The 288,358-nt window shown below is 41.3% G+C and overlaps 4 protein-coding genes and 1 long non-coding RNA gene across 10 annotated transcripts in view; 1 reads left to right on the forward strand and 4 right to left on the reverse strand.

Moving 5' to 3' along the window:
• Nucleotides 1-12,249: 12,249 nt before the first annotated feature.
• On the reverse strand, nucleotides 12,250-12,742 carry LOC116801200 (NADH dehydrogenase [ubiquinone] 1 beta subcomplex subunit 2, mitochondrial-like). The gene is made up of 3 exons (XM_032719317.1): nucleotides 12,623-12,742; nucleotides 12,442-12,565; nucleotides 12,250-12,383 (listed from the first exon to the last, which is right to left on the reverse strand). Exons 1-3 carry the CDS (start codon nucleotides 12,709-12,711, stop codon nucleotides 12,288-12,290), a joined length of 309 nt encoding a protein of 102 aa, XP_032575208.1. The 5' UTR covers nucleotides 12,712-12,742; the 3' UTR covers nucleotides 12,250-12,287.
• Nucleotides 12,743-17,566: 4,824 nt separating this feature from the next.
• LOC116801248 (NADH dehydrogenase [ubiquinone] 1 beta subcomplex subunit 2, mitochondrial-like) lies at nucleotides 17,567-18,059 on the reverse strand. The gene is made up of 3 exons (XM_032719508.1): nucleotides 17,940-18,059; nucleotides 17,759-17,882; nucleotides 17,567-17,700 (listed from the first exon to the last, which is right to left on the reverse strand). The coding sequence occupies exons 1-3, from the start codon at nucleotides 18,026-18,028 to the stop codon at nucleotides 17,605-17,607; spliced, it is 309 nt and encodes a 102-aa protein (XP_032575399.1). The 5' UTR covers nucleotides 18,029-18,059; the 3' UTR covers nucleotides 17,567-17,604.
• A 648-nt stretch (nucleotides 18,060-18,707) lies between these two features.
• On the reverse strand, nucleotides 18,708-241,636 carry LOC6620232 (dnaJ homolog subfamily C member 16). Of its 2 annotated transcripts, none has more exons than XM_032719507.1 (11): nucleotides 241,509-241,636; nucleotides 187,141-187,324; nucleotides 153,757-154,154; nucleotides 153,561-153,707; nucleotides 121,661-121,841; nucleotides 120,361-120,575; nucleotides 98,466-98,626; nucleotides 87,483-87,725; nucleotides 87,201-87,426; nucleotides 72,747-73,129; nucleotides 18,708-18,773 (listed from the first exon to the last, which is right to left on the reverse strand). In XM_032719507.1, exons 2-11 carry the CDS (start codon nucleotides 187,308-187,310, stop codon nucleotides 18,723-18,725), a joined length of 2,175 nt encoding a protein of 724 aa, XP_032575398.1. In that variant the 5' UTR covers nucleotides 187,311-187,324; nucleotides 241,509-241,636; the 3' UTR covers nucleotides 18,708-18,722. The 2 variants fall into 2 exon arrangements, with proteins under 2 accessions (XP_032575398.1, XP_032575397.1); XM_032719506.1 differs by lacking the exon at nucleotides 18,708-18,773 and adding an exon at nucleotides 46,056-46,351 and having other exon boundaries at nucleotides 241,509-241,635.
• On the reverse strand, nucleotides 58,882-60,498 carry LOC116801249. Its single transcript, XR_004361881.1, has 2 exons — nucleotides 60,219-60,498; nucleotides 58,882-59,553 (listed from the first exon to the last, which is right to left on the reverse strand). It is a non-coding gene; the product is annotated as an uncharacterized LOC116801249 (long non-coding RNA).
• Nucleotides 241,637-281,695: 40,059 nt separating the features above from the next.
• Nucleotides 281,696-288,358, forward strand: part of LOC6620436 (phenoloxidase-activating factor 2) — a 14,840-nt gene continuing 8,177 nt past the window's right edge. Inside the window, exons 1-2 of one of the 5 annotated variants that reach the window (XM_032717303.1) lie at nucleotides 281,696-281,713; nucleotides 285,804-287,155. In XM_032717303.1, the coding sequence (XP_032573194.1) occupies nucleotides 285,804-287,069 (1,266 nt within the window). In that variant the 5' untranslated portion in view covers nucleotides 281,696-281,713 and the 3' untranslated portion in view covers nucleotides 287,070-287,155. The other 4 variants (XM_032717304.1, XM_002044607.2, XM_032717305.1 and 1 more) reach the window with 4 other exon arrangements.

The following is a 288,358-nucleotide window of genomic DNA, read 5'->3' on the forward strand; positions in this document are numbered from 1 at the left end:
GAAATATTTTGCTCTACCTATCCTTTCTAAAATAGGTAAGCCCCAAGGGGAGTGGCTGTGCCTAATAATATCTTGGGCCAAAAGTTTTGTTAATTGTCTTCGTATCTCCTGTCTTTCTATGGGGCTATACCGGAATGGTTTTGAAAGGTACGGTAAATTCCTCCACCTTTATCTGGTCAGTCTGCAGTTAGGTAAGAATGTCGGTCTTGTCTTGGGGTATGTTGTCACTGACCTCAAAAATGGCATTTATTTTGATAAAATCGTTCTCGGTGTACTTCTCAACTTGTAATGCTGAGTAGAGACACAGTTTTTGTTTGTCTTGTTATTTATTGACCACTTCCATGAAACTAAGGTTGTTCTTAACCTGGTACAATCCTCCTGATATGAAGATGTCTTCTGAAATTTGTGTTGTTCCGCACCAAAAGGCGCCAATAGCGTTGCTAACGGGTAGTTTCAATATGTTATTGAAAATTCCTCTAAAACGTGGAGTTCTGAGGCTGTATTATTTGTTAGTAACGATTTTTGAATATTCACTATTGCCTTCACTCTTTGTAAGATCTCCATACCAATTAATCCATCGAATAATTGGTGGAATCTAAACAGAATTAGTTTGTAAGATGTATTATCTGAGAATTGTTTGACTAAGGGTACTCCGGTTTCTTGGTCGACTTCGTGCACGTTAAGTGCGGGTTTAATTGAAATTGGGTTTTTTAGGTCAATTCGGCCAGAGTTTAGGATTAAATCTGGGTTAATGAATGACATAGTCGCCCCTGTGTCTATTAGGAATTTTAGAGGGTATCCGGATTTTAGGTGGATTATAACATATGGCAAGGGGGACTCGGTCTCTCGTTTATTTAAAATAGAAGAAAATTTTAATCCTCATCTATATTATGCAGTTGAGTGTTAAGAGCAAATTCGTTTGAGGTCTGTTCTATATTGTTGATAGTACCCCTAGTCCTGTTGGAGTTTGAGGTATCATGTCTGTTGTGTTCGTAATTACGGTTAGTTTACATATTTGTTGGCATTATTGTACGTCATTTCTTTTGTATTGGTAGTTGTCTCTTAAATTCGGGGTGTATTGCTGGTACGTTCTCTTTCTATCGTAGTCTCTCTTGTTCTGTGACTATCGTTTTGGTTGCCCTGATATCTTCTCTAATATCTGTCAAATGGTCCGCTTTCTTGCTTTTTTTATTCTCTTGGAAATAAATGTCCCTTTTCTTGATAGCTTAGAAGGCTTCTTGGAGGTTGGTGGGTCTCATGGACCTTACCGCTAGTCCGAGTGGGCCTTTGATACCCCTTATGAACGTATTTAAACAGATGTCCGCGAAAAATTTTTTCTTTCTTTTAATAGATATTGGTTCGTATTTTTAAGTGTCGGTTAGTTTGAAAAAGGTCGTTCTAATTTCGCAGATTTTTTCGAATAAAGTTTGAATAGGAAGTTTAGCATCAGCGAGGTTATGTAGTTCGAATAAGAGAGTTTGTTCGTCTCGCTTGTCGGAACAATGCAAAATTAATGAGTCCTTGATTTCATCCCAGTTAAGGCTTAGCCATGTCGTTGGTTATGTATCATCCGTTTGCCCCGACACTGTTTTCGCACGTCACACCGAACACGTTGTGGAGGCCGAAAAGAACCGCATCGAACTTGTTGTTCGGTGGCAACGAGCTCCCAGTGATGTGTGGGCGTATGGCCTGATGTCGAGTTTGTTGACATTTTTTGATTTTCTGTTTGCTTGTTTTTCTCTTCCTTTTTGTATACCTTCTTTTACATCACTACACGGCTTATCACAATACAAGACTTATTATGACTTTCAACCTGGTTGCAGATGTCCCTTGGGGTTGTATCCTGCGCCAGGATACCAGACTGCGCCAGTTACCAGTATCTCCTGAGGGTGGTGTACTTCCGCATGGTATTTTGCTTTAAACAATCGGCCTTTTCTCTTCTGTGTTCCAAACTGAACTGAATTTACTTTATTTCTCGAATAAGAGCTTAAGCTATGCTGTTGCGGCAGTTCCAGTTATTCATCCGAACTGTCGCAATTGACATCCTGTCCAATGCTGAGTCGGCATTGCAACAAAGTGTATTAATCACTTCGGCGATGAAATCCTTCTAGGAGTCTTGGCGGGTGGTACCGAATTGCGTATACACTGTATGGTCGAAAAGGTAACTTGCGCGTTTCGATGTTTTCGCAGGAGATAACTCAAGCATACTGATCTGCTCGTTTTTCTAGCTGTCCCGCAATTACCTCGAACCCCACTCGGGGACAAGTTAGCGACGTATCGTCGTGCAGCAAGACAGGCGACGCATCGTTGTCGCCCCGCTCCAAGGGCAATGTAACGGTGAAGAGAAACAACCACAATGCAAAGACGCAAAACATAAAATGATGAAATAATTTGAGATAATGTGAAATATTTACACTCTAAGAAACCAGCAATCTTTATACTCCGACATATATATGTATGAAATTCAAATTTTTTCAAACTTTGGCATTCTCATTACCTGACGCTGTAATAGAAGATATCACCGATAAACAAATAGGCTTTTACAGGGTTTTTGTTGATAGGCTAAATGAATATTTCTCACCAAGCAAAATTCCAGTTTTGAGAGACATTTGTTTGGCCCCACAGAAATGGGAAACAGAAATGCGATTTTGAGTTACAAAAGCAGAAATCGAATGGATTTGTCTAAAGGACAAAATAATTGACAGTTGGGCCGAAATAAATCTAAAGAAAAATCTAGAAAAATATTACACCCTTTCACATATGATAGATGGAAAGGATGCAATCTGAAACGATAAAGAAACCAGAAACCGAAGGAGTAAGGAAAATCTTAGCAGGGCATATGAATTCAAATAGATCCTTTAAATGTGGTAGATGTGGTCGGAAGCGCGAGAGAACTCAGGACCAATTTGACTATGCCAATCGTCAACGCAGCAAAGTGCGTTGGGTAGAGGTAAAAAGCGATCTGAAACCTGGAGGAAATTGTTTTAAGATCCACAGTGACGATGACTTATTAACTGTCAGGTTGGTGAGCTCGTAATTTCATTAGTAATCGATCAGTAGTTGTAGTAATCGATAATCAGGATCTCGATTCAATCTAATAACCCCAAAAGACTGGTCATGTCTTCAAGTGGAATAGGCAGAAGTATTTAATGTTCGACCAAATTCAACGAATAGTTTTAGAGGCTATACTTTACAAGAATTGCTGCACGTAATTGCGTTTTTGAAGCTCCCCATTAGGTTTGAATCCTGAGGTATTTGCTTCATTTGTTTTGTAATAAAAAACGAAACATTGGGAAAGGATACGGCACTCAAATTAAATGTCTTACGTTTGGGACTCGAATTAAAGAAAATTAAAAATGTCACGCCGCTTCCAAATTGGAAAGGCCAGCCATCAAACCGATTCAGCAACCAATAAGATGTATACCAGTTGCACTTGAGGACAAAGTAATCGCAAAATTGGAAGATGGAAATTGGACACCTAGGAGAATGAGCCGTTGATCGACAGAGATGCGGAAGAATTTGTTAAAACGTGCAGAGACTGCCTCCTGTTATCCCAGTCAATAAGACCAGCACCGATGGACAGGAATCCATTTCCTACGGGACCGTGGATATGGGTTGCGTCAGATCTGTTGGGACCCCTGCCAAACAATGAATTCATCCTAGTTTTTATAGACTATTTTTCTCGCTATATGAAGTTTAAGTTTTTGCGGTCGATCTCATCGAGCAGTTTGATTGGAGTCATGAAAGAAATATTTTGTAGATTGGGCTATCCAAAATACTTACGTACCGACAATAGACGGCAATATATTAGCGATGAATTCTCAGAATATTTCAAGACATGCGGCATAGAACAAGTTAAAACCCAACTATACTGGCCCGAGGCTAATGTGGAGGTGGAAAATATGAATAAATCCTTAGTCAAACGGCTGAAAATTGCAGATTCCAGGCGACGTATCTGTCGCACCAGCGCCCGAGTTGGGTATTCTCCAAACCATTCCAGCATCTTTTCAGGAGGCCCTAGAAGACCAGCCGTCGGAAGCACCTGCTCAACACTCTCCTTCGAAGGTGAAACCCCTGAAGCTCCGTCTCATAAATAAAGGAGGGATGTGGGAACCTGTACCAAACAGCGACGCTACTGGAACAAGCAGCGACGTCACAGACGCGGGAGAGGGAGAGACGCGGTGATGAGTGGGCAGCGAGAGAGGGAGATTCAGTCAATTGTGAACCACAGGATTGATAAGTCGTATTACCGAAGAACGAATAAAACGGATCAATAACAGAAGCTCAGCGTGTATCAATTGTGTATTTTCGGGTCTTTAAAATCGCGAAACAAGCCTGTAAGCCTGTTTCGCGATTTTAAAGACGGTTTGTAGGTTGAATTCGTTTAGTGGTTTACGTGAAAGGGAGGTTAGGTCGGAAGTGTCATTGTTTCCGGGGGGGACAATGGAATTAGTGCTAACTTCGGCCGTCACACGGCTAACAGCGTCTGCTACCAGATCCTTTCTTGTATATGAGATTGAGTATATCTAACGTATTATTTGAATGTAACCGAAATTGTGTGGTTGATCCGTTATGTTAAGAAGGAGCAGCGAATAATGAAATTCACGGAAATTCACGTTCCGTTATTGAGTGGGCATAATTTGTGTGTGATTCAAATGAGAATGGCGCCTGTTGTTGTTGTTGGTAGAGTTTCGTGGAAACGAAGTAAGGATGATGAAATTATGGAAACAAGTTGAGGAATAGAAGGAAAAGCATCGATAGGGCGACGCTTGAGTGAATCAGTCTGGTTAGAACGATCGAAGGGACAACACGCAGGCGACTTGTTGTGCTGGACAATATGGACGCTGAAGTGAATGATGAGGAGCGCTCGGCTTCTCCGACATCAGAAGTGGGATCGGCCTACTCCCAAGACCTTATCGGAATCGCATTTAAAAGTTTCATGGAGTTGATTAAATCTATGCAGACTTCCAAAATGAGGACGCAACCCATCATTTTAACACAGACACTGCAAGTGCAGATGCAGCTGCATGGCGCAAAACTGTCGATATAATTATGGGAGAAAATGTGTTTAAGGAAGCGCCTTGGTTATGGCACTAAGCAACTCATTACAAGGAGGAGCGTCCCAATGGTTATCCCAGATTTGCTACAGTTTAATTAAGTGGCCAGAATTCAGAGAATTATTTACAAAAGGATATGATAGTGTAGAGACGCCGGGCGCCACTTTGTTAAACATCCATAACGATGGCCCAAGAGTAAATGAGTGTTCGTCTGTATATGCCAGCAGGCAAATAACGATATTGCTTTCGAAGTGGAAAGAAATGAGCAATGAAAAAATTGCTGTATCGGTCGTGCTCGCGGATGTAGCTCAAATAGACCACCGACTGCAGCGTATATTATTCACAACGAATATCCAGATACGAAGCGAATTGGAAAACAACTGCGTGCCTGTGCTTTTGGTAAACGCAATTACCAAAAGTTACCAGAATGCTAAAGCAAGGCAAGTTCCGTTATTGAGTGGGCATCATTTGTGTGTGTATTAAATGAGCATGGCGCCTGTTGTTGTTGTCGGTAGAGTTTCGTGGAAACGAAGTAAGGATGATGAAATAATGGAATGGAGTTGAGGAATAGAAGGAAAGCATCGAGAAGGCGACGCTTGAGTGAATTAGTGTGGTTTGTACGATCGAAGGGACAACACGCAGGCGACTTGCTGGCGACTTGGACAATATGGACGCTGAAGTGAATGATAAGTCGCGCTCGGCTTCTCCCACATATATTATCTCATAGTCGTATTCCAGTAATTGTAGTTTCCAAAGAACTAGTTTTGAATAAGAATCTTAAATTTCTGTCCGTATAAGTAGGGGCGAAAGTGTTTTGTTGCCCAGATAATGGCTAACATTTCTTTTTCTACGGTTGAATAGTTTATTTCCGTATCAGATAGCGTTCTGCTAGCGAAGGACACAGGCCTATCGTGGTAAAGCGTGCCTCGAGATAATACCTCCCCTATGGAGAAGTTACCAGCATCCGTGGTTTATATAAAGGGTTTGCTGAAGTCGGGGTATTGGAGGATCGGGTCGTTGCATAGCAGCGTTTTGCAAGTTTCAAAGGTTCTAATGTATTCCTCATCTATTTTGACTGTTGTTTTGCCTTTTGGTTGTTGTGTCAGAGGATTGGTGATCGCTGCGAAATTCCTTATGAATTTGTTATAATAACCGAGTAGTCCTAGAAATGACTTAATTTTTTTTAGGGTTTTGGCATAGGCAATGCCTTAATGGCAAGTAACTTTTGAGGGTTAGGTTTTATACCAGAATTGGTAACCGCGTGACCCAGATATTCGATATCTTTCCGGAAAAATTTAGATTTCTCCGGTTGGAGTTTTAGGTTAGCTTTGCTTAGTTTGTTAAATACCAGCTTTAGATCATTCACATGTTCCTGGAGTGATGACGAAAAGATGGAAAGATGACGAGATAAATTAGGCAACATTTACCGTAAAGGTCACTCTTTGGAAGGTTGCTGGGGCGTTGGTGAGGCCGAAAGGCATTCTTAAAAATTCGAAATGTCCGTCTAATGCCAAAAAGGCCTTCTTGCTAATGTCTTTGGTATCCATATCCACTTGATGGTACCCACTTGCTAAGTCTAGAGCTGTGAAATAGTGGCTGTGCCTAATAATATCTTGGGCCAAAAGTTTTGTTAATTGTCTTCGTATCTCCTGTCTTTCTATGGGGCTATACCGGAATGGTTTTGAAAGGTACGGTAAATTCCTCCACCTTTATCTGGTCAGTCTGCAGTTAGGTAAGAATGTCGGTCTTGTCTTGGGGTATGTTGTCACTGACCTCAAAAATGGCATTTATTTTGATAAAATCGTTCTCGGTGTACTTCTCAACTTGTAATGCTGAGTAGAGACACAGTTTTTGTTTGTCTTGTTATTTATTGACCACTTCCATGAAACTAAGGTTGTTCTTAACCTGGTACAATCCTCCTGATATGAAGATGTCTTCTGAAATTTGTGTTGTTCCGCACCAAAAGGCGCCGTTAGCGATGCTAACGGGTAGTTTCAATATGTTCTTGAAAAATTCCTCTAGAACGTGGAGTTCTGAGGCTGTATTATTTGTTAGTAACGATTTTTGAATATTCACTATTGCCTTCACTCTTTGTAAGATCTCCATACCAATTAATCCATCGAATAATTGGTGGAATCTAAACAGAATTAGTTTGTAAGATGTATTATCTGAGAATTGTTTGACTAAGGGTACTCCGGTTTCTTGGTCGACTTCGTGCACGTTAAGTGCGGGTTTAATTGAAATTGGGTTTTTTAGGTTAATTCGGCCAGAGTTTAGGATTAAATCTGGGTTAATGAATGACATAGTCGCCCCTGTGTCTATTCGGAATTTTAGAGGGTATCCGGATTTTAGGTGGATTATAACATATGGCATGGGGGACTCGGTCTCTCGTTTAATTAAAATAGAAGAAAATTTTAATCCTCATCTATATTATGCAGTTGAGTGTTAAGAGCAAATTCGTTTGAGGTCTGTTCTATATTGTTGATAGTACCCCTAGTCCTGTTGGAGTTTGAGGTATCATGTCTGTTGTGTTCGTAATTACGGTTAGTTTACATATTTGTTGGCATTATTGTACGTCATTTCTTTTGTATTGGTAGTTGTCTCTTAAATTCGGGGTGTATTGCTGGTACGTTCTCTTTCTATCGTAGTCTCTCTTGTTCTGTGACTATCGTTTTGGTTGCCCTGATATCTTCTCTAATATCTGTCAAATGGTCCGCTTTCTTGCTTTTTTTATTCTCTTGGAAATAAATGTCCCTTTTCTTGATAGCTTAGAAGGCTTCTTGGAGGTTGGTAGGTCTCATGGACCTTACCGCTAGTCCGAGTGGGCCTTTGATACCCCTTATGAACGTATTTAAACAGATGTCCGCGAAAAATTTTTTCTTTCTTTTAATAGATATTGGTTCGTATTTTTAAGTGTCGGTTAGTTTGAAAAAGGTCGTTCTAATTTCGCAGATTTTTTCGAATAAAGTTTGAATAGGAAGTTTAGCATCAGCGAGGTTATGTAGTTCGAATAAGAGAGTTTGTTCGTCTCGCTTGTCGGAACAATGCAAAATTAATGAGTCCTTGATTTCATCCCAGTTAAGGCTTAGCCATGTCGTTGGTTATGTATCATCCGTTTGCCCCGACACTGTTTTCGCACGTCACACCGAACACGTTGTGGAGGCCGAAAAGAACCGCATCGAACTTGTTGTTCGGTGGCAACGAGCTCCCAGTGATGTGTGGGCGTATGGCCTGATGTCGAGTTTGTTGACATTTTTTGATTTTCTGTTTGCTTGTTTTTCTCTTCCTTTTTGTATACCTTCTTTTACATCACTACACGGCTTATCACAATACAAGACTTATTATGACTTTCAACCTGGTTGCAGATGTCCCTTGGGGTTGTATCCTGCGCCAGGATACCAGACTGCGCCAGTTACCAGTATCTCCTGAGGGTGGTGTACTTCCGCATGGTATTTTGCTTTAAACAATCGGCCTTTTCTCTTCTGTGTTCCAAACTGAACTGAATTTACTTTATTTCTCGAATAAGAGCTTAAGCTATGCTGTTGCGGCAGTTCCAGTTATTCATCCGAACTGTCGCAATTGACATCCTGTCCAATGCTGAGTCGGCATTGCAACAAAGTGTATTAATCACTTCGGCGATGAAATCCTTCTAGGAGTCTTGGCGGGTGGTACCGAATTGCGTATACACTGTATGGTCGAATAGGTAACTTGCGCGTTTCGATGTTTTCGCAGGAGATAACTCAAGCATACTGATCTGCTCGTTTTTCTAGCTGTCCCGCAATTACCTCGAACCCCACTCGGGGACAAGGTAGCGACGTATCGTCGTGCAGCAAGACAGGCGACGCATCGTTGTCGCCCCGCTCCAAGGGCAATGTAACGGTGAAGAGAAACAACCACAATGCAAAGACGCAAAACATAAAATGATGAAATAATTTGAGATAATGTGAAATATTTACACTCTAAGAAACCAGCAATCTTTATACTCCGACATATATATGTATGAAATTCAAATTTTTTCAAACTTTGGCATTCTCATTACCTGACGCTGTAATAGAAGATATCACCGATAAACAAATAGGCTTTTACAGGGTTTTTGTTGATAGGCTAAATGAATATTTCTCACCAAGCAAAATTCCAGTTTTGAGAGACATTTGTTTGGCCCCACAGAAATGGGAAACAGAAATGCGATTTTGAGTTACTAAAGCAGAAATCGAATGGATTTGTCTAAAGGACAAAATAATTGACAGTTGGGCCGAAATAAATTTAAAGAAAAATCTAGAAAAATATTACACCCTTTCACATATGATAGATGCCTGTCAAGTCGATGGGGAAATTAATAAACAGTCGGAAAGGATGCAATCTGAAACGATAAAGAAACCAGAAACCGAAGGAGTAAGGAAAATCTCAGCAGGGCATATGAATTCAAATAGATCCTTTAAGTGTGGTAGATGTGGTCGGAAGTGCGAGAGAACTCAGGACCAATTTGACTATGCCAATCGTCAACGCAGCAAAGTGCGTTGGGTAGAGGTAAAAAGCGATCTGAAACCTGGAGGAAATTGTTTTAAGATCCACAGTGACGATGACTTATTAACTGTCAGGTTGGTGAGCTCGTAATTTCATTAGTAATCGATCAGTAGTAGTAGTAATCGATAATCAGGATCTCGATTCAATCTAATAACCCCAAAAGACTGGTCATGTCTTCAAGCGGAATAGGCAGAAGTATTTAATGTTCGACCAAATTCAACGAATAGTTTTAGAGGCTATACTTTACAAGAATTGCTGCACGTAATTGCGTTTTTGAAGCTCCCCATTAGGTTTGAATCCTGAGGTATTTGCTTCATTTGTTTTGTAATAAAAAACGAAACATTGGGAAAGGATACGGCACTCAAATTAAATGTCTTACGTTTGGGACTCGAATTAAAGAAAATTAAAAATGTCACGCCGCTTCCAAATTGGAAAGGCCAGCCCTAAAATAATCAATAGATGCAACCATCAAACCGATTCAGCAACCAATAAGATGTATACCAGTTGCACTTGAGGACAAAGTAATCGCAAAATTGGAAGATGCTGTGGGTCTTGACATTATTGAGCCATCAATAGGTCAATCACCTTTGATATCACCTATGGTCATAGTATTCTAAAAAAATGGCAACATTAGAATTTGCATAGACATGAGTCTTGCTAATAAGGCAATCTTAGGAGAGAACTATCCACTGTCTGTATTTGAGACATTTATGACGAGATTAAGGGGAGCAAAGCACTTCACACGATTCTTAAATTCTTGGGGCACATTTTATCAGACAAAGGCATTGAAATAGATCCGGAAAAGGTGAAAACGATTCTTTCATTCAGAGACCCCAAAAACAAGGAGGAAACCCGAAGTTTTTTAAGTCTGGATACATACGTTAGTAAATTCATTCCCGACCAGACCAATCGTACAGAACCCCTAACGAGATTGCTAAAAAGGGAAATCAAATTTAAGTGGGACGAGACAGAAACAAAGGCTTTTGAAGACCTAAAGCTAAATTTGGCGAAAGTTCCGAGCTCCGAGGGCGCCAGTCCAGTTGCGTAAGGAGCAGTACTTTTGCAATTCGATACCACCGGCGATCCAAAGATTCTCTCAGATCGAGAAAGAAAGTCTGGCTCTAGTGTGGGCAGTTGAAAAGTTCCATTTTTATTTAGCCGGACTAAAATTCGAATTGGTGACCGACCACAAGCCATTAGAAATCAACTTAAAGCCAACTTCAAAACTCCCAGCTCGAATTGAGCGATGGCTGTTACGCCTACAAGCTTTTAAAAACAAGGTCATCTACAAAGCGACTGGCAGATAACTGAATATAATGCATTTCAGGTTATTGAGTACACTGTCCCTACATTAATAACAATAAACCAAATATCTGCGGACTGATAACGGGAGACAATATATTAGTACGATTTTCGAACTATACTGTAACTCCAAAGACACTAGAATAACAAAATGCATACATTGGTTTGGCACTCTATGCAGCCACTTTTTTACTTTACATATTTGAGGAGTTTTGGGCAATTTCGTAGCTATATGAATGCGCGCTTATAAATAATATCAAATTGGAATATGGTATTACAAAAAAACCGAAACTGAAAAACAACTGAATCTAATCTGCATTTTAAATAAGAAAAATTGTTCATTTACATACATCATATTAAGTCAAATGACTTAATAAATAAGTATATTTAAATACTTATATATTTTAATAAATAATTAAAGCAAATGGAAATTATTATAACTACTGTAATTTAAAACATAAATTTTCCAAAAAGAAGACAGTACATTGAGAAATAAATATTTCGTAAAAATAATACGTTGTAGAAAATAAAAATTTAAAAATTAAAAAAATATGAAAACTGCTTAATTGCAAAAGTCATATCTTAAGTCACGCAGTGCGGACACAAGCCCTCATCAATCATTGCCTTATTAATTTTTCTAACATCGCAAGCTGAATACTCTAATGACAAATATTCTAATAAAAAGTCATTTTTGAAATTTTTGTCGTGATATTATGATTCGGCTATTACTATATCTAAGCTTTATTTAAATAATAATAACGTTGAGGCAATGCAAAACAAGAATTTTTCGCATGGTGCCAATTGATAAAAAATAATATAGATTTAAAGTCAACGAACTTCTAAGGTGAAGGGCATATTTTGTCAAATTTACAATGCATGAGCATACGTGTGCACACATACAGTTGTCTGCTATCACTGTATGCGTAGAAAAGAGCTGTTCGCTGTAGCGCTGTCCGCTCTTTTGCTCTCGAACAAAAATTCGAGAGAGCCTGGAGCCACCTCTAGAGCCCGCCGAAAAAATCGTGTGCCAAAAAATTGTATGGCGTTACGTATCTTGTTATTCTAGTGTCTTTGCTTATACGGTGTAGCAGTTGGGAACAAAAGAAAATTTAATAAAATACCTAAAATACTACAATTCCGGAAAAAATAAAATTTATTCCAATCGAAAACCTTCGCGGAAAATCTAAACCGATCTAGAACTCTATGCCAGAAAATCAACGTATGTTGTATTGCACTTCAGTTCAATTAATAGTATTGTTTATTTTGTGTAATAGACAATATATGCACTTATTCATACATACATGTTGGTTGCTTAAAAAAAATTGAATGTTAAAAGGAGTATTACGGAACAAATAAAACAGAATAATATAACTACATGGCTACATATCGCATTTTAATCAACATTTATGGAGTAAGCTTGAACATATGTTTAAAATCATCCTTTGAAACACCCAACTCTGTGTTGCTCCATTTCCTTGAGTTAGGATAATCGAATTCCCCCTGTGAATAATGTTTTAATATAATATATATATATATGTATATATATTAATTATTTTACCGTTATGTGGTCAGGTTCATGCCATAAGTGCCAGATTACCCACCACCACATAGCTCCACCAACAGTTACAGCACCAATTTTAGTTGCCTTTGAATGGGGAGGGGGGCCATTACGGTAAGATACCCTAAAATAGTAATGTAAGTTTAAAATGAAATATAATTGAATAGGTTTCCCAACTTACACATGACTTTTCCTTTGAATTATGTTACGACCTAAGATCGTACGAGGAAAACACCCGATTGAAGAACCCAATCTAAAAGCAAAGCTCATCGTCTGCTCGAAATTAGTTTAAAAAAAACCAAATAAAACTACTTTTATTAAACTTGTTATTTATTGACAAATAATTCAATGTTTTCGTGATATAAATGGATAGTGCTGTATTTCTACAAACTAAATACCCTGTCCATAATTGTAGCATGAATGAATAATAACGGGTTCCCAATAGTACATTTGTTTTTGACATTTAAGGGTGTTCCAGAACTTGTGTCAAACTGACTTTCCCACCAATGATTCGGTATATTCACCAAAAAACAAAATAACATTAAGAAAAAGAAAGACATAACATTAAGAAAAACTAATTCACATTAGTTTTCGGATACGCAGAGAAATAATGTGTGTGGAAGAGCGTTAGAAAATATTTGTGAACGCAAAGGAAAAAAAATATATGGTTTAAGAGAATTTGGTAGTACAAATAAAACCAATTTTGAGACAAATAAAGCTGACTTTAAGTCAGGGACAGTACCAGAGTACAAGCCGGAACAAAATATACTCACACGTATATGGGAAAATATATATGTCGAAGTATGCTCGTCTTCCATTAGAGCGTAGCGCGGTTTGATGTTTTCGCAGGCGATAACTCAAGCATACTGATCTGCTCGTTTTTCTAACTGCCCGCAATTACCTCGAACCACACTCAGGGACACACACGACGCATCGTCGTGCAGCTTGACAGGCGACGCATCCTTGTCGTCCCGATCCAACGATAATGTAACGGTGAAGAGAAACAACCACAATGCAAAGACGCAAAACATAAAATGATGAAATAATTCGAGAGATTGCGAAATATTTACATTCTAAAAAACCAGCAATCTTTATAATCCCACATATATAAGTTAACACGCGGCTGATGCCCCCAGCACTTGTCGTCGGCCATTGAGCCCTTCAGGAGCGTATGCAGAAACCGTGTACAACAAAGTTGCACTTCGGCAATACGGAATGCCAGAGTCAGCGGAATCGTCGCTGCAATATGAGACGGCCGCACATCGGGCCGTCGCATTACCGACGGAGGCTACTCGGCATTTACAACGTACTTATGCCGACCGTCCCTTGAGAATAAAACTGTTTCATTCTCACTACAACGAAGCAATAAAATTATTTAACCCAACCCAAACCTTCTGGAAGTTCTTATGGAACATTCCCTCAGGGCTGAACTGAATTTACTTTATTTCTCGAATAAGAGCTTAAGCTATGCTGTTGCGGCAGTTCCAGTTATTCATCCGAACTGTCGCAATTGACATCCTGTCCAATGCTGAGTCGGCATTGCAACAAAGTGTATTAATCACTTCGGCGATGAAATCCTTCTAGGAGTCTTGGCGGGTGGTACCGAATTGCGTATACACTGTATGGTCGAATAGGTAACTTGCGCGTTTCGATGTTTTCGCAGGAGATAACTCAAGCATACTGATCTGCTCGTTTTTCTAGCTGTCCCGCAATTACCTCGAACCCCACTCGGGGACAAGGTAGCGACGTATCGTCGTGCAGCAAGACAGGCGACGCATCGTTGTCGCCCCGCTCCAAGGGCAATGTAACGGTGAAGAGAAACAACCACAATGCAAAGACGCAAAACATAAAATGATGAAATAATTTGAGATAATGTGAAATATTTACACTCTAAGAAACCAGCAATCTTTATACTCCGACATATATATGTATGAAATTCAAATTTTTTCAAACTTTGGCATTCTCATTACCTGACGCTGTAATAGAAGATATCACCGATAAACAAATAGGCTTTTACAGGGTTTTTGTTGATAGGCTAAATGAATATTTCTCACCAAGCAAAATTCCAGTTTTGAGAGACATTTGTTTGGCCCCACAGAAATGGGAAACAGAAATGCGATTTTGAGTTACTAAAGCAGAAATCGAATGGATTTGTCTAAAGGACAAAATAATTGACAGTTGGGCCGAAATAAATTTAAAGAAAAATCTAGAAAAATATTACACCCTTTCACATATGATAGATGCCTGTCAAGTCGATGGGGAAATTAATAAACAGTCGGAAAGGATGCAATCTGAAACGATAAAGAAACCAGAAACCGAAGGAGTAAGGAAAATCTCAGCAGGGCATATGAATTCAAATAGATCCTTTAAGTGTGGTAGATGTGGTCGGAAGTGCGAGAGAACTCAGGACCAATTTGACTATGCCAATCGTCAACGCAGCAAAGTGCGTTGGGTAGAGGTAAAAAGCGATCTGAAACCTGGAGGAAATTGTTTTAAGATCCACAGTGACGATGACTTATTAACTGTCAGGTTGGTGAGCTCGTAATTTCATTAGTAATCGATCAGTAGTAGTAGTAATCGATAATCAGGATCTCGATTCAATCTAATAACCCCAAAAGACTGGTCATGTCTTCAAGCGGAATAGGCAGAAGTATTTAATGTTCGACCAAATTCAACGAATAGTTTTAGAGGCTATACTTTACAAGAATTGCTGCACGTAATTGCGTTTTTGAAGCTCCCCATTAGGTTTGAATCCTGAGGTATTTGCTTCATTTGTTTTGTAATAAAAAACGAAACATTGGGAAAGGATACGGCACTCAAATTAAATGTCTTACGTTTGGGACTCGAATTAAAGAAAATTAAAAATGTCACGCCGCTTCCAAATTGGAAAGGCCAGCCCTAAAATAATCAATAGATGCAACCATCAAACCGATTCAGCAACCAATAAGATGTATACCAGTTGCACTTGAGGACAAAGTAATCGCAAAATTGGAAGATGCTGTGGGTCTTGACATTATTGAGCCATCAATAGGTCAATCACCTTTGATATCACCTATGGTCATAGTATTCTAAAAAAATGGCAACATTAGAATTTGCATAGACATGAGTCTTGCTAATAAGGCAATCTTAGGAGAGAACTATCCACTGTCTGTATTTGAGACATTTATGACGAGATTAAGGGGAGCAAAGCACTTCACACGATTCTTAAATTCTTGGGGCACATTTTATCAGACAAAGGCATTGAAATAGATCCGGAAAAGGTGAAAACGATTCTTTCATTCAGAGACCCCAAAAACAAGGAGGAAACCCGAAGTTTTTTAAGTCTGGATACATACGTTAGTAAATTCATTCCCGACCAGACCAATCGTACAGAACCCCTAACGAGATTGCTAAAAAGGGAAATCAAATTTAAGTGGGACGAGACAGAAACAAAGGCTTTTGAAGACCTAAAGCTAAATTTGGCGAAAGTTCCGAGCTCCGAGGGCGCCAGTCCAGTTGCGTAAGGAGCAGTACTTTTGCAATTCGATACCACCGGCGATCCAAAGATTCTCTCAGATCGAGAAAGAAAGTCTGGCTCTAGTGTGGGCAGTTGAAAAGTTCCATTTTTATTTAGCCGGACTAAAATTCGAATTGGTGACCGACCACAAGCCATTAGAAATCAACTTAAAGCCAACTTCAAAACTCCCAGCTCGAATTGAGCGATGGCTGTTACGCCTACAAGCTTTTAAAAACAAGGTCATCTACAAAGCGACTGGCAGATAACTGAATATAATGCATTTCAGGTTATTGAGTACACTGTCCCTACATTAATAACAATAAACCAAATATCTGCGGACTGATAACGGGAGACAATATATTAGTACGATTTTCGAACTATACTGTAACTCCAAAGACACTAGAATAACAAAATGCATACATTGGTTTGGCACTCTATGCAGCCACTTTTTTACTTTACATATTTGAGGAGTTTTGGGCAATTTCGTAGCTATATGAATGCGCGCTTATAAATAATATCAAATTGGAATATGGTATTACAAAAAAACCGAAACTGAAAAACAACTGAATCTAATCTGCATTTTAAATAAGAAAAATTGTTCATTTACATACATCATATTAAGTCAAATGACTTAATAAATAAGTATATTTAAATACTTATATATTTTAATAAATAATTAAAGCAAATGGAAATTATTATAACTACTGTAATTTAAAACATAAATTTTCCAAAAAGAAGACAGTACATTGAGAAATAAATATTTCGTAAAAATAATACGTTGTAGAAAATAAAAATTTAAAAATTAAAAAAAATATGAAAACTGCTTAATTGCAAAAGTCATATCTTAAGTCACGCAGTGCGGACACAAGCCCTCATCAATCATTGCCTTATTAATTTTTCTAACATCGCAAGCTGAATACTCTAATGACAAATATTCTAATAAAAAGTCATTTTTGAAATTTTTGTCGTGATATTATGATTCGGCTATTACTATATCTAAGCTTTATTTAAATAATAATAACGTTGAGGCAATGCAAAACAAGAATTTTTCGCATGGTGCCAATTGATAAAAAATAATATAGATTTAAAGTCAACGAACTTCTAAGGTGAAGGGCATATTTTGTCAAATTTACAATGCATGAGCATATGTGTGCACACATACAGTTGTCTGCTATCACTGTATGCGTAGAAAAGAGCTGTTTGCTGTAGCGCTCTCCGCTCTTTCTCTCTCGAACAAAAACTCGAGAGAGCCTGGAGCCACCTCTAGAGCCACGGCCAAAAAATCGTGTGCCAAAAAATTGTATGGCGTTACGTATCTTGTTATTCTAGTGTCTTTGCTTATACGGTGTAGCAGTTGGGAACAAAAGAAAATTTAATAAAATACCTAAAATACTACAATTCCGGAAAAAATAAAATTTATTCCAATCGAAAACCTTCGCGGAAAATCTAAACCGATCTAGAACTCTATGCCAGAAAATCAACGTATGTTGTATTGCACTTCAGTTCAATTAATAGTATTGTTTATTTTGTGTAATAGACAATATATGCACTTATTCATACATACATGTTGGTTGCTTAAAAAAAATTGAATGTTAAAAGGAGTATTACGGAACAAATAAAACAGAATAATATAACTACATGGCTACATATCGCATTTTAATCAACATTTATGGAGTAAGCTTGAACATATGTTTAAAATCATCCTTTGAAACACCCAACTCTGTGTTGCTCCATTTCCTTGAGTTAGGATAATCGAATTCCCCCTGTGAATAATGTTTTAATATAATATATATATATATGTATATATATTAATTATTTTACCGTTATGTGGTCAGGTTCATGCCATAAGTGCCAGATTACCCACCACCACATAGCTCCACCAACAGTTACAGCACCAATTTTAGTTGCCTTTGAATGGGGAGGGGGGCCATTACGGTAAGATACCCTAAAATAGTAATGTAAGTTTAAAATGAAATATAATTGAATAGGTTTCCCAACTTACACATGACTTTTCCTTTGAATTATGTTACGACCTAAGATCGTACGAGGAAAACACCCGATTGAAGAACCCAATCTAAAAGCAAAGCTCATCGTCTGCTCGAAATTAGTTTAAAAAAAACCAAATAAAACTACTTTTATTAAACTTGTTATTTATTGACAAATAATTCAATGTTTTCGTGATATAAATGGATAGTGCTGTATTTCTACAAACTAAATACCCTGTCCATAATTGTAGCATGAATGAATAATAACGGGTTCCCAATAGTACATTTGTTTTTGACATTTAAGGGTGTTCCAGAACTTGTGTCAAACTGACTTTTTATATTACGAAATAAAGCCTTTCGATTTGAAGGATATCGATGAAACCGATCCCACCAATGATTCGGTATATTCACCAAAAAACAAAATAACATTAAGAAAAAGAAAGACATAACATTAAGAAAAACTAATTCACATTAGTTTTCGGATACGCAGAGAAATAATGTGTGTGGAAGAGCGTTAGAAAATATTTGTGAACGCAAAGGAAAAAAAATATATGGTTTAAGAGAATTTGGTAGTACAAATAAAACCAATTTTGAGACAAATAAAGCTGACTTTAAGTCAGGGACAGTACCAGAGTACAAGCCGGAACAAAATATACTCACACGTATATGGGAAAATATATATGTCGAAGTATGCTCGTCTTCCATTAGAGCGTAGCGCGGTTTGATGTTTTCGCAGGCGATAACTCAAGCATACTGATCTGCTCGTTTTTCTAACTGCCCGCAATTACCTCGAACCACACTCAGGGACAAGGTCGCGACGCATCGTCGTGCAGCTTGACAGGCGACGCATCCTTGTCGTCCCGATCCAACGATAATGTAACGGTGAAGAGAAACAACCACAATGCAAAGACGCAAAACATAAAATGATGAAATAATTCGAGAGATTGCGAAATATTTACATTCTAAAAAACCAGCAATCTTTATAATCCCACATATATAAGTTAACACGCGGCTGATGCCCCCAGCACTTGTCGTCGGCCATTGAGCCCTTCAGGAGCGTATGCAGAAACCGTGTACAACAAAGTTGCACTTCGGCAATACGGAATGCCAGAGTCAGCGGAATCGTCGCTGCAATATGAGACGGCCGCACATCGGGCCGTCGCATTACCGACGGAGGCTACTCGGCATTTACAACGTACTTATGCCGACCGTCCCTTGAGAATAAAACTGTTTCATTCTCACTACAACGAAGCAATAAAATTATTTAACCCAACCCAAACCTTCTGGAAGTTCTTATGGAACATTCCCTCAGGGCGTCCTTCGGCCTGCCTTAACAGGCGCCCGAACAGTGTGTTTTTTTTTTTTATTATTATATATATGCGGACCTACCGAACCGTAGATGGCATGCACGATTCATAACCCTCACAGTAGAGTTATGCCTACGTACTAAACAAAAACCTCCGCTCGTTCACATGTCCTTGTCAAGCTCACCGGGACTGCCAGTCAAGGTATTACATCGGGGAGCAGGGCGTTTTTTTGGTCCACCTCCTTGACTCTTCACTCTTCAGTCGCCTTTTACTACAAGCCGAGCGCACTGTGGTAGTATTCTCGCCCCGCCACCACACGGGGTACTCCTTATCCAACAATCCTGTTGGCCATCTCGTCCATACGTACGCTTCATCATAGTGACGATTATCTCGTGTGCCGCCTCCCATACGAATTTGTCCGCCATCATAGCAGCAAGCAGGCCTCTCGGGCTGAGAGGTGCCCCAGCGAGTGACTCCAGCTGGGTTTTCTCCGCGACGAACCTGCAGCTGTGCAGAAGTATGTGTTCTGCTGTTACCACTGCATCTGTGCAATAGAGGCACTGGGAATTATCCACTTTGTGAAACCTAAATAGGTACCCACGGAAGCATCCATGGTTCGTGAGGAACTGGGTCAAGTGGTAGTCCACCACTTTGTGCTCACACTCAACCCATCTAGTTAGGTCCGGAATAAGACCGTACGTCCAACGACCTCGTTGCGACCCTTGCCACCTGGTTTGCCAGGCTCCTCGGATCCATTCTTGGATTTCAGTCTGGGAAACCCCTTCTCGCGCTTCTCCCTTTATCTCCAGCTCGATGGGTACAACATCTGAGAGCGCATGCGCTGCGTCACTCGAGATGGTTCTGAAGCCTCTGATGAGTCTCAGAGCCATTGTGCGAGATACTGCACGCGCGCTATCCAAGAATGACATTTTACTGGTTACACAGCTCCATATAAAAGCAGCATAAAGCAGCGTTGCCTTTGTAACAGCACCAAGAAGTCTCCTAGCCGGAAATCTGGGTCCTCCCGCGTTGGGCATGATTCTTGCCAGAGCTGCAGTAGTCATTGCCGCTTTTCTACTGGCATAAATTGCTTGGTCCTTAAAGGAGAGCCTACGGTCTATTAGGACTCCCAGGTACTTCAGGGATCTTGAAGAGACTAAAGCATGCACCCTTAACTACGACCTGCATTATTCAACGGTCTTTCTGCTGCTCAAAAGGACCACTTCAGTCTTATGTGCAGCAATTCCTAGGCCGACTTTCTCTAGCCACTCCGTGATCATCATGATTGCCATATTGCTGTTGTCCTGTAGCTCCGGTATTGTCTTGGCGACCGCTGTAACCGCAACGTCGTCAGCGAAGCAGTGCAGCTCCAAGCCACTGGGCTTGCTGATGCTCATAATCCCATCATACATAATGTTCCACAAGATCGGTCCAATAACCAACCCTTGATAAACACCTGCGGGGACTTGGTGACTTCTTGGACCAGCTTCTGTTACATACGCGGTCCCTGAAATAGTTCCCAGTTATACTCCGTATGTATCCGGGTATTCCCATGCTGCGCATTGCTCCGAGGATGTTGGGCCATCTCGCTGTGTTGAATGAATTCTTAACATCGAGCGTAATGATAGCACAGTACTGCTGCCTAATCATCGGTCACCATCGAGTGCGTTCTTGGCTACATTTGTAACGGCTGTGAGAGCGTCGAGCCTACTTCTCCCCTTCCGGAAGCCACACTGCTGGCTTTGAAGGCCTGTGAGACTCTCGGCGATAAGCTCTATGCGCGCGTATAGTATGTGCTCAAAGAGTTTGCCCACAATGTTCAGCATACATACGGAGCTGTAGCTACCTCCTGCATTTGCAGGCCCCTTACCTTTCGGCAAAAGGACTAGCTTCATTCTTTTCCAACGCTTGTGGAAGACTCCGTCCAGAAGACACTGTTGTAACGTGTCCCTGAAGACCTCTGGTCTTGCCGTGGCAGCTGCTTTAACAATTGCACCCGGTATGTCATCAATGCCTGGAGCTTTGTTTGTCTTAATTCTCTTTGCAGCTTCGACGACTTCGCATGATGTGATACTCAGAAACTCGGATGCAGGTGGCTCTATTGCTGGTTGCCATAACGTGTCCTGTCTAGAGAACAGCTCCGAGACAATGCTAGCCAGGGCAACCGGATACTGTGGAGTTCCTGCACCGGCGCCTTTGATTTTTGTGCGTACTACTTTGTAGGCGAGGCCGCAAGGGTCTTTGTCTACGCTAGTAAGAAGATCCTTGAATGCATTCGCTTTTGCTGCAGCTATGCCGTTCTTGAAATCAGCTCCTTAGCTTTGTAAGCCTCGATGCATTATTCATGGTGCGGATGTCCTCTGGATCGCTGCGCTTGCCTCCTTGCCCTGATGCAATCCATCCGAAGCTCGTGTAAAGGAGCACTCCAACAGGGGGCTTGCATTTCGCATTCCTTTTTCTCGGCATTACTGCATCGCACGTTGCTTTGAGCGTATCCATTAGCACAGTCACCATGGTCTCCGCGTGTCCATTTGTGGTCTCCGTAAGTTCAATTGAACGAGATCAGGTTATGATCGCTCAGCGATATGTCTTCTAGCACCATCTAGTTCGCGTTCGCCACTAAGACTCTGCTGACAATGGTGACATCGATAAAAGACGAACCTCTGTCGTTACTTAACGTCGTTTGAGCCCGTCATTAAGCTGTGCGAGCTCTGGCAAGTTCATGGCTTCGATTAGCGCTCGTCCTCTTTGGTTTGAACAGTACAGTACGCGCACAGTACGCGCATTACACATTGCACATCACACATTGAGACCAAGTCTACATCGCCGTGAAGACGGACGTCTTAAATTAAGGCTGCGCGAAATACTCGAAGTTAATAAAGGGGAAAAGGCACAAAGGTCGGGGATAGACCAAAGGGCATACTCACCAGGATGAATGTCCAGATTAACATCCTGCTATCCGCATTCGAGACCCAACGGCACGTGACACGAGAGACAAAGGGCATAGATTCTGAACTCCCGGCCCATAACAACAGGGCGATAGAGCTGTATGAAGGTACTACTAGCGAGCAACGCTTGAAGATCAGTGCTACCCAGACGGAGGTACAAAAGCCTACCAAAAAGGCTCCTCACAATGCGCAGGTACCCAAGGTGCAAGTGCCCAAAGTCCAGAGTGAAGAAAAGGCGACATCTAGACCTAACGAGTTCTAGCTAGGCAGCTACGCATCTGTCGCCAAGAATGCTAGCACGGGTGCAGAGTAGACCAAGGTGAAGCCTATGCGCCTGCGTAAAAAACCTGAGGCACTGATCGTAAAAGACAGAGGCTTCGTACGCAGAAATGCGTCGGAAGATAAGATCGGACCCGAGCCTTTGCGAACTGGGCAGTTTAAGAGCGATCTGGAAGCGGCGCTCAATGACTTGACCTCTGTGCGCACGGCAGCGCAAAGAATAGCACTATCGTGCAGCGGACTGGACGAGGCTATGACAGCAGAGGAGCTCCACAGCTGCATGGTCCCCAATTCCAGGGCCTGCAGATAAATCCTGAAAATATCAGGGGCCTTCGCAGAATGCGGGATGGGACGCAGATAGCCTCAGTGCTGCTGAACGCGAACGATGTCCTTAAATAGGGCACCTTAATCGTTGGATGGTCAAGGCAAAGACACTAGAATAACAAAATGCGTAACGGCCATACAAATTTTTGTCACGCGTTTTTTTGGCCGTGGCTCTAGAGGTGGCTCCAGGCTCTCTCGAGTTTTTGTTCGAGAGAGAAAGAGCGGAGAGCGCTACAGCAAACAGCTCTTTTCTACGCATACAGTGATAGCAGACAACTGTATGTGTGCACACGTATGCTCATGCATTGTAAATTTGACAAAATATGCCCTTCACCTTAGAAGTTCGTTGACTTTAAATCTATATTATTTTTTATCAATTGGCACCATGCGAAAAATTCTTGTTTTGTCTTGCCTCAACGTTATTATTTTTTAAATAAAGCTTAGAAATAGTAATAGCCGAATCTATGTACATCACAAAATAAATTTCGAAAATGACTTTATATACTTGTCATTAGGATATTCAGCTTGCGTCGTGAGAAAAATTAATAAGGCAATGATTGTTGAGTGCTTATGTCCGCACTTCTTGCCTGACGATATGACTTTTGCAACGAACTGTTTTCATAATTTTTATTTATTTTATTAATTTTTATTTTCTACTACGTATTATTATTTTTTTTAAATTATTATTATGAAATATTATTATTTTTATTATTTATTAATAAAATTATTATTTTTTTATGAAATTAAAAAATAATTATTATTTTTATGAAATATTTATTTCTCAATGTAATGTCTTCTTTTTGTAAAATTTATGTTTCAAATTACAGTAGTTATAATAATTTCCTTTGTATTTGCTTTAATTATTTATTAAAATATATAAGTATTTAAATATACTTATTTATTAAGTCATTTGACTTAATATGATGTATGTAAATGAACAATTTTTCTTATTTAAAATGCAGATTAGATTCAGTTGTTTTTCAGTTTCGGTTTTTTTGTAATATTCCAATTTGATATTATTTAAAAGCGCGCATTCATATAGCTACGAAATTGCCCAAAACTCCCCAAATATGTAAAGTAAAAAAGTGGCTGCATAGAGTGCCAAACCAATGTATGCATTTTGTTATTCTAGTGTCTTTGGAGTTACAGTATAGTTCGAAAATCGTACTAATATATTGTCTCCCGTTATCAGTCCGCAGATATTTGGTTTATTGTTATTAATGTAGGGACAGTGTACTCAATAACCTGAAATGCATTATATTCAGTTATCTGCCAGTCGCTTTGTAGATGACCTTGTTTTTAAAAGCTTGTAGGCGTAACAGCCATCGCTCAATTCGAGCTGGGGGTTTTGAAGTTGGCTTTAAGTTGATTTCTAATGGCTTGTGGTCTGTCACCAATTCGAATTTTAGTCCGGCTAAATAAAAATGGAACTTTTCAACTGCCCACACTAGAGCCAGGCTTTCTTTCTCGATCTGAGAGAATCTTTGGATCGCCGGTGGTATCGAATTGCAAAAGTACTGCTCCTTACGCAACTGGACCGTCGTCCTCGGAGCTCGGAACTTTCGCCAAATTTAGCTTTAGGTCTTCAAAAGCCTTTGTTTCTGTCTCGTCCCACTTAAATTTGATTTCCCTTTTTAGCAATCTCGTTAGGGGTTCTGTACGATTGGTCTGGTCGGGAATGAATTTACTAACGTATGTATCCAGACTTAAAAAACTTCGGGTTTCCTCCTTGTTTTTGGGGTCTCTGAATGAAAGAATCGTTTTCACCTTTTCCGGATCTATTTCAATGCCTTTGTCTGATAAAATGTGCCCCAAGAATTTAAGAATCGTGTGAAGTGCTTTGCTCCCCTTAATCTCGTCATAAATGTCTCAAATACAGACAGTGGATAGTTCTCTCCTAAGATTGCCTTATTAGCAAGACTCATGTCTATGCAAATTCTAATGTTGCCATTTTTTTAGAATACTATGACCATAGGTGATATCAAAGGTGATTGACCTATTGATGGCTCAATAATGTCAAGACCCACAGCATCTTCCAATTTTGCGATTACTTTGTCCTCAAGTGCAACTGGTATACATCTTATTGGTTGCTGAATCGGTTTGATGGCTGGCCTTTCCAATTTGGAAGCGGCGTGACATTTTTAATTTTCTTTAATTCGAGTCCCAAACGTAAGACATTTAATTTGAGTGCCGTATCCTTTCCCAATGTTTCGTTTTTTATTACAAAACAAATGAAGCAAATACCTCAGGATTCAAACCTAATGGGGAGCTTCAAAAACGCAATTACGTGCAGCAATTCTTGTAAAGTATAGCCTCTAAAACTATTCGTTGAATTTGGTCGAACATTAAATACTTCTGCCTATTCCGCTTGAAGACATGACCAGTCTTTTGGGGTTATTAGATTGAATCGAGATCCTGATTATCGATTACTACTACTACTGATCGATTACTAATGAAATTACGAGCTCACCAACCTGACAGTTAATAAGTCATCGTCACTGTGGATCTTAAAACAATTTCCTCCAGGTTTCAGATCGCTTTTTACCTCTACCCAACGCACTTTGCTGCGTTGACGATTGGCATAGTCAAATTGGTCCTGAGTTCTCTCGCACTTCCGACCACATCTACCACACTTAAAGGATCTATTTGAATTCATATGCCCTGCTGAGATTTTCCTTACTCCTTCGGTTTCTGGTTTCTTTATCGTTTCAGATTGCATCCTTTCCGACTGTTTATTAATTTCCCCATCGACTTGACAGGCATCTATCATATGTGAAAGGGTGTAATATTTTTCTAGATTTTTCTTTAGATTTATTTCGGCCCAACTGTCAATTATTTTGTCCTTTAGACAAATCCATTCGATTTCTGCTTTAGTAACTCAAAATCGCATTTCTGTTTCCCATTTCTGTGGGGCCAAACAAATGTCTCTCAAAACTGGAATTTTGCTTGGTGAGAAATATTCATTTAGCCTATCAACAAAAACCCTGTAAAAGCCTATTTGTTTATCGGTGATATCTTCTATTACAGCGTCAGGTAATGAGAATGCCAAAGTTTGAAAAAATTTGAATTTCATACATATATATGTCGGAGTATAAAGATTGCTGGTTTCTTAGAGTGTAAATATTTCACATTATCTCAAATTATTTCATCATTTTATGTTTTGCGTCTTTGCATTGTGGTTGTTTCTCTTCACCGTTACATTGCCCTTGGAGCGGGGCGACAACGATGCGTCGCCTGTCTTGCTGCACGACGATACGTCGCTACCTTGTCGCCGAGTGGGGTTCGAGGTAATTGCGGGACAGCTAGAAAAACGAGCAGATCAGTATGCTTGAGTTATCTCCTGCGAAAACATCGAAACGCGCAAGTTACCTATTCGACCATACAGTGTATACGCAATTCGGTACCACCCGCCAAGACTCCTAGAAGGATTTCATCGCCGAAGTGATTAATACACTTTGTTGCAATGCCGACTCAGCATTGGACAGGATGTCAATTGCGACAGTTCGGATGAATAACTGGAACTGCCGCAACAGCATAGCTTAAGCTCTTATTCGAGAAATAAAGTAAATTCAGTTCAGTTTGGAACACAGAAGAGAAAAGGCCGATTGTTTAAAGCAAAATACCATGCGGAAGTACACCACCCTCAGGAGATACTGGTAACTGGCGCAGTCTGGTATCCTGGCGCAGGATACAACCCCAAGGGACATCTGCAACCAGGTTGAAAGTCATAATAAGTCTTGTATTGTGATAAGCCGTGTAGTGATGTAAAAGAAGGTATACAAAAAGGAAGAGAAAAACAAGCAAACAGAAAATCAAAAAATGTCAACAAACTCGACATCAGGCCATACGCCCACACATCACTGGGAGCTCGTTGCCACCGAACAACAAGTTCGATGCGGTTCTTTTCGGCCTCCACAACGTGTTCGGTGTGACGTGCGAAAACAGTGTCGGGGCAAACGGATGATACATAACCAACGACATGGCTAAGCCTTAACTGGGATGAAATCAAGGACTCATTAATTTTGCATTGTTCCGACAAGCGAGACGAACAAACTCTCTTATTCGAACTACATAACCTCGCTGATGCTAAACTTCCTATTCAAACTTTATTCGAAAAAATCTGCGAAATTAGAACGACCTTTTTCAAACTAACCGACACTTAAAAATACGAACCAATATCTATTAAAAGAAAGAAAAAATTTTTCGCGGACATCTGTTTAAATACGTTCATAAGGGGTATCAAAGGCCCACTCGGACTAGCGGTAAGGTCCATGAGACCTACCAACCTCCAAGAAGCCTTCTAAGCTATCAAAAAAAGGGACATTTATTTCCAAGAGAATAAAAAAAGCAAGAAAGCGGACCATTTGACAGATATTAGAGAAGATATCAGGGCAACCAAAACGATAGTCACAGAACAAGAGAGACTACGATAGAAAGAGAACGTACCAGCAATACACCCCGAATTTAAGAGACAACTACCAATACAAAAGAAATGACGTACAATAATGCCAACAAATATGTAAACTAACCGTAATTACGAACACAACAGACATGATACCTCAAACTCCAACAGGACTAGGGGTACTATCAACAATATAGAACAGACCTCAAACGAATTTGCTCTTAACACTCAACTGCATAATATAGATGAGGATTAAAATTTTCTTCTATTTTAATTAAACGAGAGACCGAGTCCCCCATGCCATATGTTATAATCCACCTAAAATCCGGATACCCTCTAAAATTCCGAATAGACACAGGGGCGACTATGTCATTCATTAACCCAGATTTAATCCTAAACTCTGGCCGAATTAACCTAAAAAACCCAATTTCAATTAAACCCGCACTTAACGTGCACGAAGTCGACCAAGAAACCGGAGTACCCTTAGTCAAACAATTCTCAGATAATACATCTTACAAACTAATTCTGTTTAGATTCCACCAATTATTCGATGGATTAATTGGTATGGAGATCTTACAAAGAGTGAAGGCAATAGTGAATATTCAAAAATCGTTACTAACAAATAATACAGCCTCAGAACTCCACGTTCTAGAGGATTTTTTCAAGAACATATTGAAACTACCCGTTAGCATCGCTAACGGCGCCTTTTGGTGCGGAACAACACAAATTTCAGAAGACATCTTCATATCAGGAGGATTGTACCAGGTTAAGAACAACCTTAGTTTCATGGAAGTGGTCAATAAATAACAAGACAAACAAAAACTGTGTCTCTACTCAGCATTACAAGTTGAGAAGTACACCGAGAACGATTTTATCAAAATAAATGCCATTTTTGAGGTCAGTGACAACATACCCCAAGACAAGACCGACATTCTTACCTAACTGCAGACTGACCAGATAAAGGTGGAGGAATTTACCGTACCTTTCAAAACCATTCCGGTATAGCCCCATAGAAAGACAGGAGATACGAAGACAATTAACAAAACATTTGGCCCAAGATATTATTAGGCACAGCCACTCCCCTTGGGGCTTACCTATTTTAGACAGGATAGGTAGAGCAAAATATTTCACAGCTCTAGACTTAGCAAGTGGGTACCATCAAGTGGATATGGATACCAAAGACATTAGCAAGAAGGCCTTTTTGTCATTATATTTATTTATTATTATTAATTAATATAGGACACCATTACAATTGTAATGGCCTCCCCGTGGTGTTCCCTGGGTACCGAATTTTACATATATTACAAATAATTAATTAACATAACATAATATAAACAAAATAAAAATGAAATATAAATATTGAAACGGTAGCTTATTCGAGCGGCGATTTTAACAAACGAATTTAAAAAACTTTAAAATTATAATAGTCAAGGAATTTTTATTTTATTTCATCATATTGCTACGAAATTGGCCACAACTCCAAATATGTAAATTCGTTGCTTCGATCAGAATTGATTTCGGCCGAAAATCGTCTTCTAGCACAACACGCACACATATATGCGTTCTCATCTCTTGTTTTTACTCACACAAGCAAGCAAATTCTATTTTTAGATTTCTTACGCTCTCAGCGTGAGCGAGCGGAAAGAGAGCAAAATTGGCCTTCACCAAAAAAGTGGCTGCATAGTGCCAAACGAATGTATGGCCGTTACGCATCTTGTTATTCTAGTGTCTTTGGTCTAGGTGTCTCATTACCCAGGACGTCCGACCCACGAGATGCTACAGGTGTCTGGGCTACGGTCATCGATCAGCAACCTGCAAGGACAGTGACAGAGCAGACTGCTGTCTTAGATGCAGTGAGCGTGGGCACAAAGCAAAGGGGTGCGTTGCAGCAGCAAAATGCCTGATCTGCAGCAGCGAGGTGGACAAAGACCACCCGACGGGTAGCTTTGCGTGCCCAAACTACAGAGCGAGCCTAAAAGAAGCCAAGAGCCACCTTAATGCACGCCCATATTAGCGTAGTAAAGCTCCATGCCAATCATTGCGCAGCAGCTTAGAGCCTTCTGGCCCAGACTGCGGTGGAGCGCAATGTAGACATAATGCTCCTAAGCGAACCCTACGTCACTGGTAGTGGACAAACATCCATGGTCCTAGACGAGTCAGGTAAAGCAGCTATTAAGTGTTGCAGCTCTCTCCACGTCCAGGAACTGGCTGCTTCACCTATGCGTGGTATCGCTCATGCGAAGATAAAAAACGTGCACATGTACAACTGCTATGCTCCGTCGAAGGCGCTCGTGGATTATGCGAGAGGGCGAAGCCCGAAGGTCATTGCCGGCGATTTTAATGCCTGGGCAGCGCAATGGGGCAGCAGGACATCCAACACCAGAGGCCAAGCTGTGATAGACGCCATGGAAATGCTGCACCTAATACTGCTGAACGACGGACGGAAGCCGTTAACAACGATAGGGGTACGTCCTCTATTGACGTTACCTCTGTCAGCAGAGGGCTAGTGGACAACAACAACTGGATGGTCCATGACGTCATAACGCTGAGCGACCACGCTCTGATCTCCTTCAGTCTCTCCCCGCAGTGCACGCCCAGGAGACGGCAGAGTAGAACAGCCGGGCAAGCATGGGACACCAGGAAGATCGATGAGGCCATGCTGGCCTATCAGATCAATTCCCTGGAAATCCCAAATGGGGACCCTGAGAGCATGGCGGCAGCTCTCATGAATATGCTGGGAAGAATTTGCGACGCAACCATGCCAAAGAAAAATAAGGTACAGCGCAAACCACCCGTCTACTGGTGGAGTGCCTCCCTAAGCCAACTACGGTCTAAGGGCTAGGAGAACGGCGCAACGAGCCAGAGGCAGTACCCACCACGCGGAGCTCTTTATAGCTTTCAGAAGGAAACGCATAGAGTTCAAGCACGGCATTGCAGCTGCCAAAGCGCGGTCGTATAAGGAGCTGCAGGATGGTGTAGACAGCGATAACTGGGGCCTCGCCTACAAGCTTGTTACCAACAAGCTAAGGAGGAGAGCGGTAACCCCATCCGACCCGGGGGTCCTGGCTAACATTGTAGGGGAGCTATTTCCAAGGCAGACCACACTATGGAGGCCAACAGAGGCAGCCCCTGCCCCAGATTTCACGTGCGTTACAGATCTAAAAGTCGTCGAGGCAGCCAAGCGCATCAAGCCCAATAAAGCCCCTGGACTAGATGGTATTCCTGCAGCTGTTATTAAAGCAGTGGCGCTGGGTAGACCTGACATCTTCAGGGCCACCTCCCAGCAATGTCTTCTGGACGGAATCTTTCCAACAAGGTGGAAAAGCCAGAAACTAGTCCTGTTGCCGAGGCATGGGACCAGCATAAAGGACATAGCTGGAAAACTGTTCGAACGTATTCTGTACACTCGAATAGAGGCGATCAACGGCCTAGGACTCCGCATAATGGCTTCCGGAAAGGAAAGAGCACACTGGACACTCTTTCGGCCGTTAGTTACATCGCCAAGACCGCTCTTTCTGGTGATAGATGTTTAGGGGGCAGGAAGGAATACTGCGCAATAGTAACCCTGGACGTAAGGAACGCTTTTAACACCGCCAGATGGCCCGTAATCCTCGCAGCCATGAACCGCATGGGGATCCCGGAGTACCTCAAGATAGCCGTTGGCAGCTACTTAAGTGACCGGGTCCTATGGTACGACACGGAAGATGGCATAAAAAGATACTGAGTTTCGGCAGGTGTTCCCCAATGATCGGTACTTGGATCAATCCTGTGCAACATTATGTACGATGGGATCTTGGGCATCAACAGGCCCGTACTACTTGAATTTATAGGATATTGGAGTGGACCGTTTTAGAAATGGAAAAGGCATAAAGGTCGTGGACAGACCAATAATCATCCGCTCACATCTCTGGTGCCTAAATAGAGGCTCTGGTGTCCGAGTAGAGACGGATTAACCTCCATCACCCTATCTAAATCCTGGTGCTCCACGTCCGCATGGGGATAATCGTTGCCGCTACTGTTTAATGGATAGTCCAACGGGGGGCAGTGCCCTCCACGGCGTCGACCCTTTTGGGAGAAAATCCCGGATGTCGAGGTCTCCGATGAGGGTTGCGGAAATAACGGTGCAGGGTGTGCCAGCGACGTCGGCAATACCCAATAATGGCAGTGCTACGGAGGTGGCTAGGTTGGCCTCGGCAGCATCCATAACGACAAGCCAGATAATCATTGATCTTATCAGAGTGCCGACGCAAAAAATAGCGTCGAAATCTCCACCTGGTTTGACCTGTCGGCATACCAAAACGTAGGCTTGCGGGGCATTCTGGACATGATGAGTGCCAGAATAAATATTACATTATCCGCATTTGAGACTCAGCGCCACGTCACTAAGGTAACCAAAGGCGCAATCACGGAGCACATTCAGAGTTGCCAACCAAGCCTACCAAAACGGATAACTCTAAGGTAAAGGAACCAAAGCCGGTCAGCTACGCGACTATTGCCAAGGACGCGAGTGCGAGGGAGGGGTGGGCTAAAGTAATGCCGAAGCGCTCGCGTAAGAAGCCGGAGGCAACCATCCTAAGAAGACTGGTGAAGTTTCGTACTCCGACATGCTCCGTACGCTGAAAGCCGATCCCAATCTAAGCGACTTTGGCAAACAGGTCAAAAAGATAAGAAGGACCCAACAGAGCTACTGCTCGAGATAGAGGGCAAAGCCTATGCCAGCGTTCCCGCATACAGAGGAGTGATAGAGGGAGCCCTCAAAGTAGTGGCTGCGGTACGAATGGGTGCACAGCGAAAGGCGCTAACATGCAGTGGAATGGACGAGGCAACAACAGCTGAGGAGCTCCACAGAAGTCTAACCTGCCAATTTCAAGGCATACTGGCTAAACCAGAGGATGCGGGATGTAACGCAGTCAGCGACAACGACGCGATCTCGGTTCCAAAACGTGGCTCGGTATCCGTAGGATGGTTCAAGAACCATGCGACAGGTGGATTCGCATGCCTCACCTACAAAGCCAATACTTTAAAAGGGGCTAAAAGCCGCCATAATGATGCTAAGTCAAATTAAAGTCATACAGATAAGCGTCAACCATTGCGCAGCCGCACAGAACCTTTTGAGTCAGACATCGAGCGCAATGTGTACCTAGCGCTACCTTCCTGGTGTGGGAAACTTAGGGGTGCTCCTTGATGAGATAGGTAATGTAGCTATCAAATGCCACTTGCATTCACTCCGTTTATTCCTTCCTTCCACGTAAGCCGGCTGACACATTTATTATTATTATTATTATTAAGTGGGTTTCTATGTGTCTGATCTATTGTACTACCCCTTCATGACTCAAAGATCCCCCTGAAGTCCAATGCACTGTACAAATGCCAGAATTTTATTAGGATTCAGGGCTGCAATTGTTTCACGTGGCACCACATACATGCCCAGGAGTCTGTTCCTCCTGATGGAAACCGCCATGCAGTCACATCCATCCAACAGAGGCAGCCCCTGCCCCAGATTTCACGTGCGTTACAGATCTAAAAGTCGTCGAGGCAGCCAAGCGCATCAAGCCCAATAAAGCCCCTGGACTAGATGGTATTCCTGCAGCTGTTATTAAAGCAGTGGCGCTGGGTAGACCTGACATCTTCAGGGCCACCTCCCAGCAATGTCTTCTGGACGGAATCTTTCCAACAAGGTGGAAAAGCCAGAAACTAGTCCTGTTGCCGAGGCATGGGACCAGCATAAAGGACATAGCTGGAAAACTGTTCGAACGTATTCTGTACACTCGAATAGAGGCGATCAACGGCCTAGGACTCCGCATAATGGCTTCCGGAAAGGAAAGAGCACACTGGACACTCTTTCGGCCGTTAGTTACATCGCCAAGACCGCTCTTTCTGGTGATAGATGTTTAGGGGGCAGGAAGGAATACTGCGCAATAGTAACCCTGGACGTAAGGAACGCTTTTAACACCGCCAGATGGCCCGTAATCCTCGCAGCCATGAACCGCATGGGGATCCCGGAGTACCTCAAGATAGCCGTTGGCAGCTACTTAAGTGACCGGGTCCTATGGTACGACACGGAAGATGGCATAAAAAGATACTGAGTTTCGGCAGGTGTTCCCCAATGATCGGTACTTGGATCAATCCTGTGCAACATTATGTACGATGGGATCTTGGGCATCAACAGGCCCGTACTACTTGAATTTATAGGATATTGGAGTGGACCGTTTTAGAAATGGAAAAGGCATAAAGGTCGTGGACAGACCAATAATCATCCGCTCACATCTCTGGTGCCTAAATAGAGGCTCTGGTGTCCGAGTAGAGACGGATTAACCTCCATCACCCTATCTAAATCCTGGTGCTCCACGTCCGCATGGGGATAATCGTTGCCGCTACTGTTTAATGGATAGTCCAACGGGGGGCAGTGCCCTCCACGGCGTCGACCCTTTTGGGAGAAGATCCCGGATGTCGAGGTCTCCGATGAGGGTTGCGGAAATAACGGTGCAGGGTGTGCCAGCGACGTCGGCAATACCCAATAATGGCAGTGCTACGGAGGTGGCTAGGTTGGCCTCGGCAGCATCCATAACGACAAGCCAGATAATCATTGATCTTATCAGAGTGCCGACGCAAAAAATAGCGTCGAAATCTCCACCTGGTTTGACCTGTCGGCATACCAAAACGTAGGCTTGCGGGGCATTCTGGACATGATGAGTGCCAGAATAAATATTACATTATCCGCATTTGAGACTCAGCGCCACGTCACTAAGGTAACCAAAGGCGCAATCACGGAGCACATTCAGAGTTGCCAACCAAGCCTACCAAAACGGATAACTCTAAGGTAAAGGAACCAAAGCCGGTCAGCTACGCGACTATTGCCAAGGACGCGAGTGCGAGGGAGGGGTGGGCTAAAGTAATGCAGAAGCGCTCGCGTAAGAAGCCGGAGGCAACCATCCTAAGAAGACTGGTGAAGCTTCGTACTCCGACATGCTCCGTACGCTGAAAGCCGATCCCAATCTAAGCGACTTTGGCAAACAGGTCAAAAAGATAAGAAGGACCCAACAGAGCTACTGCTCGAGATAGAGGGCAAAGCCTATGCCAGCGTTCCCGCATACAGAGGAGTGATAGAGGGAGCCCTCAAAGTAGTGGCTGCGGTACGAATGGGTGCACAGCGAAAGGCGCTAACATGCAGTGGAATGGACGAGGCAACAACAGCTGAGGAGCTCCACAGAAGTCTAACCTGCCAATTTCAAGGCATACTGGCTAAACCAGAGGATGCGGGATGGAACGCAGTCAGCGACAACGACGCGATCTCGGTTCCAAAACGTGGCTCGGTATCCGTAGGATGGTTCAAGAACCATGCGACAGGTGGCTTCGCATGCCTCACCTACAAAGCCAATACTTTAAAAGGGGCTAAAAGCCGCCATAATGATGCTAAGTCAAATTAAAGTCATACAGATAAGCGTCAACCATTGCGCAGCCGCACAGAACCTTTTGAGTCAGACATCGAGCGCAATGTGTACCTAGCGCTACCTTCCTGGTGTGGGAAACTTAGGGGTGCTCCTTGATGAGATAGGTAATGTAGCTATCAAATGCCACTTGCATTCACTCCGTTTATTCCTTCCTTCCACGTAAGCCGGCTGACACATTTATTATTATTATTATTATTAAGTGGGTTTCTATGTGTCTGATCTATTGTACTACCCCTTCATGACTCAAAGATCCCCCTGAAGTCCAATGCACTGTACAAATGCCAGAATTTTATTAGGATTCAGGGCTGCAATTGTTTCACGTGGCACCACATACATGCCCAGGAGTCTGTTCCTCCTGATGGAAACCGCCATGCAGTCACATATAATATGTGCAGAGATCTCCTCCTCCATGCAGCAGAAGCGACAGAGTTCACTGTCTGGAATGCCAATCTTATGCAAATGACTTCGAAGTCGGCAGTGCCCCGTAAGAAGGACAGTTAAAATGCGCACGGTGTTTTTCCCGTGTGTCATTAAGGTCATGAATCTTGTATGGTTATATTCACGGAGGAGAATCTTAGACTGCCTAAGTCCTGGTAGGTGCTCCAAAAGGACAGACGTTTTTCTTCCTCTATTGACTTAATAGCCCAGTACTCTGTGGTGACCAACAATACAGAATGGTTCGGGCCCAATTATAGGGTTCTCTGCCCCTTTCCTGGCTAGGTGGTCCGCTAGCTCATTTCCCGGGATGTTGTTGTGTCCCGGGACCCACCTTATTGTGGGCTTATTGACAGCTCCTAGTTTTTCTAGGGCTGTCCTCACTTCATCGCCTAGCTTAGATGTAATCTTAGCTTTGCTGAGGGCCTTTATGACTATCAGACAGTATAGCAATGTCCTTGCCACGATAGTTCCTTTGCAGATTAAACTCCGCACAGCGTCCAATAGCACAGACTACAGCTTGAAAAAAGCTGGTGTATCTGCCCATTGATTCGTGGTATTTCAACCTGGGGCCTACAACCCCCAGCCCAATTTTTATATGTGAAAGGTGCTCTTGTGCACTTATCAATTGTGTTATCGACATCAGTTTTGAAGCTATGTTTGGAGTCAAGGTTTATCCCAAGATAATTAACTTCTTTGCTGGCCTCTATGCGACATTCTGACAGGGTTATTGCCTTCATTCTCTGTAGCTTGTACCTATTTGTACCATAAAAGGAACAATAAAAGTTTTGCGAGGATTTAGGCTCTGGCCTACTTCCTTGCTCCATTCGCTGGTCATATTGAGGCCCAGTTGAATGATGTCGCAGAGTGTTTCCTCATATTTACCTCTGGCTATAATGACAATATCGTCAGCATAGCCTTGGCAAAGTATACCTCTGCGGGTCAGTCTGTCCAGCAACTCGTCTACCAGCAAGCTCCACAAGAGAGGCGAGAGGACACCCCCTTGTGGTAGATACTGTGGACGACTGTCCTCCTATAGTGGCCATGGCTCGCCTAGATGCCAGTAGTGATTTGATCCATCTGCTGGTTGTTGCATCTAGTCCTCTTCTTGCCAGGGATGCGTTGACAGCCTCATGGGAGGTATTGTCGAATAAGGCCTATATATCTAAGAATGCACATAACGCCACTCCCTTATGAATAAGTGAGTCCTCAATAAGGCTTTTCAGGTGATATAGGGCAGTATCAGTTGATCTGCCCGCCCTGTAGGCATGCTACGTCCGTTGGAGCGGATGCTCTACAAGCAGAGTGCTTCTAATGCTGACATCCACTAGCTTTTCCAACGTTATTAGAAAAAACGATGTCAAGCTGATGGGTCTGAACGAATTCGGATCAGTGATGTCTTTCTTTCCAGCTTTTGGAATGAAGACCACTTTTGCTATACTCCAGGCAGTAGGTATGTATAGAGACTGCTGATCAGTATTTTCCTGATCGGCACTGCGAGCTGATTTAGCGCTCATCTGGACCGGGAGATTTGTAGGGCTGGAATGTACCAATTGCCCATCTTAATCTCTCCGTTGTTATTATTGATTTTACTTGGACCCAATCAGTAGCACACGGTCTACTTTGTGCCGTTACCGGGGTATTCCCATCCGTTTGAAGCGTGCTTTCCGGCAAGCGAGTAGTAGCTCAAGTTTCTCTTTACTTCCTATAGTATTTACTATAGTATTTACTTCCTCCGTTCGTAGTGCCTGATTTGATTCTGGCACTCCTTTTGAAATTGCTCTGAGAAGTCTTGCGCCTTCACGTGTGTTTACTATTGCCTCACAGAAGGTTCTATAATTCCTTCGTTTGGCTTTCCTGATATCATGGTTATACATGGTCAGTTTATTCCGGTAGGAATCCCAGTTCCCTTCTCTTTTTGCTGTGGGCACGCCTCGTCACCTGCAAAGTATACCGATGCCACCACAGTCTTCTTGGCTGCTCCCACATCTTCTACCACGATCGGTACTGGTTATACCAGGGCTAGCCCAAGATGTTGTTTGGTGAACATCCTTGCCAGCGATGGCGCGATGGATGTTCACCTGAGCTATCCCTGTACTCCCGACCATTAAATGATCGGCTCCATCGTCGGCGTTGCTGATTTGGAGATACCCAGATCACCATCCGCCGGTATCGCTTCTTCCTTACTCAGGGTCTAATTCCATGCCCAGCTCCTGAGAGGATATCGGGGTCTGATTCCCCATCTCGATGATGGACGCATCAAGATCCTCATCATCCGCCAGATCCTCGCTGAATTCGAAGAACTTATTGGGCTTCTCCTTCTCCTTGGAGACTGGTGGATTTCGAGGAGTCTCGACATGTCTTGTGCCGGATTTGATCTCCTTGGCCTTCTTTAAACCACTAACTGAGATGTCTCCAAACCTGAAGCTCAGCTTGTGGTCACTAGAAATAATATTGGCGCATGAGCTTTCATCAATGCCAAGGCTAATTGCAGCCACTCAGCAGTGGTTGCGTTGCCCAGTCCAGGTGACCCACCCTGAAGTGGATTCCTCCAAACTTGATTGGAGAATCCCAACCGGAGAGGACTATCTCCTCCAGTAGTGCGTCCTCAAGCTGTGAGAAGTTCTCACTGCTGAGGCCGACTTTGAGGTACCCCTCTGGTACGACCGCAACTTTGATGGCCCCAGTTACGGCCGCATATGATGGCTTGCGTACCTCAGTTGCCTTTGCAGCCCTTGAGGTACTTAGGCCATCAAAGGAAGCAGTCAGTGGCCTGCTCTTCTCCACCTTCTGCCTCTTAGGCGTTTCCGTCGGAGGCGTCAGGGTAGAGTTTGCCCGCTTCAAAACAGAGTTGGGCTTTTGCTCTAGCGGCTACGGTGTCTTGGCCAGAGACAAAGCTTCTGCGGGTGACTTGCCCTGCTCAAGGTAACGAAGATACCACTTCGTTCTGGCCCTGCTGAGCCCCTTACGGTTAGGGTCATCCCGGGCTCCAGGCTGACTAAGTTGCGGTAATGGGTTTTTAGCCCGTCCCGCTTGGCCGGCTTGGACCACATTCGAGTGACTCGGTGTGGCTGCCCGATTCTTCCCTGCCGCAACTGGGCGTGCTTTTTTGGTGTTGCCACCGAAGTAGGCCGCTCTCCGTCAAGAAGACGGTTCTCGTAATGTCTTGCGACATTTCCCGCAGTCAAGGCCTGTGGTATATTAATGTTCTTTGGTATATTGTTCATAGTCCCTATGATTTACGGGGAAATAAACGGTCCACCTGGGCAGAGATCCGCAGTACCCGGGTAAGGCTAACTAGACCGGGCAGACGCCACTTGCCCGGACTCTCCGTTAGCGACTGGGCTAGTTGTTTCACGGCCCCCAGCCTGGAAATTTGTAAACGCCTTCTCGAGCAGATGTTATCTGCAGTACCAAACGCGATGAATGTAATCGATGACATAATCATCTTTGACGGGACTGACCTCGAAAGGAGATATCTTATACGAAAAGGGAATTGAAGTCGATCCCAAAAAAATGGAAGCATACGATCTCTCAGAGATTAAGAACAAAGAGGAAACACAGAGTTTTCTCTGTCTGGTAATCTACGTCGGAAAGTTTATCCCGGACCTTGCAAGTCATACAAATCCTCTAAGAGAGCTGCTAAAAACAGAAAACTAATTCACCTGTGGCTAAGCCGAGGAGAATGCTTTCAACAACATAAAGAATCTATTATCCAAGGTACCCAAGCTTTCATATTTCGACCCATAGTAACGATCACGGGTGATTGCGGATTCCAGGTCTGTTGCCCTCGGTGCCGTTTTCTTGCAATTCAAATCAGATGAACCATTGATAATTACCTTTACCAGAAAAGTCAGAGGTGGAGAAACGCTACTCTCAAACAGAAAAGGAAAGTCTTCACCTGGTTTGGGAGGTGGAGAGGTTTTACTATTACCTGACAGGTCTGTATTTCCAAGATCTTTGACAATCCCTCATATCGCTGAGTTTCCAAGAGGAATGAAGAGATTATAGACGTAATCAGTTGCCTTGAGAACGACTCTTGGAAGCCCGGTACATTGGCAAATTGCAAACACAAAAGCAAATTGACCACAATTATTGTTTACCGATTTTTCCACTCGTCGCCAATGTAACACATTTAATAGATTTCGGTTAGTCACCTTATTACCAATATTCCTTACAATAATTAGTAGTCTTACCGTTATTACAGAGTATTAATCTATCATGAGTAGAGGAGAGTACGGGCGAGTCGCGCTTTCCGGACGCGGACTGCCCCCAAAACATCCTAAGCCATCCTAAGGAAAGACGACGAAAGAGCAACGTTTCGCGGTAAACGGCGATCACCGGAGGAATCCGCTGGAAAATGCTCCAATAAAGCTGTTCTAATCTGAAACTCTGTCTTCTCCTTGGTCGAACGCACAAACTCCCTGAGCTAGCAGCTGCAACTCGTAGCGAGCAGAACCAAGAAAACAGTTCGTTACACAAATTATACCTACATTTTACTAACGGATTTGTTCAAGTTACGGGGCTTGGACTGTCACCCGCTCTCCGCTCCCTCTTACGCTCTCCGCTCCCGCTTTTCTTCGAGTGTTTTCTTTTCAGCAAATTTGGAAAATTCCAGGACCAGCAACCCCCAACAACCCATCATTTTTTGGTCCTTCGAGCCGGATCCCCTGGATTTTCAAGTTTGTCCACCAGCGACCAAATTATAAGATAAGTACGAAATTTCCATTCCTTTTAATTGCCGGTCTGCAGCAAAAGGTTCGAAAATCCAATTTCGTTCAATTTGCTGTAAGATTTATTGTCAAATCTAACGGATTTCTCCGACAAAAGGCAATTAAAGTAAAGTACTTATCCATTCTCACGGGCGCCGCCATATTACCCACCGTTCTCCTTTCACCCTCATTCGTGAAAATTTCTAAGTCCAAATTTCCGAATATATTTAAATATTCATCCAGTCCGAAAAGTGCAAAATTCCAAATGTGAAAAAGTGAAAATAATTTGTGCCAAGTTCAGTGAAAATTTCTAAGTCCAAAGCTCTGCCAAAAGTGGCAAAAATTCTGTTCTCGTTCCACTGTGTCCAACGCCAAATTCTTTTCGCAACACAATTTTTGCTTTAACTCCGCAGTCCACTTAATACAATTTGCTTTGCTATCGAAGAATACAACAACGAAACAAACAACACATACCCTCTGGCCATTCCAAGTAAAATATTAATTAAACATTTACCTGCCAGTTCCATATATTACATCAACATATATTACATCAACATATACTACATCCATATACATTGCATATATTACATCTACATATACTACATCCATATACAGTGCATATATTACATGTACATATATTATATCCACATATATTTCCGACATACATTGCGCATATTATCTGCATTCCTTTTAAACATATACCAAAGCTTAAATTGTTCCCCATAGGCAAATCCAAACCACAAATAAAATTTATTCCAAGGGCCGACGCGGAAAAGGCGTTTTGTTTTCCATCAATTTTTTCCGTAAATTTCCAAATTAATTTCTGAGCAATAAATTAAAAGCGTTTTTTCTCTTTTTTTTTAACAAATAACTTTTTCAATATTGATTAAATTATTTTTAAAATTTTTTTTTGAAAATTTTCAATAAATCATCCATAAATAAATAATACGACCGCCAAATACAAGTCGTTCACCCGACAAATATTTTTTCCTGTATTGCTTGGATATTAATTTGTGTTTGTTTTAGAAGTACGTACAACGCGGAGAAAAGACTCCAATTCCACCATTCCATTTTCTCCGTTTCCAGTTGTAAACAAAAAAATAAAATTTTCTTCGTTCTAATAAACATTTTATTTCACCGTGTTCCACATTTCAAGTGTTCCAACCGAAAATAAGGTGGACCTAATTACCATAAATCACAGGTCATTTATACAATTCGCTGTTCACTCCGTCCGAGTCATCTGTCCAATTACTCACCCATTTTCTCTTTCTCACCCATTACATCCTATACGGTCTTTTTCCGCTGCTTTATACCGTTCACGGCAGCAAGCTTAAATTTATTAAGTGCAGTCTGAGGAATCTGTCTACTTTTTCAAAAGTGTGACCGGGCTCCAAAACCGCTTCCCTTCCATTTCGTATTTCTTCCTTATGCCCATCGGGGACGATAAGAAGAAATTGTCCGCTGACAAACCCAGGTCTATTTTTTCACCACAAGGGCCCAAGAGTCCAAGAATCCCAAGCATTTCGGTGAAAACGCCTGCGCAGATTTCCGACGACTGTGCTACTCCATCCAAGGCCACAGTACAGCGCACAGCTAAAAATATGGCTGCTTCCGATCTAGCGCTAGCCAAATTCATTTCGGTTTCTGACCGCTTAAACAAATTAGAGGCTCAGATCAACACTCCGGAATCCGCAGCTCCAACAGTCACGATGCTTAGCGTCCGTCGCGACCAAGTCCGAACCCTATGGGACAAGGTTGAAAAGGAATTCGACCTCTGCTCAGAATGCTTTGTGTCAGCAGGCGAGGCTGCAGCAAGCAACATGCCTATTCTCAGGGGAAAACCTGATAGAGCGTTTCGAAAATAAACGATTGTTGGTAAACAGTCAATTGAAAATACTGTTTAATGTGCAGTCGATACCACAGGAACTGGGGCGGCCTTGAAGGTGCTGCAAAGTACAGTTCAAGGTTGCTTGACTGCTTTAGAACTGTCAGGCATCAACACTGCGAACTGGGACTGCCTGCTGGTACATCTGTGTTCATCCAAGCTCCCGAAGATAACTCTCTCCTTATGGGAGCAGTCGCTACATAAGAAAGCCGACATACCGACATGGGGAGAGCTGAACACCTTCCTCACAGAACGTCATCGAACCCTAGAGGCCATCGATGATGTGAGACCGTCCGTACCGAGTCAGTCGCATTCCAAAGCGATAAACTCAAGTGGGCCCTCTAGAAAATTAAATTCCTATGAGACGAAAGTGGCTCCAAAATTGAAAAGTTGCGACTTGTGCACCGACATCCTGCCTTCGGTGCTTCTGAGTGGAGCAAAAACCAACATCTGTGGCTCTCTCTTGGGGCAAGAGACCATTTTCGGCTGGGTATTAACTGGGCCAGTGTCAGCCTCAGCCCAAAGCAGAATTTCCTCTTTTTCGACACAGATCTTTTTTTGTCCAGTTCTTAAGAAACTAGCAGCGTCTAAAAAGAGATGAGGCCTTGAAAGCGAGATACGATTCGGTGATCCAGGAATATCTCGACTTAAAGCACATGCGACAAGTTCTTCCTACCCATGAGTGCAACGCTTATTATATGCCACATCACGCCGTCTTAAAACCGGAAAGCGTAACTACTAAACTCCGTGTAGTATTCAATGCCTCCAGCCCTTCATCGAATGGTACCAGTTTAAATGATATCCTTCATGCTGGCCCTGTCTTACAGTCCGACTTGACCATTCAAATTCTGAAGTGGCGCTATTTCCGATACGTGTTCAGCGCCGATATCGAAAAAATGTATCGGCAGATCTGGGTAGATCCGAAACACACTCCATTCCAGCGAAAACTTTTCCGTAACAATAGAGGGGAAATCAGAGATTTCGAATTGAAAACAGTAACCTTTGGAGTCAATTGCGCGCCTTTCCTGGCCATCCGAGTACTGCAGCAGCTAGCAGCTGACGTAGAACTCAGCCATCCAAAAGCTAGCAATGTCATTCGAAATTTCATGTATGTGGATGATGTTCTAGCCGGAGCGGACTCCACGGAAGAAGCAAGAGCATGGTGCAAGAGCTCCGAGACGCTCTGAATTCCGCCGGATTTCCATTGAGGAAATGGACCTCCAACCAAAAGGAAGTTTTAGCGGCCATTCAGAGAAACCATCTTTTAAATACTGATTTTCTCGAGATCGATGCAGAAAGTACTGCCAAGACCGTCGGTATTCGCTGGAAGGCAACCTCCGACGAATTCTTCTTCGTCCCGCCAGAGTTGGCTAACGAAACGTCCTTTACAAAACGCCAAGTCCTGTCCCAAATTGCCAAATTATTCGACCCTGCAGGCTGGTTAGCGCCGTTTATCGTTCGAGCTAAAATTTTCATGCAGGAGATTTGGCTGCAGGAGCTTGGGTGGGACGAAAACATTCCAAATGAGCTTATTTGGTTTTAGAGCAGATACGCATTCCACGCTGGCTATCGTTTCGTCCAGATTTCAAGGTCGAGCATCATGGCTTTTGCGATGCATCGCAAAAGGTTGATGGGGCGGCAATATATGACCGCGTAGAAGTGGGCAGCACCATTATGGTGCAACTCCTAACCGCGAAAACCCGGGTAGCACCAGTCAAAACGGTTTCGCTCCCAAGACTGGAGCTGTGCGGAGCGTTATTGCTTTCCGAAATGGCTGCAGCCATCATTCCGCAGATGCCTACGATTAACTCCGAACTTTACTGTTGGACGGACTCCACGATAGTGCTTGCATGGTTAAGCAAGCCAGCGTGCCAGTGGACCACATTTGTAGCCAATAGGGTGACGAAGATCGCCCAGGCCACAAAAACAGAGAATTGGTCTCATGTTCAATCTGAGCATAATCCAGCAGACCTGGCAAGTAGAGGAGTTTCCCTCCGAGATCTAGCCAATAGCCAGTTATGGTGGCACGGACCGACTTGGTTGCAAAATCCACGCAACCAATGGCCAACTCAGGTCGACAACGCTCCTGGAGAAGCGTGCTCTAAAAGTCCATCTCGCAAAAGCTCCTTCTGAAGAGTTGTTGGCACGTTTCTCCAAGCTAGAGAAAGCTCTAATGAACGGCATCCAGTGATTCTTCCGTATAACTGCCTGCTTTCTCGCCTCCTTGCGAATTTCACTCATCGAATAACTCTCCATGGTGGTAACCAGTTAATGGTGCGCCTCATCCGGTCGAAATACTGGATTCCGAGAATTGAGAACCTGATGAAAGCAGTAGTAAATTCGTGCAAAGTATGTGTGATCCACAAAAAGCGGTTGCAAAGCCAACTGATGTGTGTCCTGCCCAAAGAAAGAGCATCGTTCTCCCGACCATTCACGTATACTGGCATGGATTACGCCGGTCCGTTCGATATAAAGAACTATACGGGAAGAGCATGTCTTATTACAAAGGGGTATGTGTTAGTTTTTGTTTGTTTCTCCACCAAGGCCATCCATTTAGAGCCTACATCTGACTTAACGACCGAAAAGTTTCTTGCCGCTTTCTCTCGTTTTGTATCCAGAAGAGGGTTTCCACGTCAAGTCCAGTCAGACAATGGCAAAACCTTTGTTGGCGCTGCCACCCTGCTTTTCCGCGATTTCCTTCAAGCCGTAAAAGAGTCGGTGACGAATGCCTATATTCATCAAGAGATGCAATGGCAATTTATTCTTCCGGGGGCACCCCATATGGGAGGCCTTTGGGAAGCAGGCGTAAAAAGTTTTAAGACGCTATTTTACAAATGTACTGCCACACGAAAATACGCGTTCGAAGAGCTCTCCACGCTCTTGGCAAAAATAGAAGCGTGCCTTAACTCCAGGCCGCTCTCTCCTATGTCTGAGGATCCGACAGATTTGCTGGCTCTGACGCCAGGTCATTTCCTTGTCCATTCTTAATCGGTGGCAGCATTTGAAAGCTCTCCATCAGCAGTTCCGTGTGCGATGGATAGAAGAGTACCTCAAAGAACTCCACAAGCGCTCTAAATGGCAGGCCCCGTCCAAAAATCTCCGCATCGATGACATGGTCGTCATCAAGGACGACAACTTACCCTCTAATGAGTGGCGACTCGGCAGAATTGAGTCTGTTTTCCCAGGAGCCGACGGCAACGTCCGTGTAGTAAATATCCGTACTGCACGTGGAGTTGTTAAACGTCCAGTGGCAAAAGTGGTGCTTTTGCCGACGGAGTCTTCCGAATCTCCACAATAATAGGCGCTCCTCTCGTCCTTAGATGCAGTTCACTAGCACTAATCATACATTATTTTTCATTTCGTTTTCGATCTCCTTTCGATATTCGACTACGCGCAGAATGGCCCCTCGTCAACAAAACGCACGCAGTGCTCGTGCCGTGGAGAGCAGACGTACCCGAGGTATTCAATCCTACCGATGCCGAGTCTGCCGCGGTATCCATCCTCTTCGGAAGTGCGCGAGGTTCCTAAAGCTCAGCGCTGAAAAGCGTTTGCGAGCAGTCCTCATTAGCAAATACTGCGCCAATTGCCTCACTCACGAGCCTCGCCCTCGTCGCTGCTGCAACGCCACAGCGTGAACATCCTTCCGACAGCGCTGGTCAAGTTGGAAACCGGCACGAAGACCTTCGAGACCGCAGCACTTATCGATCCGTGCACCCCCATGAGCTGCATCGACGCTTCGTTGGCGTCAGCCTTTACGCTTCCGATGACCAATGTTGGCGACGAGAAGGTCTGCACGACGACGATTCGCTCCAGGATCGACGCGAACACTAAGCTGGAGGTCGTGCTCAAGATCGAGCCCAGTGTGCGGATCCGCACACCTGTCCGGGCATTGAGCGACACCGTTGTGTCCAAGTACCGGGACATCATGCTGGCTGATGACCAGTTCCATCGGCCTGCCACCGTCTCCATGGTCTTAGAAGCAGATGTTTATCCAAAGGTTATCCAATCCGGATTCCTGAACTTCGACGAGGGAATGCCGGTCGCTCAGAAAACTGTTTTTGGGTGGATCGTGTCCGGTGCCTGCAGCCTGCCGTAGGATGGCTGTGTTGCAACCCCAGTGATTGCAAGGGGTCGGAATGTTCAAGTTACGGGGTTTGGACTGTCACCCACTCTCCGCTCCCTCTTACGCTCTCCCGCTCTTCACCACAGAGTCTCCATTGAGTCTCCGCTGCGCTTCGGAGAGCCTAACTAATTAGAATAAGCACAAGTGTCAAAACTAACCACTCTGAATTAACATACGCCCGGTCGCGCCCGCGCAATTAAGAAAAGTCTAGTGTTCAAATTTGAATCAGCAAATTTGGAAAATTCCAGGACCAGCAACCCCCAAAAACCCATCAAGATTATTTATTAGAATTAAATGTAATAAAGTTTAAGTAATTTGGTTTTACAAAGAATCGGTCAAATAAATCACTTAGTAATAAAGTCTGGCCAATAATTTATGTAGTATTTTTGTGTTCTTCCATCAAACAATCTTTCAAGCCAATTGTCAAGACCGTTAAGTAAATGATCCTCCAAAAGAATATTTGGTTCTGACTCTGATTCTTCAAAGAAATCTCTTTTCAGAAACCTTCCAATTTCAGGATCCTCATTTGCGTCCAAAAGCTTTTGAGTATTCCTTAATGTCCTCTGCAATTAAACAAATATTAAAAAATGCAGTTACAAAAATTAAAATAGCGACAATCAAACTTTATTCTAAAATACTAAAATACTGCCTCATAAAAAACGCGATCAATATTTAAACAAATTAAAGAAATTTCTAAGTTTAGTATTTAAAAAATTCGTTGAAACACATCTTTTTTAATTTCCTATCCTAACAATATTTTATAAAGCTTTTTCTTTCTTTAACATTCGAAAATATCTAAAAATAATTTGAGGATAATAGATCATTATTAAATTTAAGTAAAAACACGAGAAAAAGCTTTAGTAGAGGGCCTTGACTATCACACACCGATAATCAGCTGAAAAGACTGCAAAGTAGGAGTCGGCGTGGTCTGATAAAGGTTTGACAAGCCGAAAGAAATTGGCAAGAAATAAAATTAGAACATACACACACTTTTGGAAAATGCTTTGATATTTTTTTACTTTCCTATTAGTCTACTAAGTTTCGTTCAATTTGCCAAAATACTGTTTACATAAACTTGACCTTATTGAGCTAGTGCTAGTGAAAGTTGCACCGAAAATTTTCGAAAATTTGCAGGAATATTTTTAGAAGACTTTTAAGTGGACAAAATGTTCTCGGCATATCGATGGAAATCGGAAAAACAAATAATATAATCCAAAAAATATTAAATCTTTTTTCAAAAGTGTGGGCGTGGCAGATGTGTGCGGTTTGTGGAAGTAGAAACAATTGAAAACAATCTTGTGCTGCTTCTATTTCTTTGGAAGCTGCATGCTTAATGTCAACATTCTATCTTTTATAGTTTCTGAGATCGAGGCGCTCATACGGACAGACGGACATGGTCATATCTACTCGGCTATTGATCAAGAAGCCGACCAATTCAATTAAAGTCAATAAATCACTTAATTGATCCCATACTGTAGCCATCTACGCAGTATGAGTTCTAAAAAACAATTTTTTAGCAACGGCACACAGCCGTTATTGTAAAGAAATATTAAGGCCTAACCGAAGCAGTTTTGCCTGCTCTCTCAAGAGTAATGCACTCCCGAAATACAATAAGCTCAAAACACTGACGCTTCTCCTCAATCTAACTAATGTACATTTGGTTTTTAGTCTTAAGATGAAATTTGAACAATAATGAATACAATCCAGCCCTATTTAAATTTTCTTTTATTTGACTAAACTTAGTTTACGGCGTTGGTTTTAGTCATTAAAAACGGTCCATTTAATAGACTAATAGACGGTCGTGATTGTGTTAATTCTATTGAATCGCAATCGAAAAACATAACGTTAGTTGGTCCTTATATTGGCCGCGTCATCGTCAATGCTAATTAAAACATAAGCAATAAATTTACTTCATAAAAATATTGGCAATTCAGAATATTTATCGTAACACCACGACGGTCAATATCGTGTTAAGTTTTAACAAAAACTTCTACGATACCGCGAAACCGTGTAACGCAGTGTGAAAAAATTCTGAATTTAATATCAGGCAGACGCTATATAATTTGGGAGAAGCTGTAAATGCAATTATTTACCTCAATACCCCACGAAAAAGCTATATAGCTCTTTTAAAAATTTAAACTTAAGAAAAACTAAAATTAAAAACATGAGAGAATGCTATATTCGAGTTTCTCGTCTATCAGATACCAGTTACTCAACTAGTGTCAATGCGAATTGCGAAAATTCTTCATTTTTCTGGGATAGATATTGGGGAATAAAATGAAAAAAGCGCAGCGGATTTTTCTCTAAAATCTGAATCTCAACCTTCTAGCTGTTATAAATACTGAGATCTCGGCGTTCATACGTACTCGGTTATTGATCCTGATCAAGAGTATATATACTGCCTGCTGTTATATACTTTTCAACGGATCTAGCATACCCTAAAACTCTACGAATAACGGATATATAATAATAAGAAAATAAGGGGAAAAAATTAAAATGATAAGAATATAATAATTATAATAAGTACAAATAAATTAATTTGTTTGAAAACAATAACAAGAACATCAGCAAAATGACAATGGTTCCACCCCTGTCGGATAGCAACATGATCCAAGTTGCCTACCAGATTCGCAATGTGGAAAAATTCCACGGTTATCCGGGCAAGCGATACACCTCTGAGAGCCAAGTCGGCTATATACTAGCCGTTTATGTTACCGGAGATGAACGCCAACAGCAAATTATGTTTAGGCATATTGAATGCAGAATCAGCGGAGACGTTGGAGCCAAAAACATGACCACCTGGCCCCAGCTTAGACGACAAATGGTACTCAACTACAAACCACAGTTTTTAAACCCCACGTTTTTTTAGGGAGTTTCGGAAGACCCCGTTCCTAGGCAGTGTACGAACAAATAAACCACACAAATACACCTATCCAAAAACAAAATCTTTGATAAGCCACAAAAGGCATTTGATCAAAATTATAACCAGACTAATAATAACATCAGAAAATCTCCAATGTGAACAGCCAAAATATTTTAAGCATATAAATATAAGGCACTAGAATAACAAGATGCGTAACGGCCATACGTTTTTGCACTATGCAGCCACTTTTTTCAGTGACGGCCAAAATTGCCCTCTTTCCGTCCGCTCGCTTACGCTGAGAGCGTAAGAAATCTAAAAATAGAATTTGCTTTGTTGTGTGAGTAAAAAAAATAGACGAGAACTTGTATATGTGTGTGTGCGTACTTTTGCTAGAAGACTATTTTCGTGCCGAAATCAATTCTGATCGCAAATAGGAATTTACATATTTGGAGTTCTGGCCAATTTCGTAGCAATATGATAAAATAAAAAAATAATTAAAAATTCACGCCTTGTCTCTTGGTACTGCCCCTACTTAAAGTCAGCTTTATTTTTCTTAAATTGGGTGCTATTTGTACTACCAAATTCTCGTATTACATGTTTTTTTTCCTTTGCGATTACGAATATTTTCTAACCCTCTTCCAAACACATTATTTCTCTGCGTATCCGAATATCTTCTTACGCTCTTTTCAAATTTGGTGCTCGTTGGTACTTCCAAATTCTCTTAATCCATCTTCTAACGCTCTTTATACACATTGGTGAGTCAACACATGTACTAATTGATGATTAAGACTCTCTTCAATTCAATTATAAACAAAAAAGCACCCCATACTGTATGCCATCTGCGCATTATGCGTTCTATTAAACAATTGTTTGGCAACGGCACTTTGCCCTTCTTGTAAACGAATCCTAAAGCTTAAGCACCCAAGAGCAATGCTCCCCCGAAATACAATAATCTGAGAGCACTGAGGCTGCTCCCCAACTTTTTTTTTTTTTCCCACGGTCCCACGGCCACACCTCCTGCCCAACCGACCGAGGGGCGCTGCCGTGTATCGTACGGCGCGATTCGCGAGAAGAAACGAGGAAATGAACATAAAGTAAAACAACTCTAATAAATATTAGTGTTAGTAGGATCTAATTATGTAATAAAAAAGTTAAAATTGATTACTTTCAGAGCGGCAGAGAGTAAAGGTTACAGATAATAGGATAAAGTCTATTATAGTCAGAACATAAAACTCTGTAAGGGTCATGCAACTCATAATTAGATCTACAATGATTTAAGATAAGGGGTATATAGTTTCTAGTGACTCTACTTGGAACCGAGAAGTTAAGCCGACTAATCAAGTCGGGACTCTCAACATCCCCACGAATAAGCTTACACATAAAGACTTTTCCAAGCATAGTTCTACGGTTAGCTAGGGATGGTAAATTAATTAAAAGTAGTCTACTGGAATAAGAAGCTAATATACGGTTTGCATCCCAATTTAGGCGTCTAAAAGTCTAAAGTCTAAAAGTTAAAAGTTTTTTTTGGCCCGATTCAATGCGGTCCGAGTTGACTACGTATTGTGGACTCCACACAGGTGATCCATACTCAAGAATCGGACGGACTAACGAAATAAATAAGGTTTTAGTCATGTAAGGATCATAAAATTCCTTAGACCACCTTTTTATAAAACCAAGCACACCCCTGGCTTTATTGACTATAGTCGAAATATGGTAAGAAAATTTTAGTTTAGGGTTCAGAAGAACACCAAGATCATCAACCCGTGTTATTCTGCCCAAAGGGCACCCACTTAGAGTGTAAGTCGTGCGTATTGGGTTGACACGACAAAAGGTCATAACTTTACGATTGGAGCCATTTAAGTTTAATACTCCATATTTGAAAGCTGTCTAGATCGGATTATAAGTCTAAGTGGCGCGAAATGTCCTTGTGCTGGAGGCATAATTTAACATCGTCTGCGTACATAAGTACACGCGAATGTTTTATTGCTAAGGGGAGGTCGTTAATGAATAAGGTAAAAATAAGCGGACCAAGGTGGCTCCCTTGTGGGACACCGAATGTGATTCTGAGAATACAAGATAGAGAATTTTTAAAGAGGACTTTTTGCGTCCTGCCATTCAGGTAGCTTGAATTCCAATTTAGAAGATCAACAGGGAAACCTAGATCAAGTTTCCTTACTAGAAGGTCATGATTAACAGAGTCAAATGCTTTACTAAAGTCAGTGTAGATGACATCTGTTTGAAGATTATTTTTGAAACCCTGTATTAGGAAAGAAGTTAGCTCTAAGAGGTTAGTGGTTGTTGATCTGCGTTTCATAAAACCGTGCTGACACGGTGACATGATTGATCTAAAAAATATGCTGCAAATGAGGAGTGATAACATTTTCAAAAAGTTTTGGGATAGCCGACAATTTGGAGATTCCTTTGTAATTGCTTGCATCCAGTTTGCTACCTTTTTTATGAAGAGGAATCACAAAGGACTCCTTAAGTATATGAGGCAACTGTGAAGATTCCAGAGATAAGGTAAATAGTTTCAGTAGAGTCTTGCACAAGGCACAGAATCTGAGCACACAGCCAGGATTCCATCGGGACCTGGCGAATAGACAGGTTTAACACGCTGGAGATCGTTAAGCAGTGAGCTTTTGTTTATAGAGGGGCAGAATATTAGATTCTTAGATACCGCATAAGAGTATGGCTGTTCGGAATGAGGTATAGTTGAATATGTTGTTTGAAAAAACTTGGCGAATAGATCGGATATTGCCTGATCCGATGTTTCCGTAGAGTTTTTAAAAAATAAAGAGGAAGGTTAAGAACTTGTTTTTCGCTGCGTTAACGAAATTACAAAATTGTTTTGGATCCTGTGCAAACTGGAACTTAGAACGATTTAAATAATTCCTGTAGCACTGACCATAAAGCACGGTAAAGTTTAACCGAGCGCTTACATACTATGAAAGGACAGACTGAGAACCGGTATTTTTAAATTTTGTGTAAAGTCTGGACTTTACATTTCTTAGGTGTGTCAACTCTTTCTTAAGCCAAGGAGGTTTAGAGATTGACGGATAGTACATCGGAACACAAGAGTCAAAAAATGATTTAATTGCGTTATAAAACATATTAATCGCATCCGCCATTATGTTGCAGGAGTAAAGATCGGACCAATTAAAGCCAGCTATAAAATTGTTTAGCCTCCGAAAATTTGCCTTGCGAAAACAGGGAATTCGCTTTGTTGACTTCTCTGAATTTACTTTTAATACCGTACCTAAGTCGATTTCCACCTCGAAAGTAGGATGATATGGATCGTCAGGTTGAGTAAGAGGTGCTACCCTGGACAGAAACACACTTTCTGGAATTGTTACAAGACATAGATCCAACAGTCGACCAAGAGAGTTTCGAATATAATTAACTTGTGCCAACGATAAGTCGAGCAAGTCGTCAATAAATTCATGTTGTGCTAAAGGGAGAAGGATATTCGAATTTTCTTCTGGGGACCACGTTGTGCCAGGTATATTAAAATCACCTAGAACTACCAATTGGTCCCTGTTAGACAGTTTATTTAAGATGGATTGGATAGCGGACAGATGATTCTGATATTCTGAGAATTCAGAAGACGGTGGCAAATACGAGCACGTAATGTAAACTGATCTGTCGGAAAATGACAGCTTTACGCATAAGAATTCAGAGTTACGGGACTCGTCAAAAAGTAACTCATTCCGAAGCGAGGGTAGATCTAACCGCAATTAAGACTCCACCTCCACGTCTGGAGGGACGGTCAAACCTATATATAGTGCACATACCTGGGAAGACTTCGGAGTTAAGTATCTCCGGCTTTAACCAAGTCTCTGTGAGCACTATAATATGGGATGCAAATGAAAGACTATCACAATACAATTTGATTAATTTGCTACGCAAGCCTCTAACATTTTGATAGGAGATAGTAAGTTTTGCAGTTAGTTTTTTGAAGAGGAGGAAGATGAAGAGGCGGATGTTGCAGTGGTCTGGCCACGTGAGGGAAGTTTTATTCCCACCGGCACCTTTTTCTTATTTTTGATCTTAGCTTCGAACTCTTTTACCACCATACTATCCGGCCAAAAACCACCCGAACATATGGTCGAAAAGAGCTCGTTTGGGACAGTTATCTTGAAAGATGATATGTCCCTAGCGTAAGAGAAGTTAAATTTTTCCACTTTTATATTATCGGCTTTTGTTTTGTCTTGTATATAAGACAATACATCCGACGATGTTTGATCAGGGGAAAGCCGAGAAACAAAAATTAGTTTCTTTAGTGGAACCACCCCGAGGGGTTTTGGCCCTGCAGATTGTATTTCTGAAGTGCCAACTTGTGCCGGTAGTCCGGACTCAATGTTCCCTTGTGGTGGTAAACTAATCGAGACAGGTGGAATCACTGGTTGAGAAACCAGTGCAGACAATTCAGAATTTTTAGCAATCACAGGGTGGGATCCATCCACAACTGATTGATCGAATTGCTCCGAATCTTTTTTAGCTGCCGATCTTAGCAGCATATGTGGATTTGCTGCGATTGACAGCTGATCAGTTGTGGAGTCCTGTAACGTAATAAACGTAACTCTAAATACCCTTCTTCTGCCTTTTACATAATTTTCAACGAATCTAGTCTACCCTATTATTCTACGCGGAACGGGTATACAAGAAAGAATGCTGTAGTCGAGGGTTCGTCCATTCTCAGATACCAGTTACTCAGGTGGTGGAAAAGCGAACTCGTAATTTCATCATTTTTCAGGGATATCGATGGATGTTGGGGAATAAAATGAGAAAGTTTTTTGGCATATCGATTGAAATCTACAAGGCTAATAAAAGTATGAAAAAAGATCATCATCTTTTTTTTCAAAAGCGTGGGCGTGGCATTTTTGGGCGGCTCGTAGGCGTAAGAGTGGGCGTAACAAGAAGTTTTTTGCCAAATCGATAGAAAGTTACAAAAATCCAAAAATATTAGAGCAATATTTTAAAAGTGTGAGCGTGGCAGTTTTGTGCAGAATGTGGGCGGTAGAGTGCGCACGGCAGCATCAGAAAGCGAAGGGGTCTAGGTCTTTGAAATCTATATCCTTAATCTCAAATTTATAACTCCTGTAGTTCTTGAGATCGTTGTGTTTTTATGGAGAGCCGGACATGGACAGATCGTGACCTGATTAAATTGATATATTCTTTATAGGGTTGGAAACATTTCCTTCTGTTACACACGTTTTAGGGAATTTAGTATACCCTTTTGGGTGTTTAAGAACTAGAAAAACAGACCAGTAGAATATGGTGTAAACTAAGATTAAGCAATAAGCCATCAAATATAGCCTTAGTTTAAAGGACATTGAGTGCTACATTACCAGAAGTGCTACGTTGATTTTATATGCTTTTTGAACTCCCTTTAAATTTAACCAAGTTTGAATTTAAAGATTAATTTTATTTTCTTGTTATACTAGATAAAGTAATTTACAAAACTAGACTAACTTAAATAGTACAGCGCTGGCTGCAGGGCTTATGGCTTTGGTGGCTTACAATTGTATTATATCTTCATCTAGAATTGAATATTTGGCTTAATCGTAAGTTAAGTTTTTTACCAATTTTGTTGTTATTCTTTTGTATGTTATCGGGGTCGCGGTTGCTGAGGTTTAGAGGGTTAGTGTTGTTAACCATGACTTATTTGGTTTGTAGGAGGGACGGATATGAGTTTAGTATATGGCTTTTTGAAATTACTGCAGTGTATAATGTTTTTTTTTTGTTTTATCGTAAGTTCAGCTTTAAGATGTCCTTTAATGACTGTGCTATTTATGTTTGGAGTAAAGATACTCGTAGTAGCCTATTTCTTGCTGATCCGTTTCCATTCATTCCTACATGTCCAGGAATCCACATTATTTTAATTTTAGGGGCATGTTGAGTTATTAGTGATCAAATTCAGTTTAGGTAAATATTTGAATTTTGAATTGAGTCTATTAATCATAGCGACTCGGAACAGACTGGTTCTGTGGTTTAAAATGATATTTGTGTGTTCGAACAGTTTTTGTCATGATTCTGAGATGATTCTTGATTTTGTGGCTTGTAATTATGAAGTTTGGCTATTTTTAGGCTAAGTTTAATTGTATGATCTATTTGGTGGTGGTTTCTTTTAAGATTTTTACGCTGTACAAACTTTTAAATTGGTGTGATTTTGGAAAAGGTTAGGTTTTGAGATAGTTTGTCTGTATTATTTCTATTTGGTTCATAGAGTAAGATATTAATTGGAGTAGAGGCTCCAAGGGCTAGACGGATTGCCGAGTTGTATGGTGTTTTTAATTAGCTTATAATGGTTTCGGGAGCATTGCCGTATAGAATCAGACTATATTTTAAATTTGCTATGACCGTTTCCTTCACGAGATTAATTAGTCTATATGTGTTGCTATTCAATTTAAGACTGTATAGGGATTAGTATTACGGATATGGGTGAGCTTTGGGGAATTCCATTCAATAGGAGTAATGTGTAAAATATATGCGGACGGGCAATTGCTTTCCTATTAATAAAAAGTTTTTTTATGTTGTGGATTATTTTTGGTATTGTTTTTTATTACTGCAGTTATGGGATTGCGGAGTGCACACCTACTCGATCGAAGGCTCTTGAAAAATCAAGAGTAAATTGATATGACAATCCAACATTTATACAAAAGGGAAAGGAATCCTGGGAACAAACTTTGAAATAAACTAAGTCTATCGCATGCAACCAAATGTTGTAATCTTCTTTACTGCTGCCATAATCCAGCATGTTATGGGCCCAGGACGCACGAAAAAATACAAAACGCATAAAAAGAGAAAGGGGGACGAAACAGTTATTTCTTGTGTACAGCGCAGTAACGAGTAAATTAGACAATGAGTTCTGTGGGAACCAGCAGCACGATGCTGAGCGAAGATCGATGGCCAACTCTCTCTATCTCTCGCGCTCGCGCTTTCGCTCTATGACTTTACTCTCTTGTTATACATAATTACTTCTTAGTTTAGTTTAGTTTTGACTTTGGCGATGGAAGCAAGCACACTGAAGTGAATAATAAATAAGTTGATAATCCGAATCGTGTGTTGTTTACTAAAGAACGGGTTGTTACATGTTCCGAAGTTCAAGAAGATGGATGATTCCAACTATGATACATGGAGCGTGCTGATGCGTAGGGTGTCATGTGTCATGACTTTTGGGTCTCAGCGTCCGTCAGGCCAGAGGATGAAGCCGGTCCGCCATTCAAGACGTGGAAAAGTCAAAAGGACAAGGCTATGCCTGGCTGTTTTTGCTCGTAAGTGCATTGCAAATTATATTTATCAATGATTGAATAACTGCAAAAGATATGTGGAGAGATCTAGAAAGCTACATCGACAAACGGGTACCGTACGCAAAATTACATTGTTTAAGCAGCTGTTAAACAAATGTCTAACAGAGGGAGAAAATGTTCAGATGCATGTGATGGAGTTTTCAGCTATAGTGAACACGCTATCTGAAATATTAATCTTACTGCAGGAGGAGCTGATTGTCATAATGTTATTGCAATTCTAGCAGGTTCCTACGAAAAATTTGTTGTTGCATTGCAGGCGCGGTAGCGATAAAAAATAGAGTTCTCAGGCCTTTGCGGCATATTCGGTAAGCAAAAAGGGTAGAAAGAACGAGAATAAAAAAACGACAGAGCGTCGTGATTTCATTTTTTAAATGCGGTGAACAAGGCCACTTAGCAGGATTGCACACAAAAAAAAAAAGAAACAGCGAATATCCAAATAACGGTGCCAAAACTGCAGGCAAAAGCGATGAATATGACAAAAAAAAAATAACCGTTCATTAGTTGGATTATTGTCAGGCCCAATGTTAAGCGACAAATTTTGGTGTATCGTGAGTGGCGCAACATCGCACATGTATGCGTGTATATAACCAATACAACGAGAGCATTGACTTAGCGGGAAAAATATACATGCAATATGGCCGCGGTACAGTGGGTCATTTGGGCATTTGGCCTGTATTTTTTACAAAAATTAATAACTCCTAAACCTCCGGAGATATTTGGATGAATTTTTTTTATGTGTTACACATGCCTCCAGGAACATTTTGGAAACGTGGGCGTGTCCCCAACTCCGCCCCAATTTTTTTTTTTGTATATTATATTTCTAAAATTAATTTTTAGTTTCAGTATTGTATAAAAATTCATAATCGCCTTCCTCTTCACAATCAGCAGAGTCTGAAGAATCGATATCAGGTTCAAATTCGCAGACTAACATTTTAATGACTTCTGGTTGAAGAGATAGTCGCTTATGTTTTCGAACGCGCCTCTTTAAATTTATTGATGATATTATGGGATCCGAAGCATACATTGCTCTGTGAAAGACATCTGCGAAACTACTAATGGTTTTTGCCTTGGCTGGGTTCAACAAAAGAATTTTAAGTATGGCTGCAAGATCCAGCAGTCTGCGCTGCAGCTAGCAGCTAGCATTGCAGCTTGAACCAAAAGACGTTCGTTGTGATTCTGCGTCTTCCGTCCCTCAAACTCTTTAAATAATATAACGTTTTCGGGCGTCCAGCTAATTTGCTTTCAATTTTATTTTTCTCTTTTACCTCAGGACTAGGTGTTCTTCTAAACACTTTGAATAAAATTTCGAAAATTGATTTATTTTTCGATTGCATTTTCTCCAATTTCGCCAAAAATTGGCTAAAGTGTAAATAGCGTTTTCCTTTTGACGAACAACCTTTTGCTTGCGCAACACTTCCAGCAGGGCAGCATTTGCAATCGAGATATAGCTCCCTAAAAAATGAAATTTCTCAAAAAACCGCAAAAAACACACATAGAGACTACCTGGTATGAGTTATGAATTGAACACACTACAACATGGATATAAACACTTACTGAACAAATTTTATCAAATTGTTGTAGCCCTCAAAGTTGAAATTTTTTTTTAAACAACACATGTTGACACCAATTGCTAAATGTACAAATTGTTCGAAATAAGCGCACACAATAAACAATATATTAACAGCAACACATAATAAAAACCTAAAGATTGATTATCCATTTAAAATTACACTCTTCTTCGTCTTCTTTTTAAATTTTTACACTTTGAAAGTTAAGCTAAATTTTGCGCGCAATGCAGTCACGTGGTTAGTCATGTATATTTATTAGCAATTATTTTAAATTGCTTTTCTCTGTGAATTTTTGCCCGGGAGTTGCTGAGTGTTGTGATAAAAATGGCATCATAATATTAAAAGTAAAAAAGGTTGATGGCTTGTTTCTGTACGAAACAAAGATCATGGAAAAGTTATACATCAGCAGGACATGTCCAGATTTATTTAAATGGCATGACCGGTATGGTCATTTAAATGTGAATGGTTTGCGGGAATTAAAGAATATAGAAATGTTACGAGGTTTGACATTTGATTCCACAGAGAAACTTTTGGATTGCATTGGATGCATGAAAAATAAATGTCATGTGCAGCCATTTGGGATATCGCAAACGAGAGCTGGTGAGCTCCTGGAGTTAGTGCATAGTGATGTCTGCGGACCCATGAATAGAGTATTAAACAGAGGCCATAAATACTTTATCACATACTTTACCAAATACTTTATGACCATGATTTGAGCCGTTATGTGCATGTGTATTTTATGAAGCATAGACGGAGAGCGGCAGGATATTTAAATAGCATGTGGCTAATGTTATATTATTATATATGTTATATATTATATATGTTCGATGAGACAGAGCAACTGGTAGTAGATCAAAATCATCAATACACCATGCAAAATCATGATGGATCACAGTAGTCAAGATGATACTGAAGTGGATGAGGCGTGAGTTACGGGTGCCTCCGTTGGATCGGGGGTCCTCCTTTCTCTACTCTTAGTTAGTTGCTGCCCAGGCACTTTAAATAAATCAACTGCTCGGTTTGGTGTCAAGATCAAGAATGATGAAAGCTTTATTCTTAATGTATACGCACGGGCAAGCAGCAGTGCTTTTGATCCCGTTAGTTCTAGATAGCGAGTCTAGACGAGGACGTCGCGATTACGCAGTGTGTATGTGTGTGTGTAGGTTCATGTTAATTTCAACGTCGAGAGCGTCGCCACCACGCAGTATGTGTGAATATGTGTGTGTGTGTGTGTGTTCATGCCGATTTCATCATCGGGTGCAACAGAGTTTCAGGTAGCGGGGGACGAGGCTATGCTGGCATGGTAGCTCGTGATCAATATATATATATACAGCGTTGGCACTTTGCTGATGTCGCCTACCGGGCGGGCTTCATAGGCGGAGGTGGTTGTTGAGGGGGGTTAATGCTGGGCATGGTAACTCCTCCCCCCCTAGTGTGGAGAGATGGCCATAACGAAGGGATAGCCGACTCGACAACGTGAGGTGTGTGGGTGGGTTGCTGGGTAAAAATCGTTTTCTGCCTTTTACAGGTTCGGAGACAGATCACAAGTATTAGTACTATGCTCAATGCAAGGTACGTAGCGGTAAAGTATTGTTGAGTTATGTAGTCCATTTTCCCGGTTGTTGCCAATGCCTCCAGGTGCAGTTTTTCGAGTGATGTTGTTGCTGTTGGTGGATTGTTCTACTTGCTCCCTAATTTGAGGAAGGCTGCCTCCACTTCTAAGTCCAAGTCTTCTTTTACTTTGGGTATTAAACGGAATTCTCTTTGGCATGTAGGTGTTTTTGATTTGTGTAGTCTGTGTGTTGTACTTAAAAATATGGTATATGTGTTATTGTGCTTATATACTTTTGTATACGTGTACCTATATGTTGTGTATATGTTTAGTGTAATAATGTTTTAGCTTAAATAATAAGGTGTAATTAAGTAATTGTAATCTTATATATAGATAATCTTAAAATGTAGTGTGTATTTATAATATGAATCCGTTTGTTTCTTTCTAAGTAAGTGTTGGCTCCAATGTTTGACTGTAATATATTATGTACATTAGTAAGTATAAAAAATGTATATTCAGTTTGTATAAGTAAATGAACACATGGCAGTAACACAATCCGAAGTAGTAAGTTGAGTGTATTTGTAATTTGACAAATGTTTCTCAATTGGGAACATTCGCGAACAAGTATATGGCTTTTAAGGAAAGGTTCAACCTGACACACATAGTGATTTTATTACTGATTTATTGTTTAATTTCTTTCAATGTTGTGGTCCCGGTGCCTTTTCAGCGATTGATGTACACATATTCGGCCACAACATTGAACTAGATTTATTTGTTTTGCTTATTTATGTATGGTCCCGGTGTCTCATCAGCGATTGATGTACACATATTTGGCCATAGCACTGAATGATGTTAACTTTTTATGTATGTGATCCCGGTGCCCTTTCAGCGATTGATGTGCACATATTCGGTCACTTTGAATGTAAAGACTTTTTTTTTATGTGTGATCCCGGTGCCCTTTCAGCGATTGATGTGCACATATTCGGTCACAATAGTTTGTAATTATACTGTATGTCACTGTTGAACTTGTTTGTGTGAAGTTTTTTTCTTTTCTTCTCTTTTTTTGAGAACCATATATTTACACTTGGCTCCTCAAACTTGTGTTTTTTTTTTTCTGCCACTTGTTCACTTACTTACCCGTTTACAGAAGTGGAACGAAGAACGTGAAAGGCGTTGTTAATCCTTTTAGTTCTAGTCCGGCTGCGCCAGTTACGGGTGCCTCCGTTGGATCGGGGGTCCTCCTTTCTCTACTCTTAGTTAGTTGCTGCCCAGGCACTTTAAATAAATCAACTGCTCGGTTTGGTGTCAAGATCAAGAATGATGAAAGCTTTATTCTTAATGTATACGCACGGGCAAGCAGCAGTGCTTTTGATCCCGTTAGTTCTAGATAGCGAGTCTAGACGAGGACGTCGGGATTACGCAGTGTGTATGTGTGTGTGTAGGTTCATGTTAATTTCAACGTCGAGAGCGTCGCCACCACGCAGTATGTGTGAATATGTGTGTGTGTGTGTGTTCATGCCGATTTCATCATCGGGTGCAACAGAGTTTCAGGTAGCGGGGGACGAGGCTATGCTGGCATGGTAGCTCGTGATCAATATATATATATACAGCGTTGGCACTTTGCTGATGTCGCCTACCGGGCGGGCTTCATAGGCGGAGGTGGTTGTTGAGGGGGGTTAATGCTGGGCATGGTAACTCGTGCGACGGCGACCAATAGCAGAGTGAAGCGACGAAACGAGAACCAGGCAGACGAAGATTGTTAGAACGGGACTGCGGGGACGGCCAAAAAAGCGGTATAATCTTCTAAATGCGATGTTCAACGGTGGTCAAGGCATAAGGTAAAGCATAAGGTTGAGATTAAGCATTCAGATTCTAGACACATAGACGAAGCGCAAGTTTGTTGACCCATGCAGCCACGCCAACTCTAAAGCCCACAAAAGTATTTTAATATTTGTCATATTTTTATTATTCATAAAAATGTCTATCCTTTTTGCCACACCCACAAATTACACAAAACTGTGGCATTTCCATAACAGTTCAAACGTCTATATGTGTTGTGAATTAAATTTATGTTATTGTTATGAAATTTAAATATTGAATTTTAAATTTTAATTGACTGTTCGTGTTATATTATTGATCAATAAAGATTGATTGAGTTGCAATTTATATTCTATTATGTGCATTTCGTTCCACTTTTGTGCATCATCGGGACTCTGTCGCTTCATTTAAACTGGAATTCGCTGCGTTAGCTTCACAGCCCTCTGGAGCTTGTTGTTGTTGCACCACTCCACTTTGCTACCCGATACCGGCGCATGCATTGCTGTGGCAATTTTTTGCCTTTTATATATCTCTTTCACTTTGCTGTGGCAGTTTTTGTCTTTGTATATTTGTTTGCTTTAGTGGGCCCGCTCCCCGCAGGCCCTTCGTCTTATTGTTAGTTAGCTGGGCAGCGGCTCTGCTCACCGAGTCTTCATCCAGTGCCTTCAAAGCGGCTACTCAGCCCCGGCGACCCCCTCGCCGTACTGTTTGGGTGCAGTATTCCCATACACAGCCCCCCGAAAAATTTCGAAAAGTACACCAACGACTCAGAGTCCAAAAGCGACGGCACTAGCGACTCAGAGCGACGACTCGACAGAAAACTCTGTACGTAAAAGTATCCCAGCTAACGCATTTATTTCATATAAAATGTCTCTCGAAACAGAACAGATTAAAACTATCATAAGGGCGTTACAACAACAAACCCCAGAAAGTCAATACAACGCTGTTTCTGTTTATAGAGGTACATTGTAAGCACTCTTCTTGACAATTACCAAGAAAGTGGTGCTTAATTCGCAATCGTATTAGTATCCCAGTGCCTCCATGGGCCTTGACATCCGGGTGATTTGTAAAGTTTTTATATTAATTTATTTATTAAGGCATACGGGGAAGTCTTGAAGCCCCTTTGTGTCCTTCTTATCTATTAATTCAGCCCATTTGGGCTCGCCGGCTAACTATAGTTAGCTTTTTCAAAATTTACAGTAATTTCTACAATTACATAACAATCACATATAACAAATAGGATTTATGATAAGCGTCAGCTTCTGCGGACCCTTGTCAAAGGAGATCGGGTAATGAGATCCCTCGGTTGCCTTCTATTGAGCCTCCTTGGTGGGCGAGATCTGTTTAGAGCGCTGGCCAGTCGATTTCTGTGGCGCTCCAGCCTGTCATGTTATCTGCTCGAGTGCTTGTTTATTTCGTCAAATACCGTTGCTAATTTCAGGTCTCTGTGCAAAGTGGTGTTTCGAACAAACCACTCGCAGCCGGTGATGAGTCTTGCTACCTTATTTTGAATAGCCTGGATTCTTTTGATTTGGCTATCGCATGCCAAGCCCCAGATCTGGCACCCATACTTCCAGTTTGGTGCTAAGATCTGTTTGTAAATTGTCAGCTTGTCGCTATCCAGCGACAATTTACTGCGCGAACAAAGTAGCCAGTAGTGCTTCGCCACCTTAGCACGTAGGCGCGTTCTGATGTCGGTCACATGCTTGGAAAATGTGAGTCTTCGATCCAGAAGCACTCCAAGGTACTTTGCTGCGTTCGGCTGTGGTACGAGGGCTTCCTTGATGTAGACGGGCGGTGGCGTTCTCCGCTTTAAAGAAAAGCAGACGTTGTTGGATTTAGTGCTATTGATGCCAATGTTCCAACGTCTTGCCCATTCCGAGAACCGGTATGCAAAGTCCTGGATACCATCGGCTGCGTCGTGCTCGCATCGGGACCTGTAGGTGACGCACACGTCATCGGCAAATGTGGCCAGCATAGATTTCCTGTAAAGGCTTACATCCGGCTGCGGCATGTCGTAGCTATACAGGCAGTAGAGCAGGGGGCCGAGGACACTACCTTGTGGAACACCAGCTGCCACGTTGTGCTCGGTGGAAATTGCTGAATGAAAGCGCACAGCGAACCTCCTTCCTTCCAGGTACGATTTTAGCAACCCACAATATGGAGCAGGCAGCGTCTGCTTGATTTTTAGTTGAAGTCCAATGTGCCACACTCGATCAAACGCTTCTCGAATGTCCAAGAAGAGGCTGTTACAATATTCCTTACTGTCGTAGGCAGTCAGAATTTGCTCGACGACTCGATGGAGCTGCTCGACAGTACAGTGGCCAGCACGAAAACCGAACTGCCGCTCAGGGGTAATCCCCTGGGCTTCCATAATCCTTACAATCCGGACAGCAATCAGTCTCTCAAATACCTTCGAAATTGAAGGGAGGAGACTGATCGGCCGGTAGGAGGCGGGCTCCCTTTCCGGCTTGCCAGGTTTGTGGATCATGGAGATTATCCCGAGCTTCCACTGATAAGGGAAGTATTGCAACCTCACAATAGCGTTGAAAACCAACGTTATGTAGAGGATCGCTTGTCTGGGCAGGGCCTTCAATGTGGCGTTGCAGATGACGTCATGTCCTGGTGCTTTGTTGTTACTCTGGCGCACAATGATTTCGGATACCTCGCAGGGTTCAAACGGCGTGATTGGTATATCCATTTGAAGCGCTTGGTTCAGCTGGTCCTGAGTTTCTTCAACCTGTTGCAGGCTGGCAAGCTTGAATGGTTGAAATCGCTCGGCGAGGTGCGCAGCGAATACCTCCGCTTGTCCTAAGTCGGTCCGACACCATGTCCCGTTGCTATCGACTAGAGGCGCCTTCCTCGTGCAACGCATTTTGATTGCGCGCGTGGCCTTCCACAGAGAATGCGTCGCTTCGCTTTCGACTCCAGTATTGGCAAGCCTTTCGTCGAACAATGCGGCTTTGTGCAGCACCAACGCGCATCGGAGCTTACTCAGCGCTCGATTCCATTCCGTTTTGTCCAACGGGTGACGAGACCTCATCCACCTAGTGCGTAAGCGCCTCTTCTCAGCTATAAGCATCAGGATCTCCCTGGGTATTGGGATTCGATCTGCCGCGGGCTGCCGAGATATTCTGCGAGTTGCCAATCTAGCTGCTGCCTTGATATTGTTGGTGAGCAGTTCGATAGCATCATCAACGTCCTGTCCAGAGTTTAAGGCAGTGTTGAGGGGCAGTGTGGACTCCAGTTGCGATTGGAATACCTCCATGTTAGTACGCTTAGTGATAAGCCGCTCCATCTTAGGGTAGGATATTGCCCCCGCGTCCAGCGTTATTACCAGAGGCAGGTGGTCGGAGCTAAGCTCAACAACCGCACTAATGTTAGCGTGGATGCCCAGCACACCCTTTGTCAGTGCAAAATCGATGTACCCTGGTGAGCCTCTACTGCCGTACGGGTATCTTGTTGGTCCTCCAGTTGCTAGCGAGTCCACCTCCGAATTTAGGACGAGATTCGCTAATGCAATGCCTCTTTGGTTGCTCCTACCCGCACCCCAGAGCCAGTGGGACGCGTTCCAATCGCGTGCAACAATGAACTTCGTCTGGTACTCTTCCAAAATGTCCTTAAACTCGTCCGTAGTCCATGCAAATCTCGGTGGGCAGTAGACCGCTCCAAAGCTTATAGACCCAAGTGCCGTTTCAATAACCGCCGGCGCAAGTTGCACCGTGGCAGTGGCTATTGGTGTTAGCGGAAAGTGGGCAAGGCTAGATTTAATTAAGACAGCTGCTCCGCCTTTGGCGTTGCCACCTCTCGGATCATTGGCAGTGTAGGCTACAAATCCGAATAGCTTAGGCGTCTCTGCCCCCTTGCAGTGTGTCTCGCTGAGCAGTAATACATCGATTTCGTGACGTCCCACGAAGCACCTTACTTCAGGCAACTTCGTGGATACGCCGTCGGCGTTCCACACTAGGATGTGCAGCGGCATCATTGTGGCGCTTGAAGCGCTTGGAGAGCAGTGTGAAGATTGATAATCTGCCCCTGCTGCTGTGACTGTTGTTGCTGTTGCTTCATCATCATCATCATTAATTCCATCTGCTTCTCTTGAATCGAGCGCAGAGAATTAATGTTTTCATTAAGCGTCTGCAGGATAGCTTCAATGCTGCTGCTAGCATCCGTCGAGCGCTGAAGTGTACCCCTAGACGCCCTTGTCTGGCTGCGGCTCCTTTGACGACTGGGACTTCCATCATTGGGCTGTTGCTGTTGCTTCTGTTGTTGGCTCAGTGGTTGCTTGTGGTGAACGGACCCTCTAGCCACATCTGCATAAGATATTCCGCCTCGAGAAGAGGGGATCTCCTTAGCTCCAGCTAAGCCCCGTGAAGGTGGCCGCTCGCTTACTTCTGTACTTCCAGCCACTCCACTTCTGGGTCTGGATCGCTGCAGGAACGCTTGTAGCTTGCTGCAACCTTTATAGTTTGCAGGATGCTGACCGCCACAGTTGTAGCAAGTGCACAGCTCGATGCGTGGCCTAGTACAGTCCTTGGCTGGGTTGTTCGCCAGCACATTTCACACAAATGTGGGCCTTACGGCAGTATTTGGCTGTGTGGCCAAACTGCTGACAACGATGGCACTGGACAATAGCATTACGCTTGCGGAGTGGCTCAATAAGTGCCTTTACCGCCTGGATCTCCTTATTGTTTGCCGCAGCAGCAATATTTAGGAAGAACATGTTGACTGGCGACGCTTTTGAGGTACCTGTTTCGTTTCGCCTAAGCGGTGTGTGTATATCAAGAACCTTGTGCCCGATCTTTTTCAGCTCATCCTTGATTTGGTGATGTTGCGTACTATGGTGCAGGCCTTTCACGCATACCCTGTAAGGCCTGTCCTCTTTAAGCTGGTAGCAGTGGAACTCGTACTCTTCGATCTCGAGTCAGTTCACTATGGTGCGAAATGTATTAGCGTCAGCCGCGTAAAGCCTTAGGACACCGCTTATTGACGCCCTAGCCTCAACCTTTTCTAGGTCTACTATGCTTTCGATGCTCTGCATCATCAGGCATACGTCGTCCACTCCCTCCATTACTATAGGATGTGGTTTGGACTGCGCCTTTTTGACTGAGCTAGTGGTACCAGCGGAGGCTGCATCCCGCTTAGCGGGAGCAATTGCAGCTTGATGACTGGTACTGGGCTGGTCATACAGATCGCCAATTTCATTGGCTACTTGTTTGTCGGCTGTGAGATGCGCAAGTAAACCAAATCGGTTTGAATTGCCGCCATATCTAGGTTCTGTACTCGAAGGGTTTTCCCCATGTGTGCCGATGCTTGATTTCGATTTTTTCCTTTCAGTCTCCGGAGAAGCACGAGATTTTCGCTTTATTTTTTGAAAGCGCTGCGGGGCAGCACATTGGGGGCTCGAGAGAAAAGCAGTATCCAATGGTTCATCAGCCGCAGCGGTTTCATTTAAATAGTTCATATTGAAGTGTGCACGAAATCACCAGGGTTCTAGCCAAAACTTGAACCCTGGGATAGAAAAGCTTTAAGCTCGCAAACAGCTGTTTGTGCGATCGCGTGGCAGCTGGGCAACGCTGCAGCGGAGCCGCAGTTTGAGTAACTTAACTTTGTATTTTTGAATGAAAATGTTTTCGTTTCACTATTATTTCACTGTTAGTGACTTGGGGGGTCACTATTTTCGATATGTATTCTGGTCTTGTCCATAAGTTTATTACCGCGAAAACTAATTTCACTTTAACCACTATGTCAGGTGCGTATTGTTAGACACGAACCTTTTTCTCATCTTGATTTGTAAAGTAAAATTTATATGCTGGTATTTGGAAGTTGTACTTTTCGGTAAGGTGAGTCTCTGAGAGTAACATAATGTTTGTTTAGGCGACTCTTGAGTTCGACTTTAAAGAGTGGCTGCGGCTCTTTGTTCCTGTTGAGAATGTTTATCACCGTTTTGGCGTTGAAGTTCTTCTCCTTTAGTGCCGCGATAATTTCGGATGCTGTCACTGATGACTCTATTCCTTTAATGACAACCTGCAATCATTTGGCACTTTTCAGCTGGTAGGTATAGTAACTCTTCCCAGCTTCGTCCAGGTACTTCGTCACTGATAGGTGGCTAGACTCATCCTCAGTCTGCACTTTAGTTTCTTGTATGTTACCCATAGTAAGAGGGATAACATGGTACTTGTTTTCTCCGATAATTGCAGCTAGTTTGTTAATTTGATATTGTCTCACGTATATATATCTTTATATCTTTATAAATCTACTGCTCTTTATCTTCTACTCTTTATCTTCTACTGCCCCTGCTCCTGCACGTCGCAGTCCTGCACTTGAGTCATTGGAGTCGTTGTCGCGATTTATTTTCGGCTGATTACCAGCCTGCTTGTGTCGTGGGCTTAGTTTTCGCTTTATTTGGATGTAGCGATCCAACCCTGTTTAACAAAGTTATTTGTTTTGTTTTGGTTTTTGTCCGCTTCCGCTTTCAAGAGTCGGTGTGAGTGCTCTTGCTCTCGTTGTTGTTGGTACAGCGGAATTGTACACCGCTGTCGGTTTTGAGCATAGAATTGATGTTGGTGCTGTTGCAGTTGTTGTTGCTAAAGCTACAGTTGCAGTAGATATCGTGATTGCTGTACTGGTAGCTAAAGAACTTGACACCGTTTGGAATGGGGAGAGCTTGAGAGAGACGCTCTCAGTGCTTTCGGGTTCATTTCGTGCAGTCATAAGCATTGGTGATCAAAACCGCGATCGTTTGCATTCTACAGGTGCTAGGTCATTGACCGGGTGGATGAATTAGCACTCGCGGGCGTCAGACACGACGGTGAAGTATGCATTGAAGTATGCAAAGATAGTCGGCGCTCGTCTTGCTCTTTTTGCCGCTGAGCGCGCAATTCGCGTTGGCTCATTTTAGAACGATCGATTTGTTCGTTGTCTATTTGTTTTTTAGTTTTACTTTATTATTCGACACACAGAAAATTTTATAGTATAGCAATTTAACATTGCCAATAGCGTCTATTTCGCTTTCGATTTATTTATTTATTTTATGTTATTAACTATTTACTTCACTAAATCAAGTAATTTTATACGGAGCTCGATGAAAACACGTCAATCTAAAATCTAAATCAAGAGAAAATGCTTTAGTTGAGTACCCGACTATTAGATACCCGTTACTCAGCTAGTGTGAATGCGAAAGCGAAATTTCATAATTTTTCTGGGATATCGATAGATATTGTGGATTAGAGTGGGCTGGTCAAATAGTTTTTTGGCACATCGATAAAAATGTACACGACTAATTATATAATAATATTATGAAAAAATATCCAACAATTTTTAAAATATGTTGGCGTGGCAGTTTTGGGCGGTTAGGCGTGACAAAAAGTTTTTCGGCACTTCGATAAAAATTTAGAAAGTTTATAAGAACATGAAAAAATAATAAAATATTTTGCAAATGTGTGGGTGTGGCAGTTTAGGTCGGTTTTTGGGCGTTAGAGTGAGCGTGGCAACATGGGTCAACAAACTTGCGCTTCGTCTATATCTCTAGAATCTGTATGCTGAATGTCATGACATGGCCAGATCGACTGGATATGGTCGGAAACGCTTCGTTCTGCCAGTTACATACTTTTCAACGAATCTAGTATACCCCTTTACTCTAAGAGTATCGGGTATAATTAAACATATTTTTCACATGCATCTCACCAAGCATAATCTTAATAACCAAAAAAAACGCATTTAATATACAACAAACACCCTCACCAATGATATTGATTTTAATGAAATTTAAGGTAATTATTACCTCAGAAATCATATAGATCATAGACGCAAAAACGCATAATTAAGATTCGAATTAAGAAAAGTCTAAAAGAAGCATTCAAGTCATCCATCCAACCCACTACCCCTCATACAAAATGTGGTACAATATAATACGTTTCTGCGGACTTAACCCAGTGAAACACATTCATGACATCTTAAGCCAAGAAAATAATGATTCATATTAGCCAAGCACGACATTTCTAACGCGCAGCCAGTAAACAAGGAGTACGGGAATAAGAACACGTAGTTAGCCGTTAGAGAAGCGGACGCGAATAATCAGTCAGTGTACACGCTTACTGCAAGCCGCAGTAACTGCAAGTACTGGCTCAGCCGAACAAGGAGGCGATCCACACGGAGAGGAGCCGGCGTGGTAAGAACGGACATTGGTCTTTGGTAGGCAATGATGGTTCTGGGAAGAGCGTTGGCCGAACATAACGGACGATACACCCTGCCCCATAACATCCTAAGCGACTAGGCGGGACAACGAAGGAATGGTACTTAGGATGGTCTGGTGGCAAGGCCGCAAGGTGTATCGTCCGTTTGGTCAAGCTTAAGTTCTTCCAAGAGGCACATTCGCCGACCAAGGACTCCACTGTCCCTTTTGACAACGCCAGGCGCTTGTCGTCTCTGCCAACGGACCCCGTGCAGACTTGAATAATACCTAGTATGTTATGGTGGTGGGGCCACAAGCTGTATCGTCCGTGAGGTTGAACCAAAGATCTTTACAGAAACACCTATGCGAACTAAAGACTGGTTTCCCCACTGGCAGTGATTTTTTTTTTTTTTTTTTTTTTTTTTTAACGCACGGGTCCCACGGCCACACCTCCCGCCCAACCGACCGAGGGGCGCTGCCGTGTATCGTACGGCTCGATTCGCGAGAAAATATAGACGCGATATAAAAAATAGAATAGGAACGAGGAAATGAATATAATGTTAAATAATAAATAAATATTAGTGTTAGTAGGATCTAATTATGTAATAGAAAAGATAATATCCATTGCTTTAATAGCGGCAGAGAGTCAAGATTACAGATAATAGGATAAAGTCTATTATAGTCAGAACATAAAACTCTGTAAGGGTCATGCAACTCATAATTAGATCTACAATGATTTAAGATAAGGGGTATATAGTTTCTAGTGACTCTACTTGGAACCGAGAAGTTAAGCCGACTAATCAAGTCGGGACTCTCAACATCCCCACGAATAAGCTTACAAATAAAGACTGTTCCAAGCATAGTTCTACGGTTAGCTAGGGATGGTAAATTAATTAAAAGTAGTCTACTGGAATAAGGAGGTAATATATGGTTTGCATCCCAATTTAGGCGCCGCAAGGCAAAAAGTAAGAACTTTTTTTGGACCGATTCAATGCGGTCCGAGTGGACTGCGTATTGTGGACTCCAAACAGGTGATCCGTACTCGAGAATCGGACGGACTAACGAAATAAATAAGGTTTTAGTCAAGTAAGGGTCTTCAAATTCCTTAGACCACCTTTTTATAAAACCAAGCACACCCCTGGCCTTATTGACAATAGATGAAATATGGTCAGAAAATTTTAGTTTTGGGTCCAGAAGAACACCAAGATCATCAACTCGTGTTATTCTGTCCAGAGGGCACCCACTTAGAGTGTAAGTCGTGCGTATTGGGTTGGCACGACAAAAGGTCATAACTTTACACTTGGAGCCATTTAAGTCTAATATGTTATCACGGCACCATATTTGAAATCGGTCTAAATCGGATTGTAAGTCCAAATGGCAAGAAGTGTCCTTGTACTGGAGGCATAATTTAACATCGTCTGCGTACATAAGTACACGCGAATGTTTTATTATTAAGGGGAGGTCGTTAATGAATAAGGTAAAAAGAAGCGGACCAAGATGGCTCCCTTGTGGGACACCGGATGTGACTCGGAGAATAGAAGATAACGAATTTTTAAAGAGAACTTGTTGTGTCCTGCCATTCAGATAGCTAGAAATCCAATTTAGAAGATCAACAGGGAAACCTATAAGATCTAGTTTTTTTATTAGAAGGTAATGATTAACAGAGTCAAATGCTTTACTGAAATCAGTGTAGATGACATCTGTTTGAAGATTATTTTTGAAACCCTCTATTACGAAAGAAGTTAGCTCCAAGAGGTTAGTGGTTGTAGATCTGCGTTTCATAAAACCGTGTTGACACGGTGATATGATTGATCTACAAAGGTGCTGCAAATCAGGAGTGATCACATTTTCAAACAGATTAGGGATAGGGATCACAAAGGAGTCCTTCCATATATGAGGGAATTGTGAAGATTCCAAAGATAAGGTAAACAGTTTCAGTAGAGGCTTGCACAAGGCTTCCGCACAGAATCTGAGCACACAGCCAGGGATTCCATCGGGACCTGGCGAATAGACCGGTTTAACAAGCTGAAGATCGTTAAGCAGTGAGCTTTCGTTTATAGTGGGGCAAAATATTAGATTCGACTTAGATACCGCATAAGAGTATGGCTGTTCGGAATGTGGTAAAGTTGAATATGTTGTTTGAAAAAACTTGGCGAATAGATCGGCTATTGCCTGATCCGATGTAACCATAGTGTTTTCAAAAAATAGCGAGGAAGGGTGAGAACCTCAACCTCGAACTGCTTTTCCTGATGCTCACTGACTGATCCTTCACTGTTCTTAAAATACCTGTTTACGTTTTTTATATGGAGATTGAATATGTACATATATACTGTATACTATATATAATATATCACTTACACTCGAATGGTCGAAAAAACTTTATTTAAAATTCAAATTAAAAACAAAAGGATATCAAAGTTAAATTTATAAAATTAATTTGACTTGAAATTAAAAAATATTCTCGAAAATGCCTATAAAAAAAAGAGCACAATCATAAAATTATTCACCTAAATTTTCCCCGTCCATCAGTCTAATTAAAATCATTAATATTGCTCTATTGTAACAATAGAGTACCTCATTACTCATTACAATCAAACACCTTACACCTTACTCTACCTTAATAGTAACAAGAGAGAATGGTATATTCGAGTTCCCTGACTATCAGATAGCCTTTACTGAGCTAGAAGATATGCGAACGAGAATTTTTATCATCTTCTGGGATATCGATAGATATTTGTGAATAAAATAAGACAAAATTTAAACATATTTTAAAACTGTGGGCGTGACCGTTTTGCACGGTTTGTGAGCGTTAGAGTGAGCGTTTTTTGGCATATCGATAGAAATCTACAAATCTTATACAAAAATCAAATTAAAACATTTTTAGAAGTGTGGGCGTGGCAGTATTGGGCTGGGGTAGGAAGTGTTAAATAGTTTGCTTAAATATCGGCGCCTACTGCACTTGAAAAATCAATGTTTCTGTGATGCACTGACAAATCGCAAGCTTCTAAGTCCTTTGAGATGACTACGTACAAATTTAATCCGCTATTAGCCTACAAAGGCATGTTTTTTTTTAAATTGCTTGCTAAAAAATAAAAACCTCATGCCCTATTCATTATACCCTATGTATAAAATAAGTGAAGTTCAATTCTAGAGTCGGCAAAACAAAACAAGCACCCCAGCACCGACACAGCACGGCAATGAGAAATTCCTATTATTCCCTGTATTAAAATACATGGGAGTAAAATAATAATAATACTAAATCATGTAAATCGCCCGATTTTTATAGCAAATAGGCAAAGCTGTATTAAACCATTTAAGAAGCTCCATATTTCCTATAAAAGAGTGTTTCACGTTTTAAACTATAATATTGTTAATACCCGGCACCGACCGTATCATAAAAGCAATCTGGAATTTGGTCTTAAATTATGAACTTAATCTGCTTATGTATATGGAAGTGTTATTGTAAATACTGACCTTAACTAAATATAAAAGCTATCAGCAACTTTTGTTTAAATTATAAATTGAACCTTCCTTGTATATGGAGCTTTTTAACTTAGTATCGTATGTATGTTAGCTGATATTCCAAACTAACGATTTCTTAATGTCTTTTAAACTGGTTAGTTTCCCGGCTTATTATCGCGTAAAAGATGTTATTCAAGCTTTTAAAAACTTACCTTTGTTCCCAAAGCAGACTCTGGGTGCTTTGCATGATACATACAAAAATATTTCCGGTGGCCATTGAGTGCCAGAACAGTACCAACGCAATTTCGGGGATTGACTTGCAAATGTCGATTTTTACTTAAGGATAAACGAAGAATTTCCGAAAACCACGGCAATCCTTTTTCAATTACCATATGCCCGAACAATAATGTTTTGGACTTCCTGTATGGCCAAACTGCCTTGTGAAAGTACGGAATAAGTTTATGCCGACTTTGACAATCATTGATAAGAAGTAAGGTTCTGAATCCGGGCTTAAGTAGGCGAACCATCCCATTATATTTTTCAGCTCTCAGTTCATATAATTTTAGTTCCGGAATAAAATTGATGTGGCGCTGATCTAAAATTGAGAATATGAGTTTTGTGTAAGAGCTCAGAAAAACTTGTAAAATAATCAGCCTTTATGACAGGTGGTTACTCAAAGGAGCACCAGCAGTTCCAAAAAAGGCTGTACTATTGCTGAAATAACCAGCATTACATTAACTACAATACAGATTAGTAAACTGCAACCAATGAGACTTCTCAAAATTTCAGAGCAAATTTATCAACACTACGACAAAGAAGGAACACAGTAACCCAATATTCAAGACAAGTTAATAATTTGAAAAAACAAAAAACAAAACAACATGCTATATTCGAGTTCCCCGACTATTAATACCCGTTACTCAGCTAGTGGAAATGTGATCTCGATATTGGTGAATAAAATAAGAAGAAATAAGAAAAAAGTTAAAATTGTTCAAAAATGTGGGCGTGGCAGTTTTGTGCGGTTTTTGTTTGTAAGGGTAGGCTTTCCAAAAGTTTTTTGGCAGATCGATAGATATTTACAAGACTAATAAAAATATCAAAAAAAAAATCACAACATTTCGCAAAAGTGTGGGCGTGGCAAAAAATTTACAAAACTTAACAATAATCAAGAGAGAATGCTTTAGTCGTGTTCCCCGTCTATCAGATACCCGTTTCTCAGCTGGTGTGAATGCGAAGAGGACACTTCATTATTTTTCTGGCGCATTGATAGATATTAGGGATTTAAATGAGAAAAAAATTAAAAATTGTGCCAACGTGTGGGCGTGACCGGTTTTACGGCTTTTGGGCGTTAAAGTGGGCGTGTAAAAAAGTGTTTTTGCAAATTAATAGAAATGTACAAGACTACTAAAATTATTATTATCTTTCGTGAACCTCCATAGTGAACAGACGTGTTTTCATCGAGCTCCGTATAAAATCACTTGATTTAGTGAAGTAAATAGTTAATAACATAAAATAAATAAATAAATCGAAAGCGAAAGAGACGCTATTGGCAATGTTAAATTGCTATACTATAAAATTTTCTGTGTGTCGAATAATAAAGTAAAACTAAAAAACAAATAGACAACGAACAAATCGATCGTTCTAAAATGAGCCAACGCGAATTGCGCGCTCAGCGGCAAAAAGAGCAAGACGAGCGCCGACTATCTTTGCATACTTCAATGCATACTTCACCGTCGTGTCTGACGCCCGCGAGTGCTAATTCATCCACCCGGTCAATGACCTAGCACCTGCAGAATGCAAACGATCGCGGTTTTGATCACCAATGCTTATGACTGCACAAAGCTCTCCCCATTCCAAACGGTGTCAAGTTCTTTAGCTACCAGTACAGCAATCACGATATCTACTGCAACTGTAGCTTTAGCAACAACAACTGCAACAGCACCAACATCAATTCTATGCTCAAAACCGACAGCGGTGTACAATTCCGCTGTACCAACAACAACGAGAGCAAGAGCACTCACACCGACTCTTGAAAGCGGAATCGGACAAAAACCAAAACAAAACAAATAACTTTGTTAAACAGGGTTGGATCGCTACATCCAAATAAAGCGAAAGCTAAGCCCACGACACAAGTAGGCTGGTAATCAGCCAAAAATAAATCGCGACAACGACTCCAATGACTCAAGATCAAAAAGGTTTGCACTATTGGATGACTACGAAGTGCAGGAGCAGGGGCAGAAGAAGATAAAGCCGCCACCAATATATATACGTGAGAAAACATCAAGTGCGCTGGTTAACAAACTAGCTGCAATTATCGGAGAAAACAAGTACCATGTTATCCCTCTTACTATGGGTAACATACAAGAAACTAAAGTGCAGACTGAGGATGAGTCTAGCCACCTATCAGTGACGAAGTACCTGGACGAAGCTGGGAAGAGTTACTATACCTACCAGCTGAAAAGTGCCAAATGATTGCACTAAAGGAGAAGAACTTCAACGCCAAAACGGTGATAAACATTATCAACAGGAACAAAGAGCCGCAGCCACTCTTTAAAGTCGAACTGGAGCCATCGAGTCAGAAAAACAACAAAAATGAAGTACATCCTATATATAAGCTACAGTATTTACTGCACCGAAGAATAAACGTAGAAGAGCCACACAAGCGCAGGCAACCTGTGCCGTGCACCAACTGTCAAGAATATGGCCACACCAAAGCGTACTGCACCATAAAATCCATCTGCGTCGTTTGCAGCGATGCACACAGTACTGTAAGCTGTCCTAAAGATAAAAACGACAGTTCAATTAAGTTATGCAGAAACTGTGGCGAAAAACACACAGCCAACTGGCGAGGATGCATTTTTTACTAGGAACTCAAGAGTCTCCTAAACAAACGTTATGTTACTCTCAGAGACTCACCTTACTGAAAAGTACAACTTCCAAATACCAGGATATAAATTTTACTTTACAAATCACCCGGATGGAAAGGCCAATGGAGGCACTGGGATACTAATACGATTGCGAATTAAGCACCACATTCTTGGTAATTGGCAAGAAGACTGCTTACAATGTACCTCTATAAACCTCCAATGCCATAACGGTGCTCTCACTCTGGCAGCTATCTATTGCCCACCTCGCTCCACAATCTGAGGAAAAATTCACAACACTTTTTGACTCGTTTGGTGAAAGGCAGCTGGCGATTGGAATACCAAGTACATGTACTGGGGATTTCAGATAGCGAACCCTAAAGGAAAACAGCTGTACAACGCAATCATCAAACCGCATCACAAACTTAACTATGTTTCCCCGGGAGCGCCTACTTCTGGCCAGAAGATCCCATGAAGCTTCCAGATTTGATTGACTTTGCCATCACAAAAAGGATATCCCAATCAATGATTACAGCTGCGGCAATTCCAATTCTCTTTCATCTTTTGTTCCACTTACAACAAATCAAGCGACCGTGTAGGCTTACAAGCAATAGGACCAAATGGGCGAGGTACCAAAAATATGTTTGTTCCCATACCGGCTTTTCTAGCCTTCTGGAAACCGAGCAAGACATTGATCAGTTTGCTGGTGATATAGAATCAATACTTGTCGCAGCAGCAAAAGCGTCAACCCCAGAAGACAACCATGTATGTAGTATAAAGTTTAACAAGACAAGTAGAGATATTAAGCTGCTTGTGCTTGAAAAACGACGACGTCGAAGGGAGTGGCAGGAGCACAGATCAGCTAACGCAAAGAGTAAATTAAAAGCAGCTTCTCGCAGACTTACCAAAGAAAGAAGAAGCGGACGCACAACTAAGGTACATCGAGAATCTCACTCGCACAGGCACAAAGAACTCGTTGTGGAAAGACCACATGAACCTACAGGCACCAACAGAAACGGTTGGAAACTGGTCTCGCAGTGGCACGGACAGAGCAAGAGTCTTCGCTGATCATCTTAAAAAAGTATTTCAACCAAATACAGCCACTAACTCATTTACTGTCCCGCCTTTAACTGCATCTGACTTAGCATCACAAGATCCTGTAGAAATTCGGGCCGCCATGCCAGTAGGTATCACAAGGGGATCAACGCGCCACCAACGGTGGTACGCGCCGTAATTATGACACACTACTGGAAGTGCAACTCCACGCGAGGGCGGCTGGAAACAGGCTCTTAGCTAGGTCATGTCGCTGCTAAGAGTGCTGGCTTATCGTAGTTGGGCTGGAGTTGGTAACTCTAAAAAATTTCCACACCTCCGGGCCGGGCTAAGGTGTCATTCGACCCGTGCCGAGAGTCTGCCAGGCTGGGAAGCCCGTGAAACAACTAGCCCAGTCGCTAACGCAGAGTCCGGGCAAGTGGCGTCCGCCCGGTCTTGTTAGCCTTACCCGGGTACTGCGGATCTCTGCCCGGGTGGACCGTTTATTTCACTGCAACTTGTGGATACTATAAACAATAGACCAAAAAACAATAAAATACCTTAACTCCCCTTGACGGAGAGCGGCCTACTTCGGTGGTAACACCAAAAAATGCTCCTAAACGGAGTGTGCCAACGGCACAAGCACGCCCAGTTTCGGGAGCGAGAATCGAGCCGCAGAAGCTTTGTCTGTGGCCAAGACACCGCAGCCGCTAGAGCAAAGGCCCAACTCTGCTTCGAAGAGGGCAAACTCTACCCTGACGCCTCCGACGGAAACGCCTAAGAGGCAGAAGGTAGAGAAGAGCAGGGCACTGACTGCTCCCTTCGATGGCACAAGTACCTCAAGGGCTGCAAAGGCAACTGAGGTACGCAAGCCATTATATGCGGCCGTAATTGGGGCCATTAAAGTTGCGGTCTTACCAGAGGGGTACCCCAAAGTCGTCCTCAGCAGTGAGAACCTCTCACAGCTCGAGGACGCACTACTGGAGGAGATAGTCCTCTCAAGTTTGGAGGAATCCACTTCATGGTGGGTCGCCTGATAGTGGACTGCCGAGTCGCTGCAATTAGCAGTCCCCAGCCTCAGTAAGTGGAGCGGTGTCTCCCTGGAGGTAAAGATGAGCGACGACTTGCTATACTCACACATCATCACCATCTTCTGCCCCAGGACAGGGGACAAAACAACAAAGTGGATCATGGAATTGAAAAGGATGATTTATAAGGAAACAGCATGCCTTGGACACTGAGAACTGGCGTCTCATATCAAGGAAGAATGAGGGTGGTGGCTAGCTCCTCAGCCTTTGCATTGATGACAACTCATGCGCCAAGATTATCTCTAGTGACCACAAGCTGAGCTTCAGGTTTGGAGACATCTCAGTTTGAACCACAAACAAAAAAGAAGGCCAAAGCGATCAAATCCGGCACGAGACAGGTCGAGACTCCTCGAAATCTACCAGTCTCCGCGGAGAAGGAGAAGCCCAATAAGCTCTCCGAATCCAGGGAGAATCTGGCGTATGATGAGGATCTTGATGCGACCATCATCGAGATGGGGGTCAGACCCCGTTATCCTCTCAGGAGCTAGGCATGGAACTAGACCTGCTGAGTAAGGAAGAATCGATACCGGTGGATGGTGATCTGGGTATCTCCAGATCAGCAACGCCGACGATGGAGCCGATCATCTAATGGTCGGACGTACAGGGATAGCTCAGGTGAACATCCATCGCGCCAATGCGGCCTCGGCTGTGCTGGCAAGGATGTTCACCAAACAACATCTTGGGCTAGCCCTGGTACAGGAACCCTGGTATAACCAGGGAATAAAAGGACTGCACGTGAAGAACGCCAAGGTAATTTGGGATCAACGGGCCTCTAGCCCTAGAGCCTGTATCCTGGCATGTAGAAGTATTAATTATTATATACTTATAGAATTTCTCACGCGGGACTGTGTACCAATCGTGGTAGAAGATGGGGGAGCAGCCAAGATGACTGTGGTGGCATCGGCATAGTTTGCTGGTGACGAGGCGTGCCCACCGCCCGAAATCACTGCACTGGTTGGTTGTGATGCAAATACACATCACGTGATATGGGGCAGCAACGAGGTAAACCAAAGAGGTGAGTCACTCTTAGAATTTATCTTGAATAACAATCTAGAAATCCTAAATGTCGGCAATGTTTCGACATTTGTTACTAGGGTAAAAGGTTCTGGATATTACACTTTCCAGCAGATCAGTGGCTTCGCATATAAGCATCTGGCACGTATGTCCTGAGGAGTCAATGTCAGATCACAGAATTATCCGTTTTAACATAGGGCTAAATCTAGAATGTAGCGAGCGTAGGCTCAATCCCAGGAATACGAACTGGGAAGGGTTCAATGCCTCCTTACTGCGAGATCCAGTTACTAGGGTAGTCGGGAAACTCCGTACCACTTTAGAAGTGGAGTCCGCCGTAGAAGATATTAACTCGTGTCTTACTAACGCGTTTAGAGAAAACTGCTCCCTTGGTCGAGCCAAGAGGGAAAAAGATGCTCCATGGTGGAACGACCAATTGGAGAAGTTACGGAAAGCGACAAGGCGTCTCTTTAACAAAGCAAAAAGAGAAGGGAACTGGGATGCCTACCGGAATAAACTGACCATGTATAACCATGAGATCAGGAAAGCCAAACAAAGGAATTATAGAACCTTCTATGAGGCAATAGTAAACACATGTGAAGGCGCAAGACTTCACAGAGCAATCTCCAAAGGAATGCCAGAATCAAATCAGACACTACTTACGGAGGATAACTCCTATACTATAGGAAGTAAGGAGAAACTTGAGCTACTACTGGCTTTCTGGGAAGCACGCTTCAAACAGATGGGAATACACAGGTAACGGCACAAAGTAGACCGTGTGCTACTGATTGGGCCAAAGCAAAATCAATAGTAACAACGGAGAGATTAAGATGGGCAATTGGTACATTCCAGCCCTACAAATCTCCTGGTCCAGATAGCATTCAGGCAATCCTGCTACAACGAGCGCTAAATCAGCTCGCAGTGCCGATCAGGAAAATACTGATCAGTAGCCTAGCTTTAGGACACATACCTACTGCCTGGAGTATAGCAAAAGTGGTCTTCATTCCAAAAGCTGGAAAGTAAGACATCACTGATCCGAAGTCGTTCAGAACCATCAGCTTGACATCGTTTTTGCTAAAAACGTTGGAAAAGCTAGTGGATGTCAGCATTAAAAGCACTCTGCTTGTAGAGCATCCGCTCCAACGGACGCAGCATGCCTACAGGGCGGGCAGATCCACTGATACTGCCCTATATCACCTGAAAAGCCTTATTGAGGATTCACCTTCTTATAAGGAAGTGGCGCTATGTGCCTTCTTAGACATACAGGGTGCATTCGACAATACCTCTCATGAGGCGGTCAACGCATCCCTGGCAAGAAGAGGACTAGATGCAACAACCAGCAGATGGATCAAATCACTACTGGCATCTAGGCGAGCCATGGCCTCTATAGGAAGACAGTCGTCCACAGTATCTACCACAAGGGGATGCCCCCAAGGGGGTGTCCTTTCGCCTCTCTTGTGGTGCTTGCTGGTAGACGAGTTGCTGGACAGACTGACCCGCTGATGATATTGTCATTATAGCCAGAGGTAAATATGAGGAAACACTCCGCGATATCATTCAACTGGGCCTCAATATGACCAGCGAATGGAGCAGGGAAGTAGGCCAGAGCCTTAATCTTCGCATAACTATTATTGTTCTTTTCACAAATAGGGACAAACTACAGAGAATGAAGGCAATAACCTTGTCAGATTGTCGCATAGAGGCCAGCAAAGAAGTTAAGTATCTTGGGATAACCCTCGAATCCAAACTTCGCTTCAAAACTCATGTCGATCACACAATTGATAAGTGCACCAGAGCACGAATTTACATATTTGGAGTTGTGGCCAATTTCGTAGCAATATGATGAACTAAAATAATAATTAAAAATTCACGCACTGACTATTATAATTTTAAAGTTTTTTAAATTCTTGAATTGTGTATATGTAATTATGTGTAATACCACGGGGAGGCCATAACAATGTTAATGGGGTCCTATATTTATTAGGCCTGCGAGTCGACTTGAAATATTTTAATGTTTAACATTAAAACATTTCCATGTTCCCCAATTAAGTTATTTTTCTAACTATTTTTTTTTTATATTTTGCGTCCATTTTTCAGTCGCTAATTATTTAAATATCGCTCATTTTTTTATTTATGAGATAGAATGCTGAGCATAGATTGCTTTTTTTGTCTATCAGCTATCATCACAATCCACTTGCAATGCTTAAACAGTAAAACTTTTATAAAATAGACAAAAAAAAACTGAGTATAATGCGCATTTTAAATAATAAAAATGGTTCATTTACATACATCATATTAAGTCAAATGACTTAATAAGTATACTAAATAATTATAGCAAATACAAAGGAAATTATTATAACTACTGTAATTTGAAACATAAATTTTCCAAAAAGAAGACATATTGAGAAATAAATATTTCATAAAAATTAATAAAATAAATAAAAAAAATGTAAAACTGTTTAATGCTAAAGTCATATCTGGAGGCACGAAGTGCGGACACAAGCACTCAACAATAACTGCCTTATTAATTTTTCTCACGTCGCAAGGTGAATACACTAATGGCAAGTATTCTAATATAAAGTCATTTTCGAAATTTAGTTTGTGATGTACATAGATTCGGCTATTACTATTTTTAATCTTTATTTAAATAATAATAACGTTAAGGCAATGCAAAATAAATAATTTATTAGCTATTTTTATGATTTTTATGAATGAGGTCATCGATTTAAGCGATTTTTAATAAATGTATTTTATTTAAGTTGGCTACAGCGAAATTCGGCATCGATGCGCATATGCATGGGTTACGAAAGCGAATGTAAAAGAAGACATTGTTGCAGAGCGGACGGAATAACCCTAAGACCCGGCGCCAGTGCAAGAGAGAGAGAGATGCTGCCGCAACTTCTCTGCATAGATAACGAACGAATTTATTGCACATCTGAGGTAGAGCTTAATGTGCTCCAAAGTGTGCATGTGTGCAATTAACAAATGTAGAAATAAATTATAAGCAGCTGAGAGACCCGACATCATCAAAGTCAAATTTCCGATTCATGTTCCAATTACATACACCCACATATCACTACAATTAAAGACAACAATATATTAATCCCAAGAGATACAAGCAGGTATCTACGTATGCTGCGAAAACTTTATCGAATTCGCAGAATTTCTAAGTCGAAATGATCGATACGAAAATAGTTTAGTTCCCAACTAACAAAATTATACAAAAGTAAATTACCGAAAAAATAGCCGAACCTTTACAGTCCCCTTTTACTAGTTCCGAAAAAACACTTCCAGTCTCAGAGAAAAAGAAATAGGGTTAATTGGCATTGTAAGATTAATAAAGAGTATTACCTTAATTTTATATAAATTTCCCCTACCCAGAATTGATGATTTGTGGAACAACTGGGAGCTAAATATTTTTTATGTCTCGACTTAACGTCATTCTCGACAAGCAACAGTTCGTTTTAGACGAATTTTTTCCAAATAATAATGCCTAGGAATTCCCGGGACTAGAACCTTCGCAAGCATTCGCTTACCAGGACAGTTTAATAAGCAGAGGTTTTTATCAAATGCAGGGACTACAACCTACAAACATGTTCACATGAACATGAAGCATGTTCATTTTTAATGCATAAAGCCACATTTTAGGCACATACAACGGCTTCTTGTCACATGACAAGACAATGCGAATCGTCGATAGCTGATTGTAAATGCTGAGGCGGGCAAGAATAAGTTTTTTTTTCGAAAGGAATACGGGGAATTCCTACTCCCCCTTTGTGACATTGTCAGCTATTAATTCAGCCCATTTCGCCGCCAAATAATATAATAATATAACAATATAAGCAGCTGGTGGTGTTTTTCGCTTAAGAGTGCAGCGTTGATCGACTTGCCCCAATTTTCCAGCGCCTGACCCATACCGAGAATCTTGTTGCACAGTCTTGAATGACTTCAGCAGCGTCAAACTCTCTTTGGGACATCGAATTATGTCGGTCCAATGGAGATGCCATCAAAGAGCTACAATCACATCCTTGTCGTAGTGGAAATAGCACCAGTGTCGAACAAGTCGTATATTCCAGTCAAGTATTGTCTGATCGAGGTATTGATTTTACATTGTTGGCGTTCATGGAGTATTGTGAGTTAAGCAACATCCATGCGGATCTTGGACCGGCTGCAATTAATTAAACGACTTGATGCAGGAGCAGTATAAGAGCTGGCTAAAGAAAGAGATCGACAAACACCCCGAGAGGGCATCAAAAGGATACAGGACGAAAACAGATATGCTCTTGATCTTAAAATGAAACAAGAGCGGCTCTATCAACTTAATGATTTATTAGCGATAAAACGAACACAACACGGAGAAGAATCATGCTAAGAATCATGGACGGTGCAAAGTTGATCGCATAGGAGACACAAAAGCCTAATTTAAAACACCTACCGTCATATTCTTGTGCGTGGATATGCGTAGTTTTGTAGGGTTTACAGTAACAAGAACAAGAGAGCTAAAAAGAACTTTGTAAACCCCAATATAGACACCCTTTTTATGACAACCTAAAAAACATCAAGTGCTCCAACTTATGATGCTGTGGATTGCTAATGACTTCTAAATTCGTAGCTTGACGCAGGATTGACTGACCTCTACGATGAGAAGCAACAGCGAAGCAAAAAAAAAAACGTATTTGATATTCGTCACTCCTTTAGTGACGCCTTGACTGCGACATTTGATTTTCTCAAAAGCAGATGAAAAATCCTGAAATGAAACCACACGGTCCGCCAGCTACTCGTCCTTTTGTGTTCGCTCCAGGGATGTGGATCCCGACAACAGGGGTGACGCCAGAAGCTTAAGATAGGATTCAGGATCCCTTCTTCATTTCCCTCCAGGCTGTTCCTTAACGACCATTGGCTGAACAGTTACTCCATGGGGCCTGTACCACAACGGGACTCGCCCTTTATGTATTCGCCCTTAAAAATTCACAACTGTATGCGTTAGCCGTTAACTGTGCTCGCGGCGGTTTACCCTCCCTGTCCAGCTCTCGCTCTGCGATTTGGCCTGTGGGTGTGAACCGCTCGTTGTGTCGATACCGCGTATCGTAGTCCCCATTTTTCCACATGCTCCAGGATACAAATCACCGCCGATCCTTCGACTGCCTTGTGTCCTACACCTTGGGTTTCCAGAAACTTCTCCGATCACACTGGTGCGCCCGATTTTGCGCAACCTTTTCATATTCTAAGTTTGAAGATTTCCTTAACTTTTTCCATGTTTGTGTATCTCTGCCCGTCCCGGTGACTGTTTATCAAATAACAGGCTCAGCATCCTTATCTCTCTCCCCTGCGTGATGCACGATTGGGAGTGAGTATCAACTTCGTGACAATCGTTACTCGTCGTAAATCGTTTACTTCCAGGTGCAACTCCGTCCAGTTCCTTGATCGATCCCTGTGAACTGCTCGATCATTGCTTTTCTCTCCTGTTGGCCCTTTCCATCGGGTTCTCTTGTGGGGTGTATCTAGCCCTGAACTGGTTTTGAATGTCCCGCTCGTAAATTGTCCTACCTGTATACGGAGTGTCTCTGTTGTTACCTGTTGTTTTTTGAAAATCGGTCCACCAGAACCAACAACATCGAATACCCGTGCTTCCTTCAGATAGGTGTTTCTGCGGCTCATGTTTAGATTTCTACGTTTTTGTTCGATCCACGTGCATCTCTGGTTGTCAATTTTTCGTTGTACTTATCATGCGACGTGTTTCTGGGAGTGCGTCCGCCAAGACGCTGGCTCTTGTTTTGCCGAATTTTGAGATCCTTCCAAACGGGCTCTTGATGCTATTCAGCCACTTCAGGGCCATTTGATTTGTTAGCCCTCCCGGTATGGTCACTGTTTCCTGATTGCCAACACTATTTCTGAACACTCCTCCTCCGTTGCAGAATAGTTATTTTTAGATATTACACGCTGGACTTGAGCGGAATAGAATATAATAGCACCGAGCCCGTTTTCGCTGGAGTCCGTCTGCAACACAAACGTCTTTGCGATGCTTGGTGCTCCAGAATCGGAATGCCGACCAACGTCACAGCTGCCGGATAATGGTGCGGACTTTGAACGAGCGTAAAGAGGAAGCTTCGAGAACTAACACGATATTTTTGGACCTCTGACCCGAGGGGGCCGTGCTCAAAAGGGTAATCGCGGCCTATATAAATAGACGGTGCAGGCGCACATTAAAGCATTCAATAAGAAATCCGTCAGTAATAACACTCGGTACCGCGAAAGCCAACTGACAAATCACATCCAGAGCAAAACTGAAAGGAACGTGACAGAATCGGCCATAACACGCGTGTGCTTCCGGATGTTTGCAAAGGTAGTTCCAGTTGGTCCGAACGGACGACGCAGCTTAGGGTACCGCCAACATAATATAGTAGGTCGAGACGCGGGAAATGACACCGCAGAAAAGACGGCGAGGGCCGTGGAACTCCACATCGAGTGATTCTTTAATAAAAAAAAACGTAAATATGAAACACTGTCTTTTTCTTGGTCGGGCAATTACACAAATCATAAATGTGGTGGGACTAACAAAGAAAACTCTCTAATCTAGCCGATGCAACTCGTAGCGAGGAAAACCAAGAAAAACAGCTCCGTACATTTGGCACACAACTAGATTTTCTTAAGCCAGCAAGAGCTGGTCGCAAGAGCACCTCGGGTACACATGAGCAGGAAAAGGAGTTCAAGCCAGGAGATGCAGGGAAAAGAGGGAAACAACGGGATCGCGCCCTCGGCCAGTCAAACGGAACAGAGTCCGATGGCGTGCACAGTCAGCGAATAAGAAGCCAGTAAGTGAGAAAGCCCACAGTTATTGAATATTGAATAAGAGGTCCGATAGTCAGAACGCGCCTACAGTCGGAAGAAAATAGGTCAGTTGGTGAGAACAGTGAAAGATCAGCCAGTGTGCATCAGGAACGGTAGTATGAGGTTGATCACTGCAAGTGAAGGAGCAGTGAAACGCGAATAACAACTCAGCGAAGATACGGGAAAGGACAAGGATCTTGAGTGGTCAGAAGGAGTCATCGTCTGATGTCCTCTGACAGGATCGCTCCTAACAGATCTGCGCTTCTAGGTGCTTGCAAAGGTGGTTTTGGGAAGATGTTAGGTCCAACATAACGGACAATACACCTTGCGGTAACGGCACTATAATATCCTAGGTGTAGGTCCACGGTCAGAAGCGATTGTGCAGTCAGTGGATGGTGTCCTGCGATAGCGGTTCTAATAAACGTACTTTTCCGGTTGTTGAAAAATGTGGTTTGTTAATGACAAGATATTGTAGAGCACTTGGTTGGTGTCCTGTAACGTGAGCGCTCATATCCGGGTGTGTTGTGACATTGGTTCTGACATAGCTTTGGTTTGACATAATGGACGAGGCGCCTTGAAGCCCCACTAGCATACCATCCTAGGTCTTGTGCAAGCCTGCACGGTGAGAAAAGAGGACGCGGAAACGATGCCACACAGCCGACGGCGCAATGTGCAATCACATAGAACATGATTTAAGTGGGGCACACACACAACTCGCAAACGTCGTTAACGTCCTTACAAAATGAAACGACAATATATATGACCTTTTTATTTGTTAGAACGAGATTTTTCAACGATGAGCATATTGCAACTTCTCTGCATATATATCGAAAGATTATCGCACATCTGAGCTCCGAAGAGCTTTATTGTGCCTGCACAATTGGCAACAAGTAAATAGGTTTAGGAACTGCTGGTCGCTGCGAGAACTGACAACAGCATCATTAAGGGGTAGCAGACACAGCTTATTCGCTGCTCCCTTCGACAATCCTCTTGCTGATCTTAGTACAGCATCTCGGGTGACTCCATCTCGTCCAGGTATCAGCTTAACGACTCTCGGTAATGCACAATGCAGGCGTACCAAAAAATGCGCTGGTGTTAAAACATCAAAATCGGTAAGGTTTTCTGAAATGGACACTACCGGAAGAATTAAGATATTTGGCAATGAAGGGTTCTCAGCTCATCGAAGTTCAGAATGTTAAGCTTGGCCGTCTACACTGCAGTCTCCCAAAGCCCACCAAAGTGAGGAAAAGAGAAATAAAACGCCTCACGAATTCCTATGCCTGGCAAAAATCTAAAAACTGCTTCCTACAACTGTAGGAAAATCTTTGATGAGCATCAAATATATTGTCTAGCGTGCAAAAACGGTCCACAGTCGGTGCCAGTGATTTCAATCGCAAAAAATCTACAAAGACGATCCTGTTGCAGATTGTGGATGTCAAAAGTACCGCAAGACAGCAGTCTTCAAGTCAAGAGAGAGCACACAAAAACAACACCAAATAGCACTGCAAACAACGCTCGAAAGAGAGCAAGCAAAACACAAGGATGTAAAAGAAAAAGATTTAGTTCATTTGTTTAATAAAGTGCACAAATCAAAGGAGATTTACTCGCAAAGCGAACGGATTTTTAATAATTTAATTATTAATTTCATTTTTTTATAAACACAATAGAATTATAAAAGAAATGATTAAAAAACTCCGCTCGTTTTAAAAATTATAATTATAAATTCGAACGCAATCTTGTTATTAGTCTGGTGAATTTCTATCGATTTGTCAAAAAAAAACTAGGCAATAGCATTCTCCCTTATTTTCAGTAGAGTATACAATAAGAAAACCTTAATACTTACCTTGGATATCGATAAGTTGGCCATGCGCCTTAAGATTTTCCTCTTCAACTCTAACAAAGTAAATTAATACATATCCGACAGTAAACATAAATGCAATAGTTCCTAAAAGAGAAAAAACCGCCAAAATGTGCTCGTCTTCAATATTATCTGATAGGTAATCGACCACATATAAGAACTGAGAAATCCATTTAGTTAAAATTCCCTGTGAATGCTCGTTAAATAAGTTCTGAAAGATATAATGGATTGTTGATTCGAATAATGTTAGAATATAATACTATGTACCTCTACAATCGCTTCGTAACATAACGCTTCCGAATTTTTTAATAACTTTTTCACTGCATTAGAAATTTGGCCTTTAGTTGAATTTATCAAGTGTTCCGGTGAACTGTTGCCATTCTGTTTCGCAACGTAGACCCAGTCATACTTTATACGTTTTTTATCTCGGCGCCAAATAATGACAATTTGTATAAGACTGTCCTTAAACGATCCTTTGGAAATTGCTTTAATAAAATCCGGTTGACTTTCCTGAAACGCAAAATATATTAATTTATTTACAAAAATTTTAAATGCATTTTCGCAAACCGATGAAAATTTTATATATATAAGAAAAATTATTAAAAAATAAAAATAATGCAGTATATATATATACACATAGGGTTACACACTAGCTGTATATACTTTTCAACGAATCTTGTATACCCTTTTACTCTACGAGTATCTGGTATAAATAGGAACGATGTCTAAACAACTCTGTTCTTACTAGGCAACGCTCTCATGCACCTAGATTCAGGTGCAAACAACTCTCTCTGTTACTAGGCAACGCTCTCATGCACCTAGATTTGTGGAGAGTTTTAAGACTCTTTCAATCGTTATCACAGTAGCGATGGTTATGAAAAAAGACAAAGAAAGAAATACACATAGCATGAGATTATAAAGCGGATCTCATACTCTGTAAACTTCACCTTTCAGCAAAAAAATTGTAACTTACAAGAAACTAATAGGAAGATCTTTTTGGTGATAAAATTTAATTTTAATCTTAAGAAAATAATAGGTTTCTCCGGTATCGACCGTATGTTAAATTAACCGAGTCTTTACCAGCCTATCTCGCTCGCGAGGGAAATAAGTCAGTCACCGATCATAATTTTCTTTGTTGCGCAGCCGCTAGCTGAAGTTGGCCTGGCCCACGTCCTAAGATTCTAATTTGATTCTGTTGACTTGAAAACTTAATGATATTTTGAATGTCATCCAAAAATCTTGATTAATTGTTTCCACAACAAGAAACTGAAAATTGGTTTTAAGTCCGTCATATTCGATGGGTAGCGATACAATGCATGATTATTATGCTTGCTTATCCTCATAATCAGTGTTAGCGTCATCTTCATACATAACTTCTTAAACCAGATCGCTCACATTAGATCGGCGTGTTTCCTTCTTTATCCGTGCGCATATTTTTGCACGACACGATCCCATGGAAGAGCTAAAGCAACCACGACTCAAATGATCGTTTCCAGGCCTGAGTCTTTATACTAGTTTTGCATATATGTGTTAATTTGCTTAAGAATGTGTAGTCATAAACTTTTACGATCCTAATCGTAGGATCATCATAGCATACTTTGTGGGATTTTTGAGAAATATACATCACATCGATCTGCGAATCTAAAGATAATTAGTTTATGTCGTCTAATATAATTCCCAGCTATGCCGGGGGCTGTTGGTGGCCACACTGTAATCCGTTGAGCTTCCCCTAGACGTGAGGGGATCTCTTGTAAGCTGGGGTAGGATAAAGAATTTTTATTTATGTTGAGTGCAACTTTCCTCTTTTAACTACTTGTGGTCTGGTGGAGTAACAGTAAAAAAATAGGATTTAAGGATGTTAATCGGAGTTGACGAGCTTTCGCTCTTTATTCTCAACAATATAAAATGAAACTGAATTAAAAGTATTTCTAAAAGCTCACAAAGACTCGCAGTAGTTGGATTGCATTTCTTCGTACTCCAATGAATCGTAAACAGGTAATGCCGATACAGATCAATGCACAACAAATCGCTGCTTTGATAAATATCATCCGATGTGAATGGTTAGAATCAATCTCTTTCCCGAATTCCTTACTCAACTCCAAGTTACGTACACTAAGCTGGCGAAGAGCAGGCTCAGAATATCTCTGTCGCTACCCCTGGAGCTCGGTAGGTCGCTTTGATACGACTCGCAATGTGCTATCACGCCTGCTTAAATTCCTCAACTTTGCCTCCACACTTTGCCGCCATATTATCGATTATTCGCAGCATAACTCCTTTGCAAGAGACTGGGAACCTTTTCAGAAAATAATTTTATTTTGGGGAATTATACACCAGCGTCTCATATAAATGGCCGTTGTCAATTTGGGTATTTTTATGTGTTTGCAGAATTTAATTTTTAGATTTTGTTAATTGGTTGATTCGAATTTGTACTTAATTATAAATTATACCCGTTACTCGTAGAGTAAAAGGGTATACTAGATTCGTTGAAAAGTATGTAATAGGCAGAAGGAAGCGTTTCTGACTATATAAGTTATATATAATCTTGATCAGGATCAATAGCCTAGTCGATTTAGCCATGTCCGTCTGTACGTCTCTTCGTGTGATCGACGAGATCTCAGGAACTAGAAAAGCTAGGTTGAGATTCAGCATACAGATTCTAGAGACTAAGACGCAGCGCAAATTTGCTGGCCGATGTTTCCACGCCCATTCTAACGCCCACAAGCCGTACAAAACAAAACAGAACGTGCTCTGGTGCTTTGCATAGTTTACTTCCGCATCATAGGCAGTTATCCGACTCATCGTGTCCAAAGCGTTTCAGGTAGCTGCGAAAGCAGACGTTCCCACTGAACAGCTCTGTTAAATGGAACGCCATTTCGCCATGCTTTCGTTCTATCCACGGCCTGAGGTTGGGAATCAGTTGCTGAGTCAAGCGACCATTACGCACGTTGCTTCACATGTGCTTCTGTTCGTGTTGACCTCTTCACGTTGAAGGAGAGACCTCTACCGTGAGTTTGGTTTAGTGACGGTATTCCTGCGAAGGGGCTGCAGATCGTAGTGCCGACAGTCTATGAGTAGAAGTTAGTCCCCGAGCGGAGCTCTCTATTTGAAGCGCTTTTGACCACACCGTGACGGCATATAGCATGGTCGCCCGGGTGACGCTCGTCAGCAGTCGTCTGCTCACTTGTTTTAGAACTCTTGTGTTCAACATTATAGATGATTAGGACCGATTGACTCCTGCTGCTTTCGAGCTAGCGTAGGCAAAGTGTTCTCGGAACAAAAGCCTGGTGTCTATCAGGACTCCCAAGTACTTAATTGCACGAAAGGAGGCCACCGAGGATCTGCCAACTTCGACAGTGGGCGGCCCCACTACCTTCGTGGAGCTCATCAGTACAGCCTCCGTTAAAGGTGTTCCTGATGTCTAGTGTGACCATGAGGCAGTACTCCTTACTTCAATCTGGTGCCTACGATTGATTGGGCAGCTACTTCATCCACTCCGTTGATACATCCACGGTGGATCGCGCTTCCCTGAAGCCTTACTGGGCACGTGAAAGGTCTCCTGCGTCTGATATAGCCCTCTCTAACCGAAAGCACACCAGTTTCTTTAGGAGCACGTTAGTTCTATCGATAAGGCATATCGGCCGGAAAGATGAAAGCTCCTATGGTGGCTTCCCTGGTGTTGGGAGGAGCAACAGCTTTTGTATCTTCCAGCAATTTGGGAAGAAGCCTTCAGTCAGGCACTACGTGAACGCCTTCGCAAAAGAGTCTGGCTGAAGGGAGACAGCTAGCCAAAGCGCCATCCTCTCCTCTCCTTGCTGCTGACCGTGGCGTCAGCCTCGACGTGGTCCACTGTGGCTGGGTCGGCGGGACGTAACCCATCCATCAATGGAAGCAGATGCCCCGCTACACTTCGGCGCTTCGCTGGGTCAAGGAGCGTGGGAGTCCTCGTATATGTCTTCTTGACCACCACCTTGTAGGCACTCCCCCATGGATCGTTGTCAGCAGTGTCGCATAGGTCGAGGAAGCATATCCGTTTGCTATCCTGTATCGCTAGCTTGAGTGCTTTCCTGCTGCTGCTTAATGGTTACTGCCCTTGTAGCCATCGCTGAGTCTCCACCTCGTGTGCCTAAACAACGAGCCGCTAGTGATGGTGAGGCCCACCACAGAGACCAGTCGGGCACGCATGAGTCAGGCTGGGAGGTCTTTACCCGCTTTGCTGGTTGGGCTCTGTAAGGGGGGCGAGTTCACTTCTAATGGCCTCTTGGGTCTGCCATTCTGGGTGCCGTTCTGGTATAGGGTCCTTCGGATCTTGAACCTTTTACCGAACACCAAGCGTTCTTGATCAGGACCAATAACCAAGTCGATCTGGCCATGTCCGTATGAAAAAAACAGAACATAGACCATCAAAAATAAATTTTGTAATAACTCAAGAGAACTTTATGTCATCGAATTGTATGCTATTGACAATGATCAATATATATCCTGTATGACGTCTACTTATAAATCAAAAAAAATTATTAAACAACCCTAACTAGAATATTTAATGACATGGGAAACCCACAGAAAATTAATGCAGACAAAACTCTGGGCTTATGAGCAAACTCTTTGAAAGTTCGGCTGAATAATGAAGGAATACAAATTGATATCACCACGAAAAAAACATGAATAGCAGATGTAGAACGCCTTCACAAAACATGACTCGCAGATGTAGAACGCCTTCACAAAACAATAAATGAAAAAATACGAATTATCAATAGTGAAGATAATAGAGAAAATAGGGATAAATAATAGAAACAATCTTTTTTTCGCACGGGTCCCACGGCCACACCTCCCGCCCAACCGACCGAGGGGCGCTGCCGTGCATCGTACGGCTCGACTCGCGAGAAGATAGACGCGTTATAAAAAAGAGAACAGAGACGAGGAAATGAACACAAAGTAATAAATAATGTAAATAAATAATAACATAACTCTAATAAATATAAGTGTTAGTAGGATCCAATTACGTAATAAAAAAGTTAAAATTGATTGCTTTAAGAGCGGCAGAGAGTTAAGATTACAGATAATAGGACAGAGTCTATTATTGTCAGAACATAATACTCTGTAAGGGTCATGCAACTCATAGTTAGATTTTAATGATTTAAGATAAGGGGTATATAGTTTCTAGTGAATCTACTTGGAACCAAAAAGTTAAGCCGACTAATCAAGTCTGGACTCTCAACATCCCACGAATAAGCTTACAAATAAAGACTGTTCCAAGCATAGTTCTACGGTTAGCTAGGGATGGTAAATTAATTAAAAGTAGTCTACTGGAATAAAGAGGTAATACATGGTTTGCTTCCCAATTTAAGCGCCGCAAGGCAAAAAGTAAAAAGTTTTTTTGGACCGATTCAATGCGGTCCGAGTTGACTGCGTATTGTGGAATCCAAACAGGTGATCCGCCTTACTGACAATAATCGAAATAGAGTCAGAAAATTTTAGTTTAGGGTTCAGAAGAACAACAAGATCATCAAGATTATTCTGTCCACTTAGAGTGTAAGTCGTGCGTATTGGGTTGACACGGCCAAAGGTCATAACTTTACACTTTGAGCCATTTAAGTTTAATATGTTATCACGGCACCATATTTGAAAGCTGTCTAGATCGGATTGTAAGTCCAAGTAGCGCGAAATGTCCTTGTGCATAATTTAACATCGTCTGTGTACGAATGTTTTCTTGCTAAGGGGAGGTCGTTAATAAATAAGGTAAAAAGAAGCGGACCAAGGTGGCTCCCTTGTGGGACACCGGATGTGACTCGGAGAATACAAGACAGAAAATTTTTAAAGAGGACTTTTTGCGTCCTGCCATTCAGATAGCTTGAAATCCAATTTGGAAGATCAATAGGGAAACCTAATAGATAAAGTTTCCTTACTAGAAGGTAATGATTAACAGAGTCAAATGATTTACTAAAGTCAGTGTAGATGACATCTGTTTGAAGATTATTTTTGAAACCCTCTATGCCGAAAGAAGTTAGCTCCAAGAGGTTAGTGGTTGTTAATCTGCGTTTCATAAAACCGTGCTGATACGGTGACATGATTGATCTAAAAAATATGCTGTAAATGAGGAGTGATAACATTTTCAAAAAGTTTTGGGATAGCCGACAATTTGGAGATTCCTTTGTAATTGCTTGCATCCAGTGTGCTACCTTTTATATGAAGAGGAATCACAAAGGACTCCTTAAATATATGAGGCAACTGTGAAGATTCCAGAGATAAGGTAAACAGTTTCAGTAGAGGCTTGCACAAGGCTTCCGCACAGATTTATACACATACAACTATAAAATTAAACATAATACAACCGGACAGATATCAGCTTATATTTTATTTTACGCAGGCACGCCTATCTATAACTGTATCTACAAAGCGCAGATGATAAAAGAATATAAAATTAAAAAACTTAACGAGAACAGACAAAATTATGAAATTGATACAAATATAGACAAGCTCCCATAGAACACTAAAAATCTAAAAATCCCTATAGGAAAACAGGCAGAATTAAACAAATAGATTAATAGGCCAAAATGTAACACATTACGAAGCAAATTAAAAAAAAAATTATTAATAATAGGAAATATATACAGCCGACCGTCACCACCCAGTCATTGGGTGACTTTAATGATGACACAAACTACAGCAGGATAAATCGAAATAAACTCTATCGAAAACAATCAAGGATACATTTTATTTGAATTAGGGACAGTATAACTTCCTACTACTTTTATGCACCACTGACTCACAATCAACATAACACAAATTGAAGAAACATGTAACAATCTTATTAAAGAAAGTCAGGAACTTAAAACAAGAGAGAATGCTATATTCGGGTTTCCCGACTATCAGATACCAGTTACTTAGCTAGTATGAATGCGAACGCGAAATTTCATCATTCTTCTGGGACATCGATAGATATTGGGGAATAAAATAATAAATAATTTTTTAAATTTTTAAAAGTGCTGGCTTGGCCGTTTTTGGTATACAGATTAAAATTGACAAGACCAACAAGAAGAAAAATCAAAAGTGTGGGCGTGGCAGACATTTTTTTGGCAAATCGATAGAAATTTACAAGTCTAATAAAATGCGTGACAAAAAGTTAAATGGCGTATTGATAGAACAAATTTAAAGACTAACAAAAATAAAAACAAAATAAGAAAATAAACAAGAGAGAATGCTATAGTCGAGTTCCCCGACTAGCAGATACTCGTTTCTCAGCTAGTAAGAATGCAAACCCGAAATTTCATCATATTTCTGGGATATCGATAAATATTGGGAAATTAAATGAAAAAAAGTGCTTTACAATGTTCAAATTGGGCGTGATAGAAATTGGCAAGACAAACAATAAAATGCAGAAAAATCTAACATTTTTCAAAAGTGTGGGCGTAGCAGTTTTGAGCGGTGGGTCAACATGCGTCTAGTTTTGTGCTGTTTGTTGGTATTAGTGTCTTGCGCTCGGTTTATGTCTATATCTCTGAAATCTTCATGCTTAATCACAACTTTCTAGATTTTTAGCTTCTAACATCGAGGCGTTCATACAGACAGACAGACCTGACCAGATCGACCGGTCTAGTTATACTTATTAAGAATATATGGGATTAATATGGTAGGATAAGCTTCTTCTTCAATTAATGTTACCATTAGTGTCCCTCAAGGTAGCCATTTGACACCTCTATTACTTGGCTTGTTAAAATATGACCAGATTCAAGCGTTCTAAACATATTCCGGAAGCAGTTCAGTTCAATAGGACAGTGAAATCAATTATTGCGCAGCTCACGGAAAAAGAGTAAACACGGTGGGACTAATTAATGTTAGACAATTATTCAATGAACCGATATGAGTACCAACTACAGCCACTCCCACAAAGGGGCCTACCTTAATGAGAAGCCATGGAGGACTTCTTAACGCGCACGGTTACCGAACTTAGAGGACCGGTCGGGATCACTCCTATGGCTCGGATACGGGTGGAGGGACCGACCAAATGCCGTATTAGTCGCCTTTTACGACAAGCACTGCAAGCTGTGGCAGACTGCAGTCTAGGAGTTTCTCCTGCAAATGCTTTTTTTTTTTTAATTCGTTTATTAAACATAATTAAGATTAACTATTTAACAATGGTGAGGAGTAAGGAGAGCAAATCCAGGACCCCCCGCGGTTTGGCTGTGAAGCATTGCTTCGCAAAGACGATCAGGATTTGCTCACTTGTGGACCCTCCTGGCTCTCTCGGCTCTTCTGAGCTCGGTGATTATCGCTGCGGCGAAGCTGTTGACCGCTTGCCATTCCGCCTCCCCCTGCAGCATGAATGGGACTAGGTTATCCGCATTCAGTCTGCTGCCAAGTACGGTTTCCAGAGAGCTCCGTTCCCTTGCGTATTTATCGCACGAGAAGAGAACGTGCTCAGCTGTTTCGCTCCGTCCACTTCTGCTGCGAAAGCAATCAGCCCGCTGATCAGCTGCGTTAGGTGGAACGTTATTTCGCCATGCTTCCGTTCTAACCACGGCTTGAGGTTGGGAATCAGCTGCTTTGTTTTTCTGCGCTAACAGGTCTAGAGGCGATATTCCTGCGATCACCAATGCTGCCGCGTTGGACACTGTTCTGAAGGCGCAGCAGATACGTAGTGCCGACAGACTGTGGGTAGCATTTAGGCCCTGGGCGTAGCTTTCGGTTCCAAGCGCTTTTTCCCACACCGGAACGGCTTATAGCATGGTCGCTCGGGTGACGCTCGCCAGCAGCCGTCTGCTCGCCTATCTTGGGCCTCGGGTGTTCAACATAATGGTTAATAGCGCCCGATTTACTCCTGCTGCTTTCGAGCTAGCAGCTACGTGTTCGCGGAACGAAAGCCTGGTGTCTATCATGACTCCCAGGTACTTAATTGCCCGAGAGGAGGACACCGTGGTACTGCCTACTTCGAAAGTGGCCGTCTCTACTGCCTTCCTGGAGCTAATCAGCAAAGCCTCCGTCATCTCCGTCGCCAGCTCAAGCCCCATTGAGCTGAGCCAATGTTCAATGGCCCTGATGTTTTGGTTACACTTCTCCTCAGTCTTGCTGAAATGCTTGTCAACAACGAGCAAGGCCACGTCGTCCGCAAAAGCTACGATCTCGCTCCTCCCGACCAGCGGTAGGCGAAGTATCCGTCATACATGGTGTTCCACAGAAGCGGGACGAGAACCAAGCCTTGCGGGACTCCACCGGTGACCTGCCTAAAGACTCATTCCGTCGACTCGCACAGTAGGACCCGATCAGAAAAGTAGCTGCGGATGATACTGACTAGGTAGGCTGGGACGCTGAAGCCAATTAGTGCTTCTAGGATTCGGTCCCAACTCGCGGTGTTGAAGGCGTTTCTGATGTCTAGTGTGACCATGAGGCAGTACTCTTTGCTACCCCCTTCCATCTGGTGACCTCGATTGCTTGGGCCGCTACTTCGACCGCGCTCTCTTAAAGCCAAACTGGGACCGTGAGAGGTCACCCGCGTCGGCGATAGCCCTCTCTAGACGAATGCACACCAGTTTCTCCAGGAGCTTGCCAGTTCCATCGATGAGGCATTTCATTCAGCAGTTTTGCGTCGGTTTCGACGAGGTCCCCTGTGGCTGGGTAGGCGGGGCGTAACCCATCCATCAAAGGAAACAGATGTTCCGCTACACTGCGGAGCATCACTGGGTCCAGTAGCTTGGGAGTCCTTGTGTAAGCCTTCTTGACCACCACCTTGTACGGCCTCTAGCATCCGCTGCCAGTCTATCCAGTGCCCGATTGATTGCGATTAAGTTAAGGAGCTAGGTATACGCTGTACACGCACCATCTGCCTACCCTAGCCCTAACAAATCCAATGTCCAAAAGAATATCGGTAAATTGTTGGGCTTCTCTGATGCACCTCCAGATCGGTGCTTTCTTGGTGCGGTCGAAAGCCCAGTCTGGGCTAGCCGGCGTCCGGTAAGGCAAGCTAAGTAGCGCAAGCTCCACTAGCAAGTCTTGGGCTGCCGTGCAGTGATTCAGGTTTAGCTGAATTAGACGCATCATTGCAGTGCCTTTGGTGCTCCTTTGCCCGCCAATGGGCACTTCCGGGTGCCTCTTTGGTGGTTGGTCGCTTGGCTTCCTCAGCCTTGTGCGCAGCTTTAGTTAGAGCTCCTTCAATCTGGCGAATGAGTTTTTCATTACCAGGTTAATGCCCCTCACCCCGTTATGGTTGACCTTTGTCAGAAGGTCGTCCAGGATTTCTCCCATTTCCTCGATTTCTAGCTGGGGGGTCTTTACCCACTGTGCCAGTTGAGCTCTGGTAGGGGGGGATGTCGCTTCCAATGGACTCTTGGGGGTGCCATAGCTCGGGTTTTGGGGTGAGGTTCTTAGGACCTTTGACACCAAGCTTTCTTCGTCGTTAATGTGTGCACTTGTTGCATTGCTTAGTCCAACGGCCAAGTGCGCCGCCGTTGGGACGGGTTTGGGAGGAATGTTGGGTAGGGCCTCCAGAATTTGTGCCCTAGCCTCGGGATTAGCCGAGGATGGATTTTCACATGTGTGGCTGTCACCTGGAGTAATCATGGCACCATGAGTTCAGCATATATGGCCCGCTTGGCTCCCCAGTCAGCTCGAAGTACACGCGCTAATGCTCCAACGACCATTCGCAGTCGAAGAGATTCGACATGGCTCATCAAGCCTAAGCCTCGCTGACTGTGATGCCAAGATACCTGGGGCTGCGGACATGTGAATACAGTCAAACCAATCGAAAAAAATCACGCAAAACTTAGATTCTTAGAATAGATTTTAAAATATTTTTAAAAGTTAGCGGGCTGTATTAATAGGTCCTGATTCAAGCCTATTTTCACAATGGAGAATTGCTGCTGTTTTAAAATTACGAACTAAATTGTGTAAGATTATATTACTGTGTTTGATCTCAGGATAAAGAATTCTTCAAAAATAGACGAAATAGTTAAACTACAAATTCAAACAAGCACCGTAAATCATGGTTACTGAGCGTTAGATATAAACTCAAGGGATATGAAATTAAATTTTAAAACAAATCAATTGTATTATGAGCAATGTTTGCGTGTATTGTAGTCAACTAAATCATAATTAATATTTATGCTTTTATAGTAGTGCGATCGGCACTAATTTTAAAAATCAATACAAGTAAATAGTTTGAATTTGTAATACTATTATTGGCTCATTTCTGAATTTTTAAAATATTAAAAAAATTAACACAATTTTAAAATGAAGGTACTTTGTAAATTTTAAACTTACCTTGAATATATAGGCGAATCGAACTTTTTCTGAACTGTAGCCAACATTTAAAGCAATATCTCTTAGAGCGACGGTTTCAATGTCTTTTTTTTTATTATTCTCTGTAATAAGAATAACACACAGACGCTTTCTTTGTCGGTTCCATTCGGTTGGGCACACACCTATAAGAAAATGTAAAAACAATTGGCGAGAAAACAATATTACATAATTATAATGACATGAAAAGCTGACTTTTCTAAATTAACAAAAAAAGGTGTTTGGTTATAAAGCCCGCAGCCAGCAGCAGCTCATCATAAATTTGAGTGATTTTATTTTTATTTTTTATTTTGCATTCCCCTTTATGCTATGTTCCTCTCTCTCAATAGAGAGAGAGCACAGCTATTTTAATCTTTATTCTGTAAAACTGGCCTATTTGCCTTCTGCATTGCAAGTTCAGTTACAAATTAAGTGTTGATCGCTGTGATCCGGTGCAAATAAGCTCGCCCCCGGTTTCAGTTTCATCTTTGCCTACCGCCAAATTCGTGTTGTTTTGCACAGCCAAAAAGAATAGACTTTGTGCATAAACACACACACATCATTGCTATTGTGTGTGCAGTTTGGTTGCCGGTGCAAATACAGTGTAATTTAATATTGACCGGTTCCAGTCCAGTGCTTGAATTATTAAAATAAATTAAAATGTCAAACAACGACAGTCATTTTACCAGCTGACAAAATAACATTTTTAAAGCGCAAGGAAAATTTCATATTTGTCGAGGCTATGAAAATTGCTGCAGGATTAACCACCGATTCGGTGGTTAATGATGATGGTCTGCATTTAAAGCTGGATTTAATTAACCAAACAGAGGCTTCGTTCAACTTGGATCACGATTCCCCGGACGAACTGGAACTGAATCAAATGGCAAGCGAATTGCGTGACCAGTTCAAAGACATTTTCTTTGAAATGCGGTATGTTGTAAAAACGGAACTGAGTAAACGCAAAGTGCGAGAGATAGCTTGTTCAATTATGCGTCAAGATCCAGGAACTGAGTGGTCTTCGGGTTCTCTATTTTGAAGACCGAATGTGCCTGAGGCTACCAACCTTTAGTTGAATTTATACAAAAAAATACGAAAAATACCCAATGCTGGCTGACATAGTGAAGCCAGATTTAGATCAGATGAATGTGTGGTAAATATTAATCTCAAACTTCAGCGTTCGTTGCCAATATCGCAGCTTTGGTAGCTCCCACTATCATGGACAACTTGACCAACCTAACTGTAAATTCTGAAGACTGGAAAATACCAACTAATCTTCGCTTGGCCGATCCCCAATTCTTCAGACCCCAAAAAATTGACTTGCTGATAGGCGCTAATATTTTCTTTGTTCTACTGTGTGTTTTTGTTTTTGGATGGAATATCACTGGTGGTGGCTCAAACCCTAACAAGGCTTCATCATTGACCGTTCAATCAAATGCGCCTCAAATGCCTGATGAGGGCATCCGTCTGGAGGAACTGGTGCGCAAATTTTGGGATACAGAAACCATTGCTGAATCAGTCTCTAAGGGCACAAAGGAAGAACTCGACTGCTAGGCCCACTTCATGTCTACATTTTCTAGGCTTCCATCTCGAGAATATTTAGTTCTACTTCCTGCAAAGCGCAGATCGTGTTGGGAGAGTCCTATCGACAAGCCTATCGCCGTTTTTTAAATCTGGAAAACAAACTTGGAACTATTCACGAGTACTTATCTTTAAATCATATGTCTCTGGTACCAATTGACTCTCAGAAACTATGCAAATTTTAATTGCCGCATCACTGCGTTTTAAAGGAAGACAGCACAACAACTAAGCTCCGTGTTGTCTTTGATGGCTCTGCAAAAACTTATTCTGGATACTCTTTAAACGAAATACTAATAGCAGGCCCCACTTTGCAGCCCAAACTGTTTCACACTTTGTTACAGTTTCCCCTGTTGCTTTAACTGGTGACATCTGCAAGATGTACCGATGTGTACGGGTCAAGGAACCGGACAGCTACTTAAAATGCATTTTGTGGCGTGACACACCCCAGGAAAAAGTACAAGTATTTAAGCTTAATACCGTCACCTACGAAACAAAGCCAGCTTCATTTCTGTCTGTCAAAGCCATACAGCAGCTAGCAGAAGAAGAAAGAACGTCGTTTCCAATTGGCGCTAAATTTCTTTTGCCAGTTTTTATTTCGATGACCTTATCACAGAAGGTAACTCAACCGAAGAAGGCTTGGAGATTTAAATTAAGAAAATGGTGCTCAAATGATCTTGGTACTTTGAAGCAGATTCCCGATTCAGAAAAGGATTCCTTTCTCAAATTTGATGATGGCAGCGACATTACCAAAACTCTTGGTATCGCCTGGGATTCAATTTCGGATATTCTGCTCTCCTCCACATCGCCCATGAAAGCAGTTCTAAAATCCAGCAAGCGCTCGGTCCTGTCTGCAATTGCTCGCTCTTACGACCCTCTTGGTCTTATCTGCCCCGCCATAACGAAGGGCAAAATCCTGCTGCAGCGAATCTGGAGAGAAAAACTTGACTGGGACGAAAGATTACCTTCGGCGCTTCATTCTGCTGGGCTAAAGTTGTCTGCTGATATCTGTCTCACGCAGAAGTTGCAGTTTCCTCGTCTTGCACTGGTACCAATAGCGTGGTCGAAATCCATGGATTCAGTGATGCCAGCATTGACGCATATGGAGGGTGCACCTACATAGTCTTCATGTCTCAAAGTCAACGAGTAGCCCACCTTTTCTGCGCTAAATCTTGTGTGGCCCCACTGAGGGTCTTCAGGTTTTCAAATTGGATTATGCGCGGCAGTATTACTGACTCGACTAATGCGGGAGTCCTGCAGCTTGACTTATTTTCATGCCCTGTTTATTGCTGGTCAGACTCTGCTGTGATGCTGTCCTGGATTCGAGATGAGTATTCACGCTTTCAAACTTTTATTTCTAATCGCATCTCTTTAGTCCAGGAGCTGTCAAATGCCATAGAATGGCATTATGTTCCTACAGCGTGCAATCCAGCGGACAAACTTTCCAGAGGGGCACTTCCTAGTGAGCTGATCGACTATCTTCAAGAAGACAAACACGACCCCTGCCGACATCGACATCCCAACCAGTTGTAAATTTGTCAACTCCTGGCAAAAATTGAAGCATGTTTTTGGATATGGTCCTCGGAGGTAATCGCATTGCACCTTACAGCAAATTTTCGTTTAAAAAGATAAGATTGAAGCAGCTTGTGTGTATTTGGTGTAAGGAGTGTTTTTATTTTATACATAAGGCCATCCAACACCAATCGGTCGAGTGCTTGGGCGACTTCGAGGAATACGGCTGCGCAATATTTCTTGTGCTCAGAAGGAGTTCTGATCTCTGTTATTATTCTGTTTACTTGTTCAATTGTTCCATGATTTTGACGAAATCCAAATTGATGCGATGGAGGAACTGTGTTACGAGTTTGCAGGTGTACTTGATGAGTATTGATGATGAGTAATTTTTTAAAGCGGTTAGAGATGCATGAAAGTAGACTTATTGTCCATCGGAGACGTGCAGCGCGTTTGTTGGTGGGTTCGGCTGAACACCTTTTGTAGATGAGCAGCAAATACATATGCCTTATCTACGTCACTACGGACCCATTTCACAGTGTAATCCGGAATAGGAATCTCTGCTTCCATGGGCATACTTAGGCAAAGACTTTTCCGTCTCATTCTTATGAGCTTTCGTTAGGGCGCGTGTTGCCGTCTTCAGCCGTTGCTTTGTGGCTGGTGATCTGTGGGTTTGCCAGTATTTTTTCTAGCACTTAGTTCTCGATTTGCATGTTCGTAGTCCCATATCTGAAGTGTTGCTTCAAAGTCATTTGATGTGTTGCAGCACTAGCAGCTTTTGTTATTATCGACTCAAATGTTTTTACAGAACTTTCAATATCTGAATTTGTGTCTAGCATAGGATTGAGTTCTAAGTGTGTGCTTGCATATTTTTTATACTAACCAGTTTGTGGCTGATGTTGTAAGATGACGCGGCCTTTCTTTAATTTCTGGCTTCCGAAAAATGTTGAAGAGTGGATCTTCAAGTGTTACAGCGTTAAGAAGCACTAAAGGAATTTTTCTTACGATCTCAAAGTCAATAAGATCTGGTAGTTTTCGGAGGTCTGTAGGCCAGTTAATGGGTTTCCCAGGTGATAGAAAGTTCAACCTATTTATCGGATTGATAATTGCAGTATAAAGCTGTTTACCTTTGGGATTTACTAAAGGGATCCCCAGTGAGTATGATTGGCGTCGTAGTCGGCCACAAGAAAAAATTGATTCCCAAGGGTGCAAAAGAATTCCATAAATTGATTCTCAGTAATTGAGGAACGGGGCGGACAGTAGACGGCGGCCAGAGTTATAGTACCACCACTAGAATGGACCACCACAGATGTAGCATGTAGGTAGTTTTTCTCAAAACGATCAAGGAAGTTATGTTTAATGCGACTACTGATCAAGATGCCGGTTCCTCCATGTGCTTTTCAATCGGGGTGATTCGTGGCGTAGAACACGTAGCCATTTATTCGAAAATTGTACTTGCTGGTTAGATGGGTCTCTGAGAGCATCATAATATCATAACTTGAACCTAGCGAGATCAAGTTTGTGGCGGGAGACGCCATACGCATTCCATAAACATAAACGAAGGGAGGACATTTATTTTGAATGTTGAGATGCAAGTACTTATACTAAGGCACGCGTAAGATCCTGCATTGTTGTTCTCATGAACGACATAAATTCCGTCATCGTTGCTTGGAATGATAACATCAGTTTTTCGATGGCACTTGTGGTTTGTTGCAGGTCTGGCACGGCTCGAGGTTGCGGCGCTTTTTAGAACTCTGTTGTGGAAGCAGGACCTTCCTGCTCAAGTTTCTTAGCCGGGCAAGGGCCAGATTCATGCAGATCCTCGCAGGCGACGCAAACGGAAGACAGAGTCTCGGCAGTTGGAGCATTGTATTGGACCATTTACACCTTTGTGGTTCTTCTACAGAAATTTTACGGAGTAATAAGAATTGGAGATTGTAAATTTGGTGCACTTCATTACTTTTTAGTGTTTGGCTAGTTGAGTCTAGATGGACCTAGAAGAGCACTCGTTTGCACTCGCCGAATGCCTAATGACTGATGACTAGACTTTATTAAGATCTGTTTGGACCTGTTTATGGTACTCTTAAAACTGTCTTAAACTTACATTTAGAAGTCTAACCAAAGCTATGGATACGCGGAAGCGTAGCAGCAGAACGCTGACCATGCGCCTCGTGCGTATGAGATCGCTAAGCCAAAAGTGTAGGTGCTCATTCATACAGAAAATTACATTTTTCCATTATCGTGCTATCAAGGATCTGTAGCAAACGTAGACGACGATCCCAGGGATCTGCTGCATGGTAGTAAGGATAAAACTGAAAGCCGCTAAAGAAGAAGGAAGTGTAAGCGAGTGCCAGGGGAAATCCAGGGCTGCTATCTCTAAAACGTAACTTAAGTACACCCGGTGCCTAATATTTAGCCCAAAATGAACTTGAGGCCTTTAAAAGTGGAAAACCAAAATTTTGAGGGAAATACGGAAAACTGGCCTGCATTTGTGAGGGTCGACATTGCTTTTAAGAACATTTTAAAGATCGGAAGTCTTTTTTTTTTGTTATATGTATAAGTGTAAAAAAAAAGAAAAAAATGGAATAAGCGAGAAGAGTAAAGAAATATCGGAAGTGGCGCAGCAGTGTCTCCGCGTTATTTATTTTTTTTTTTTTTTTTGTGTTTGCAAAAGTCTTAAAGTACACAAGAAAATCATCGGTGGATTCCCAAAAGTGGGTAAGTGAAGATATTGACTGATTCATTTAATAAGAAGAATGTATGAAACAAGGAAGTGAAATTAAATACACCTATTCGCGGTCCTGGTCCAGCGGTGCGGAAGGCGCTGTAATATCTTATCGCCTAAGTATTAGTGGAATCAATATTTTTTTCAATGCAATGCAATTTATGGATTGAGAGCGCTTATTTCTTTGTTTCTTTTTGTTCCGTTTAATTTTTGGCTGCCGGCCGTGCACACGCACATATGGTGATCTATGTCCAAAAGCTATGTATATTTTTTTTTTTTATTAATTCTTGAGCCAAGATTGTCACTCAACTCTAAAATGAATTCATCTAAGTTAATTATTGGTTTTATGGGGATTAACTTTAAGTATGCATTAGGCGCGGGTAGCTGGTTATATATTATTCGAGTGGGAATTGAAAACTGAAAATTGCAAGATTATTAGCGATCCGAATTTTGTTAAGTTTCGATTAGCATGTATAATAGCTGTAAAAAATATAAAATATAAATATATTTATAAAAATTTTAATATATTTTTATAATGTTTTGAAAATCTAACTCGCTTGGCTCTGACTAGGATGTATTCCCCGTGAGCCGCTGTTAGCGACCAAACAGGGCCATTCAACTCTTTGTAATTTTTGGTAAAGAATGGCCACGGAAGGGCGGGCATTACACGATCCTCCACCACATCTGAGGATCGAGCGAAAGCATGTTGGGGAAAAGTATCTTTCTGCCCGTTGTCTGGGTCGTGGATGGCGATTTGCCACACTGATGATGAATGAAAGAAATTGGGCTGAGATTCCAGGACAAGACCACCACCCCATATAACCGACAAGGAGCAGCTGGACTTTCGCTCGTGCGTCCTGGAATATCTCATAACACCACCCTAGCCGTATGAATATTTACAGAAATAATTATAATCATTCTTAATTATCTGGCGCCCAACATGGTGGCCAAAATCGTAATTATCAGCTGTGGAAACTCACACTGGAAGGCAAAAACACACAGTTCAAATATTTTTACTTCGCATGGTATTCAGCAGTATGTGTTTACATTCTAGCCAACGTTATCCAAAACATTTAGTACATTTTTTGTGTTATTCTCGCTCGAACCCTATATCAGTTTAATAGGATCGATATATATTTCATTTTGCAAAAATAGGTTGCAATTGCTGATTTTGATTCTAAGCTTGGCAATCACGTTTAGCAACAATTGCACGTTTTTTTTCGTATATGCTTTTATTCAAAGAAATATAAAAAAAATCTCGCTAACCACAGATTTGCAGGGAAGAAACCTATGTCAGAAAGCAAATTATCACATGAATAATTTCAATTTTTTACATTCTTATTTTTTGATTGAGCGAATGAATGCTTGTGTCTCTTTATTATAAGTTTCATATAAACCTCAATATAAGCTTCATACATCAAAGCGAACGGTCGTGTTTTTTTTTATTTTTATTTTTGTATTTGTCAAACCAGCCGAGGTTTTTAATCATTTTCTTTTCGTATCATATATTGTAAATATAATTATTAAAAATCCGTTCGCTTCGCGAGTGATTCTGTGTGATTTGTGCAGTATTTTAAACAAATATGCAAAGTCTTTTGAATTTTTCGTCTTTGTGTTTTGTTTACTCTCCCTTTTGTGCGTTGTTCGTAGTGCTGTTTGGTGTCGTATTTTGCAAGCACATAAACTGCACTTCTTTCGCTCCCCCACACAAAATCTAAAATTTCTGAGTGTGCAGACTGCTATCGTGAGGTTCTTTTAACAGCTCGCTTGAAAGTTTTGATCTTGTGTTATCGTGCACAGTGGTCTGATTTTAGACAAATATGGATATCTATGTTGTCTGCTTTTATAAAAATTGCCAGGTTATAAAATCGGAGCAGTCAAAAATGATTTATTGGCTATGTGATAGAATGCTGGTTTTAATGGCCGAACAATTTATGACCTAGCAATGGATTAAAATCTAAATTACTGATTACTGATGAAATCGTTTATGCGCCAAACAAAAGGTGGCTTGAAAGAACTGATCAACAGTTTTGGTGTAGTTAGAGATAGTTTTCGTCGAGCGGATGATCTTCATTCCGCGCTTAATTCATAGTTTAATGGCCTTAATCTATTAGATGAATCTCCAAAGCGCAAAATAGCCGCTTGTGGTAGGCTGCATAAGCTCCCGCAACCACGGGCAAACGATCAACAGGACTTCACAACTGATCAGCTGTCAATGGCAGCAAGTCCGCATATGTTTTTAAGATCGGCAGCTAAAAAAGATTCGGAGCAATCTGATCAACCCGCTGTGGATTGCGCCCACCCTAAAGATTCCGAATTGTCTGCACTGGTCTCTCAACCAGTGATTCTACCTGTCCCGATTAGTTTACCACCACAAGGGAACATTGAGTGCGGACTACCGACACAAGTTGGCACTTCAGAAATACAATTTGCAGGGCCAAAACCCCTCGCGGGGGTTCCTCTGAAGAAACCAATTTTCGTTTCTTGGCTTTCCCCTGATCAAACATCATCTGATGTATTGTCTTATATACAAGACAAAACAAAAGCCGATAATATAAAAGTGGAAAAATTTAACTTCTCTTACGCTAGGGACATATCATCTTTCAAGATAACTGTCCCAAACGAGCTCTTTTCGACCATATGTTCGGGTGATTTTTGGCCGGATAGTATGGTGGTAAAAGAGTTCGAAGCTAAGATCAAAAATAAGAAAAAGGTGCCCGTGGGAATTAAACTTCCCTCACGTGGCCAGACCACTGCAAAATCCGCCTCTTCATCTTCCTCCTCTTCAAAAAACTAACTGCAAAACTTACTATCTCCTATCAAAATGTTAGAGGCTTGCGTATTGTGATAGTCTTTCATTTGCATCCCATATTATAGTGCTCACAGAGACTTGGTTAAAGCCGGAGATACTTAACTCCGAAGTCTTCCCAGGTATGTACACAATATATAGGTATGACCGTCCCTCCAGAGGTGGGGAGATGGAGTCTTAATTGCGGTTAGATCTACCCTCGCTTCGGAATGAGTTACTTTTTGACGAGTCCCGTAACTCTGGATTCTTATGCGTAAAGCCGACAGAACAGTTTATATTACGTGCTCGTATATTCCACCATCTTCTGAATTAGAGTTTTAGAATCATCTGTCCGCTATCCAATCCATCGTAAATAAACTGTCTGACAGTTACCAATTGGTAGTTCTAGGTGATTTTAATATACCTGGGGACCACCCAGAAGCAGAATCGAATATTCTTCTTCCTTTAGCACAACATGAATTTATTGACGGTTTGCTTGACTTGACTCTCTTGGTCGACTGTTGGATCAATGTCTTGTAACAAAGTGTGTTTCTTTCCAGGGTAGCACTTCTTACTCAACCTGAAGATCCATATAATCCTACTTTCGAGGTGGCAATCGACATAGGCACGTTTAACACCGTAATTTCAGAGAAATCAACAAGCGAATTCACTGTTTTCGCAAGGTAAATATTCGGAGGCTAAACAATTGTATTGCTGGATTTAATTGGTCGGATCTTTACTCCTGCAACATAATGACTTATGCCATTAATATGTTTTATACCACAATTAAATCATTTTTTGACTCTTGTGTTCCGATGTACTATCCGTCAATCTCTAAACCTCCTTGGTTTAATAAAGAGTTGTAAAGTCCAGACTTTATACAAAATTTACAAATACCGGTTCTCAGTCTATTCTTTCTAAATACGTAAGCGCTCGGTTAAACTTTGTAAGTTCCAGTTTGCACAGGATCCGAAACAGTTTTATAATTTCGTTAACACTAAGCGAAAAAAAAGTTCTTACTCTTTTTAAAAACACTACGGTAACATCGGATCAGGCAATAGCCGATCTACACGTCAAGTTTTCTCAAACATCATATTCCACTTTACCTCATTCCGAACATACTCTTATGCGGTATCTAAGTCGAATCTAATATTCTGCCCCACTATAAACGAAAGCTCACTGCTTAACGATCTCCAGCGTGTTAAACCGGTCTATTCGCCAGGTCCCGATGGAATCCTGGCTGTGTGCCCAGATTCTGTGCGGAAGCCTTGTGCAAGCCCCTACTGAAACTGTTTACTATATATCTGGAATCTTTACAGTTCCCTCATGTATGGAAGGAGTCCTTTGTGATTCCTCTTCATTAAAAGGGTAGCAAACTGGATGCAAGCAATTACAAAGGAATCTCCTTTTTTGAAAATGTTATCACTCCTCATTTAGAGCATATTTTTTAGATCAATCATGTCACCGTATCAGCACGGTTTTATGAAACGCAGATTAACAACCACTAACCTCTTGGAGCTAACTTCTTTCGGCATAGAGGGTTTCAAAAATAATCTTCAAACAGATGTCATCTACACTGATTTTAGTAAAGCATTTGACTCTGTTAATCATTACCTTCTAATAAAAAAACTTGATCTTATAGGTTTCCCTGTTGATCTTCCAAATTGGATTTTAAGCTATCTGAATGGCAGGACACAACAAGTTCTCTTTAAAAATTCGTTATCTTCTATTCTCCGAGTCACATCCGGTGTCCCACAAGGGAGCCACCTTGGTCCGCTTATTTTTACCTGATTCATTAACGACCTCCCCTTAGCAATAAAACATTCGCGTGTACTTATGTACGCAGACGATGTTAAATTATGCCTCCAGCACAAGGACATTTCGCGCTACTTGGACTTACAATCCGATCTAGACAGCTTTCAAATACGGTGCCGTGATAACATATTAAACTTAAATGGCTCAAAGTGAAAAGTTATGACCTTTTGTCGTGTCAACCCAATACGCACGACTTACACTCTAAGTGGACAGAATAATCTTGATGATCTTGGTGTTCTTCTGAACCCTAAACTAAAATTTTCTGACCATATTTCGATTATTGTCTCTTATCTTCTCGCGAATCGAGCCGTACGATACCCGGCAGCGCCCCTCGGTCGGTTGGGCGGGAGGTGTGGCCGTGGAACCCGTGCGAAAAAAATAAGAAAAATAAAAAATAAAAAAATTATCGTTATATCTATTTTGAAAGTATTCATTTTATTTAATAATCGCTTTGGACTCCATCGCTCAACTGATCTCCTTGTAAAAAAAAATGTGCTAGAGTTAGCCATTAAATTTTATAATTTATATATATGTATATATATATATATATATATGTATATATATATATATATGTATATATATATATATATGTATATATATATATATAAATTATATATATATATAATTTCATTAATTTTTTGGGATTACTTAGCGTTTACATTTAGAAATTTTAGTACCTTGAGGAAGAGGAAGAACAGCGAGAAAAGGTCACAAAGTGCCGTCCCGTGACTTTCAAAACGAAATGTAGGCATGAGTTCCACAAATCATGTATCACAACTCACTCTAGATCACACCGACAGTGTCCAGTCTGTGGGGTCGCATGTTTCCAGCTCCAGTGAGACAGCAAGCCAAATGCAAATTCACCAGCACCGGGAGGAAAACAGTCCAAAAGTCGTATCGAACAAGATGTAGAAAATCCGTTCAATCAGGCGGTACATGGAATGAATAACGAATAACCAAACCGAACACCCGAACGTGAATTAGACAGAGCGAGGAAAGCCAAGCAGCCGAAACTCCGTTGGGTTCTCGGTGAATTCAAGACTAACTCCTCTAAGTCTAGGCTCTGATTTGATTAATAGACCGGATAAAGTCATATACTAAACAGTTGTTAAATTCGTTTTAATGGCAGCACTGAAGGCATAAGTGTGGACAATTATATTTATCGCGTGGAAGCGTTGACTCATCAAACCTTAGAAGGGAATTTTGTCGTTTTGTGTGGAAATGCCAGTCTGCTGTTTGACGACAAGTCTAGAGAGTTTTACTGGCCGTTTCACAAAACTTCTTCAGACTTACCCACCGTAGCTTCTTTGTCTGGCTCTGAGGAAGCAGTTCAGAGACACCAGAACATTGGGGAAGCGATACATGATAGAAAGCAGAGACAGAAGGAATGTTTCGATTTTACGTCTCCCGGATGTATAAATTAGAGATGTCGCTGTCGGAAAAATCAACAGTCGAGCCCGAGATCCGTCACAAGCTCTTAAATGTGCAGATACAGTCGGTCGATCAACTAAGGGGAATTTGCAGGGAAGCGTAAAATCTCTTGCTATGGTTGTGGCAAACGAAATACCTACAAGCCATCTTGTGTAAGATGTCAAAAAAAATCGAAGATGAACACACAGTCTCGTCAGCCGGTCGACGAATCCAGAGACACATCCAACTCGAAGCTGTTCCCAACCCAACATCTGTAAGTTTAGTCAATCCCAATAATAAAAACTACTATATGGCTTTGAAAACAATCAGCACAATTCGACATAAGGCGAAGGACAAGCGTCCATACGCTGAAGTGCGTGTCTTAGATCGGATAGTAATGGGACTATTAGATACAAGAGCGGCTGCAAGTGTCATAGGGGGAATCTAGCGCAGTAAATAATAAAGAGTTGAATTCAGTTCAAGCGAGGGTTGTCTTCGGAAAGCACTGCGGATGATTTTTATTTAGGTATTAATTTTTGGTCTAAGTTTAATTTGCTGACGCCGGACATGCAAATTTCCAAAATAACTACTTTAACTCACTATCATTCTACACAGCAAAAAGACTAGTCACAAAAAGTAATACAAGAATTTCCTTCATTTTCCGTTTTTGGCCTGGGAAAGACTTTTATTCTATACCACATAATTGATATTGGAGATGCTAAGCCGGTAAAGCAGTGGTATTTCCCAGTGCCCCCAGCTGTGAAAAAGCTTCTATATGCTTAGATTGATCGTATGCTTACGCTTGAGGTAATTGAAGAATCCGATAGCTCTTGGTCTTCACGAGTATTCTTAGTGCAAAAACCGCGGAAAATTCGGCTCTGTTTGGATAGCAGAAAGGTGAATGCTGTCACCAGAAAAGATGCGTATCCTCTCCCGCAGTTAGATGGGATTCTAGGTCTCCTCCTAAAAGCTATGTTTATTTCTAGCCTCGATCTGAAAGATGCATATTGGCAGATACCCCTCGACCCAGACTCGAGGGATAAGACGCCGTTTACCATACCTGGAAAGCCGCTTTAATATAAAGTGATGCCTTTCGGTCTGACAAATGCTTCGCAAACGCTTGATGAACAAGGTCATACCAGCGTAACTGCAAAACGAAGTGTTCGTTTATCTAGACGACCTACTGGTTGTTTCCGATAGCTTCGTAGCACATCTGAAAGTTCTGAGAGTAGTTGCAGGTCATGTTAAGCAGGTCTGACGCTTAACGTAGAAAAATGTAAATTTTGTATGCGTTCGGTGAAATATTTAGGGCACATTGTCGGGGAGGGTTTATTGCACAGATCCGAAAAAATATCTCCGATGACCGATTTTCCGTTACCAAATACGTTGAAAAGTCTTCGGAGATTCTTAGGAATGGTTGACTGGTATCGCAAGTTTATTAATAACTGACTAACTTATTAAAGCAAAGAGAGAAGTTTGTTACGACTACTGAAGGAAAGCTAGCATTTGAGACGCTGAAGGAGGTGTTATGTTCAGCGCCTGTTCTTCGTAGTCCGGATTTCGGAAAGCCATTTTTTGTGCAGTGTGACGCTAGCAAAACTGGAATCGGAGGAGTTTTGGTTCAAAAAACAACTGAAGGAGATGAATACCCTATAGCATTCGTATCTAAGAAACTCAACAAAGCTCAAAGGAATTACTAAGTCACGGAGCAGGAATGTCTAGCAGTGATCGTCTGCATCAATCGGCTTAGGGCTTAAGTGGAAGGCCACTAATTCACGGTTATAACGGATCACGCTTCCTTAAAGTGGTTAATGATGCAGACCGACTTACACTCTCGTTTAGTAAGATGGACTCTAAAGCTACAAGGACTTAACTTCAATATTAAGCACCGCAGCGGCAAGCGGAATGTTGTGCCAGACGTTTTATCTCGGGTAAATGTGGAGATTGTAGCAGCGCTGATAGTCGATTTTGATTCGTCAGAGTTCAGGTCCGACCTGTACAAGAAAATTGTAGAGCGGGTGAAGGCAAACAATAGCATGTTGCCAGACAATAAATTAGTTGACGGCCTTGTATATAGGAGAATGGATAATGTCACCGGTGATTCTTTGCATGATCAGTTTGTCTGGAAATTGTGGATCCCCGAGGGCTTAATCCAGAACATCCAATGGCTTCACACGGGGGAATACACAAGACTTTAGAACAAGTTCGAAGATATTATTATTGGCCAGGTTTGGTAAAACACGTTAAATCCTATGTTCTAGCTTGCGACACATGTAAAATGACCGCCTGTTGGTGTGCAACCGAAGTCAGAAAGGTTCTTCCAAAGAATATATATAGACTTTTTGGGTCCTTATCCGATTTCGAAATTTATTGTTCCAAGTTCGTTTTTCACAAGGCCGATATAGTCATAAAGTATTTTAAACAGAAGTTGTTCCATACGTTCGGTGGGCCAGAAACGGATGTGTCGGATAACGGTTATCAATTCAACTCCGAATCGTTCCAGAAATTCCTTTGGGATTACAAAGTGTGTCGCAACATTAAGGCGGTATAGCCACCGCAGTCAAATGCTTCTGGGAGGGTAAATTGGTCGGTATTGGCGGCTATCCGGTCTTACGTCAGGCCAGATCAGAAAAACTGGGACGAATAGCTGAGTAGTATTTGCTGTGCGTTGAGATCCGAGTGCATTCCAGTTTGGGAACTACTCCATATTATATGGTGTTCGGACAGCACTTTGTGTTCTCCGGATCTACATATAAATTGTTAAGAGCTTAGGATTGATTCAAGATCGGTCCATGGAGGATTCCTTGGAGTTAGTGCGGAATAAGGTGTCTAAATATGTGTTTAGACTTGATAAGTGGGCAAACTATAAATATGTTCTATTTATGGGCTCCAGTAAACATGTCACAGGACAGCATAAGTGGCAACTACAGATAAGTACGATTGCAGCGGCCTATTGCCGAAGTGTCAAGAGATATGACTACGCGGGAGGTGATTAGCGCGGTCATAGGCCTCAGACATAGATTTAAGAATAAAACTCAGCTGCATTTACCAACGCAGACTGCGGCGTCTTACAAGCGCTGCATTATATAATTAAATGATAAGAACCTATGTAAGAATGAATAAAAGGCGAAGCCCTCGCATCAGGCAGTCAGTTAGATTCAAACACCCGAATTGAACTCATAAAGCGTACGCACAAGTTTATAGTGTGAACAAAGGCCATGGAAGTAATGAAAAAGCTAAATGATAAGAATGAGCGAGCTGCTTTACAACCTCCGATCCAGAGTAATATCTTATGATGGGGGCCAGGAAGTGTTTCGTAAGAATTACAGCCAGAGTAATTTCCAGGCCGGGTATAACTCCAAATTGGGTCCGGAAAAAGGTTGGGAAGTCTTACTACGATTTAGGGGATATACAGGTCGATTCGTTGAAGATACCACGCCAAAAACATGGGGTAGTCTGGCACACATTCTGATCTTGTAGAGTGTGCTGTTTTTAGCGTTTGTGGCAGCTAGTGTTGGCAGCGTCAAATAGGGACTCGGACTGAAAGAGGCACCAGAGTTAATTGTCAGTTCCAGGAGAATGGCGGTGCCTATTAGAGAGAGAGATGGGTTCGGCCGGAATCCGAATGCCAACACAGTTTTCATCCATTGCTGACGGTACGACGAAGCGAAGTTCAAGTTATCGAGTCGTTTGGAGTGCAGCATTGGATCGCCAGCTGATGATATAAGAACGGCGGCTATTTTGTTTGCCACAGGGCAGGGGTCCTTGAGGCCTGTAAAAGTGGAAAACCCAAATTTTGAGGAAAATACGGAAACTGGCATGTATTTGTGAATGTCGACATTGGTTTTATGACCATTTTAAAGTTCGGAAGAAATAGCGATCGAACCGCCAGTCTCCCAAGTTTAGATATTCCTGTTTCCCGCTGGCGTTCTAAGTTTCCAAACGGTTCGGGTAGGGAACACGGCAATCGAACTGATTAGTTCCCGGAGTCTGTCCCAAAGCGATATTTTGCGGCATTGTAAAAATCGTTGCTCGATATAGCTACCCTTTACATATTTATATTTATGTTAATAATTAATTATATGTAATATATGTAATAATCGGTACCCAGAGAACACCACGGGGAGGCCTTGCAATTGTAATTGGGTCCTATATTTATATGACCTTCGAGTTTATTTTTCACTACTTATCGCAATTACTATTTGCGCTTACCGTACTTCCCGTACTTTACTACTGCAAAAAATTGTCAAAATACTTAGGAAATTATTATATATACTGTAATTTAAAACATACATTTTCCAAAGTAATGACTTCTCTTTGGAAACATTGTTCTCAATATTTCATAGAAATAATACGTTGAAGAAAATAAAAATCTATAAAATAAATATAAATATCAAAACTGTTTCTTGCAAAAGACATATCTTAAGGCACGAAGTGCGGATACAAGCACTCAACAATCATTGCCTTATTAATTTTTCACACGTCGCATGCTGAATACTCTAATGACAAATATTATAATATAAAGTCATTTTTGAAATTTATTTTGTGATATTATGTATTATATAAAATTGTCGGCTGTCACTGTCTGCATAGAAAAGAGCTGTTCGCATTAGAGCTCTCCGCTCTTTCGATATTGAACAAAAATTCAATAGAGCCTGGAGCCACTTCTAGAGACACGCCGAAAAAATTGTGTGCAAAAAAATCATATGACGTTACGCATCTTTGTTCCGACAGTGTCTTCTGGACGGAGTCGTCCTCAAGCGTTGAAAAAGGGCAAAGCTAGTCCTTCTGCAGAAAGGCAAAAAACCTACAAATGCAGCAGGCAGTTACAATTTTTTCTGGACATTGTAGTCAAAGTTTTTTAGCGCATATTGTACGTGCGTATAAAGCTAATCGCCAAAAGTCGCACAGGCCTTCAAAGCTAGCAGTGTGGCTTCGGGATGGGAAAAAGCGGGCTCTCCGCTCTCACATCGGCAGTAAGGAGTATTGTGTCATCATCATTTAACCCAGCGATAACAATGCGCAACATGGGCATCCGTGGATACGTAGGGAGTGTGATTGGAAACTACTTCAGGGACCGCGTGTTATGGTATGTAACAGAATGCAGTCTAAAAAGTCACGAAGTCTGCAAATTCTACGAAGTGATTCAGCCATTTACCTCGGAGGTCATATAGACAGAAGAAAACGCATTTGCAGCAGAAAGCCAGCAGGTTTCACTGGCTTATCAACTCACGATCTCCACTAAGTTTGGACTACAAGGTGCTGTTATACAACACAGTTTTACAACCAATATGGTCATATGGATGCCAACTATGGCGCAATAAATGCAACAGTAACATTGAAATAATACTACGAGCACACACCAATAACTAGTGCGAACGAACATCCACCAGGACCTACGGATTCCAGTTGTAAAAACTGAAACTGTCGAGCAAAAGGCAAATTACCTAAAGCGACTTGCAACGCATCCCAATCCATTGGCCAAATCACTTATAGAGGTGAATAATCACACAAGCCTCCAACGTAACGATATACCTGCCCAGATGCCAAGACCTAGGGCCATTTAGTATAACTTTATAATTAGGTGAGTGGATTAAGATTTGTAAACTTATTGTTAGTCTCTATACACCAAAAGAGGATTCAATAAATAAATAAATAACCCCAGCAAAAAAAAAAAAATGACTCCTATAAATATGAAAAAAAATCAAAACACTTCATAAGTGGGCGTTAGAGTGGGTGTGGCGAAAAGTTTTGACAGTTAATCGGTGGGGTGGTAACTCAGGGGTATGGTCCAGGGTCGTCATAAATATTTGTTTGGGTCTGGAAGAGAAAGCCGACCCGGTCCCAGAGTAGAATTCGGGGTCGAGTATCAGACTTATTTATTTAGTCTGCGCAGCGTGTGTGGATTGGGATTGGGTTAACCGTGGCCTGGGAAGTCGGTGAGGTCCGCCGCGCGAGTGTAATTCCTGCCTAAATAGGGAACCCGTTAGGGTCAACGACGATAGAGAGTTTACTTGAGAGACCGTTGAAGGTCCGCTTCGGGAGTGATTACGTGCGAATCCGTTTAATGTCGCCCACACCGGAAAGGGAGATTGTTTGGTAGGCCGTTAAAGGTCGTCCACAAGAGAGAGATTACGTTTCAAATCTCTTTAAGGTCACCCATACGGAATAGAGACTACGTGTGAAACCACTCTAAGGTTGACCACACGGAAGAGAGACTAAGTGTGAAACGCTTTTAAGGTCGCCCACACGGAATGGAGATTACGTGTAAGACCATTTTAAATTCGACCACACGGGAGATATACGCATTGGAAAACCGTTGAAGATCCACCACAAGCGAGAGAGAGAGAGAGATCCGGGGGTCAGAGCCGATTTATTATCAGAAATTAATCTACTGATCGGGTGACTCTGCTGCTGACTACTTGATGTGTGCTACCTCATCCGATCGCGGTCGGCTGCGGACTAATACCCTGCAATCGCTCGCTTTATATAGGTCCCGGCGGGGCTTAATGTGCACGTCGTCAGCGTGGCAATTGCCTGCTTTAGAGTGGCCAACCTGTTGGGTCCAGTGTGAAAAGTTCAAAAATTTAAATTTGAATTGCTTCTTTTAATTACTTAATCTTTCTTCTTTCTTGATTATATCTTTGTTCCAATCTCTTATTTGTGTATACGATTAATTGTACTCCATTATAAAATACGACAAAATATAAAAATTTTTATTAAAAGTGTGCATGGCAGTTTGTGGGCGTTAGAGTTTGCGGAGCAAAAAGTGTTTTGGCAACTCGATAGAAATAAAAAGGCTAGTAAAAATATAAAAAATTTTAAACATTTTTCAAAAGTGGCATTTTGGGCGGTTTTAAGGCGTGGCAAAAAAAATGTTTTGGAAATCCACAAAAAATTAAAAGACAAACAAATATGTGAAAATATATAAACACGTTATTCAAAAGTGTGGGCGTGGCAGTTTTGTGCGGTTTGTGGGTGTTAGAGTGGGCGTGGCAACATGGGTCAAAAATGGGTCTTTGTCTCTAGAATCTGTATGCTAAATCTCAACCTTATAGCTTTTATAGTTCCTGAGAAATCAACGTTCATACGGACAGACGGACATGGGTAGATCGACTCGGCTATTGATCTAAATGTTTCCTTCTGTCTGTTACATACTTTGAAACGAATCTAGTATACTCTTTTACTCTGCGACTAGAGGGTATAAAAATAAGAAAAACTTATTTAATTAAACTTCCCTCACGTGGCCACCGCACTGCACCATCGGACTCTTCATTTTTTAATTATTTTTGAACTTAGCTTTCCATGTGTTTTACAAGAAAAGAAAGAATTCGAATGAAACTGCGTATAAATTATTTCTTCCTAATGTAGTGGCGAAAGTAGACGATTGAATATAAAAAGAAAAATCTAACCGAATTTACTTGCGACCCACTCTCACACTCTTTTTTTATTTTTCTCTTCAATAATTCCTTATGATAATAAGAATAATAATAGTAATTCATGGAACAAGATTATAGAGAAGAAAACTGCACTGGAAATTAAGGGAGAATTTAACCGATTTACCCCTTTAATTATATTTTTCTTGAATAACGTTATAAACGTTATAAACTTTTTTCTGAATTCGCAACCAAAAACAAAGAAAAAAACAAAAAAACCGTTTGCCTTAGATTCCTACTTACTTTAGTTCGTATTTATTTATGAACTTATTTACATTATTATGTACTTATTTTTAACTATAAATATTTTTATTAATTATTAATCAACCATGAATACAGAAGATATGAGTTCCTAAAAACTTAAATACTGACTCGGCTGATGTTTGTCCGGACGTAGGGTACCAAAGGGGCCACTTTAAAATAAAAGGTAAAATAATATTCAATGCATTAGCCAAGAAGTTATAAAACCTAATAGTTGAACAGTAATTGAGGTACACGCAGACAAATGCATAACATCCATATAGTAGAACAACAGTTTCCAATATGGTATGATGGGAAATTCAATAGCAAATTATATTGCTCGATTGATTTTTAATTAAACGAAACCATTTAATTTTCCAACTTATGTTAAATTAAATTTAACTCAGGTGAAAAATCAACATCACTTCAATTTAAAACAAGACAAGAATGCTATTTTCAAGTTCCCCGACTATCAGATACCCGTTACTCAGCTAGTGTGAATGCGAACTCGAAATTTGATAATTTTTCAGGGATATCAAAAGATATTAAGGAATTAAATGAGAATAAATTTAAAAAGTGATTAAGAGTAGCTAGGCGTCTTTCGGGCGTTAGAGTAAGCGATTCAAAAATTGTTTTGGTAAATCGATATAAATTTACAAGACTAATAATATTATTGAAAAAATACACAAAAGTTTTTAAAATGTAGGCATGTCTGTTTTGGCCGGTTTTAGGTCTTTAGAGTGGGAGTGACAAATAGTTTTTTTGCAAATCGATAGATATTTACATGACTAATAAAAGTGTGAAAAATCATCAAACACATTTTTTAAAATTGTGGGCGTGACAGTTTTGTGTGGTGTCGTTAGGGCGTGTAACATGGGTCAAAAAACTTTTGCTTCGTCTTTGTCTCTAGAATCTGTATGCTGAATCTCAACCTTCTAGCTTTTATAGTTCTTGAGATATTTATTTATACGGACGGGCAGATCGACTCGGCTATTGATCCCGATCAAGAATATATACATATACTTTATATAGTCGGAAACGCTTCCTTCTGCCTGTTACATACTTGTCAAGGATACTTTATTAGTATCGGGTATACAAATCTTTATTTTCAAGAACACCGACCATTTTATTTTAGGTCTCAAGCTAAACTCAACTTATTGATCGACTATATTTATTAAGGATAGATTGATTGGCGTTTAATTGATAATTAGGCAATGGAGTTTAGTCTATTGGTGGGTGATTTTTTTTTTTTGGGGTTTTCAGTTACATCCTGTTGACAGTATTCCACTCAGCCTTGCTTTGCGTTTATTTCATTGTATGACAGTTGTAAGTGCGTAGTAAGTAGGAGTGTAGGCATATGCTTAAGTCTAAGCTAAGTGTAAGCGACTTATGGATGTGTCACTATATATACATATGTCGTATACAGAAATACCCCTGACGAAAAAATTAAATTTTGAAAATTAGCATCTATATATACCTATTAAAATTATAAATATATTTTTTGCCTTTATACCTTCATATTTACATGTGTTATTATTTTATTTTTTGTAAAACAAAGAAGCATTTGCCCACCTGTGCTCGTTATGACTACATGAATTGAAATTGATTGAATTGTCTGCTACCGATATAGTTATTTGTGTATTTACAGAAAGCCCCGACGATCTTGAGTAAAACGCTTGATAAGAACAAGCATCTATCAAAATTATCGCTGTTAATTTTGAAAAGTCACTATAGGCCCATAAAACTCTATCCCCAGGCTATCGATAAGTGCCCCTTGCCTGGGGTCAATTCAGGAGTACGTTGTCCGAGCTCCATCTGAGAAGAGCTCCTAGGGACTGGAAAGTCGAAAATGTCTGGAGGTTCTCAGCAGGATTATAATCGAGACTTAAGAGTAAACACTAAACACTCATTAACTGGGAGAAGAGAAGCAGTTAATTATTTCCAGATCGTCAAAACATTTGGTGATCATGGTTGGGTGCGTTTCGACTGAACTCAAGTTACATTTAACGGCTACCCTGGAGTGTCAGAAGCTGTAGGATGTATTTTAGCGACGTTGAATAAGAGAATACCTTTCAAGTCCTTCAATGCGTTCAATGTGTCTTGCCTCATTTAAGCCAATTAAAAAGAGAGATCAAAAACGGAGATCTGGAAGAGAGGCATGGAACTGTATATAGCACTCGCCACATCACTGTGCACTGGGAGATGCCGAACGGATCCCTCTGGATGAAACGAACGGATTCCCTCTGGAACACAAATCCAGCGCAGTGATGTTTTTTACTTTGCCAATTGTGTTACACAAGATTTTAGGTAAAGATTTTTATTAAATTAGAGCAAGAATACAAATTTATATTGAACTTGCTAAAAATGTTTAATATTACTTACTTTCCATAATGTTCTGTGATGATATTCGAGGTAATGCCAAGAATTGATTAGTAGCCACAATATTCAGCATAATTTGAGTCGGTATTTCTTGCATACAAATACTTGCTGTAAAGGTCGTCGTATCCTCGTTAAATAAAATAAGTGTATCTAGGCTTGTATTGACCTTAAACCGAGTTATTATATTACTTGACTCCCTACTAATCGTATTCACAAATCTGGAAAAATAAAATAAAATTGTTGTTTATTTCGTTTTTATATATAGGAACTTGAAGATTGTTTCGAAAAGACATAAGTAAAGCGAAACATTAGGTTTTTTTAAAAACTTAATAGTGTGATGAAATACAAAAACAGATCAACAAAGTCGGTTTGCTTTGATATTAAAAGTATCAACATGTCCAATTCTTTGTTGTTTTTCTGCACTTTGCCAATAATAAGCTGGCTCCCAAACAGTGCCGGTACGCGTACGATACTGCTAAAGCCTTTAGCTTCGCGGCTAGCTTTTACATTTGCTACAACATAAAACAACAGAAAAACCAAAAAAAAAAATTTTCGATTGTTCAATTCAACAGATTTGCCTGTCGGTAGACTTCAAGGACTGAAGTTAGGGGCACAGACCAACTCACAACTCTGTACGCATCACGGGATCCCTAAAAGTCATTGAAGCAAAAAAGATGAAATCCGGATCGTCGGTGGTAAGAGCAACATCTTTTAAATATAGTATAGGATATAATAATATAATTATTCTTAATAATTATTTTAATGGCAATAAACATACATACGTTTGTAATTTTAACTATTATATCATAACATTATTATTATTATTGATTATTCTAAATACATTGTTTTGCAGATGTCTGCCTTTCCTCTCAAGGGTATAAATAATAAAATTAAATCAACACGTCTACTAATTTATACACTTGTAGTTAAATGAATCTGGGACTTTCTAAAGGTGCGTGTTTCGAAATAATTGCACTTTCGACTGGGTCAACACAAAAAGAAAAAAAAAAGAGAATGAGAATGAATGTCGAGAAGAGAATGCTATAGTCGAGTTCCCCAACTATCAGATACCCGTTACTCAGCTTCTAGAAATGTTAACTCGAAATTTCATAATTTCATTAATGATGAATGAAAAAAAATTTAAAAATGTCTAAAAGCGTGGGCGTGACTGTTCTGTGACCTTCATTTACCCATTATCTAAGTAGATTTTTTAAGAAACTAAAGCGTTAATAAACCAATATTTTCATTAGGTTATGATAATATGAAATTATAATTTGTTTAAACATTTATTTATGTATCTTACCCAAATGCCACTCGGTCGTAAAATTCAAAGGCAGTTAGAAGGTATCGTAACCTAGTTAAACTTCGAGGCTCAAAAATCAAAGCTCTTGCTCTGTTGTCCATCCATCCTCCCAGAAATTCATTGAAATTGTCATGTTCGATGCGTTTGAAAACATTAAATGGTATTTTTTTGCGTATAAATTCTGTAATAAAAATTTTAATTTCATTGAAAAAATTTAAAAACGTAATATAATAAAGTGCGGTACGTAAAATCAATAAATCTTGGATAAAGATTTAAAAATAAATATCAGATATAATATTATATATAATATTTTTTATATTCTAAAATATAATTATAGTATTGATGTTTCCATTGCATAATATTTATACCTGGTACTCGTACAGTAAGGTATACTATATTCATTGAAAAGTTTGTCGGTAAATATTAATTTCCACGCCCACTCTAACACTTATAATCCAAAACTTTCACTCCCAAAATATTCCCCAGATAACCGAACCATCAATAAATAAAATAAAAAAATAAAATAAAATTTAAAAGTGATACACACATTTTTTATCACAAAACCGGGCACTTTCCTCTTTTTTCTTTTACATTTTTTTGGTTTAAGAAGGCATAGTTGTAACTTAAACGTGGGTCTACTCTAATGATGAGAGGACTGTTCGGTCGCCAGCTAATGCGGCTGGCAAGGTACTCTTTTAGAAGAGATAATTCTCAGGAGGCGACGTTCTCGATATCCTAAAGAAGCCATTCCGCGAGGGAAGCCCAAGGGGCAAGCAAAAGGACAAGAGGATGACTGATGAAGGAATACCTGGCTTTAAGATCAAGATACAAAAAATTTTAAGATGGGCGGCAAAACATTCTAAGCCCTCTGACAATACGGCCAATGTGATCAACACCGTGAAAGTAATCGAAGACGAGATCCTAGGCAATATTAATTACATTGCAGTGTTGGTAGAATTAAAATTAGTGAAGACCTACAAGCGGTCAGTGACAGTCACCATACCTTGAAAAGGATTCTGTCCAGTATCCCTCAGTCTCAATAATATACACCGTGGAGGGAGAAGCAATTAAAGCTCGCAAAGCAAGCAAACAAAATATTTACAAATAGTGAATTAATTCAAATGCCAACAAAACAAAAATAACAACAATACTTTCTCTTATAACGTCTGTCTCCATATCTTCGCTATTTAAAAGGCCTATGATATTCAATATGCCATCAATTCCTTGTTATCCAGCTATCAGCCAATTATTTGTTTTCCCTGCTAGCTCCCCTTTACAAATAAATCTCTTAAGTTTGGAGGTCAGCTGATAGAGTGATTTTATCTGTTTTGAGAACCGTGGGACAAACTGAGTGAAATACGATGTCAAACCTATGAACTGTTTTTGCTGCGTTACAGAGGTTCCTGACGATAAAACAGATAAAGCCTCAATATTATAAGGATTCGGTTTTGAGGTAAAATCCAAGAAGAAAAGCGCGCTTCCTTACATTAAAAGTAAAACCTGCCTCTGACAAAAAATTTAACCCCGTGTTTAACCTCTCATATGCTTTATCTTTTGTGTTCGCAACTGTCTATATAGACTACTGGATAGAAACAGGCAAAGTTCCTCAAAGCTCGCATTATGGCTCGTTGACAAATAGAGGAAGCGTTCTTTAGGCCAAGTAGCATTGCCAGAAATTCATACTGACCCTCTGGATTCACAAATGCGGTCCTTTCGATAAAAGTAGGGTTATTAGGGTAAAATGCGCTGGCCATATCTAAAGTAAAAAAATATTTTCCACATCGCAAGCGAACTATCTGATCTGAAAAGAATGGTAGTGGGTACTTATCAGAAATTGTATGTGCATTCACGAAAATCGATACACACTCTGTCGCTGCCATCCATTTTGACTAATAACATAAGGCTTGCAAATGCCATTTGGTCTACTTTTTCTCTGAATAATTTGTATAGATATGGCAGAGCACCCATATGCTGAAACCTCATAAGAACACCACGACACTCACTGACGAGATAGAACGGCAGGGAATGCCAACAGCTCAACATTACGATCATGTTGGAGAGGCACTGCGCTGGAAACCATTTGCTCGCTGAAAACATCGGATGGCAACAGTGCTATAGCATTCCATTTGTTACAAAACAGATTAGCTAATCGTCGTTTAGTATTCTAGTCACACATTACTGAGATTCTGTTCCGTTTCAATGCCGTGAACTGTCGTATAAATTGAGCGCTCATATTCGTGCGTTAAATTGAACGGGCTCAACGAGAACCTACAAGTTCAGATACCTGGGAAAGAAGGGCGACACGCATCTGCACCAGTGGCGAAATTCCATAAGAAACTGCAAAAGATTACGACTGTGTCTGAAAAGAGACTTAAACCGAAGCTTAAACCAAAAGTTAAACCAAGGTTTAAGCCAAATCAACAAAAGGAGGAGACCGCATCTTGGAGTGGGGCCAAGAATAAACATTGACACAGTGGAAAATGATGCAAAGCACTTTGATCCCAAGTCCGTTGACGACGATATTGTAAGCTTGCAATAAATAATGAATTACGCGAGTGTATCGAGTACAGACTCGAACATCAAATGTAACGAGTACAGACTCGAACGTCACTTTATTGTGTCTGGGAAACAAAAGTTAAGATTGGTAGTGGATTACAATAATCTCAATGGGGTAACTGTCAATAAAAAATGCCCATGTGGATGGACGCATGTTGGATGGGCACAAAAGCATGAGAAAAAACAACAGTAAGAGTATGGAAGTAGACATAGTGGAAAATCCCTTATTTGAGAAGACTGAGTGGAAAACGCTAAAGCCAAAAGTACTTCCAGTTCAAATAATGCGTCACCGGGACCTAAACGGCTAAGAAGATCTATGAGGTTAAGGACAATTACAAGGACGCAGGAATAAAAACATCAAATCGATTTGCCACACTGCTTGTTGAGAGCGGCAAAGAGAGAATAGATTAATCCCCAAACCTCCTCGAATTATAATTCCTTTGGTGAAGAACATTGCCCTGATGCTTGATGATGTCCGTCAAGTAGTCGCAGCTGAAAGCTTCTCATACAAGGCCACTGGATGAGGGTGTGTTCGAAGCATGCCAAAAGATAGTTCGACCAAAGAACGGCGTAACGATGCGTAACGGCCATACATTGGTTTGGCACTATGCAGCCACTTTTTTGGTGACGGCCAAAATTGCTCTCTGTCCGCTCGCTTACGATGAAAGCGTAGGAAATCTAAAAATAAAATTTGCTTGCTGAGTGAGTAAAAACAATAGACGAGAACGTGTATACGTGTGCGTAATTGTGCTAGAACCACTTTTCGGGCCGAAATCAATTCTGATCGAAGAAACAAATTTTCATATTTGGAGTTTTGGCCAATTTCGTAGCAATAGGATATGACTATTATAATTTTAAAGTTTTTTAAATTCGTTTGTTAAAATCGCCGCTCAAATTAGCTACCGTTTACATACACATTTATGTTTATGTTGATAAATAATTATGTACGTTACAACGTTACTTACGTTACTATATAACATTGATTTTTTACATAAAACCATAATGAGAAAGCACTACTTTCATTTGTGCACTTAATGCATTGCTCAACAATACATTTTTTTATACACATTTGTGTTTTATTATTTTTAAATATATTTCAAAAACTTTAATATGCATTTTACAAATATTAAAAAAAAGAACAGATGGTGCCTTTAGTTTCCCGAAGAAATTTAAGTAATATAATTTATAAAATAAATAAAAATATGAAAAGTGTTTATTGTAAAAGTTATATCCTGAGGCACGAAGTGCGGACACGAGCACTAAACAATCATTGCCTTATTTACTTTTCACACGTCGCAAGCTAATGACAAATATTCTAATATAAAGTAATTTTTGAAATTTATGTTGGTATATTATGTACATATATTCGGGTATTACTATTTCTAAGCTATATTTAAATAATAATAACGTTAAGGCAATGCAAAAATAATATAGATTTAAAGTCTAAGAACTTCTAAGGTGAAGGCCATATTTTGTCAAATTTACAATGCATGAGCACACGTGTGCACACATACAGTTGTTTGCTATCACTGTATGCGTAGAAAAGAGCTGTTCGCAGTAGAGCTCTCCGCTCTTTCGATATTGAACAAAAATTCAATAGAGCCTGGAGCCACTTCTAGAGCCACGCCGAAAAAATCGTGTGCCAAAAAATCGTATGGCGTTACGCATTTTGTTATTTTAGTGTCTTTGGTTCGACCTACCGCAAAATAGTGGATGACATGAACAAGCACCAAATGGATTTCCGCACGTTCCACCTTAAAAAGAATCGTGTTTTCCGCGTTGTAATTAAGGACACTTTATGTAACTAAGCTCTTTTCAATGCAGCTGCGTTCATAACGGAGGAATTAAAAGTTCTCGGACACACTGTACGAGACTTAAAGAATGCGGTATTTGCCAGAATTGCCAGTATCTAGGGTGTGATCACTGTAGACGAGCCCAAGTAGTTTGATGACTTGATTCAGTGCTACCGATGCCAGGTATTCGGACATACGACGAGGTATTGCAGCTTGCAACATGAACATGCCTCTGCAGAGTGTAAAAAAGCCAAAGACGCTCCTGCTACTTGTGGCAACTGTCGGGAGGCGCACACAGCGTCATACCAAGGCCGTCGAGTTTACATTGAAGCCAAAAAGAGGGCTTTCTCACAGCCAAAAGTGAAGCCAAAAATACCTCCTCGGCAAGTATTCCACCCACAAAATGCATCGTACATGCCAGCTACGCAGACGTAGCCAGGGGTGCGTGTGCCCAGCAGAAGCCACACAACTACAGCCACAAGTTCAATCAACATGAACCTAGTGTTTAGGAGACAGAGATGAGGAAAAGGCTGATGAAGCGCATGGAACAGATGACGAGCACCATGTTCGACCAATTCAAGGAAATGATGATAGCAATGTTCTTCTGCAGAGCACCCAATGTCTAACGGCTTGTCGAGGAACAAGCCCGAAGTGAAGAACCAGTGTGCAGCTGGACTGGTTTCAAAGTGCCAGGACTCACTTGTTGACGGAGTAAGGCAAAATTTGTATTGCAGCAGCATACTTGCCGCAAGGGTATACAATAAGCTATCCCGATCTGTCCTAGCAGTTATACAACTTGGCGCCCAAGCTTATTTTAGGCGGAGAACGCACCTACTGGCCTACTGACCCCACAAGGATTCCTGATCTTTTGAACTTTGCCGTAAACAAAGGTATTGACTCTACCAAGATTTCCACCTCTGCCTGCTACAACCCGTGCTCGAATCAAAGCATGGTCAAGATCCTCTTATATCCTCTTATAAAGTTCGTACATAATGACCACATCTGCAGTGAAGCAGCTTATAAGGGGCAACACAAATATCAGCAGTCACAAAAGCTGGCTGGAAGGACAAGTAGATCCTCAGCCGGCAAGCAAAACACACACCACGATGATCCACTTGGTAGCGAAAATTGCAAAACCAGCAAATCATATTGCATGCAGAGATCACTACCTCTGGTCAATAGATTTAGCTACCATTGTAAAAGAGAGGAGAAGACTGAATGTCTGGCAGATCAGCAGAAGACGGAGAGACCTCAACAAAATGCTAATAGATTAGATTTATTTAATTAGTGAATATAAATATTAACAATAATTCTAAAATAAACTTTAATAATATTCGCAATTTTTTAAATTCTATACCTAGGTTACATAACCGTTCTATTGTAGTATGCACACATATCGATTAACCACTGTATTCATAATACACAATGTAATATGTGTGCCTATAGCACCCCTCCTCCAGCACCGTCGCTCGGCGACAATATATGTATAAATTATAAGTCGTCACAATATTTGGGTATTTATAATTACAAGGCGTAAGCCTCGGAGTATGATTAAAAACTAACTTAAGAATTCAGTCCCGGTTCAACTCCAGGCCTCTGGTCCGCAGCAGAACTGCTGGCAGAAGGCCAGGTCAGCACTTCTGCGTCAGCCCGATCACTCGCTCCGCGAGTGCTCCGTGCGGGCTCGGGGAATTGCACCTGGAGTACGCGATCAGCAGTTTGTTTAGTGCGCGTGCAGACCACCGGATATGGCCCGCAATTCAGCAGTTTCACTCCGTGAGAACTGCTTGTGTTAACTTCTCCGCCTTTTAAGAGGTCGCCGTCCCGGTGACCCACTTGCTCCACATCACTGTTGTCTCCTGGCTTTGTGTGGCCCCTGGTCTTTAGGTGGTGGTAGCTCAACCAAATGGTGGAGCACAATAGGAAGCCAGCAAGTATGGCGAGGGAATTGCTGAGGAGGGACCCCAAGGTGAGTTTCTCTCTAAGAGTCCCGATGTGGTGAAGGTTCCTCAGACTTAGTTCGTGGAGGAGTGGAAGGCTTAACCTATTCTGATGAGCCGTGACGTTTACAACGGCGATGACCGACACAGCAGGTTTTTTATCTGAATTCCCTAGCTGATTAATGTACCAAGTCCCATTGAGGGCTACCTTTTCGGTGTAGGTAGGTACCCGACACTTTCTGCTCTTTCCCTTGGTTGTCGGTTATGGTCACGTTGGCATCATTCACAATGAGAGTGCCGTGATCTACAATGGTCACCGGATCCAGGTGGCCGGGAAGTGTAGAACAGTGTGCAAAGGCCCCGGAGATTATCTGCTGAGCGCAAGTGCCATTCTGCAGTTCTTTGCAGAAAGTGGCGCCGACCGTCGTCTTGCAGTTCCCGATGTTGATGTTCCGGGATCTGCATTCAGCCACCAGATTTCCGTCGTCGAAGTTCAAGATCTTGTTGTTGTGCTGGACCGGGAAGATTGTAATTTTCTTACATTTAATCTTAGGGTTAGGGAATTTAATTAAAAAGTGTAAAATTTCTGTGTTTTGGAATACGCTTATGCTAGATACTTCTAGTAGCTCTATTAGACTAATGTCAATAGGCTGTTTGTCTCTGAATTCGCCAATATCGGTTTCGTCTAAAATTGATGGACTTACAATGTTCAGTTTTGCTAGGGTTAAGCCCATATGAATATTTTCTAAATCTGTAATAACAATTCTATTTTTAGCTAAAATGATCTCCAGTAAGTGTGTTTCTTTATTTGTTTCAGTTTTAGAAATTTGATTCATTGTTGTTGCAAGTTCATTCAATCGTGTTTGGAATTTGATATTTAATTCTGTTTGGCTTTCCTCTGTTCTTATTAACTGCTCTTGATTGAATTTTATTTCTTCCCAATCGTTAAAGTCGGGGGTACCGGCAATGACCTTCAGTGCCGTTCCGATCAAATTTAAACTCCTAGCAGTCCTATGGTGGAATCTTAGAGTGGCTACTAATTTGCGAATGTGTGTCAAGTCCGTCATAATTACTGGTGTCCGGTGGTCGTCTGTAAATGTCCTTGTCATTGTCTCTGTCTGATCGGCGTAGTCCTCGTACGTTGTTATGTTTGTCGAGTGTTGCAAGTATCCGTACGATTCCCAGATGACGATTTCATTGTCCTCTATTGGGATGTAGTCTGCGTTCGTATAGTCGTTAAGTCGTACCGTCGCGTCTGTCTTAACAGCTATTAGTATAAGAATTAGAGTGGGATACCGTAACCTAAAAAGATATAAAAAGATTGGAAACGGGGTAAGGACTCTTGCGAAGATGTTTATCGTAGATTGTCCTTGTGGACCACCCTCCCCTTTATTAAGACCGTGGTTCCAAGGTCTGCCTCTATGGTTTCTTCTGAACATAGTGGGGAAAGCTTGTTCCCTAATCGTTTGTTGGTTTTTAAGAACACCTTTTCGCCAACCTGATAGTCCTTGTAGGTTCTATTTTTATTTACTTGATCAAGGGTCTTTTCCTGTGCTTGTTTAATTTTTCTGCTGATTTTTCCTTCGAATACCGCAGACTTCGAGTGGATAATTTCTATCGGTTTTTCATTAGTTACTGAGTGAATTGAATTGTTGTACTTGTTGGTTGCCAACAGAATCAATTCGGTTGTGTCATTTAGGCCAGTTTCCAGCTTTAAGCATCTGGCTATTTCTGCCAGGGTACTGTGAAACCTTTCTACCTGACCGTTTGAGGTGCTGTGCAGAGGAGGGGCGTTGGAAATGGTGATATTAAAATGATTTAGCAACATTGTCTTAATGGTCTCGGAATTTAAGGATCTTTCGTTATCGCAGTAAATGGTTCTTATTTTTGGAAAGAAATTTATTATGTGTAATAGGGGAGATTTTACGTCCACAATAGCCCTCGATGCGACGGTTTGCACTGTGGCAAATTTCGAAAATTTATCAATGCACGTAAGAAAAAGGGTTCCATCTGTTGTAAAGATGTCGATGTGGAGGATTTCCCCCACATAGGAAGGTATAGGTGTTTCTGCTACCGCTTGTTTGGATGGATGACGATTGTATTTAGCCATTGAGCAGGTCTTGCAGTTCAAAGTGGTTTCTGTTGCTAACCGTAGCATCTTAGGAAAAAAATAGTCCCTCAAGATTTGTTTTACGTTTTCTTGTGCTGCTCGGTGAGCTCTGTTGTGCTCTGTTATAACAATTTCTCTCTGCTCAGTTGCATCCGTTATGTCCTGCACAAAGCTTTTCGCATGCTTGAAGGTGGTGCTTGGGAACAATTCAACTAATCGGTGCTGGATAAATGCCAAGATCGGTAGGGAGCAATGTATTGCGTTAACTACTTCAGCATTTACCACGTCTTGTAATGCATTAAGAAGATTTTCTCGTTTAGAAATCCTTATTATGTGTCTCACCTTGCTTTTAAACAAGATGAATGTGTCTACCGAAAAACTGTTTCCTTCTTCGATTATTATTTGATTTCTGAAACAGTTTACCGGGTTTTCCATTATGTCAATAGTGTAAGTTAGCGACTGTTCGCTGTGTATCGTTGCTACATCCGACTGTTCGTCATTTAGAACGTTTATCTTTTGGCGAGACAGCGCGTCTGCAACAAGATTTTCTTTGCCTGGTTTGTAGACCAATTTGGCGCCGTGATCATCGATAATTCCCTTCCAGCGTTTTAGTTTCGCGTTATGGTTTTTATCCGAGATGGCAAAGGTAAGTGGTTGGTGATCGGTGAAGATCCGCAACCCTTTTACACCGTATAAGTAGTTTCGGAGGTTTTTCAGTGTCCAAACTATGGCGAGGAGCTCTCGCTCGTTGGTTGCATAATTTTTTTCACTATCTCTAAGGGCGCGTGATATCATTGTGATCGGGCGGCCGTCTTGAGATAGTACCGCTCCTAGACCAAAACCTGACGCATCCGTTGTCAAATCAAATGGTCTCTTAAAGTCTGGGTATGAAAGCAGTACGTCTTCCGATGCCAAGATTTCTCTCAACCTGTTGAACGTTTCCTTCTGTTCTTTGATCATATCGATGTCGATTTTCCTTGACTGATATTTGCTTGCTTTTCCATTTTCTCCCTTTAGGATATTCGTTAAAGGCCTTGCGATTGTCGCAAAGTCTTTTATAAAGCACCTATAGTAGCTTGCTAGCCCCAGAAATGATCTGAGTTCGAAAAGCGTTTTAGGTAAAGGGAATTCTTTTATGGCTTTGACCTTTTCAGGTGAGGTTCGTAGACCCCCTTGCGACACTATGAACCCCAAGTATTCAACGCTCTTTTTAAAGAACTTTGATTTCTCTTGGGATACTCTCATGCCTGCCTCCAAGAGTTTTCTTAAAACCCAATCCACGTCCTTAACGTGGTCTTCCTTTGTTTTGGAGAATATTATGACGTCATCGACGTACACGTAGCATATTTTTGAAATTCCATCTCTTAGGACGTCGTCAATGGCCCTTTGGAAAATGCTTGGGGCATTTTTAAGCCCAAATGGTAATCTACAAAATTCGTACTTGCCGTTGTTTATTGAAAATGCCGTCTTTTCTCTGTCTTTTTCTGCCAGCTCTATCTGGTGAAAGCCTGACTTAAGATCAAGTGTCGTAAAAAATTTTGACTCTCCCATATTTGACAGTATTGTCGAAATTGTTGGGATAGGGTATTTATCGTCAACCGTTCTCTGGTTTAGTTTCCTAAAATCGATAACTAGTCGCTTCTTTTTTACCCCATTTTGGTCTGTTCCCTTTTTATCTACAACCCAGGTCGGGTTGTTGTAGGGAGATTCGGATGGCCTTATTACGCCGTCCGCTAGAAGTTGTTTAACCTCCGCATTGACGAATTCGGTCACACCCATGGGATGCGGGTATGATTTTGAGTATACCGGCTCCCCATCTGTTTTAATTGTGGCGATAGTATTTATATTGAATGGTAATGCCTCGTCTGGGTCAGCGAAGGCTTTGTGATTTTTAACTATCATTTTATCGAACGAGTTTTTAATAGCAAGAGGAACGTCTCCATCGTCGATTTTAATGAAGTTAACGTTTTCCGCCCTAGCAAACTGGATCTTTTCAGTTCCGTTACTAGTATTTAAAACATTTCCAGTAAAATCAAGTTTCGCATTTACTTGTTTAAGTAAGTCGAGACCAATAATACCGTCAAAGTCTTTAAGATTGTTCAGAATAAAGAAGGGTGTCTTTACGTTAAACACCGAAACCATACATTTTTTATTGATTTTGGTAAAGCCATGAATTGACTTTACAGTAAAGGGTTTTTCCGCTGCCACGACGCCTTTCAGCCCCGGGAGTGGAGTAATATAATTTTTTGAGGTGCCTGTATCTAGTAATAGTTTTATTTCTCCTCCTGCCACCGTACGTGTAATGTAAGGGAGCAGGGACTTTACCCTAAAAAATTGCAGGAGTCCTCTGCATCCAGCTCGTCCTGTATTTCTATGGCGCTTGCCTGAGCAACGGTTCATAATCTTCTTCGTCGGTGTTTTCTTCCGGCATGAAGTTGATTTTTTGCTGAGACCGTGCCGACCGCCCTCTTTGCCATGTTGTGGTTTGTTTGGACCGGAAGGAAGGGTCAACTTCCATTGGCTCTGGCGCCGGTTGGCTTTGGCCACTACCTGCACTGTTGTGTGGGCCTTGCTTAAAGGAACCGCTTTGATGGTTTGTTCCCTTTAGAGTTCTAACAAAATGAGGGTTCTTTTTAATCGCCCCCGAATTTTTGTTGGGTTCTCCGTATGACTGAGAACTTTTCCAACCTGTTTGTTTCTGGTTGTTTGGCCTATAGGCTCTTTCCTCGTTATGTCGGGCGAACGTGGCCGCGAAAATACTTCTGTCGTTACTTGACTCAGCTTCTTGAGCTAACGCCAATGCTGATGGCAAGTCCCGCGGTTGTGCCGGAAAAACGGCAATTTTTAATGATTTCTTTAAGCCAGATATGAACGCGTGTAAAGCGTCATCCCTGTGTTGCTCATTAAGGACGGCCGCTGCGGCTGCGTCGTGTGTCATTATTGTTTTGTTTGTAAGAAGCGTTAGCTTCCGTTCTATCTCATCATAGTATTTGAGTAGGGGTAACTCTCCCTGCCTTGACAAACTTAATTCTTGTTTTATTACGTGTGCCGGAGTTTTGTCCGCATACGTGAAGTCTAAGCGCGCTATTATGGCGTGAAAATTAAATACCGTGTTAAATGAGGCTAATACAGCAGACGCTGGGCCTCTTACTTTATTTTTTAGGATTCCGACGGCCTGATAATGTCGGCTGCTACCTTCGTAAGGCGCAAATATTTTGTAGGCTGCAGTGGCGGCCTGTCTCCAGGAAACATAATTTTCCTGCTTGCCGTCAAATTCTGGAACAGACTTGACCATATCAAGGGGCTCACTACACTCAATGTTTGGATTCAATTCGATTTCTTGGAATGTCTGGATTTTCGGTTTTTTATTTTTAAGTAAACTTAACTCCCCCATAATCGCGGTCAGTTTTGCTTCGAATAGTTCTTCCTGCCTTTGAAGTGCGCAGGCTATGGCAGCCTCCATATTCGCAATTTGTTCCGCCTGCATTTCTGTTGCCCTACTGTTTGACGAAATTTCAATTCTATTTATTTCTGGCACTTTTCTATGTAAAAGTTCTAGGACTTCTTCGTCTGAGGAAATGTTCCCAGTATCCCTATACATGAGACAGTTCTTTATGTAAAAAATTTTGCGCGTGTTATAGAACTAAATCAAGAGTTTGTAGAATATTAATTATACGTATTTGTTGTATTTCTTAGCAAGAGTTGAATATCAAATTAATTTGTGGTTCGCTAAAATTTCAACTCCACAACTTGCTGGATATCATTTAGTTGGTTGGTGTATTTTTTTTACTATTCTTTATTTAAATTTTCTAACACATGAGACCGTATTTATTAGCGAACTTTTGAACAAAAAGCCTACTCACATGTTAATAAATTAATTTTATTGTCGAGGTGTTTTGCCGACGGCTTTCCTTCGCCACCAGTTGCTGCTGCTGTCGTCGCTGCCGATGACGCTTCTGCCTCTCTATTTGGTTAAGAATTTTCCGCTTGGTGAAAGTTGGGACCTTTTCCTCTCGGGTGGTTTTTTTTTTTGATTCGATCTGTCCAATTTATTGAATTTTTTGTGATTTTAGTTTTTTCACTTTTTATCTTTTCACTTCGGGTGATTGTTTTTTTTTTTTTTTTTTCTCGCGAATTCCGTCTCGCGTGAGTCCGATTTCTTCGTTGGGCGACAATTATAAGTCGTTTGTTTAGTTTGGTTATATTTATTTACCACTCTCCCGTTAGGGCGAGGGTCACAATATTTGGGTATTTATAATTACAAGGCGTAAGCCTCGGAGTATGATTAAAAACTAACTTAAGAATTCAGTCCCGGTTCAACTCCAGGCCTCTGGTCCGCAGCAGAACTGCTGGCAGAAGGCCAGGTCAGCACTTCTGCGTCAGCCCGATCACTCGCTCCGCGAGTGCTCCGTGCGGGCTCGGGGCAATTGCACCTGGAGTACGCGATCAGCAGTTTGTTTAGTGCGCGTGCAGACCACCGGATATGGCCTGCAATTCAGCAGTTTCACTCCGTGAGAACTGCTTGTGTTAACTTATATATGTAGGAAACGCATATAAGCGTCGCTGCGCTGCAGGCTATGCCGGCAGCGCTGCTCCTCGACTTAGGCTAAGAAACCATTGTATGTAGATCGCCAAGAGATTGACGAATTAACTTCGAACGGAGCGGGACCTTCCCTGCTCCGCCAAATTAAATAATATCAACATTATCAATATCATCAACATTAAACAAATCTTTTCTACGTGGGGCGTAACTACGCTGGGATTTAATTACATGGCGACCGTGACAGGACACGTATAAGCTGTAGCAGAAGGAAAAGGAAAAAGGAAGCCGCTTGTGATAAATTCCAACTTACATCAGCAAGCACTGGACGTGAGAAGATCAGCACGCCCGGCATTCGACGCTCCGCAAAAGGAAAAAAAAAACACTTTTGACCATGCAACAATTTCAACAAACAACTGAAGCTGCGGAGAAACAATGATCTGAGTGAGTAGAGTGTGAGTGTGATGGGTAAAAACAGGGGCGGAGTTCGAAACAAAGCTAAAAAGAGAATAGCGCACCTAAAGTGGCTATTATATACGAATACCCCACCGCCAGTATGGTCGAAAGCTCAAAAACTACAAGCCGAGCTAGACCACTATGTCAAATATCTTAATGAAACAAACCCAACCACACCCGCTCACTCAGTAAACGAAATAAAATCTTTATCAAATGATAATAAAATTCAACCTACGCAGCCAAAAAGCCTGCCGGAATTAAAGAAAAGCTGCGGCTGCGAGGGACCACTGTTCACACCACACTGTGAATATACGTGCAGGCGTTGCAAGACCGGCACACAACCCCAATAAGAGGACATTATCATCAACGTGGTGAGCAGCCCGCTCACTACGTCATCGAGGGCGTGTCAGCGTGCCAACACCGGCGACGCCCAGCTGACACAGGATAACGTGGTGTGCAGCCCGCCCACTACGTCAACGCGGGAAGAGTATTCACACTGTGGTGCGCTATCCGCACACTACAACAACGGTGGATCTCCAACAACAAATGACAAGAGGGAACCGACAGCGCTTCAAAGAGCGCAAAATTTTTTTTTAATAGCACTGTGTGCAAAATTTTTTTTCTGATTGCACTGCGATGCATATTTTTTTTAATAATTATAAAAACCAATTGTAACATTGAGCGGAACCTTTTCTGCCCGATGAGAAGTTCGACCTGTAAAGCCAAACGAAAATTTAGGTAGGAAACCTGTAAATTCATACGGATGAATTAATTTTAAATTTCTCACCGCCGCAAGGCGTCTTAACAAAAAATAGATATTTTAAAATTTAAAAAAAAAAAAACAAAATCAATAAATAAAAAATAAGTAAATGTCATTAGACAACTCTATAAGCAAATTTTACCCAGACCCAATATATTCAGAAAATACTGTATTAGGAGAAAAACTCTTTTCAAAAATGGGTCTAGTAGATGTTAAGTCAGTGGACTCCACTGCCAATGTAATCAACAAGGTCGAAGTTGTTCCTTTAAACCTGGATTACATAATAATTTGTTTAATTATTATAACAATAATTATGTTAATAAATACAGGTTATAAAATATACAAAATGCATAGTAAATGCCTTAAGAAAAGATATGTAAGCAGAGCTAATGACTTGGACAGGGTTTGATAGCTGAAAGGAAATAAATAAAGCAAAAAAAAAGAAACAAATTTAACCCAAGTAAGCAAGAATAAAACTGCCATGTCAAAAGCTTCAAAAAGGAAAGAAAAAAAAACCAAGCCTAGCTATGAACATATAAATAAATATGAAAATATAAAATATAATTAAATAAATCTTTTTATTAAATTTATTAAATAAATCTTTTTATTAACACCCCAGTTCCTAACTTGATGGATTGGCTAAATATAATAGCTAAAATCAAGAAACTGCGAGAAGACTTTGATAGATCGTTTAAGTGCCTCAATAAGAGTACACCAATAAGTAACGATACAAAGATAAAACATTTAGAGACACTATTAGGAAAATATAACGAGGTTCGTGTCATAATACTTGACCACAATACGAAATTTTCTTCGTTACAACAGACACAAGTAAAAGATATAATATCTCGATTAAAAGAGAACATATTATATGTGTCACAAAGGCACAAGTTACAAGTACTTGTTCCAAACACACTAAATTTCCCAGCTGAACTATTACTAGACGTAATTGCTGAGGAAAGAAATAAGCCAATAGAAAGTAAAATAGTAAACAAGATGGCACAATCAGTAGTAGATTTCCTAAAAACAGCCTCGTCTCTATTATTTGAGTACGACGGCAAAGCAGAAAACCTACAGAGTTTCAAAGACGCTCTGAACTTGTTAGATTCGATAAAAGGAGAACATGAGACTTTAGCAGTCAATGTCATTAAGACCAAATTAAAAGGTCATGCTAGGAATCTCATTCACGGAAAATACTATACAGGAAATTAAAGATAAACTCTCGCGAACAGTAAAGGGGGAATCTGTTGAGGTACTCTCTGCAAAATTACTAAATCTGCAGCAAAAGAACAAAACAGCCAACCTTTACACGCAAGAGGTGGAGCAGTTAACAAAAGCTCTAGAAGGTGCTTATATTAGTGATGGTTTGAAACCAGAACTTGCAAACAAATATAGCACGACACAAGCCGTCAAAGCAATGACGAGGAACTGCTCGATTGATAAAGTAAAGGTTATCATGCATGCAGGCACGTTCAACAGCATGAACGATGCCATATCTAAATTTATAGACAGTTGCACAGAAGCAACTGGACATTCCAACGCTGTTCTGTTCTACCAGAATCAGACTCAGCGCGGTACATACCGCGGTCGTTATAACACAAGGGGCCGCCCTTATTACAGAGGCGGTCATCGTTATAACAATACCAATAATAATAATAATAGAGGAAACTTTAGAGGCCGTGGCAACTCGAACCGAGGCCAAAACAACAATAATCAGGGATATGTAAGAGTAGCCCAAAATAACTCGGGAAACTCCGAACACCCTTTAGCTGCCCATCAATAAATAGATACAAGGTTCACACAATTAATCTTAGCCAAAACATATTTGTTAATTTTGTCAATGTAGAAACAAATAAAAAACTTGTCTTTTTAATAGACACAGGTGCAGATATTTCTCTTCTAAAAGAAAATTCTGATATCTTTAATGATATCCAAGGCAACAATAAAATTAATATTCAAGGAATAGGACAAGAATTAATTCAATCCAAAGGATTAACTTCAATTGAGATACAGACAGGTAATTACATAATTCCACACGATTTTCATATAGTAGATTCACATTTCTTAATCCCATGTGATGGAATATTAGGAATTGATTTCATAAAGAAATTCAATTGTCAATTAGATTTTAATCAAATAGAAGATTGGCTCAAGATGAGACCAACTAATTTGAATTTCCCAATATACGTTCCAATAACATACAGCTCTGGTAATAACTCAATACTTCTACCAGCAAGATCCCAAGTTGTCCGAAAAATACAACTATCGTCAAATGAAGATAGTGTTTTAATAAAAAACCAGGAAATTCAAAAAGGCATTTATGTTGAAAACACAGTTGCAACAACCAAAAATGCATTTGTCCGATTGCTTTATACTTTATAATAATTCCGCAGTTGTGCGATTCTTCAATACGATTTAATTTTCTTTTTATTATTTACCTAAAAAGATATAACGGAATCTGCCAAAACGAGTCCTTAAAATCCAAGCTACTCGTTTATACGCTTTTGGCAACAGACTAAGGAAACCATCAATCCGCTTGTTTCCATCCGCTTTCGAAATATTATTAAAGACAACGAATTGTAATTTTATTTCCAGAATTTCCAATACAGCTCATCGCCGCCCCTGTATCCAACAGTCCTTAAACTTCTCTGTATAAAATCTTGACCATTGTGAATGGACGCTGGTTCCGCCAGAATTGCGCAGTGCGTTTAAATCTTCCAAAATCTTTTAAACCTTCTTGTGTTTCGCGATTTGTTTATATTTCAAGAATTGTTAAGGGAGGAAGGATTTATGCTAATGTTTCTACTAACACTAACTCTTTGATGCCATCTCACTGCGGAGAAATCCCCACAATTATTGGATGCACCTTCGCCTGACACAATGGCTTTTAAGTGTTGCGGTCGCCGCAACCATACCCACCTTTCGAAAAGCCGTGCAGTCGTGAAATCTGTGACCTTCCTTTCTGCAACTCCAGCATACCAAGGGTATGGCATCTACTGCACCATCATCTACCTCAAAAAACTCGGATTCACTTTCATTATCCTGATAGTCTAGCAATTCTGAAAAAGGTCCTCAAACGGCGTACCCTTCTTATATATTTGGTCCCACTTAACCTCTTCAAGGAAACTTTTCGCGCAACCTTAAAATTGATTCCGTAGGAATATTTAAAATTTCGTCTCTTATTTCAGGCCGCAAATTTCTTCTTAATATTTCTATCAAAAATTTTTCATCCAATTTTTCAGTCCAGAACTGCAGCTAGCGCGATGCCTTGTATCTCTTCTCGCCCACTCGTCTGGTCTTGGCTTGTGCTCTCCATTACAATACAAAATCGCAAGCCTAACTTGCTGCGCAGTGTCATGAGTAATAACTCCTTCTGGTCTATTAATCAGTTAACCGTGGCAAGCAGTATTGCACTTTGGAAAACTTATCTTGCTCGCTAAATGAGTTTGAATGCACTTCCCATGGAAACGGTGTCCGCACTTTGTCTTAAAAAAATCTGATTCGGAAATATGAGTTCTACATAGAGCACACCACTGTAATGATTCAGACCCCTCTTCGATTTCCTGTGTTCTAGTCCCATTATAATAGGACCTTTTAAGCTGTTTTAACCCAATGATGTAATCCGAAACAGCAGTTTCTCCGCTCTGATTACAGCGCTATTCTACGCTACTTCCTCTAAATTCACATCGTTGTAGCCGCAAATAAAACGAAACCAAAAATATAAAAATAACTGTATAAAGCCAAGCGAACAACTTTCTCTCTTGCGTAAATACACGAAAAATATATCTTCTAAACATTTAACTCCATGCTTCACAAAGAGTTATTCCACCAATTGCTATATTATTATTTAGGAGAGACATAGAAAGAAGAAAAATGGAAATTGAAGACGCAACACACACCAATTGCTTTATTATTATTTGAGAGAAACATAGAAAGAAGAAAAAGGGAAATTGAAGACGCAACACTCAGCGTAGCTTTAATACTACGGCAAGCGCGGACAACCATGTGGTCTGACTAGGGAAACACCATGATTGTAAATCAAGGCATTCTGCCTTCATTCATCGCTACCGATTTATTGCTTCTCTATAAAACCCAGGCTTTTGTAATCAGCAACATCTCGCTCTGTACTACTGCAGTCTCTTCAAGTTGGATCTAGATAACATCCTTCAAAGGAATACTATATCATTTTTTAATAAATTGTAGAAGCTTTCAATACTTTATTCGTCGTTAGATACAAACATTTTAAAACATTAGGTACTACATTCCAAGGCAAAGGAATGGTTGATCAGCATGATTGAGAAATGGAGAAAGGTGATGAATGAAAAGGAAGTATAGGAGTTGCATAACTTTTTATTTTTTTGTGTACCTCTACGATACGGGCGCCTCATTATTCATGTTGTTATTTGTTCTTAAGTTTTCTTGGCAATACCTTCGAGGACCCACGTTGGTCGCCATTATTTTTAAGATATTATTTATGATTATTCCTGTAACGAACAACGTTAAGCTGGTAGTATGCCCTGGGTCCTTGTAATTGTACTTAATCTCATAGATCTTCTTAGCCGTTTAGGTCCCGGTGACGCATTAGGGAGGCTTATTTGAACTGGAAGTACTTTTGGTTTTAGCGTTTTCCACTCAGTCTTCTCAAATAAGGGATTTTCCACTATGTCTACCTCCATACTCCTACTGTTGTTTTTTCTCATGCTTTTGTGCCCATCCAACATGCGTCCATCCACATGGGCATTTTTTATTGACAGTTACCCCATTGAGATTATTGTAATCCACTACCAATCTTAACTTTTGTTTCCCAGACACAATAAAGTGACGTTCGAGTCTGTACTCGTTACATTTGATGTTCGAGTCTGTACTCGATACACTCGCGTAATTCATTATTTATTGCAAGCTTACAATATCGTCGTCAACGGACTTGGGATCAAAGTGCTTTGCATCATTTTCCACTGTGTCAATGTTTATTCTTGGCCCCACTCCAAGATGCGGTCTCCTCCTTTTGTTGATTTGGCTTAAACCTTGGTTTAACTTTTGGTTTAAGCTTCGGTTTAAGTCTCTTTCCAGACACAGTCGTAATCTTTTGCAGTTTCTTATGGAATTTCGCCACTGGTGCAGATGCGGTGTCGCCCTTCTTTCCCAGGTATCTGAACTTGTAGCGCTCAATTTATACGACAGTTCACGGCATTGAAACGGAACAGAATCTCAGTAATGTGTGACTAGAATGCTGGAATGCTATAGCACTGTTGCCATCCGATGTTTTCAGCGAGCAAATGGTTTCCAGCGCAGTGCCTCTTCAACATGATCGTAATGTTGAGCTGTTGGTATTCCCTGCCGCTAAACCCGCACGTATTTTAATTCGGCTCTATCTCGTCAGTGACTGTCGTGGTGTTCATCTGGGGTTGCTCCATATGCTCATTCATATTTCTATAAATTAAAATTTGATACGTGCTCACTCGACACTAGAGGTAGTTATGCAAAAGGATTGTAGGAAAGATAGGAAGTTTCTCTTAGTGCACACCCGAAGATGTCAGTGGGGGTAATAATTGTCCACCCTTCCATGACTAACGCGATTCCAAAATTTTTCTGCATTGGCCCGTTTTATACAATTGGTCTACGGAAGTTCTCGGGTCATCAGGGAGTTAAAAATTTGTGTTTCTACTCAAAAATAATTGGATTTTATCCAATAATTGTAAATAATAATAGTAATAGCTTAATAAACTTTAATATTCGCATTTTTTTAAATTCTACACCAAGCTTACATAACCTTTCTAACTCTATTAATGATGGTGCACTTGTGCGATTCTTTAAAACGATTTCATTTTTATTATTATTAATACATAAGATACACATTAGGGAATTCAAAAGTAGGACTTTATATGTAAAACATTTTAATTTAGTATATTCCACTTCATTAGGATTATTTAATGCTTAGGTTTTTATTTCAAATACAAACAGCAAAATGCGCATATGTGTAAATTTAGATCAAACGTTTGGTTAGATATTGAACTGCCAGACAGCTAATAAATTGGTTATTCTCGGCTCACCTGGTAAAATCCACTGATAAAAGCGCTTCCATAGCTCGGTGGTTAAGCTTAAACATATAGCCAAAAATAATCGCATTCGTCACCTTATCGGCTTACTCATTCGTTCGTACGTAAAATAAAGTAGCTGCACATTTTAATGTTTCACTGATTCTTATACTTCGTGCATTGTGTTTACTCTATTCTCATCCATTCAATTCGATTCCATTGCTTCCATACTATTCTATTCTTCTGCTGATTCTATTCCATTTTATTCCTTTATGTATTTACGTTACACACCTATGTTTCTTAGATACATTACTTTCATTTGTGCACTTAATGCATTGCTCAACAATAAATTTTTGTATACACATTTGTTTTTTATTATTTTTAAATTTATTTCAAAAAATTTAATGTGTATATTACAAATATTAAAAAAAGATCACATGGTGACTTTAGTTTCCCGAAGTCCGAGTCTATTAAGTAATAAAATTTATAAAATAAATAAAAATATTAAAAATGTTTTGTAACGAACTGATTTTCTTTATGTCGCCCGCTACTGATTGCAGCGGCTAGCTCAGAGAGTTTGTGCATTCGTCCCACCAAATTTATGATTTGTGTGATTGCCCGACCAAGGAAAAGCAATAGGTTCTTGATATAGTCGTTTATTATGCTATTTCTAATATAAGAAATAATTCTTCTAGAGAATTATGGAGATCTCGCTACTCCTGCGGCGCTCCTGTTGCAACGCCTTGCCTCCGTGGTACCGCTGGCTCCCTGACGTGGACGACGAGTCGGTCCGGTCGGGACTAGGATGTTATGGGGCACGGGTGTATCGTCCCGGGTGAGGCAACGCTCGTCCTGGAACCACCTGTACCGACCACTGACTCCACTGTCCACCTCGAACCCGCTACGTCGCAGTCGCCTCCTCTGGCAGAACCCCCGCCGGTCGGTCTGGGTTTAGGATGTTATGGGGACAGGGTGTATCGTCCCGGGTGAGGCAACGCTCATCCTGGAACCACCTGTACCGACCACCGACTCCACTGACCCTTACGGACACGTCGGGTTCTTTGCCTTAGCTTCCGAAGGTCCTTCCGCCGGCCGGAACGGATCTAGGATGTTATGGTGCAAGGTGTATCGTCCTTGGCGAGGCAACGCCCGTCCTAGGACCACCTGTGCTAGCCACTTACTCCAACGATCCTTACGACACGTCAGATCCTTCTCCTTCGCTCCCGGAATCTCCACTTGCTTGTGGCGATTCGTCCTTCTGAGTCCTTCGGGCCTCTTGCCGCCCGATGCTTGCAGTGCTCCTTTTCTTCGCGTTCACCCTCGTGTTCACACTTCCGATACCTTCAATTGACACTCCGACACTCGGCCACCTTCCGCCCGCGATCTCTCTGTCTCCTTCACTGTTCGCATTCGTGCTCGCGCCTACCCTTTATAGGCCGCAGGGATCCCGTTATTTCCCTTTTTGCGCACGGCCCGCTTGGGTACAAGGTCCACGTATTGTGCCGTTGATTCACGGTGCGTCCTCTTTGCTCACGCACCGTTACCGTTTAACCGGCCTGCCCTTGACTCGCTGGGGTCCAAGGTCCACAGCGGAACCGTTATATCTCTTGTTCTTTCCGCTTTGCCCTTCGTCGCGGCTGTTGCTAGGCCGCTCCCCTACACGAGATTTGTGGGGAGTTTTACGACTCCTCACAGTTTATTGTAAAACTTATATCTTGAGGCTCGAAATGCGGACACAAGCACTCAACAATCATTGCCTTATTTTCTTTTCACACGTCGCAAGCTAATGACAAATAATCTAATATAAAGTAATTTTTGAAATTTATGTTGGTATATTATGTACACAGATTCGGGTATTACTATTTCTAAGCTATATTTCTTAAGCTATATCAAACCACTTGGTGGCAGACTCGGTTGTGGCCATTTCGTCTGAAAGCGATACCGATTCAGTGACTACCATCCATAGCGCGCTTAATGACGCGTCATTTGGTCCCACACGTTGAGTCGCCAATCAATATCTTTAGGAATCAATTAGAGTTCGACCCAACGCAGAAAGAATACACTTGCGAACATCCTCATTATTCAAAATTCGAGTAACGCAGAGATTAGTGGTAGACTTGTCAGCGGTAGAGAAGCATCATAGGGGTCCTAAAGAGGGGCACCTACAGCTTTTGGAAAAGCTGTAGTTTCCCGAGAATGTCAAGTATAAAACGCAACCAACTGTCTTCTTGCGAGTGTTGCAAAATCTACAAATACGAGAGACACCCAAACAACCAAGCACTACAAACGACTGCCGTTCCAAACAATCCGTGCGAGATACTCCACATTGACATATTTACACTGGAAAAGAAAATATACCTGAGTTGTATAGACATTGTAAGTCCTCACATGCTAAGTGCGAGGTTTGGTTTTACTTGTTAATTGCGCTGTTATGTTACTATTACTGCATTGTATGGATTCATCGCTTCTAAATAAATAAATAAAAAGTTATATAGACAAATTCACGAAATTTGCAAAGCTTTTTCCTTTGGAGTCAAAATCTTCGGTTCATTTGCGTGAAAAATTCGTAGAAGTTATACACTACTTCACTGTGCCAAGAATGATAGTGTCTGATAACGAGAGGGGACTCTTGTGTCCTACGGTTTTAAACTTCCTGCGCACGTTGGAAATAGAGCTTTACAATAGAGCCAACACAAAAAAGCGAGGTAAACGGTCAGATCGAAAGATAAAAGGAAGATGTAGGAGGGCTAAGCTAACGAAAACAGATCTTGTCGAACTTACATTCAAATAAAACTAGGCAGGAAACCGTTAGTTATGATCACGGGGACAGGTAGTATGTGGCCAATAAGCAAACCAAGACAAAATAAAAGCCACTATTTAAGGTCAGTGTCAGTGTCAAAACTAAATAAATAAAAAAAAAACACAAAGAAACGCTACACAAATAATAATAAGAAAACCAGCACGACAAAACACCTTTCATTTTCAAACAAAAAACATAAAAAATTACATATTACTATTAAATCAAACAAAAAAAATATGTACACTCTAATAGTTAGTCAGGGTGAAACTATGAGTTAAGAGTAGCAATAGTAATAAACAATAACACATAAAATCTCTATTTTTCGTAAGCCCCATTGGTAACACGACAGTCTGTCAGGAGAAGGAAATGCTCCAGCTAAATGAAGAGGTTGTTGAAAGGCGACCATGCAACATGCTCATACCAAAGAAGCACTCAGCGACTGGTGGAAACGGGGGAACTGGGGAAATGCTTTTTTTTAACCTTCTTCAATGGAACCTTGAAATCCACCTCAAGAAACTGGTCGGCTCGTTAACATCCAATACGACAATGAGTTTGTTTCGATCGGTGGTCGGAACTGTCTTGATGGGGGAGGAGTTAACACGCGGCTGATGCCCCCCAGCACTTGTCGTCGGTCATTGAGCCCTAAGGGGGTCATCATCCAGACCTAGTCCCACGATCGAACCCTTCAGCAGCGTATGCAGAAAACTTGTACAACAAAGTTGCACTTCGGCAATACGGAATGCCGCAGTCAGCGAAATCGTTGCTGCGTTTACAACGAAGTTATGCGACCACAGCTTGTACAGCCGAATATTGTTTGAATAAAACTATTTCATTCTCACTACAACGAAATAATAAAGTTATTTAACCCAACCCAAACCTTCTGGAAGTTCTAATGGAACTTTCTCTCAGGGAGTCTTTCGGATTGCCTTAACTTATATATATATATTTTTTTATTATTATTATTTTATCTGTATTTTTGTTTAGGAAGGAACTAAAAGGAAATTTAAACTTGTTTTTTTTTTTTTTGTGTATGTATGCATTTACATTTGTATGTATGTAAATTTTGTTTTTTTTTTAACGAATCATGAATAAAATATTTTAAGCCTATCCTTGCTTCCTCTATACTTTCTATATTATAGGGTCCCGTATATTTAGCATCTACAGCTGTGTATATAAAATTGCAGTGCGAGGGAAACTAATTATTAGAATTATAATTTATGACTTACTTCATTTCTTAATAATACTTAATCTTCTACTGATATTTCTATATTTCTATTTTATTGGTTCTAAGGAAATTTTTGGTAAATTGTTAGTTCTACCAAATTCTAATTAGTATGGACAATAATTATATGCCATAGAAGGGGTCGCGTTAAAGCAGTATACAAAGTATCGAGGCCAAATGTCCCAATCACTTTTGTCAACCGATAGATAGGATTGTATATTCATTAAGAGTTCTATCGCTTCTTTCAACTACTCCAACAGTCTGGTGATGGTGTGCAGTTGATGTGTTATTTTTATTTTTAAGTATTTGCATATATCAGATGTTAATGAATTCTTATATTCTTTTCCCATGTCCGTAATGAACGTCTTCATTACACCGTACTTCAGGACAAAAGATTTAAATATCGCTTTGGCTACGGTATTTACATTTTTGTTTGGTATTGGTATAGCAGCTAAGTATTTTGTCAGTCTCATATGAGAGTGACTGCATATTCATTACCATTTTCCGCTTTTGGTAGTGAGCCAATTGTATCAACCCTATCAAATGCCTGTTACGGTTATCGTTTATGGTGTTTTGGCATGATGGCATGATATTTCTCCAGTAATAATATCTTTGCACCTTGGCCAAGGTTTTTGCAATGCCTTTTTGTATAAGTTAACACAAGCAGTTCTCACGTAGTGAAACTGCTGAATTGCAGGCCATATCCGGTGGTCTGCACGCGCACTAAACAAACTGCTGATCGCGTACTCCAGGTGTAATTGCCCGGAGCCCGCACGGAGCACTCGCGGAGCGAGTGATCGGCCTGACGCAGAAGTGCTGACCTGGCCTTCTGCCAGCAGTTCTGCTGCGGACCAGAGGCCTGGAGTTGAACCGGGACCGAATTCTTAAGTTAGTTTTTAATCATACTCCGAGGCTTACGCCTTGCAATTATAAATACCCAAATATTGTGACCCTCGCCCTAACGGGAGAGTGGTAAATATATATAACTAAAATAAACCTACGACTTATAATTTATAGGATCATCATGTAGTGTAGACAGTATAGCATATTTTTCTATTTTGGTCACCGGGTAGCGCGAGAATACTCAATACGTTAATTTTTTTATTGCCCATATTTAAAGGTATCTATTGAAATATTTTCCAAGATATTTTCCGACGATGCCATTTTAACTTGGTTAATTTCGTTTATACCGGCCTGCTTTTCAAGCCTTTGGAAAAACTGATCTAAATCGAGAATTACATTAATCTACAAATCACCAATTTTTTAACGTGCAATGGTTATCTTTTCATGTTTGAGGAAATACATATATCGTATTTTTCACATGCAGTCATTTTTAATTACTCTTAATACGTTGGGCTTTGAACCTCTTAATGATTGCTTTGGCAATTATATTTTTTCACATTGTTCTCCTGCGTATAAATTTTGTCTACTTTGAAATCTTGTAGTGACTTTAAGTATTTTTTCGCTTCATATTTTTTATCTCGTCTATACATATCCGTGATAATACGTGGGCAACGTGGTTTCTTTCTCCTTGACTTATTCTACCGTATATTCATATTCTTCCGAGTCCAATCGCATTTGCATGAGTTAAATAAACAAACAAATAAGCTAACCATTGTACTGTGGATACATGTACATACATGCTGTGCATGAGTCAAATGTATTTCATCCAAGAGAAATTTTTAAACTCATAAATGAGCACATTAATCCAAAGAAATCTCTCGGCTGCGACCTCATAACTCTAAAAATGATCATTTAACTGCCTTATTGCGACATTTGCTACTTAACCCAGCTATTCAACGCCATAAATAGAGTTGGTTACTTCCCAGATAGATGGAAAAATCAATCATCAGAATGATTCAAAAACCCGGATAAAATCCAACATCTGCTTCGTCGTATAGATCCATATGCTTACTCTCAAAGCTTTTCAAAAAATACCTTCTGACCCGACTCAACCCGTCCTTAAAGCTCACAACAAATTACCAGCACATCACATTTGGTTTTCGCGAAAATCATGGAACTATACAACAGGTTAATGGAATAAAAATGTAGGAGTGTGTCCCGTTCGCACGACCTTAATCCCACAGTACGCAGGATCCGTACATTGTGCTTAAAACTAAGTTTGTGTATGTACAATATTTAGTGATTAGTTATTGTGGCTTCATGCTTCAAACAGAAATAAGAACTGAATTCGAGAACAGGAAATACTGCACAGCTGTTTTTATGGATGTATTCCAAGCATTCGACAGAGTTTGTCTAGACTTATGCACAAGCTCAAGCTAAAACTATCCAAATACACGCACAAACTAATCAGTCATACCTTTACGGAAGGAAGTTTTTAGAAGGCGAGCAGGTGTCCCCAAAGCAAGCGTTCTTGGGCCAACTCTCTATCTCTTATACACAGCTGAGTTACTAACAAGCAGAAGTCTGACGACATCCACCTTTGCCTATGACATCGTCATTCTTAGCCGTTCCATATGCCCGATCCAAGCATTAGCGCAACTAGAGCTCTTTACCGGGTAACCGTGGTATGTTGAAAACAAAAACATTCAACGAGACTTAAACATCCCTCCAGTCAAAAATACAATAGCCAAAATCAAGAGGAAATACTAGGACAAGCTTACATTGCACCCCAACCACCTAGCGAGATTTCTTACACATCTCAACAGTAGATCCCGGAAGAACAGTTTAAAATAAATTGTTGACAAAATAGACTAGTATAAAGATTTTAAAACTTTTAAATTGTTCTCATATTATAAGAAAATATAAAATAAATAACCGAACAGTATAACTAAAAAAAAAAGATGCATCGAGTGAGGGAGCCCAGTCGAACGGCGAACGAAGCAAGGCGTTGCAGCGGAAACCAGTCACCAATTTCATCCCGAATTAAATCGGAGTCCAACACTTCAAGCTTCAGTAACAAAGGAGGTTCGTCTGGATTAATGGAACTTAAAATTCGACGGAACCAGTTGCAGGAAGACTGTCGAAAATTTTCTATTCCGTGTGGGAAGGTTGCAAGAAGTATATGGAATAAGTCAGCAACAGGCCGTCTTCTGGTCGGCGCAGCTAGCAAATGGTATTGGCTAATAGAGAATCAAGCGAAGGATTTTGATTTTATTCGCTCACTAGAGAAATGCAGCGAGCTTTTTACACGACTGGAAGTGACTTGATGAAGGCCAAAGTGTTGATGGACAGGAAAGAAAGGTATAACGAATCTTTCAGCGACGATGTCTCGGACATGCACATTTTGCAATTGTAAATTAAAGCAAAACATCGCTTATGATGAGTTTGCAGAACTACTAAAGGATAACACGAACTCTCAAATGGGCGGTTTACTGCTAACGTCACCAATAAGATCCCCTGGCCAAGCTAAAAGAGGGCTCAGAGTAGGCAGATTGTTGAAAAATAATGGAAAACCGATGCAAAGTAGTCCCGTCAATGAAATCCAACGCTCAGAAAGGCAATACTACTATTGCCGATGGTGTTCGGTGGATGAATTCCAGTGCAAGCCTGGAGACAGCCGTGAGTCTATCGGAACTTCCTGAAACCCTTTGCACTACATGATTTGCTATGTATACGGGATCGGATTTATCGGGATGGATGTATATATACCGCCAGCCCCCTGAAAATAAAAACCCATGCATGTCCCTATTCTATGAGGTCTGTCGTTTTTGTCGTAGACCTGGGAAATTAAATATAACTAGACATCCGCACTAACAACAATATATATACGCACATCCCAGCAGTAGAGAGAGAGTTTTTCACGAGTAGGGCGAAAAATGCAGTTATTATTAGTGAAATTGATTACGTTGTTCTTTTACAAAGTCTGTCAACCGTAACGCGTATCCACGTCGATCACATCGAGCTACCTTCTGAGTAAGATCACAAGACTCTGATAAATTTTTAAAATTAAAAATTATTGAAAAATGTGGCGTGGCAGTTTTTGCGCGGTTTTCGCAAAAATCTTTTTTTGCAAATCGATGGAGAATTACAAGACTAACAAAAATGTGAAAAATATTAACACTTTTTTCAAAAGGGTGGGCGTGGCAGTTTTGTGGGCGTGACTACATGGGTCAACAAACTTGCGCTGCGTATATGTCTCTAGAATCTGTATGCTGAATTTCAACTTTCTAGCGTCCCTGAGATCTCGACGTTCATACGGACAGACGGACATGCGGACAGACGGACATGGCTAGATCGATTTGGCTATTGATTCTGATCAAGAATATTATTATTATATAGTCGGAAACGCTTCCTTCTGCCCGTTAAATACTTTTAACGAATCCAGTGTACTCTTTTACTCTACATTACTTATTATATTACATCTTATTATGTCTTACGTCTTATTATACATAAGAAAAATCAAGATAGGCTGCAAAGAGTCTAAGGCTTCCGAAAATACGGCCAATGTAATCAAAACCGTGGAAGTGATCGAACACAAGGTCGAGATCCTAGGCGTGCAGCATACCCTTAAAAAAAAAATACCCTTACCCAGTATTAAAATTAGAGAAAAGTTACAATTGGGCAGTGCAGCGGCTTCGTGGCTACCACCATACACTGAAAAGATTCTGCCTAGTATCCCGCAGTCTTGATAATCTACGTCGTGGAAGGCGAAACTCGCTTAGGTAATATAAAAAGTGCAGTGACAATAAAAAACAGCATATTAAACCCCAGCAAAAATAGTGAAGCAAAGCAAATCTTAACAAAACAAAAATAACAACAATAACTTCTCCATACAATGCATGACTCCAGTAATTTGAAAACGTGGGACGTGGGAAAACCTTGACACTTATATATGAGAATAATTCTAGTGTGTACTTTTTTATGTGTATTACGTTTTTGGTATAATCTACAATTTGTCGGTGATCGTATAATTCCAACAACATGTCTAGTAACACCTAGGATCCAACGCGTCGAGATCTCATCGCCCAGGATTAAGGTGGGGTAAGTTTGTTGGAACGCAGTTCCCATGTTTTCTTCATATTTCATCTATACATATATTCTCTTTCCAATCTTGTTTATCTTTTTTAAGATCAATATATTTTTGTAAACCAAAGGGTAGAAGATATTTATATGTTAAGCCTCTTCCAGGCAGTGCATTTCTTTGATAACAATCAAAGGGTTAATGAATAATACTTTTTTAACAAATAAAGATAACTTTTTAGCGGCGATAATCAGCATTGTTTTTGATGCAGACAAGCGCCAGAGAGACGTTTGTAAGCGTAAATAGCCAACATATTTTGTTGACATGTGCACCGTTTCCCGCTAGTTAATTAGATACTCGCAACTAAGCCTAATTTTTGTCAACTTGTTTAGCTTTTGTATACTAGCCGTTAAATCTTATATTACCCATGTCACTAGCCAACAATATATTTTAAATTAAGATATGAAAAACGAAAAACGTAAAGCTGGTCGTCGTACTAGGCTAAAGCCTAGTAAGTTTCTTTGGCCGACGCTGCCGACGTACTAGGCCAAGCAGCCACGTCATTTGTGAGGCTCGAGTCCGGCGAAATATGAAAATTGTTGTGGAATCCGAACGCATAAGTCACGCTACCACGGCTAGTGGATTCCGAACATATCGCTCAAACATTCTGATTTTTCGACGACTGGCAGGACGGGTTTTTGGACATACACTCTATTTGGTGGCATACAGTATGGGGATCAATTAAGTGCTTTATTGTTTATAATTGAATTGGCCGGTTTGGGTGGCGTAAATACGTCACTATATATATCTTCACACAACGCAGAGCATTTAAAATAACTGTTTAAATAAATAAGCCCCAATACCTCTCTTTTTTGCCCACGTGACTAGTAACCTCGCGTTCTGGTTATCTTCCTGCCTTGCCTTAAAAACTTGGCGCAGCGGGTCTTCAGAATGATGATCTGAAGGGCATACTCACCAGGATGAATGGCCAGATTAACATCCTGCTACCCGCATTCGAGACTCAACGGCACGTGACACGAGAGACAAAGGGCATAGATTTTGAACTCAGCCCTTAACAACAGGGCGATAGAGCTGTACGAAGGTAATACTAGCGTGCACCGCTTGAAGGGCAGTGCTACCCAGACGGAAATACAAAAGCCTACCAGAAAGGCTCCTCACAATGCGCAGGTACCCAAGGTGCAAGTGCCCAAAGTCCAGGCGCCCAAGCCAAGGAACCGTACGTCGGGTGGCAACGGTGAAGAAAGGGCGACATCCAGACCTAACGAGTCCAAGCCCAATAAAGCCCCTGGACGAGATTGTATTCCTGGAGCTGTTATTAAAGCAGTGGCGTTGGGTAGACCTGACATTTTCAGGGCCACCTTCCAGCAATGTCTTCTGGACGGAATCTTCCCAACAAGGTGGAAAAGCCAGAAAATAATCATGTTGCCGAAAGTCATGGGACCAGCATATAGGACATAGCTGGAAAACTGTTCGAACGTATTCTGTACCATCCTCAACGGCCTAGGAAGTCGGCAATATGGCTACCGGAAGGGAAAAAGTACCCGACGCTCTCTCTCTTTCCTGGTGATAGATGGCTAAGAGGCAGAAAGGAATACTGCGCAAATCGACGTAAGGAACGCCTTTAAAGCCACTAGATGACCCGTAATCCTCGAAGCCATTAACAATATGGGAATCACGGAGTACCTGAGGATAGGAACGGTTCCCCTTTCGGTACCAAACGGAAGCTGGCCCAAAAAGATACTGAGTTCCTGCAGATGTTCCCCAAGAAGCTGAACTTGGACCAATCCTGCAAAACATCTTGTACGATGGGATCCACGATTCAAGCTCCCATCCCCTGGCTCGAGAAAGCCGGAGTAGCAATAGCGGCGCAAAAGACCGAGGTGGAGATTATGCTGGTCTCATTCAATGGGACACACGTGGGGTCACAATAGCCCCTAAGGTACCTGGGTGTTATAAAAGACCACAGACTATCGTTCAAGCTCCACGCGAGTTATGCCAGCAAGGCAGCAATCACAGCCTCTTCATTGGCTAGACTAATGCCCAACGTCGGTGGACCAAAATATCCTGCCAGGAAACTGCTGGTGGCGGTTGCAATTAGACCCCTCTTGGAGCTCCTATTACCCTCACTAGGTAATAGAGAGGATAGCTTTTGTTCTATGTCTTAATTTCTTGAAAAATAACGTCCGTATCTGAGCAAATATTGGTACGGGAAGTTAGCCTCGCATGATGGCGGATTAGATGATTTATGGATTGTTCCCCGTTGAGTATATTTAGTTCTATACGTTAGCTGTTCACTAACGTCCATAATTTAATTTTTTTTTTCATTTGTCCTGTACAGTTTAATAGGTTTTCCACTATAACGCCCACAAACCCCTCTAAACTAAACACCCCACACTATTGAACATTTTCTTTCATCTTATTATTATTTGTTTCCCAATTTCGTCCTATAGTCCAGAAAATGTTTAAATTTTTTTATTCGCACTTCCACTAGCTGAGTTACGGGTATCTGATAGTCGAAATTCTTGATTATAGCTTTCTAATGTAAACATTTTTGTAGCAACGCATATGTTGTAGAAAACTACAAATGCAATTTTGATTAATTGATTATTTTTTTTAAAACAACAATTATTTACATATATCATATCATATGTCGTATACTGATAATATAATATATTTTACCTTATTTTTGTAACACGAAAGAACCGAATATTTTTTAAAGTGATTATAGCTAAATCGAACTTACCAACAACTTTTTGTGGGGTAAAGCTATGATCGCGATATACGAAATACTGATTGTCTAAAATCAGAACCAGTTGTGGCACTTCTCGGGCGCCACATTTTCGAAAAACGGACTCTTCATGCACTGCATTAACCGTTGCGAAGTTAATACCTTAAAAAGTAATAAACAGTGAGATGACACTTTCAAAATGAATAAATACCTATTGGCTGAAGTAGTTCAACAATTTTTTTGAAGGCATCAACAATTCGAGTGCATTTAAAACACCAATCATTGTAAAACATGACAACGTGCACTTTTTTTGCATTTTTTGATAAAATAATTTTCTCAAAGTAATTTGTTGTTATTGATAACTTCTGATAAAATGCAATATCTTGCTTTATATTGAACCGTTGTCCGAAATCATCATCATTCTGATTTAATGTAAATCGATTATATTCACTATAATCATGTTTCTTCTGAAAGTACTGTGAGTTAATATCCGATACTCCATACCGGTCAAAAATCCGTCGTCGATCCATGTCAGCTAGAATTTCATAAGCTTGTTTAATTTGTATAAACTTTTCGGCACCGTAATCATTTTTAACTTTATCTGGATGCCTGTAATACATTAGAAAAAATAAGACATAATTATAATATAATTGGGTATACATAGATCTCCTATGCTAAAAAGTAACTTTTTCCTATCGGATGTTTAAGTGAAACATCTCTCTCTATCTACCTCTGTCCATTTTCGTCTGGAAATACAGGAACTACAAAATTGTAAAAGTTAAGATTAGGCATGCAGATTCTATACCCAAATACGCATGTTTGTTTCTTGAGGTTTTGAACCCAAAGCTGCCAAAACCACATTTTTGGAAAACGTTAACAAAACATAAATCTATAACATTATCAAAACATAAAAAAGACTTTCACAAAATGCACAAAAAGTGTTAAATTAATTTAAATGTCACATAAATGTATAATCAATAGAAAAAATATTAAAAAAAATAATAAATTTAAGTTAATACATTCAACTTTCAAAATCATTTTAAATTTTACAATTTGAACAATAATAACAGGAGATTCACTGTTTTAAAGTTTGCAATTGTCTGCTGTAAAATGCTCATCTTACAATTTATTTATTAATCCTCTTGTTTGTATTAGCTATAATATTCATATTTAAAAACAATAGAGAATGCTATAGTCGAGTTCCCCGACTATCAGTCACCCGTTCCTCAGCTTGTGTGAATGCGAACGCGAAATTTCATCATTTTTCGGGGATATCGATATACTGATAGATAAAATGAGAAAAAATGTAAAAAAAAAATTTTGGCGTGACCAGTTCGGCGGCTTTAGAGCGTTAGAGTGGGCGTAGCAAAAAGTTTTTAAACAAGTCGGGAAATTTATGCGACTAATAAAATTAAAAAGTAAAGTGGGAGTTTAGTGCGGTTTATGGGAGTTAAAGTGGGAGTGGCAACATGGGTCAACAAACTTGCGCTGCGTCTTCGTCTCAAGAATCTGTATGCTGATTCTCAACCTTCTAGCTTTTCTAGCTTCAGAGATCGAGACGATCATACGGACAGACGGGCATGGCCAGATCGACTCAGCTATTGATCCTGAACAAGAATATAAATACTTTATATATTCGGAAACGCCTCCTTCTGCCTGTTACATACTTTTTAAGAATCTAGTACCCTTTTACTCTACGACTAACGGGTATAAAACTTATATACTTTTTTCTTATTATTATTATATTATATTATATTCTTTATAGGGTCGATTATAACGAATTCTATTATCTAATACATAATTTTTACCGAATCCACTATGCATTACGAAAATGGTTTTTAATAAATACAATTATGTATTTGATATAATTGCTAGGTTGCTAGAAGCTATCAGAAAAATATACAGAAATAAAATAACATTTTACAAATCATATATGTCTTACACAGAATTGACTTATACAGAAATTAGGGAATGAAAAATATATCAATCAATCCCAACAATATTAAGCACACATTCTTTCAACAGATATTACTAAAGAAAATAAATCAAGATGATCGTTAAGCGCCTCCAAGCTAGAAATAAAGGAAGCAGATCGGCAAGATCTATCCATCGATAAAGTATTAAAATTTTTTAAGCTACCAGTAGAAGAAAAGACAATAAAAACATGACACATAACTTAGCCACCAGTAGGGCTAATATAATAGCAGTTAAATAAGTGGACCTTACAAAGGGAACATATGAAAATATTTTTGTCAGGAAAGTCAGAAAATCAAAAATAGTAGGGACGGCCCACAGGATGAGAAAATGCAATACAATCCAATATTGGTAATCCGCAAGCAGTGACACTTCTTAAAATTTCAAAGCAAAGTTATCAACACTACAACAAAGAGGGAAAACAGTAACCCAATTTTCAAGATAAGTTCATAGTTTGAAAAAACAAAACAAGAGAGAATGCTATATTCAGCTAGTGGAAAAGTGATCTCGAAATTTTATAATTTTTCTGCGATATCGATAGATATTGGTGAATAAAATAAAAAAAAATTTAAAAATTATTCAAATGTGTGGGGGGTTTTTGTGTATAAGGGTGGGCTTGGCACTTGGCGAAATTTCATCATTTTTCTGCGACATTGACAGATATTGGGGGCTAAAAAGAGAAAAAATTTAAATATTGTGACAAAGTGTGGGCGTGACCGGTTTGACGGCTTTAGGGCGTTAAAGTGGGCGTGTATTTTGGTAAATCGATAGAAATGTACAAGACTACAAATTTTATGAAAAAATATCGAAACATGATTCAAAAATGTGGGCGTGGGAGTTTTGGACGTTAGCGTGGGCGATACAAATATTTGTTATGCAAATCGGTATAATTTACAAGACTAATAAAATTATGAAATAATATCGAAAAGTATACGGACATAAGGACAGTCTGACAGAAAAAAATGCCAAGATCGAATCGGCTATTTATCCTGATCAAGAATATATACACTTTATATAGCCTTACCTTATATTCTTACACAATATAATAGACTATTATCAATTGAGATTCATTCAGATTAATATAATATTCCACACAACTTGAATATACTAAAACAGTATTTCCCAATACAATGTGCAAATATTACGCAATCACTTTATTAAAACAGACCCACCTGTTGAGGTAAATAGTATTTTTATTAGCTATTTTTATGATTTTTGTGAATGAGGTCATCGATTTAAGCGATTTTTAATAAATGTATTTTATTTATGTTGGCTACAGCGAAATTCGGCATCGATGCGCATATGTTACGAAAGCGAATGTAAAAGAAGACATTGTTGCAGAGCGGACGGAATAACCCTAAGACCCGGCGCCAGTGCAAGAGAGAGAGAGATGCTGCCGCAACTTCTCTGCATAGATAACGAACGAATTTATTGCACATCTGAGGTGGAGCTTAATGTGCTCCAAAGTGTGCATGTGTGCAATTAACAAATGTAGAAATAAATTATAAGCAGCTGAGAGACCCGACATCATCAAAGTCAAATTTCCGATTCATGTTCCAATTACATACACCCACATATCACTACAATTAAAGACAACAATATATTAATCCCAAGAGATACAAGCAGGTATGTACGTATGCTGCGAAAACTTTATCGAATTCGCAGAATTTCTAAGTCGAAATGATCGATACGAAAATAGTTTAGTTCCCAACTAACAAAATTATACAGAAGTAAATTACCGAAAAAATAGCCGAACCATCAGAAATGGAATTTTACAGTCCCCTTTTACTAGTTCAGAAAAAAACACTTCCAGTCTCAGAGAAAAAGAATAGAAAAGAATGAAATTTAGATAAATTTCCCCTACCCAGAATTGATGATATTTGTGGATTAACTGGGATTTTTTATGTCTCGACATAAGGTCATTCCCGACAAGCAACGGTTCATATTGTTCATAGTACCTAAGTCTTTACAAAGAATAATAACTATGTCATTCTTGGGACTAGAGCCTCTGATGCATTCCTCTTTAAGGACGATTTAATAATTATATGTTGTTCCGAATAGCATGTTTATTAAATGCATGAAATACAACGTACAAGCCCTAAGCATGTTAATTTGTAATGCATAAAGTCACATTTTAGGCAGAGACAATGGATTCTTGCCACGTGGCCAGTTATATCTGTATATAAAAAATGCGGACCATACTCTAAAAGTATATAAAATCTTGATCAGGAGTCCATCTGACCAACTCCGTCTATACGGACATTTCAGCTTTACCTGCATGGTAGACAGGTATAAAGCTGCAAGGAGAGCTGGACCATCACCAACAAGCATTTTAAGCTGGTTAGAGAAGCTAATAGTGTCATATAGGACTCAAAGACCGACAGCACTACAAAGAGTACGGAAAGAAGATTCAATGAGAATTTTCGTTACAAGATATAATTATAGATATATAATAGTGAGCAGGACCACTAATGCCAAAATTAGGAAAAAAAATGCACGTGAAAATTAAACTTCCCTCACGTGACCAGACGACTGCACAATCCCACTCTTCCCCTTTCCACCATTGACTCTCTCTGAATTGTATTCTGAGAGCCTTTTCTATGAATTTCATAACATTGCGTTTAAAGATACTTCGAATGAGCTGCATATGCGAGGAGACACCGATGCGGAGGACCGTCGACCAAACTTTTCAAAAACTTCCGATGGAAGGGGGAGTTTTAAAACTCCCCACAAATCAGGGTGCAGGAGAGCTGCATAGCGAAGATGGCTGGAATGCGAGAGGAGTCAATGGCAGACTCAAAGGCAGTGTCAAATGGTGGTAAATAGTGGATCTTGGCCTCCGGCACAGCGGTGAGACTGTGAACTAACAGTACCGCGCTGGGCCTGAGACTCGAGCAAAGGGCACACAGGTATTATTTTTTATACCACAATTAGAGAATTTTTACCTCTTGTATTCCGATGTACTCTCCGCCTGTCTCTTTGTTAAAAGTTGACACACCATTCGGTGTGTCGTAATAACCGTAAGATTATCACCTTTTCTCGTGTCAACCCAATAACAGGGACTTACACTCTAAGAGGGTTGATGATCTTGGTATTTATCTGGACCCTAAACTTGAATTATCAGACCATATTTCGACTATTGTCAATAAGGCCAGGGGTTTCCTTGGTTTTATACACAGGGGATCAAAGCAATTTTATGATCCTTTCCTTTCGCTAGTCCGTACGATTTATAAGTATCACCAGTTACTTGCTGGGAAATTTAGATTTTCATTGTCGTGCGAAAAGTACGATTACACACTGAGGTGAACAAAATTAAAAAATTACAGCTTGGCAGGCCAAAGTTATTCAAAGCGGACAGAAAAGGCTAGTTTTCTAGTTTGTCCCACAAGACATGGTTAGAGAGTGAGAAAATAGAATATCAGCTTAAAACAACAAAAACCTGGTGGAGCGGACATAGAAAAACTACAACAGACTACAAGAGATACGAAAATACAAGATTCAGAACAGACCCGGACGTGGCCTTGTGTTTCTTGATTTCTTTGAACTGTCTTCTTCAAACTTCAGTTATTGACTGAATGGAATTTCACAATTACGCTAACACAATAAATTCTTATTCACACTAAATTTGTATCGCTCTAACAAATTGTTGAACTGAGGCTGCGCAATTTGTTGAGCTTGTGGATCGTGTGTAAGAGAAAGCACAAGTAGGCAATGGGTACATGAGAATGATGGTTATACATATTTCAATTTCATATTCTTCATAAGTGATGACATAACAATAATGAATCAGTAGTAATGGTACTTAACGACTAACAAAATCAATAATAACATATAGCAAAAGGAGACTATATCCTGGTTAATCTAACAGGATTCCTTTTTTTAAGTGTCCAAACTAGTGACAGGGTATTTCTTAAACACTCTAAATAGCCATAGACACAGAATTCCCAAACACTCATGCTATACCGTATTAAGAAAAACAGGCCATATTATTAACTCGTTTACACATTAGCGGTGGAATACCTTATTAAAGTACATCAATACTCTTTTCTAATTGGATTCCACCAACTCATCTGGTATGCTTTTAGCATCTTCGTTCACATTGGACCAATGTATCTCTAGTGTCTCTATCAACGCATTTATTCTCATTGCAATCCACCAATGAATCCCTAGCGTCTCTCTCAACATCTTTTATTTCCCACTGTTCATAAATAAACCCGCCAGTGTTACTGTTTAGTTTGATTTATTGGTTAATTTCAGACACTTAATATTAATTAGTTCGACACCGATGCGTACGTTTCTCGCAGATCAAAAATGTGACTAACTTAAGCTTTGGCTGTACTCACGTCATACGATTAAACTAGCATAAGACGTAAACAAGTTACAGTTAGAAGGGCGTTAGAAGTTTGGAAAAGTACTGGGCAAGCTCGCGGACAATTACAGCGGTGCGATGCTTACATTGATTCCGCTGATAAGCTCCGCTGAAGCTACAGACAAATGATAATGTAAACAAAGATAAAGGGTGACTTGTTCGCGTATACAGGGTGTCTCGTTCCCAAACATACCGGCCCCCCTGAACGGTTGTTCAGCAGAGAGGCAGTACAGCGATTTTGGCAATTGGGCGTTTGTATAATCCGTGAGCAGTCTTCACTGTAACGACTCGGACCTTGTTGTCGATTCCTGCGTGCACTGCGGTGATGCGGCCAAGAATCCATTTAGAGGGCGGTAGATTGGGCTCCTTGAGTACTACCAGTGTGTCGATCTTCAGATTCTCGGTTTCCAGATGCCACTTTGTCCGCTCATGAAGAGATGTCAGGTATTCCATATGCCACCTTTTCTAAAAGCCTTGAACCATGGCTTGCAGCTGATTCCACCTCTCCAGTCGATTGACTTGTATATCCAGACGACAGGGTTCAGGCAATGCAGTATACGGAGATCCAGTCAAAAAATGAGCAGGCGTCAGTGGATCCAAAGAATTATCCCCAGTTGGGCACAGCGGGCGTGAATTCAGGATAGCTTCAATTTGGGTCAGGACAGTAGAGAGCTCCTCAAACGTTAAAGCCTTTGATCCAAGTATCCGTTTCATATGGAGTTTAATTGAGCGAATTCCAGCTTCCCACATCCCTCCGAAATGGGGAGCAGACGGGGGTATAAAGTACCAGAATTCCCTTCATTGGCAAAGAATCCTGCTAGTTCCTCATCTTTGGCTTGTTGAATGGCCAGACGTCTCATGTCATCCAAAGTTGGCTTGCCTCCATGAAATGTAGTTTCATTGTCCGAATACAGGTCAGTAGGCTTCGCTCGGCGGGCAATGAATCGTTGAAAGGCTGCGATGAAAGCCTGTGTAATTAGCTCACTAACAACCTCGATGTGAAGTGCCTTTGTAGTGAGGCACACGAAAATAGAAAACCATGCCTTTCCGATGCGTGGAGTTCTTCCCTTTGATTCCTTGATTGCGATCGGTCCAGCGTAGTCCAGCCCTGTGTGTTGAAAGGAATTCGAGGAATTGGTAGCTCTCCCATGATCTGGTTGCTTGTGCCCTTTCGTTGAAGAAAACAGGATTTGCATTGGAATACTGCCTTTCTGACGAGATTGCGGGCTCCCAGAATCCAGTACTGCTGACGAAGATTGGTGAACGTTGCATCAACTTCAGTGTGCAGATAGGAGACATGAAAATGTCGAACCAGAAGTCCAGCTAGTGGTGTATCTTTAGGTATCAGAATCGGGTGCTTGGCGTTGTAGTTGAGTGTAGATTGCTCGATTCTCCCACCGACTCGCATTACTCCATAATCATCCAGAAACGGAGAAAACCGGATAAGATGCGATTTAGCGTTAAGCTGGCGTCGATTCTCTAGCTGCGCATATTCTCTGACAAAGGATTTTTGTTGCACATGTCGAATAAGTCGGCGCTGTGCGTCCAGCAACTCTTCAGACGTAAGGAATGGTGCCGAATTCCTATGATGGGATCGAAGAGTGTGAATAAAGCGATGACAGTAGCTAGATACCCTTATAAGACGCGTCCAGGTTGAGAATTTGTGGATGAGTAACTCGTGTATACTTTCATCAGGAAAGTTATGTAGAGTCGTGGGCTTTATGGCTCGTTCTTCGGTGTTGACATCGAAACTTGAAGATACGCTGAACTTGCTTGTAGAAGGTGGCCACTCAGAGGTGGGTGGGGCCAGCCAGGACGGACCTTTCCACCACAGTCGATGCTCCAGAAGCTTTGACGGATGAAGTCCTCGGGAAGCACAATCTGCAGAATTGTCTTCCGTGCGAACATGGTTCCAGCAGCTACGGGGAAAGTCGCTCAATATCTCAGAAGTTCGGTTGCAGACGTAGGGGTTCCACCGTCGAGGGGGAGCTGAAAGCCAGTGTAGCACAATTTCTGAATCTGTCCAGCAACTCGTGCTGAAAAGAGGAATTGTTAGTTATGTTTTGACAATAGAAAGCAATCGAGATAGAAGTAACGCAGCGTTTAGCTCCAAACGTGGAATTGATATGGGCTTGATCGGGGCCACCCGTGTTTTGGCGGCAACCAGAGTTACTTGAAAGCTGCATCCAACTGCAACTCGAGCGTAAACTACCGCACCGTAGGTGTGCGAGGATGCGTCGGCGAATCCGTGTAGTTGAACATCTCGAAATGGTGACGCAATATACCGTGGTACTTGGCATTGCGTAAGTGCTGGCAAATCCTCTACTAAGGCTCTCCAGCGCGTACGTAGACCTTCAGGAATGGGGTCGTCCCACTGCAGGACACTTGTCCAGCTTTCTTGGAAGATTAGCTTGAGTAGAACTGTGACCGGCGCTACCAGTCCAAGCGGATCTTAAATTCGTGATAGCTGAGACAAGAGTTCTCTTTTCGTCGGAGAAATGGTCGCATCGCATCCCTTTAGGTTGAGATACAGAACGTCCTTCCCAGGGTTCCATTGGATACCAAGAACTTTGACAGGTGAATCCGCAGCTGATTTGTTGAGGAGCTGGACAGGTTCAAAACATCTATCTTCAGCTGGTAATGATTTCAGAAGACGCCAACTATTTGAACTCCATTTGCGTAGCTTGAATTTTCCCTTATCCAAGAGGGCTATAAGCTCGTCCTTGAGAATCATAAGCTCCTCGAATGTGTTGGCGCCTGTAGGGATATCGTCCACATAGGCATCGTGCAGAAGAGCGTGAGCTGCTGCAGGGTATTCATGGCCATGATCGTCGGCAAGTTGCTTTAGAACTCGAAAAGCCAGAAATGGTGACGGTGCCAATCCGTAGGTTACCGTCAGCAGGCCGGAAGCGTAGACAAACGCCAAGAAGATCGCGTTGAATCGGTGGACCAATATGTAGTCTGTCATTGAGCGATACTCCAGAACTGTCCTTTCCTGATCCATCAAAAACTACACTACATTTGGTAGTCAGACTGTCCAGTTTGATGACAGTGTGGTGCGGCAAATAGAAGCAGTTGTCTGGGGACTCCTCATCCTGAGCCGAGGTCAATTGTTCCATATGTCCACGTTGCAAGTAGTCGTCCAGGAAAGCTTCGTACTGCTGCTTCAATTCTGGATACCGACGAATTTTGCGTTCCAGCGAGAAGCGATTGATGGCCTGTGGCAAGGTCGAATCAATAGGCGGTGCCATCCCCTTGAAGGGATACTCGACGACGTACACCCCGTTCGTCGAGCGCTTGTGTGTGGCAGCAAAATGACGCTCTGTGGGATCGCTGGCGTCCAGGAGAGCCTGGTTAGGCTGAATGCTGTCCATCTCCATGAATGAACGAACCATCGTGTCTAGGTCCACGTGATGAGTAACCGCAGAAGTAGTGTGATCATCGAATGCAGAGTAAGAGCCTGAGAATCCAACCAAATACAGTATTGAGAGCGATAGGAAAGTCGTTACCAAAGTGTTTCCGATCTCCTGTGTATAGAGACCAAAGTTGATCCGATCCAACAATGACATCGATTGCTCCAGGTGTGCAGAACGTTGGGTCTGCCAAAGGAAGCTCGCAGATTTGCCTCCACGTAGAGGATGAGGTGTCAATAACTTGGGCAGGAAGTGATGACGTCAGCGAGTTGAGAATGAACGAGACCAATTCGACAGTTTGGCTCGAATGACGAGAGCGCAGCTTGATATGTGCGCGTCCTCGGGTAACGCCCGCGCTATTGGCGGCGAGACCGAGAATAGAAATCCGTGCGTGCGTTCGACGCACGCCTATTCGCTGAACAAATGATTCCGATGCCAAGGTTATTGTAGATCCAGTGTCCAGGAGCAGCCTGCAGGTTGTAGTGCTTCCCCAGGCGTCGATGACGTCAGCAAGGATGGTTGGCAACGGAGTCTGAGAACCAGCCGCCGGAATATTCTCCAGAGTATGATGCGTAAAGTTGTTTTCCGCGGGAGTCTCGTTTCCCAAGCGATGACCTTCTCGAGCTAGCGGTTGATTGTGGCCAATTGTAAATCCCGCATGTGAGACTGCTGGTCGATCGCGGCTGTCAACACTTGCTGTGTCAATGTTGTTGCCATTTTGAATTGGCTGCGACGAGCCATGAACCAAAGTATGATGCTTGCGGCGGCAGATCCGACAAGTATGCCTCGATGTACAGTTGCCCATCATATGAGCCGGGCTGAGGCAATTGAAACAGAGCTTTCTTGATTTGAGGAAGTCTCGGCGAGATGCAATGTCGAGTGCGATGAATTGAGGACACTTAAACAGTTGGTGATTCTGCTGGCACGATGTGCACTTCGGCTCTTCCCGTCTTGGATGCGTGTCTGCGTGGTGCGTGGTAGCTGCGCGTCGAGCTTGGGTTGATCGAGTTAATTTAAAAGCCTCCCACGTATCGCAGCGTGATGTGAGAAATTTCAAGAATCGGTTGATGGTCACACCTTTTTCCTCGGATTCTGCGCACTGAGCCCAGGCTTGGCGGGTATCGCTATCTAGTTTTGAAAGTAAAATGAAAATTAGCCAGGGATCCCTCTCTTCGCAATTAAGAGCTCGTAGACCACGAATAACTTCGTCTGCACCATCGGCAATTTTCCGCACTGTGCCGATATTTTAATTTATAGCACTCGGAAGGCTCATGAAACTGTTTAAGAACGATCGAATAATTAGCGATTGTTTGTTATATCGCTGTTCCAGCCGATCCCATGCTTCCCGATAGTTGTAATTAGTAACTGGAATATGTTTAACTAATGCAAGCGCGTCTCCGTCAAGGTACGATTTTAAATAATGAAATCGTTGGCAATCCGTCAGGCTCGAATTGTAAGCAATCGATCCAATAAACATGTCCGAAAAATGTTTCCAGTCCTCATAATTTCCAGAAAAAGTCGGAAGTTTAATTCGCTCGAACTGAAAATCGACATGACTTCTCTGGGATGTGTCTGCGGCTTGAACTGTGGCATCAATACTGTTTGAGGTGACATCCCGTCGCAACTCCTCCAAAGTATTGCTGAGAATAGCGTGTGTAGCATAATGTTTGTCCTCATATGCGTCAAAATCCTCGTCAGGGTTCTCCCAATCGGCTTCCGATTTAAATGCATACAGCTCTTCGGAGAGCCGTACGAACCGCAAATAATTTTTTTTTTTGCGCCAGGCGGACAACTATTATTTGCACTGAATGAATGTCATCAACAAATTTTAAGGCATTATTATGCGCACGAGTAATTTGGCTTTTGCAGAAGCCCCGTTGTTGAATCACACTCCGCATGGTGGTCGAAAGAAGGGAACGATTCTATACGATGTAGGAATCTATAGATCATCGTTTGCCAAAAGGCCAATAATCAAAATCAAATACCCGAAAGAAACGCAGTTCCGGTGATCCGGCTCGAAGGACCAATTTTTATGTTCATAAATAAACCCGCCAGTGTTACTGTTTAGTTTGTTTTATTGGTTAATTTCAGACACTTAATATTAATTAGTTCGACACCGATGCGTACGTTTTCTCGCAGATCAAAAATGTGACTAACTTAAGCTTTGGCTGTACTCACGCCATACGATTAAACTAGCATAAGAAGTAAACAAGTTACAGTTAGAAGAGAGTTAGAAGTTTGGAAAAGTACTGGGCAAGCTCGCGGACAATTACAGCGGTGCGATGCTTACATTGATTCCGCTGATAAGCTCCGCTGAAGCTGCAGACAAATGATAATGTAAACAAAGATAAAGGGTGACTTATTCGCGTATACAGGGTGTCTCGTTCCCAAACACCCACATATAGTTCTCTGGGAATTTCTTATTTCGGCATACTTCTTATGAACTCAGGCGAGTACTTAAAAGTTCGTTTATTTGCTATAGATTTCAAAATATATCGATCTCCTTCTAGTATCTGTGTCACCAGAAATTGACCTTCTAACTTTTGATTCAACGTTGTTTGATGTATTTCCCAATTTTTAAGCAAAACATAATCGACTAAATTTAGTTTTTTTATTGTCAAATCGTTCTTTTGCATATAAAAGATTCCTCGTCATATTTTTTTTCGCCATTTTTTTACATAACTAATATCAACTATGGCCGCCACGCCAGTAGGTATCACAAGGGGATGGTACGCGCCGTAATTGTGACACACTACTGGAAGTGCAACTACACTCTCCATGCGAGGGCAGCTGGAAACAGGCTCTTAGTTAGGTCATGTCTCTGCTAAGAGTGCTCAAAAATTTCCACACCTCCGGGCCGGAATAAGGTGTCATTCGACCCGTGCCGAAAGTCTGCAAGGCTGGGGGGCCGTAAAACAACTAGCCCAGTCGCTAACGGATCTAGTTAGCCTTACCCGGGTACTGCGGATCTCTGCCCGGGTGGACCGTTTATTTCTCCGTAACTCATAGGGACTATGAACAATAGACCAAAAAACATTAAAATACCGCAGGCCTTGACTGCGGCAAATGTCGCAAGACAATTCGAGGACCGTCTCCTTGACGGAGAGCGGCCTACTTCGGTGGTAACACCAAAAAAGCACGCCCAGTTGCGGGAGGGAAGAATCGGCCACACCGAGTCACTCGAATGTGGTCCAAGCCGGCCCAGCGGGACGGGCTAAAAACCCATTACCGCAACTTGGTCAGCCTGGGGCCCGGGATGACCCTAACCGTAAGGGGCTCAGCAGGGCCAGAACGAAGTGGTATCTTCGTTACCTTCAGCAGGGCAAGTCACCCGCAGAAGCTTTGTCTCTGGCCAAGACACCGTAGCCGCTAGAGCAAAAGCCCAACTCTGCTTTGAAGCGGGCAAACTCTACCCTGACGCCTCCGACGGAAACGCCTAAGAGGCAGAAGGTGGAGAAGAGCAGGCCACTGACTGCTTCCTTCGATGGCCCAAGTACCTCAAGGGCTGCAAAGGCAACTGAGGTACGCAAGCCATCATATGCGGCCGTAACTGGGGCCATCAAAGTTGCGGTCGTACCAGAGGGGTACCCCAAAGTCGTCCTTAGCAGTGAGAACCTCTCACAGCTCGAGGACGCACTACTGGAGGAGATAGTCCTTTTTGGTTGGGATTCTCCAATCAAGTTTGCCACACTGCTGAGTGGCTGCAATTAGCCTTGGCATTGATGAAAGCTCATGCGCCAAGATTATTTCTAGTGACCACAAGCTGAGTTTCAGGTTTGGAGACATCTCAGTTAGTGGTTTAAAGAAGGCCAAAGAGATCAAATCCGGCACAAGACAGGTCGAGACTCCTCGAAGTCCACCAGTCTCCGCGGAGAAGGAGAAGCCGAATAAGCTCTCCGAATCCAGCGAGGATCTGGCGGATGATGAGGATCTTGATGCGTCCATCATCGAGATGGGGAATCAGACTTCGATATCCTCTCAGGAGCTGGGCATGGAACTAGACCTGCTGAGTAAGGAAGAAGCGATAACGGCGGATGGTGATCTGGGTATCTCCAAATCAGCAACGCCGACGATGGAGCCGATCATTTAATGGTCGGGAGTACAGGGATAGCTCAGGTGAACATCCATCGCGCCAAGGCAGCCTCGGCCGTGCTGGCAAGGATGTTCACCAAACAACATCTTGGGCTAGCCCTGGTATAACCAGTACCGATCGTGGTAGAAGATGTGGGAGCAGCCAAGAAGACTGTGGTGGCATCGGTATACTTTGCAGGTGACGAGGCGTGCCCACCGCCCGAAATCACTGCACTGGCAGAATACTGCAAGAGGACACACTCACCCATCATCATCGGATGTGATGCAAATGCACATCACGTGATGAAATGGAAATCCTAAATGTCGGCAATGTTCCGACATTTGTTACCAGGGTAAGATCCGAAGTTCTGGACATTACACTTACCAGCAGATCAGTGGCTTCGCATATAAGCGACTGGCACGTATCTTCTGAGGATTCAATGTCAGATCACAGAATTATTCGTTTTAACATAGGGCTAAGTCTAGAATGTAGCGAGCGTAGGCGCAATCCCAGGAATACGAACTGGGAAGGGTTCAATGCCTCCTTACTGCGGAATCCAGCTTCTGGGGTAACCGGGAAACTCAGTACCACTCTAGAACTGGAGGCCGCCGTGGAAGATATTAACTCGTGTCTTACTAACGCGTTTAGAGAAAACTGCTCCCTTGGTCGATCCAAGAGGGAAAAAGATGCTCCATGGTGGAACGACCAATTGGAGAAGTTACGGAAAGCGACCAGGCGTCTCTTTAACAAAGCAAAAAGAGAAGGGAAGTGGGGAATAAACTGACTATGTATAAACATGAGATCAGGAAAGCCAAACGAAGGAACTATAGAACCTTCTGTAAGGCAATAGTAAACACATGTGAAGGCGCAAGACTTCACAGAGCAATCTCCAAAGGAGTGCCAGAATCAAATCAGGCACTACGAACGGAGGATAACTCCTATACTATAGGAAGTAAGGAGAAACTTGAGCTACTACTCGCTCAAGTATTAAAAACAGTTGGACAACCCTGGGGAAAGTACACCCTATGAAACCACAAACAATAAAGTGGTATACAGACGGATCCCTCCCTCACTGTGCTATTGGACGCTGTGCGGAGTTTAATCTACAAAGGAACTATCATGGCAAGGACATTGCTATACTGTCTGATAGTCAAGCAGCCATAAAGGCACTCAGCAAAGCTAAGATAACATCTAAGCTAGTAAATGAAGTGAGGACCGCCCTAGACAAACTGGGAGCAGTCAACAAACTCACAATAAGGTGGGTCCCGGGACACAACAATATCCCGGGAAATGAGCTAGCGGACAACCTAGCCAGGAAAGGGGCAGAGAACCCTCTAATTGGGCCCGAACCATTCTAAAGCCATTTTAACTGGCCTTCTTACGGAGCACTGCCGACTTCGCAGTCATTTGCATAAGATTGGCATTGCAGACAGTGAACTCTGTCGCTTCTGTTGCATGGAGGAGGAGAGCTCTGCACATATTATATGTGACTGCACGGCGCTTTCCATCAGGAGGAACAGACTCCTGGACATGTATGTAGTCCCACGGGAAACAATTGCAGCCCTGAACCCCAATAAAATTCTGGCTTTTATACAGTGCATTGGGCTTCAGGGAGATCTTTGAGTCATGAAGGGGTAGTACAATAGATCCTACTGGGTCGCAGTACACATAGAAACCCACTTAATAATAATAATAATAATCAACCATATTATTTTTTTCAACTATAGGTAACATATTAAGAGGCCTTAATTCCTTTCCAATTAAAAATTCTACAATTAACAGCTATTTGTATTTCGCGTAAAGCGTCTCTGACTACTTTCAAAAGCAGTTAGCATACGCGTTAACAAACTTATAACCCGTTTATTAAATCGAACTCTATTTTTTGCATATAACGGAATTCGCTGAAATTCGATCCAGTGAAAGATCTAGCCTGATCTGCAATGATTCAAGCAGGAACACCAAATATTAATATTGCTGACTTTACCGCGTCTATACAGCTTTAGCAATTAATATTAATGGTGTGGCGTAAATAAGCACGCCTACTTGAACAATGATATATTCTTTTTCGTATTTTTTGCCACTCAGTTTACCGGTAATATCGAAATATATAAATTAGTAACTTCCCTGATGGAGGCTCGTTCAGTTTGCAAGTTATACAATTGTCAAAGAATTTACGAACATGTTACGTCATATATTCGAACCAATAAAATTCATACATTTTGTCCAAGATGTACATAAACTTCGTGGACTTTATTCACTACAGTCCACCAAAAGTTCAGTTATAGTCGGATTGAGAGAGAGGAAATGAGCCATTTTAGCTCCCGGTCTACCCAGAATATCGAAATCAAACGACTGCATGTAAGTTAACAGCTGAAAAGTACACTCGATATATCGGATTCGGCAATTAAGTAGTTTTATAAAGAATACCCTAGCAACTCAATAGATTCACACAAACAATGCTGACGCTCCCAAAATGGGTTCAGCACCCCGCGCTATCCAGTGTGTAGAATTGAAATGAAATGATGAGTAGGCGTGCCGACCACGATTTTATGGCGTGATGCATTGGTGCTAGGGTATGCTTAAATATATTTTGTACTTCAGTTCTGTCTAAGATACCAATAAACATTGATCCGGCTTTAGCCGGATGTAATTGATATAATTGCCGACCCACAAGGACGGTGATTAGAGAAGAAGTAAACTCTCCAACAACCAATTGCTTTACTTGGACTTCTGCAGTGGGACATCCAAGTAAAGCTAACCCCGCTGGACTACACTCCAACCTCACACGCCTCCTACATCGACGTGGGACAGAATAACATATTCGGCGCCCAACTTCTTCAGACCAACAACAACAATATTAATCTCACAGGCTAGTTAAGTTACCAAACATGTAAAATATATTGCACATCTTTTGCTTATTTTCTGTTGCGTAAATTAGAAAATTAGTGGCGACAGTCAGCCGTAGACGCATATAAATCTTCAAGCCATCATGGCAGCGCGGCACATTAACAAGAAGTCTCTATTATCATGTCATGCAAGGGAACTTAGCCTGATGCAGTATTACGACGACGTAGAAAACCGGTTAACATTATTACAAATAAGATCGTTATGACACACGAACCGGACAGTGCTATTCTATTCAATACTGAGGTTAGAAAGATGACCTCCATGCGTTCATTGCAAGTCTCAGGAAAGTTTTGGGAGCCATATTCCTACCGGCTCAACCCAAGGATTTGCCCTCAGCTTTACTTTTAGCTAGGGAATCCAAAACAATCATATAACGCACTATATAATATATATATATCATATAACTGCGCCACGTATGCTAGGGCTTTGAGAGATAAGGCGAATAATTTGAAGCCGCTCCAAAGAACCACTTTGAAAAAATAGCATGGCCGAAGATGGCCAGGGGAAAAACCCGCACTTCTATAAAAAACGAAATGGGCTCTAACAGGATAATTCGCCCCCAAGCAAACGCAAGGCTCTACTATGGCACAGATTAGACAGCCGACCGCCTTCGGAAGCGGTCAACCCGCAAATACCAGAAGCTAGAGTTTTCGAGGCCATAAAAGGCCAGGTTCCACACGTATGACAGGTCAAAGGCGTCAGAGAGTGCAAAATACCATGCAACAGGCTGACGATAAAAATTACAGAGAATATGAAATCGCCGCCGCAAAAACAGTTACCGAAATAGATGAGAAGACTGACGATAATGATCAGATCAATTTTTTGGGGAGCGTATCCGTGTGCCGTTCATTGAACGCCAGTTATAGGGGAGACAACTAAAAATTCTAATCGACACAGGGGCGGCGAAAAACTACATCAACCTCATAAAGGAGCTAAAAAATGTGGTGCCGGTTAATTCCCCTTTCACAGTTAGTTTCATTCATGGTTCCAACAGGGCTTACCAGAACTGTTTAATGAACATTTTTGGGAAAACAGCTGCGTTCCTTCTCTTAGACACCATTTCGATGAATTAATTGGATTTGACCTTCTAGCTCAAGTAGGGGCGAGACTGGACGAAGAAGAAGGTACAGTAGATTACTGTTCTGTTTCCGAAAAGCTGCAGCATCATATTTGCCATACTAGAATCTGTAAAAATTGAATTTCAAAACATGATCACGAACAGATCTAAGGCATTTACGGCCTCTAAAGAGGTACTGTCATTTAAAACTTCTGTCGTTGCCACAATTTTAACAAGCGATGATAAGCCGGTATATTCCAAACTGTTACCGTATCCCATGGGTGTATCTGAGTTCGTGAAGCGAGAAATCGCAGACTTTTTGCAAAAAGGCATTACTGGAACTTCAAGGTCGACTTACAACAACCCAACAAAAACGGTCATGATGATCTGGGGAATAAGAATAAGCGTTTGGTTATAGATTTAGGAAACTTAACGAAAAAACCATCGCTGACAAGTACCCAATGCCGAATATTTTTATGATGTTGGTAAATTTAGGTAAAGCCAAATACATTGCAACGCTAGATTTAAAGTCCGACTATCACCAGATATATTTGGCCGAGCATGACCGCGAGAAGACATCTTTCTCGGTAAACAGCGGATAATATGATTTTTGTCGACTACCGTTTGGTCCTAGAGAACAAATTGGCAAATCGTGGTACGTTTACGTAGATGACGTCACTATTTCATCCGAAAAAGAGTAAGACCATGTTATGCACATAGATTGGGTTTTAAAAAGCCTATGTGATGCCAACATGAAGCTGTCCAACGAAAAAACACACTTTTTCAAACAAATTGTTGCGTATAAGAAAAAGTAAAAGTCATAAAGGAGTACCCAGAACCGACAAATCTGTATGATCTTAGGTCAGTTTTAGGCCTGGCCTGTTACTATCGATGTTCGTTAAAGACTTTGCGGCAATCGCGAGGCCTTTGACAAGTTTGCAGAAAGAAGAAAATGGCTCCGTCAGCAAACACGTGTCTAAGAAAACTCCTATTGACTTCGGTGAATTGCAGAGAGATGCATTCGAAAGGCTAAGAAATGTCTTGGCTTCCGAAAATGTAATTCTCAGATACCCTGATTTCAGGAAGCCGTTCGATCTGACAACGGATGCTTCCGCGAACGGTATCGGCACCGTTCTATCTCAAGAAAAGATACCTAGTACAATGATCCCTAGGACCGTCAAAGAAAGCAGTTCAGCCACGAATGAAATAGAGTTTTTGGCCATAGTGTGGGCTTTAGGCAAGTTACAGAACTATCTGTACGGCACTCGCGATATCAGAATTTATACAGACCACCAGCCTTTGGCACTCGCGGTGTCCGATCGCAATCCTAAAGATGGAAAGCGTTCATAGACGACCATAACGCGAAAATTATAGAATAATTATATAATAACAATTACAAGCCGGGGTAGAGAAAATAATGTGACCGATGTTCTCTCCAGGCAGAATATTAACGCCTTAGAGAATGAGCCTCAGTCAGACGCTGCGACTATTCACAGCGAACATTCACTGACATACACGGTCGAAACGACAGATCAATCACTAAACTGCTTCAGAAATCAAATCATTTCAGAAAAAGATAAAACGAAGCTTATAATTGTTTCTTAGCAAAACTCGCCGACAAAAGCAGCATTTTAAAAATGGTCAAAGAAGTCGTGAACCTCGACGTCATATATCCGAAACATTGCGACCTACCCACTCTAGCAAGCTTCCAGCATAACTTAATTGCTTATTTCCCGCCTACACAGTTTGGACGTTACTAATAGAAACGAACCCTTTCTAAAGTTGGTGATCCACTTAGGTAACCATAGGCCACTTTAGAGTTGATGAATAGCGCAGTGAGGGCAACACCCTGATAGCAACGACCCGTGCAGGAGGAGCTCCAGGCTTTCGACATCCCCCACTAACTAAGTCGGTAACCTGACTCAGGGTGACGGAATCTAGCCGCCGTTGACTAGCGACAGTGCACTGCTGCTGTAGAGGTGGAGAACTTGGCTCCTACAGCATCTCATAACCGAGACCAGACAGAAGACGATAGACCACATTTTCGGTCTTCTCACTCATCGGTCTTCCGACCTGACCACGGCACTCCAGAATATGGACCTGAAGTGCATACTCACCAGAATGAATGACAAGAAAAATACCCTGTTTTCCCCATTTCAGACTCAACGGCACGTCACAAGAGAGACTATGGGCTAAGTTTAGCCCTTAACAACAGGGCGATAGAGTTGTACGAAGGGGCCACAGGGCAACACCCTGATAGCAACGACCCGTGCAGGAGGAGCTCCAGGCTTTCGACATCCCCCACTAACTAAGTCGGTAACCTGACTCAGGGTGACGGAATCTAGCCGCCGTTGACTAGCGACAGTGCACTGCTGCTGTAGAGGTGGAGAACTTGGCTCCTACAGCATCTCATAACCGAGACCAGACAGAAGACGATAGACCACATTTTCTGGAACTGGGCAGACACGTCGGCAAAATTCAGAGAACGCAGTATGGTGAGCTGTTGCTCGAAGTAGAGGAAAAAGCCCCGGAGAGCGTTCCCAAGTACAAGAGCGATCTAGAAGCTGCGTTTAATGATTTGGCCTCTGTGCGCACGGGAGCTCAAAAAATAGCTTTATCCTGCAGGGGACTGACCGACGCTACAGCAGAGGAGAACCAGAGCTGCATGGTCGCCCAATTCCAGGGCCAGATTATATAAGGGGCCTTCGCAGGATGCGGGATGGGACGCAGATAGCCTCAGTGCTGATGAACGCAAACGATGCGATAGCGGTCCTAAAACAGGCCACCTTAACAGGGCGTCCGGCTAACTAGATGCTACAAGTGTCTGGGCTACGGACATCTAGTAGCGACCTGCAATGACACTGATAGGGCAGACAGCTGTCTTAGATGAGGTGAGCGTGGGCACAAGGCAAAGGGGGGCGTTGCAGCACCAAAATGCCTGATCTGCAGCAGCGAGGTGGACAGAAACCACCGACGGCTAGCTTGGCGTGCCCGATGCTCCTAAGCGCACCTTACGTCTTTGGAAGGGGACAATACTCCATGATCCTAGACGAGTCAGGTATAGCAGCTATCAAGTGTTTCAGCTCTCTCCACGTTCACCTATGCGGGGAATTAACACACACACATACATATGTACAGCTGCTATGCTCCGCCTAGCGACACCCCCAACCAGTTCGAGGAGTTTCTAGAGGCACTTGTGGGCCATGCGAGAGGGCAAAGACCGATGATCATTGCCGGTGATTTTAATGCCTGGTCAGTGGCATGGTGCAGTAGAGTATCCAACCTCAGAGGCTGAGAAGAGATAGACGCTATGGGAATACTGGACCTAATACTGCTGAACTACGGAAGGAAGCCGACGTTTAACAACGATAGGGGTATGTAATTTATTGACGTTACCCTTATCAGCAAAGGGCTAGAGGCTAACAATAACTGGATGGTCCATGACGTCGTAACGCTGAGTTACCACGCTCTGATTTCCTTCAGTCTCTCTCCGGAGGGCAAGAACAGCCGGACAAGCATAGGACAACAGGAAGATCGATAAGGACATGCTGGCGTACCAAAAAGATTTCCTGTTAATCCCAAATGGGGATGCAGAGAGTATGGCGGCTGACCTCATGAATGTGCTTGGTAGAATTTGCGACGCAAACCACCCGTGTTCTGTTGGAGTGCCACCCTAAACCATCTACGATGGGATTACCTCAGGGCTAGGAGAACGGCGCAACGAGCCAGAGGCAGTACTCACAACGCGGAGCTCATGGAGGCTTTCGGAAGGAAACGCATGGAGTTAAAGCATGGCATAGCGGCTGCCAAAGCGCGGTCGTATAAGAAACTGCAAGATATCGTAGATACCTGGGGCCCCTGCCCACGATTTTCCGTGCGTCACACAGTCACAGCCAGCCAAGCGCATCAAGCCCAATAAAGCCCCTGGACGAGATGGTATTCCTGGAGCTGTTATTAAAGCAGTGGCGTTGGGTAGACCTGACATTTTCAGGGCCACCTTCCAGCAATGTCTTCTGGACGGAATCTTCCCAACAAAGCCAGAAACTAGTACTGTTGCCGAAAGGCATGGGACCAGCATATAGGACATAGTTGGAAAACTGTTTGAACGTATCCTGTACCCTCGAATAGAGGCGATCAACTGCCTAGGAAATCAGCAATATGGCTAACGGAATGGAAAAAGTACCCTAGAAGCTCTCTCGGCCGCGATTAACATCGCCAGTTCGCTTTGCAGGTGATAGATGGCTAAGAGTCAGAAAGGAATACGGCGCAAATAGACGTAAGGAACGCCTTCAAGACCAGGAGATGGCCCCTAATCCTCGGAGCCACGAACTGTATGGGGATCCAGGGGTACCGAGGTTAGTTGTTGGCAGCTACTTTGGGGATCGTGTCCTATGGTATGATACGAAAGCTGGCCCAAAAATATACCGAGGTTCGGATGGTGTTCCCCAAGGAACATTATGTACGATGAGATCTTGGGCATCCGCAGGCCCTTGGGAGTAGTGCTGCACTGTTTTGCTGATAATTACAGCAGTCGCCAAAATAATTGCAGAGCTGCACGATAAATGTAACACCACGATTAAGCTGACATCCCGTGGCTCGAGAGGCAGTTCTATTAAGCAGCAGGAAAAAGGTGGAGAATTTGCTAGTCTCTGTCACTGGAACACAGGGGACCTCCCAAGAGTTCCTAAAGTACCTGGGTGTTATGAAAGACCACACGTGTTATTCAAGGACCACGCGAGTTACGTCAGGAATCACAGCAATCACAGCTTCTTCATTGGCTAGACTGATGCCCAACGTCGGTGGACCAAGATATCCGGCCAGGAATCTGATGTTGTCAGTAGCAAAAGCTTCGCTGCTTTATGCTGCACCAATCTGGAGCAATGCCACTAGCAGGGGTTCATACCTGAAAGGAGCGCGCTCGGTGCTACGGTCCATGACCCTCAGGCTCATTAGAGGATTCAGGATCAAAGCCGAAAACGCGGCGCTAGCTGTGGAAATCAAGGCTTTCAGCCTAATGCGGGGTGGCGCTTCCCGGCTAGAGGCACACGAGTGGCTGCTGGGTGAGTAGCAGAACACATGGGAGTCCCTGCAACGGGCGAGGTGGTCTTACCAGCTCATCCCTGAGTTGGCGGTTTGGACAAAGTGCCAACACAAATTGGACTACCACTTAACCCAGTACCTCACAAACCATGGCTGCTTTCGGGCCCATCTACTCCGGTTCCACCATGTAGAGCCAACCCTGTTCCAATGTCAACAGCCAATGCCTGTTCTGCGTCGATTGTAAGGAAACAATAGATCATATGCTAATGCAATGCTCCAGGCTTGCGGTGGAGAGGGAGCGGCTAAAGACGCTGTCAGGTACCTCTTCAGCCCAAGTGGCTTGTTCGCGGCTATGTTGGCAAACAGCGAGGCATGGGAGCTGGAAAACAGTCTAATCAATAGTATGATGAAATGAGTCCGATCAGACGAAATGACCAACAGATTGGGTGGCTAAATCAAAACAACAGTCATGTGTGGTGGAGGGTGATAAATACTACCACAGCGTATCCGGAATGTCATAAAAGGCGACTAAGGTTGGAAGGAGGAGCCCCATGGCCTACACTTCCTGCTTATAGAAGCCATACGAGATATATAAGAGGCAGTCCCGGTGAGCGTGCAAGGACATAAGAGCACACGGAGGTTTTGTCTTAGTTCATAGGCATAATTCCACTAGGGATTATGAATCGTGCAAGAACGATAGGTGTCATCTTTAGAAGATTTAAATTTTCCTAATAATAAACCACTTCGGCAGTTGCTGCATGGACGACAAAAAAAATTACCCATACCTTCCTTATGGCCATCGTTCCGCCTTGACGGGGGAGGAGTTATCGGTGACGGCACAAGTACGCCTTCACCTCTCCCGAAAGCACCACGGGCATTGACAACCAATTCGAATTTAAAAAAGGCAAAACGACTTCGGACTGCCTACTCTATGTAGACAATCTCATAACGAAGACAAAAATGCACACCTCCCTCGTCACTCTTGATTTTTCAAGAGCCTTCGATCGAGTAGGTGTGCACTCCATAATCCAGCAATTGCAGGAATGGAAAACGGGCCCCAAAATAATAAAGTACATTAAAAACTTCATGAGTAACAGGAAAATAGCTGTCCGCGTCGGTCCGCATACATCAAACCCATTACCCCTATTAAACGGAATCCCACAAGGTTCACCCATATCCGTGATACTATTCCTCATAGCATTCAATAAACTATCCAACATCATATCCCTACAGAAATAAAATTTAATGCATACGCCGACGACTTCTTCCTTATAATAAATTTCAACAAAAACACGAATACAAACTTCAGCTTAGACAACTCAGGGGCATCGCTATCCCTATCCAAATACCAACACCTCCGCATATGCAGAAAACACATGCAAGATAAGCTGCAACAACATACAAATTCCTACCGTTACTTTCTTAAAAATTCTAGGAATGACCTTAAACAACAAATACAAATGGAACACACACATAAACATACTTCTACCCAAACTACTTAATAAGCTAAATAAAATAAAATGCCTATCTAGTCTTAAATTTAATTGCAACACGCATACACTACTCAATGTCGCAAAGGCAACGGTTATGCCAAGCTAGAGTATGGTTTGTTTTGCTCCCAAAAGCATTTTAAACAAAATAAAAACACAATTTAACTCCGCAATCCGTCTAGCTTTCTGAGCCTATCGCTCTACCCCAATAAATAACTTACTTTACGAATCAAATACTCCGTCTTTAGAAATGAAACGAGACCTTCAAATAGCCAAACTATCTCAAAACCTAAACTTCTCCAAAAACACACCAATACATAAGTTCGTTTAGCATAAAAAAACTAAAAAAAAACAAAACACGAACAATCAAGCTTAGCCTAGAACATTATCTACTGTACAAACCAGTAAAACTCCATAAATACAGGCCATCATGGACCCTCCCCAATCTAATATACATAAGAAAGAACAAACATCTCCAGATCTATACAGAAAATTATACGAACACACAAAGAATAACCTTTAAACACATAATTTCATATTCACTGACGGTTCAAAAATTAATTACACTATAACATTCGCCATTACAACGGAAACATAAATCTTGAAATACGGCATACTGCATCCATATTCATTCGTCCTCACCTCCGAAACAATCGCCATCCTAGAAGCAATAGAACTTATTAAAAACCAAAGAGGCAAATTTATTATCTGCTCCGACTCCCTATCAGCAATAGATTCAATCCAAAACACAAATAATAATAACTTTTACCCCAGCAGAATATGATCGCTAATAACGCAACATGCACCTAAAATTAAAATAATGTGGATTCCTGGACATTCAGGAATAAAAGGAAATGAACTAGCCGATCAAGCTGCAAAATCAGCAATCAACACATCCACATCCTCATTGCCAGCTCCACCACTTTGGCAGTCTTATGTTAACGCTGCGCGAAACTAGTACTGTTGCCGAAAGGCATGGGACCAGCATATAGGACATAGTTGGAAAACTGTTTGAACGTATCCTGTACCCTCGAATAGAGGCGATCAACTGCCTAGGAAATCAGCAATATGGCTAACGGAATGGAAAAAGTACCCTAGAAGCTCTCTCGGCCGCGATTAACATCGCCAGTTCGCTTTGCAGGTGATAGATGGCTAAGAGTCAGAAAGGAATACGGCGCAAATAGACGTAAGGAACGCCTTCAAGACCAGGAGATGGCCCCTAATCCTCGGAGCCACGAACTGTATGGGGATCCAGGGGTACCGAGGTTAGTTGTTGGCAGCTACTTTGGGGATCGTGTCCTATGGTATGATACGAAAGCTGGCCCAAAAATATACCGAGGTTCGGATGGTGTTCCCCAAGGAACATTATGTACGATGAGATCTTGGGCATCCGCAGGCCCTTGGGAGTAGTGCTGCACTGTTTTGCTGATAATTACAGCAGTCGCCAAAATAATTGCAGAGCTGCACGATAAATGTAACACCACGATTAAGCTGACATCCCGTGGCTCGAGAGGCAGTTCTATTAAGCAGCAGGAAAAAGGTGGAGAATTTGCTAGTCTCTGTCACTGGAACACAGGGGACCTCCCAAGAGTTCCTAAAGTACCTGGGTGTTATGAAAGACCACACGTGTTATTCAAGGACCACGCGAGTTACGTCAGGAATCACAGCAATCACAGCTTCTTCATTGGCTAGACTGATGCCCAACGTCGGTGGACCAAGATATCCGGCCAGGAATCTGATGTTGTCAGTAGCAAAAGCTTCGCTGCTTTATGCTGCACCAATCTGGAGCAATGCCACTAGCAGGGGTTCATACCTGAAAGGAGCGCGCTCGGTGCTACGGTCCATGACCCTCAGGCTCATTAGAGGATTCAGGATCAAAGCCGAAAACGCGGCGCTAGCTGTGGAAATCAAGGCTTTCAGCCTAATGCGGGGTGGCGCTTCCCGGCTAGAGGCACACGAGTGGCTGCTGGGTGAGTAGCAGAACACATGGGAGTCCCTGCAACGGGCGAGGTGGTCTTACCAGCTCATCCCTGAGTTGGCGGTTTGGACAAAGTGCCAACACAAATTGGACTACCACTTAACCCAGTACCTCACAAACCATGGCTGCTTTCGGGCCCATCTACTCCGGTTCCACCATGTAGAGCCAACCCTGTTCCAATGTCAACAGCCAATGCCTGTTCTGCGTCGATTGTAAGGAAACAATAGATCATATGCTAATGCAATGCTCCAGGCTTGCGGTGGAGAGGGAGCGGCTAAAGACGCTGTCAGGTACCTCTTCAGCCCAAGTGGCTTGTTCGCGGCTATGTTGGCAAACAGCGAGGCATGGGAGCTGGAAAACAGTCTAATCAATAGTATGATGAAATGAGTCCGATCAGACGAAATGACCAACAGATTGGGTGGCTAAATCAAAACAACAGTCATGTGTGGTGGAGGGTGATAAATACTACCACAGCGTATCCGGAATGTCATAAAAGGCGACTAAGGTTGGAAGGAGGAGCCCCATGGCCTACACTTCCTGCTTATAGAAGCCATACGAGATATATAAGAGGCAGTCCCGGTGAGCGTGCAAGGACATAAGAGCACACGGAGGTTTTGTCTTAGTTCATAGGCATAATTCCACTAGGGATTATGAATCGTGCAAGAACGATAGGTGTCATCTTTAGAAGATTTAAATTTTCCTAATAATAAACCACTTCGGCAGTTGCTGCATGGACGACAAAAAAAATTACCCATACCTTCCTTATGGCCATCGTTCCGCCTTGACGGGGGAGGAGTTATCGGTGACGGCACAAGTACGCCTTCACCTCTCCCGAAAGCACCACGGGCATTGACAACCAATTCGAATTTAAAAAAGGCAAAACGACTTCGGACTGTCTACTCTATGTAGACAATCTCATAACGAAGACAAAAATGCACACCTCCCTCGTCACTCTTGATTTTTCAAGAGCCTTCGATCGAGTAGGTGTGCACTCCATAATCCAGCAATTGCAGGAATGGAAAACGGGCCCCAAAATAATAAAGTACATTAAAAACTTCATGAGTAACAGGAAAATAGCTGTCCGCGTCGGTCCGCATACATCAAACCCATTACCCCTATTAAACGGAATCCCACAAGGTTCACCCATATCCGTGATACTATTCCTCATAGCATTCAATAAACTATCCAACATCATATCCCTACAGAAATAAAATTTAATGCATACGCCGACGACTTCTTCCTTATAATAAATTTCAACAAAAACACGAATACAAACTTCAGCTTAGACAACTCAGGGGCATCGCTATCCCTATCCAAATACCAACACCTCCGCATATGCAGAAAACACATGCAAGATAAGCTGCAACAACATACAAATTCCTACCGTTACTTTCTTAAAAATTCTAGGAATGACCTTAAACAACAAATACAAATGGAACACACACATAAACATACTTCTACCCAAACTACTTAATAAGCTAAATAAAATAAAATGCCTATCTAGTCTTAAATTTAATTGCAACACGCATACACTACTCAATGTCGCAAAGGCAACGGTTATGCCAAGCTAGAGTATGGTTTGTTTTGCTCCCAAAAGCATTTTAAACAAAATAAAAACACAATTTAACTCCGCAATCCGTCTAGCTCTCTGAGCCTATCGCTCTACCCCAATAAATAACTTACTTTACGAATCAAATACTCCGTCTTTAGAAATGAAACGAGACCTTCAAATAGCCAAACTATCTCAAAACCTAAACTTCTCCAAAAACACACCAATACATAAGTTCGTTTAGCATAAAAAAACTAAAAAAAAACAAAACACGAACAATCAAGCTTAGCCTAGAACATTATCTACTGTACAAACCAGTAAAACTCCATAAATACAGGCCATCATGGACCCTCCCCAATCTAATATACATAAGAAAGAACAAACATCTCCAGATCTATACAGAAAATTATACGAACACACAAAGAATAACCTTTAAACACATAATTTCATATTCACTGACGGTTCAAAAATTAATTACACTATAACATTCGCCATTACAACGGAAACATAAATCTTGAAATACGGCATACTGCATCCATATTCATTCGTCCTCACCTCCGAAACAATCGCCATCCTAGAAGCAATAGAACTTATTAAAAACCAAAGAGGCAAATTTATTATCTGCTCCGACTCCCTATCAGCAATAGATTCAATCCAAAACACAAATAATAATAACTTTTACCCCAGCAGAATATGATCGCTAATAACGCAACATGCACCTAAAATTAAAATAATGTGGATTCCTGGACATTCAGGAATAAAAGGAAATGAACTAGCCGATCAAGCTGCAAAATCAGCAATCAACACATCCACATCCTCATTGCCAGCTCCACCACTTTGGCAGTCTTATGTTAACGCTGCGCGAAATTTTTTTATGTACGGAGTTGAGTCGGCCGGTGCGTGCGGCAAACTTTCATAACCACACGGCGGAATCGTGGCATAGTTTTTCGCGTTACTTAGGAAAGTTAAATGACCATTTGTTGCAGGTAAATGGCAAAACTACATGTTTGAAATTTCTACAGCTCAATGTTAATCAATGCGCAGCAGCTCAGAGCCTCCTAACTCAGACTGCGTCGGAGCACAATGTAGACATCATGCTCCTGAGCGAACTTTACGTCACTTTACGTCAGGTATAGCAGCTATCAAGTGTTTCAGCTCTCTCCACGTTCACCTATGCGGGGAATTCACACACACACATACATATGTACAGCTGCTATGCTCCGCCTAGCGACACCCCCGACCAGTTCGAGGAGTTTCTAGAGGCACTTGTGGGCCATGCGAGAGGGCAAAGACCGATGATCATTGCCGGTGATTTTAATGCCTGGGCAGTGGAATGGGACAGTACTGTATCCAACCTCAGAGGCTGAGAAGTGATAGACGCTATGGGAATACTGGACCTGATACTGCTGAACTACGAAAGGAAGGCGACGTTTAACAACGATAGGGGTATGTAATTTATTGACGTTACCCTTATCAGCAGAGGGCTAGAGGCTAACAATAACTGGATAATCCATGACGTCGTAACACTGAGTGACCACGATTTTCCGTGCGTCACAGAACCTGAAGTCGTCGAGCCAGCCAAGCGCATCAAGCCCAATAAAGCCCATGGACGAGATGGTATTCCTGGAGCTGTTATTAAAGCAGTGTCGATGGGTAGATCTGATATCTTCAGGGCCGCCTTCCAGCGATGTCTTCTGGACGGAATCTTCCCAATAAGGTGGAAAAGCCAGAAACTAGTCCTGTTGCCGAAAGGTATGGGACCAGCATATAGGACATAACTGGAAAACTTTTCGGACGTATTCTGTACACTCGAAGAGGTGATCAACGGCCTAGGAAGTCAGCAATATGGCTAACGGAATGGAAAAAGTACCCTAGAAGCTCTCTCGGCCGTGATAAACATCGCCCAGTCCGCTTTGCTGGTGATAGATGGCTAAGAGTCAGAAAGGAATACTGCGCAAATCGACGTAAGGAACGCCTTCAAGACCAGGAGATGGCCCCTAATCCTCGGAGCCACGAACTGTATGGGGATCCCGGAGTACCTGAGGTTAGTTGTTGGCAGCTACCTTAGGGATCGTGTCCTATGGTATGATACGAAAGCTGGCCCAAAAATATACCGAGTTTCGGCAGGTGTTCCCCAAGGAACATTATGTACGATGAGATCTTGGGCATCCGCAGGGCCTTTTGCTGACGATGTGAAAATTACAGCAATCGCCACAATAATGGCAGAGTTGCACGATAAATGTAACACCACGATTGAGCTGACATCCCCTGGCTCGAGAGTGCCGGGCTAGCAATAGAGGCTCACAAGACTGAGGCAGTTCTATTAAGCAGCAGGAAAAAGGTGGAGAATGTGCTAGTCTCTGTCACTGGGACAAAGGTGACCTCCCAAGAGTCCCCAAAGTACCTGGGTGTTATGATAGACCACACGTGTTATTCAAGGACCACGCGAGTTACGTCAGGAATCACAGCAATCACAGCTTCTTCATTGGCTAGACTGATGCCCAACGTCGGTGGACCAAGATATCCGGCCAGGAATCTGATGTTGTCAGTAGCAAAAGCTTCGCTGCTTTATGCTGCACAAATCTGGAGCAATGCCACTAGCAGGGGTTCATACCTGAAAGGAGCGCGCTCGGTGCTACGGTCCATGACCCTCAGGCTCATTAGAGGATTCAGGATCAAAGCCGAAAACGCGGCGCTAGCTGTGGAAATCAAGGCTTTCAGCCTAATGCGGGGTGGCGCTTCCCGGCTAGAGGCACACGAGTGGCTGCTGGGTGAGTAGCAGAACACATGGGAGTCCCTGCATCGGGCGAGGTGGTCTTACCAGCTCATCCCTGAGTTGGCGGTTTGGACAAAGTGCCAACACAAATTGGACTACCACTTAACCCAGTACCTCACAAACCATGGCTGCTTTCGGGCCCATCTACTCCGGTTCCACCATGTAGAGCCAACCCTGTTCCAATGTCAACAGCCAATGCCTGTTCTGCGTCGATTGTAAGGAAACAACAGATCATATGCTAATGCAATGCTCCAGGCTTGCGGTGGAGAGGGAGCGGCTAAAGACGCTGTCAGGTACCTCTTCAGCACAAGTGGCTTGTTTGCGGCTATGTTGGCAAACAGCGAGGCATGGGAGCTGGAAAACAGTCTAATCAATAGTATGATGAAATAAGTCCGATCAGACGAAATGACCAACAGAGTGGGTGGCTAAATCAAAACAACAGTCATGTGTGGTGGAGGGTGATAAATACTACCACAGCGTACCCGGCATGTCATAAAAGGCGACTAAGGTTGGAAGGAGGAGCCCCCATGGCCTACACTTCCTTCTTATAGAAGCCATACGAGATATATAAGAGGCAGTCCCGGTGAGCGTGCAAGGACATAAGAGCACACGGAGGTTTTTGTCTTAGTTCGTAGGCATAATTCCACTAGGGATTATGAATCGTGCAAGAACGATATGTGTCATCTTTAGAATATTTAAATTTTCATAATAATAAACCACTTCGGCAGTTGCTCCTGGACGACAAAAAAAAAAGTACCCATACCTTCCTTATGGCCATCGTTCCGCCTTGACGGGGGAGGAGTTCGAATTTAAAAAAGGCAAAACGACTTCGGACTGTCTACTCTATGTAGACAATCTCATAACGAAGACAAAAATGCACACCTCCCTCGTCACTCTTGATTTTTCAAGAGCCTTCGATCGAGTAGGTGTGCACTCCATAATCCAGCAATTGCAGGAATGGAAAACGGGCCCCAAAATAATAAAGTACATTAAAAACTTCATGAGTAACAGGAAAATAGCTGTCCGCGTCGGTCCGCATACATCAAACCCATTACCCCTATTAAACGGAATCCCACAAGGTTCACCCATATCCGTGATACTATTCCTCATAGCATTCAATAAACTATCCAACATCATATCCCTACAGAAATAAAATTTAATGCATACGCCAACGACTTCTTCCTTATAATAAATTTCAACAAAAACACGAATACAAACTTCAGCTCAGACAACTCAGGGGCATCGCTATCCCTATCCAAATACCAACACCTCCGCATATGCAGAAAACACATGCAAGATAAGCTGCAACAACATACAAATTCCTACCGTTACTTTCTTAAAAATTCTAGGAATGACCTTAAACAACAAATACAAATGGAACACACACATAAACATACTTCTACCCAAACTACTTAATAAGCTAAATAAAATAAAATGCCTATCTAGTCTTAAATTTAATTGCAACACGCATACACTACTCAATGTCGCAAAGGCAACGGTTATGCCAAGTTAGAGTATGGTTTGTTTTGCTCCCAAAAGCATTTTAAACAAAATAAAAACACAATTTAACTCCGCAATCCGTCTAGCTCTCTGAGCCTATCGCTCTACCCCAATAAATAACTTACTTTACGAATCAAATACTCCCTCTTTAGAAATGAAACGAGACCTTCAAATAGCCAAACTATCTCAAAACCTAAACTTCTCCAAAAACACACCAATACATAAGTTCGTTTAGCATAAAAAAAACTAGAACATTATCTACTCTACAAACCAGTAAAACTCTATAAATACAGGCCATCATGGACCCTCCCCAATCTAATATACACATCACTCGGAATCCATAAGAAAGAACAAACATCTCCAGATCTATACAGAAAATTATACGAACACACAAAGAATAACCTTTAAACACATAATTTCATATTCACTGACGGTTCAAAAATTAATTACACTATAACATTCGCCATTACAACGGAAACATAAACGACGCGAGCTACGCCAGGAAGAAGGCAGTCACAGCTTCTGGTAAGCTTTCAAAATGACTCAATTGCTCATTTCCCAGCTACACAGTTTCGCTACGCAGGTTTCGCTAACGAGCAGTTAGAAATTATCACGGCAGAACACTATCGTGCGCCAAAGCGGATCAGGAATATGCCAAGCAAATCCTCCGCGATCATTATTTCCCTAAAATGATCAGCTTAGCAAAAGAAGTTGTTTCAATTGCACCAAAGCACAGAAAAGCGAGATCTGAGAAACACACATACCTATTTACACCGGCGACATTTTCTCAACCGATAGGAAGCAATTCCTAACATGGAATGGTCCATCATTAAAATATACCACAGAATTGCGCGAAGCTTAGATTTTTTGGGGACAGACTTTTTTTTGAAAATCAGGATGTCAGAAGTTCAGAAATCTTAAAACAGATAAAAGAGCTAACACCATTAATAAAATTATCAAAGCCCGAAAAAACGACTTGGTTGGCAGCCCACACATTTTTACGAGGCACTTCTAAAGAGAAATAAAATGCTGACAACAGAAAAACATAATTTAATTCTCACTGTAACATTGACGATATTGATATTTTTCAAAATGTGGGCGCGGCAGTTTTGGGAGGTTTAGGGCGTTAGAGTCGGCATGTCTACATGGGTCAACAAACGTGCGCTGCGTCTTTGTCTCTAAAATCTGTATTCTTAATATAAACCTTCTAGCTTTTACAGTTCCTGAGATCGAGACCTTCATATGGAGAGATGGACATGGCCAGATCGACTCGGCTATTGATCCTGATTAAGAATATATGTGGAATATTTAGGATCATGCCGATCTGAAATCACTCATTGAACAAGACACACCAATAGTTAGTTTATTAGAATACAACATTTACAACATTTCATACTGTATATAATGATACGAAAACATTTAATTTTAAACATTCTAAGCTTTTGTGGCACAATTGCTATGCAGACTTACCATTTCTTAGCTAATTCCTTGTAAGCTTCTCTTATTTCGTATGTTGTTGCCATTTTTGTTATTCCCAGTATAGCGTATGGGTCATTTAACGAAGAACAAAAGCGTATATTGGATGTTATACACAGGATCAGAATGGTTATTATATAATTACTTCTAAAGAATGAAATCATCTTTTAAACTTTAACTGTAAGTACAAACATTAAGTAAAAATTAATATTGATATCGGAGTTTTTAAAATCTTAAATTTGATGAAAGTCAGTTTTTCTCTTAATTTTAAATGAACCAATATGATTTTATTATTACACAATACTTTTACATGACTAAAAGCAGACAATTTTTTTTAATATCCATTGCCTACTCGTTACAATGTCTTATAGCGAGAGCAAAAAGACAAATGTGAGGAAGTCAACATATGCGTATATTCTATATTATTAATCAACACAAAACAAGAGAGGAGGCTTTAGTCAAGTTCCCCGCCCATCAGATAACCGTTACTCAGCTAGTGTGAATGCAAACGGGAAATTTCATAATTTTTCTGGGATATCGATAAATATTAGGGAATAAAATGAAAAAACATTTCAAAATTGTTCAAAAGTGTGGGCGTGGCTGGTTTGGTGGCTTTAGGGCGTTAGAGTGGGCGTGGCAAAAAGTTTTTTGGGGGGAGGCTTTATACTTCAAAGCGAACGGTCGTGTTTTTTTTTTGCGCACCGATTTTTATTTTGTGTTTGTCAAACCAGCCGTGGTTTTTAATAATCTTCTTTAATTATCATATATTTTAAACATAATTATTAAAGATCCGTTCGCTTCACGAGTGATTCTTTGTGATTTGTGCATTAGTTTAAACAAATATACAAAGTCTTTTGTTTACTCTCCCTTTTGTGCGTTGTTCGTAGTGCTGTGTGGTGTTGTTTTTTTGCATGCACATAAACTGCACTGTGCACTTATTCCCCCGCTCACACTCTCTTTCGCTCTCCCACACAAAATCTAAAATTTCTGAGAAGACTGCTCTAGTGCGGTTCTTTTAACAGCTCGCTTGAAAGTTTTTGATCGTGTGTTTTCGTGCACAGTGGTCTGATTTCAGTTAAACATGGTAACCGTAAATGTTGTCTGCTTTTATAAAAATTGTTGCCAGGTTATAAAACCTGAGCAGCCAAAAATGATTTGTTGGCTATGTGATAGAATGGTGCACACTAAGTGCGCTGGTTTTAATGACCGAACGAGTGATGACCTAGCAAAGGGTAAAAATCTAAATTACTGTTGTGATGCTTGCCTTGTAGTTGTGAACGAGATGAAATCGTTTATGCGCCAAATTAAAGGTGGCTTGAAAGAACTGATCAACAGTTTTGGCGTAGCTAGAGATAGTTTTCGTCGAGCCGATGATCTTCTTTCCGCGCTTAATTCACAGTTTAATGGCCTTAATCTATTAGATGAATCTCCAAAGCGCAAAAAAGCCGCTGGTGGTAGGCTGCCTAAGGCCCCGCAACCACGGGCAAATGATCAACAGGACTCCACATCTGATCAGCTGTCAATCGCAACAAATCCGCATATGTTGTTAAGATCGGCAGCTAAAAAAGATTCGGAGCAATCCGATCAATCCGCTGTGGAGGGAGCCCTGTGATTGCTGAAGATTCCGATTTGCCTGCACTGGTCTCTCAACCAGTGATTCTACCTGTCCTGATTAGTTTACCACCACAAGGGAACATTGAGTCCGGACTACCGGCACAAGTTGGTTCAAGTCGCGGTGGTTCCACTAAAGAGACAAATTTTCGTTTCTCGGCTTTCCCCTGATCAAACATCGTCGGATGTATTGTCTTATATACAAGACAAAACAAAAGCCGATAATATAAAAGTGGAAAAATTTTAATTTTCTTCCGCTGGGGACATATCATCTTTCAAGATAACTGTCCCAAACGACCATTTTTCGACCATATGCTCGGGTGATTTTTGGCCGAATAGTACGGTGGTAAAAGAGTTCGAAGCTAAGATCAAAATTAGGAAAAATGGGGCCGTGGGAATTAGACTTCCTTCACGTGGCCAGACCACTGCACCATCCGCCTCTTCATCTTCTTCCTCTTTTTTAAAAAATTAACAACGAATCTTACATTTCCTATCAAAATGCTAGAGGCTTGCGTAGCAAACTAACGAAATTGTATTGTGATAGCCTTTCCTTTGCATCCCATATAATAGTGTTCACAGATACTTGGTTAAAGCCGGAGATACTTAACTCCGAAGCCTTCCAGGTATGTACACTATATATAGGTATGACCGTCCCTCCAGAGGTGGGGAGGTGGAGTCTTAATTGCGGTTAGATCTACCCTCGCGTCGGAATGAGTTACTTTTTGACGAGTCCCATAACTCTGAATTCTTATGCGTAAAGCTGTCATTTTCCGACAGATCAGTTTACATTACGTGCTCGTATTTGCCACCGTCTTTTGAATTCTCAGAGTATCAGAATCATCTGTCCGCTATCCAATCCATCTTAAATAAACTGTCTAACAGGGACCAATTAGTAGTTCTAGGTGATTTTAATATACCTGGCACAACGTGGTCCCCAGAAGAAAATTCGAATATCCTTCTCCCTTTAGCACAACATGAATTTATTGACGAATTGCTCGACTTATCGTTGTCGCAAGTTAATTATATTCGAAACTCTCTTGGTCGACTGTTGGATCTATGTCTTGTAACAATTCCAGAAAGTGTGTTTCTGTCCAGGGTAGCACCTCTTACTCAACTTGAAGATCCATATCATCCTACTTTCGAGGTGGCAATCGACTTAGGTACGGTATTAAAAGTAAATTCAGAGAAGTCAACAAAGCGAATTCACTGTTTTCGCAAGGCAAATTTTCAGAGGCTAAACAATTTTATAGCTGGCTTTAATTGGTCCGATCTTTACTCCTGCAACATAATGGCGGATGCGATTAATGTTTTTTACCGCAATTAAATCTCTAAACCTCCTTGGTTTAATAAAGAATTGACACACCTAAGAAATGTAAAGTCCAGACTCTATATGAAATTTTAAAATACCGGTTCTCAGTCCATCCTTTGTAAATATTTAAGCGCTCGGTTAAACTTTACCGTGCTTAATGCTCAGTGCTACAAAAATTATTTAAAGCGTTGTAAGTTCCAGTTTGCACAGGATCCGAAACAGTTTCATAATTTCGTTAGCACTAAGCGAAAAACAAGTTCTTACCCTTCCTCGCTATTTTTTGAAAACACTACGGTTACATCGGATCAGGCAATAGCCGGTCTATTCGCCAAGTTTTTCAAACAAGATATTCTACTTTACCTCATTCTGAATCTAATATTCTGCCCCACTATAAACGAAAGCTCACTGCTTAACGATCTTCAGCGTGTTAAACCGGTCTATTCGCCAGGTCCCGATGGAATCCCTGGCTGTGTGCTCAGATTCTGTGCCTTACCTCTGGTATCTTCACAGTTTCGTAATATATGGAAGGAGTCCTTTGTGATTCCTCTTCATTAAAAAGGTAGCAAACTGGATGCAAGCTATTCCAAAACTTTTTGAAAATGTTATCACTCCTCATTTGCAGCACCTTTGTAGATCAATCATAACACCGTGTCAGCACGGTTTTATGAAACGCAGATCAACAACCACTAACCTCTTAGAGCTAACTTCTTTCGTAATACAATAACCTTCAAACAGATGTCATCTGCACTGACAGTAAATCATTTGACTCTGTTAATCATTACCTTCTAGTAAGGAAACTTGATCTATTAGGTTTCCCTATTGATCTTCCAAATTGGATTTCACGCTATCTGAATGGCAGGACGCAAAAAGTCCTCTTTAAAAATTCTCTTTCTTGTATTCTCCGAGTCACATCCGGTGTCCCACAAGGGAGCCACCTTGGTCCGCTTATTTTTACCTGATTCATTAACGACCTCCCCTTAGCAAGAAAACATTCGCGTGTACTTATGTACGCAGACGATGTTAAATTATGCCTCCAGCACAAGGACATTTCGCGCTACTTGGACTTACAATCCGATCTAGACAGCTTTCAAATACGGTGCCGTGATAACATATTAAACTTAAATGGCTCAAAGTGTAAAGTTATGACCTTTTGTCGTGTCAACCCAATACGCACGACTTACACTCTAAGTGGGACAGAATAATCTTGATGATCTTGGTGTTCTTCTGATTAGGGTTCAAAATTTTCTGACTATATTTCGATTATTGTCAGTAAGGCCAGTGGTGTACTTGGTGGTCTAAGGAATTGTGGTCTAAGGAATTTGATGATCGTTACATGACTAAAACCTTATTTATTTCGTTAGTCCGTTCGATTCTCGAGTACGGATCACCTGTTTGGAGTCCACAATACGCAGTCAACTCGGACCGCATTGAATCGGTCCAAAAAAACTTTTTACTTTTTGCCTTGCGGCGCCTAAATTGGGACTACTTTTAATTAATTTACCTTCACTAGCTAACCGTAGAACTATGCTTGGAACAGTCTTTATTTGTAAGCTTATTCGTGGTGATGTTGAGAGTCCCGACATGATTAGTCGGCTTAACTTATGGGTTCCAAGTAGATTCACTAGAAACTAAATACCCCTTTTTTTAAAATCATTGTAGATCTATGCAACTATGAGTTGCATGACCCTTACAGAGTATTATGTTCTGACTATAATAGACTTTATTATCTGTATCTGTAATCTGTAACTATTATCTGTAACCTTGACTCTCTGCCGCTCTTAAAGAAATCAATTTTAACTTCTCGCGTCTATCTTCTCGCGAATCGAGCCGTACGATACACGGCAGCGACCCTGGGTCGGTTGGGCGGGAGGTGTGGCCGTGTGACCCGTGCGAAAAAAATAATCGATAGAAATTTACACGACTAATAAAATTATGAAAAATACCAAAATTGTTCAAAATGTGGGCGTTGCAGTTTTGGGAGGTTTTAGGGCGTTAAAGTCGGCGTACCTACATGGGTCAACAAACGTGCGCTGCGTCTTTGTCTCTAAAATCTGTATTCTTAATCTGAACCTTCTAGCTTTTACAGTTCCTGAGATCGAGACCTTCATACAGATGGACATGGCCAGATCGACTCGGCTATTTATCCTGATCGAGAATATATAGTGGAATATTTAGGTATTTAATATAATAACAAAATATATGATTTTATGTATATGCATTTTATTTATGTATTTTATTAGGTTTATTTGATCTTGATTACACCAGAGTTAATTAAGAATTGATTATATAAATTATTATTATGTTCTAGCAAACCTTAAAGATCTGCGAAGCTTTACATATTTGTTTATCGGTAACTTAAGCTTTCTATTGATTAATGGTTTGTGTCTTTACTATGAGTCTCTTGAATAGTGAAGCTTTTCCAAAGATCGGTTTAAGTTTTTCATTTGGAGAATGAATATGTCACTTTATAGATTTTATATGGTCGGATACGCTTCCTTCTGCCTGTTACATACTTTTCATCGAATCTATTATACCCTCTTACTCTACAAGTAACGGGTATAAAAATGTGAAAGATTATATTTATTCTCGACTTTGTTTTACATTCTTGTTCAAAAGTGTGGGCGTGACTGGTTTGACAGCTTTAGTGCGTAAGAGTGGGCGTGGGAAAGAATTTTTTGGGAAATCGGTAGAAATTTACAAGAATCATGAAAAAAATATCGAAAAATGTTTCAAAAATGTAGGCTTAGCAGTTTTTTGCAGTTTTAGGGCGTTAAAGTGGGCGTTGCAAACGGTTTTTTTTTTTTAAATCGATAGAAATTTACAAGACTAATAAAAATGATAAAAAATATCAATACATTTTTTAAAAGTGTGGGCGTGACAGTTTTGTGCGGTTTGTGGGCATTTAACTCTACTATTAACGGATATAACAAAGAACTTTAAACTTTAAAAACCTCATATATATACCAAAAATAATATTGAATTTTAAAACTAACAACAATTGCAGATGTGGAAGTAATAGCAATTAAACTTCTCTAAAAGAGTTATTTATTGCAACGACCTGAGACAAATCGACGAAGTCACAATTCTACAAGAGTTAAAACCACAAAAAGGAACTGACGTTAAACAAATAATGAAGCGACAATGCCCAACTCTAACTCTGACAGCAACAACATCACCTTAGTTGAAATTGGATTGATTATTATAACCTTGGAGTCGCATAAGCTCCCTCAAATATTACGAATCGGTTACGAAACAGTCCGAGCACGAGACTATATCCCACTCCCATTTCGATGCAAAAAATGCCTCCGCTTTGGTCATCCAGCACCCATATGCAAAAGTGTAGAAACTTGCATCAATTGCTCAGAAACAAAACACACAAACAACGGAGAAAAATGCACAAACGAAAACAACTGCTTAAATTGCCGAAACAACCCAGAACTTGACCATCAACACAGCCCAATTGACCGAAAATGCCATACGTTCATAAAAAAGCAGGAATTAACAGCCATCAAAACCACACAAAAAACCATAAAACTGCCCAACACATATATTTCGAACGTCACTTCTTCCAAACGAAAAACACCTATGCCAAAACACTTACAAACGGCACAACCCAGAGTCAATACAATACACTGTCCTCAACATAATAAGCGATATAGAAGCAATAGCCATAAATATAGAATCTAAACTTAAACCCACACACTTAATCCCACAAACCTCACCTAACACACATCCATACAGGGTTCCATGGTGGAATAAGCACCTCGACCAATTACGAAAACAAAAACAACTTGCCTGGAAAAAATTAAACCGCACAACTACTGTTGACAACATATAAGACTATAGACGCAAAAACGCAAAATTTAGATTCGAACTAAAAAAGAGGAAAAAAGAAGCTTCCAGCTCATTCACCTCACCCATCCAACCCACTACTCCCTCAACCAAAATATGGACCAATATAAGACGCTTGTGCGGACTTAACCCAATAAAACAAATTCATGCCATCACAAACCCACAAAACAATTAGACTACATTGGATAGCAACGAAATTGCTAACATATTCGAACAACACTTTTCTGACCCCTCCGGTGACTGGAACTTTTCAGAGTTCCGAAACAATAAATATAGAAATAACCTACATCACTATACCCCCTCTCCAATAGCCCAAACACTAGAAGAAAACATAAATTATCTCGAACTTAGCTCAGCAGACCTATCTCTCTCAACTGCTGTATAGCAAAAGCACTAGATAAAAAAATAGCGAAAAGACTCTGGTGGCTAGCGACATATAACAATTTAATTAATGACAACCAATTCGAATTTAAAAAAGGCAAAACGACTTCGGACTGTCTACTCTATGTAGACAATCTCATAACGAAGTCAAAAATGCACACCTCCCTCGTCACTCTTAATTTTTCAAGAGCCTTCGATCGAGTAGGTGTGCACTCCATAATCCAGCAATTGCAGGAATGGAAAACGGGCCCCAAAATAATAAAGTACATTAAAAACTTCATGAGTAACAGGAAAATAGCTGTCCGCGTCGGTCCGCATACATCAAACCCATTACCCCTATTAAACGGAATCCCACAAGGTTCACCCATATCCGTGATACTATTCCTCATAGCATTCAATAAATTATCCAACATCATATCCCTACAGAAATAAAATTTAATGCATACGCCGACGACTTCTTCCTTATAATAAATTTCAACAAAAACACGAATACAAACTTCAGCTCAGACAACTCAGGGGCATCGCTATCCCTATCCAAATACCAACACCTCCGCATATGCAGAAAACACATGCAAGATAAGCTGCAACAACATACAAATTCCTACCGTTACTTTCTTAAAAATTCTAGGAATGACCTTAAACAACAAATACAAATGGAACACACACATAAACATACTTCTACCCAAACTACTTAATAAGCCAAATAAAATAAAATGCCTATCTAGTCTTAAATTTAATTGCAACACGCATACACTACTCAATGTCGCAAAGGCAACGGTTATGCCAAGCTAGAGTATGGTTTGTTTTGCTCCCAAAAGCATTTTAAACAAAATAAAAACACAATTTAACTCCGCAATCCGTCTAGCTTTCTGAGCCTATCGCTCTACCCCAATAAATAACTTACTTTACGAATCAAATACTCCGTCTTTAGAAATGAAACGAGACCTTCAAATAGCCAAACTATCTCAAAACCTAAACTTCTCCAAAAACACACCAATACATAAGTTCGTTTAGCATAAAAAAACTAAAAAAAAACAAAACACGAACAATCAAGCTTAGCCTAGAACATTATCTACTCTACAAACCAGTAAAACTCCATAAATACAGGCCATCATGGACCCTCCCCAATCTAATATACACATCACTCAGAATCCATAAGAAAGAACAAACATCTCCAGATCTATACAGAAAATTATACGAACACACAAAGAATAACCTTTAAACACATAATTTCATATTCACTGACGGTTCAAAAATTAATTACACTATAACATTCGCCATTACAACGGAAACATAAATCTTGAAATACGGCATACTGCATCCATATTCATTCGTCCTCACCTCCGAAACAATCGCCATCCTAGAAGCAATAGAACTTATTAAAAACCAAAGAGGCAAATTTATTATCTGCTCCGACTCCCTATCAGCAATAGATTCAATCCAAAACACAAATAATAACAACTTTTACCCCAGCAGAATACGATCGCTAATAACGCAACATGTACCTAAAATTAAAATAATGTGGATTCCTGGACATTCAGGAATAAAAGGAAATGAACTAGCCGATCAAGCTGCAAAATCAGCAATCAATATGCCACTTATCCTCACCCCAAACATAAATACCACAGATATAAAAAAAACAGCTTAAAGCCGACCTTGCGGCGAAAAATAAAGAAAACATAATAAACTGCAGTCCATGGTACCAATCTATTAATACGAACACCTTACACACATGCGATTACCTCAAACAATCTCCCCCAAATTGGACCAGACTCGAACAAATAAAAATAATACGACTTCGACTAGGACACACAAACATAACCCACCAACACTACCTAAATCCCAATTCAATACCAACTTGTCCGTTTTGCCAAGGTGATATTCCAATAAGCCACATATTAAACTCATGCCCATCCCTCCTACAAGCCAAACAAGACATATTTAACAACACCAACCCTATAGACCTTCTTAGGAAACCCAATCCAGATAACATACAAAAACTCATACTTTTCCACAAAAAAACCAAATTATACCACAAAATCTAAAAACAAACAGCAATTAGTTAGCAAATTAGATATTAACTAAATTAAGATATAATAACATTGTAAATAAATATAGCTGTAAGCCCCGTAGCCAATGCTATACTATCTAAGTTAGTCTAGTTTTGTAAACTATTCTATCTATCATAATAAATAAATAAAAATAAATATTGAATAGGTATCTGAATATGCTTAAAGCCAAATGGAACGTTGCAATGATGCACAATATCGCCACGACACACCTGACGATCATCCACATCCTCATTGCCAGCTCCACCACTTTGGCAGTCTTATGTTAACGCTGCGCGAAATTTTTTTATGTACGGAGTTGAGTCGGCCGGTGCGTGCGGCAAACTTTCATAACCACACGGCGGAATCGTGCCATAGTTTTACGCGTTACTTAGGAAAGTTAAATGACCATTTGTTGCAGGTAAATGGCAAAACTACATGTTTGAAATTTCTACAGCTCAATGTTAATCAATGCGCAGCAGCTCAGAGCGTCCTAACTCAGACTGCGTCGGAGCACAATGTAGACATCATGCTCGTGAGCGAACTTTACGTCACTTGAAGGGGACAATCCTCCATGATCCATGACGAGTCAGGTATAACAGCTATCAAGTGTTTCAGCTCTCTCCACGTTCACCTATGCGGGGAATTAACACACACACATACATATGTACAGCTGCTATGCTCCGCCTAGCGACACCCCCGACCAGTTCGAGGAGTTTCTAGAGGCACTTGTGGGCCATGCGAGAGGGCAATGACCGATGATCATTGCCGGTGATTTTAATGCCTGGGCAGTGGAATGGGACAGTACTGTATCCAACCTCAGAGGCTGAGAAGTGATAGACGCTATGGGAATACTGGACCTGATACTGCTGAACTAGGAAAGGAAGCCGACGTTTAACAACGATAGGGGTATGTAATTTATTGACGTTACCCTTATCAGCAGAGGGCTAGAGGCTAACAATAACTGGATGGTCCATGACGTCGTAACGCTGAGTGACCACGCTCTGATTTCCTTCAGTCTCTCTCCGGAGGGCAAGAACAACCGGACAAGCATAGGACAACAGGAAGATCGATAAGGAAATGCTGGCGTACCAAAAAGATTTCCTGTTAATCCCAAATGGGGATGCAGAGAGTATGGCCCAAAAATATACCGAGGTTCGGATGGTGTTCCCCAAGGAACATTATTTACGATGAGATCTTGGGCATCCGCAGGCCCTTGGGAGTAGTGCTGCACTGTTTTGCTGACGATGTGATAATTACAGCAGTCGGCAAAATAATTGCAGAGCTGCACGATAAATGTAACACCACGATTAAGCTGACATCCCGTGGCTCGAGAGGCAGTTCTATTAAGCAGCAGGAAAAAGGTGGAGATTTTGCTAGTCTCTGTCACTGGAACACAGGTGACCTCCAAGAGTTCCTAAAGTACCTGGGTGTTATGAAAGACCACACGTGTTATTCAAGGACCACGCGAGTTACGCCAGGAATCACAGCAATCACAGCTTCTTCATTGGCTAGACTGATGCCCAACGTCGGTGGACCAAGATATCCGGCCAGGAATCTGATGTTGTCAGTAGCAAAAGTTTCGCTGCTTTATGCTGCACCAATCTGGAGCAATGCCACTAGCAGGGGTTCATACCTGAAAGGAGCGCGCTCGGTGCTACGGTCCATGACCCTCAGGCTCATTAGAGGATTCAGGATCATAGCCGAAAACGCGGCGCTAGCTGTGGTAGGCTTGCCGCAAAGTGATCTGGAGATCAAGGCTTTCAGCCTAATGCGGGGTGGTGCTTCCCGGCTAGAGGCACACGAGTGGCTTCTGGGTGAGTAGAAGAACACATGGGAGTCCCTGCAATGGGCGAGGTGGTCTTACCAGCTCTTCCCTGAGTTGGCGGTTTGGACAAAGTGCCAACACAAATTGGACTACCACTTAACCCAGTACCTCACAAACCATGGCTGCTTTCGGGCCTATCTACTCCGGTTCCGCCATGTAGAGCCAACCCTGTTCCAATGTCAACAGCCAATGCCTGTTCTGCGTCGATTGTAAGGAAACAACAGATCATATGCTAATGCAATGCTCCAGGCTTGCGGTGGAGAGGGAGCGGCTAAAGACGCTGTCAGGTACCTCTTCAGCACAAGTGGCTTGTTTGCGGCTATGTTGGCAAACAGCGAGGCATGGGAGCTGGAAAACAGTCTAATCAATAGTATGATGAAATAAGTCCGATCAGACGAAATGACCAACAGAGTGGGTGGCTAAATCAAAACAACAGTCATGTGTGGTGGAGGGTGATAAATACTACCACAGCGTACCCGGCATGTCATAAAAGGCGACTAAGGTTGGAAGGAGGAGCCCCCATGGCCTACACTTCCTGCTTATAGAAGCCATACGAGATATATAAGAGGCAATCCCGGTGAGCGTGCAAGGACATAAGAGCACACGGAGGTTTTTGTCTTAGTTCGTAGGCATAATTCCACTAGGGATTATGAATCGTGCAAGAACGATATGTGTCATCTTTAGAATATTTAAATTTTCATAATAATAAACCACTTCGGCAGTTGCTCCTGGACGACAAAAAAAAAAGTACCCATACCTTCCTTATGGCCATCGTTCCGCCTTGACGGGGGAGGAGTTCGAATTTAAAAAAGGCAAAACGACTTCGGACTGTCTACTCTATGTAGACAATCTCATAACGAAGACAAAAATGCACACCTCCCTCGTCACTCTTGATTTTTCAAGAGCCTTCGATCGAGTAGGTGTGCACTCCATAATCCAGCAATTGCAGGAATGGAAAACGGGCCCCAAAATAATAAAGTACATTAAAAACTTCATGAGTAACAGGAAAATAGCTGTCCGCGTCGGTCCGCATACATCAAACCCATTACCCCTATTAAACGGAATCCCACAAGGTTCACCCATATCCGTGATACTATTCCTCATAGCATTCAATAAACTATCCAACATCATATCCCTACAGAAATAAAATGTAATGCATACGCCGACGACTTCTTCCTTATAATAAATTTCAACAAAAACACGAATACAAACTTCAGCTCAGACAACTCAGGGGCATCGCTATCCCTATCCAAATACCAACACCTCCGCATATGCAGAAAACACATGCAAGATAAGCTGCAACAACATACAAATTCCTACCGTTACTTTCTTAAAAATTCTAGGAATGACCTTAAACAACAAATACAAATGGAACACACACATAAACATACTTCTACCCAAACTACTTAATAAGCTAAATAAAATAAAATGCCTATCTAGTCTTAAATTTAATTGCAACACGCATACACTACTCAATGTCGCAAAGGCAACGGTTATGCCAAGCTAGAGTATGGTTTGTTTTGCTCCCAAAAGCATTTTAAACAAAATAAAAACACAATTTAACTCCGCAATCCGTCTAGCTCTCTGAGCCTATCGCTCTACCCCAATAAATAACTTACTTTACGAATCAAATACTCCCTCTTTAGAAATGAAACGAGACCTTCAAATAGCCAAACTATCTCAAAACCTAAACTTCTCCAAAAACACACCAATACATAAGTTCGTTTAGCATAAAAAAACTAAAAAAAACAAAACACGAACAATCAAGCTTAGCCTAGAACATTATCTACTCTACAAACCAGTAAAACTCCATAAATACAGGCCATCATGGACCCTCCCCAATCTAATATACACATCACTCAGAATCCATAAGAAAGAACAAACATCTCCAGATCTATACAGAAAATTATACGAACACACAAAGAATAACTTTTAAACACATAATTTCATATTCACTGACGGTTCAAAAATTAATTACACTATAACATTCGCCATTACAACGGAAACATAAATCTTGAAATACGGCATACTGCATCCATATTCATTCGTCCTCACCTCCGAAACAATCGCCATCCTAGAAGCAATAGAACTTATTAAAAACCAAAGAGGCAAATTTATTATCTTGCGGCGAAAAATAAAGAAAACATAATAAACTGCAGTCCATGGTACCAATCTATTAATACGAACACCTTACACACATGCGATTACCTCAAACAATCTCCCCCAAATTGGACCAGACTCGAACAAATAAAAATAATACGACTTCGACTAGGACACACAAACATAACCCACCAACACTACCTAAATCCCAATTCAATACCAACTTGTCCGTTTTGCCAAGGTGATATTCCAATAAGCCACATATTAAACTCATGCCCATCCCTCCTACAAGCCAAACAAGACATATTTAACAACACCAACCCTATAGACCTTCTTAGGAAACCCAATCCAGATAACATACAAAAACTCATACTTTTCCACAAAAAAACCAAATTATACCACAAAATCTAAAAACAAAACAGGCAATTGTACATAACAAGCCAGCAATTAGTTAGCAAATTAGATATTAACTAAATTAAGATATAATAACATTGTAAATAAATATAGCTGTAAGCCCCGTAGCCAATGCTATACTATCTAAGTTAGTCTAGTTTTGTAAACTATTCTATCTATCATAATAAATAAATAAAAATAAATATTGAATAGGTATCTGAATATGCTTAAAGCCAAATGGAACGTTGCAATGATGCACAATGTCGCCACGACACACCTGACGATCATCCACATCCTCATTGCCAGCTCCACCACTTTGGCAGTCTTATGTTAACGCTGCGCGAAATTTTTTTATGTACGGAGTTGAGTCGGCCGGTGCGTGCGGCAAACTTTCATAACCACACGGCGGAATCGTGCCATAGTTTTACGCGTTACTTAGGAAAGTTAAATGACCATTTGTTGCAGGTAAATGGCAAAACTACATGTTTGAAATTTCTACAGCTCAATGTTAATCAATGCGCAGCAGCTCAGAGCGTCCTAACTCAGACTGCGTCGGAGCACAATGTAGACATCATGCTCGTGAGCGAACTTTACGTCACTTGAAGGGGACAATCCTCCATGATCCATGACGAGTCAGGTATAACAGCTATCAAGTGTTTCAGCTCTCTCCACGTTCACCTATGCGGGGAATTAACACACACACATACATATGTACAGCTGCTATGCTCCGCCTAGCGACACCCCCGACCAGTTCGAGGAGTTTCTAGAGGCACTTGTGGGCCATGCGAGAGGGCAATGACCGATGATCATTGCCGGTGATTTTAATGCCTGGGCAGTGGAATGGGACAGTACTGTATCCAACCTCAGAGGCTGAGAAGTGATAGACGCTATGGGAATACTGGACCTGATACTGCTGAACTAGGAAAGGAAGCCGACGTTTAACAACGATAGGGGTATGTAATTTATTGACGTTACCCTTATCAGCAGAGGGCTAGAGGCTAACAATAACTGGATGGTCCATGACGTCGTAACGCTGAGTGACCACGCTCTGATTTCCTTCAATCTCTCTCCGGAGGGCAAGAACAGCCGGACAAGCATAGGACAACAGGAAGATCGATAAGGAAATGCTGGCGTACCAAAAAGATTTCCTGTTAATCCCAAATGGGGATGCAGAGAGTATGGCCCAAAAATATACCGAGGTTCGGATGGTGTTCCCCAAGGAACATTATGTACGATGAGATCTTGGGCATCCGCAGGCCCTTGGGAGTAGTGCTGCACTGTTTTGCTGACGATGTGATAATTACAGCAGTCGGCAAAATAATTGCAGAGCTGCACGATAAATGTAACACCACGATTAAGCTGACATCCCGTGGCTCGAGAGGCAGTTCTATTAAGCAGCAGGAAAAAGGTGGAGATTTTGCTAGTCTCTGTCACTGGAACACAGGTGACCTCCAAGAGTTCCTAAAGTACCTGGGTGTTATGAAAGACCACACGTGTTATTCAAGGACCACGCGAGTTACGCCAGGAATCACAGCAATCACAGCTTCTTCATTGGCTAGACTGATGCCCAACGTCGGTGGACCAAGATATCCGGCCAGGAATCTGATGTTGTCAGTAGCAAAAGCTTCGCTGCTTTATGCTGCACCAATCTGGAGCAATGCCACTAGCAGGGGTTCATACCTGAAAGGAGCGCGCTCGGTGCTACGGTCCATGACCCTCAGGCTCATTAGAGGATTCAGGATCATAGCCGAAAACGCGGCGCTAGCTGTGGTAGGCTTGCCGCAAAGTGATCTGGAGATCAAGGCTTTCAGCCTAATGCGGGGTGGTGCTTCCCGGCTAGAGGCACACGAGTGGCTTCTGGGTGAGTAGAAGAACACATGGGAGTCCCTGCAATGGGCGAGGTGGTCTTACCAGCTCTTCCCTGAGTTGGCGGTTTGGACAAAGTGCCAACACAAATTGGACTACCACTTAACCCAGTACCTCACAAACCATGGCTGCTTTCGGGCCTATCTACTCCGGTTCCGCCATGTAGAGCCAACCCTGTTCCAATGTCAACAGCCAATGCCTGTTCTGCGTCGATTGTAAGGAAACAACAGATCATATGCTAATGCAATGCTCCAGGCTTGCGGTGGAGAGGGAGCGGCTAAAGACGCTGTCAGGTACCTCTTCAGCACAAGTGGCTTGTTTGCGGCTATGTTGGCAAACAGCGAGGCATGGGAGCTGGAAAACAGTCTAATCAATAGTATGATGAAATAAGTCCGATCAGACGAAATGACCAACAGAGTGGGTGGCTAAATCAAAACAACAGTCATGTGTGGTGGAGGGTGATAAATACTACCACAGCGTACCCGGCATGTCATAAAAGGCGACTAAGGTTGGAAGGAGGAGCCCCCATGGCCTACACTTCCTGCTTATAGAAGCCATACGAGATATATAAGAGGCAGTCCCGGTGAGCGTGCAAGGACATAAGAGCACACGGAGGTTTTTGTCTTAGTTCGTAGGCATAATTCCACTAGGGATTATGAATCGTGCAAGAACGATATGTGTCATCTTTAGAATATTTAAATTTTCATAATAATAAACCACTTCGGCAGTTGCTCCTGGACGACAAAAAAAAAGTACCCATACCTTCCTTATGGCCATCGTTCCGCCTTGACGGGGGAGGAGTTCGAATTTAAAAAAGGCAAATCGACTTCGGACTGTCTACTCTATGTAGACAATCTCATAACGAAGACAAAAATGCACACCTCCCTCGTCACTCTTGATTTTTCAAGAGCCTTCGATCGAGTAGGTGTGCACTCCATAATCCAGCAATTGCAGGAATGGAAAACGGGCCCCAAAATAATAAAGTACATTAAAAACTTCATGAGTAACAGGAAAATAGCTGTCCGCGTCGGTCCGCATACATCAAACCCATTACCCCTATTAAACGGAATCCCACAAGGTTCACCCATATCCGTGATACTATTCCTCATAGCATTCAATAAACTATCCAACATCATATCCCTACAGAAATAAAATTTAATGCATACGCCGACGACTTCTTCCTTATAATAAATTTCAACAAAAACACAAATACAAACTTCAGCTTAGACAACTCAGGGGCATCGCTATCCCTATCCAAATACCAACACCTCCGCATATGCAGAAAACACATGCAAGATAAGCTGCAACAACATACAAATTCCTACCGTTACTTTCTTAAAAATTCTAGGAATGACCTTAAACAACAAATACAAATGGAACACACACATAAACATACTTCTACCCAAACTACTTAATAAGCTAAATAAAATAAAATGCCTATCTAGTCTTAAATTTAATTGCAACACGCATACACTACTCAATGTCGCAAAGGCAACGGTTATGCCAAGCTAGCGTATGGTTTGTTTTGCTCCCAAAAGCATTTTAAACAAAATAAAAACACAATTTAACTCCGCAATCCGTCTAGCTCTCTGAGCCTATCGCTCTACCCCAATAAATAACTTACTTTACGAATCAAATACTCCCTCTTTAGAAATGAAACGAGACCTTCAAATAGCCAAACTATCTCAAAACCTAAACTTCTCCAAAAACACACCAATACATAAGTTCGTTTAGCATAAAAAAAACTAGAACATTATCTACTCTACAAACCAGTAAAACTCTATAAATACAGGCCATCATGGACCCTCCCCAATCTAATATACACATCACTCGGAATCCATAAGAAAGAACAAACATCTCCAGATCTATACAGAAAATTATACGAACACACAAAGAATAACCTTTAAACACATAATTTCATATTCACTGACGGTTCAAAAATTAATTACACTATAACATTCGCCATTACAACGGAAACATAAATCTTGAAATACGGCATACTGCATCCATATTCATTCGTCCTCACCTCCGAAACAATCGCCATCCTAGAAGCAATAGAACTTATTAAAAACCAAAGAGGCAAATTTATTATCTCCTCCTATCAGCAATAGATTCAATCCAAAACACAAATAATAACAACTTTTACCCCAGCAGAATACGATCGCTAATAACGCAACATGCACCTAAAATTAAAATAATGTGGATTCCTGGACATTTAGGAATAAAAGGAAATGAACTAGCCGATCAAGCTGCAAAATCAGCAATCAATATGCCACTTATCCTCACCCCAAACATAAATACCACAGATATAAAAAAAACAGCTTAAAGCCGACCTTGCGGCGAAAAATAAAGAAAACATAATAAACTGCAGTCCATGGTACTAATCTATTAATACGAACACCTTACACACATGCGATTACCTCAAACAATCTCCCCCAAATTGGACCAGACTCGAACAAATAAAAATAATACGACTTCGACTAGGACACACAAACATAACCCACCAACACTACCTAAATCCCAATTCAATACCAACTTGTCCGTTTTGCCAAGGTGATATTCCAATAAGCCACATATTAAACTCATGCCCATCCCTCCTACAAGCCAAACAAGACATATTTAACAACACCAACCCTATAGACCTTCTTAGGAAACCCAATCCAGATAACATACAAAAACTCATACTTTTCCACAAAAAAACCAAATTATACCACAAAATCTAAAAACAAAACAGGCAATTGTACATAACAAGCCAGCAATTAGTTAGCAAATTAGATATTAACTAAATTAAGATATAATAACATTGTAAATAAATATAGCTGTAAGCCCCGTAGCCAATGCTATACTATCTAAGTTAGTCTAGTTTTGTAAACTATTCTATCTATCATAATAAATAAATAAAAATAAATATTGAATAGGTATCTGAATATGCTTAAAGCCAAATGGAACGTTGCAATGATGCACAATGTCGCCACGACACACCTGACGATCATCCACATCCTCATTGCCAGCTCCACCACTTTGGCAGTCTTATGTTAACGCTGCGCGAAATTTTTTTATGTACGGAGTTGAGTCGGCCGGTGCGTGCGGCAAACTTTCATAACCACACGGCGGAATCGTGCCATAGTTTTACGCGTTACTTAGGAAAGTTAAATGACCATTTGTTGCAGGTAAATGGCAAAACTACATGTTTGAAATTTCTACAGCTCAATGTTAATCAATGCGCAGCAGCTCAGAGCGTCCTAACTCAGACTGCGTCGGAGCACAATGTAGACATCATGCTCGTGAGCGAACTTTACGTCACTTGAAGGGGACAATCCTCCATGATCCATGACGAGTCAGGTATAACAGCTATCAAGTGTTTCAGCTCTCTCCACGTTCACCTATGCGGGGAATTAACACACACACATACATATGTACAGCTGCTATGCTCCGCCTAGCGACACCCCCGACCAGTTCGAGGAGTTTCTAGAGGCACTTGTGGGCCATGCGAGAGGGCAATGACCGATGATCATTGCCGGTGATTTTAATGCCTGGGCAGTGGAATGGGACAGTACTGTATCCAACCTCAGAGGCTGAGAAGTGATAGACGCTATGGGAATACTGGACCTGATACTGCTGAACTAGGAAAGGAAGCCGACGTTTAACAACGATAGGGGTATGTAATTTATTGACGTTACCCTTATCAGCAGAGGGCTAGAGGCTAACAATAACTGGATGGTCCATGACGTCGTAACGCTGAGTGACCACGCTCTGATTTCCTTCAGTCTCTCTCCGGAGGGCAAGAACAGCCGGACAAGCATAGGACAACAGGAAGATCGATAAGGAAATGCTGGCGTACCAAAAAGATTTCCTGTTAATCCCAAATGGGGATGCAGAGAGTATGGCCCAAAAATATACCGAGGTTCGGATGGTGTTCCCCAAGGAACATTATGTACGATGAGATCTTGGGCATCCGCAGGCCCTTGGGAGTAGTGCTGCACTGTTTTGCTGACGATGTGATAATTACAGCAGTCGGCAAAATAATTGCAGAGCTGCACGATAAATGTAACACCACGATTAAGCTGACATCCCGTGGCTCGAGAGGCAGTTCTATTAAGCAGCAGGAAAAAGGTGGAGATTTTGCTAGTCTCTGTCACTGGAACACAGGTGACCTCCAAGAGTTCCTAAAGTACCTGGGTGTTATGAAAGACCACACGTGTTATTCAAGGACCACGCGAGTTACGCCAGGAATCACAGCAATCACAGCTTCTTCATTGGCTAGACTGATGCCCAACGTCGGTGGACCAAGATATCCGGCCAGGAATCTGATGTTGTCAGTAGCAAAAGCTTCGCTGCTTTATGCTGCACCAATCTGGAGCAATGCCACTAGCAGGGGTTCATACCTGAAAGGAGCGCGCTCGGTGCTACGGTCCATGACCCTCAGGCTCATTAGAGGATTCAGGATCATAGCCGAAAACGCGGCGCTAGCTGTGGTAGGCTTGCCGCAAAGTGATCTGGAGATCAAGGCTTTCAGCCTAATGCGGGGTGGTGCTTCCCGGCTAGAGGCACACGAGTGGCTTCTGGGTGAGTAGAAGAACACATGGGAGTCCCTGCAATGGGCGAGGTGGTCTTACCAGCTCTTCCCTGAGTTGGCGGTTTGGACAAAGTGCCAACACAAATTGGACTACCACTTAACCCAGTACCTCACAAACCATGGCTGCTTTCGGGCCTATCTACTCCGGTTCCGCCATGTAGAGCCAACCCTGTTCCAATGTCAACAGCCAATGCCTGTTCTGCGTCGATTGTAAGGAAACAACAGATCATATGCTAATGCAATGCTCCAGGCTTGCGGTGGAGAGGGAGCGGCTAAAGACGCTGTCAGGTACCTCTTCAGCACAAGTGGCTTGTTTGCGGCTATGTTGGCAAACAGCGAGGCATGGGAGCTGGAAAACAGTCTAATCAATAGTATGATGAAATAAGTCCGATCAGACGAAATGACCAACAGAGTGGGTGGCTAAATCAAAACAACAGTCATGTGTGGTGGAGGGTGATAAATACTACCACAGCGTACCCGGCATGTCATAAAAGGCGACTAAGGTTGGAAGGAGGAGCCCCCATGGCCTACACTTCCTGCTTATAGAAGCCATACGAGATATATAAGAGGCAGTCCCGGTGAGCGTGCAAGGACATAAGAGCACACGGAGGTTTTTGTCTTAGTTCGTAGGCATAATTCCACTAGGGATTATGAATCGTGCAAGAACGATATGTGTCATCTTTAGAATATTTAAATTTTCATAATAATAAACCACTTCGGCAGTTGCTCCTGGACGACAAAAAAAAAAGTACCCATACCTTCCTTATGGCCATCGTTCCGCCTTGACGGGGGAGGAGTTCGAATTTAAAAAAGGCAAAACGACTTCGAACTGTCTACTCTATGTAGACAATCTCATAACGAAGACAAAAATGCACACCTCCCTCGTCACTCTTGATTTTTCAAGAGCCTTCGATCGAGTAGGTGTGCACTCCATAATCCAGCAATTGCAGGAATGGAAAACGGGCCCCAAAATAATAAAGTACATTAAAAACTTCATGAGTAACAGGAAAATAGCTGTCCGCGTCGGTCCGCATACATCAAACCCATTACCCCTATTAAACGGAATCCCACAAGGTTCACCCATATCCGTGATACTATTCCTCATAGCATTCAATAAACTATCCAACATCATATCCCTACAGAAATAAAATTTAATGCATACGCCGACGACTTCTTCCTTATAATAAATTTCAACAAAAACACAAATACAAACTTCAGCTTAGACAACTCAGGGGCATCGCTATCCCTATCCAAATACCAACACCTCCGCATATGCAGAAAACACATGCAAGATAAGCTGCAACAACATACAAATTCCTACCGTTACTTTCTTAAAAATTCTAGGAATGACCTTAAACAACAAATACAAATGGAACACACACATAAACATACTTCTACCCAAACTACTTAATAAGCTAAATAAAATAAAATGCCTATCTAGTCTTAAATTTAATTGCAACACGCATACACTACTCAATGTCGCAAAGGCAACGGTTATGCCAAGCTAGCGTATGGTTTGTTTTGCTCCCAAAAGCATTTTAAACAAAATAAAAACACAATTTAACTCCGCAATCCGTCTAGCTCTCTGAGCCTATCGCTCTACCCCAATAAATAACTTACTTTACGAATCAAATACTCCCTCTTTAGAAATGAAACGAGACCTTCAAATAGCCAAACTATCTCAAAACCTAAACTTCTCCAAAAACACACCAATACATAAGTTCGTTTAGCATAAAAAAAACTAGAACATTATCTACTCTACAAACCAGTAAAACTCTATAAATACAGGCCATCATGGACCCTCCCCAATCTAATATACACATCACTCGGAATCCATAAGAAAGAACAAACATCTCCAGATCTATACAGAAAATTATACGAACACACAAAGAATAACCTTTAAACACATAATTTCATATTCACTGACGGTTCAAAAATTAATTACACTATAACATTCGCCATTACAACGGAAACATAAATCTTGAAATACGGCATACTGCATCCATATTCATTCGTCCTCACCTCCGAAACAATCGCCATCCTAGAAACAATAGAACTTATTAAAAACCAAAGAGGCAAATTTATTATCTCCTCCTATCAGCAATAGATTCAATCCAAAACACAAATAATAACAACTTTTACCCCAGCAGAATACGATCGCTAATAACGCAACATGCACCTAAAATTAAAATAATGTGGATTCCTGGACATTTAGGAATAAAAGGAAATGAACTAGCCGATCAAGCTGCAAAATCAGCAATCAATATGCCACTTATCCTCACCCCAAACATAAATACCACAGATATAAAAAAAACAGCTTAAAGCCGACCTTGCGGCGAAAAATAAAGAAAACATAATAAACTGCAGTCCATGGTACCAATCTATTAATACGAACACCTTACACACATGCGATTACCTCAAACAATCTCCCCCAAATTGGACCAGACTCGAACAAATAAAAATAATATGACTTCGACTAGGACACACAAACATAACCCACCAACACTACCTAAATCCCAATTCAATACCAACTTGTCCGTTTTGCCAAGGTGATATTCCAATAAGCCACATATTAAACTCATGCCCATCCCTCCTACAAGCCAAACAAGACATATTTAACAACACCAACCCTATAGACCTTCTTAGGAAACCCAATCCAGATAACATACAAAAACTCATACTTTTCCACAAAAAAACCAAATTATACCACAAAATCTAAAAACAAAACAGGCAATTGTACATAACAAGCCAGCAATTAGTTAGCAAATTAGATATTAACTAAATTAAGATATAATAACATTGTAAATAAATATAGCTGTAAGCCCCGTAGCCAATGCTATACTATCTAAGTTAGTCTAGTTTTGTAAACTATTCTATCTATCATAATAAATAAATAAAAATAAATATTGAATAGGTATCTGAATATGCTTAAAGCCAAATGGAACGTTGCAATGATGCACAATGTCGCCACGACACACCTGACGATCATCCACATCCTCATTGCCAACTCCACCACTTTGGCAGTCTTATGTTAACGCTGCGCGAAATTTTTTTATGTACGGAGTTGAGTCGGCCGGTGCATGCGGCAAACTTTCATAACCACACGGCGGAATCGTGCCATAGTTTTACGCGTTACTTAGGAAAGTTAAATGACCATTTGTTGCAGGTAAATGGCAAAACTACATGTTTGAAATTTCTACAGCTCAATGTTAATCAATGCGCAGCAGCTCAGAGCGTCCTAACTCAGACTGCGTCGGAGCACAATGTAGACATCATGCTCGTGAGCGAACTTTACGTCACTTGAAGGGGATAATCCTCCATGATCCATGACGAGTCAGGTATAACAGCTATCAAGTGTTTCAGCTCTCTCCACGTTCACCTATGCGGGGAATTAACACACACACATACATATGTACAGCTGCTATGCTCCGCCTAGCGACACCCCCGACCAGTTCGAGGAGTTTCTAGAGGCACTTGTGGGCCATGCGAGAGGGCAATGACCGATGATCATTGCCGGTGATTTTAATGCCTGGGCAGTGGAATGGGACAGTACTGTATCCAACCTAAGAGGCTGAGAAGTGATAGACGCTATGGGAATACTGGACCTGATACTGCTGAACTAGGAAAGGAAGCCGACGTTTAACAACGATAGGGGTATGTAATTTATTGACGTTACCCTTATCAGCAGGGGGCTAGAGGCTAACAATAACTGGATGGTCCATGACGTCCTATCGCTGAGTGACCACGCTCTGATTTCCTTCAGTCTCTCTCCGTAGGGCAAGAACAGCCGGACAAGCATAGGACAACAGGAAGATCGATAAGGACATGCTGGCGTACCAAAAAGATTTCCTGTTAATCCCAAATGGGGATGCAGAGAGTATGGCGGCTGACCTCATGAATGTGCTTGGTAGAATTTGCGACGCAAACCACCCGTGTTCTGTTGGAGTGCCACCCTAAACCATCTACGATGGGATTACCTCAGGGCTAGGAGAACAGCGCAACGAGCCAGAGGCAGTACTCACAACGCGGAGCTCATGGAGGCTTTCGGAAGGAAACGCATAGAGTTAAAGCATGGCATAGCGGCTGCCAAAGCGCGGTCGTATAAGAAACTGCAAGATAGCGTAGATACCTGGGGCCTCTTCTATAAGCTTGTTACCAACAAGCTAAGGAAGAGAGCGGTAACCCCATCTGACCCTGCGGTCCTGGCTATTCCCAATGCAGACCACACTATGGCGTCCAACAGAAGTAGCCCCTGCCCACGATTTTCCGTGCGTCACAGAACCTGAAGTCGTCGAGCCAGCCAAGCGCATCAAGCCCAATAAAGCCCCTGGACGAGATGGTATTCCTGGAGCTATTATTAAAGCAGTGGCGTTGGGTAGACCTGACATTTTCAGGGCCACCTTCCAGCAATGTCTTCTGGACGGAATCTTCCCAACAAAGCCAGAAACTAGTCCTGTTGCCGAAAGGCATGGGACCAGCATATAGGACATAGTTGGAAAACTGTTTGAACGTATCCTGTACCCTCGAATAGAGGCGATCAACGGCCTAGGAAATCAGCAATATGGCTAACGGAATGGAAAAAGTACCCTAGAAGCTCTCGCGGCCGTGATTAACATCGCCCAATCCGCTTTGCTGGTGATAGATGGCCAAGAGTCAGAAGGGAATACTGCGCAAATCGACGTAAGGAACGCCTTCAACACCAGGAGATGGCCCCTAATCCTCGGAGCCACGAACTGTATGGGGATCCAGGAGTACCGAGGTTAGTTGTTGGCAGCTACTTTGGGGATCGTGTCCTATGGTATGATACGAAAGCTGGCCCAAAAATATACCGAGGTTCGGATGGTGTTCCCCAAGGAACATTATGTACGATGAGATCTTGGGCATCCGCAGGCCCTTGGGAGTAGTGCTGCACTGTTTTGCTGACGATGTGATAATTACAGCAGTCGGCAAAATAATTGCAGAGCTGCACGATAAATGTAACACCACGATTAAGCTGACATCCCGTGGCTCGAGAGGCAGTTCTATTAAGCAGCAGGAAAAAGGTGGAGATTTTGCTAGTCTCTGTCACTGGAACACAGGTGACCTCCAAGAGTTCCTAAAGTACCTGGGTGTTATGAAAGACCACACGTGTTATTCAAGGACCACGTGAGTTACGCCAGGAATCACAGCAATCACAGCTTCTTCATTGGCTAGACTGATGCCCAACGTCGGTGGACCAAGATATCCGGCCAGGAATCTGATGTTGTCAGCAGCAAAAGCTTCGCTGCTTTATGCTGCACCAATCTGGAGCAATGCCACTAGCAGGGGTTCATACCTGAAAGGAGCGCGCTCGGTGCTACGGTCCATGACCCTCAGGCTCATTAGAGGATTCAGGATCATAGCCGAAAACGCGGCGCTAGCTGTGGTAGGCTTGCCGCAAAGTGATCTGGAGATCAAGGCTTTCAGCCTAATGCGGGGTGGTGCTTCCCGGCTAGAGGCACACGAGTGGCTTCTGGGTGAGTAGAAGAACACATGGGAGTCCCTGCAATGGGCGAGGTGGTCTTACCAGCTCTTCCCTGAGTTGGCGGTTTGGACAAAGTGCCAACACAAATTGGACTACCACTTAACCCAGTACCTCACAAACCATGGCTGCTTTCGGGCCTATCTACTCCGGTTCCGCCATGTAGAGCCAACCCTGTTCCAATGTCAACAGCCAATGCCTGTTCTGCGTCGATTGTAAGGAAACAACAGATCATATGCTAATGCAATGCTCCAGGCTTGCGGTGGAGAGGGAGCGGCTAAAGACGCTGTCAGGTACCTCTTCAGCACAAGTGGCTTGTTTGCGGCTATGTTGGCAAACAGCGAGGCATGGGAGCTGGAAAACAGTCTAATCAATAGTATGATGAAATAAGTCCGATCAGACGAAATGACCAACAGAGTGGGTGGCTAAATCAAAACAACAGTCATGTGTGGTGGAGGGTGATAAATACTACCACAGCGTACCCGGCATGTCATAAAAGGCGACTAAGGTTGGAAGGAGGAGCCCCCATGGCCTACACTTCCTGCTTATAGAAGCCATACGAGATATATAAGAGGCAGTCCCGGTGAGCGTGCAAGGACATAAGAGCACACGGAGGTTTTTGTCTTAGTTCGTAGGCATAATTCCACTAGGGATTATGAATCGTGCAAGAACGATATGTGTCATCTTTAGAATATTTAAATTTTCATAATAATAAACCACTTCGGCAGTTGCTCCTGGACGACAAAAAAAAAAGTACCCATACCTTCCTTATGGCCATCGTTCCGCCTTGACGGGGGAGGAGTTCGAATTTAAAAAAGGCAAAACGACTTCGGACTGTCTACTCTATGTAGACAATCTCATAACGAAGACAAAAATGCACACCTCCCTCGTCACTCTTGATTTTTCAAGAGCCTTCGATCGAGTAGGTGTGCACTCCATAATCCAGCAATTGCAGGAATGGAAAACGGGCCCCAAAATAATAAAGTACATTAAAAACTTCATGAGTAACAGGAAAATAGCTGTCCGCGTCGGTCCGCATACATCAAACCCATTACCCCTATTAAACGGAATCCCACACGGTTCACCCATATCCGTGATACTATTCCTCATAGCATTCAATAAATTATCCAACATCATATCCCTACAGAAATAAAATTTAATGCATACGCCGACGACTTCTTCCTTATAATAAATTTCAACAAAAACACGAATACAAACTTCAGCTTAGACAACTCAGGGGCATCGCTATCCCTATCCAAATACCAACACCTCCGCATATGCAGAAAACACATGCAAGATAAGCTGCAACAACATACAAATTCCTACCGTTACTTTCTTAAAAATTCTAGGAATGACCTTAAACAACAAGTACAAATGGAACACACACATAAACATACTTCTACCCAAACTACTTAATAAGCTAAATAAAATAAAATGCCTATCTAGTCTTAAATTTAATTGCAACACGCATACACTACTCAATGTCGCAAAGGCAACGGTTATGCCAAGTTAGAGTATGGTTTGTTTTGCTCCCAAAAGCATTTTAAACAAAATAAAAACACAATTTAACTCCGCAATCCGTCTAGCTCTCTGAGCCTATCGCTCTACCCCAATAAATAACTTACTTTACGAATCAAATACTCCCTCTTTAGAAATGAAACGAGACCTTCAAATAGCCAAACTATCTCAAAACCTAAACTTCTCCAAAAACACACCAATACATAAGTTCGTTTAGCATAAAAAAAACTAGAACATTATCTACTCTACAAACCAGTAAAACTCTATAAATACAGGCCATCATGGACCCTCCCCAATCTAATATACACATCACTCGGAATCCATAAGAAAGAACAAACATCTCCAGATCTATACAGAAAATTATACGAACACACAAAGAATAACCTTTAAACACATAATTTCATATTCACTGACGGTTCAAAAATTAATTACACTATAACATTCGCCATTACAACGGAAACATAAATCTTGAAATACGGCATACTGCATCCATATTCATTCGTCCTCACCTCCGAAACAATCGCCACCCTAGAAGCAATAGAACTTATTAAAAACCAAAGAGGCAAATTTATTATCTGCTCCGACTCCCTATCAGCAATAGATTCAATCCAAAACACAAATAATAACAACTTTTACCCCAGCAGAATACGATCGCTAATAACGCAACATGCACCTAAAATTAAAATAATGTGGATTCCTGGACATTTAGGAATAAAAGGAAATGAACTAGCCGATCAAGCTGCAAAATCAGCAATCAATATGCCACTTATCCTCACCCCAAACATAAATACCACAGATATAAAAAAAACAGCTTAAAGCCGACCTTGCGGCGAAAAATAAAGAAAACATAAAAAACTGCAGTCCATGGTACCAATCTATTAATACGAACACCTTACACACATGCGATTACCTCAAACAATCTGGTTTGTTTTGCTCCCAAAAGCATTTTAAACAAAATAAAAACACAATTTAACTCCGCAATCCGTCTAGCTCTCTGAGCCTATCGCTCTACCCCAATAAATAACTTACTTTACGAATCAAATACTCCCTCTTTAGAAATGAAACGAGACCTTCAAATAGCCAAACTATCTCAAAACCTAAACTTCTCCAAAAACACACCAATACATAAGTTCGTTTAGCATAAAAAAAACTAGAACATTATCTACTCTACAAACCAGTAAAACTCTATAAATACAGGCCATCATGGACCCTCCCCAATCTAATATACACATCACTCGGAATCCATAAGAAAGAACAAACATCTCCAGATCTATACAGAAAATTATACGAACACACAAAGAATAACCTTTAAACACATAATTTCATATTCACTGACGGTTCAAAAATTAATTACACTATAACATTCGCCATTACAACGGAAACATAAATCTTGAAATACGGCATACTGCATCCATATTCATTCGTCCTCACCTCCGAAACAATCGCCACCCTAGAAGCAATAGAACTTATTAAAAACCAAAGAGGCAAATTTATTATCTGCTCCGACTCCCTATCAGCAATAGATTCAATCCAAAACACAAATAATAACAACTTTTACCCCAGCAGAATACGATCGCTAATAACGCAACATGCACCTAAAATTAAAATAATGTGGATTCCTGGACATTTAGGAATAAAAGGAAATGAACTAGCCGATCAAGCTGCAAAATCAGCAATCAATATGCCACTTATCCTCACCCCAAACATAAATACCACAGATATAAAAAAAACAGCTTAAAGCCGACCTTGCGGCGAAAAATAAAGAAAACATAATAAACTGCAGTCCATGGTACCAATCTATTAATACGAACACCTTACACACATGCGATTACCTCAAACAATCTCCCCCAAATTGGACCAGACTCGAACAAATAAAAATAATACGACTTCGACTAGGACACACAAACATAACCCACCAACACTACCTAAATCCCAATTCAATACCAACTTGTCCGTTTTGCCAAGGTGATATTCCAATAAGCCACATATTAAACTCATGCCCATCCCTCCTACAAGCCAAACAAGACATATTTAACAACACCAACCCTATAGACCTTCTTAGGAAACCCAATCCAGATAACATACAAAAACTCATACTTTTCCACAAAAAAACCAAATTATACCACAAAATCTAAAAACAAAACAGGCAATTGTACATAACAAGCCAGCAATTAGTTAGCAAATTAGATATTAACTAAATTAAGATATAATAACATTGTAAATAAATATAGCTGTAAGCCCCGTAGCCAATGCTATACTATCTAAGTTAGTCTAGTTTTGTAAACTATTCTATCTATCATAATAAATAAATAAAAATAAATATTGAATAGGTATCTGAATATGCTTAAAGCCAAATGGAACGTTGCAATGATGCACAATGTCGCCACGACACACCTGACGATCATCCACATTCTCATTGCCAGCTCCACCACTTTGGCAGTCTTATGTTAACGCTGCGCGAAATTTTTTTATGTACGGAGTTGAGTCGGCCGGTGCGTGCGGCAAACTTTCATAACCACACGGCGGAATCGTGCCATAGTTTTACGCGTTACTTAGGAAAGTTAAATGACCATTTGTTGCAGGTAAATGGCAAAACTACATGTTTGAAATTTCTACAGCTCAATGTTAATCAATGCGCAGCAGCTCAGAGCGTCCTAACTCAGACTGCGTCGGAGCACAATGTAGACATCATGCTCGTGAGCGAACTTTACGTCACTTGAAGGGGATAATCCTCCATGATCCATGACGAGTCAGGTATAACAGCTATCAAGTGTTTCAGCTCTCTCCACGTTCACCTATGCGGGGAATTAACACACACACATACATATGTACAGCTGCTATGCTCCGCCTAGCGACACCCCCGACCAGTTCGAGGAGTTTCTAGAGGCACTTGTGGGCCATGCGAGAGGGCAATGACCGATGATCATTGCCGGTGATTTTAATGCCTGGGCAGTGGAATGGGACAGTACTGTATCCAACCTCAGAGGCTGAGAAGTGATAGACGCTATGGGAATACTGGACCTGATACTGCTGAACTAGGAAAGGAAGCCGACGTTTAACAACGATAGGGGTATGTAATTTATTGACGTTACCCTTATCAGCAGGGGGCTAGAGGCTAACAATAACTGGATGGTCCATGACGTCCTAACGCTGAGTGACCACGCTCTGATTTCCTTCAGTCTCTCTCCGTAGGGCAAGAACAGCCGGACAAGCATAGGACAACAGGAAGATCGATAAGGACATGCTGGCGTACCAAAAAGATTTCCTGTTAATCCCAAATGGGGATGCAGAGAGTATGGCGGCTGACCTCATGAATGTGCTTGGTAGAATTTGCGACGCAAACCACCCGTGTTCTGTTGGAGTGCCACCGTAAACCATCTACGATGGGATTACCTCAGGGCTAGGAGAACGGCGCAACGAGCCAGAGGCAGTACTCACAACGCGGAGCTCATGGAGGCTTTCGGAAGGAAACGCATAGAGTTAAAGCATGGCATAGCGGCTGCCAAAGCGCGGTCGTATAAGAAACTGCAAGATAGCGTAGATACCTGGGGCCCCTGCCCACGATTTTCCGTGCGTCACACAGTCACAGCCAGCCAAGCGCATCAAGCCCAATAAAGCCCCTGGACGAGATGGTATTCCTGGAGCTGTTATTAAAGCAGTGGCGTTGGGTAGACCTGACATTTTCAGGGCCACCTTCCAGCAATGTCTTCTGGACGGAATCTTCCCAACAAAGCCAGAAACTAGTCCTGTTGCCGAAAGGCATGGGACCAGCATATAGGACATAGTTGGAAAACTGTTTGATCGTATCCTGTACCCTCGAATAAAGGTGATCAACGGCCTAGGAAATCAGCAATATGGCTAACGGAATGGAAAAAGTACCCTAGAAGCTCTCTCGGCCGTGATTAACATCGCCCAATCCGCTTTGCTGGTGATAGATGGCTAAGAGTCAGAAAGAAATACTGCGCAAATCGACGTAAGGAACGCCTTCAAGACCAGGAGATGGCTCCTAATCCTCGGAGCCAGGAACTGTGTGGGGATCCAGGAGTACCGAGGTTAGTTGTTGGCAGCTACTTTGGGGATCGTGTCCTATGGTATGATACGAAAGCTGGCCCAAAAATATACCGAGGTTCGGATGGTGTTCCCCAAGGAACATTATGTACGATGAGATCTTGGGCATCCGCAGGCCCTTGGGAGTAGTGCTGCACTGTTTTGCTGACGATGTGATAATTACAGCAGTCGGCAAAATAATTGCAGAGCTGCACGATAAATGTAACACCACGATTAAGCTGACATCCCGTGGCTCGAGAGGCAGTTCTATTAAGCAGCAGGAAAAAGGTGGAGAATTTGCTAGTCTCTGTCACTGGAACACAGGGGACCTCCCAAGAGTTCCTAAAGTACCTGGGTGTTATGAAAGACCACACGTGTTATTCAAGGACCACGCGAGTTACGTCAGGAATCACAGCAATCACAGCTTCTTCATTGGCTAGACTGATGCCCAACGTCGGTGGACCAAGATATCCGGCCAGGAATCTGATGTTGTCAGTAGCAAAAGCTTCGCTGCTTTATGCTGCACCAATCTGGAGCAATGCCACTAGCAGGGGTTCATACCTGAAAGGAGCGCGCTCGGTGCTACGGTCCATGACCCTCAGGCTCATTAGAGGATTCAGGATCAAAGCCGAAAACGCGGCGCTAGCTGTGGTAGGCTTGCCGCAAATTGATCTGGAAATCAAGGCTTTCAGCCTAATGCGGGGTGGCGCTTCCCGGCTAGAGGCACACGAGTGGCTGCTGGGTGAGTAGCAGAACACATGGGAGTCCCTGCAACGGGCGAGGTGGTCTTACCAGCTCATCCCTGAGTTGGCGGTTTGGACAAAGTGCCAACACAAATTGGACTACCACTTAACCCAGTACCTCACAAACCATGGCTGCTTTCGGGCCCATCTACTCCGGTTCCACCATGTAGAGCCAACCCTGTTCCAATGTCAACAGCCAATGCCTGTTCTGCGTCGATTGTAAGGAAACAACAGATCATATGCTAATGCAATGCTCCAGGCTTGCGGTGGAGAGGGAGCGGCTAAAGACGCTGTCAGGTACCTCTTCAGCCCAAGTGGCTTGTTTGCGGCTATGTTGGCAAACAGCGAGGCATGGGAGCTGGAAAACAGTCTAATCAATAGTATGATGAAATGAGTCCGATCAGACGAAATGACCAACAGAGTGGGTGGCTAAATCAAAACAACAGTCATGTGTGGTGGAGGGTGATAAATACTACCACAGCGTACCCGGCATGTCATAAAAGGCGACTAAGGTTGGAAGGAGGAGCCCCATGGCCTACACTTCCTGCTTATAGAAGCCATACGAGATATATAAGAGGCGGTGAGCGTGCAAGGACATAAGAGCACACGGAGGTTTTTGTCTTAGTTCGTAGGCATAATTCCACTAGGGATTATGAATCGTGCAAGAACGATATGTGTCATCTTTAGAATATTTAAATTTTCATAATAATAAACCACTTCGGCAGTTGCTCCTGGACGACAAAAAAAAAAGTACCCATACCTTCCTTATGGCCATCGTTCCGCCTTGACGGGGGAGGAGTTCGAATTTAAAAAAGGCAAAACGACTTCGGACTGTCTACTCTATGTAGACAATCTCATAACGAAGACAAAAATGCACACCTCCCTCGTCACTCTTGATTTTTCAAGAGCCTTCGATCGAGTAGGTGTGCACTCCATAATCCAGCAATTGCAGGAATGGAAAACGGGCCCCAAAATAATAAAGTACATTAAAAACTTCATGAGTAACAGGAAAATAGCTGTCCGCGTCGGTCCGCATACATCAAACCCATTACCCCTATTAAACGGAATCCCACACGGTTCACCCATATCCGTGATACTATTCCTCATAGCATTCAATAAATTATCCAACATCATATCCCTACAGAAATAAAATTTAATGCATACGCCGACGACTTCTTCCTTATAATAAATTTCAACAAAAACACGAATACAAACTTCAGCTTAGACAACTCAGGGGCATCGCTATCCCTATCCAAATACCAACACCTCCGCATATGCAGAAAACACATGCAAGATAAGCTGCAACAACATACAAATTCCTACCGTTACTTTCTTAAAAATTCTAGGAATGACCTTAAACAACAAATACAAATGGAACACACACATAAACATACTTCTACCCAAACTACTTAATAAGCTAAATAAAATAAAATGCCTATCTAGTCTTAAATTTAATTGCAACACGCATACACTACTCAATGTCGCAAAGGCAACGGTTATGCCAAGTTAGAGTATGGTTTGTTTTGCTCCCAAAAGCATTTTAAACAAAATAAAAACACAATTTAACTCCGCAATCCGTCTAGCTCTCTGAGCCTATCGCTCTACCCCAATAAATAACTTACTTTACGAATCAAATACTCCCTCTTTAGAAATGAAACGAGACCTTCAAATAGCCAAACTATCTCAAAACCTAAACTTCTCCAAAAACACACCAATACATAAGTTCGTTTAGCATAAAAAAAACTAGAACATTATCTACTCTACAAACCAGTAAAACTCTATAAATACAGGCCATCATGGACCCTCCCGAATCTAATATACACATCACTCGGAATCCATAAGAAAGAACAAACATCTCCAGATCTATAAAGAAAATTATACGAACACACAAAGAATAACCTTTAAACACATAATTTCATATTCACTGACGGTTCAAAAATTAATTACACTATAACATTCGCCATTACAACGGAAACATAAATCTTGAAATACGGCATACTGCATCCATATTCATTCGTCCTCACCTCCGAAACAATCGCCACCCTAGAAGCAATAGAACTTATTAAAAACCAAAGAGGCAAATTTATTATCTGCTCCGACTCCCTATCAGCAATAGATTCAATCCAAAACACAAATAATAACAACTTTTACCCCAGCAGAATACGATCGCTAATAACGTAACATGCACCTAAAATTAAAATAATGTGGATTCCTGGACATTTAGGAATAAAAGGAAATGAACTAGCCGATCAAGCTGCAAAATCAGCAATCAATATGCCACTTATCCTCACCCCAAACATAAATACCACAGATATAAAAAAAACAGCTTAAAGCCGACCTTGCGGCGAAAAATAAAGAAAACATAATAAACTGCAGTCCATGGTACCAATCTATTAATACGAACACCTTACACACATGCGATTACCTCAAACAATCTCCCCCAAATTGGACCAGACTCGAACAAATAAAAATAATACGACTTCGACTAGGACACACAAACATAACCCACCAACACTACCTAAATCCCAATTCAATACCAACTTGTCCGTTTTGCCAAGGTGATATTCCAATAAGCCACATATTAAACTCATGCCCATCCCTCCTACAAGCCAAACAAGACATATTTAACAACACCAACCCTATAGACCTTCTTAGGAAACCCAATCCAGATAACATACAAAAACTCATACTTTTCCACAAAAAAACCAAATTATACCACAAAATCTAAAAACAAAACAGGCAATTGTACATAACAAGCCAGCAATTAGTTAGCAAATTAGATATTAACTAAATTAAGATATAATAACATTGTAAATAAATATAGCTGTAAGCCCCGTAGCCAATGCTATACTATCTAAGTTAGTCTAGTTTTGTAAACTATTCTATCTATCATAATAAATAAATAAAAATAAATATTGAATAGGTATCTGAATATGCATAAAGCCAAATGGAACGTTGCAATGATGCACAATGTCGCCACGACACACCTGACGATCATCCACATTCTCATTGCCAGCTCCACCACTTTGGCAGTCTTATGTTAACGCTGCGCGAAATTTTTTTATGTACGGAGTTGAGTCGGCCGGTGCGTGCGGCAAACTTTCATAACCACACGGCGGAATCGTGCCATAGTTTTACGCGTTACTTAGGAAAGTTAAATGACCATTTGTTGCAGGTAAATGGCAAAACTACATGTTTGAAATTTCTACAGCTCAATGTTAATCAATGCGCAGCAGCTCAGAGCGTCCTAACTCAGACTGCGTCGGAGCACAATGTAGACATCATGCTCGTGAGCGAACTTTACGTCACTTGAAGGGGATAATCCTCCATGATCCATGACGAGTCAGGTATAACAGCTATCAAGTGTTTCAGCTCTCTCCACGTTCACCTATGCGGGGAATTAACACACACACATACATATGTACAGCTGCTATGCTCCGCCTAGCGACACCCCCGACCAGTTCGAGGAGTTTCTAGAGGCACTTGTGGGCCATGCGAGAGGGCAATGACCGATGATCATTGCCGGTGATTTTAATGCCTGGGCAGTGGAATGGGACAGTACTGTATCCAACCTCAGAGGCTGAGAAGTGATAGACGCTATGGGAATACTGGACCTGATACTGCTGAACTAGGAAAGGAAGCCGACGTTTAACAACGATAGGGGTATGTAATTTATTGACGTTACCCTTATCAGCAGGGGGCTAGAGGCTAACAATAACTGGATGGTCCATGACGTCCTAACGCTGAGTGACCACGCTCTGATTTCCTTCAGTCTCTCTCCGTAGGGCAAGAACAGCCGGACAAGCATAGGACAACAGGAAGATCGATAAGGACATGCTGGCGTACCAAAAAGATTTCCTGTTAATCCCAAATGGGGATGCAGAGAGTATGGCGGCTGACCTCATGAATGTGCTTGGTAGAATTTGCGACGCAAACCACCCGTGTTCTGTTGGAGTGCCACCGTAAACCATCTACGATGGGATTACCTCAGGGCTAGGAGAACGGCGCAACGAGCCAGAGGCAGTACTCACAACGCGGAGCTCATGGAGGCTTTCGGAAGGAAACGCATAGAGTTAAAGCATGGCATAGCGGCTGCCAAAGCGCGGTCGTATAAGAAACTGCAAGATAGCGTAGATACCTGGGGCCCCTGCCCACGATTTTCCGTGCGTCACACAGTCACAGCCAGCCAAGCGCATCAAGCCCAATAAAGCCCCTGGACGAGATGGTATTCCTGGAGCTGTTATTAAAGCAGTGGCGTTGGGTAGACCTGACATTTTCAGGGCCACCTTCCAGCAATGTCTTCTGGACGGAATCTTCCCAACAAAGCCAGAAACTAGTCCTGTTGCCGAAAGGCATGGGACCAGCATATAGGACATAGTTGGAAAACTGTTTGATCGTATCCTGTACCCTCGAATAAAGGTGATCAACGGCCTAGGAAATCAGCAATATGGCTAACGGAATGGAAAAAGTACCCTAGAAGCTCTCTCGGCCGTGATTAACATCGCCCAATCCGCTTTGCTGGTGATAGATGGCTAAGAGTCAGAAAGAAATACTGCGCAAATCGACGTAAGGAACGCCTTCAAGACCAGGAGATGGCTCCTAATCCTCGGAGCCAGGAACTGTGTGGGGATCCAGGAGTACCGAGGTTAGTTGTTGGCAGCTACTTTGGGGATCGTGTCCTATGGTATGATACGAAAGCTGGCCCAAAAATATACCGAGGTTCGGATGGTGTTCCCCAAGGAACATTATGTACGATGAGATCTTGGGCATCCGCAGGCCCTTGGGAGTAGTGCTGCACTGTTTTGCTGACGATGTGATAATTACAGCAGTCGGCAAAATAATTGCAGAGCTGCACGATAAATGTAACACCACGATTAAGCTGACATCCCGTGGCTCGAGAGGCAGTTCTATTAAGCAGCAGGAAAAAGGTGGAGAATTTGCTAGTCTCTGTCACTGGAACACAGGGGACCTCCCAAGAGTTCCTAAAGTACCTGGGTGTTATGAAAGACCACACGTGTTATTCAAGGACCACGCGAGTTACGTCAGGAATCACAGCAATCACAGCTTCTTCATTGGCTAGACTGATGCCCAACGTCGGTGGACCAAGATATCCGGCCAGGAATCTGATGTTGTCAGTAGCAAAAGCTTCGCTGCTTTATGCTGCACCAATCTGGAGCAATGCCACTAGCAGGGGTTCATACCTGAAAGGAGCGCGCTCGGTGCTACGGTCCATGACCCTCAGGCTCATTAGAGGATTCAGGATCAAAGCCGAAAACGCGGCGCTAGCTGTGGTAGGCTTGCCGCAAATTGATCTGGAAATCAAGGCTTTCAGCCTAATGCGGGGTGGCGCTTACCGGCTAGAGGCACACGAGTGGCTGCTGGGTGAGTAGCAGAACACATGGGAGTCCCTGCAACGGGCGAGGTGGTCTTACCAGCTCATCCCTGAGTTGGCGGTTTGGACAAAGTGCCAACACAAATTGGACTACCACTTAACCCAGTACCTCACAAACCATGGCTGCTTTCGGGCCTATCTACTCCGGTTCCGCCATGTAGAGCCAACCCTGTTCCAATGTCAACAGCCAATGCCTGTTCTGCGTCGATTGTAAGGAAACAACAGATCATATGCTAATGCAATGCTCCAGGCTTGCGGTGGAGAGGGAGCGGCTAAAGACGCTGTCAGGTACCTCTTCAGCCCAAGTGGCTTGTTTGCGGCTATGTTGGCAAACAGCGAGCCATGGGAGCTGGAAAACAGTCTAATCAATAGTATGATGAAATAAGTCCGATCAGACGAAATGACCAACAGAGTGGGTGGCTAAATCAAAACAACAGTCATGTGTGGTGGAGGGTGATAAATACTACCACAGCGTATCCGGCATGTCATAAAAGGCGACTAAGGTTGGAAGGAGGAGCCCCATGGCCTACACTTCCTGCTTATCGAAGCCATACGAGATATATAAGAGGCAGTCCCGGTGAGCGTGCAAGGACAAAAGAGCACACGGAGGTTTTTGTCTTAGTTCGTAGGCATAATTCCACTAGGGATTATGAATCGTGCAAGAACGATAGGTGTCATCTTTAGAAGATTTAAATTTTCCTAATAATAAACCACTTCGGCAGTTGCTGCCTGGACGATAAAAAAAAGTACCCATACCTTCCTTATGGCCATCGTTCCGCCTTGACGGGGGAGGAGTTATCGGTGACGGCACAAGTACGCCTTCACCTCTCCCGAAACCACCACGGGGATTGAACCAGATATGAAACACTCAACTCGGAGGCAGAGCGACCAGCAAGCGGAGCGTATCGCCCAGCGGAGTCAGAATTCCGAAGAACTGAAGTATTGAAGTACTGGAGGTGGTATCCGGTCAAAACTACCAAATCAGGAGTTTCGCAGCAGAAACGAATTGTACACTAGGCTAGCAAGAAGATTGCTACAAAATAAAAATTCATTCTTATGGAACCAACCAAAAGATTGAGTCGTGTGTCTCCTCACATTTCTTTAAACTCAGCTTAAGAATAAAACCCTCGCACGACGTAACTGGAATTCGTAAGCGACTTAATGGCAGAGCGAACTGCACAACGATAAGCGACGCGTGAGTACTAGAGACAGAGCAAGGGGACGAGCTTAGATACTCACAGCTTTTCTTCATAAATAACAAAGCCGAGGTGCCGTAAAATGTAATTGTGTCTCCAAAGTTGGTATGTATACCTAAATTTTTAGGATTTGCTGGCGGCTGCAGAAGCCGAGACACTCCCTCTGTTGGAAGCGTGGCTTTCAACGCTATCATTGGTGTTTACACAAACATGCCATATAATAGTCTTCCTAGCTTTAAAGCGAACGGTCGGGCTTTTTTTCTGCGCTCCGAATTAATTTTTGTATTGTAAAACCAATTTTTTAAACAAAATTATTAAAACTTCAGCAAAATACCACAGCTGATAAGCTGTCAATCGCAGTAAATCCTCAAATGATGATAAAATCAGTGGCCAAAATACATTCGGCACAATCGAATCAATCCATTGTGGAGGGAGTCCAGCTGGGGATTGCGAAAGATTCCAATTTGTATGCAGTGCAGTCCAAAATTGAATTCCCAAAAGTGGGTAAGTGAACATATTGACTGATTCATTTAATAAGAAGAATGTATGAAATAAGGAAGTGAAATTAAATACACCTATTCGCGGTCCTGGTCCCACGGTGCGGAAGGCGCTGTAATATTTTATCGCCTAAGTATTAGTTCAAGGACAAGGTCTCTTGCAGATCGAATGGTGGAATTAATTTTCAAGGACAGAATTTTTCTCTGCAATTTATGGATTGAGAGCGCTTATTTCTTTGTTTCTTTTTGTTCCGTTTAATTTTTGGCTGCCGGACGTGCACACGCACATATGGTGATCTATGTCCGAAAGCTATGTATGTTTATTTTTAATTAATTCTTAAAGGGGCCAAGATTGTCTCTAAACTCTAAAATGATTTCATTTAAGTTAATTATTGGTTTTATGGGGATCAACATTATGCATTAAGCGCGGGTAGCTGGTTATATATTATTCGAGTGGGAATCGAAAACTGCAAATTGCAGGATTATTAGCGATCCGAATTTTATTATGTTTCGATTAGCACGTATGATAGCTGTAAAAAATTGTAGACAAGAATAACAAGATGCGTAACGGCCATGCATTGGTTTGATGCACTTTTTTGGTGACGGCCAAAATTGCCCTCTGTCCGCTCGCTTACGATGAGAGCCTCAGAAATCTAAAAATTAAACACCACGGGGAGGCCTTGCAATTGTAATTGGATCCTATATTTATATGGCCTTCGAGTTTATTTTTCACTACTTATCGCAATTACTATTTGCGCTTACCGTACTTGCCGTACTTTACTACTGCAAAAAATAGACAAAATACTAAGGAAATCATTATAACTACTGTAATTTAAAACATACATTTTCCAAAGAGAAATCATTACATTGTTCTCAATATTTCAAAGAAATAATACGTTGAAGAAAATAAAAATCTATAAGATAAATTTAAATATCAAAACTGTTTGTTGCAAAAGACATATCTTAAGGCACGAAGTGCGGATACAAGCACTCAACAATCATTGCCTTATTAATTTTTCACACGTCGCATGCTGAATACTCTAATGACAAATATTATAATATAAAGTCATTTTTGAACTGTATTTTGTGATATTATGTATTATAACGTGCTCTACGTGCAACGTGCTCTATTAGCTTTCAAAGAGAACGGTCGTGTTTTTTTTGCTCCCCGGCTTTTATTTTGTGTTTGTCAAACCAGCCGTGGTTTTTAGATAATTTTCTTTAATTATCATATATCTAAACATAATTATTAAACATCCGTTCGCTTCGCGAGTGATTCTTTTGTGATTTGTGCAGTAGTTTAAACAAATATACAATGTAGTTTGCATTTTTCGTCTCTTTGTTTTGTTTACTCTCCCTTTTTGTGCGTTGTTCGCAGTGGTGTTTGGTGTTGTTTTTTTGCATGCACATAAACTGCACTTTTCGCTCTCGCTCTCTCTCCCACACAAAATCTAAATTTCTCAGCGTGCAGACTGCTCTGGTGCGGTTCTTTTAACAGCTCGCTTGAATGTTTTGGTCTTGTGTTTTCGTGCACGCACAGTGGTCTGATTTCAGTTAAACATGGTAACCGTAAATGTTGTCTGCTTTTATAAAAATTGTTGCCAGGTTATAAAACCTGAGCAGCCAAAAATGACTTGTTGGCTATGTGATAGAATGGTGCATACTAAGTGCGCTGGTTTTAATGGCCAAACAAGTGATGACCTAGCAAAGGGTAAAAATCTAAATTACTGTTGTGATGCTTGCCTTGTGGTTGCGAACGAGATGAAATCGTTTATGCGCCAAACTAAAGGTGGCTTGAAAGAACTGATTAACAGTTTTGGCGTAGCTAGAGATTGTTTTCGTCGAGCCGATGATCTTCTTTCCGCGCTTAATTCACAGTTTAATGGCCTTAAGCTATTAGATGAATCTCCAAAGCGCAAAAAAGCCGCTGGTGGTAGGCTGCCTAAGGCCCCGCAAACACGGGCAAATGATTAACAGGACTCCACAACTGATCAGCTGTCAATCGCAGCAAATCCACATATGCTGCTAAGTTCGGCAGCTAAAAAGATTCGGAGCAATCCGATCAATCAGCTGTGGATGGAACCCACCCTGTGATTGCTAAAAATTCCGAATTGTCTGCACTGGTTTCTCAACCAGTGATTCCACCTGTCTCGATTAGTTTACCACCACAAGGAAACATTGTGTGCGGACTACCGGCACAAGTTGGCGCTTCAGAAATACAATCTGCAGCGCCAAAACCCCTCGCGGTGGTTCCACTAAAGAAACAAATTTTTGTTTCTCGGCTTTCCCCTGATCAAACATCGTCGGATGTATTGTCTTATATACAAGACAAAACAAAAGCCGATAATATAAAAGTGGAAAAATTTAACTTCTCTTACGCTAGGGACATAAGATCAAAAATAAGAAAAAGGTGCCCGTGGGAACTAAACTTCCCTCACGTGGCCAGACCACTGCACCATCCGCCTCTTCATCTTCTTCCTCTTCAAAAAACTAACTACAAAACTTACTATCTCCTATCAAAATGTTAGAGGCTTGCGTAGCAAATTAATCAAATTGTATTGTGATAGTCTTTCATTTGCATCCCATATTATAGTGCTCACAGAGACTTGGTTAAAGCCGGAGATACTTAACTCCGAAGTCTTTCCAGGTATGTACACTATATATAGGTTTGACCGTCCCTCCAGACGGGGAGGTGGAGTCTTAATCGCGGTTAGATCTAACCTCGCGTCGGAGGAGTTACTTTTGGACGATTCCCGTAACTCGGAATTCGTATGTGTAAAGCTGTCTTTTTCCGACAGATCAGTTTATATTACGTGCTCCTATATTCCGCCATCTTCTGAATTCCCAGAATATCAGAATCATCTGTCCGCTATCCAGTCCATCTTGAATAAACTTTCTAACAGGGACCAATTGGTAGTTCTAGGTGATTTTAATATACCTGGCACAATGTGGTCCCCAGAAAAACAATCGAATATCCTTCTCCCTTTAGCACAACATGACTTTATTGACGGCTTGCTCGACTTATCACTGTCGCAAGTTAATTATATTCCAAATTCTCTTGGTCGACTTTTGGATCTATGTTTTGTAACAAGTCCTAAATGTGTGTTTCTGTCCAGGGTAGTACCTCTTACTGAACCTGAAGATCAATATCATCCTACTTTCAAGGTGGAAATCGACTTAGGTACGGTATTAAAAGTAAATTCAGAGAAGTCAACAAAGCGAATTCCCTGTTTTCGCAAGGCAAATTTTCGGAGGCTAAACAATTTTATAGCTGGCTTTAATTGGTCCGATCTTTACTCCTGCAACATAATGGCGGATGCGATTAATATGTTTTATACCGCAATTAAATCATTTTTTGACTCTTGTGTTCCGATGTACTATCCGTCAATCTCTAAACCTCCTTGGTTTAATAAAGAGTTGACACACCTAAGAAATGTAAAGTCCAGACTCTATATGAAATTTAAAAATACCGGTTCTCAGTCCATCCTTTGTAAATATTTAAGCGCTCGGTTAAACTTTACCGTGCTTAATGCTCAGTGCTACAAAAATTATTTAAACCGTTGTAAGTTCCAGTTTGCACAGGATCCGAAACAGTTTTATAATTTCGGTAGCACTGAGCGAAAAACAAGTTCTTTCCCTTCCTCGATATTTTTTGAAAACACTACGGTTACATCGGATCAGGCAATAGCCGATCTATTCGACAAGTTTTTTCAAACAACATATTCAACTTTACCTCACTCCGAACAGCCATACTCTTATGCGGTATCTAAGTCGAATCTAATATTTTGCCCCACTATAAACGAAAGCTCACTACTTAACGATCTTCAGCGTGTTAAACCGGTCTATTCGCCAGGTCCCGATGGAATCCCTGGCTTATAGGTTTCCCTGTTGATCTTCTAAATTGGATTTCAAGCTATCTGAATGGCAGGACACAACAAGTCCTCTTTAAAAATTCGTTATCTTCTATTCTCCGAGTCACATCCGGTGTCCCACAAGGGAGCCATCTTGGTCCGCTTCTTTTTACCTTATTCATTAACGACCTCCCCTTAATAATAAAACATTCGCGTGTACTTATGTACGCAGACTATGTTAAATTATGCCTCCAGTAAAAGGACACTTCTTGCCAATTGGACTTACAATCCGATCTAGACCGATTTCAAATATGGTGCCGTGATAACATATTAGACTTAAATGACTCCAAGTGTAAAGTTATGACCTTTTGTCGTGCCAACCCAATACGCACGACTTACACTCTAAGTGGGTGCTCTCTGGACAGAATAACACGAGTTGATGATCTTGGTGTTCTTCTGGACCCAAAACTAAAATTTTCTGACCATATATCGTCTATTGACAATTTGATGACCCTTACTTGACTAAAACCTTATTTATTTCGTTAGTCCGTCCGATTCTCGAGTACGGATCACCTGTTTGGAGTCCACAATACGCAGTCCACTCGGACCGCATTGAATCGGTACAAAAAAACTTCTTACTTTTTGCCTTGCGGCGCCTAAATTGGGATGCAAACCATATATTACCTCCTTATTTCAGTAGACTACTTTTAATTAATTTACCATCCCTAGCTAACCGTAGAACTACGCTTGGAACAGTCTTTATTTGTAAGCTTATTCGTGGGGATGTTGAGAGTCCCGACTTGATTAGTCGGCTTAACTTCTCGGTTCCAAGTAGATTCACTAGAAACTATATACCCCTTATCTTAAATCATTGTAGATGTAATTATGAGTTGCATGACCCTTACAGAGTTTTATGTTCTGACTATAATAGACTTTATCCTATTATCTGTAATCTTGACTCTCTGCCGCTATTAAAGCAATCGATTTTATCTTTTCTATTACATAATTAGATCCTACTGACAATAATATTTAACATAGTTATTCCACATTATATTCTATATATTCATTTCCTCGTTCCCATTCTATTTTTTATATCGCGTCTATATCTTCTTGCGAATCGAGCCGTACGGCTCGACACGGCAGCGCCCCTCGGTCGGTTGGGCGGGAGGTGTGGCCGTGGGACCCGTGCGAGAAAAAAAAAAAAAAAAAAAAAAAATATACAATTGTCGGCTGTCACTGTCTGCATAGAAAAGAGCTGTTCGCATTAGAGCTCTCCGCTCTTTCGATATTGAACAAAAATTCAATAGAGCCTGGAGCCACTTCTAGAGACACGCCGAAAAAATCGTGTGCAAAAAAATCGTATGACGTTACGCATCTTGTTATTCTAGTGTCTGTGTTCCGACAGTGTCTTCTGGACGGAGTCGTCCTCAAGCGTTGAAAAAGGGCGAAGCTAGTCCTTCTGTAGAAAGGCAAAAACCTACAAATGCAGCAGGCAGCTACAATTTTTGCTGGACATTGTAGTCAAAGTTTTTTAGCGCATATTGTACGTGCGTATAGAGCTTATCTCCAACAGTCGCACAGGCCTTCAAAGCTAGCAGTGTGGCTTCTGGATGGGAAAGTAAGGAGTAAGGAGTATTGTGTCATCATCATTTAACCCAGCGATAACAATGCACAACATGGGCATCCGTGGATACGTAGGGAGTGTGATTGGAAACTACTTCAGGGACCGCTTGTTATGGTATGTAACATAATGCAGTCTAAAAAGTCACGATGTCTGCAGGCCAATTCAATTCTAGGCATTACACCTATTGCCTTGGAGATAAATGGTCAATACCTAGCGCGAAAGCCCGTTACTCAGATAGAAATTAGAGAGTTGATGGGCAACTATCTTATCCATTTTATTCCTCACAAAACGGAGTATGAGCACAAAGGTTTGGAATACCACATGACTCAGTTACTCACGGACAATAGATGTTTCCGACGGTACCTATTTAGGTTCCACAGTGTTGATACAGTCCAGTGCCTTGCACAGACGCAGTGAGAACAGCAGAACATATTCTTGCACTGTCCTAGGTTCGGTGCGGAGAAGGGCCAGCTCCGATAAATAGATTGAACTGTCTATCACCTGGGAAACCCACTTACTGGCATACAGACCCACGAAAACTACCAGATCTGATTGGTTTTGCTCTCGTAAGAATAATTCCTTTAGTGCTTCTTAACGCTGTAACTCTTGAAGATCTCTCATCTGACCACTCACCCGTACTCTTCGACATGTTTCGGCAGCCCGAAATTAAAGAAAGGTCGCGTCATCTTACAAAAGCAGCCACAAACTGTTTCAAGTACAAAAAATATGTCAGCACACACTTAAAAATCAATCCTATGCTAGACACAAATTCAGATATTGAAAGTTCTGTAAAAACATTCGAGTCGATAATAACAAAAGCTGCTAGTGCTGCCACACATCAAATGACTTCGAAGCAACACTTCAGATATGGGACTACGAACGTGCAAATCGAGAACTTAGTGCTAGAAAAACAGAGATGCCTATTCGAGATAACACTGGGAAATGGACCCGTGATGCAAAAAAGGCAAATGTATTTGCTGCTCACCTACAAAGGGTGTTTCAGCCGAACCCACAAAAACAAATGGCTTTACGCTCCCGCACGTCTCCTACTGATCCCCTGAATTTTCCTCCGAACGAAATTGAAAAAGTTATGGAAAAATACACCATAATTATAATTCCAAAGCCAGGAAAATATATAACTCAGCCAATAAGTCTACTTTCATGCATCTCTAAGCTCTTTGAAAAATTACTCATCATTCGTATACAAGCACATCTGGAAACTCGTAACAATATTCCATCGCATTAATTTGGATTCCGTCAAAATCATGAAACAATTGAACTAGTGAACAGAATAATAACAGAGATCAGAAGCATTCGACAGAGTGTGGTTGGAGGGCCTTATGTATAAAATAAAAATACTCCTTACTCGTGAATAATCACACACGCCTCCAACGTAACGATTCGCCTGCCCAGATGCCAAGACCTAGGGCCATTTAGTATCACTTTATAATTAAGTGATTAGATTAAGATTTGTATACTTATTGTGTTAGTCTCTATATACCAAAGAGAAGATCCAATAAATAAATAAATAACCCCGGCAAAAAAAAAACTACTATATATATGAAAAAATATCAAAACACTTTTCGTATGTGGGCGTGGCGAAAAGTTGTCGCAGTTAGTCGGGGGTTGGTAACTCATGGCTATGGTCCAGGGTCGTCACAGATAAAAATATTAAAACATTTTTCAAAAGTGGCAGTTTTGGGCGGTTTGCGGGAATGGCAAACATTTTTTTTGGAAATCGATAGAAGACAAGACAAATAAATATGTGAATATATATAAACACGTTGTTTAAAAGTGCGTGCGTGGCAGTTTTGTGCGGTTTGTGGTTGTTAGAGTGGGCGTGGCAACATGTGTCAAAAATGGGGGTTTGTCTCTAGAATCTGTATGCTAAATCTCGACTTTATAGCTTTTATAGTTAGTTCCTTAGGTATCGACGTTCATACGGACAGACGGACATTGCTAGATCGACTCGGCTTTTGATCCTGATCAAGAATATATATATATGTCGCAGATCATTTAAATGTAACGACATTTCTAGTAATTGCGCGTTTCTGCTTGGCACGCGCCATGCAGGCGCCTTTTCTATTCTTTTGATGCGAGGCAGAGAACCGTTTCTTAAGAGAAACGGCAGAGAACGAGTTTCTGCCGAACGTAGTTTGGAGCGGGGGGGAAGTAGATGTCGTCGGGAATAACGGAAGCGTACAGAAAAATGCCGTGTGCATTAGTATTGATGTATGTGGACTGGAGTGGGTCTCCAAAATGTGTTGGTAATGCGTGTAGAGTTAAGAACTACGCATAATTCTGATTTTGTGAAAAGCGATTGAGTCAGTCAGTGATCCATCATTGAGCAGAACAAATATGCCTCACTCACGCGCCAGAAAACGTTGCGCAGACAACGAGAATAGTGAAGAGGAAGAAGGGCGTCCTGATGACTCTTCGACATATACTTTATATGGTTGGAAACGATTTCTTCTGCCTGTTACGATATATATATGTATATACATACATATATTAAAATGAAATTTAAAAGCTGCATACACTATGTAGATTAGAAATATAAATCGATATAAATAAATATGCACAATTCGTAAAATAAAAATGTAATTGAAAAGCTGTGAATAGTTCCCAATAAACTGTGTAGTTTCATGCCCGGCAAAATGAATAGTAAAATTCCTTCTTTTGGAAAACCTTCCACTCGAAAAAGAGCTATGAAAGAACATGTTCAGTGACAGCCGACAAGTGTATATAATACATTATATCACAAAATAAATTTCAAAAATGACTTTATATTAGAATATTTGTCATTAGAGTATTCAACTTGCGACGTGTGAAAAATTAATAAGGCGATGATTGTTGAGTGCTTGTGTCCGCAATTCGTGCCTCAAGATATGACTTTTGCAACAAACAGTTTTCATATTTTTATTTATTTCATAGATTTTTATTTTCTACAACGTAATTATTCTTATGAAATATCTTTTTTTCAATGTAATGAGTTCTTTTTGGAAAATTTATGTTTTAAATTACAGTAGTTATAATGATTTCCTTTGTATTTGCTTTAATTATTTAGTATATTTATTAAGTCATTTGACTCATAGTGTTTACGTATTTTCGCAATTTTACGAGCTAATACAACCTGCTGCTGCTTTTCGACAAAGGCTTTTAAATTTATAAATTGTAAGTGAAAAAACATTTTCATGGCCCATTTGAATGGCCGAGAAAAAAAGAAGAGAAGAAGAAAAAAGACCGATTATAACATATATAACACATAACATAACATACTAATTACAGATAATAAAGATAAATATAAATATGTAAACCGTAGCTAATTCGAGCGGGAATTTTAACAAACGAATAAAAAAAACTTAAAAATTATAATAGTCAGGCCGTGAATTTTTAATTATTATTTTATTTCATCATATTGCTACGAAATTGGCCAAAACTCCAAACATGTTCAAAATTCTTTCCGTCGATTAGAATTGATTTCGGCCGAAAATCGTCTTTTTACACAAGACGCACACATATACGCGTTCTCGTCCCTTGTTTTTAATCATAACAAGCTAGCAAATTCTGTTTTTAGATTTCTTACGATCTCAGCGTTAGCGAGCGAACAGAGAGCTATTTAAGCCGTCACTAAAAAAAGTGCCTGCATAGTGCCAAACGGCCATACATTGCGTTACGCATCTTCTTATTCTAGAGCCTTTGGTAATAGGGTACACTAGATTCGATGAAAAGTATGTAACAGGCAGAAAAAAGCGTTACCGACCATATAAAATCTGTAAAGTGACATATTCATTCTCCATATGAAAAACTTAAACCGATCTTTGGTAAAGCTTCACTATTCAAGAGACTCATTGTAAAGACACAAACCATTAATCAAGAAAGCTTACGTTATCGATAAACAAACATATGATGATCTACGTAGATCTTTAAGGTTTGCTAGAACATAATAATTATTTCTATAATCAATTCTTGATTACCTCTAGCATAACCAACAGCAAAAAAAAAAACTAATACATAAATAAAATACATATAAATAAAATTAGATATTTTTATAAATTTAAAAAATAATAATAATAATAATAATATAATATTTTCTTAATCAGGATTAAAAGCCGAGTCGAGGTCTCGATTTAAGGAACTAAAGAAGCTAGAAGGTTGAGATTAAGAATACAGATTCTAGAGACATAGACGCAGCGCTAGTTTGTTGACCCATGTTGTCACGCCCACACACCGCGCAAAACTCCCACGCCCACATTTTTGTACACTTTTTGGATAAATTTTCATAATATTATTAGTCTTTAAAATTTTTATCGATTTGCCAAAAAATTTTTGCAACGCCCACTATAAAGCCGCTAATCCGGTCGCGCCCAATTTTGAAATTTTTTCAAGTTTTATTTATTTATTTTTTTTTTATTCTTTTATGTATTATGGATGTGTCTCATCAGATATTTTGGATCAAATTTTTAATATATATTTATTTTCGTGCTTGCTAAAAGCATTTACAACACTTATGACTATTAATTTGACGTGTAAATAGACATTTATATTAGTAATGTCATCTTAAAAATAAAATAAAATTATTATTATAAGAATATCAATTATATGGTATACGATTATTATTGGCAGCGTGTCCAAGCTCTCTTGTTTTCCATATTTAGTTAACCATTCCGGAATTTATGGGTTTAGATCCTGCTATTCGCATCAAAGTTTAAAATAATAATACTATCAAAAGGAAAAACTAGAAAGACAAGACAAATATAAAACATTGTTTAATAAACCAAAGTAATTAACTTTAAAAATAATATTTTTATTACCTATCACTGTTTTAATGGAAACATGATTTATGCATAAATTGTATAATTTTCGTTTAAAATGCAACTTGTACGCTGGAAATCAAGCAAAGATATGAATATATGAATAAGCCAATGTTAAAATAGTACTCTTCCTGAGAACAGCAGTTTTTCCGATCCACCAAGTAGTCTTAAAGGTCTTTAAAAATCATAGAAGAGTCCAAAAAGTGCAAGAAAGATCGTTTTAAAAAACCTATGTGCTAAATAAAAGTAGCAACGGCAAAACGAAGAATTCACTCAATCGAGGGCCACAAAGCTCTATATACAAAAAAAATAAACTCTACAATCACCCGGGCCATTATTCATTATTCACTTTAAGGACATATTCCCGACTCACTACTGAACTGTCGACCCTGTCACACATGTTCTTTCTCTTGCCTCTATCTCTTATCAAAAACCAAATATATTAGAGCAAACAACCTCAAATGTCGAGTTCCTCGGGAAACAACATTGCTTTCGTATATCGAAACTAATAAGAAACATAAAAAAATGAAAGGAAATGCAACAATTTTTAAATGTGTGGGCGTAAAAGTTTTGTCCTGTTGGTGGGCGTTAGAGCCTGGCTAGGCTAAAATATTTTTGTCATGTTGATAGAAACTGGTACGGACATACATTTATACGGACAGGTAGATGAAAACATACATACTGTTGGTCTTAGGCTAGACGTACCATCGTTTTTTTTTAACAAAATCGATATTTATTATCATGCTTGTACTAATTGTCCAAAATACTTTTCGTATCAATGTTCTAATCTTGTTAAAAAAAAAAATGCTCACAGCTAGTTGATTTGCGAAAAAGCAACTATACATTCAAAGATTTTATAAATTTCTTTAGAAATCATACTTGTTTTCGTTTGGTCATTGAATTAAACTTTTGTATTGAAAAAAATAGAAAAAATAAACAAATAGTGTTTTCCAGAAACTTTTGAAGAAAAAATTATGGTGTTATCATCAAAAAGTAGACTTTCTTCACTCGCAAGGACTTTAAAATCGGAACATTGCCAAAAAAATAAATCAGCATACAGAACTGTTGAAAGACATTTAAAGGATCCATAGGCATATCGAAGGAAGGAATTGGACGGAGTAAAAGCAAGCGTATAATCAGAAATGCAAAACATCTGAAAAGCGGCTTACATTCCGGAAAGAATAATTGACGTGGAATCTACAATCAGACACTCGACTAAATGATTAGCGTTCATTTGTCTTCACTGATAAAAACGTTTTAATTTAGGCGGCCCTTATATGGTGATATTATTATCACGTCATCACGTCATCATAGCCGAGCACAACAATTGACTTGATTTTTATCGATCAAAAGATGAACGGCGCTCACTTCAAAACATTGTTGGAGTCCGTATTTCCAAAATTTCTCTGAACCAATTTCTTGGATATTTAAACAAGACAATGCTATTAGATGCATTACAGTGGGCGTGGCAAAAGGCAAGCCGATAGAAATTTTCAAGACTAATAAAATTTAAAAAAATGTGTCCGTGGCAGTTTTGGGCGGTGGGTGAACAAATTTGAGCTGCGGGTTAGTCTCAGAGATCTGTATGCTGAATTTCAACCTCAAGCTTTTATAGTTCCTGAGATCTCTACGTTCATACAGACAGACGGACATGGCTAGATCGAAAGCTTTTGGATCGTATTAGGGAATATAATTTGGAGATAAACAAGAAGAAATGAGTGTTTCTGAGGATGGAATGCGAGTTTCTGGGGTATGGAATTTTTTTTCGTATTTTAGAACCCTTGGCAGAGTTGTTGAAGAAAGGCGGTCCCTTTTCCACTGAATGACAAGCAATTAAGTGCGTTTAGCGTTTTGAAGAACGCTTTAGCTAATCTACCTGTATAGCCATATTCAGTCCGAGTCGAGAAACCGAGCTCCACACAGATGATTGCAGCGACAAGATGCTGGAAAAATGCATCCTATTTCGTTTTATTCTGTAAAAACCACCCGATACCATAGTTTTAAGCATAGACCGATAAAAATTATTACGGGTTGCAATTCGTTGGTTCAAACTTTAAGTAGAAACGCTATTACCGCTAGGATTGCCAGATGGTACCTTGAGTTAGAAACTACGATTATTTTAGACTAATAAAAGTTGTGAAGATGTTAAGAGGTTTTGACGATAATAAAGGCTTGTCAGAAAATCGTGGGAAAAAACCAGTCTGATCTTATTTACTAAAGGGAAAATAGTTTAATCAGAGGTCTATTGGTGTTTATTCCACACTACCACAACAAGATTATGCTAAGTTATTTTATAAAAAAAAAGTTGTTTCTGAGCCCACTTCAGATTTGATAAACGTAATTTTGCAGAAAAAATTCGGCAGAAAAAAAATTTGATTTGGCAATGTCGCCAAAAGTTATCGCGAAGGTGAAACGAAACAGGCAGGTAAAAATTCTTATAAAATATAAAAGACTTCATTAATTAATTTAATTTAATCGATTTAAAGGAGGGCCAAACGTGTTGTTTGTAAATAATACTATTTAATTTAATTTTTTTACGCACGGGAGAACTTAGCCTAATGCAATACTACGACGATGTAGAGAAACGATTAACGTTAATAACAAACAAGATCGTTATGACACACTAACCGTACAGTGCTACTCTATTCAATACTGAGGTTAGAAAGATGCCCTCCATGCATTTATTGCTGGTCTAAGGAAACCCTTGAGGGCCATAGTCCTGCCAGCGCAGCCCAAGGATTTGCCCTCAGCTTTAGCTTTGGCTAGGCTGCCATAGAACGCACTGACTTTGCTGCCACAATGCAAGGGTTTGGAGGAAGAGGCACTCACCCATGAGCACCGAAATAATCAAAACCGCTCAATGTCTCCCCAAGGAAAACATAGCAGGGCCGAAGATGGCCATTTCTACAAGACGCAGAATAGACCCCAATAAAATAATTCTGCCCTGAACCCGGGTCACTACCGTAATCAATCGCCTGGGCCTATGGAGTTATACTCAACAAGGACTTAACTCTGGCAGCCGACTTCTTTGGAAGCGGTCAGCCAAGGCCGAAAGTGCTCGGGGCCATAAAAGATTTGGCTCCGTACGTATGACCGGTCAAAGGCGTCAGAGATTGCATAACACCATGCAACAGGCTGACGATAAAATTACAGCAAATATGAAAGCGCGGCCGCAGCGGCCGTTACCGAGATATACGAGGAGTCTAAAGAAAATGAATCAATTTTTTAGGGAGCCCTCCCGACTGCCTAGAAAATTAAAAATTTTAATCGACATCAAGCCCGTAAATGACTTTAAAAATGTAGTGCCGGTCGATTCTCCTTTCACAGTGAGTTCCATTCATGGTTCTGACAGAGTTCACCTGAAATGTTTAATGAGTACTTTTGGAAAAACATCTACGTTACTTCTTTTAGACGCGCTGATACAATTCGATGGTATTGTAGGATTTGACCTCCCAGCTCGCCGCAGAGAAAGGTAGGGTGGTCCATAAGGAGAACCTCAAATAAATTCCACCACTTTTAATTTGCTTATACCATACTCTTTAATAGTAAGCCAGATTTAAGTAAAAGTGCCGTGGTCTCATTCTACGTATGGATTGCAGATTCGCCTTCACCTTGGCAGTGGCAAATACGCGTATTACCGACTTTTCTCACGCCAAATACATTCCCGTCGTAGATGGAGATGTACTGGTGTTTGAACAACGTGACTGCTTGAGGAAATCGAGCAACCTCTCAGAATTTATTAGAATGGTAGATGAGACAGAAAAATTTTTGGAGTCTTTCCCACAGTCGCATATGCACAAATTACTAAATTTTGATACATATCATCTGAGAAACTTGTGGTCCGTTCTAACACCACCGAATTGCGAGGAGTTTAGACTTCTTGGGTACAGCTCTTAAGGTAGTAGCAGGAACTCCTGATGAGGATGACAGAAGCTCAGCTAGTGGACTCAAACTCGAGGAAGATTACCATAAAATCAGAAACTCAAAAGCAGCTAAACAAAAAAAAAATAATTCTAACCATAACATTAGCTAAGGCTGACATAATAAATCCCTCTATCCTTAATCATGTCGGTCTGAAATCACTAATTGAACAAGACACTCCAATAGTTAGTTTATTCCGAACAACTGAATGAGCCCTCAATATACAGAGGTGGTCAAAATTATTTTCACAAAGTGCATTTGAGTGAAATGTGAAAAGTGAAAATACTTTTGACCACCTCTGTATTTGAGTCAGCAGCTAAAGAAGTTTACGTTAAGAATACCCTAGAAACTAAACTAAGTAGCTTCACGCGAACAATGCTGACGCGCCCCAACTGACTTCAGCGCTCTGCGCTAAGAGTGGACAGCAGCGGCAATCCGTCTTCCATTATCCGGGGTACCGAACTGCGCTGCATAAATGCTGAGTCGGCTTGCCGACCATGGGTTTGTGGCGTGATGTATTGGAGCTAGGGTAGATCCATATTTGCTTCATTTCTTTGATTCAGTTTTAAGCTAGCCCTTTAACAATAAAGAACAGCTACTCCGGCACATGGCTGTAAAATACCATTGGTTTAATTCGAACATTCTCGCTGAGCCACAGCCCAGCGATCGACCAAGGGGGTTAAGTCACGCCCTCCCTCCTAATCACCGTAAGAGTCGTCACTCTCCAGCTTAGCAGCCGGACACACCGTGGACTCTCAGGAGGAAGACATTCCCAACGACTGGATTTTATTTTAAATAATATTGTATTAGATCATATACATTGGGATTAAAGGAAAACTTTATATTAATTCGCTTCTAAGGTCAAAATTAATTTCGGCTTGAAAATAGTCTTATAAAAGAAGTATGCACACACACAATACTTTATTTATGGTTTTTAATCCAACAAGCAAGAGCACAAAATGTTTAGATTGTTTTGCTCTGTTATTCTAAAGTCAATTATCTTTATCTTAGAGGTGTTTTCTGATATATATATTAACAATATAAATCAGCACTGGCCGTGTTGATACGGAAAAAGGTTATAAATAAATAAGTAAATAATAAAAAATTTTATAAATTTTATATGTTTGATTTATTTTTGGATACACTTCCTCTTTTCTACATATGTAAAATACATTCAAAATTGCTAAAGAACTATGAAAGAGAGTTTCCGAACTGGCCTAATGAATTCGTATTTCTTTTCTGTAAAACACTCTAAACACTTATGACGGAATAATATTTATCATAAATCTACTTACATTCTTCCCATAAACGGTTAACAAAACTGTAACAAGCTGAAGTGAATAATTTTTTTTATGTTCGTTTATTACATATCAAAAATTCTACTAACTTTAGATAAACTATTTACATTTACAAGCAATAAGACCAGAGTGTAAAAATTATTTAGAACCATTATTTAAGAAAGAAATTTTGAGTAATACTTTGTTTAGACTGCTGACAGAACCGCATCTGCAGCAACATTCGCAACAGCAGCAGTCATATTAAAAACCGTTACTTATGTGTAATTTTCTGACTCCTAAGGCGACAATACCTTATTTAAATGCGTCATATCAATAACGTTTATTAATTGAATTTTTGCTCTACTTGGTGATAATATATTAGGTGTAACTTTAAGGATGCTTACACTGTAGATACGTTGTGTGTGCCAATTGAAACTGGTAATGAAATTACTTTATTTGTTACACACCACCTTGATTTTATTTCTAAGCCTAAATAGCACGCAACTAAGGTGATAACACCCAAATGTTTTATCGTCGCAACCGTAGACACAGTGTGAACAGACTCTAATACACTTCTTTGACTGACGATGAACCTGCGAAATTATACCCAATTCACATCATTATTCCTATACCGGTTCAGACAAGGACCTTGCATGGCGGAGCCAGGGTCGATAATATCAGAGACGCCCTTTTCAAGGTTTCTAATTGTGAACAATTGAAAATGACCAAGTTAAAAAGTAAATATATTTAGAAATCGTGACGCGTGTTATTATTAAGTCATATTAAATTTTTGTTAAACAAGTGGAAAAAGGCAAAAATAATATATAAAAAAAAATTTTTGTAATTAATATTTTTAACACGACCACAATGTTAAATAAGTGAAAAAAGGCAAAAATAAAATAAATAAAATATAAAATATTTTTAATGCTTACTAAGGCATATTAGAAATAAAGGATATCTTTCTTAAGCAGTTTATATATTTTGAATTTAACAATACTATTAAAATATTCAAAATTTAATTTCATCACAATCAACATATAAGTGGGATTCGTTGGGAATGCAAACTATGATGGAAACAATTGTAGACATTTAAAACGCGATATATAGATATGTCCATATATAATGGAAGACCAAATAGTGTACCTGTAGAGCAGTGGCGCAATATATCTTAACTTGTGTTCTTCAACCCCAAGGCCCTTGTGAGCAGTCATTACACATAAGGTCGCATACCAAAAGCTACTTAAAAAAGGTAGCTTAGATATATTCCACCATGTATATGTCGGAGCGCGCTTCTTCGAGGTCTGGGAATTGTTTCTATGATTTCACATTCCGATAAAATTGTATTGTTAATAGCGTTGAGCAAAGTGTTAGAAGGCAGTGCATCGCAATGGCTGTCGCAGATATGCTTCGCTGGCATCACATGGCCGCAGTTTAAGGAACTGTTCAGACAGCGATTCGTAGGGATGAGACGACGGCTGCCATTCTCATGAAGGTTTTGAACGGACGTCCAAAACCTGGAGAGAGCTTTGCCCACTATGGAAGTCGCATTGTCACCTTCTTGCTGTCGAAGTGGAAGGCCAAGGATTTGGAGGAGATTGCGGTATAAGTAGCGTTGGCTCATATGGCACAAATCGATAATAATTTGTTGCGTTGGGTGTTTACGACAAATGTGGATACGCGCAATGAGCTTCAGAAATAGCTGCAAGCTTACGCCTTCAAGAAACGTAACAATGAAGATGATTCTGGCCCAGAAAAGAAGAAGTTAAGAATGCAGTCGCAGACGTATGAAAATGTAGTGATTGGGTGAGCCCTGTCCATTCTTTTTCGTTTCGGGAGCCGAATGTTCTTTGGTAAAAGAAAAATTAAGTAACAAAGGAATTGGTGACAATATAGTTAAGATCCACCTGCAAAGACTATCCACAGTCCAAATGTCTCAATTTAATTTAGAAATTTTGTTTCATGTTGTAGTGGATAACTATTTAAAGCGAGACATAATGATTGACCAAGACATATTAAAGCTCGGTGTACTGATTGAATCTGATTAATTTAGTATTTTTTATTATTATTAAGTGGGTTTCTATGTGTACTGCGACCCATTCTGATCAATTGTACTACCCCTTCATGACTCAAAGATCTCCCTGAAGTCCTATTCACTGTATAATGCCAATCTTATGCAAATGACTACGAAGTCGGCAGTGCCCCGTAAGAAGGCCAGTCAAAATGCGCACGGTGTTTTTCCCGTGTGTCATTAAAGTCTTGAATCCTTTATGGTTATATTCGCGAAGGAGAATCTCAGACTGCCTGGTAGGTGTTCCCAGGAGGACAGACGTTTTTCTTCCTCTATTGACTTAAGTAAGCCCAGTACTCGGTGGTGACCAACACCACAGAATGGTTCGGGCCCAATTAGAGGGTACTCTGCCCCTTTCCTGACTAGGTTGTCCGCTAGCTCATTTCCCGGGATGTTGTTGTGTCCCGGGACCCACCTTATTGTGAGTTTGTTGACTGCTCCTAGTTTGTCTAGGGATGTCCTCACTTCATTTACTAGCTTAGATGTTATCTTAGCTTTGCTGAGCGCCTTTATGGCTGCTTGACTATCAGACAGTATAGCAATGTCCTTGCCACGATAGTTCCTTTGCAGATTAAACTCCGCACAGCGACCAATAGCTTAGACTTCACCTTGAAAAATTCTGGTGTATCTGCCCATTGATTCGTGGTATTTTAACCTGGGGCCTACAACCCCCAGCCCACTTCCCTCGTCGGTGAGGGATCCGTCTGTATACCACTTTATTGTTTGTGGTTTCATAGGGTGTACTTTCCCCAGGGTTGTCTGGATTAAAACAACCAGGGTTAAAATGGATTATTCTGCGATCTGACATTGACTCCTTAGGAGATACGTGCCAGTCGCTTACTTGCGAAGCCACTGATCTGCTTTAAAGTGTAATGTTCAGAACCTCAGATCTTACCCTTATCTTACTAACAAATGTCGGAACATTGCCGAAATTTAGGATTTCTAGTTTGTTATTCAAGATAAATTCTAAGAGTGACTCACCTCTGTGATTCAAGTCGCTCCTGCCCCATATCACGTAATGTGCATTTGCATCACATCCGATGATGATGGGTGAGTGTGTCCTCTTGCAGTATTCTGCCAGTGCAGTGATTTCGGGCGGTGGGCACGCCTCGTCACCTGCAAAGTATACCGCTGCCACCACAGTCTTCTTGGCTGCTCCCACATCTTCTACCACGATCGGTACTGGTTATACCAGGGCTAGCCCAAGATGTTGTTTGGTGAACATCCTTGCCAGCACGGCCGAGGCTGCCTTGGCGCGATGGATGTTCACCTGAGCTATCCCTGTACTCCCGACCATTAAATGATCGGCTCCATCGTACATACCCAGATCACCATCCGCCGGTATCACTTCTTCCTTACTCAGCAGGTCTAGTTCCATGCCCAGCTCCTGAGAAGATATCGAAGTCTGATTCCCCATCTCGATGATGTCCGCATCAAGATTCTCATCATCCGCCAGATCCTCGCTGGATTCGGAGAGCTTATTCGGCTTCTCCTTCTCCGCGGAGACTGGTAGATTTCGAGGAGTCTCGACCTGTCTTGTGCCGGGTTTGATCTCTTTGGCCTTCTTTAAACCACTAACTGAGATGTCTCCAAACCTGAAGCTCAGCTTGTGGTCACTAGAAATAATCTTGGCGCATGAGTTGTCATCAATGCCAAGGCTAATTGCAGCCACTCAGCAGTGCACTATGGTCCAGAATTCGTTTATTTTGGCAGAAAGTCTAAATTTTTATGGCAATATATCGTCCTTTAGCAATTATTTTCTAATAGAAAATTGTTCTATTGGCACGCTCCGCCACACCATTTTGCTGGGGAGTGTAGGGAACAGTTAGTTGCCGTTTTATGCCATTACTCACCAAGAAATTGCTAAATTTCTCACTAACATACTCTCGGCCGTTGTCTCGACAAATACTTCATTCTCCTTAAATTTTTCAAGTATTTTGTCTCTTGTCTTTAAGAAGCATACAGACCCATAGCGCGTTTTATCGTCTATAAACGTCGCAAAATACCGTGCACCGCCAATGGAGGGCTTATTCATTAGCATGTCAGTGTGCAAGGGCAAGAATGTCCGCAGACCTAATCTTTGATCTTTTACCGAATTTCTTTCCGCAAATCTTACATTTTGCACACGTTTCACAGACATGTTCTTTTATATGAAAATTCATGTTTGCATCCAAGCCGAACACCATGCCATTTCTGGCCATCCTTTCTAAACTTGTGTAATTCAAGTGATCGAAGCGATTGTGCCATTTTTCCATTTGCACTCTTATAAGCTGCGAGACAAAACACTTCGTTATTTCGTTTTCAAATATATACAACCCGTTTTTATTTTGTGCTTTTAACAAAACTTCATGTCTGCCCATTATTTTCGCTTCATTATTTTCCATTTTTGTTGGCTTTCGCGACAGACATAAAATTGCACTGCAGTTCTTTCACGTACAAAACGTTGATAAAATCAAAAGATCGCTTGCGCCAATATAAGCGCACGGTAACACGACCTTCCGCCCAAAGAGAATTATTTCCAGCTAGCATTATCTTTACTGTATGCTCATAAAATTCTATAAACATCGCAAGCATTTCATCAGTAACCGTTAACTCTATTTCTTGCAGTTTTCTAACTATATCGCAAAAACTATTCACATGCGTTACAATGCTCTCATTTGCACATATTTTCATATGTTACAATTGGTTAAACAAATTAACACGACGCGCGGTGCCTTTTGGCGTATGTATTTCCTTTAATTGTTCCATGCTTCCAACGCTCTTTTACAGTGCACTATGGTCCAGAATTCGTTTTTTTTGGCATAAACTCTAAATTTTTATGTCAATATATCGTCTTTTAGCAATTATTTTCTAATAGAAAATTGATCATATAAATAAAAACCAAAAACAAAATTGACCGAAAGCTTCACTTAATCTTTTTATGAGCTTTGAAAGGTGCAGTGTTGAACAGCTGATTGAGAGAATGCAATTCCAGCCAAATTATTTGCTTACTTTTGCACGTAGTACAATCGTTAATACGCATCCAAAAATGATAGTAAAATATGGAAAATAAATGCCAATGTATGATGTTTTAACTTATGTAGGTAATATATGTATAGTTGTACTGTTTTTATTTTGTGTGACATAAAATTTATGTGTATCTTAACAGAAAATTCTAACGTGTCCCCTGTGTTTCGTGGAGTATAACTAATTTTCTGACAATTTCTGATAAAAGTTAAAAACGTCAGTTTGTACCTTTAACCATTGTCTTTGACGGTAAAGTAATATCTTTTGCCCATTTTTGCTCGTTTTCTTAAAAATTTGATTTTATATAGGCAAGTTCGAGTTCAGACATAGCGACCTCCTGGACATTTGGAGGCGTAACAATAGGCAAATAAATTATGTTTCGGATTACGTTTATTCCGCAATCAACAACAATAATCAGGAATCGAAAAAGACAGAAGAGATTGACAAAAAAATAGTAAATTTTGAATTATTTGCCCGAGTGTAACAGACAACTAGACCGATTTATTTCCAAACATACCAAGTGGATGGCGTCTAAGATAAGAATTCTTGTTAGTGATTTTGAAAACACCAAAACACCCCAGCAAATGGGACGCCGAAACTTATCTTACCAAAATGCAGGAGAAAGATTAAAAAGGAAACTGAAAATGCGAGTGAAGCCTGGAATAAACTTTACAAAAGGGACCGACTATCACATGCAAGGAAAAATAGTCGGATCAATAGGATGAGTGATATTTTCCACAGAGCGATTGATTCCTCGGACCCACTATTATCAACAATTTGTTTAAAAGAAAGGGAGAGAAAAAATAGGAAAAACAACTTCCGAAGGCAGTATAAGTCTTTTGGAAATACAGTCTAATTTTAAACCTGATCCATGAGACAAAATATTGGATTCACATTCTGATTCTGATTCGAGTTCAGATTCGGAAATTTATAATGTAGAACTAATAGAAGAAGAGGGCGATTATTTTTAAAACAACAATATATACACCTTTAAAAAAAAAAAAAAAATTACGTTGGCTCCTGAGTCATACCAGTAGTTAATATGGAAGGTAAGAGAGGAAGTGGTCGCACAGACTCCAAATTTTGTGCGCAAACTATTTGTGATTTAACAACAAAATGTACAAAGTTTCAAGTCTGTAGCTCAATTTTTAGACTTTATGCCAAAAAAATCGAATTCTGGACCACAGTGCAGTGGTTGCGTTGCGGCAGTCCACTATCAGGTGACCCACCCTGAAGTGGATTCCTCCAAACTTGATTGGAGAATCCCAACCGGAGAGGACTATCTTCTCCAGTAGTGCGTCCTCGAGCTGTGAGAGGTTCTCACTGCTGAGGACGACTTTGGGGTACCCCTCTGGTACGACCGCAACTTTTATGGCCCCAGTTACGGCCGCATATGATGGCTTGCGTACCTCAGTTGCTTTTGCAGCCCTTGAGGTACTTGGGCCAGCGAAGGAAGCAGTCAGTGGCCTGCTCTTCTCCACCTTCTGCCTCTTAGGCGTTTTCGCCGGAGGCGTCAGGGTAGAGTTTGCCCGCTTCAAAGCAGAATTGGGCTTTTGCTCTAGCGGCTGCGGTGTCTTGGCCAGAGACAAAGCTTCTGCGGGTGACTTGCCTTGCTGAAGGTAACGAAGATACCACTTCGTTCTGGCCCCGCTCAGCCCATTACGGTTAGGGTCATCCCGGACCCCAGGCTGACCAAGTTGCGGTAATGGGTTTTTTAGTTTTAGCCCGACCCGCTTGGCCGGCTTGGACCACATTCGAGTGATTCGGTGTGGCTGCCCGATTCTTCCCTCCCACAACTAGGCGTGCTTGTGCCGTTGGCACACTCCGATTAGGAGCATTTTTTGGTGTTGTCACCGAAGTAGGCCGCTCTCCGTCAAGGAGACGGTCCTCAAATTGTCATGCGACATTTCCCGCAGTCAAGGCCTGCGGTATTTTAAAGTTTTTTGGTCTATTGTTCATAGTACCCACGAGTTGCGGTAAAATAAACGGTCCACCCGGGCAGACATCCGCAGTACCCGGGTAAGGCTAAATAGACCGGACGGACGCCACTTTCCCGGACTCTCCGTTAGCGACTGGGTTAGTTGTTACACCTGCCCCCAGCCTGGCAGACTTTCGGCACGGGTCGAATGACACCTTAGTCCGGCCCGGAGGTGTGGAAATTTTTGAGAGTTACCAGCTCCAGCCCAACTACGATTAGCCAGCACTCTTAGCAGAGACATGACCTAACTAAGAGCCTGTTTCCAGCCGCCCTCGCGTGGATAGTGTAGTTGCACTTCCAGTAGTGCATCACAATTACGGCGCGTACCACCGTTGGTGGCGCGTTGATCCCCTTGTGGTACCTACTGGCGTGGCGGCCAATTTAGTAATTAGTATTTAGTATTTACAAATCCAAAATTACCAATGCCGTCCAGAATAATGCACCTGAGAAATGTTTGGAAATACTTTTTGACACCAATACAGAATTAAGTAGTAATGATAAATGTAAATTAAGAAATAAATTTTGGAAAAGTATGCCGATAGTTTCGTAATTGGACGTGTAACCACAGGTGCATTGGAAATTCGTTTAATTGATAAGAATAAAACTGTTCAAAGGCCCCCATATCGACTCAGCGCAGATGAGAAGCTGTTAGTTAGAGAAAAGATATAACAAATGCTTAAATCTATTGTAATTCGTCTCAGCAGTTCTCCATTTGCAAGTCCAATTTTATTAGTCAAAAAGAAGGACGGTAGTGACAGGTTGTGTATCGATTATCATGAGCTTAACTTAAATACGATTTCTTATAAGTTTCCATTGCCACTGATTTCGGATCAAATAGATCGTTTGTGGGGTGGTAAATTTTTCCATTTTAGGCATGGCCAGCGGATTTTATCAAATACAGATTCTATAGAAAGAAAAGCATTTGTGATAACAGAGGGTATAAAGAATGCGTCGTCTATTTTTCAACGTGCTATTGTTCAAGCTCTGGGGACTTAACCTATTCCTATGCAGTTGTTTACATAGACGATGTGCTGGTAGTTGCGAATACAAAGGAGGAAGCATATGAGAAGTTGAATACAGTGCTAAAAGGGTTATCAGAGGCAGGGTTCTTGTTCAATATAAAAAAATTTAATTTTCTTTGTACAGGAATAGAGTACCTTGGATTCTACATCAAGGATGGAAAAATTAAACCAAATCCTCGTAAGATGGAAGCTCTTTATGTTTTATCTCAGCCAGCCTCGGTAACTCAGTTAAGGCAGTTTATAGGTCTGGCCTCCTATTTCAGACAATTTGTTCCACGATTATCAGAGAAGATGAAGCCACTGTATCAGTTAAACTCTAAGCTGAATTTTTTTTGTGTGGAAGATACGGCCGAATATTATCAAAGTGCTTACATGTGACCCTGTACTGACCATATTCGACCCCGAGCTTCCAATTGAATTCCATACTGATGCCAGTGCAGATGTCTACGGCGCTATGCTCATGCATAAAATAGAAGGGAAACACAGAGTAGTCGAATATTATAGCAAATGCACGTCAACATCAGAAGCCAAATATCACACGTATGAGTTAGAGACGCTATCTGTCTACAATGCAGTAAGACATTTTAGACATTATTTGCACGGTATACTGATGGTAATTCGTTGAAAGGTAATCGTACATAAGCAAAGTGGAATAAGCAAAGTTGATGAATTTTAGACATTATTTGCACGGTATACTGATGGTAATTCGTTGAAAGGTAATCTTACATAAGCAAAGTGGCATAAGCAAAGTTGATGAAGTTCGTGTTGATCTGAAGACAATAACAGATAAACAGAATCTTGACTCGGAAAATTGTATTAAAGCTATAAAGTTATGTATGTCTTTCTTTGGAGTTCCCAGTCGTATTATAGTGGATCAAGGCAGAAGCAACAAGTTCCGTGAATTTTGTTCAGGATCCAACAAACAGAAATCCAACTAGCCATGAATTGCACCACAAATCGAGTCACTAAAGCAAGTGCTTTGGAATTGCTGACAGGAAGAGAAGCTAGGCCTTTTGGGTTGTTGCCAGTCGATTTGGAAGAAAGTGCAGTCGATAGAGAACAAATAAGGGTACAAGCCAAAGAAAACATGCAAAAGAATGCACAGTACGATAAACAAAGGTTTGATAAAAACAAAGCAAAAGTAGTTCGGTATAAGGTAGGTGATCATGTGTAACTGAAAAGCAAGGAGCGTCATCAACCTTAACCCCAAATTTAAGCCCATCTCTGGTAATTAATGTACTAGATGGTGATCGATGCGAGTGGAAGTCGTTAGTTAATAAGCGAACATATAAATATTCGCATGAATGGCTAAAAGTGCTACCAGACAGACAATAGACAGCAGGATGACTCCCAAGAGTGAAAAAAGTTGAAAGATGGCACTAGTCATTATGCATCTGTGTCCCAAGAGGGAAAAGAGTTGAAAGATGGCACTAGTGATCGTGCAGCTGTGTCCCAAGAGGGAAAAGATTTGGCAAACGGCACAAATGAAATGACGTGTGTTAAGAAAAAAAGAGTAATGACCGCAATATAACAGGTATCTCGCAGGGGCGAGAAGTGTTATGGCGGGGGTTATGAGATAAAGACCGCACTATAACAGCTATCTCGTATGGACGAGAAGTGTTATGGCGGAATTGTTTCTATGATTTCACATTCTGATGAAATTGTCGTATTGCGGTAAAATTCTGACAAGCAATGCGGCTGAGGCACGGACAGCCTCTGCAGCTGAGTGAGGTCCGATCGGGTTGTCATAAATAGTGTGTTAGAGAGAGATGACATTGTAGTAAACGCCAGTGTGTATAGACATTAGAGAACATGAGGAAGAAGGGAAAAGAAGAAAATCCCTTCAGTAAAATTTGACTGGTTTACTGTGCTGCCGCACCAAAATTACATACAAATAAACAAAATGGATGAGACTCCCCTATTACCGACATATATATTAAGTTATTTTTTGTAGGTGTATCGAAACATTTTTTCGGAAAAAAAATTTTATTCTGAATTATTTCAGATTTATTTATTGTATTTATTTGGCTTTCTGTTGGATATAATAAGGTGAAGTAGATAAGATTTTTTCTATTAAAAAGTATAATAAATTTACAGAAACTCTTACCCCTTAGAAAAAAAAACTACATAATAAGATTATACGCTTTTTAAATGAAAGAACTTATATCTACATTTAACAAGTATACTAGAAATAAGAGGTAATACTTTATTTGGACCTCTGACTTAAAAGCATATGTCAGGCCACGCAGCCGACAGCTTAATGCTACAAGACCAATTGTAATAGTTAAGATTAAAGTATATCAGTCATTGTTTTCCTCTTGCTCATTTCTCTGAGCAAACGTTTGCATATCTTCTTATCTTTACGCTCATCTTTCTACAGAGCATTCGGAAAGACAAAATGATTTTATTATTACACAATACTTTGACATGAAATTTTTGTAATATCCATTGCCTACTCGTTATAATGTCTTCTGGCGAGAGATAAATGTGAAGAAGTCAACATATGCGTCATCATATATGAAAAATCATATATTATAAATCAAAACAAAACAATAGAAAAGGCTTTAGTCGAGTTCCCCGCCTATCAGATATCCGTTACTCAACGAGTGTGAATTCGAACGCGAAATTTCATAATTTTTCTGGGATATCGATGGATATTAGAGAATCGTCTTTTAGCAATCAAAGCGAACGGTCGTGTTTTTTTTTTGCTCCCCGGTTTTTATTTTGTGTTTGTCAAACCAGCCGTGGTTTTTAAATAATTTTCTTTAATAATTATATATCTAAACATAATTATTAAAGATCCGTTCGCTTCGCGAGTGATTCTTTTGTGATTTGTGCAGTAGTTTAAACAAATATACAAAGTAGTTTGCATTTTTCGTCTTTTTGTTTTGTTTACTCTCCCTTTTTGTGCGTTGTTCGCAGTGGTGTTTGGTGTTGTTTTTTTGCATGCACATAAACTGCACTTTTCGATCTCACTCTCTCTCTCTCTTTCGCTCTCCCACACAAAATCTAAATTTCTTTCTCTCGTGCGGTTCTTTTCACAGCTCGCTTGAAAGTTTTGGTTTTGTGTTTTCGTGCACGCCCAGTGGTCTGATTTCAGTTAAACATGGAAACCGTAAATGTTGTCTGCTTTTATAAAAATTGTTGCCAGGTTATAAAACCTGAGCAGCCAAAAATGACTTGTTGGCTATGTGATAGAATGGTGCATACTAAGTGCGCTGGTTTTAATGGCCGTACAAGTGATGACCTAGCAAAGGGTAAAAAACTAAATTACTGTTGTGATGCTTGCCTTGTGGTTGCGAATGAGATGAAATCGTTTATGCGCCAAACTAAAGGTGGCTTGAAAGAACTGATCAACAGTTTTGGCGTAGCTAGAGATAGTTTTCGTCGAGCCGATGATCTTCTTTCCGTGCTTAATTCACAGTTTAATGGTCTTAAGCTATTAGATGAATCTCCAAAGCGCAAAAAAGCCGCTGGTGGTAGGCTGCCTAAGGCCCCGCAACCACGGGCAAATGATCAACAGGACTCCACATCTGATCAGCTGTCAATCGCAGCAAATCCACATATGCTGCTAAGATCGGCAGCTAAAAAAGATTCGGAGCAATCCGATCAATCAGCTGTGGATGGACCCCACCCTGTGATTGCTAAAAATTCCGAATTGTCTGCACTGGTTTCTCAACCAGTGATTCCACCTGTCTCGATTAGTTTACCACCACAAGGGAACATTGAGTCCGGACTACCGGCACAAGTTGGCGCTTCAGAAATACAATCTGCAGCACCAAAACCCCTCGCGGTGGTTCCACTAAAGTAACAAATTTTTGTTTCTCGGCTTTCCCCTGATCAAACATCGTCGGATGTATTGTCTTATATACAAGACAAAACAAAAGCCGATAATATAAAAGTGGAAAAATTTAACTTATCTTACGCTAGGGACATATCATTTTTCAAGATAACTGTCCCAAACGAGCTCTTTTCGACCATATGTTTGGGTGATTTTTGGCCGGATAGTATGGTGGTAAAAGAGCTCGAAGCTAAGATCAAAAATAGGAAAAATTACCCCGTGGGAATTAAACTTCCCTCACGTGGCCAGACCACTGCACCATCCGCCTCTTCATCTTCCTCCTCTTCAAAAAACTAACTACAAAACTTACTATCTCCTATCAAAATGTTAGAGGCTTGCGTAGCAAATTAATCAAATTGTATTGTGGTAGTCTTTCATTTGCATCCCATATTATAGTGCTCACAGAGACTTGGTTAAAGCCGGAGATACTTAACTCCGAAGTCTTCCCAGGTATGTACACTATATATAGGTTTGACCGTCCCTACAGACGGGGAGGTGGAGTCTTAATTGCGGTTAGATCTACCCTCGCGTCGGAGGAGTTACTTTTGGACGATTCCTGTAACTCGGAATTCGTATGTGTAAAGCTGTCTTTTTCCGACAGATCAGTTTATATTACGTGCTCCTATATTCCGCCATCTTCTGAATTCCCAGAATATCAGAATCATCTGTCCGCTATCCAGTCCATCTTGAATAAACTTTCTGACAGGGACCAATTGGTAGTTCTAGGTGGTTTTAATATACCTGGCACAATGTGGTCCCCAGAAAAACAATCGAATATCCTTCTCCCTTTAGCACAACATGACTTTATGATATTGACGGCTTGCTCGACTTATCACTGTCGCAAGTTAATTATATTCCAAATTCTCTTGGTCGACTTTTGGATCTATGTTTTGTAACAAGTCCTGAATGTGTGTTTCTGTCCAGGGTAGTACCTCTTACTCAACCTGAAGATCAATATCATCCTACTTTCGAGGTGGAAATCGACTTAGGTACGGTATTAAAAGTAAATTCAGAGAAGTCAACAAAACGAATTCCCTGTTTTCGCAAGGCAAATTTTCGGAGGCTAAACAATTTTATAGCTGCCTTTAATTGGTCCGATCTTTACTCCTGCAACATAATGGCGGATGCGATTAATATGTTTTATACCGCAATTAAATCATTTTTTAACTCTTGTGTTCCGATGTACTATCCGTCAATCTCTAATCCTCCTTGGTTTAATAAAGAGTTGACACACCTAAGAAATGTAAAGCCCAGACTCTATATGAAATTTAAAAATACCGGTTCTCAGTCCATCCTTTGTAAATATTTAAGCGCTCGGTTAAACTCTACCGTGCTTAATGCTCATTGCTACAAAAATTATTTAAACCGTTGTAAGTTCCAGTTCGCACAGGATCCGAAACAGTTTTATAATTTCGTTAGCACTAAGCGAAAAACAAGTTCTCACCCTTCCTCGCTATTTTTTGAAAACACTACGGTTACATCGGATCAGGCAATAACCGATCTATTCGCCAAGTTTTTTCAAACAACATATTCAACTTTACCTCATTCCGAACAGCCATACTCTTATGCGGTATCTAAGTCGAATCTAATATTTTGCCCCACTATAAACGAAAGCTCACTGCTTAACGATCTTCAGCGTGTTAAACCGGTCTATTCGCCAGGTCCCGATGGAATCCCTGGCTGTGTGCTCAGATTCTGTGCGGAAGCCTTGTGCAAGCCTCTACTGAAACTGTTTACCTTATCTTTGGAATCTTCACAATTCCCTCATATATGGAAGGACTCCTTTGTGATCCCTATCCCTAATCTGTTTGAAAATGTGATCACTCCTGATTTGCAGCACCTTTGTAGATCAATCATATCACCGTGTCAACACGGTTTTATGAAACGCAGATCTACAACCACTAACCTCTTGGAGCTAACTTCTTTCGTCATAGAGGGTTTCAAAAATAATCTTCAAACAGATGTCATCTACACTGATTTCAGTAAAGCATTTGACTCTGTTAATCATTACCTTCTAATAAAAAAACTTGATCTTATAGGTTTCCCTGTTGATCTTCTAAATTGGATTTTAAGCTATCTGAATGGCAGGACACAACAAGTTCTCTTTAAAAATTCGTTATCTTCTATTCTCCGAGTCACATCCGGTGTCCCACAAGGGAGCCATCTTGGTCCGCTTCTTTTTACCTTATTCATTAACGACATCCCCTTAATAATAAAACATTCGTGTGTACTTATGTACGCAGACGATGTTAAATTATGCCTCCAGTACAAGGACACTCCTTACCATTTGGACTTACAATCCGATCTAGACCGATTTCAAATATGGTGCCGTGATAACATATTAGACTTAAATGGCTCCAAGTGTAAAGTTATGACCTTTTGTCGTGCCAACCCAATACGCACGACTTACACTCTAAGTGGGTGCTCTCTGGACAGAATAACACGAGTTGATGATCTTGGTGTTCTTCTGGACCCAAAACTAAAATTTTCTGACCATATTTCGTCTTTTGTCAATAAGGCCAGGGGTGTGCTTGGTTTTATAAAAAGGTGGTCTAAGGATTTTTAAAAAAAAAAACCTTATTTATTTCGTTAGTCCGTCCGATTCTCGAGTACGGATCACCTGTTTGGAGTCCACAATACGCAGTCCACTCGGACCGCATTGAATCGGTACAAAAAAACTTCTTACTTTTTGCCTTGCGGCGCCTAAATTGGGATGCAAACCATATATTACCTCCTTATTTCAGTAGACTACTTTTAATTAATTTACCATCCCTAGCTAACCGTAGAACTACGCTTGGAACAGTCTTTATTTGTAAGCTTATTCGTGGGGATGTTGAGAGTCCCGACTTGATTAGTCGGCTTAACTTCTCGGTTCCAAGTAGATTCACTAGAAACTATATACCCCTTATCTTAAATCATTGTAGATGTAATTATGAGTTGCATGACCCTTACAGAGTTTTATGTTCTGACTATAATAGACTTTATCCTATTATCTGTAATCTTGACTCTCTGCCGCTATTAAAGCAATCGATTTTATCTTTTCTATTACATAATTAGATCCTACTGACAATAATATTTAACATAGTTATTCCACATTATATTCTATATATTCATTTCCTCGTTCCTATTCTATTTTTTATATCGCGTCTATATCTTCTCGCGAATCGAGCCGTACGATACACGGCAGCGCACCTCGGTCGGTTGGGCGGGAGGTGTGGCCGTGGGACCCGTGCGAATTAAAAAAAAAAAAAAACAGTGGTTGGGTCTAACATTTTTATTATGCAAATCGATAAAAATTTACAAGACTAATAAAAATTGTGAAAGAATATCAACACATTTTTTTAAAGTGCGGGCGTGGTATATTTGTGGGCATTAATGTGGGCGTGGCCACACGGGTTAACAAACTTGCGCTGCGTCGTTGTCTTTAGAATCTGTATTCGGAATCTCAACCTTCTATCTGCCTGTTATTATCTGATATTCGTAAATGTTATTAGTCAAAAGCTAATAAAAAAGCTTATTGGCTAAATATGGGCAAATACGAAGTAATGTGTGCATATGAAATAGTATAGCTTAATGCATCGCGAGATACATGAATATCGGCAAATTGTCAAATGAGACGCTAAGCGGCTGCGATGAGGCAACGATGCTTGTGAGGCTGGATATCGACGAACTTCGAGACTCTGTCAAGACGAGTCACACCGATGTATAGGATCTGGAGTTTGACAAAATTGACAGCGAGTTGAATGAAAAATTCGACGAATTTATCATGCAATTCAAGACTAGCGTACGATCGGCTGTACCCAAGCGTAATGCCAATTTTGCTCCGCAATTGCACAATTGCAGTTATCCACAGCATCAGCCACGAAATTGGTCGACTGCATTGCCGCCTTTGCCCCTTTTAATATTCAGCGGAAGCTGTGCGAACTGGATAGACTTTTACTCGATGTTTATGAGTAAAACACTTATCATTACCAGTATTAAGAAGTTGCAGAACCTAAAGTCTTGTTTGAAAGAATCTGCGTTGGAAATCTAGAACGATTCTTCCGAGTGAGGGCCAGCTGATATAGAAGGAACGAATCTTCAACTTTAAGTCGTAGCACTAATGCACAATGCCACTGCACTTGTAACGTGTCGTGTAACGAAATAAATTGATGGAAGGCAAGGGAATCTGTACTGGCGGGTGCACGCTTTAGAATCCGGCTCTAGCTCATGGCGTTGGGTGTGGTGATATTGCTTGTGCAGACACCTTTTCGGTACAGACATTAATGAATTAGATCAAGAATTGAGAGTGCTTGCGACAAAAGAATATAGAATCTAGTATACCAAATTAATATTTTCGGAAGGAGACAATTCCAGAAGAGTAGAAAAATCTTGAGAATTCGTTGCTTGCGAAACACCGGTGTAATCGTGTTCGCTGATTGCCCTACCCTACCTATGGACCACTTTCCTTAAGATCATGGCTCTAGTGGCCGCTTTGGTACCCTATGTCCGGAGAAACATCAGCCGAGTTCAGTGTATAAATTTTTAGAAATTCAATTTTGTATTCAGGTTGGTGACTCATAATATATAATTATAATTATAATATATTATTAATAACAATGTTTAGAATAACTAATGATAAGTATATAATAAATTAAATAAGTACTTAAATAAATACAAACTGAAGTAATTTAAAGAAATATAAGGATATGGATTTTTTTTTGTAAATTCAAGAAATAATGCAAGAAAGTTATAATTAAATAGATGCGAAGAGCACTACTTGCTAAATATATTCTAAAAAAAGGAACAAATAATTATTCTTTTTTCAGAATATTCTTGTTTCATCACAAAAAAAAGGAATTAAAATAAAGTGTATGAGAGCGGGTTGCGAGTAAATTCGGTTAGTTTTTTTTTTGTATTATTTAATTGTCTTTTTTTTCTATTAATTTTGGTTCCATAAGGAATTGTTCAGTCAATTCCTCTGAACTTAACTTAATGTGTGTATAAAGGTATATGAGACCAAGTGGTTTCTTAATTATTAAGTACAAAAGGAAATATTTGTCTTCTTATTGATTACTTAATGTGTAATATCCTCAGGGTAGGGAGATCGCTGGGGTGTACCCTCTTCAGTCTTCGGAGGGAGATAGGATTAACTAGTATATTTGACAGTCGGTTCGGGTGGACCAAAAGCCTGTCGGCATAACGGCTGCTATGAAAATTAATCTGATCCCCAAGAAGGGTAACTTTCAGATCTCTTTCGATTACCTTGTTCGTCACGTACCAGGGGAGCCCAGATGCGTGACGTGCAGCTCTCGACTGGACCACACGGAGCCTATTGAGCTGGGATTTGGCGGCAGTTCCCCGCACCTGGATGGCATAACTCCACGTTGGAGCAAGTATGGCTTTAATTAAAAGAGCCTTAGAGCTCATTTGTAGTTTGCTGGAGTGGAAGAGCCAGTCGAGCTTTTTTAGCTTCGCCAGTGACTTAAATTTCACCAACTTGATGTGGGCCCTCCAGGTCAGTCTCCGATCTAGATGAACTCCTAGGTAGCAGTGCGATGTGACATTGATGATAGGGTTTCCATCGAAAGTCTGACCTGTTCAAGTTCCGGGCCGCAGGGAAAAAGTTACACAGGCTGACCTTGAAGAGTTAATGTCCACATTCCATTTGGCAGTCAATTTTTCGATTGGATGCAGCCATTCCTGGACTGCGTTGGAGGCAGTTTGCAGTAATGGATGAGACGCCAGCATGGCGGTGTCATCGGCGTAAGTGCCCAGAAGCAGTTGAGCCGGAAGACTTCGGTGTTGTTGGCGGGAGATGGCAGGTCGGCAGTGTACATGGTGTACAGGGTGAAGGGCCCAAGAACACTTCCCTGTGGAACTCCTGCGTGAATCTCTTCCAGGCTGGATGGAGCATCACGCACTGCAACATCGAACGTCCGATAAGAGATGAACGATCTCAGGATGGCATAGTAGGGAGCATGAAGGAGAGCTTTCATCTGGCCCTCATGCACCCCTGTCAAACGCTTGCTTCACGTCTAGAAAGACGCCGACCGTGTAGAGTTTGTGCTCGAAGCCATGCGTCACCTGGTTTACCAGTCTATGTATTTGTTCAGGGCAGCCGTGAGACTTCCTGAAACCAAATTGGTGTCGAGGTATGTGGTTCACTACTTGCGGCAGTTCCATCAGGCGGGCTAAGAGTAGTCTCTCAACTATCTTGGAGAAAGTTGATAACAGGCTGGTAGGGGGATATGCATCGATTTGCGTTAGCGGCTTTCCGGCTTTAGGTATAATGATGATACGTGCACGCTTCCATTGCCTTGGAAAGTGTCCTAGCCCTAGCATGGCATTAAATATTTTTACTAAGGCTAGGACTCCTTTGCGTGCCAGAGACTTCGCAGCACGGTTGTCGATGCCATCGTAACCAGGGGTTTTCTTGATTTGTAGCGCATTCAGCTGCATCATGACTTCCTGCAGTGTGGTATGCCTAATGGGGCGAGCCGGTGCAGTCGGAGTGTCCAGAAAATTATTGATGGCTACGCGGTTTGAGTCGTATGATAGGTTGAAGGGCATGAAGGTGAAGGTCAGGTGTGGAGCAAATGCCCTCGCTTTTTCATCGTCCGTCTTAAGCCAGAGGCCACTGTGACTCAGGTCGGGAGATTGAAACAACGGCTGTCTCTTGATACCTTTTGTGAGCCTCCATAACGAGAAATTGCTGTTGTTATCTGGGCCAGTACCCTCCAGCAGGGTATCTAGATTTTCTCGTCGGGTCCTGGCTAGCAAACGGTGCAGTCTGTTAGTGGTTCTAGAATATAGCTGCTTGATGCTAGGATCTCCTGTTGCGATGTACCGTCTCCTGAGGCGCGTTTTGTCTACTTCTGCAAAATCATTAGGGTCCAATAAATTGTTCGCCGAGTATTCATCAGAATTTTTTAAAAATCATATTGAAAGAAAAATTGTAAAATTATTAACAAACATTTTTTTTATTTATTAACTTATGTCTGCTTGGCATTCATTATTTATCCATTGTATAATTTAAAACAATTTGTTTGTTACTAAGTTGATATCTCTTTGTAATTTCTCTCAGTGTATTTCGTTTGTCATTTTTAATTAAAATTAAATAAAACTCACTCCAATTTTTTTATCATCGGCGAAAGATAGATCCCTCGGGTCAGATGAGCTAAAATAAAAGCGTAGCATTCTCGAATTTCGGCTCAAACGACTTTAAATAGACTTTTTTCGAAATTAACCTGAAACGAATTCGCCATACGAATTTTTGGCACACGATTTTTTCGCCGTGGCTCTAGAGGTGGCTCCAGGCTCTCTCGAATTTTTGTTAGAGAGAGAAAGAGCGGAGAGCGCTACAGCAAACAGCTCTTTTCTACGCATACAGTGATAGCAGACCACAGTGTGCACACGTATGCTCATGCATTGTAAATTTGACAAGATATGCCCCTTCACCTTAGAAGTTCGTTGACTTTAAATCTATATTATTTTTGATCAAAAATTCTTGTTTTACATTGCCTTAACGTTGTTATTATATAAATATGCTTAAAAAAAGTAATAGCCGAATCATAATATCACAAAATAAATTTCACTAATGACTTTATATTAGAATATTTGTCATTAGAGTATTCAGCTTGCGACGTGAGAAAAATTAATAAGGCAATGATTGTTGAGTGCTCGAAGTGCGGACCTTCGTACTTCAAGATATGACTTTTGCAACAAACTGTTTTCATATTTTTATTTATTTTATAAATTTTTATTACCTTAATTTTTAATACTTCGGAAAACTAAAGGCACCATCTGATCTTTTTTTTAATATTTGTAAAATACACATTAAAGTTTTTGAAATATTTTTAAAAATAATAAAAAACAAATGTGTATAAAAAAAATTTATTGTTGAGCATTAGGTGCACAAATAAAAGTAGTGTATATAAATTAAACAAAATACGTTTGCATTATTAAATGGTTCTTTTTTATTAGAGCCAACTGCTTTGAATTCTGGTCTCTTACGAACTAACTACAAATCGAATTTATTAAGGCCGCCAAGTCTTCGGTTGGAGGCAGCGGACTTAGCAGAGCGCTTAGTCGGCGCCTCGTGCCGTCTGGAGTTACATGCCTTCGACAGTCACTCAGCGCGCACATGCCTGACTGCTCGTGTTAACTTCTCCTGGTCTTAAGATGAATTCGTCCCCGGATTCCATAGTCTTAGATGGTTGTTGACGTTTGGCTTTCAAGCGGTAGATAAGAAAGATGACCAGGGTTATTGAGGCTGTGGAGGAGACAGAGCAAAAGATCCAGGTGTTGCCTGATGGCAGTCGGGATTGAAGGTGGTTGATGTGCTGCAGATTCTTAACGCTCATTCCGTGAATTGATGACAGATTAAGGCGCTCTAGATGCCTCAGAACGTTTACTTGGGCCATGGCTGAAACTCCGGCTTTCTTCTTTGATGTTCCGATATTGTTGACGTAAAGGGTGCCGTTTATTTTAATTTTTTCGGTATATGATACCAGGTGAGTTCCTAATATTATCCGGCTTATTTCCCTTTCGTCGGTGATATTTATCGTTACATCGTTGGTGATGAGCATTCCCTCGTCGATCATGGTGACTGGGTCGAAGTGATATTTATCGTTACATCGTTGGTGATGAGCATTCCTTCGTCGATCATGGTGACTGGGTCCAAGTGCCCAGGCTGTGTGTTGCAATGGGCGACCATGCCAGAGATGAGTTGTTGTGCGCGGATTGGCGCTTTCGATCTCCTGCAGAAGGTGGTGCCCGCTGATACATTGCAGTCCTTGACGGCGAAGGTTTCCGTCCCACAATCCGCAACCTCGAAATCTAAGATTCTATTTTCTATATTCTATATTCTGTACCGGGAATATTCTTATTTTTCTACAAGTTAACAAAGGCTTCGGAAATTTTATTAAAAAGTACAATAGGTCTCGATTTTGAAAAGTTTTTATGCTGGCTACCTCTAAAATATCTGACACGCTAACGTTTGTGGGATGTTTAATTTCAATCTCCTTTACGTCGACGTCATTCAAGATTATTGGACTTATTACGTTTAATTTGGAAAGGGTGATTGCAAGTATTAAATTTTCAAGTTCTTGAATTACAACACGGTTTTTTGCTAAAATCGTCTCGTACAAATTTTCTGTGTCTAAGTTGTCCGATTTTAAATTGGAATTCATGTGTTTAATTGCAATTTTATTTTGTCGTTTATTTCTATCTGTCCCTCTCTAAGCCTCACCTGGTCCCAGTCGTCAGATTCAGGTGTCCACGCTATTGCTTTCAAAGCAGTCCCTATGAAATTAAGACTACGGGCATGTCGGTGACGTACCTTTAGTGTGTCCAGAAGAGTTTCTATTCGTTCCAAGTTCGTTTCAAGTATCCGTCTCATGTGCTCCTTCACGAAGAAGTCCATCGCGTTTTTCGTCTCGTCCGCTTAAGTCTCGTACGATGTAACGTTTGTTGTATGTCCCATGTAACCGTATTTTTTTTTTTTATTAATTTATTTATTAAGGCATACGGGGAAGTCTTGAAGCCCCTTTGTGTCCTTATTATCTAAACCACTCGCAGCCGGTGATAAGTCTTGCTACCTTATTTTGAATAGCCTGGATTCTTTTGATTTGGCTGTCGCATGCCAAGCCACAGATTTGGCACCCATACTTCCAGTTTGGTGCTAAGATCTGTTTGTAAATTGTCAGCTTGTTGGATAGCGACAATTTACTGCGCGAACAAAGTAGCCAGTAGTGCTTCGCCACCTTAGCACGTAGGCGCGTTCTGATGTCGGTCACATGCTTGGAAAATGTGAGTCTGCGATCCAGAAGCACTCCAAGGTACTTTGCTGCGTTCGGCTGTGGTACGGGGGCTTCCTCGATGTAGACGGGCGGTGGCGTTCTCCGCTTTAAAGTAAAGCAGATGTTGTTGGATTTACTGCTATTGATGCCAATGTTCCAACGTCTTGCCCATTCCGAGAACCGGTATGCAAAGTCCTGGATACCATCGGCGGCGTCGTGCTCGCATCGGGACCTGTAGGTGACGCACACGTCATCGGCTAATGTGGCCAACATAGATTTCCCGTAAAGGCTTACAGCCGGCTGCGGCATGTCGTGGCTATAGAGAGGCAGTAGAGCAGGGGGCCGAGGACACTACCTTGTGGACCACCAGCTGCCACGTTGTGCTCGGTGGAAATTGCTGAATGAAAGCGCACAGCGAAGCTCCTTCCTTCCAGGTACGATTTTAGCAACCCAAAATATGGAGCAGGCAGCGTCTGCTTGATTTTCAGTTGAAGTCCAATGTGCCACACTCGATAAAACTCTTCTCGAATGTCCAAGAAGAGGCTGTTACAATATTCCTTACTGTCGTAGGCAGTCAGAATTTGCTCGACGACTCGATGGAGCTGCTCGACAGTACAGTGGCCAGCACGGAAACCGAACTGGTGCTCAGGGGTAATGCCCTGGGCTTCCGTAATCCTTACAATCCGGACAGCAATCAGTCTCTCAAACACCTTCGAAATTGTAGGGAGGAGACTGATCGGCCTCCCTTTCCGCACATTCTTTTAAACATTTTAGCTTAAGTTTTTATTCGACTAATAAATTAGAGTTCAGTTCATTTTGAAACACAAACCAGAGCAGTCGCTTGTTTTCTTAATTAAATTACTTGGATTAAACTACTTGGATTAAACCACTTGGATTCAAATACATACAAGGACACACACACACTCACACACCAGCTGCAGGAGTCACTGGTAACTGGCGCAGTCGAATTACGAAGAAGATACAAGCCAGGGGACACCTGCAACCAGGATGAGAATCATAATAAGTCGAATACTATATTAAACACTCTCACAACAAGGGAAGAAGTCTACTACACAAAATAACATAAGCAACCTACAATTAATCTATTACACAAATAATATAAGCAATCTAGAATTAGATTATTACACAAATAACAACTACACTACACTACACGAAATAATATAAGCAACCTACAATTAATCTATTACACAAATAATATAAGCCATCTAGAATTAGATTATTACACAAATAACAACTACACTACTTTTCACTATACCTTTCAGTTCATTTTGAAACACAAACCAGAGCAGTCGCTTGTTTTCTTAATTAAACTACTTGGATTAAACTACTTGGATTAAACCACTTGGATTCAAATACATACAAGGACACACACACACTCACACACCAGCTGCAGGAGGCACTGGTAACTCGCTCGTGGCCTTCCACAGCGAATGCGTATCTTTGCGACGTGAGGAAAATTAATAAGGCAATGATTGTTGAGTGCTCGAAGTGCGGACCTTCGTGCCTCAAGATATGACTTTTCAACAAACTGTTTTCATATTTTTATTTATTTTATAAATTTTTATTACTTAAATTTTTAATACTGCGGAAAACTAAAGGCACCATCTGATCTTGTTTTTAATATTTGTAAAATACGAATTTGTTTTTAATAAAATATTTCTTATTTAGAGGACTAGGAGAAAATTACAAACAAATCAATAGATTATATTATTGGCCAAACTTATTTATCAAATTAAATTAATACATAAAAAATTGTACAATTTGCAACGAAAATAAACAAATAAACATAAGCAGGCATCCTATAAAAATCCCTATTGGGGAAGCTACTATTCCAACTAAAGAAGGAGAAAATTTTCACCTCGATATTACACGAAAAATCTTATTTTCTTAACTTGCATTGACGCGTATTTAAAATTCCTAGTAGTAAACGAAATTCAAAATAAACTAAACATCGATAATAAAGTAATGGAATTACCTCAACAATTTCCCCACGCCAAAGTAATTATGACTAATAATGAACCAAGCTTCACCTCTGCTCAATTTAAATCCTTTGCACAAAGATATGGTTTAACTCTACATTTCGCAGACCCCAGACAAAGTACCTCGAACGGATAAGTTGAAAGGGCAACATTAACAGAATTTGCACGTTGCATAAAAGAAGAATTTAATCTCATTGACTATTCAGAAATAATTATTAGAGCCGCAAAATATTTCAATCAGAGCATTCATTCTACAACAAATCAAAAACCTTTTGATATTCTATAAATTATAAGTCGTTGGTTTATTTTAATTATATTTATTTACCACTCTCCCGTTAGGGCGAGGGTCACAATATTTGGGTATTTATAATTGCAAGGCGTAAGCCTCGGAGTATGATTAAAAACTAACTTAAGAATTCGGTCCCGGTTCAACTCCAGGCCCCTGGTCCGCAGCAGAACTGCTGGCAGAAGGCCAGGTCGGCACTTCTGCGTCAGGCCGATCACTCGCTCCGCGAGTGCTCCGTGCGGGCTCCGGGCAATTGCACCTGGAGTACGCGATCAGCAGTTTGTTTAGTGCGCGTGCAGACCACCGGATATGGCCTGCAATTCAGCAGTTTCACTCCGTGAGAACTGCTTGTGTTGCTTCTCCGCCTTTTAAGAGGTCGCCGTCCCGGTGACCCACTTGCTCCACATAACTGTTGTCTCCTGGCTTTGTGTGGCTCCTGGTCTTTAGGTGGTGGTAGCTCAACCAAATGGTGGAGCACAATAGGAAGGCAGCAAGTATGGCGAAGGAATTGCTGAGGAGGGACCCCAAGGTGAGTTACTCTCTAAGAGTCCCGATGTGGTGAAGGTTTCTCAGACTTAGTTCGTGGAGAAGTGGAAGGCTTAACCTATTCTGATGAGTCGAGACGTTTACAACGGCGATGACCGACACAGCAGGTTTTTTATCTGAATTTCCTAGCTGATTAATGTACCAAGTCCCATTGAGGGCTACCTTTTCGGTGTATGTTACCAGGTAGGTACCCGACACTTTCTGGTCTTTCCCTTGGCTGTCGGTTATGGTCACGTTGGCATCATTCACAATGAAAGTGCCGTGGTCTACAATGGTCACCGAATCCAGGTGGCCGGGAATTGTAGAACACTGTGCAAAGGCCCCGGAGATTAACTGCTGAGCGCAAGTGCCATTCTGCAGTTCTTTGCAGAAAGTGGCGCCGACCGTCGTCTTGCAGTTCCCGATGTTGATGTTCCGGGATCTGCATTCCGCCACCAGATTTCCGTCGACGAAGTTCAAGATCTTGTTGTTGTGCTGGACCGGGAAGATTGTAATTTTCTTACATTTAATCTTTTTTTTTTTTTTTTTTTTTTTTAAATGGTCATTCTATTTATTAAGGTTTCAAAAGGAATCGTTCAGTAATTCCTCTGAACTTAACCTAATGTGTGATAAAGATAAATGAGACCAAGTGGTATCTTAATTATAAAGTACAAAAGAAAATGTAATATGTTATGTTATCCTCCGGGTAAGGAGATCGCTGGGGTGTACCCTCTTCAGTCTTCGGAGGGAGATGGGATCAGCTAGGATAGTTGCTAGTTGGTTCGGGTGGGCTATAAGCCTGTCGGCATAACGGCTGCTGTGGAAATTAATCTGATCCCCAAGAAGGGTAACTTTCAGATCTCTTTCGATTACCTTGTTCGTCACGTACCAGGGGAGCCCAGATGCGTGACGTGCAGCTCTCGACTGGACCACACGGAGCCTATTGAGCTGGGATTTGGCGGCAGTTCCCCGCACCTGGATGGCATAACTCCACGTTGGAGCAAGTATGGCTTTGATTAAAAGAGCCTTAGAGCTCATTTGAAGTTTGCTGGAGTGGAAGAGCCAGTCGAGCTTTTTTAGCTTCGCCAGTGACTTAGATCTGACCGACGTGATGTGGGCCCTCCAGGTCAGTCTCCGATCTAGATGAACTCCTAGGTAGCAGTGCGAACTAGCATTGGTGATAGGGCTTCCATCGAAGGTCAGATCAGTGCAGGTTCCGGGTCGCAGGGAAAATGTTACACAGGCTGACTTTGAGGAGTTAATGGCCACATTCCATTTGGCAGTCCATTTTTCGATTGCGTGCAGCCATTCCTGGACAGCGTTAGAGGCAGAATTAGGGAATTTAATTAAAAAGTGTAAAATTTCTGAGTTTTGGAATACGCTTATGCTAGATGCTTCTAGTAGCTCTATTAGACTAATGTCAATAGGCTGTTTGTCTCTGAATTCGCCAATATCGGTTTCGTCTAAAATTGATGGACTTACAATGTTCAGTTTTGCTAGGGTTAAGCCCATATGAATATTTTCTAAATCTGTAATAACAATTCTATTTTTAGCTAAAATGATCTCCAGTAAGTGTGTTTCTTTATTTGTTTCAGTTTTAGAAATTTGATTCATTGTTGTTGCAAGTTCATTCAATCGTGTTTGGAATTTGATATTTAATTCTGTTTGGCTTTCCTCTGTTCTTATTAACTGCTCTTGATTGAATTTTATTTCTTCCCAATCGTTAAAGTCGGGGGTACCGGCAATGACCTTCAGTGCCGTTCCGATCAAATTTAAACTCCTAGCAGTCCTATGGTGGAATCTTAGAGTGGCTACTAATTTGCGAATGTGTGTCAAGTCCGTCATAATTACTGGTGTCCGGTGGTCGTCTGTAAATGTCCTTGTCATTGTCTCTGTCTGATCGGCGTAGTCCTCGTACGTTGTTATGTTTGTCGAGTGTTGCAAGTATCCGTACGATTCCCAGATGACGATTTCATTGTCCTCTATTGGGATGTAGTCTGCGTTCGTATAGTCGTTAAGTCGTACCGTCGCGTCTGTCTTAACAGCTATTAGTATAAGAATTAGAGTGGGATACCGTAACCTAAAAAGATATAAAAAGATTGGAAACGGGGTAAGGACTCTTGCGAAGATGTTTATCGTAGATTGTCCTTGTGGACCACCCTCCCCTTTATTAGGACCGTGGTCCCGAGGTCTGCCTCTATGGTTTCTTCTGAACATAGTGGGGAAAGCTTCTTCCCTAATCGTTTGTTGGTTTTTAAGAACACCTTTTCGCCAACTTGATAGTCCTTGTACTTTCTATCTTTATTTACTTGATCAAGGGTCTTTTCTGCTGATTTTTCCTTCGAATCCCGCAGACTTCGAGTGGATAATTTCTATCGGTTTTTCATTAGTTACTGAGTGAATTGAATGGTTGCCAACAGAATCAATTCGGTTGTGTCATTTAGGCCAGTTTCCAACTTTAAGCGTCTGGCTATTTCTGCCAGGGTACTGTGAAACCTTTCTACCTGACCGTCTGAGGTGCTGTGCAGAGGCGGGGCGTTGGAAATGGTGATATTAATATGATTTAGCAACATTGTCTTAATGGTCTCGGAATTTAAGGATCTTTCGTTATCGCAGTAAATGGTTCTTATTTTTGGAAAGGAATTTATTATGTGTAATAGGGGAGATTTTACGTCCACAATAGCCCTCGATGCGATGGTTTGCACTGTGGCAAATTTCGAAAATTTATCAATGCACGTAAGAAAAAGGGTTCCATCTGTTGTAAAGATGTCGATGTGGAGGATTTCCCCCACATAGGAAGGTATAGGTGTTTCTGCTACCGCTTGTTTGGATGGATGACGATTGTATTTAGCCATTGAGCAGGTCTTGCAGTTCAAAGTGGTTTCTGTTGCTAACCGTAGCATCTTAGGGAAAAAATAGTCCCTCAGGATTTACTTTACGTTTTCTTGTGCTGCTCGGTGAGCTCTGTTGTGCTCTGTTATAACAATTTCTCTCTGCTCAGTTGCATCCGTTATGTCCTGCACAAAGCTTTTCGCATGCTTGAAAGTGGTGCTTGGGAACAATTCAACTAATCGGTGCTGGATAAATGCCAAGATCGGTAGGGAGCAATGTATTGCGTTAACTACTTCAGCATTTAGCACGTCTTGTAATGCATTAAGAAGATTTTCTCGTTTAGGAATCCTTATTATGTGTCTCACCTTGCTTTTAAACAAGATGAATGTGTCTACCGAAAAACTGTTTTCTTCTTCGATTATTATTTGATTTCTGAAACAGTTAACCGGGTTGTCCGTTGTGTGAATAGTGTAAGTTAGCGACTGTTCGCTATGTATTGTTGCTACATCTGACTGTTCGTCATTTAGAACGTTTATCTTTTGGCGATACAGCGCGTCTGCAACAAGATTTTCTTTGCCTGGTTTGTAGACCAATTTGGCGCCGTGATCATCGATAATTCCCTTCCAGCGTTTTAGTTTCGCGTTATGGTTTTAATCCGAGACGGCAAAGGTAAGTGGTTGGTGATCGGTGAAGATCCGCAACCCTTTTACACCGTATAAGTAGTTTCGGAGGTTTTTCAGTGTCCAAACTATGGCGAGGAGCTCTCGCTCGTTGGTTGCATAATTTTTTTCACTATCTCTAAGGGCGCGTGATATCATTGTGATCGGGCGGCCGTCTTGAGATAGTACCGCTCCTAGACCAAAACCTGACGCATCCGTTGTCAAATCAAATGGTCTCTTAAAGTCTGGGTATGAAAGCAGCACGTCTTCCGATGCCAAGATTTCTCTCAACCTGTTGAACGTTTCCTTCTGTTCTTTGGTCATATCGATGTCGATTTTCCTTGACTGATATTTGCTTGCTTTTCCATTTTCTCCCTTTAGGATATTCGTTAAAGGCCTTGCGATTGTCGCAAAGTCTTTTATAAAGCACCTATAGTAGCTTGCTAGCCCCAGAAATTATCTGAGTTCGAAAAGCGTTTTAGGTAAAGGGAATTCTTTTATGGCTTTGACCTTTTCAGGTGAGGTTCGTAGACCCCCTTGCGACACTATGAACCCCAAGTATTCAACGCTCTTTTTAAAGAACTTTGATTTCTCTTGGGATACTCTCATGCCTGCCTCCAAGAGTTTTCTTAAAACCCAATCCACGTCCTTAACGTGGTCTTCCTTTGTTTTGGAGAATATTATGACGTCATCGACGTACACGTAGGATATTTTTGAAATTCCATCTCTTAGGACGTCGTCAATGGCCCTTTGGAAAATGCTTGGGGCATTTTTAAGCCCAAATGGTAATCTACAAAATTCGTACTTGCCGTTGTTTATTGAAAATGCCGTCTTTTCTCTGTCTTTTTCTGCCAGCTCTATCTGGTGAAAGCCTGACTTAAGATCAAGTGTCGTAAAAAATTTTGACTCTCCCATATTTGACAGTATTGTCGAAATTGTTGGGATAGGGTATTTATCGTCAACCGTTCTCTGGTTTAGTTTCCTAAAATCGATAACTAGTCGCTTATTTTTTACCCCATTTTGGTCTGTTCCCTTTTTATCTACAACCCAGGTCGGGTTGTTGTAGGGAGATTCGGATGGCCTTATTACGCCGTCCGCTAGAAGTTGTTTAACCTCCGCATTGACGAATTCGGTCACACCCATGGGATGCGGGTATGATTTTGAGTATACCGGCTCCCCATCTGTTTTAATTGTGGCGATAGTATTTATATTGAATGGTAATGCCTCGTCTGGGTCAGCGAAGGCTTTGTGATTTTTAACTATCATTTTATCGAACGAGTTTTTAATAGCAAGAGGAACGTCTCCATCGTCGATTTTAATGAAGTTAACGTTTTCCGCCCTAGCAAACTGGATCTTTTCAGTTCCGTTACTAGTATTTAAAACATTTCCAGTAAAATCAAGTTTCGCATTTACTTGTTTAAGTAAGTCGAGACCAATAATACCGTCAAAGTCTTTAAGATTGTTCAGAATAAAGAAGGGTGTCTTTACGTTAAACACCGAAACCATACATTTTTTATTGATTTTGGTAAAGCCATGAATTGACTTTACAGTAAAGGGTTTTTCCGCTGCCACGACGCCTTTCAGCCCCGGGAGTGGAGTAATATAATTTTTTGAGGTGCCTGTATCTAGTAATAGTTTTATTTCTCCTCCTGCCACCGTACGTGTAATGTAAGGGAGCAGGGACTTTACCCTAAAAAATTGCAGGAGTCCTCTGCATCCAGCTCGTCCTGTATTTCTATGGCGCTTGCCTGAGCAACGGAGTCATAATCTTCTTCGTCGGTGTTTTCTTCCGGCATGAAGTTGATTTTTTGCTGAGACCGTGCCGACCGCCCTCTTTGCCATGTTGTGGTTTGTTTGGACCGGAAGGAAGGGTCAACTTCCATTGGCTCTGGCGCCGGTTGGCTTTGGCCATTACCTGCACTGTTGTGTGGGCCTTGCTTAAAGGAACCGCTTTGATGGTTTGTTCCCTTTAGAGTTCTAACAAAATGAGGGTTCTTTTTAATCGCCCCCGAATTTTTGTTGGGTTCTCCGTATGACTGAGAACTTTTCCAACCTGTTTGTTTCTGGTTGTTTGGCCTATAGGCTCTTTCCTCGTTATGTCGGGCGAACGTGGCCGCGAAAATACTTCTGTCGTTACTTGACTCAGCTTCTTGAGCTAACGCCAATGCTGATGGCAAGTCCCGCGGTTGTGCCGGAAAAACGGCAATTTTTAATGATTTCTTTAAGCCAGATATGAACGCGTGTAAAGCGTCATCCCTGTGTTGCTCATTAAGGACGGCCGCTGCGGCTGCGTCGTGTGTCATTATTGTTTTGTTTGTAAGAAGCGTTAGCTTCCGTTCTATCTCATCATAGTATTTGAGTAGGGGTAACTCTCCCTGCCTTGACAAACTTAATTCTTGTTTTATTACGTGTGCCGGAGTTTTGTCCGCATATGTGAAGTCTAAGCGCGCTATTATGGCGTGAAAATTAAATACCGTGTTAAATGAGGCTAATACAGCAGACGCTGGGCCTCTTACTTTATTTTTTAGGATTCCGACGGCCTGATAATGTCGGCTGCTACCTTCGTAAGGCGCAAATATTTTGTAGGCTGCAGTGGCGGCCTGTCTCCAGGAAACATAAATTTCCTTCTTACCGTCAAATTCTGGAACAGATTTGACCATATCAAGGGGCTCACTACACTCAATGTTTGGATTCAATTCGATTTCTTGGAATGTCTGGATTTTCGGTTTTTTATCTTTAAGTAAACTTAACTCCCCCATAATTGTGGTTAGTTTTGCTTCGAATAGCTCTTTCTGCCTTTGAAGTGCGCAGGCTATGGCAATATAAAAGTTCTAGGACTTCTTCTTCTGAGGAAATGTTCCCAGTATCCCTATACATGAGACAGTTCTTTAGGTAAAAAATTTTGCAGGTGTTATAGAACTAAATCAAGACTTTGTAGAATAATAATTATAAGTATTTGTTGTATTTCTTAGCAAGAGTTAAATATCAAATTAATTTGTGGTTCGCTAAAATTTCAACTTCACAACTTGCTGGATATCATTTAATTGGTGTATTTTTTATTTATTATTTTTTATTTGGATTTTCTAGCACATGAGAATGTATTTATTAAGTTTTAAGCTCAATATTTTTTATTTATTGGCGAATTTTTGGACAAAAAGCCTATTCACATGTTAATAAATTAATTTTATTGTCGAGGTGTTTTGCCGACGGCTTTCTTTCGCCACCAGTACTGCTGCTGTAGTCGCTGCCGATGTCGCTTCTGCCTCTCTATTTGGTTGAGAATTTTCCGCTTGGTGAAAGTTGGGACTTGTGTTTTTTCCTTTCGGGTGGTTTTTTTTGATTCGATCTGTCCAATTTATGGAATTTTAATTTTGGTGATTTTAATTTTTTCACTTTTTTTCTTTTCACTTCGGGTGATTGTTTTTTGTACGCGAATTCCGTCTCGCGTGAGTCCGATTTCTACGTTCGGGCGCCAATTATAAGTCGTTGGTTTATTTTAATTATATTTATTTACCACTCTCCCGTTAGGGCGAGGGTCACAATATTCTGGTATTTATGAATGGATTAACGACGGACGTGTTTTCGTTGCGCTCGTGTACAGATTGCGAAGAACTTGGTTTTCCGTGTTTGGAAAGTAATAAAATCGGTGAATTAGTGCTCCGCGAAAGTCGTGTGCTAATTTTCGTGTGTTATAAACAAGCGGTTTGGAAGTAATTAACAATTAATTGTTGGAAATTTTCCACTCAGCACGTGCTGCGAGGCGAGCTTACGAGTAAGTTTTTCGAGTAAGCTTTTTGAGCAGCTGTCACAAAGCTTATTGGTGGCAGTCACTGCTAAGGTTTGTGTCTAGGGAGAGTTTTAGTGCTACCAGACTCTACCGATAGGTGGAGCTCGAGTTCCAGAGCAACTACCTTTTGTCAGCGAGCAAACGAGCATACGGTTGCTGGCGTCGACGGTAGGTGAAGCCACCATCGTATTTATGCCGATGGAGAGCGACAGCAGCGCGATTGCCTTGAGCGGAAGTAGTGCCTCGAGGAAGTCCAGACGAGGCAGGCGCAGAAGCCATCTGGCATCTAAGAGCTCGGCGCCAACGCAGGCGAAATTGGTTGCCCTGGCATCGAATGGAGTGCCAGAACCCGTTGCGGTACTGGAGGAGCCGTTTTCGTCGCTGGAGGACGCCCGGGCGGCTACGGAAAACGCTGCCATCGATGCTGCCCCCCCCCCCCCCCCCCCCCCCCACGCTGCTGCCACCGCTGCTGATCCTACTGCTGCCCCTGCTGCTGCCCCTGCTGCCGACCACACTGCTGCCTCCGCCGTTTCCACTGCTGCTAAAATTGTTGCCACCACTGCCACTGCCGCCACCGCTGCCGCCCGTGCTGGGCAAGCAGCCATGATGGCAGAGCTGTCGGCCACACAGCGCATGGTGAGAAGCAGCTTCCGCAGACTAGGAGAAGTGGACACGGAAGAGCTCTCGTATGCTATCAGCCGCTACGATGAGCTGGTGTTGGCGCTAATGCTCCGGTGCGGAGAGCTGGAGACGCGGCTTGCTATGCCGCCACCGCCGCCGCCGTCGTCGAATCCGTTGAAAAATACGGCCGCCAATGCTCCCCAGATGCAGCAGGTTGCACCCACCGCTGGTGGTCAGCGGTGGTGAAGTGCGACGACCCTGCGCTATCGGGGAAAGCCATAGCGGAAAAGGTGCGAACGATGGTTGCACCCTCTCTCGGAGTCAGAGTACACGAGGTCCGTGAGCTCCGTCGAGGTGGTGTGCGATCATTCGTACTCCTTCGGTGGGAGAGCTGCAGAAGGTGGTAGCTTCAAAAAGATTCGCCGAGGTTGGACTAAATGTGGCACGGAATGCGGCCGAGAAGCCGAAGGTCGTCGTCTATGACGTCGACACAGCTATCGGCCCTGAGGAGTTTATGAAGGAGCTCCACGAAAACAACTTCGACAGCGAAATGAATCTGTCCCAGTTTAAGAAGTCCGTGCACCTGGTGACCAAGGCGTGGTCGGTAGCTGACGGCGCCACAGTAAATGTGACGCTAGAGGGCGATGGCGAAGCTTGATGTAGGTCGTGTATACATCAAGTGGTTTTCATTCCGATGCCGATCACATACGCCTGCCACAGATGCGTGGGTTTCGACCACAAGGTCAGCGAATGCCGGCAGAAGGACAATGTCTGCCGCCAGTGCGGGCAACAAGGCCACACTGCGGCAAAGTGCCAAAACCCGGTGGACTGCCGGAACTGCCGTCACAGAGGGCAACCCTCGGGGCATTACATGCTCTCGAGCGTTTGCCCGATATACGGGGCGTTGCTGGCGAGGGTGCAAGCTAGACACTAATGTTTAGCTTCATCCAAGCGAACTGTGGCCGAGGCCGAGCTGCGACCATCGAGCTCGGAGTCCGACTCAGGAGATCGGAGTCTATGTTCGCGCTGGTGCAGGAGCCGTATCTCGGCGGGGACGGAATGGATGTGCTGCCTGAAGGAATGAGAATTTTCATCGATCGGCGAGGGAAGGCAGCCATCCTAGTGGATCACCAGGAAGCCATCTGTATGCCAGTGGAGACCCTCACCACAGATTATGGCGTATGTCTGGTCGTGAAAGGGAGTTTTGGCTCAATCTTCCTTTGCGCCGCATACTGCCAGTTCGATGCACCTCTGGAACCGTACCTCCGGTACATGGATGCGGTCCTGCTGCAGGCCAGCAGAACCCCCGCAATCCTGGGCCTCGACGCGAATGCAGTGTCCCCCATGTGGCTTAGCAAACTCTCTCGTCATGCCGAGGGGCAAGCTAACTACAGACGGGGTGAGCTGCTGTCAGAGTGGATGCTGGAGGCAAGAGTCGCCGCCCTAAACCAGTCAACAGAGGTGTACACGTTCGATAATCACAGAGCTACAAGCGATATCGACGTGACAATCGTCAATGAGGCAGCATCTATGTGGGCCACATATGAGTGGAGAGTGGACGAGTGGGAATTGAGTGACCACAACATCATTACTGTTGTGGCCGAACCAACTACCGCGCGCGCAGTTGAGAGCATAGCTCCTGTGCCGTCCTGGAACTTCTCCAATGCACGTTGGCGATTGTTCAAGGAGGAAATGGTGAGTAGAGCAGCCGAACTTCGGGAAAACTTCTCAGAGTCGCCGTTGGACCAGCAAGTTTCGACCCTGCGCAGTATAGTACATAATGTATGTGATATTGCGCTGGGAAGAAAGTCAATTCGATCGCCCAACAGGAGAGCACGTTGGTGGACTGCCGACCTCTGCGATGCAAGGCGCGAAGTCCGGAGACTTCGTCGCCTACTCCAAGATGGAAGGCGTCGTGATGATGATGCCGCTATAGAGCGTGTAGTGGTCAAGCTGAGGCGGGCCTCAGCCAACTACAAGAAGCTCATTTGGAGGGCGAAAATGGATGACTGGAAACGCTTCGTGGGAGATCATGCCGACGACCCATGGGGGCGCGTCTACAAGATTTGCCGAGGCCGCAGGAAGTGCACGGAGATTGGGTGCCTCCGCGTGAATGGCGAGATGATCACTGATTGGGGTGACTGTGCACGAGTGCTCCTCCGCAATTTCTTCCCAGTTGCGGAGTCCGAAGCACCGACTGCCATCGCGGAGGAAGTCCCACCGGCCCTCGAAGTATCCGAGGTTGATGCATGTGTTGCCCGGTTGAAGAGCAGGCGCTCTCCCGGCTTGGACGGCATCAATGGCACTATCTGCAAGGCAGTCTGGCGCGCCATACCCGAGCACCTTGCATCGTTGTTTTCCCGATGCATCCGATTAGGATACTTTCCCGCCGAGTGGAAGTGCCCACGAGTTGTCTCGCTGCTCAAAGGGCCAGATAAGGACAAGTGTGAGCCCTCCTCATATAGAGGAATATGCTTGCTACCAGTCTTTGGTAAGGTGCTCGAGGCCATCATGGTGAATCGTGTGAGAGAAGTTCTTCCGGAAGGCTGCAGATGGCAGTTTGGTTTTCGCCAAGGACGATGTGTGGAGGATGCTTGGAGGCACGTGAAGAGCAGTGTTTGTGCCAGCCCGGCGCAATACGTGCTCGGCACATTCGTGGACTTCAAAGGAGCATTCGACAACGTCGAATGGAGTGCTGCACTCCGCCGATTAGCCGACTTTGGATGCCGGGAGATGGGCTTGTGGCAGAGCTTTTTCTCCGGCCGAACAGCAGTGATCCGAAGCAGTTTCGGTACTGTGGATGTACCTGTAACTAGAGGCTGCCCGCAGGGGTCAATCAGTGGCCCATTTATCTGGGACATACTGATGGATGTACTGCTTCAGCGTCTCCAGCCGTATTGCCAGCTAAGTGCATACGCGGATGACTTGCTGCTTCTCGTCGAGGGAAATTCCCGAGCTGAGCTAGAGGAAAAAGGAGCACAACTGATGTCCATCGTAGAAGCGTGGGGAGCGGAAGTTGGCGTTGCCGTCTCGACCAGCAAGACGGTAATAATGCTGCTGAAAGGTGCCTTGAGACGTGCGCCTACGGTGAGGTTTGCTGGAGCGAACCTTCCGTATGTGCGTAGCTGTCGGTACCGTGGCATCACGGTCAGTGAAGGAATGAAATTCCTCACGCACATAACTTCGCTTCGCCAGCGGATGACCGGAGTCGTTGGAGCATTGGCGCGTGTGCTTCGAGCCGACTGGGGCTTCAGTCCTCGAGCCAGGCGGACCATATATGACGGACTCATGGCACCTTGTGTGCTGTTTGGTGCCCCGGTATGGTATGACACCGCCGAACAGGTAGCCGCCCGGAGACGACTAGCCTCCTGCCAGAGGCTAATCCTGCTTGGATACCTTTCGGTATGCCGAACAGTGTCCACAGTGGCACTGCAGGTACTTGGCGGAGCTCCCCCGCTTGACTTGGCTGCTAAGTTTTTAGCGGTCAAATACAAGCTGAAGCGTGGATACCCGCTGGAGGAGAACGACTGGCTATACGACGAGGACACTACGTGTCTAAGCTGGAAGCAGAGGAAGACTCGCCTAGAAGAGTGCTTACTGCAGAATTGGCAGAACAGATGGGATGACGACAGCGAACCAGGACGGGTGACGCACAAGTTCATCCCATACGTCACTCTCGCCTATCGGGATCCAAGCTTTGGATTCTCGATGAGGACGTCTTACCTGCTGACAGGTCACGGGTCGTTTAACGCATTTTTGCAAGAGAGAGCCCTCAGCGATACCACTGTTTGCGCTTGTGGAGATCCATATGAGGACTGGATGCACATATTGTGCGCTTGCCCCCTATAAGCAGATTTGCGGAACAACGATGGACTTGGAGTGCAGCGCCTTGGCGAAAACTGGACCTTCGATAGAATCCTGGAAGATCAACAGAGGACTCAACGGCTGGCAGTGTTTGCGGACGAGGTGTTCCGTAGGAGGAGGGGTGTTTAGCCCAAAAACTTCGCCGTGAGGTTAACGGGCGAGAATACTTCCACAGTCCGCTATTGCTTGTCGTAAGAGGCGACTAATATAGCGACAGGTTCCTCTAACCATGCTTGTCGGAGCAAAAGGAGGAGGCCCACCGAGCCTCTCTTTCGGTACCACGGGTTGTGCAGCTATCCAAGACTGTACATTGAGGTAGGCCCCCTGGTGGGAGTATCGTGGTGGCTGTGATTGGTACCCATATCGCGGGTAGAGCCTTCGTGTTCGACGTTTGAGTTACGGTGCTGGTTGCGCAAAACTCGGGTGCTGTGACCCAGAGATCAGTAGAGATTTTAGGTAGATCTTGCTCCTCAGCAAGGGGGAGTGCTTGCCCGGCAAGCAAGTACTCGAATTGCTAGCGGGGTGGTCGCTATGTACATAGCTATAGCTTCCAGTCCGGGACGCTTGTCTGGCGTATCCAGACTCATGCACCATGTTGATACATGCACCACTTGTGGGTGTTCAGGGTGTCGTGGTTGTAATCCCTTCAGTGTGGAACACGCCACGTAAAATCAGTTCGGAGAGGTCCGAAAGTCATCATCATCATCTCCCGTTAGGGCGAGGGTCACAATATTTGGGTATTTATAATTGCAAGGCGTAAGCCTCGGAGTATGATTAAAAACTAACTTCAGAATTCGGTCCCGGTTCAACTCCACGCCCCTGGTCCGCAGCAGAACTGCTGGCAGAAGGCCAGGTCAGCACTTCTTCAGATATAAAAAACAGGTTGTTAAGGAAAACTTACCTAACAAAATAACTTTAGTATAAAGCTTTTATCCGAAACATAACAAAAAGTTCAAAAAGTTAGAATCAAAAGCTTCTGGCCGAGGTTGATTGGATCAGGATTAAGAATTAGAAGATCAGTCTGAATCGGGACGGGATCGTGAACAGCTTCAAGCCATAGATAAGCTAGTAATAAAGTGTCTTGTAATAGTATAAGTGAAAAAGTCTATCACCGAATAAAAATTAAAAACTATTTTTTTAAATAATTAATTTGTAGAGCTTATATTTTCGAGAATTTCAGTTAAAACCAAAAAATATACTCATTGTGGTTAATATTGCATGCATAAGGAAAGTTTATTTACGCATCGCTGGTACTGATTGCAGTGGTGTGGTAACAGAGACATTTACTTCGACACTGAACCATTTAACCGAATTCTTAATGATGATAGAAGAAACTACTAGATTCTCCGATGTTGTCCCTGAGTATGCGAAAATTGTTAGGCGTCGAAATCTGTCATATTAAAGATGTCTATTGTCCGTATTAATAGTACTCCATACGATACGATACGACCAAGAGCATAAACTTCTAAATTTTAAAAATGCCAGAGTCACGAATATTAGAATCATATGCCAGGTGATCATTAATAAGATGACGCAAAACAAAATTAAGGAACTAACAGAGGCAGTTAATAGAATATTAATAACCGAAATGCCCAATGCTTACAGTAACAGATGCTAAAGGCACCATTATAATCGCATCTATTTTTAACCACAATAATTTGAAGTGTGTATTAGTTTATCATCCTACAGTAGTCCCTATCATAAGCCTTATAGTGGCGTCTAACATTAAAGTCTGTTAGTCCGATAGAATTATCCACTTGCTAATTTTATATCCTCAATGGGCACGAAATAGCTACCAACTGCTCACGTCTTATTGGGTTCGAGTGGCTTTCATCAGTGGCAGCAAATACTCAAACCAACGTGAAGCTATGGCGGCATCACATTTACTAATCCTCATCGATCACGAGCCAAGACTAAGTATGTTACTTCTCCAACGGCTTAAGGAAGATGTGAATCGACTGGAGCTACCGACGTCTGGTTCGCGGTTAGCGTGGGAGCCAGCATCCTTATAAGTGGATCTATAACACTCATCCTTTTGCTGAGGAGGAGACAAGATGCGCGGAAGATTCAAAAAGTTACAGACAAGATACAGTAGTTAACACGATTAAGGAGTAACATATTAGTCTGTCGGTAAAAATCTTGGTAATCTTCCGGCAGGGCCGGCTTACCGGCCGCGCTTACCTCGAGAAGAGATAAGTTTAGTTTTGATTGATTGATCATTATAAAAATGAGCCAATAGCTCATAAAATTGTTTGTAGTACATTGGTTACCTAGCCTAGGTTAAAGAATAGAAGCCCTAGCAAAGCAACCGGCCACGTCGGCGCTTACGTCATTTACCCCTTTCCGTACGCAATGCTACGTGGGACAACTAAATAAATCATTATTTATACACGAAATCATGAAAATCTGCTTTAGTGGTCCGAGCATAATAAAACACCAATCAAAGGTAAAGCCAAAATTTATTTATATATGTACTTCTATAGAAACCGCATTTGAGGGCATATCTACAAATATATTTTGATATGGAAATGTTAGGTTATTAAAATCATTTTTCGTAATAAAAATTTAATTCAGAAATTTTGTAAATAGCAAATATGGCAAATTAGTTTCGGCAATAGTTATTGTTATACTATGTCAGTTAATATACCTGTATTTTCCAAATTATCACTATTGAAATACCTCAAAATATCATCGCCTACGAAAACAGAGCAAACTGATTCGGCAGCACAGCCACCGCTCTCTCAGACTCTCTCGCACAATCTCTTCCCTAAAAATTTAAAGCCACGAAAATGCGATGTTACTCACAGGAGCTATAACTTAAGGTAAATTGATGTAATACATTATACTAGTATATTATAGTTTAAGGTTAATCGGACATGTGGACCCATATTTCAACTCAACTTAAAAGAAGCTGGTCCATACTTCTATTCGTAATTTAAATAAGTTTAAGTTAAATCTTGGCGTTCTTCTGGACCAACACTTAGGCTGCCTTTACCCTTGTTTTTGTTGCCAACACCCGATAAATAATCAAAAATAAACACAACCTCCACTTGGAGACCAAGCCATGATCAACTCTTGTAACTGCATCAGTCAGCAAATTTCAATTTTACAATGCTGTGAAATAACTTTAGCATAAAGCTTTTATCCTAAACATAACTGAAAGTTCAAAAAGTTCGTATGAAAAGCTTCTGTCCGAGGTTGATTGGATTAGGATTCACGATAGTAATAAGGTGTATCTTGATAGTATAAGTGAAAAAGTCTATCACCGAATAAATATTAAATAAGAAAAAATAAAAACTATTTTTTTAAATAATTAAATAGTAAAAATTTTTATTTGTATGTCAATTAATTCATTAATTTGGACGGCAGTCCACGCAGTGACAAATCGAACTAAGAAAGTGTGAGAAGGCTATTACTTTATATAAATTGACAAATAAATATCTGCTATAGTTGTTCGATTATAGCGATCTATCGAACGCAACCTTTTAAACATTGAAATGCCTATGAAATTCTAAAAGTGATCATTTAATAACTAGATTATGGTAGGGGTAACATATATTAATAAAATATTGCTCAAAATAGGTGTTGATCGACATCCGAATCCCTAAAATCCCATGACCCGTTTAAAATATTTCTTTAAAACCAGATTTTGGGAGATTTTTATAAATTAAATTTCTTTATTGCTTATCCGAATGGGACATTTGTTTAAAACCCCAAATTATTGTTTTGTCGGACAAACCTTGATATAAAAAACTTTAGTTCAAGTTAGTTTTTATTTATTTTGTCAATTGATAAACAGCTCGATACAAGCTCTACAGCCAGCAGCTCTTTTCTACGCATACAGTGACGTTCGACAATTGTATGTGTACACACGTATGCTCATGATTTTGTGATGTTTTTCAGTAGCGATGAATTCCGGAATTGCAGGGATATATTCAGAAAACTTACGCAAGTACATATGTATTTCATTCGGGCTAGTCTCTCCACACCAGTAGTCAAGACGTGTTTTACGCGATCAGAGCACCTAAGTTAATCGATCCACATCTATAAAGTAATAGACAAATTTTTACAGTAAATAAATATGGTGTATACTTAATAATTATAAAAATGTGTGATCTGACTTCAAAAAAAGGAGTCTTTTCTTTGTTACTTAATGTTTCGCAGAAATATTGAATATTAAATATTAAATAAAAATCTATTAACATTGATTTTTTAGCTCAGTGTTAATAATAGTTTTAATGTAATTTTAAACATTAAAACAAGTATTGACTAGAAAGCAAGTAACTCCAAAAGACACAATACATACATATATCCGTGCAATTAAAAATATTTTCATATATGTACATACATATGTTTGTACACATGTACACAGCATATATATATTAACGATTAACATGCATTATATGTGGTTTGTAGGTTGTTTACCTAAGGTCATTATGATATTGTTGCCTACTATATATAAATTAATATAATAATACCGATATCAAAAGAATTTTCGATACATCAAAGTAAAACTAAACAACTGAAATATAATTTTTTTTTAATTTTAAAATTTTGATTACATTATATTTAATTTTTATTATTAGTGTGTTTCTGCTAAAGCTATAAAGTTATTAGTTTCATTTTACTAATTTAATTATTTTGACAAAATACTCATGTTAAGCATAACATAATTTTATGTCAGAAATCAGAGTGTGAATTGATGAATCAATAACAATTTAAAATGAAATTGAACAGAATTACATACAGAATTTCCTACTAAATATAAATTTGACACTATAAACATAATTGGTTTTGCCAAAGAAATAAAAGAATTTAAACTATACACAGAGTGGTCATTTGTTCGAATGATTTTCATAAATTTTTCTTTAATTGCATAGTGTAATAACAATATAATTGAATTGTATTAAAAACAACGTATCGTTATTTGTTAAACCCTTTATACCCTTTCTCGATACATAAAATGTATATGGGTGTACATATATTTATATTTTTTATTGATCCCAAAATACTAGCGCAGTCGTCATGTGCGTCTGTCCGTCCAGATTAACATAGATTGCTCGGAAGCAGTTAGGTTGATTGCCTCGTGTGCCCTCTTAAGCTGGCTCCTAACTGTTTTCTGAGTCCCTAAAAATCTGTTTGTTCGTCAAGTATATCTCAGTAATTATAGGAGGTAGCAATTTGGTATTTTTGTTAGATATATTGCATATTCCCTCCAAGATGCCGGTTGATACGGTTTGCAAAAAATACAGAGAACAATTTCTTTGTGTGGAATTGAACAAAATATTTATTTATTATGTGCATATGCATTTCTATTAAATTTTTAATCAGGATCAATAGATCGTTTTTCCAAAGACACTAGGATATTGTAGTGTCTTTGTTTTGTCCGTATGACCTCGACGGTCTCGGGAGCTATAAAAGCTCGATGGTTGGGATATTTGTACATACATAGCGTGCTGAATCTACAGGCGTTAACGCAGAGTTTTTAAGATTACATGAATTTTTTTATTTCATCATTCGACCTTCCAATTTCTTTCGATATGCAAAAAAAAATTTGGGCGAGCCCATCCTGACGCCCAAAACCTGCTCTACTGAAAAAAGGGGTCGATTAATTTTCATATTATTTTTTGTGTTTAAAATTTCTAACACCCACAAACCAAAGACACTAAAATAACAAGATGCGTAACGGCCATACATTGGTTTGGCACTATGCATCTCCACTTTTTTGGTGTCGGCCAAAATTGCTCTCTGTCCGCTCGCTTTCGCTGAGAGCGTAAGAAATCTAAAAATAGAATTTGCCCTGACGATTATAATTTTAAAGTTTTTTAAATTCGTTTGTTAAGATCCCCGCTCGAATTTGCTACCCTTTACATATTTATATTTATATTGATAATTAATTATGTGTAATTTATACATATAACATTCATTATTTACATAAAACCATAATGAGAAAGCACTACTTTTATTTGTGCACTTAATGCTCAAAAATAAATTTTTTCATACACATTTGTTTTTTATTATTTTTAATCATATTTCAAAAACTTTAACGTGTATTTTACAAATATTAAAAAAATGATGTATATGATGCCTTTAGTTTACTAGTTTTTACTATTTCTAAGCTATATTTGAGTAATAATAACGTTAAGGCAATGCAAAAAGAGAATATTTCACATGGTGCCAATCGACCAAAATTAACATAGATTTAAAGTCTAAGAACTTCTAAGGTGAAGGGCATATTTTGTCAAATTTACAATGCATGAGCACACGTGTGCACACATACAGTTGTTTGATATCACTGTATGAGTAGAAAAGAGCTGTTCGCTGTAGCGCTCTTCGCTCTCTCACTCTTGAACAAAAATTGAAAATAGAGCCTGGAGCCACCTCTAGAGCCACGCCGAAAAAATCATGTGCCAAATCGTAAGGCGGTACGCATCTTGTTATTCTAGTGTCTTTGCACAAACCGTCCAACGCTGCCCCGGCCAAACTTTTAAAAAGTATTGTATTAATTTTTTAATTATTTGTCTTGGGAATTTCTGGGGAATTGCCTACACAACTTCAAACAAGATGATATTCGGCAGCCCAGTAACACATGTTTTTTCCGCCGGCTGGGGAAAAGATGCTTTCGGTTCTTTGGGCAAATACAGCTCCTTAATAAAACGTGTTCCATTGCCGAATGGTGTTAATAAAAGTTTTGTGAGTATTGAAAACTACTTCCAAGATACCGGTTGATAGGGTCTACAAAGATTACAGAGAACCATTATTTTGTGTAGTACTGTGCTAAACTTTTATGTTTATACCCGTTACACGGAGATTAAAAGAGTATACTATATTCGTTGAAAATTATGTAACATGTAGAAGAAAGCGTTTCCGACCATATAAAGTATATACATATATTCTTAATCAGGATCAATAGCCGTGTAGATGTGGCCTTGTCTGAGAGAGAGGAACTCGAGATCCCAGGAACTATAAAAATTAAAAGGTTGGGACATACAGATTCTAGAGTCAAAGATGCAGCGCAAGTTTGTTGACCGATGTTCCCACGCCCACTATAACGCCCACAAACCGCACAAAACTGCGACGCCCACACTTTTGAAAAATGTGTTGATATTTTCTATCGATTTGCAATAAAAATAATGTTTGCCACACCCAACTCTACAATCATCGTGACAGGTTTCCCCGGTTTTATAGCTGACCAAATATTAGATCCAAATACAAGATCTAATAGTCTGAGCTGGCGCAAAAACCTGAGCGGTAGTGAGCTCATAAATCAGTTTTCTTTGCACCGCCCTGTTTGGGGAGGGTGCTCTGACAGACGTCTTACGTGGACACGAAAAGATCTTAATTAGTTGGAGCGCAAAAAGTAGCTCGCCTGAATATTTATAGAAGCACATATCACTAAAGTAACTACAACCGACCAAAACTTCCAAGCCCACATTTTAAACCATTTTTCCAATTTGTTTCCTAATTTTGTTAGTCATGTAAACTTCTATTGATTTGCAAAAAAAAATTTCCACGCCCACTCTAACGCCATAATGCCGCCAACTCGGTCACTCCACACTTTTGAACAATTTTTAAATTTTTCCTCATTTTATTCCCCAATATCTATCGATATCCCAGAAAAATGAAAATTCGCGTTCGCATTTACACTAGCTGAGTAACGGGTATCTGATAGTCGGGGAACTCGACTATAGCATTCTCTCTTGTTTTTATAAGTTTTTTTATCATTAAAATTTCCTTAGATTTGGCTATAAGTTTTTGCTCGCTCTGACGCCCACACACCCTAGAAATTTTTTTTTATGTTATTAATATTTTTCCCAAATTTTTTTTTCTTTGCACTTCCACTGGCTGAGTAACAGGGATTTGACTATAGAATTATCTATTCTTTATTGAACGTTTTGTTGTTTTTTAAAGGTTCTAACCGATTGCACTTCGGCCCTTCTAGCCCTTGAGAATGGCAAACTCTTGTATATAAAAAGTATCATTTAACACTTTTCATTCTAAGCTTACTTTATATAATAATTTTTTTTTTTTTTACGTTACAGATGAATGTTTATACAAATAATTTTATATCAATATGTGCAATTTTGTTAATAGGCGTATCTTCACCCGCTCCTCAGCAGAACATTAACGCACAGAAAAATATTGAAGAAATATTTAATACTAATAGTAATCTTCCAGCGCAAAAAGAATCCGGAATCGCATTAGTGATTACCCCCGATCCTCTAGAAACTATAAGTCAACAGTCAAATTTTAGTTCAACTAGTGGCAAAACTTCAACTTGTAATTGCGTACCATATTATAAATGTGATCCATCAACAAACAGTGTCACTGAAGATGGCTCTTTTGACGGATTTGGTGTTATAGATATTCGTTTTAACGACGATGATCCGATATGCCCGGCATCTGTAGACGTATGTTGTGATGGTAATAGGACGCTTAATAAGACGTTGAATCCGACGCCCTTGGATCAAAGACCAAACCAGCCAAGAGGCTGTGGTGTTCGCAACACAGGTGGACTGGATTTTACTCTGTCCGGAGTATCGCAAAATGAAGCCGGTTTTGGCGAGTTTCCATGGACGGTAGCATTATTGCATTCTGGAAATTCAAGCTATTTCTGTGCTGGATCTCTTATACATAAACAGGTGGTTTTGACCGCTGCGCACTGTATTGAGTCGTTAAGAACAGGATCGTTTACTGTCCGAGCTGGAGAGTGGGACACACAAACAATGAAAGAGCGTCTACCCTATCAAGAAAGATCGGTCCAAACGGTTATATGGCATCCAGAATTTAAAAGAAGAAACGTAGCTTATGATTTCGCACTTGTAATTCTAAGTCAGCCGGTTACTTTGGATGATCACATTAATGTTATATGTTTACCTCAACAAGATGATATTCCGCAGCCCGGTAACACATGTTTTTCCACCGGCTGGGGAAAAGATGACTTTGGTTCTTTGGGCAAATATAGCTCTTTAATGAAACGTGTTCCATTGCCCATTGTCGAGTTTAACAATTGTCAGACACGACTTAGAGGCACTCGACTTGGACCAAAGTTTGCATTGGATAGGTCATTCATATGCGCGGGTGGACAGCGTGGCATTGATACCTGTCAAGGGGATGGCGGAGCTCCACTAGCTTGTCCTATTGGAGGTACACAAGAATCTCGATATCAACAGACTGGTATAGTTGCTTGGGGAATCGGATGTAATGATGAAATTCCAGCAGCTTATGCCAACGTAGCCTTGGTCCGAGGTTGGATTGACCAGCAAATGTTAACTAATGGCTTCGGAACGGCTGTGTACACCGCATGATTTGCTACTTACAGTTGCTGAATAATAAAGCTCAAAATTTACTTCATTTAATGCAATATTATATAAATAAAGATTAAATTAATTTATCTGTTGAGCTAATAAACCATATCATTAGCTTTTTTTGCAAAATGGAAGACCATTTTTATGGTAGCGAATTCAAGCGATTTAATTTAATTTTCTTCGAGAAATTAGGCAGCGATGCGCATGCTTGCATTGGATAGGGACGAAAACGATACTGTGTATATTAACAAAATTTTTTCTTTCGACGCATTTGCCGTTTCCGACCATATAGAGTATCTATAATTCTGATCAGGATCAATAGACGAGTCGTCCAGATCGATCAGTCTGTCTGTCCGTCTGTCTGTTCGTTCGCATGAACATCGATATCTCAGGAACTAAACAAGCCAGAGGCATAGACGCGGAGAAAGATAGTTTCCAAATATCGCCTACTTTACGCCCACACTTTGGGTATCCTAGATTCCTTCAAAAGTATATAAGAGGCAGAAGTAAGTTTTTCCGACCATATAAAGTATATATATTTTTGATCCGGATCAATATCCGAGTAAATCTGGCCATGTATGAACGTCGAGAGATTCTAGAGACATAGATGCAGCGCAAGTTTGTTGACCCATGGTGTCACTACAACGCCCACTTACCGCCCAAAACTGCCACGCCCACACTTTTTTGAACTTTTTTTTTGATCAGTTTTTAGGGTTTCTAAAGTGGCTCGAGACTTTGAACAAAGTAAGTTTCTGCTGTGCGATTGTCCCCTAAAAAAGCGTCTCCAAAAGCTTAAATGCTGGCAGCGCTAAGCCATAAAACTCTAATTCAATACTTGGAGAAACGGCCAATCGTGGGAATGAGGCATGCCAAATTTTGCTAAAAACTTCAGCATAAATCTTGCCATTCTGAATCTTGCGCCAAAGGAAGGCTTTCGTTCCAGGTCAACTTTTCCTTGCACAGAAGCTGAAGAAATATCTTCAACTTTGTGATTACTGGGCCAACCAAGCCAAGAGGATCGTAGAGCTGTGCAATTACAGATAAAACTGAACTCCGTGAAGGCCTTGATATTGATTGAAGGGTTGAAAATGAGAACAACAGCTGATCAGGCATCGGATCCCAGACGAGGCCCAGCGTTTTTGTAAAATCGCCTCCATCGTCAAGAAGGAAACCTTATCCGAAACTCCTACCAAAACGACTGGTACATTTAAGCACCACCATATTAGTTTAAAATTGCCTATGGACAAGAGTGCGGACGTCTGCAGCATTATGTTGATGCCACTCAAATT

The sequence above is a fragment of the Drosophila sechellia genome, chromosome 3L, assembly GCF_004382195.2.
Source record: "Drosophila sechellia strain sech25 chromosome 3L, ASM438219v1, whole genome shotgun sequence".
NCBI classification, from domain to species: domain Eukaryota; kingdom Metazoa; phylum Arthropoda; class Insecta; order Diptera; family Drosophilidae; genus Drosophila; species Drosophila sechellia.

Bases quoted from the DNA above. Each gene is read 5' to 3' on its own strand.
- LOC116801200 (XM_032719317.1), bottom strand. From the start codon at position 12,711: ATGAGCTTTGCTTTTAGATTGGGTTCTTCAATCGGGTGTTTTCCTCGT. The intron at 12,566-12,622 runs GTAAGTTGGGAA...TTACTATTTTAG, and splicing joins ATTCAAAGGAAAAGTCATGT to GGTATCTTACCGTAATGGCC. The intron at 12,384-12,441 runs GTAAAATAATTA...CATTATTCACAG, and splicing joins ATGAACCTGACCACATAACG to GGGGAATTCGATTATCCTAA.
- LOC116801248 (XM_032719508.1), bottom strand. From the start codon at position 18,028: ATGAGCTTTGCTTTTAGATTGGGTTCTTCAATCGGGTGTTTTCCTCGT. The intron at 17,883-17,939 runs GTAAGTTGGGAA...TTACTATTTTAG, and splicing joins ATTCAAAGGAAAAGTCATGT to GGTATCTTACCGTAATGGCC. The intron at 17,701-17,758 runs GTAAAATAATTA...CATTATTCACAG, and splicing joins ATGAACCTGACCACATAACG to GGGGAATTCGATTATCCTAA.
- LOC6620232 (XM_032719506.1), bottom strand. From the start codon at position 187,310: ATGATTTCATTCTTTAGAAGTAATTATATAATAACCATTCTGATCCTG. The intron at 154,155-187,140 runs GTAAGTCTGCAT...AATGTATTACAG, and splicing joins AAGGAATTAGCTAAGAAATG to GCATCCAGATAAAGTTAAAA. The intron at 87,726-98,465 runs GTAAGTTTAAAA...TTTGCGTTTCAG, and splicing joins GATTCGCCTATATATTCAAG to GAAAGTCAACCGGATTTTAT.